Source organism: Lingula anatina, chromosome 9 (genome assembly GCF_051362555.1).
Source record: "Lingula anatina isolate TDL-2025a chromosome 9, LinAna3.0, whole genome shotgun sequence".
In the NCBI taxonomy this organism is placed as follows: Eukaryota; Metazoa; Brachiopoda; class Lingulata; order Lingulida; family Lingulidae; genus Lingula; species Lingula anatina.
The window spans coordinates 9,815,057-10,099,918 of NC_141775.1; the positions used below are offsets into that span (position 1 = coordinate 9,815,057).

A 284,862-nucleotide genomic window follows, 5' to 3' on the forward strand; every position below is an offset into this window, starting at 1 on the left:
ATTTCTCAATTTTTTCTTTTCACAAGTGAAGGAGGGCATGTTTACTTATCCTTCATTTTGCTGCAACTTATAGACATATCAAAGTATAATCCTCTTAATAATAATAATAATAATAATAATATTAATAATAATAATAATAATAATAATACCTTTAGTCGTATTTAATCGTTTCTGGCATACTGTTGAACTAGTAGGCTCCTTTGTTTGTCTTCCCGAAGAAGAAAAAAGAGGATATCTCACAGAATTCCGCCTTTGTGCCTGTCTACGTGTCTTCTTGCGTATATTTTGTTCGATTCAAACACGCAACAAACCAGTATTTATTAATAATTTGAAGACACAAATCTGCAAAATGTATACATTTTTGCTTTTTCTAGGTCAAAAGCTTAACATGAAATAGGTAAACTTTTTGCATGCCGGTAATTTAGTATACCGTAGTCGCAGTGATTATTGTAAATACACAACGACAAAATTGCCTCGGTTCGTTTTGTACAATAGCAGACACTGAGGGCAAAGCGGGCAAATTGAGGGCAAATTGCTTGGTTTTTGTCTCGCTTTCATTGCAATATTTTTTCAGAGGTAGTAGAGAACAACCCCAAAGCTAATAAAAGGGGGGGGGGGGGGGGGGTGCGTGTCCCCCTCACTCTAGGTCAGCCATACTTCCTCCCCCTTGAGAGCGTTTTAGCACACCCTCCCTGAAAATCATTGAACATCACTAAACGTCGCTCGACAAATGTTGAGTGATGTTCAGTGAAAAGCTGAAAGCGTTTTCACTGGGATTAATCGTATTATTGTCGATTACAAATATCTTGGATCACTGAGCTTTAAACAAATTGGACATTCCCGTTTTTCAGGTTTCACTAAAACCCTATATGGTTCCACATTGATGGATAAAATGTACGTTAGCATCAATGTGAAGTCACACGCCCCCCTTACTTTACACACTAAATCAATGACTTCAGTAACTTGCTCAAGATATGCACTGGCTGTACCTTGTGCAGTGCCCAGCAGGCAAATGACATTGATTCTACGTTGATTCAACGTTGATCCACCAAAATTAACGTTGATTCAACGGTGGATCAATGTCATTTGTCTGCTGGGAGTGGCTTTTTAAAAATATTACTGATTAACAAAACTGTGGGTTATTATAGAAGCAATCTTCTTCGAGCACACGTCTCGCTTATACAAGTAGCTGGTGAAGAAGATTACATCGTGGGGAAAACCATAAATGACATCGGTGTATACTTGTCTATTTATCTTATATTAGTTATTTTTCTACCAGCCATTTACCCTCCTATGAGAAAGGCAATGCAGACAAGTCAAATTGTTCAAGGTTTACAAGTATACCTGTAAGAAAAAAATGTTTCATAAAAAATGTTTCATTTTGTAGTGAAAGGAAAACTTAACAACATTAAAATAAATAACATAACGTATCTTTTCTTAAAGTGTTATTTTGCTTATACTTCAAGTGCAACAGGTCAATAACAATGATTTTTCTTTTTTTTCTTTTTTAAAACTAATATTTATCAAGTATTAATAAAGTGACAAAACAAAATAATGAATTATATGGTTATCACAATACCGTGGCTTTTTTTTTCAGGTTTACAACACAAACATAAATTTTCTAGTTGCACGATAGGCCTACTCTCTAGTTCATGCATCATTTAATAAATGAACAACTTAGATATCCCACATTATAATTTTCCGAAATCGCTCCCTGCCATACCCTTTCATCTGCCCATTTCCCTCCTTCTCTATCCTACCCCTCTCCTTCCTTTTAATCTCATCAAATTTTGAATTTTAAAATACGAATCTACAGGGTGACCCGAAAGATGGATCCACTTTTGATAAAGTAGCATTTTCTAGTGAAAGGAAAACTTAACAACATTATAAATGTAAAGGCCAGACAACCTTACACCCCTTTGCTTTATGCACATAGTACAACCCACATCCCCCACAGTCAGTAATAGGCAGTGCCACTGAATGTGAGTAGTTCATTCACACAGCAGATATCACAGAAGTAAGAAGTTAGAAAGATTCAGTGGTGTAAAAGAGGACATCAAATTGTAAGTTCAATGTTATGCTCATTGTTTATTATCAGTTGTAATACTGCATTGCCTCCATTAGGTTAACGTTTATATTTGGAGGTGGTGTATTGCATGTGGTTGAAAACTGAAGCAAATGCACCAATTTTCCTATTTTTAATGTTGTTTCCTCTTTCCCCTTCCTTTAAATGACAATAAGATTCAAAAAAATTTAAATTTCAAACACTACAAATACAAGCATTTACCATTCTGACGCTGCGCTGCTTTGGCAAAATAAACAAAACTACCAGTCAGAATGAAAGTTTTAAATTGAAATTGATTTAAATTCAGTTTAGAAACAATCAAATTCTGGCCCATAATTCAAGGAAATAAAACCTAAAAAAAATTGCCTTTTTAGTCTAATTTTGTGTTAAAGGCTATAGTAACGTGTTTTCTTCGCTACATGTCTAGATTGCTTCGGTTCAGTTCTATGGTCTGGGTGCCACTGCAACGCGTTGCTGGTTTGTGTCCCACCTGTAGCAATGTGCATCGGCACAATCGGGGGCAATTTTTTCCCCAAAAAACATGAAGCTAATTAAAAAAAAAAAGGAAATATCAACTCTTTTGCCGTCTGGTTACTTGGATGATGATCAAATGGTATTTTTTTCGTCAAGTGTAATGTATATATGCAGAGGGCGTTTGTGATAGCGTGAGATATAGATATAGAAAGTCTGATGTACCTGTTTCTGAAGCATTCCTTAAGATCTGGGGATTTTCTAACCCACGGAGAAAGAAGTGAAGCTGGAAATACGAAAAAGTACTCTCTGTTCACAGGAATCGCCTGTAGTCTCTTACAAAATTGTTGAGTCTCTTCTTTAATTTTTTATACCTTGCCAGAGACCCTGTGTTGTCATAGGGTAGCGTTAAGGGAGTTGGTGCAGTGCCCGGATGAAAATATTATTTTGAGACAACCAGGAAGGAACAGGCTATGTATGGGGATTACTGATACTGGAAATTTACTTCCATATTAATAACATTGAACACTTTGAATGTCGAACCAGCTGTTGAAAGATGCTTTATTCCGTGTTTGACCAATGTAGAATTAATTTCGATCAAAATAAGCAATTTTGAGAGTTGGTGCTATGATATTCAATATAATATTTCTTTTATATTTTAGTCAGAATGATAAGCTGCTATTGCATTTTTGTTTTCGTAGATTCGTTTTTGTATATTACGTGATGTTACAAGGAATAAGAAACATACTCGGAGGGCCGATCGAGGTCCACTTTAAAATGGTAAACGTGGTGTAATATTTATACTACTTACAAAATCTAAGTCCTGTCTGCATTATAATTTTATAGTTGTGAATATTCAACACACACAAACATGTATCTGATATTTCTGTGATCGTTTCCATCGTTTAATATGTAAGAACTACTGTACTTGTGGTGATCCCGTATCTCATGTTTTGCATGTAGTGGATTCTACACTTCACAGTATCCGCATATGATGGTGTTCATTCTTCACAGCATCCGTATATATACTGTCGTTCGTTTGCTTTACAGAATCCGTATTTGACGCATCTTGTGCTTCACAGAATTATTTTATGTTGAAGCTGGCAATTTTGAAGATCGTCCAAATTCATGATATCAAACTCAAAAACAATTTTACGGATCTTTATTTTCTCAAAGGTATTGGATAAAATATACCTTGATGATCAGATAATAAGAAAATTGCTTCAGTTTCCAGGAAAATTGTTATGGATTTTTTTTTGCTATTTAAAGTGCTAACGTAAGTTGTTTGTCTTTAATCTCTACTGAACCGCAACTTGTCCGCGAATAAAGAGGAATAAAGCAAACTTATTTCCTGTTATTGCATGGGTGTTAAACATACAGTGCATTAATAAATATGCAGGAAATCTACGCTTATATTAATCTCGAAAACAGAAGTACAGTAAAAACGGCATCTAAATGCTTCATTATTCTTATTTTTCACCTTTCACCGCAGTGAATTAATTTCCATACGCGTCATTAGGTTTACCGTAAACAATTACCCATATATGTTGAATTACGCATGGAAAACTAGGCAGCAAATCCGCATATTTGTAAACTTGATTCACAACGTGCAAGAGAAATGTCTACTAACAGGGGGCTGTATTTTCTCTTTATTCCCTTGGCTGTATTGGCTTTATTTCCGATGATAATAATCCACCGTTCAAAGACGACAATCAGGTATGTTTCAGACGAAATATCATGTACTTAATACAATTGGTTTAAAACTATACTCTCTGGCCACAGGGTGCGCTTGTAGTCCTTTTCTTGTTGAAAGGCTGTTTCTTGACTTCTCCTCTAAAACTGACCATATCATTTAATCAATCGGCGCATGTAATCTTTACAGAAAGGCGAAGTACGTCTTTAAAATATGGACAGAAGAAATGACCTCCACATCTTTGAATGTTTGTCAAGCAAACCAGGAAAATCTATTTTTTTTTTATTTTTTTGTTTATTTTTTTTATTAAACATATACAAAACACAATACAGCACATTACAAAGAGGACAAACATACGAGAACATGCAATACATCACAGAATCAGAAAGCACATTTCAGTACAAATACAAAACAATACACTACATAAGTACAGTTTTAACTTAATACAATATATACACTTTTATGGGTGCACAGTCACTGAACTATTATTTTAATATTGTAGAACGTATAATACAATATACAAAATTCTTCAGTACATTACAGAGTAGGGGAGAGCTTCCAGGAAAATTGTTATGGATTTTTTTTTGCTATTTAAAGTGCTAACGTAAGTTGTTTGTCTTTAGCCTCTACTGAACCGCAACTTGTCCGCGAATAAAGAGGAGTAAAGCAAACTTATTTCCTGTTATTGCATGGGTGTTAAACATACAGTGCATTAATAAATATGCAGGAAATCTACGCTTATATTAATCTCGAAAACAGAAGTACAGTAAAAACGGCATCTAAATGCTTCAATATTCTTATTTTTTACCTTTCACCGCAGTGAATTAATTTCCATACGCGTCATTAGGTTTACCGTAAACAATTACCCATATATGTTGAATTACGCATGGAAAACTAGGCAGCAAATCCGCATATTTGTAAACTTGATTCACAACGTGCAAGAGAAATGTCTACTAACAGGGGGCTGTATTTTCTCTTTATTCCCTTGGCTGTATTGGCTTTATTTCCGATGATAATAATCCACCGTTCAAAGACGACAATCAGGTATGTTTCAGACGAAATATCATGTACTTAATACAATTGGTTTAAAACTATACTCTCTGGCCACAGGGTGCGCTTGTAGTCCTTTTCTTGTTGAAAGGCTGTTTCTTGACTTCTCCTCTAAAACTGACCATATCATTTAATCAATCGGCGCATGTAATCTTTACAGAAAGGCGAAGTACGTCTTTAAAATATGGACAGAAGAAATGACCTCCACATCTTTGAATGTTTGTCAAGCAAACCAGGAAAATCTAGGTAAGGACGTGGGGCAAGACCGAGGTGAGGCTCCACATATACGGATGTTCTCACAGATTGTGCATGTGGCAGTGAATATTAAAATGAAAGTTGTATAACTTAGGGGAAAACATGCAGTGGTGTGTGTTAAACATTTTCTATGGAAGAGCGTATGTCAAGCAAACCAATAAAATTCGGGTAAAAATATAGATAGGATATGTTTTGTACCTGAACAAAATTGCAACAGAATTTGTTTTTCACCATGTATTGCCTTGAAGTCTTGGGAGCATCATACTAAAAGAATCTCTGCATGGAAAAAACGAAAAATCCAAAATGGCTGTCAATATCTATAGAAATATACTATAGCATTAATGATCTTGCATCACATCACCGCCGTTTATTTTTCATTCAATATTAAGAGCCAATTTCGTCAAAAGCATTCTCTCTAGTGGTTGATGGACATTTTGGCTTTATCATTTGGTATAAAATAGCTCTAAAAATAAAGGAAACCCTATCGACAACATATGTCTGTAGTGCACAACTAAGCTGAAATAGTTGCTGACCCAATATTATAGGTGAACTTCGAGTAAGAAAATACTTTGGAATGGACATGCTGGTCATTGTGGGAAAGCCCTGCCTGTTTTAAACATGAAATTAAATTGATTGGAGACCACCAGAGTTTGCAATATGTTTTAACTTCAACAGTCTGTCGAATAAGTAAAATATCCAATATCTTAAGGAAACGCATTTTGAAAACGTGTTATGGCTGTTATATCTATCTATTGGACTTATTGGCCATCTTGTGAAACCATATAGACCTATAGCTTCAAACGTTCTTTACAGCTCCAATTTTGACATCAAAATCTGCAAAATATCTGTAATTTGTAATGATCTCTACATAATGCATGAAAAGTGATATACTCCGTAGTTATATTGAGCCGATTTATACATAATTATTAACAGTAAACGAATGACAAATGTCAAGTGCAAATTTGGGATGAAATAGTGGAACGAGGCGAGTTCATATGCTAGAGTATACATGTATATTTCTCTGGTAATTGTTCCCAAGCAGGAATTCTTCGGGGCTTTTCTTCCTTTTAGCATTTTGATTAGGGGAATTCAAGGAAATACATGGTGAAACAATAGATTCTTTTGTAACTACAGGGTTATCACTTAATATGGAATATTATTTTTTGGCGAGTAAATTTTCTATTAAATATTTGATATCTCTCTAACTATTTTAAATCTAAAACTGAGGTGTCACTCCATGTGTAGCCAGGTGTGTTACCTAATTACCACACAACTCTCGAATCAATTGATGCATGCAGTTGCATGTTCTGTGGTCAGAAATGTAAGGGGTGGTCATTTCGGCAATTTATGCCCTTGTATAAAAACGCATGGGTTTGGTCAATCTTTGGAGTGTGTTTAGAGAAGCAACAAGGGATCGCTCTGAAACTTGACAGGTACCTTAGTGAAAATATGGTTCGACATCTAAGCAACGCAGCTTACTATGGGATTCTTGCTCTCAGAGAAAATGGCCAGAAACAGATAGCCATTGCCAGGTAATTCAACATTTATCAGGAACCGTTTGTAAAGTCTTCCAACGAAATGCTGCGACAGGGGCACCTACTCCAGTACCTCGACCAGGGTGTCCGCGTATCACACCAAGAAGACAGGATCGCCATCTCCTTAAAAGACGCAGTGCTGGTCTTACAAAGACAACCAGTGTCCTCAGAAAAGAGAGGCAAAATGTCATTCAAACGCCCGTTTCAAGGTCCCTCGTGAACAAGAAATTACTGCAAGCCGGTTATTTTGCACGAAGACCAGTAGGGAAACCACTGTTAACAGCTGGTCATATACAGCGACGTCTGCAGTGGGCTGGGGACCACGTGCGTTTGCAGCCAAAACACTGGAATCACGCCATTTTCAGTGATGAGGCCAGATATGAATTTTTTGGGATTGATGGTCGAATCCGTGTCTACAGACGTGTTCGAGGGACATAAAACGATGATTGTGTACTGCCTAGGGTGCAAGCAGGGGATGGTAACGTCTCTGTTTGGGGAGCATTTGATGTCGGTGCCCAGAACCAGTTGGTTTCTCTAGGAGGCAACCTCAACCAGGATTCCTACAGAGACATTCTACAGCAAACAATGCTGCGATTGGTAAGAGTAATCTTCAGGAACAAATGTGTGTACCAAGACGACTACGCAACCCCACATTGAGCCCGTAGAATCACTGTTTTTCTTCAAAACCAATGGGTTCAGCAACTGCCCTGGCCTGCAAACTCTCCAGATTTGAACCCAATTGAAAAACTTTGGGCAAAAGTAACTCACAGAATTAATAGCTATGGTCATCGTCCGGTAAATAGTGATGAACTGCGACAGGCAAATATCACTGCGTGGAATGATATCCCCATCCAAACTCTAAAAAAATGTGTCACAGGGTATGCCATGTAGGATGAGGGCGCTGCAAGCGGCTGCTGGAGGTCATACCCGCAATTACTGTCTTTTCATGATTTACTGTAGTGAGTTCTTTGATTGTGTAACATATCACTGTCCGGAGGCTATCATTTTCTTTATTATCTTAGCTTAAAGTTAATACTGACATCAAACTGTTGCTATGGTTTTCTGGAAGTGTTATTTCTGTTGAATGGCATCTTATGGCTGCTTGATATTATACCAAAATATCTCAACAGAAGACTGGGCGTTTTTTTCACTCAGTGACATACTTTTTTTGATGAATCTAGCCAAAAAAATGTAAATAGCACTCAAAAATAACAATGATAAAAATATTCCATATTAAATAGCAACCCTGTATGTCCAGAGTAAACCCTATTTTGCTTTATGGATGCAAAGTTTGAATACAGCTACAAGCATAAAATCTATACATATGGATACCTGTGTGATAATGGAAATGAAAAGGATAGGGAAACAGGCACTACTGTGTGTTAAACGTTTCAATTAAGAATCAAGCGGGTATTTATTCCTATGTTAGCATATTGAAGACGTTAATTCATACAGCACAAAGTCATTTGAGGAAAACAAAGTATTGTAAAAGAAACAGTGCGACCACTTGAAGACATTGCGATAGTCAGATCGTGGTGTTGTGAGGATCGCTAAAACATACTTATGATGACGAACCTTTGTTACTCGATGCTGCTAGAAAATAAGACACACTTTAACACACATCTGCAGCCAAATGGTCGTCAAAAAGGTTGAGTTTAGAAATACAACAAATATATTTTGTCCATTTCCTCTTTTATCCTGATGATGTTACATATCGAGTGTGTTCTTTTTCTAATTTAGAAAATGTATACAAAGTACGTTTGGAACCGTTGCCAATGTCAAACAGAACGGAGCTGTTTAAAGAGGTTGCCACTGGAGGCCGATGGGCACCTACGTCATGCAAGCCTAGGGATCACGTGGCGATCATCATCCCTTACCGTGATAGACAAAAACACTTGGAAATTCTCCTCCTAAATCTACACCCTTTTCTACAAAGCCAAAAGTGCCTCTACCAGATATTCGTCATTGAACAAGTAGACTGCTTAACGACTGTTGCTTTTTAGCAACCTTCATCTCCCTCTCTTTCTGTCTCTCTCCCTCTCTCTCTCTCCCTCTGTCTCAGTTAATAGTATCAGATCCTCGGGTGCCACAAAGATAGGTAGTATCAAGGGTTCGTACACCATCTTTATTCAGTTTCCTGCAAGACGGCAACATTCAACTTTTCTCTATCAAAACTTCTTGAACTTTACCCTGCGTCACTTCATTTCAATTCATCTCCATTTGTTTTCTGAACACATCGGGTGCTGTTTTAAATCTTAATCAGCGTATTCATATTTCTGCAGGCTCACCCAGAACCTTTTAACACCGGATATGCCAAAAATATTGGATTTGTCGAGGCCAGTGCCACGTTTAATTTCACCTGCTACATATTTCACGACGTGGATAAAATCCCTATGAACAATTCACTGCTCTATAGATGTCCGCCTGGCAGAGTTCTTCATTTTGCCTCCGCTGAGGATAGGTTTAAGTACAGGTCTGTGATAATAATCCGCTACACAGCCTCTCTCTCGCTCATGTTCTGTCTCTCTCTCTTCGATTTCAGAATCTCGATTCTCTCTGCCAATGAAAATTATCACTGAAAATGCGACAATAAGGCGATCTCGGCTGTTTAAAAGATCTTTAAAAGACTGTTTTATCTATTTTGTCAATTTCAAATCCAAGTATTTTAAGAAATAAACAAATAAGTAAAAAGATAAAAATTATAAGTAAATGAATAAATATAAAGCTTTGCATGTTGTGACTTCAGGCTCCCCTATAAAAACTACATCGGAGGAGTTATTGGATTCACTCCTGACACATTCAAAAAGATAAATGGGTTTGCTAATAACTACATAGGATGGGGTGGTGATGACGACGACATTTTTCTAAGGTAAGTGGGATGCTTATGGACGCCGGTACTGTAGGTGATTTATCCCTTCATCATTAAGGTAATTTTTAAGCAAATATAACCATTTTCGGTAAAATCATTAACAGTTGATCGCACTGGTTCTTCTGAATATTATTTTGGGATGGCATACACTCACAAGTTACCAGTAGATACAAATGCAACTAAAATTAGTCCTCATTACCGTTCAGTTAGAGCGCATAAATAACAAGCTGATCCGCAGACTAAATATGACCGACTGTTGCTGTTGGCTGTTTTGAATGCACTGTTATATCAGAGTGAAATAAGCAGGGGTGGACCCAGGATTAATTGAAGGGCGTGGGGTTGGGGGCCCGCTTAAGGACCCCATAAAAATGGTATTTTAGAGGGCAAAAAGTGCCATTTGGAATGGTTTAGAGCTATGATTCAGCTAGTCAAAATTATAATTTCAAGACGGGGCCATTGGTGTGATTTTATTCAGAATTCGAAGGGGGGTGGGGAGATCAGGACCCCCCTGACCCCCCCTCTAAATCCGCCATTGATAAGCCCCTGGTAAGGGCGTCAGATGGTTGTTTTGGATAAGGGGTAGAGTTTAAAGCCTCTCCCGCCAAAATCACAACGCAATCATAATTTGAATGTTGGTGTACGATTTTAAATTAAACCAGGGGTTGGGGGCCCGCTTAAGGACCCCATAAAAATGGTATTTTAGAGGGCAAAAAGTGCCATTTGGAATGGTTTAGAGCTATGATTCAGCTAGTCAAAATTATAATTTCAAGACGGGGCCATTGGTGTGATTTTATTCAGAATTCGAAGTGGGGTGGGGAGGTCAGGACCCCCCTGACCCCCCCTCTAAATCCGCCATTGATAAGCCCCTGGTAAGGGCGTCAGATGGTTGTTTTGGATAAGGGGTAGAGTTTAAAGCCTCTCCCGCCAAAATCACAACGCAATCATAATTTGAATGTTGGTGTACGATTTTAAATTAAACCAGATCTGTCTTGTTTTAGGAGTGTATATCAAAAGGTTCCTATTGAGCATGCCAACAATCGTTTGGGCGTGTACAGAGTTTTAAACCATCCGCGGTTGCCTGGTGACGTATACATGGAAAAGTGAGTTATTATAATACAGTGTATATTATAAAGTACATGTATCTTGTGAAAAAGAAAAAGAAGTTTTTTTGCACCCCTAGTAATATTCTAGGCTGATACAAGGGCTTGCTTAATATTACTTTTAAGTTAAAAATGGCATAATGATTTAAAAATGACAAAAAAAAAAAAAAACAAAAAAAACAAAAACAAATTTTAAATCCATCTTACTTGAACCAAAACAAGTAGCCTACATGTGCTTTTTAAATATGCTAGTACATGTTGTATCCAGTACTTATTCGACCTGCTAATCACTAACTATTTTAATAGTGTTTTTTTCAAGAGTTTTTTAAGTAAAGTGATTCGAATTCCCGGTGACTTATAATCATATTTGCCTTCTTGAAATTCTGCATAAGCCCACTCATTTTCAATCATTAAGCAAATGTTTTATTTCGTTCTTAAATGATTATTATTAAAATAATTTAAAGGTCTTCCATTCTTCTGGTTTATATCCATATAATATAATTTTTTTCTATGGAATGTGAGTCGACGGACTTGATACATTGAACTACATCCTACTAGCAACAGAGAATTTTCGCTTGGTCCCACTCTCGTTGTTTTTGCATACCCATTGCCATATATTCTGCAGAATTTCCAATGCTGCATAGCTTCCGTTGTATAATGATTGCCATTGCAAATAATTCATAGAGGTCCCATGCTCCAGTTTGCATCGAAACTGTATAGGCACTACGGGCCTTGGAATAGTGGACTTAGTACGCTGAATTACACCCTGCTAGCAACAGAGTATCGACCAACTTACACGTGGATCAAATTTAATGTCGATCAGGCCAGCATGATGAAGGTACGTAAGAACAGAACCTAAATCTTAAAAAGCATACAGCAGAACAGGATGGATCGAGTCTCTATAATGATATATTGTTTTTTAAATGGTGCAGAATTTTATATAAATTTTACCAAATAAAATTTGAAGCGGTCTTTTCTGCACAGATATAAATTATAAGAGTTTCCTGTCCTTGTATACATTACCTTGTGTCAGTTATAGCTTATTTTATCAGCAATATGCGTGCGAACGTGCATGCGCGCGTGCGCGAGAGAGTCCTAACGTCCAACCTTTTGTTTCGCAGACGTAATTGGACGTGACGTTGAGTAGAATTAATATTTTGTAAACGAACTAAACCCCGCTCTTTTTTTTATACGTCGTATGCACTTCCAGAACGTGTGGAAAGGCATAATGGACGCCAGGTTTGACAAAACGGCCAATAGTACATACTGGAAAATTAACGAGCAACGGGCTTTCCAAATGTTTCCTAAGTAAGTGAACAAATGCTAGTTAATTTAAATGTGAAATTCTGATGAGAATATTTACATGAAATAGTGCCAAAATTGACCAAATTTAGAACAATAATTTCTATGTTTATCCTTGTTAACGCAAATACTCTTGTCAGCATTAATTTAGATCGAGGAGCCATAAAGTGTTTGAGCTTGGTTTGAGCCTGCGATGCATACAGTATGCCAAAAATAACTGTTTCTTTTGCTCACCATTCATAAACCCATGAATCCGTTAGTATATTTGCAAGATTCATGACAATTGTCGTGTGTTATTTTGTGCATTCTTGATAAAGATTTCTAAATTTTGATTTTAATTTTATTTTTCAGAACTGAGTGGAAAGGCGGAAAGGGGAGGTAGAAAAAACAGAAAACAAAGAACCCCAATTCTCACGTACATTATATTACAAATGACGTCTTGATCTTCCCGTCTGAATTTTTTTTTTTCAGTTTAGAACATCACTAAAAGGTGCTGTCCTTTAAATGCTAAGGCTGGATATTTTTAGACCTTTCTCTTTTTAGCCAGTTCGAAGACTACTTCTTTCAAAGGGACCAAAAGATTTCTAGGGAGTTTTTATCCATCTGTTTTTGCTCATTCTAACAAAAGAAAAAATAGAATTTTAGCAACCACAGTGTAACCTTGAAGACTTTACCCGAATAGCATTTTATACATCTTATCCGAATAGAAATTCAATTTCCGTTATGTGTGAGAATACAGTAATTTCTAAATTCTAAAATTGATATTCATTCCCTGATAAAGGTGCTCTGATGGACATAGAAATATTCATCCCTGACCGTTATATGTGAATTTTGAATTTGTACATTAATGGCTGAATAAACCCTTTTCTAATAATGTACATGTGCTCTAGTATTCACATACTTTTAGCCATGAATTGGTTTATACTTCTTTTGGGCATTGGCTCCTAAGGTCACTGCCACGCGGCGAGCTCTTGGCCTATTCGAGTATAAAATATATGATAGATACGGTAATTTATCCCTGAATTTGAAGAAAATTGATTTATTATTATTGTTTTTATTATTATTTTAATTATTATTATTATCAATTAGATTTGACCAAAATACTTTATGTGTAACATAAAGATGTTAGCTAGAGCACCAGAAATAACTTTGCTGGGTTTTCACTGTTTTACTATTTTGTAAAAATAAAGTGCATAGGAAAGAACATTGCAGCGTTCGACTATTCGGCCTACAGAAGTGGCAACTCGACTGTGACGTACATTTTCAAATGCGTATTACAATTTTTAAAGAAAGTAGATTTTGCACAAAAAGAATATTTTGCGAGTAGTTAAAAATACGAATTTTGCATATGTATAAAAAAAACGTTTTGAATTAGCGGGTAGCTCGACATCCGTGAGTAATTACCGTAATTTAATTGTATACAAGGTGTCCAGAAGTGCACCGCCATTGCTTGTCAACAAACGCACGTTGCCCCGGTGGTGACGTACGTAAAAGAATATATTTCAAGGCGTAACTGGCACGAGGAGGGCACATTAAATATACATATACTAATTGTCCCATTTGTAGCATTGTATTCTGCCCTGATAATAAGGCTGTTGCCAACATTTATATAAAAATATGTGCATTATCAATGTTATCATAGCATTTCATTTTGCGTGGTCTGATTTAGATGGATCCCCGAGGGTTTGATCAATGTGTATTTGTGTGTTTTATACATTGTGTTTTTATGTCAGTTTAGTTTCGTTTTTGAATTAACTTTCAGTATTTTTTATGGATTAAAACTGCAAAACCAGAGGGTTTAATTTGTGGACAAAAGTGGCAAAACACTCCCTTTTCTTTCTAATTACGTTCTCAGTGTTTATTGATTTTTTTTAGTTTTTTCTTATCAAAATGTTACAAGATGTGCAGTTAATTTACATTAAATAGGAGATAGAGTAAGACGGAGAGTGAGAGAGAGAAACAGACGTAACATGGAGTTCTATGACTGGACCGTTACTTTGCTGGGTATCGACCTGCAATCACTATCAATTTTAAAACTCTGAAACACAGACGAATTTTTTTCATTTTTAGATAATTATTGTTTACTGGCTTTTCGCAATTTTGCAATTGTGTTGTGTAAATACAATACTGCATATTTTGGTATATACGGAAAGGGCATATGCTCCCGACCAAAAAAAAAAAAATAGTTCGGAAACATGGAATTGTTTTTCATTAATTAAAAAACTATGTAAAGTAGTGAGCAAAACTTAAGTGTATATAAAAGCGTAATGAATGGTGGGTGCATCAATATTTTAAAAATTATTTACCTTAGCTAATATGGTTATTTTATAATTATTCAAAATAACTATCTTTCTGAACTGTCGAAAAATGTACGTCTAACTTTTAAACACTGTACATACTCCTAGACTCATCTGAATACGCACTTTGGTCGAATGGTCAAGTATTTAAGGCGTTCACGCCAAAAATAATTCATTCAATTTACCACAATAGAAGAAAGGACTTGAAGGAAATGAAAATGCTAGTTTCAAGCTATCGGGTGCATTACAGAAAGAAAACGTCCTCATAAAATACTGCATAAAAACACTAGGAGTGGTCTAACGTTAATCTATAACGTGAGCGCACCGACACAAATCATTCTTCTGTGCGGTTTATGGTTTAATTTGACAGGCGGACCTTGTGACAGAAACTCTATGATTGACGGTTTCCATATCATTAGAATTTTCTCTTTTAAATTTTTGAAAGTTCAAATCCATAGGAGACACCCTGAGCCTCAGAATCTCTCCCATATGATTTATCGACAAGTCAGCGGTTATTCCCGAGGGATGGGCTAAGTTTTGAGGATTGTGAGAAATATAAGTCCACCACCACCCCACCCCCCACCCCCGCGGGATTCATCAGGGCCACCTTAATTAGTATACAGGGTAACACAATTATATATCTAAGGGAATAAGTACAGGGTCAATTCACGTAGGGTCAGGCTTCATGAATGACAATTGCCTTTTGAGATCTCGCGTCTAATGTTTTTACGTTCGCCGCATGAAATCGCCGTTCGAGTCCTTAATTCGGCGTTCGCGATCACCAACCCGTGGCTCAAGATCGCGAACGGCAAATAGGCCTACGTTTGTAAGGCCTGATGACACCCTGTTTTAGCCATTTAGTGTCCCAGATGTTGCGTGTAACTAATATAGTATAAACATGGTAGGTCGCATAGTGAATCGTTGATTCTCGGGGTACCTGCTACATAACATAGACCCTGTTACACGAAACTGGCGAGAGCTTGGGGGGCTGATTTCGGCTTGCTCTCACAAATATGTAACAAAATCAAAAACCTGTTACATTTTTAGTGAGGTAATTATGAATCTCAATGAAGATGAATGAATTTGGTGTTTTTTGTCAAAGCCACAATTTTGAAGGCGGGGAGCTTGCAAAAATTTGTTCTGATCGGTTGCAAACCCGGTAGTGGAAAGACTTGTCAGTTGAGATTTTTAGCCTCAATATTTGCAGTGCAGCACCACAAATTTACATATATTCAAAATAATATGCAGAAACATGCTTTACCACAATAAAGGACTACGTATAACAATTTGATGACTTTTTGATTTGCGTAAATTGGCAAAATAATTTATGATTTAGTGAGGTAATCATGAATCTCAATGAAGCAGAGAGAGAGAGAGAGAGGGAGAGAGAGAGAGAGAGAGAGAGATTGCAAATAGGGCCTAGCGTTGTCGGGTCTTGACAAAATTGTTGCAGTTCGAACATAAGTCATTGGGCTATATAATACACCCCTTCCACCACATTCTTTGTAATACCCGCACTGTGCTGACCATTTTACGGTGGAAGGGCGGGGGGAAAGAGGATTCAAATCGAGCAACTTTTCATAACAATAACGGAAGGGGGGGGGGGGGGGGTTAGGTTCTCTCTTTACAATCAGATTTTTTTCTAGAGGAGAGAAAGAAAATTGGTGAGGATTTCAATCAAGAATACTAGTATCTTGGGGACTAAAACAATGTTTGTTAAACCCGTCTGAACGCGACCTTGTAAACATAACATTACACTACCATTTTTATTTCCTATTTCATATAAATTGGGTGTAGTCAAGCGACTACGATATGAAGTCGGACGTGGAGGAGGGGGGGGGGGGGGGCTAAAACGGGTGTGATAGGAATGGCAGTCCTGCTTGGAACCCCGGACCTACATTCCTGGGACTACCATTCCTGTCACACCGGTATCAAAACCCCAGACTGAACGGGACCTTGTATACATTACACTCCCCGGTTACATTCCAGTCCGTTGCCAACTACTGACAATGCTCGCTGCCTAGGGAAATACCATCTCATACATCATTAATGCATATATAATATCTGCAATTGTGTACGTCGACACAGTCTCTTTGCTGGATTCCGATCAGAGGAGAGAGAGAATGGATCCGAGAAGAGCTGTAGCGGTGACTTTTGCGCTCTTTCTTGCGCTCTCTTTGCTAGTCGCAGGCGCTGAGAGCACAACGAAATCGAGCAAAAAGTCATCGGCTAAGAGTCCTCCTAGTCTGCCTGGTAAGTTTGATAACTTTTCTTGCGTTGAATTTTTTCACTTTTTTTTTTTTGAAAATTTCAAATTTGATCGTACGAGGGGGGTGGGGTGGGGTGGCGGAATATTTTTTGCTGCATTTTACGTTTGAAATATTAAAAAAATTGATCAGGTAGACAGTCAGATAGACAGTCAAAATAATTTAATAGGATTATTGGTCTTTCCCAGTTTCTTTGGTCATCATTGCGATGTATTTACTTTAAGTATGTTAAAAGTACAAAAACGATTTCAGACAAGTTAGTTTCTGCTCACTAACACACACACAAACAAACACACACACACACACACTTCATATATTTTCTTGTTTTATCTTTGCCACACTCAGATATTAAAAGCAAAACGTCGCCGAGGGAACAGTCTTCGGATTTAAGTCCTCCTTGTCCACAAGGTTGGTTTTGTAATTTTTTCTTTCATATCTCTGTGCTTGTTTCAAATTGTTTCAAGTATGGTCCTTTATATCATAGGCTTTTATATCAGTTGATTAGCTTTCCCCATTTTCCAACCGATTTACATTTTTGTGCTAATTGTAAAAATTGAAACTTAAATAATAAAAGATAAAAAGTCGGCCAAATTGATTGAATAAGATTTTTGGTCATTTTCTGTTCTTCTGCTCTGTTCAGCGCTATTTTTACTATGTGCATAAAAGTAGAAAACGATTTTAGGTTGATCTCTGGTCGCATACGTGAAAAATGTCTTGCTTTTCCTTCAGATGAGATAGGAGTCGACGTTGAGGGACAGACGAAATCGAGCAAAAAGTCCTCAGCTAAAAGTCGACCTAGTCTATCAGGTAGGTTCGATAGTTTCTCTTTTTCACTCAATTCGCTAGCTTCAAAAAGAATAAAAACGATTTCTGATAATTTCTGGTCACGTAAATAATTTTTTTGTTTGCTCCCATTGTTAGGCGCAGACGTTGCGAGCAAAACGAAATCGAGCAAAAAGTCCTCTGCAAAAAGCCCTCCTAGTCAACCAGGTAGGTATATTTTTTTACTACTTTCGTTGTACGTTTTTTTGCTCTTTTTACAACCTTGAAAAGTTGAAGGTGAGAAAGAAGACGGATCGCATTAATACCAGTAATATATGTCACTCCCTTTAACGCTGTATTTTACTCTTTTTTGTACTAATAAAGGTTAAATTTTATTAAAAGGCAAACATGTACAGTTCATGTAGAAAGTAGGTCATATAATTCAAATAGGAGTTTTGGTTATCCTCAGTTTTTTTTGCTCATCCTTGCCTTTACTGTGTAAAACTAGAAACTATTTTAGGTAAGTCTCTGGTCATGTACGTAAATATAAAAAAATTCTTGTTCTCCCTTCGGCTGAGCTAGCAGCAGATGTTGAGGGACAGACGAAATCGAGCAAGAAGTCTTCAGCTAAAAGTCATCCCAGCTTATCAGGTGTGTTTGATAAGTTTTTTGGTGTATTTTTCCCTTTTTTTGCTAGTTTTTAATTTTAAGTAAGCGTGTGTGTTAGTGTAAGTGTGTGTGTGTGTGGGGGGGGGGGGGGGGGAAGGGACGCACGAAAGGCCTTCATGTCAGTAAGATACCCTCTACCAGGGTGGCAGATATTATAGCCACATATTCCACCAGCCAGTTAGAAGATTGACCATATTTATCGAGACATACATATGAATATCTAGTGAAAAATCAATCAGTGGACTTGATAGAGGGTAGCAGTTAGATAGTTTCCTTCCCTTTTGGCTGAATGTTACACTCATTTTTGCAAATTAGGAATATTTTAAATCTGAAAAAGAGCAAGTAAGTGTCAGTTATTTTGATTGAATAGATTTTTTAGTTATTTTCATTTTTCTTTGCATATCCCTTCGCTGGATTTACTATGTGTTACAGAAGTATAAAAACGATTTCTGATCATCTTCTGGTCATGTAAATAAATGTTTATTTTTGCTCTCTTTGCAAGGCGCAGATGTTGCGAGCAAAACTAAATCGAGCAAAAAGTCCTCCGCAAAAAGCTCTCCTAGTCAACCAGGTAGGTTTGACATTTTCACTTCTTTCGTTGCAGGTTTTTGCTTTCTTTGCAAGCTTAAAGTGTTGAAGTTGGGGGGAAAAAAGACAAAGAGCTTTCATATCGGTTAGATATCTCACTACCTTTTACACTTCATTTTACACTTTTTTGTGCTAATAATGGTTTAATTGTATTAAAAGGCAAAAAATATACAGTTAAAGTAGAAAGTAGGCAATGTAATTCATATATGATTTTTAGTTATTCTCTGTTTAGTTATTTCTGCTCCTGCCTGGGCAGTCTTTACTATGTGCGTAAAAAGGGTAAAATCGATTTTAAATGTGGCCACTTGGATAAATACTCATTTTTATTGTGCTTTCCTTGCTAGTCGCCAACGTAAAGAGCCAAACAAAATCGAGCAAAAAATCCTCAGCTAAAAGCCATCCTAGTCTGCCAGGTACGTTTGATATTTTTTCTTTCGTTGTACTTTTTCAGTCTCTTTGAAAGCTTTAAAATTTGATCGTAAGGGGGACGGGCAGGCGGGCGAATGGTCTTTAAATCAGTTAAATATTTCCATCCGTTTTTCGCTGCATTTTAGGTTTCATTTGGTGCGTAAATGTTGAAATGGAAAAAAGTCAAAACACTCACATTGATTAAACAGGATTATTGGTCATTTTCATTTTCTGTGGTCATCTTTGCAATGGCATTACTGAGTGTGTAAAAAGTAGAAAGGGGGTTTCGGACAAGCTTCTGCTCACTGACATAAATAAAAATTAATTTATCCTGTTGTCTCTTTGCCACAATCAGATATTAAAAGCAAAACGTCGCCGAGCGAAAAGTCTTCGGATATAAGTCCTCCTTGCCCACAAGGTAGGTGTTATAATTTTTTCATTTGTATCTCTGTGCTTTTTTTCTATTTTCGGGAATTCGCACCATAGGCCTTCATACATGTATCAGTTGAATAGCTTCCCCCCTTTTCCAACCAATTTACACTTCTGTACTAATTGTAAAAATTGAAACTTAAATAATAAATAAAATGTCAGCCGAATTGCTTGAATGAGATTTTTGGCCATTTTCTGTTCTTCTGCTCTTCTCAGCGCCATTTTAACTAAGTGCATGAAGGTGGAAAACGATTTTAAATAAAGCTCTGGTCGCATAAGTGAAAAATTTCTTGTTCTTCCTTCAGATGAGCTAGGAGCCGACGTTGAGGGACAGACGAAATCGAGCAAAAAGTCCTCAGCTAAAAGTCGACCTAGTCTATCAGGTAGGTTCGATAATTTGTCTTTTTCACTCATTTCGCTAGCTACAAAATAAATAAATAAATAAATAAATAAAAAATAAAACGAATAAATAAAAAATAAAACGAATAAAATAAACAAATAAAATAATAAGAAGAAGATAAATAAATATTAAATATATAAAAACGATTTTTGATTATCTTCTGGTCACATAAATATTTTTTGTTTACTTACTTTGCTAGGCGCAGATGTTGCGAGCAAAACGAAATCGAGCAAAAAGTCCTCCGCAAAAAGCCCTCCTAGTCAACCAGGTAGGTTTGACAATTTCACTTCTTTCGTTGCATGTTTTTTGCTCTCTTTGCAAGCTTAAAGTGTTGAAGTTGGGGGAAAAAACAGACAAAGAGCTTTCATATCGGTTAGATATCTCACTACCTTTTACACTTCATTTTACACTTATTTGTGCTAATAATGGTTTAATTATATTAATAGGCAAAAATATACAGTTAAGGTAGAAAGTAGGTCATATAATTCAACTAGGATTTTTGGTTTTTCTCCGTTTTTCTGCTCCTGCCTGCGCTGTCTTTACGATGTGCGTAAAAAGCATAAATTCAATTTCAAATGTGGCCACGTAGATAAAAACTCATTTTTATTGTGCTTTCTTTGCTAGTCGCAGGCGTAAAGAGCCAAACAAAATCGAGCAAAAAGTCTTCAGTTAAAAGTCATCCTAGTCTGTCAGGTACGTTTGATAATTTTTTCTTTCGTTGTACTTTTTCACCCTCTTTAGAAAGCTTTAAAATTTGAGCGTAAGGGGCGGGCGAATGGTCTTCAAATCAGTTAAATATTTTCATCCGTTTTTCGCTGCATTTTACCTTTTTGTCTTAATTTGTCTTTCGATGTATTTTCACTCATTTCACTAGCTTCAAATTTTGAGTGAGCGTGTGTGTGTGTGTGTGTGGGGGGGGGGGGGGGGCGCACGAGAGGCCTTCATGTCAGTTAGATAGTTTCCTCCCCTTTTGGCAGAATTTTAGCTATTTTGTTCAAATTAAAAATATTAAGTTTAAAAAAACAACTACAATGTCAGTTGTTTTGATAAAATAGTATTTCTTTTAGTTATTCTTAGTTTTCCTTGCATCTCCCTGCGTCACAAGTTGACTTACCTTTGCGTACAGGAGGTATAAACACAATTTCTGATAATCTTCTGGTAACGTAAATAATTTCTTTTGTTTACTTACTTTGCTAGGCGCAGATGTTGCGAGCAAAACGAAATCGAGCAAAAAGTCCTCCGCAAAAAGCCCTCCTAGTCAACCAGGTAGGTTTGACATTTTCACTTCTTTCGTTGCATGTTTTTGCTCTCTTTGCAAGCTTCAAGTGTTGGAGATGGGAAAACAGACGAAAAGTTTTCATATCGGTTAGATATCTCAGTCCTTTTTACACTGCATTTTACGCTTTTTTTGTGCTTATAATGGTTTTTAATTAAAATTGTATTAAAAGGCAAAAATATACAGTTAAGGTAGGAAGTAGGCAATATAATTCAAATAGGATTTATGGTTATTCTCCGTTTTTCTGCTCCTGCCTGCGCAGTCTTTACGATGTGCGTAAAAAGCATAACATCGATTTCAAATGTGGCTCATAGATAAATACTCATTTCTATTGTGCTTTCCTTGCTAGTCGCCAACGTAAGGAGCCAAACGAAATCGAGCAAAAAGTCTTCAGCTAAAAGTCATCCTAGTCTGCCAGGTACGTTTGATAATTTTACTTTCGATGTATTTTTCACTCATATCGCCAGCTTCAATTTCTGAGGGGGAGGGTGTGGTGACGGGATCGCACGCCAGGTCTTCATTACTGAAGATACCTTCCTTTTATGCTGCGCTTTAATTTTTTTTTTTTTTTTGTAAAAAACTCAGGTAGACAGTCATTCGTATTGTTTAGATAGGATTTTGGTCATACTAAGATTTTTCTGCTCATCCCTGCGCTGTGTGTAAAAATATTAAAACGATTTCGATAAAGCTTGTGGTCACGTAGATAAAAATTCATCTTTTCTTGTGCTCTCTTTTCTAGTCGCAGATATAAGTAGAAAAACGAAATCAAGCAAAAAGTCCTCAGCTGGAAGTCATCCTAGTCTAAAAGGTAAGTTGGATTTTCTTTTTTTGTATCCTTCATATCGCTCATTTAGCTAGCTTAAAATATTGTGTTAAAAATACTGTGTGTGTGTGTGTGTGTGTGTGTGTGTGTGTGTGTGTGTGTATGTGGAGGGGGGGGGGTGGCACGATGTCCCTTTATATCAGTAAAAAAGCCCCCACCCCCCTCATCTTCACTGTAGTTTCTTGTGTGTTTATTAAAAACATGGAAGGGTTAACAAAAAGAGCAAGTAGAAGGGCATTTGATTAAATTGGATTGTGGTCATGCTCAATTTTTCTTCTCATCCCTGTACTGGCTTCACTATAAGTGTAAAATAGAAAACGATTTCAGATAAGCTTGTGGGTAAGTAGTTAAATCTCCATTTTTTATGGTCTCTTTGTCAGCTGCAGATATAGGAAGCAAAACGAAATCGAGCAGAAAGTCCTCAGTAAAAAGTCTGCCAGGTAGGTTTGGTAATTTTTTATTACGTACGTTGTTATTTTCGCTCTCTTCGCAAGCTTCAAGTGCTAAAGGTGGGAAATTTAACGAATGACCGTCACATCGTTTAGATTTTTGAGGATTCATGTTGATTCACCGTATAGATCTTGATAAAAATAGAAGTATATATATTGATGCACCTTGAAAGATATTCCCCGAAGAAGGCCCAGGGACCGAAAGCTCGGATTGTATTTAACAACTATAATGTAGATCTTTCAAGGTGCATCAATATATATACTTCTATCGGTTAGATTTATTCCTTTCTTCGCTACATTTTACGTTTCATTGTGTGCTCATAATTGTGAACGTTGAAAGTTAAAAAATGAAAATCTGGTAAGCAGCCGTATTGATTTTATTTTATTTTTATTATGAGTTTAAAAAACAAAAAATGATTACAGAGAAGCTTTTGTCCACGTAGATAAATATATCTTTGTTGTGCTCTCTTTGACTAGTCGCAGATAAAAAGAGTAAAACGAAATCGAGCAAAAAGTCCTCGGCGCAAGGTCCTCCTGATCTACCAGGCAAGTTTCATAGCTTTTCCATTTTTTTAAATTTTCTTTGGGAAAGGAAACCGTTCAACTGGCCTTCATATCAGTTAAATTTTTGTTGCTGTATTTTTACATACTTAAGGCTAATTCTAAATATTGAAAGTTGAAAAAAATAATGATAAGGCAGAAAGTCAGTCGCGTGGGATCGGCTTAATCACCCCTTAGCTGTTCGAGGAGGCGTGTCAGACAATTAAGCCGACCCCACTGAGTGCACTTAGCGAGAATCCCTCGCAGAGTTGAACCGACCGAGTTGGTGTGATGTGCAGGGGGGGGGGGGGGGGGGGAGGGGGGCGAACGAACTGCCCTTTTTAACGGGAAAGGGTCCACACTGGGTAAAATTCGATCTGGGTACACGACGGTTTTTCACAGTAAAAAGACCACTTTTTTCGGAAAGAAACCCCTCTCAAATTGCTGGCTATGGGCCTGTCACATGGCAGGTTCTTCAATTTCATCGTAATCTTTCCAGCCTCCACAAAGAAAGGACGATTGGACTGCGACTGTCACGGAGATTACAGGACGGAATGTTGCGTAGGTCACCCGGTTAAAGACATCACACTGGTCACTCAGCGTCCGGAGAAAGTGACCGATAGCGTGTGCGTCCCAGGGTTGATGTACGGCTTGGCAGAGGACAGGATCTATGTAAAAGGATGCAAGGGGCAGTTCCAAGTCAGTTTCCAGTGTCAGAAAGTCAAAACACGTAAGTACAAACACCCCCTCCAAGAATAAAACAGTACTTTTTCTCTCTCTCTCAGCAGCTGGTATTTTCATTTAGTTGTGCATTAAAGATAAATTTGAAATCAATTTTTGCATCAAAAGCCGACCAAATTCTACCATACAAGTATAGTTTCATATAGTATAACTTGGAGATATGGCAAAATACATCGTTTCATATTACCCCCCAAAAAATTATGGCAGATTAGTGATTTTTCCTTTTACCTCTGGTCATGACGACTTAATCTGAGTCGTATAAGAAATTACTAGAAGTGGTTTACATGCGTAATTGGAAAACCATGCTCACCGTTTTCGTATCTAATTTTTTTCGTTCTTAGGTTCCGTAAAATGTAAAAGCATCAACTGGTCATTCAACGAATGTGAAGTTGAAGGTATGATTATCGACATCTTTGCCAAGAAAGAATTAAACGCTAAGAAAGGGAAGAAGGAGCCCTGTTTCTCAGCTTGCGTGCAGGGCAGAAGTTTCGGTTACCACGGCAACAAAATCTGGGTCGCCAACAACTGCTCTGCGGTATTCCGGGTGACGTATTGTGCGGACCAAAAATCATGCTGAAAAAAAATTCCCATTCAAAAAACTTAAGTTTTTGTCCTCAAATCCGTGGAGAATTTCATAATTAGAAAAGTCGCATGTACATGTAGTAAATGTGAAATTGACAAGAAAAAGTCAAGTGAATTCCTTTATTATTCTTTAATGATTAATAACTTTTTCAAGCAGATTTCACGTCGATCGTTTAGGAAATAAACATGACCTGGTGTTAAAGCCTGAATTTGTAGTTTGCGAAATGGCCAAAAGATGTTCATGTGAAAGTAAAACAATTTCCCTTAAAACAATGTTAGTGATTTCAATGTCATTTAATGATTTCAACGTAGATTGTGTCGTTTGCAATATCCTGCGTTGAATGTCTGCAACTTTCTGTTTTTGCCTGTGAAATATTTTTTCAGCAGTTAATTAAGCAGGGATGAAACTGCCATTTGGTGAAAAAAGTTTGAAAATATGGCTTGGGGTCCTGGAAACCCTGAGCATCGATCTCAGAAATGATACTTTTGGCTCCCATAGAAAAATCTCATTAGTTTACTGGTCAACAGATTGACACCGCCTCCCTGCTGATCTTGTTAGCCTTAGAACTCGTGGCTTATAAAATAATATCCTTCTCCTCAGGTTCTGTTGGACCAACTTTGACCCCAAAAGAGAGCTTTGGAGCTTTATTCAGTTCATAACATGTCACGTCAAAACTGAAAATATTTGACTAAGATGCTGGAATTTTGATGAATGCCTCGCCAGTATCATTGGACCAACTAACTTCAAATTTGGATGATTTTTCAAACTGCCTTTTAAATCCGCAGTCCACATGATGGTCAACTGGCAATTTTAATTGGGTTTTGAACCAGTTTGCTGCCTCATTCTCCATGGGTATAAGCAAACATCCCTTTCAGTAACCTACAAGCTGGCAAGTTGTTGGCCTCCGTTGGAATCCTGTACGGACCGTGATCGCCCATATACACATAACTGTTCAATTTAATTAAGGAAAACAATTTTAAATATAATATAATTTGAGTATAATTATGTTTGAATACAGTGATATGGGATTTATTCTTTTTGTTGGATACAAACTATTTAAAATACGGTTACTTGACTTGTGCACGCTCAATATACAAATAAATCAAGTACGAGTGGAACGTATAATTATGTAATTCATAAAGTGACCCAAAAAAAAAAAGAAAAAAAAAAAAAGAAAAAAAAAACTTTTCAATATAGATCACATTGGGCATGAAAGAAAAAGGATTGAAAATTGCCATGAAATTAGTAGATAAACTTATATACCGAGACTTTGTGGCCATACCTATATTAAATGCATCACATCCTAAGCAACACACACACAAGTTTACATGGATGCACATAAAGCCTGTATCCAACAAACATGTATTACATAATATATAAAATTGCATCCACCACATTTCAATCACTTAATTTTAAATAAATACTTATTTTCAACCACTTAAAACAAGCAAAAAAAAATCTAATGAGAAGGATACGGCAACCGCAGCACCCATATTCCTCCCTGTGGCAGAACAATGGCGCCATCATGACTTGGCATAAACACAGGGCACGGCAGAGGCGCTGGCTGAATTCTGGGATTGATAGAGATGTTGGTAGGGCCTTCAGGTGTGGCGATGTATATTCTCATCAACTGTGCCATCAGACCTTTGGAACTCCTGATACAAAGGATTGCATATGAATTATTGACAAGACTCAAAAATGGTGAAATAGGTTCTACATTGCTGATGAAAAAAAATTAAGTAAATATTGTTTCTAAAGTGCTCACATTAAGTATCTTTGAGGAAGGGTTCAAAATCTTCATAGGCATAAAACATAATTATATTTTCTTTAAAAAAAATTTTGATCAAACTGCTGTTTTATTTTAATTTTCAATTTTTTTCAGAAAAATGATTTTTGAATGTAGGATCTTTTCGAAAACATGTCACAGCTGAAGTATGCACTAATCAAAGTCACAATTCTAAGACACTTTATATGAGCGAAATCAATCAATAATTAGGTGTTAAATGCTGTGTTAAAAAAAGAACCTGAAAAAAAAATTCAAAAGTTCTGAAAACAGAGTTACCCTTGTGAGCAAGACCATTTGTGCTTTGAAAAATCTCTCAGTAAGTTGTATGTTTGATATATTTGAACAAGAACTATATCACAACTGACATTAAAATGTTCACTTCCAAAACAACAATTCCTTACCTACAGTGACATGGAAAGTACAGTGGCATGTCATTACTCAGAAGCTTGTTGGCATTGTCCTAAAATTTTAGAATAAAAAAACACTTAGTAATACTCTTTTAAACTGAAAGGATTCATCATCCTGGAGTGAGTTCTCTCTACTTGTATCACAATGGATGCCAAGAACAAATGACCCAGGTGTATAATATGATATTGTGCATCACATGATATTGTGTATCACATGATATTGTGTATCACATGATATTGTGTATCATTGAATATTATGTATCACATGATACTGTGCATCACATGCTTCACTTCACCTGGGTATTTTCCACCATACAATAATAATAAAAATTCACAAAACAAAAGATATGGTTATTTTCTTCTAAAATCTACGGGAAGACAGACAGTCTAAGTTACTGATCAATCATTTATAGCTAAATTTTCCAAGGGAATTGGTAAGAAAAAATAATAAAAACAAACCCCCAAAATCCAAGTGGGGGGATAATTTTTGATAAAAATTCAACTGGCAGGAAAATCCCAGTTATAAGGACACCCTTCAAATATGATGTTATAATCCTTACCTTTGGTGGCCCACTCCCAGGCACTTTGATGATCTTCTCAGGACCACTGCAGAAAAACCTGTGACCTCTAGGACACTCGTACTCCAGTCCGAGGTAAACCTTCATGTTGATCTCTGCAGGTTCTGAAGGAGTGATAGAAAATATGCCCAATTTTTAATTATGTATCAGTTGCCAGAGACCTGTGGCATCTGGGGCACCCGTCTTCAGGTTTTTATAAATGACAAAAATAAAATCAAACACATAGGATTAATCCGCTGAGAAACTGATTTAAAGAACTGTTCAAATCAGTCAGACAGACTGTTATTTAACATCACTAAATGACCAAATAACCTGGTTTAACCGGGTCTATGACGGTTAATTTCCAAATAAATCAATCTGAAAAAGACATCAATCAGTGCTTACTCTACTGTTTTCACACGAACTCACCTGGTATGCTCTTCTGCCCTCGTTTATTCTTCCCCTTCTTCCCCCCTGGTGCCTCGTTAATGGCGGGCCACTTTTCCCTGTCCCCCTTCACCAGGATGTCCCAGGGTAGAAGGTAGTTGCTGCCATGCATGAATCCTGGCTGGTCAATACCTGGAGTGGAAATGACCAAGTGACTCTCTCTCAAACACACATACACAGACACAAATGTAGTCAATTTGTTATTGCAAAATTCTTTTCCCTTCTTTCCATGCTTTCTCTCTCTCTCTCTCTCCCCCCTCTCTCTATCTCACTCACACACGCATTCATAAAAACACACATGCAGTCATTACTTAGTAATGGCAAAATTCATCTCCCTTCTTTCCATACTTTCAGTCTCTCTGTGTCTCTCTCTCTCTCTCTCTCTCTCTGCACCGAAATTCTCTTTGTCTCTCTCTCTCTCTCTCTCTCTCTCTCTCTCTCTCTCTCTGCACCAAAATTTTCTTTGTGTGTGTGTGTGTGTGTCTCTCTCTCTCTGCACCAAAATTCTCTCTCTCTCTGCACCAAAATTCTGTGTGTGTGTGTGTGTGTGTCTCTCTCTCTCTCTCTGCACCAAAATTCCCTCTCTGTGTGTCTCTCTCTCTCTCTGCACCAAAATTCTGTGTGTGCGTGTGTGTCTTTCTCACTCCCTCTCTCTCTCTCTCTCTGCACCAAAATTCTCTTTGTGTGTGTGTGTCTCTCTCTCTGCACCAAAATTCTCTCTCTGTGTGTGTCTCTCTCTCTCTCTGCACCAAAATTCTCTCTCTGTGTGTCTCTCTCTCTCTCTCTGCACCAAAATTCTGTGTGTGTGTGTGTGTCTCTCACTCACTCTCTCCTGCCCCATAATTCTCTCTCTCTCTCACCTGTGACAGGTGAGTAGGAGCTGTAAGTTGCCAGACACACCAGTGACCAGGCCGGGTATTTGGGAAGGACCCCAGGGGGAGAGCAACTGTGCAGCATCCCAGTCAGAAAGTCTGCGTTCAACTTCTCCGTCAGGCCCTCTCTGTCTGAGGTTTTCACTGATGAAACTGAAATTAAAAAAAGAAAAAGGGCTTTACTTTTCACCAGTTTAGAGATTGAGTAAAATATGCAGGCCACTGTCTGGCCGTTCTTTCTGGAAAATATCCTCTTTTTTCTCCACTTTATAACTTTAAAGGCACAGGGAACAATCTGCATCTTTTACAAGCTATAATATTTGTACATGATGAAATGGTCACCCTCCACAAAAACTTATATTAAGATAATATACATACTGTAAATAACACTGAACAGCAATATCTATGACAAAAAGAAAAAAAATGACTGTCACAATAATAACAATAGATACATACCAGTTCCTATCTCTACTATAGCTGGATCTTCTGGCACCTGTTGTGACGTGGAGTTTCCCTCTAATAATGGCGGCTGCGGCTGAGACGGCTGCTGTGAAAGCCGCTCACCAGTCGGAAAGAGGTCATCCACCTCCAGTGATTGCTCTGAAAAAAAAAATATATATAAAAATCATGGTGGATATGGACATAAAAATGACACCTTGATGTCATATTAATACATGTAGAACAAATTTTACTATAAAACATCTTTTTCCCTCTCATAAAAAAGGGATCATAAGAAAATGAAAAATTACTCGGGGTAGACAGTGACCTTGGGATGTGACTACTGGTAGCTTTTTCTGGGGACACATTTTGCAGTTTTGTTCGTCAAATTTGGGAAGTGAATTTTTATACAGATGAACTGCAAGAAACCGTTACCAGAACTATGTGGCAGACTGAGATTTCCCAAAGCTGCTATCACTGGCTCAAGACTGGGATTGTCTTGTCTTGGCACATCTTCTGCTGAAGCCTGTGCAGTGGCGTCCTCTTGTGGTGCTGCATGGTATGCTGGGAAATGATGGTGCTGCAACTTCTCACAACACTGTCGCTCAAGGTTTTGGTAAAAAGTGTAGTTTGCCGACTGTTCAAAAAGTAAAATGCATCATGAATTTAAATAAGTAGGTGGAAAGATGCACAAATACATTCAACAAGCAATCAAGACATGAAAATCAAACACCACATACTCCAAACATTTCATAAATACATAATGCAGTCTTCCTAAACATTACATAATTTGTATAAGTGACACACAAAACATGACCAATACACAGTATTGTGCAAAGGGCCAAAATACTACAGACCTTATAGGAAAACATCCAACCCAAATATAAATATATATATGTATACATGTATGTCTGTCACCTTGGGCAAATTCTGTCGTATTTAATTTTTGCTTCCCAATATCAGTATAACTGTTCCTATCTATACTCACTGTACCTTCTGATCAAAAGGGTCGTCCCTGTCGCCTTGTTTTTGGCCGCAATTACACGCAGCCCTGGTCTTGACTTGACTAGAGTGGGACTTGACTGGCAGGTGGCTGTTTTCTGGGGTCTCCTCACTGCTGGGGAGCCTGTGAAGCTAGAACATAGAAAAAACATTGTTCTAATGAATAAAAATATGATACTGAGTTTTGATCAAAAATGCTTGCAAAATTGTTTTCCCACTGCTGGAGTGCAGCTAAAATCAATCAATCAATCAATTAATTAATGAATAACACTGAGGTTTGACCATAAAATGTTCTTCACTTTGTGTGCTCATTTCTGCAAGAGATGGTCCAGCCAAAACTAAGGAGAACCAGCTAAGGGTTATTATACATTACTTACTGAAACAAATCAGTCACTAGTTTATGTTCAGATTTGAAATAAATAAATGAAATAGAAGTTTTGGTCTCAGAGTTAAAACTTCCTTTCAATGTTAAGTATTACTTTTATCTTTTTTGGTGGAAACTTGCGAAAAAAACAAAGCATTACCTCATGGATGCATGGACTCCCAGTGAGGCTCACGTGTTCGCAGAGTTGTCGGCCGTTCTTCCAAATCTTCTCGCATTCTTCTTCCAGCTGCTGCAGGTACTTGTCGAATGCTGGACCACGAGCATGTTGCGCGAACACTCGCTTGGCTTGTGATAACTGTGGGAAGAGAGGAATTCATATAAGATTTATCGAACTGCGTACAAAGAGTGCAAAACTGTTACAATAGCAAAAAGGCAAAAATAATAATAAACTCAACCAAATGTCCTTAATCAGAAAGATAAGTCAATGATTTGACCTTTTCAATGGGGAAAAATAATCATAATGATTATCATTGAAGCCATCACATTACATAATAAACCATAACCATTTTTTTCTATAAGTTATAGTAAGAATCCATAACAATGTTAACATTTGTTAATCCCAACTGTATATCATATGATCATATGATATGAGTGGGTTTCCATATACCTATCATACTGGCAGGATCAATCTAACTCTGAGGGGGTCCTTGCCAAATTGCATTCAGTTTAAGTGGCTTACATGTCTGTCATGCCCACTGAAGCTGCTAGGGAGATATTTATTTAAACTGGATGCAATTTAGCAAGAATCCCCTTGTGGGTACATCAATCCTGCTAGTACTACAGGGTTATGGGAAAGGGCCCTATGATGTTAACTCTACCTTTGCCAAGTGCACGGCTCTAGTGTAGTGCTTGGGCAATCCCTCTTGATAGGTGGTCTCAGCAACTGGTATCACTTTACTGCAGCGCCTAAAAGACGAATTAAATGTCTGTACTGTAAGAAGAATTCATACCTCACATATCTTATAAATAATGTAATTTTACAATTAACATATCTTATACATCATACAGGGTTCATCAAAATACTATTTTACTGCCACACACACCAAAAATAGTTTTAACCCATCAGGAACATGTATTTTTAATGAGCATGACTGATTTTATTATTTATTTTTATTTAATCAACAAATCATATTAATTTTCATTTCATACTATTTAATTTATAAAAATGACAATTGATTATTATTATCATTAATTTTAATCATCAGAACAGGGCCAGACCATCCAGGAAATCTCTTACATCCAAATCAATTGCTACTTTTTAAGAAGACAGACAGGGACTAAAGCCTCCCCTCTCAAAATGTCTAGCTTCTAACTCTGGCAGAAATTTGCAGGTGTTAAAGTGAGGTTGTCTTTCTGATCTATCAACCAACCAAACAACCAATTAATCAATTAAACAACCAAACAATCAACCAAATGCCAATGAGGCGTGGCCTTACCCGTCAGAAAACCTGGTGTCTATCTCCAGGAGAGACTTGAGGGTGTTGAAATGGGGGCGGACTTTTGTGTCTTTCTGATCAATGGTGAAGAACTCGTACAGCTTTGACGCCACTCTCAGCCACATATTGATAGTGGGAAGCTGGAGGAAAATGTATATAACTTTATAAAAATATAGTCATGTAGTTTATTTTATCTCATATTGTATAAATATATTATGACATAAAAGATATTAGTAATGTAAATATTTCATTAATTTTTTTATTCATTAGGAATGGTTGTGCACATCATACAAATGGAATTTTCTCAAAATAAAACAAAAAGAATGTTTTAGTAGCAATAGGCTTATAATAATACTTATATTGTTGTGAGTAAAAATAGATTAGGTTCAGAACATTTAAAGGAAAGAATGAACAAGCACAAAAATACATGTGCACAAGCAAATATCCTCTCACTTTAAAGGATGCACAAGCATGGACATGGAGACATGCACACAAGCACGAACACAGACTAGTGCACATACATAAGCACAGATGCGTAAACACAAATATACCTACAGGTGCAGACACACACACACACACTAGCTATACCTCAAACAATGCCGGCACAGGGTTTCTGCCCACATTATCATTGAACCCCTTGGTTAGAGCCAGCTCTATATGCTGCGTCAGGAACTCCTTAAAACTGTGACTGCCACTGCTACTGCTGCGATGTGACACTGCACTGGTGCTACTGCTGTTGTTAGCTGCAGAAGAGTTGTTGTTCATGTTACAACGTCTTAACATTTGGTAACTTCTGGTCCTGGGGCTCTCTGGAGTTGTAACGAAATTCAATTTGGTATAAGGCAGTGCTCAATAATACATTAGAAATTCTGACTGTGCCTGCACAGAAGTTTATACTTCTAAGCAAAAAAGTTCATTAGCATGGTAGTAAGGTCATGTATGATAATTATCAAAACAAGCCGAATTACTTTCTTACCCTTAGCTTATGGCCAACCTGGATGTAGGCCTTCATTAGACTAATGTGAACAAATGTTGTAACTCACTGACTATAAGGCTTGACTGCTGTTTAAGGTAAATCAAATTTGCAAAATTGATTTCTGTTTCATCTAAATTTCCAGATTTTAGGCAACAGCGTAATTAATCAAAACCAATATATTTACCAGAATCCCTAGTGACAGTACAGTTGTCCTTGAGTAAATTCATATAAAAGCTAGCGGGATTCTCCATTACTCCATGGGGGGTCTGAACAAAAACAAACTCCTGATTGGCTGGCACCGCAAACAGAGAATTGTTGCTGAAATGATAGAACAAGGCAGCAAAGCTGTCAAATGTACAGACAAAAAGCAGGAAATAACTATGCACAAAATAGGCTACTGTCAATTCTGATGCAAAAGTACATTATGTTAAACTGCAAATTCAACATCAAATTTTAATTATGCTCAACAGGTAATACCAATGTAAGTAAAATGTGTAACAAGCATAAGGCTTCAGGCCCATGGCAGTTCAAGTTCACACTTTGAAAATGTATAACTTCCAGAAAAAGAAGCCAATTAGACTGCTTTTCCAACTCAGGCTGCATTTTAGTCCTGTATTTCTTTTCTGAACGTTTGGCAATCATCAGTAACATGGTTTTCCCATAATGGTCATCATGGCAGCAGCACCCAAAATTGTGTTTTCTTCTATTCTGATGCAATATTACATAGTGGTTAACAGCATAATGACCGTCAATTTTTAATAATAAAATATGCGTATCATGGATTTTCAGAAAATGTGACCAGCATGTGTCTTCAAGCCCATGGAACTTCAAAGTCACACCTTGAAAATGCCAATATGTGAAAAATTATATTTTCACAAAAAAAAAACTGTTTAACTAGCAGAAAGCATTACCAAACAGACTGCATTGCCTACTGAAGCTGTATTTTAGTCCCATGTTTCTTTCCTGTAAGTTTGAGAACAGTAAGTGACATGATTTTTCTTAAATGGTCATCATGGGAGCAGTGCCCAAAATATTTTTTTCCAAATTTTGATGCAATATTACATAACGTTTAACAGCATAATGACCATCAATTTTTAATAATAAAATATTAGTATTATGGATATTCAGAAAATGTGACTAGCAAAGGTCTTCAGGCCCATGGAACTTCAAAGTCACAACTTGAAAATGCCAAAATGTAAACAAGACAGCACTGTTCTGAAATGTTTTTTTTTCCATTTTTAACACTTTTTTAACATAAAACAAAATTAGCAGTTTACTGCCATTTTTATATGATCAACTAAGAAAATTGATGAGATGTGAAAAATATCAATAGAACAGTGTCAAATGTCCAATTTCCTCCATTCTGAGTTTCTGAACATAGTGAATGATTGAATCTTACAAACTGCAATGATATGAGTTTATTTCCATTTTTGACACCTTATTCCACAATACACGATTACAAGTTTACCATCATTTTTACAAAATCAACTAACAATGTTGTAAAGATGCAGGAAATGTCAAACAAACACTTTTACGTATCTTATTAATTAAATAATGAGACTGTTAACATGCCTAAGAATTGAATCTGAGGAAATGTGAAAAAACAGCATAACTTATAAAATAATGGTCCGATTATGCTGATTTTCGAACTTGACCTGCGTTTTAGTAAGATTGATTACTCCTGTGAGTTTCATGACAACAGGCCTATGGGTTTTCCTTGAAATGTGTTAACAGTGTTGCATATATGCTGAAAAGTGAAAAAACAGCATAACTACTAAAATAGTGGCCCGATCATGCCGATTTTCGAACTTGATCTGCGTTTTAGTAAGATTGATTACTCCTGTGAGTTTCATGACAACAGGCCTATCAGTTTTCCTTGAAATGTGTTAACAGTGTTGCATATATGCTGAAAAGTGAAAAAAACAGCATAAATTCTACAATAATGGCCCGATCATGCTGATTTTCGAACTTGACCTGTGTTTTATGAATATTCATCAGCTCTGTAAATATAAAGCCAAAAAGTAAAACTGTCTTCCACTTATGGTGTTAACGCTGAAAGTGCACGGCGACGGCGACATGATCGGCGACGGCGACGGCGACGACAGACGCAGGTGATGGCAATATGTACAGACACATCTGTGTCTGTACATAAAAAAAGGAAATATTTAGCATTGAGTAACTTAAGTACGCTCTAGGTGGCGCCTGCAGTCAATATAAAACTGACCCCAGGTGGCAGTAGCAATCAAGATGAACCCGACCCCTGCTTTGTCCTCTCCATTTTCCTGGTTAAGAAATCAGATGTTTATTGGCTGTTTTAAAGGAAGAAAGAAAGTCTGGGTCTAATTTACTAGAGATCTGCTGTACATAAGTTTTTATCCAGTTTTTAAGTGTATATCAACAATTTAAAAGCTCTGTGACAAGATTTCAAAGATTAAACGTATCCTTGAGGTGAACCTCATTTTTTAATTTATCATACAGTGAAGTATAAACACTTGTAAACATTCTGGATTATCTATGCACCTTGGTATTGCAATCTAATACTTGAGATGTCTGTGAATTTTTAGAGCACCCTGTTATGTACCTGATATTTGTGATCACTCTAGATTTCCGTAGCACCCTGTAGATTTGATCTTCAATTGCATGCTGAAGTTTCTTGATACTTGCTATCTCCTGAAACAGTTACCAAACAAACTCACAAACAATCTTTTTCACAATCAGAACACACTTAAATTCACATACATTCTCATCCTTTGGCTCAAAAATTTTTTCTTTGCTTTGTTTGTAAAAGACATTAACTGCCAAATTTTAGCCAACAAGTATCACATGGGCTACCTCTTTAACTAAAAAAAAGAAAAAAGTTAACTTTGTATTGACTACACTGTAGGTGTCAGTAGCAATCAACATGAACATCACACCAGATGGCAGCAACAATTAAGACAAACCTGTCCCCTGCTTCTGTCCTCTCCCCTCTCCTCAGCTATGGTGCATTTGTCAAATACAAACAAGACTCTAGGGGAGCACAACCTCCCTGACATCATCCAGTCCTTGGAGACAGGAAACGCCTTCAAAATGTCCGTCACAGAGGGGAGGAGCTTTTGTCTGAAATGGAGACATTTTTGGTGAGGTTAATTCAATACAGGAGAAATGTCTCTGCCTCTCTCTCTCTCTCTCTCAAACCACGCACAAAAACACACACACACACACACAAGCTAGTGTCACGTTTTTTGTATAATCATCATATTTCTCATCATCAATGATACTTTGTTAGTAGTAAGTGTACATGTAATTTCGGTACACAATCATCATACTTCTCATAATCCATGATAATTTGTTAGCAGTAAGTGTACATGTAATTAAATTCATGGGCAACGCAATGGTGTATAAATATGCTTGTGCTATTAAATTTTCTATCATAAAATTTTGCACCTTGATGATTTTGTTTTGCTGTGTTAATGTTGTTTCTCACCTGATGCTGTCTAGAGTTCTAAATAGCCTCACATAGCTGACATCAAATGACTGACCAGCATTCACCAGCTGAAAATGTCAAAATAAAGAAATAAATTTTAAACTATCTAAATGGAGATGAAAACTGGTGATTTATTGACAAAATTCTAAAATCAGAAAATTAAAATTCCAATATTTGTAGATAAATTACTTCTCCGTGATTTTGGCAAAGATGTAACTTGACATTCAAGGAAAATTGTTGAAATTTCTAAGAAAATACGATTAATGTTTTCATAATATAAGGATGCAGGATGTATGCTTTTGAAATGAACCCCGAATGAACCCAACAAACCTCATTCAATCACACAGCTAGAAAAATAATTACTAAGCTAGGAAGCATTTAGATTCACACATCGTACTAGATACGTAGGTTGGTCCAACTACACTGGGATTCTTGCTCAAGTGCAATAAGTGGAATCAGCACACGACAATAAATTACCCCCCTAACTACTCGAGGAGGCATGTCAGACAATTAAGCTGGTTCCATTGATGATTTCACTTTAGCCAGAATCCCCTGCATAGCTGGAGAGACCCAGCTTATATTTCATGTACGTGTGAATCTGAAAGTGGTCTTAGGCATACTGGTGATGTATATTAGTTGTGAACCAGTCAAGGATCAAGTAAGTTCTAAATATGATTCTCTTTAATCTTCAAACAAAATCAAATGAAAAGTGTCCAACAGAACCTACCATTATAATGTGTGAAACAGAGAATAAAAACAGTAGAGCTCTGGCATGCTGGTGGTCCTCTTGTTGCCAAAATGTGTTATAGCCCTAAAATAAACAGTCAGTTATTGACAAAAAGGATAAAATACAAAAAATACTATAAGAAATATAGATGACAATACTTTCAGCAACACAAACACAGTGAACAACCCTACATACTGTTTACTGGTGCCTAATTGTGTCACACTTATGAAATGATTGATTCTACCTCTCAGATCGTAACAAGCAAGAGAAAACATCTCTCTAGTTCACCGAATCAAAATTAATTGGCAGTTTTTTTTTTTCATTTTTAGGGACAGAGGCCAACTTTGAGAATATTTTCTAGCAGAATTTGAAACACGTTTTGAGTGAACATGTATATGTTGATCGCTAGCCTTTTCACATGTCTGCCATTTTTTTAACTGCAGATGTTTTATTTAATAACTTATTCATATTTATTTCATATTCATATGTAATATTTATAATATAATGGTGTTGCATCAAGAAGACTTAGCATATGAATATACACGTCAATACATTTACTGCTACTGCAGCTGCTACTGTTACTACTGCAACTAAATTTTGTTGCTACTGCTACTGTTACTAAACCTTGTTACCTTTGTGTTGAGTGTATCACTGGCCTTCTCACACATATCAGCCAATATGTACGTGTCATACCCAGACAGCAGGTGGAGGAAGAGGACCTGCTGGCTCTCATCAAGGTGGCCTTCTATCGTGCACTGAAACAGATGATGATATATTAATAAATAAACCTATAGGTTTAAACCTGTACCAGAAAAGGCCCTGTCTTGGTATAGCTGTCCAGCAAATGAGGATGGTAAAAATCTGAGCTAAAGCTTGGCCTGTATGCTCCACAGGGAGTTGAGAGCATTCAAATTGAACTGATCCACATAAATAAAAAAAAAATAAAATAATAAAAATAAGAATAAATAAATAAATAAATAAAATCAAATAGATAAAAATAAATAAATAAAATAAATAAATATTAAAATCAAATAAATAAATAAATAAATAAATAAATAAAATTTAACTCAGTTCCCAGGCATAGTTGACTAGGATTTCCAAGACAGTGCCATCTGGCCCTAGACACACAAAGATCACTTATTTTAATCCACAACTAAACTTAGATTTGTCTATATGAAAATTTATATGAATTAGTGACAAGGCTGAGAATAGTTTATGCACTAGTATATTCTCAGTAGTCCAGTGATAGATTTAAATAACTTTTCTTTACATGCATTGTTAACTTTGAGCTGTTTGAATTAATATTGTTTAATATGGAGGATGTCAGGAAACAATTCTAACCTGTATTAAAAAGACTATAAAGTCTGTTAGTGGACATAATGATTTGAGATATTTCATTATTTATGCACACACGCACATACATACATGCACACACACACACACACGCACACACACTCTGATTGGACTTCCAAAGTTTTAACAAGGACAACATCATGTCTGCATCAAAGGACTGCTGCTGGCCACTTTGAAAATTAACTACTAAGAATTAAATGATGATGCTATGAACACATTATCCCTTCATTTTTAATCAGAATATTCTCTACCATTCTGTCTATATGCTGATCACGAGTTAACTCATTCCATAACACAGGGCTATGCTAGCCAAAATCTTTCCAAAATGGTTCAAGCTAGCCTAGGCTTGACAGGATCATCACAGCATATCTGCCTTACTAGACAGATACACTCCACTATAGATACTTGACTAGCAAAGACCTATGCTGGAGAGAGCTGTTGAGGCAAGCAGCAACTTATTTATTTATTTTACATTATTGATTTAATATTTATTTCACTTCATTGTTTGTCTCTTCTTGCAAAGAATAAGGGTATGGTAAACAATACATTTGACAAACAATTCTTCTACAAAAAATTTACTTATTGTACAGTAATTAACATTATTCTACACTGAGATGGCAAACTGATGATTCTGTCCAGCAAGTGTTGTTTTGTCCAGCATGGCCGTTTACTTTAATGATTCTGCCTTATACGCCTATGCTAACAAACCATTTTGGATGTTTCTTGGGTCAGCATAGCAAAGTTCACTCAGCATAGGAAAACAGTCTGGAGAATATTCTAAAACTAATGGAAATAGCTCACTTCACCCGCAGCAGATGAACACAAAATGGAGGTACTCACTAAAATGTGCTACCAGTATTCGAACTTCGGAGACTTTTAGTAATGCATTAAAAAGTCTCAGAAATGATTCAGTCTGATTAACAGGCCAATACTGTAATTATTCATTAATTTCGAACAACATGAATGAACAGCTTCCCACCTCCCCCCAAAGTTTTTTTAAAAAAGTGTTATACATGAAATGCTACTGTAAAAGTTTTGGTAAGTTCATCAGCTATACATCGCAAAGTAATTTCAACATTTTTTGTGAGTAACCAAAGTGACATTTCTTGGAGAATTGAAAAAGGAGAATAAATGAGGTGTTAGAAAATATAAGTAGTAACCGTACGCGAAAAAAGATTTATAAACGAATCAGCAGATAGAGAGTCATCAGAAACGTCAGGAGAGACTGGAGAGGAAGGACATCACAAGATACCAAGCACCATATTGTCAAGATGATCAAGTTTTGCTTTATTGCTGCACTGCTCATCTTTGCTGGCTTCCCAGGTAGGGCGGGCTCGAAGTTAACAATATTAAAATTTAATGAGCTGAATGCAATAAAAATATTTTATTATAGTACTATTATTCTAAGAGAATAATACGGAGATGCAAAATTAGCAATAAGTACTTGGAGACAACTCCAAAGTTCCAAAAAATTATACCTGAGCAGCTAATTTTTTTTTGAGATTTTTTCCATGTGATACATGCCTTTTCCAATGGTACGTTTATTAATTTAATTTTCAAAGAAGAGCCACCAAAAAGGTTTATTTGGCATCTTATGTGCTGGCTGGAAAATATCGAGAAGCATTCAGTTTTTTAAGGTTTAATCATGTACAGGATGGCAAGTAAGCAGCCACAAAGTTACCTTGAGAGAGTTTGAAGTGGCCTTAAGCCCCCTTTACACTGGATGGCGTCCTTTTTGCGTCCTGTAGTATGGCCCTGTTTGAGAGTAAAAAAAAAAAAAAATCTTATGTGCTGACAACTGGCCAATCACTGAGCATTCATTCTGCAACCAAAGAATGCAGACAGGACGCGGTCCAGTGTAAAAGGAGTTTAAGTGGGAGAAAATTTTGAAGTGATCTTAGCAAGTGCAAAGCACATTCAGCTGAACCAGTTCAGGCCAGATGAAGAGTCAGCTGCTCTAATTATAAAATGAAAAAAAAAAAAAAAAAAAAACCTTCACCAAGCTGTAAACTGAAAATTTTGTTATTTTATGCATGGTTTACTTATTAAATAGTTATTTATATGTTGAGGGTTTCAAGCTTTTGTATTTTTTTTTACAATTTAGTTGAAGTAAAATCACATACTTCCTGATAATGTCATTTACAATTATGGGGAGACATATAAGGAAGGTCTGCTTTCATGAAAAATGGTTATTTTTATTAAGAAGCTGGTTAAATCTGTCTATTTTATGCAGCCACCTAAAAGTTGCAGTGCAATATTATTATATAACTATTTTTCAAAGTCGTGAAACAGATTATACACATGTCCAAGCCTGCAGGCATCATGGCGTCGTTCTCTGTTTGTCTATCCAGTGTTTCAGAACAGAAAGTTGACCTAACTTTTAACATAAAAGATAACAAGGCAGATACATTTTTGGTCTTCACCGTTGCTAGTAAAGCAGGGGCAGATACAGAGATATTGTCTGACAGTTTTCCAAATTATCTTTGTAGATCCATCCTCCATTTTTGAGCATCTTCCAACAGAAAAAAAGGTGATACTCGTCAAACTTTAAAATCCAGCAGACCTAGAAGACGACCTCAATCTACCCCTGTCAAGCGTATATTGAAATTTTAAAAAATATTTGATCCTAGTCATGACTGACAAGTGTAATTCTGTGCTGTTGCTTACCTTAAAAATATTATCTTAAAATGTTATTTCCTAAAGTGCAGGTTAAATGTAACTGACCAACACAATTACTCATTTTGAGAGAATTTTCCAGGTAATACGAATATTCTACCATGCAGTAAATCTTCTACATAGTTGCTTTTTCCACCAGTATAATTATTTGGAACTTCAGAGTACATATTTATAAGGAATTTTTTAGGGGTTATTAAGAATATCCTTTGCCTTCGAAAATACCTCACAGTCATTTTTTTCAGCGATTCAGCTTATTTAACCCAAATAAGTAAAAACAAACAAAATGAATAAAAAAATTGATATAAATATTTTTCTTCTTCTTCAAATCACATACAGAGAGTACTAGTGAGTGCAGCCAAGATTCGGACTGCAGTTGCTCTTACTGTACCTACGGAGGCAACCCTCACTGTACCCAAACATGCACTGGAACATGCTCGTGTAGTGGGTGCGTCATTTAGACACTCTGGTGAGTTTTCACCTGCATCACACCTCCATAAGTCATAAACTAAATCTTGTTCTTCTTTTTTATCCTCGTTTCCAACCATTAACTATTTAAGTCTGGATCTTAAGCTTTTAATATTTAATACCACCATGGATGTGATTTGTATAGTTCATGAGGGATTTTTAAAAACTAATCAACAAAGGGATACTGTCAAAAGAGTGCACTAAAAAAATTGGGGGATGGAGGTGGGGTGAAATGCTCTTTAATTGTACCAATTCAGTTTTTAAGACCAAAACTGATCTAAATCACAGTGAGAAAGACTATACTAGTCTAGTAATTAGACTGACTTCCACTTAAACAGTTAACCAATCATCTCCCCTCATACATTCAGTCCAAATGTATTAATTGATTTGTTTTCAATATTAATTTTTTTATTTGTATATTTCAGATATGGCCCAACAAGACTTCCAAGCTAAACAGATCATGGGATGCTGTGCAAATTTTCATAATTTTTGCAATAGCTTGGAAAGAAAATCAATAATTAAAATTAAAAGATGAAAATGTATCTGAAACTGCTTTTGTTGATTTCCTCTTGAACTCTTTTACCTCAAGACAGAATAACAACTTACAGTTATCATTCGCCAAATTTGATCAAAACGTTATTTTGTCTCACTGTCAGCAATAACTTATCATCTTATTCAGGATCCACGAAATAAAAAAAAAAATTTTTTTTTTCAAAGTGTATGAAAGTTTTTGATATCCAGTTTGGGACAAACCAGAAAAATATTTTCAAGCTGTAACTTATAATCATCAATCTTGAAATAATGTAATGAGAAAGGAAGTTAAAATTGCCACTATATATTGGAGGGTGGGTACGTGCATATAAAATTTTTTTTTCAAAAAGGTGAATTAGAAAGTACTTACCATTTCTGTATCAATATTCAGGTCTTGTTGTGCTAAACTCTGGAATATTTACAAGCAACATGTTAAAAAAATTATTTCTGAGGCACAGAGTGCTAAGTTAATACCAAAACAAAGCAAGGTCGATAACTACAGTAAAAACTTGAAAACTCAGTCATTCTTGGAAAATTGAGTTTGAAGATGATTCTCTGCTGACAGTATTTTTCACTTTGAAAAACTTGCCAAACTTGAAAATGGGCCTCTCAATAGTTTTGAAAAGTTTGTCATCTACTATAGTATGGTCATGTCAGATTCGTGCATTTTAAGTTATTAATTAATTTTTAAGTAATGAAATTTTGAAGTTTTTACCATCTTATTTGAGTTTACTGTGTTCCATTGAATATCTAACCTTATGAAAAAAATGAAATAAAAAAAAAAATGAAAAGTACTTAAGATGGCTGGCTTAATGGAAGTGAACTTCTGACATCATCCTTTCTTATTAAAACGAAGAAGGATAAAAAATCTGACTCAAAATCAAATGATTTTGAATTAATAAAAATGCTCTACTTTTTTATCAATTTACCTGAAATATCTGTTTATCAAACACTTGATTAAGTGGGGTAGCTTTCCCTGTGTGAGCATTGAGACCCGTCTTTCCCACTACAGCTACTACACAAACTTTCTGAGAGCTGGCAGAATGTCCTTGTCCTCGAGTTCTGTAATGGAAAAAGTAGTACTAAAATATAATCTAATGTTACTCAGTACAATACAATATAATACAATACAATGCAATACATCAAAATACAATGCAATTCATTACAAAACATTACAGTGCAGCGCAATGCGGAGGAAAAAAAAAAAAAAAACAATGCAAATTCATTTCAACTTTAATTCTAGCCATTGCAAATTCATTAGGGGATCAGTGACTTTTCAAAAACAACAGTATAGTACAGGTATTCTCAAGAATACCAAGCACAGGAGAACTGGCGCAGTGTGAATTGAAGTCCCATATTGGAATATAAAAACTTGGTGCCAACTGAAGTCCTATCTCCCACTAATACAAAATCACAGTGTGAACTGAAGTCCCATCTCCGAATATAAAATCTCTGAGTGAAATGAAGTCACATCTCGGAAAAGTTCTGAAACTGCTGACTGCCAAAGACCCCAACTTGCATTAAACAAAACTCTATTCTTACCATCTTCTTTTTTAATATAGCTAAGCACCCAGACCAAAGACCATATTCTTTTGAAAAAAAAAAAAAAAAAAAAAGACTGCAAATTGATGTGAAATAGCAGTTATTAATATATCCAGAACTACACCATATCATACAGTTTGGAACGGTTATATAAGGCAAGCCCATACGTTGCTAGATATGACTGGTCCAAGTCGAAAAAAGAATGAGAAAAAACTATTTGTTCATTTGTCTGTGCATACTACTGTACTTGTTATGGTTAAAGTATTTTTCCCCCACTTATGATAGATGCATAACCAGTACAGACAGTACTGTCAGTAGACAACCAGATCACCCTTCGATTGACTAAAAAAAAAAAAAAAAAAAAAAAATCCACACGACGTGCACCTCAGGTGTGATAGTAGAACATATTTAAGCACCTGGTACATGTGTGCTCAAGCATGAGTTTGAGTGCTAAGCATGCATCAGATTTAAAACGTGCAGTCTAGTCTGGACTAGCTTCAGTTAACTTTTACATTGGGTGGGAGAATTTTACAAATGATTCCGGAAAACCACAGTTGTCAACACCTCGAATGCAATCATAGTGATCTGAATCATGTGTTACTGGCTACAAATTAACTTTGATATATCGATTCAGAAAACCATACCCAATATATTGTAAATCTTGTGGGAAACAAAATTTTTCAAGTTTCCTGGGCGCAGCCATCTTGTTACTCTCAAACCCCATCAGAGATATTTTTCAATCAAGCAAAATTATGAGCCAGTAAGTCAAAGCATGCTTATAATATTCGAAGCCAATAATAGTGATGTAATATTCCATATAAACAATTCTACAATGTGTGCATAAGTAAAAACGACACATGCCAAAAATCAGATGTAAATATTAGAGCGCCATCTTTTGAGTAAAAAATATACTAAAGTTGTCAACAAACCAGCATGCGCGGACAAAGACTAAGCAGAAAGACGTGGACAAAGTGTACAAAGATTTCCAACTTATGTCCGTCAAATACTTGGGATTATCAAAGAGTCTCATTATAAGAACAAAGGATTGCATAGACACACGGTAAGTGTCCTATATTAAAATCATACGCGGTGTGGAAAACATTTTTGTTGTAGAGAAAAAGATGACGTTCTGTGTGCTATTTTTAGAAATCAGCTGTTTCAATGTTTGTATAATAGACCTGTACAACTTAACGACCTTTACCTGTCTGACACTTGCGTTACCTGAATTTTAGAATATCTGCAAGGCAGGGTGTGTATACAGTCGAAATATTTCGTGTTCATTTAAATTGTTTGTGACAACGATGTCAATTAATTAAATATCACTTCCCACCTCTGTTGCAAATCCCTGACATGTCAAATGCAGTTCCAGTCACCTAACAAACAAACAAACAACAAAGGTCGCTACTATTGATTACTGTCCTGGTTAAGGACACATTTGTCCTCTAAGTATGTAGCTGAAAGTTTTTGCTGTGTTGAATTGTGTTGATTTAATTAAGCTACTATAGACTCTGGAAACAATTTAAACCGTGTACGTGTCTCTAACTTGATTGTCAAATTCAATAATGTGCTTTGAATTGCATAACAAAACGTTTACCATGGTCACAAAGGGATGGAGATTTGGTCTTTCAGCCTGAAACTCTTCCACCCAGTCTTTTAAAGCGATCTCAAAAATTCAAAGCATCCCCAGCCCTTTTACAGTACAAGTTTTGATATGAGGAAATTCATTCTCCCTATTAAAATTTTTAATGCCCCCCCCCCAGACAAATTTGTCATTCCCCCTGACAAATACATATAAGAGTGCAATAACTTGGATTTATTCAGATGACATGTTTCATGTTTTTTGTCTGTGTCTTTTATATCTAAACCATGGACTTGCGTGTTCGACGTTACACTTTCTCTTTGTGTGTATGCTGACATATCCGCAATTATAAAGATTTAACATGGTAGTCATGACAGAAAAGGAGGTTAATGTTCTTTCTCATGCAATTGCTGCAGTATGTAAGTAATCACTAGAATTTAAAAAAGATAAATGGCTTTAATTCCTTTTTTTTTTAAATTAATTGTGACATTTTCGTACCCATAGCTGCCAGAAGGAAGAGATGATAAAGTCAAGTAGAAGGCATGGATACAGTCAAATATGGAGAATGAAACTAATAAGTACATGACAGGTGCCCCCCCCCCCCCCATTCCCATCATAAAATACCCCCCCCCAAAAAAAAAAAAAAAGCTCAAATTATCGTATGTATTCCATATATTTAAATTACTTAGTATTAGTATATATATATATATATTATTTTTTGTTGTGTGTGTGTGTTGGGGGTGGGGGAGGGGGGGGGGAGAAAAATTGGAAGGTGACCTTTGGTGCCCCATTTCTTAATTGAAATCATAGATCTGCCAGTGGGATAACTATATTTACCTGTAAGCGATATCACCTTGGTTCAACTAAAAATAACTGATGGAGTCTAAACAAAATTGAGCTAGTCTATGGACAAGATGATCTCTGGCACCTATACCTGAAAGTTATAGCTGAAATTTCACTTAAAATAGTTGTGATTTAACTCTAAATCAGTGGGAATATGCATTTGCAGATGGTTCGTTGTCCAGTTGTGATGGCTCAGCTAAGGGCTAATTCCCAATGAAAATATCCTTCAAGGGAGATCGCTCTAACTCTGCAGAAACAATGGGACTCTCATTGGCATTGAATAAAATACAGAAAAGCTGGTGATTATATGAGTACCTTGGAAACAAGAGAAGGCATATGTGTTATCTGTACCTCTCAAAAATAGACACAAAATAACAAGCATGGAGTGAATAATAATAATAATAATAATAATAATAATAATAATGATAATAATAATTAGATCATGCATACTATGTAATAAAAGAATTCTATACTTGAGTGTATCAGCAACAGAGCAGAGAAAATATTTACTATAGTAATGCCATGGAGTCAAGGCGTCAGTCATGGTTGTTGTAGGATTTTCAGTATTGGCAACACAGTTTTTACTTTTATACATCACTTAAAATACATAGACCTTATATTATATGAAATGAATAACTAAGTGGCAGCTAGAAAGGTATCAAAAAATTTGCAAGGCATTTTTTTCAGCCAGTGGCAGTTAATCACTGACATTAAAAAAATCTTTCTTTTCCACTTCTGTTATTGAAGGAGTAACAAAAATAAATGCATTAGTGCTCTTGGGCATATATATTTTTTTCTTTTAAGATACAACAGGTGCACTGAAAAAAAATAATGGGCCAATTTCCAGGAACTGATGCCAGTTTGCACTCCATAATATAAATACTCACATTCCCAATACATGGGTTGGTCCAGGTTTTTACTACGGGGTGGGCACAAGGGTAAAATATAATATTTGACTTGCCACAATTGGCAAAAATATAAATCCTAAAATCTGAGTAAGTCTCTTATATAGTCCCCCACCAAAGAGAAAAAAATATGAAAAAGGAAAGAAAAACTGGAAATTAAGGGGAATTGAGGTTTACTGTCATGGTGGTTAAAAGATAGCTGCTAAAATATATAAATATTCATTTGATTCAATAAAAGTAATAATTATAGTAGAGTCAATAAAATGTTTATTAATAATTTGAATTTAACAGGTCACAAAATTTATAAACCATGATGGAAGTGGACCCTCAGTTAACCCCTCCGTCGCCTTTGAAATCCCCAACCAGCAAGACAACTGGTGAATCCACGCTGAAGTACACTGCAAATCTCCACCACCAGGGGGCGTTCCAGATGATGCATCATCTCCAGAGGACAAAACAGATGTGCGATGTCATCCTCGATGTTGGCGATCTCAGTTTACATGTTCACAAGATTGTCTTGGCTTCCTGTAGTTCATATTTCCATGCCATGTTCACAAGTAAGTTTATAGAATAATTTGAATAAAAAAAATTGACTGAAGAGATCAATACAATGGAATTTTAATGTCGAGGGTTTCATTTGAATAAAGGGTAAATTGATGTGTAGAAAGTCGGGCAGGGGGATTGACAATATTCCATGACCCCTCTGACCTTGACTTCTGACCCACTGGTATGATATATGAGATTTGAATTGAAGAAGTTGAAATATGTAAGGCTATCACTTATTTTAACATTGCATTCCCTTTGCAGAAGATACGGTAGAAAAAAGAAGATTTTGAAATGAATTTTATTCTATTTGTTCTTTTTGCAGATGACATGGTCGAAAAAGATTCCAAAAATGTCCGCCTGCATGATGTGGACCCCACCGCCATGGAGTTGCTGATCGAATTCATGTATACCTCAGAGATCACAGTCACAGAAAGTAATGTACAGGTATACTTAGTTGTTGACTGTCTCAGCTTGCTTGCTGTCCAGTAAACATCTAGTCATCTAGCTGCAAAGGGCCCATTAATTGCCCAAGTATAGATGGGACTGTCCCAGTTGATGTGGAACAGTCCCATGAATACTTCAGAAGTGCTGGTCACAGAAAATTATGTTACATACATTGCTTTGGTGATCAAGGGATAAAATGGGATAAATTGCAAAAATTTACAGGAAAATAAAATTCAAGAGTAAAATTCAATGTTCTTCTCTGAGGAAGCAATAGGAAAAATTTTGCTAATTAAAAGTAAAAAGCAATAGTTGAAATAATCTGTTTTGCAAATGCAAAAATTTACAAGAAAATCTAAAATTTTGCTGTATAAACATCTAACGCCTCATTCTGTGACTTCTGTCTCTTTTTCATTTTCAGATTTTATTGCCAGCTGCCAGTCTGCTCCAACTTCAGAGCGTACGCGAGGCGTGCTGCAAATTCCTCATCAAACAGCTACATCCAACCAATGTCCTGGGCATTAGGAATTTTGCCGACACACATTCATGCGAAGAGTTGCTGACACTTTCGCACACTTTTACCCTGCATAACTTTGTGGAAGTGTGCGAGACGGAGGAGTTTCTTCTTCTGCCATTTACTGAGGTTTGCTTGATACAAATAGATGAATAAAAATGATAAATTATAAATTAGTCAATTAATCAAAACAGAAAAGTAAAATTCAATGTTCTGCCCAAAGGAAGCAATAATATACTTTTTTTGCTAAAGAAAATAGGCAATTGTTGAAATAATGTGATATAATGGTATAATCATTAACACAGAATTTTTTCTGCAAGATTCTCCAGTTTGTTAAAAAAAAAAAAGAAATTTGCCTAGGATCAGAAATAACATTTTGTTGTTAAGTAAAGGATTGATCAACTTGAAAAAATGGCCAAAATACGTGTGGTTTGTAAATTGGAAATTCAAAGTTTTAATGGCATGATTATAAATTAAAATAACTTGTTTCCTCTAGATTTTATTGTTTTTAAAATTTGATAACCTCAGCTTAATGCTTGAAGGGTAATCCTTTTGTACTGGTGATTATTTGCATTTTTTCCTCCAGATTTGAACTGATTATTATTTGTATATCCTTCAGATTCTCCAGTTTGTCAAAAGTGAAGACTTGTGTATTGTGTCGGAAGAGCAGGTGTTCCGTAGCGTGGTCAAGTGGGTCAAACACGACTTAGATGCAAGAGGGCCGTATATAAGTCAGGTAAATGAATTTCTTTTAATTTATTATTTAAAATAAATAAATAAATAAACAATTGGGATATTTACAGTGGCCAGAACTGAGAATAAGAATAAAGCTTTTTTCAGATTAAATTGAAATTATACAGTGTGAAAAATTTTTTTTTGTTCCATTGTGATTCTTTCAACAAGTGTTTGAAATTAGACAAATAATCACAGAGTCAGATATATCGCTGGGTATTGAAATTAAGCTTAATGACATATTATGACTATTTTGATGTTATGGGTGTTATAAAAATGATAATAATATTTCAGTGATTTTATATCTAGACTTGTAAAGCCTCAAAGTTTGCTTTTATATTATTGCAAACCTTATTCAGCACATTTTACTTTCAGCTTCTCAGTCATGTGAAGCTCCCTCTATTGTCGAGAGATTTTCTTATGAACAGCGTAGAGTCAGAAGAGTTTATACGGTCTAACAGCGAATGCAAGGATTTGTTACTGGAGGCCATGAAGTACCACTTGATGCCAAACCACAGAGATGGACTTCAAACACAGAGGACTAGGCTGAGACGGAGTAAAGACCTAAAGCCAGTTTTAGTAGCTGTGGGTGAGTCATGAAAAGGATTTTGAATCTAACAGATGTGCAATTTGCATGAATTAAATAACCTTTGTTTGGTATGCTTAAAAAAATTGAAAATGATTGCTATGATATTGAAGTACACTATTTTGTATAATGAGATACAGAAATAAAAATACTAGTAATAAGACTGAAAAAAAAAATGGATGAACAGAGTTCACATATTTATGTATCATATTCCTCTTATTCATATGTAACAAATATTGATACATTTTCTCCAAGGTGGTGGTAGCCTATTTTCCATCCACAGCGAGGTCGAGTTCTACGACACGATGACTGACACTTGGACCATAGTGGCCTCCATGTTGAGTAGGAGGGCGCGTGCGGGGGTGGTGTCCGTGAACAGAATGCTGTACGCCATAGGAGGGTACGATGGTGCCATGGACCTCTGCACTGCAGAGTGCTATAATCCTTTGGTAAACTCCTGGACTATGATAAGTTGTATGGGGACCAGGAGAAGCTGTTTAGGTAATTGTATATAAGTATATGGTCTGAATGGAATAAAATTTAGACCTTTGTTTTTAGTAAGATTAAAAGTCTTGAAAACCTGATTATACAAACAGCACAAAGTCCTATAGAAGCTATCTAAGTGAAAATGGTATATATGGTGCATCTATCAAAGAGACCATTCCCACAGATATTTAGATCCATCTATCCCCCTGGGGAGTCTCACTAGATTGCTATCAGCTTAATCAGCTTAAATGTCTGTTCTACCTACTTAAGGGGGTACTTAACTTTTGTGCTCACTCGGCTCACAGAAGCTGGCAGCAATTTAGGGTGAACCCCAGGGGGTAAGGTCGATCCAGATGAATCGATCTTAATCTGTGGGAACCCTGTCATAGCCTGTAAAATTTTCAGTCTTACAGTTAATCTTCTTTGTTGCACAGGTGTGTGTGAGTGGAATAGCCTGGTGTATGCTGTGGGTGGTTACGATGGAGCCTCTTGCCTGAGCAATGCTGAACGTTACGACCCGCTGACCGAGCAGTGGACGTCCATAGCTGCCATGACATACAAGAGAAGATATCTGAAGCTCGTAGTATTAGGTATGCAGATAGAAAGTGGTCTTGTTGAAATTTGTTTCATATATTAAAACAGTTTTAATCAATAACTAAATGTGGAAATAGCCCCTTGGCTGTACTCCTGTCTTCTCTCTTTTAATCCTTCCATAATTCTAAACTCATGTGATCCAGCACTATCAGCAGTTTTTCTGCTTTCTCAATGTGCCAATCACTTGAGTAACCCAGCAACACTAAGCAGGGAGGAGCTCTCTTGAAGTGCACATGTACACTGCATTGTGCCAATCACTTGAGTAACCTAGCAACACAGTGAGATGGGAGGAGCTCTCTTGAAGTGCACATGTACACTACATTTTGCCAATCACTTGAGTAACCTAGCAACACAGTGAGCAGGGAGGAGCTACAAACATCGGTTAATCTTGTAGGTCATTTGACCTGCAGTGGGGGAATTGCAAAAGGCTTACAAGGGGAGAGGGGGGGGGGGTTTACAAAAAAGAGTATGTTAGAAATAAAGGTTAGTTTTCACCTCTCCAGATACATGATTTCATGTTTTATGAGTAAATGACTAGCAGAAAAACATCGATTCTGTATATTTTGTAAGTATGTTAAATTATAATTTTCCATGTTTTGAGTGAGTAAATCACTTGATTTGAAAAAAAAATTTTCTTTTATAATAATTGTCCTCATGTTCCAGACAATCATATCTATGCAGTGGGTGGATATGATGGCTGTTCACATCTTCCAAGTGTGGAAAAATACAACCCACATGTGAGTGTTATTCAGGCGAGAGGTTTCTGTATTTCAAATGTCTAGAGAACAGCTTTGAAGTTGTATCTACAGGGGTATGTGAATGACCTAGCTATATGTACCTGTTGTTCTGGTTCGAGATATCTGTTTTCAGAGACAAAAAAAGTTTCTGTTATTTTACTGCATTAGATGTCACCCAAAATGACTGAAAAGTTGAAAAGTTCAAGATACACATTGTGCTAGGCTGAGTCCTAGATATTTCTATTTTCCTCCTTCAGACAAACCGTTGGGTCACCATTCCAAACATGTTGAGTCGCCGTAGCAATTGCGGAGCTGCTGTGTTGGACAGGATGATTTACGTCTGCGGAGGAAATGACGGGTCCACGGTGCTGAGTAGTGTAGAGAGGTACAGTCCACGTAGGGGAGTTTGGGAGACAGTAGCGCCAATGCATTCAAGAAGGTGGGTGTTGTTTGTAGAAATTTTGTTTGGTAGGGAAAAACTGCTGGGACATTGCGTTAGGTGAGACTCTCTGGAACATTGTGCTAGGTGAGACTTTCTTGAGTTTTTGTTTGGTGTCTGTAATTTATGTCACATCTTCGATGTTAAGTTTTCTTATTTTTTTTCTCCAGGAGTACCCACGACGCCATAGTGATGGATGGAATGTTGTACGCTGTTGGAGGAAACGACGGTAGTTCGAGCCTTAACACCATAGAACGCTACGACCCTAAGCTAAACCGCTGGACGGTTATTCTTCCGATGAATCTACGACGGAGCGGCGTAGGGGCTGCCGTGGTCGAAATAACGAGTAATCTGCGCAAAAAACTACAGGGAACTGTTGGCACGTTTTAAAAGAAAACTTCGATGTTAGAGACTTAAGTATACATGTTTTGTGTGTGTAACGTCAAATACGGCGAACTTTACCCGACCGGCCAAATAGTCCGTGTGACAAAGTCGGACCTTCATTATATCCGTATAGGTCATGATATCGTGATGTAAGTGAAACAAAATCAAGGATGAGGAATCAGAGCCCTGTTCTACAAGGAATCTCTTGTGCATGATAACGGAATATGGAAGGGGAGGGGGAGAGGAGGTTAGGAGGGGGTGCAGGGGGTGGTTGGGAGGGGGTGCAGGGGGTGGGGGAGGGGCGGATTGAAGGGGGTGCCGGGGGGAGGGGAATACGGAAAGGAGGGGGACGAGGGGGCGGATTGGAGGGGGTGCCGGGGGTGATTGAAAGGGTAAATTGGAGGGGGGGGGGGAGGAGGAGGGGCATCGGCAGATTGAAATGGGTGCTGACCCTTGGCTACATGTATGCTTACGTGGTTTACTTAGGAAAGTGATGAATGCAGTTGCGATTCCAAAGGAATGTGATGTATGTTATGATGTAACGTGCAATATATGTTAAATTATGCTACAGCAATGTTTCATGTTATTTACAAATATATGTTGTATTTTGAGTAGCAATTAACTGTCATTATATGAATGAACACAATATAACACCCTGCCTTTTAGTCTTACACAGGATTTATAGAATAGATTAAAAGGTTTGAAATAAAATATAGATTAAAAGATGGGTTTGTTTTTATTGTGTGTCTGTGCATGCCAGGTACAGCAGTGTCAGATTCAGGGGGAGGGACAGCGGGCAAGTTCTCTCATCCCAATTAGATTCGGAGTTATCCCTTCAACCTTCTAAAAATAAGGGATTGTTTCTTTGCGCTACACGCATAAAATTGTCCTCCCCTACCGTGCTATATTTACCAAGCGGATCGAAGCAAATAGAGAACGGATATTGCCCAGCCAATCGAGCGATCAATGCAGCGCCCCCCCCCCCCCCCAGCAAAAACCAGTGTTTTATAACTGTATTTAGACTTGTGGTGTATGGATTACACATTTGAGGTCGAACGAGTAGAATAATCAACGTTGCTGACGGTCGATCTCATTGCAACTCTACAATGATAGGCAATTCTAATTTTATTGCTACTCACGCAACGATTTCGTGATTGTTCTGTATTTGCTCGAAGCTTTTTAATATTATATCAAAACGTCCACGGGGATAAAAAGCGAAATACATTGTATGTGACTGGGCCTCGAGGTGTATAGTACTAGGTTTATGAGTGCATTTGAATATTTCTAGATTTCATGATTGTATTTGAATATAACTAGATTTTTTCAGTGCATTAAAAGCAATTATAAAGCAAGATGAATTAAAAAAGACTACGACTGATCCAAAATACTACGGTGGGCATGGCAGTACCGTTGTGACAATAATGGTAGTCCTCAGTGAACAGTAGTCTGTTCCCCATGCTTTCTTTAATCATCCGCCCCTTATACTAGCCTAGTGGCAGATTTACAGTGGTGGGGGTGGGGGTGGGGGGTGGGGGGTGTCCTGCCCCCCCCCCTTCGATTTCTAGTCCCCTCTTGATATTAGAATTTTGACTAGATAAATCATAGTTCTAAACCGTACCAAATGGTATCATTCGCTTTCAGCGGGCCCCCATCCCCACGGCTTCGCATCCATTGACCCCCCCCTTCAAATAATCCTGGATCCGCCCCTGTTACTACAATACTCTGACTAACTTTAACCTGTTCTAATCATATGGGAGCCCGGGCTTTCATCTCTAGGACTGCTTATCCTGTCACACCAGGATCCAATATGGTGGCTCGATGGAACCACGCTGGTTTTTACGGGTGAACCTGGATATTTCAAATTTGTTATTTTTCCGTGGTGGGCTTGAGCAGATGTGTTGACTTGTAGGAGGTAGTTGTTACGTAGGGTAGTCGACAGATTATGAGTGGAAGGTGATGGATCAATACAAGCTGGGGGTTTCTTTTGAACCAACGGGTAAAGTCATTGGTTTGTTTTATTGTGAGAAAACGTCTCCATTGTAATCGTCTCATCTAGAAACATGAAAAACTGTTCACTCTAATAACGCACCAGCCTTTAAACCTTTTCAGGGGGTATTAAAAGTAAGTGAACACACAAATTAAAAAAAATCTATTGCGGACAAAAAGTATACCCTACGTACAAAACGATTTCCAGAAAATTGAATGGATTAAATCCAAATGAATTAATACTCAGTCGGTTACATTTTAAAGAATCTAGTCCTGACTTATACGAAAGCTCTAACGGGAAAAATATATTTAATCACCTAGTAAAAATGTGCCATTTGTTAAACCTCAGTTGTGAGCCATGAATAATCAGACACATCGCTCCTAGCTGGGGATTTTTTTTTACAAAGGAACGTGTTATAAAGGTTGATATAAAACCGCCGCCAGGTAAAAATTAGCGTCCTGGTAACTTCATTGTAAGGCCTGTTTGGGGTTTTGTTGATGCAAAATACATGCAAAACGTCGGTAGGATCTCAAACGTTTCCTATTTCAATATATACAGAGGTCTGCAACACGTTTAATCATTGACACAGAGGAATGGCCCTTTTCTCAAATAGAAGAAGTTTCCCATCATGGAAGACCTTGTTTTCGGTTGGTGCCCTTGTTGCAATATTGTTGACAGCGGCGTATTGGTACCGAACCTTCCAGGAGGTGACACGCGGCAAGGTAAAGCTCTCTGCCTTTTGTTGACAAATTACAGATAGCAAGCCGCCATTGGCCCCACGTCGGCAAGCCACTCTGTTGATTTTGGCTCTTTGTCGTTTGCCCAACCATGAAAAACGAACCTACGTTTCCCATTGAAAAGGTCGAGATAGAAAATATACAAATTATTATAACTTCCTTATAGTCTAGTGAGATTTTTGAAAAAAGGCTCTGCATAAGAGGCAAGGGGCATTTTGGGGTAAAAGTTGGGAACCAGGCTTATTAGCATAATTTTGGGATGCCGATTCCGATTAACCCGGTTCCCAAGCGAAATTTTGCGTTTTTAACGGTTTAATTGCAAAAAAACAAAATGGCCGCCAGATTTCCTATTTTCTGCAATATCTCTGGAACTAGACAGGCAAATATGACAAATGAAGTGTCTTTACCTATATTTTCAGGGTCGAGGAACATTATTAAGATGTTTCTGTTAAAATTAGAGTTACGCAATTTTCCTAAATATGCAAATTAGGATCGCCATTACTGAAAAACCGTTTTACTTCTGTATCTCTGCAACTACAAGCAAACATGACAAATGAAGTGTCTACACCTATGTTCTCAGGGTCAGTGAATGTGACAAATCAGGTGTCTTGTCTGATGGGTAGCACTGACTTTGTGAATCGTGTCCGAGTAGCACCTTTTACTGTTTCTTCCCTGTATCTGTCAAACACTAGTCAATCTGCTGATAGTTAGAACCTGCCTACAGAACTGCTCTTACGTACGTGTCAGCCAAACTACCAAAGGCCACTGCATTGTCAGGCTTTCCCAGTGAAATTGCCAGTGCTTGCCAATCAATTATAAGGCAAGGTGAGCAGAGGCGGATCCAGGATTATTTGAAGGGGGGAGTCCGCGGATGCAAAGCCCCCCCCCCCCCCCCCCCCCCCCAACTGGCAACGGGTTAGGGGCCTGTTGAAGGGCCATGAACAATTTTGGTATTTAAGAGGGCGAACGGTGCCATTTGGTATGGTTTACAACTATGATTCAGCTAGTCAAAATTATAATTTCAAGTGGGGGACAAGAATTCGAAGGGGGGGGGGGTCAGGGCCCCCTTGAGCCCCCCTCTAAATCCGCCACTTGGTTAGGAGTCATTCACTTTAATTTCATCAGGGCAGAATACGTCTTCTGTTAACCTTTCTGTTACAGATTTGGTCTCAACGAAATCGTTTAGAAGCTTGAGAAACTGCTCAGACTTGCTATTAACACAGAAATGTTTTCTGTATCGTCAATCATTTAATTGGATTCAATAGAATATCAGAAGATTAAAGTTAAAATTCAAGAAATTTTGTAAATTAAAATGAAACGATACCAACGGGTAACCAGTAATAGGCTAATGGAAATATCGCTGAAATGGATGAGGTGAGATGTCATCGTGTACTTAAAGTATACACATACATAATGACATTTAATATGGAATATTTTAGTTCAAAAGCAAAGTGTTGATAATAAATTAACTTTTTTAGAAAAATTGATCACATACGACAATTGTGATCAGGTATATGTGTAGCCAGGTGTGTTGGTTATTGTTCATTAGGCTGCTTTCTCTGAAGCGCGGTTATATTACGTAATATGTGGCAGTTTCTCTGAGCAGTCCTCTTTGGCTGGTTACAGAATGCGTATAAAAGGGCAGCAGTGCTGCAGAATAAGTCTCTATATTTCGGCAATGTCCAGTCAAATAGTTTGATATTTTGCAGACTGTTAGCTGATCTTACGGTATGTGAACTTACGGCAGCAACTTGCCACACTATTGTTGCATTATGCCACAATGGACTGAAGCAAACTGCTATTGCCAGACAACTGCATGTGTCCCAGGGTGCAGTTTCTAACGTCTTACAAAAACACGCCCAGACTGGTACATTAACACAGAGACCACGGCCAGGAGGTCCTAAAGTCACCACCAGAAGGGTAGACCGCATGCTTCTGCGGTTATGTCGCAACAACCGGACAAAGACAACTCTTGCTGTAAAAAAATGAGTGGCAAATTACCATTCAAAAGCATGTTTCTAGAACTCTAGTGAATGCAAGGCTACTTTAAGTTGGCTACCTCTATTAACAGAGCAACACCAACATCTGCGTCTGGGGTGGGCTAGACACCATTTGCGGTTCCAGGCACAACACTGGGTTCATGTAGATTTTTACAGATGAGGCAGGGTTTGCGTTCCACCACCGTGATGGCTGAATCAGTCAGTAGGCTTCCAGACGAGTTACTGCACGAGGATTGTGTCACACTACAGTGACTTGTGGCCGTGGCAGTATCTGTGTATGGGCCGGTTTCAAAAACACTATTGGTGGCAATTGATGGAGACCTCAACCAGATAAAATAAAAGGACATTTTAGAGAATACTTGCTTGCAATTTGCAAGAAGGTGCTTCCAGGACAACTTCATCCTGCAAGATGACAATGCCCGACCACACCGTGCCCATGCAATAGCTGCTTTTCTGCAAAACCAAGAGGTAAACCAGTTGCCTTGGCCGACGGAATTCCCCTGACATGAATTCTATAGAAAACCTGTGGGCATAAATAGCTAGCAGAATCAAGAGCTAACCCGTCCAGCCTACAAATCAGCACAAGCCTAGGCAAGCTCTGACTAATGCGTGTAACACAATACTGGATCAAACTCTCAGAAACCTCTCTGCATGGATCCCTGGCCGAGTGAGGGCTCTGGTTGCAGCTAGAAGAGGCTGCATGCGTTCTTATCAGTTCCCATTTTCACATTTGTCTTGATGATTCTGTTGTGAAAGAGAAAATCCTTACAAACTGATATTCTTGATAATATCGAGTTCATAAGTATTTAATACCTTGTTGTTATCAGCTATAAAATTATCCGTGCGCTGTTTATAACGCTGATTTGAATACGTATTTAAATTAAATTTTTGATGATGTATTCACATGGATTGATTTATTAAAGCCATATCGAACATGATAACAAGTGTTTTTTCATCCATTACTAATATATGGGAAAAAATCAAAGAAAATATGTTTGAAAAAATCTATTTAAATGTCAAGTCCGTACATTGCATCACATGAATTACTTGATTCAGCAAATCCCTCCATTGCATAAATAAGGAAACCTTTTTTAAATCTAGGTAAAAGGGGCAGTTGTGTGATCCAATATGTTTACATCCCAATGGCAGCGCAGTGTTTAATTGCAAAATTCAATTCAGATTTGAATAATCGCTACAGTGTGACAGTGAGGCACTCATTGCTGATTTGATTATAGTGAAAATGTCTTAACCACTTTCCCTAACGCTGAAAACATAGGTGTGGGCACTTCATATGTCATGTCTGCTTGCCTAGTTAACATATGAGCAGTTCTGAAGACAGGTTCTAACTATCAGCAGATTGACTTGTGTTTGACGGATACAGGGAAGAAACAATAAAAGGTGCTACTCGGGCACGATTCACAAAGTCAGTGCTACCCATCAGACAAGACATCTGATTTATCACATTCCCTGACCCTGAGAACATAGGTGTAGACACTTCATTTGTCATATTTGCCTGTCTAGTTCCAGAGATATTGCAGAAAATAGGAAATCTGGCGGTCATTTTGTTTTTTGCAAATTAGACCGTTAAAAACACAAAATTTCGCTTGGGAACCGGGTTAATCGGATTCAGCATCCCAAAATTATGCTAATAAACCTGGTTCCCAACTTTTACCCCAAAATGCCCCTACTATTCATCTTTTGTGGAAATCCCACTAGACTATTATTTCAGATTGTTGCAGAGGTTTCGAAACAGACCACGGTTGGCAATATCACTATGGCTGAATATACTTTGAAATTAACCTGTGGCCAGGTCTGTGACTACAATATACAGAAGAGGGAAGGAGATGCTTTTCTGAAAAAGGAATTTAACTGTCACTCTCTCCTCGTGAGGATGAAGGTACCTCCTGGAAAAGTGTACGACCCTCCTCTACGAACACCACCAGCGGGCCTCATGTCCGCGTTTACTCAAAATGGCGCACTACAGCTAAAGCATTTCTACTTTAAGTATGCCAAGAAGGCCTTCCAGACGAGTTTTAGTAGTAAATTAATGGCCAACATGATCGATATGGACAAACGCAATGTGATGTTGGGTTCCTATGAGTATATGAGTGCAGGGTTCAAGCACGTTTTGAAGGCGTTTGAGAATGAACTGAAAGGGAAACGCGTTACGGTTATTGGGACTCAGGTACCATGGGTAGAAGTCATGCTCTTGAATACCGGAGTGACCAATGTGACCGCTGTTGATTATAATGAAATAAACATAGAACATCCGAGTATCTCTTTTAAATTGGTGACACAGTTGGCTGAGGAACATATCAAGAAGGAAAACGAGCAACTGGACGTTGTAGTATCTTTTTCCTCCATTGAACACGCCGGACTGGGGCGTTATGGCGACCCTCTTAACCCATACGGCGATCTCGAAGCTGCGGCACAAGTGTGGTGCATGCTGAAACCCGGCGGACTGTTTTTCCTCGGAGTTCCTGCCGAGTGCGGGAAGGAGAAAGGAACGCTGGTTTTTAATGGCCATCGCATATACGGTGAAGCTCGGCTACAGCATCTGACGGCTAACTTCATTCAGCTGCAGCGAATATTTGTTGGCGATCACGCCATTATGGTTTTGAGGAAACCACTGGCAAATTGATATTGAGAGAACAGTTTCATTAGCTCTGTATGTATCAATTTAAATTATTGTTTTTCTTTTTATCAAGAGCTTATAAAATATTGATATTTTATATTATCTTATATTATATTATATCATAAAAAATTATAAATTATAAAATACAGAAATATTGAAGGTAAAACCTACATATTTTATAAGCTCTTGATAAAAAGAAAAACAATAATTTAAATTGATATTGGTTTAGATTTCATAAATTGTTTGTCATGGTAAAGCCAATTAAAAGATCCAGCTCTAAGACCTCAAAGAGTCATCTTATATTAAAGAAAATGATAGCCTCCGGACAGTGATATGTTACACAGTCAAAGAACTCACTACAGTAAATCATGAAAAGTCAGTAATTGCGGGTATGACCTCCAGCAGCCGCTTGCAGCGCCCTCATCCTACATGGCATACCCTGTGACATGTTTTTTTAGAGTTTGGGTGGGGATATCATTCCAGGCAGTGGTATTTAACTGTCGCAGTTCATCACTATTTAACGGCCGATGACCATAGCTATTAATTCTATGAGTTACTTTTGCCCAAAGCTTTTCAATTGGGTACATCTTGAGAGTTTGCAGGCCAGGGCAGTTGCTGAACCCATTGGTTTTGAAGAAAAAAGTGATTCTGCGGCCTAGATGTGGGGTTGCGCAGTCGTCTTGGTACACAAAGTTGTTCCTTAAGATGACTCTTACCAATCGAAGCATTGTTTGCTGTAGAATGTCTCTGTAGGAATCCTGGATGAGGTTGCCTCCTAAAAAAACCAACTGGTTCTGGGCACCGACATGAAATGCTCCCCAAACAGAGACGTAACCATCCCCTGCTTGCACCCTAGGCAGTACACAATCATCGTTTTATGCCCCTCGTGCACGTCGGTGGACACGGATTCGACCATCAACCCTAAAAAATCCATATCTGGCCTCATCACTGAAAACGACGTGATTCCAGTGTTTTGGCTGCAAATGCACGTGGTCCCCAGCCCATTGCAGACGTCGCTGTATGTTACCTGCTGTTAACAGTGGTTTCCCTACTGGCCTTTGTGCAAAATAACCGGCTTGCAGTAACCTCTTGTTCACGAGGGACCTTGAAACGGGCGTTTGAATGACATTCTGCCTCTCTTTTCTGAGGACACTGGTTGTCTTTGCACGACCAGCACGGCGTCCTCTAAGGAGAAGGCGATCCTGTCTTCTTGGTGTGATACGCGGACACCTTGGTCGAGGTATTGGAGTAGGTGCCCCTGTTGCAGCATTTCTTTGGAGGACTTTACTAACGGTTCCTGATAAATGTTGAATTACCTTGCAATGGCTATCCGTTTCTGACCATTTTCTCTGAGAGCAAGAATCCCATAGTAAGCTGCGTTGCTTAGCTGTCGAACCATATCTTCACTAAGGTACCTGTCAAGTTTCAGAGCGATCCCTTTGTTGCTTCTTTAAACACACTCCAAAGATTGACCAAACCCATGCGTTTTTAAACAAGGGCAGAAATTGCCGAAAACACCACCCCTCACATTTCTGACCACAGAACATGCAACTGCATGCATCAATTGTTATGAGAGTTGTGTGGTAATTAGGTAACACACCTGGCTACACATGGAGTGACACCTTAGCTTTGGATTTAAAATAGTTAGAGAGAAATTAGATATTTTGTAGAAAATTTACTTGCCAAAAAGTAATATTCCACATTAAGTGGTAACCCTGTATATACTTTAGCTCAATAACAACTTTTTCTCAACTAAAAGCAGTAAAATAGAAACCTGGCTGTACTCATTTGATATGTAATGTTTTAAAATTCGGGCTGGTGCGTTTTATTGTTTTCCAATATAGGAAAGGGAATGATATCGTTGTGGTTATTTTTTTTCTTTTGTGCTAATATTTTGTGCATCACTTTTTAAAAGTCAATTCAACAATAAAGCTGTACGACCTCAAAGAGTCATGTTAGGCCCCATTCAGAATAGGGGACTAATTAGTCCGAGGGTCAAATATGGCGACCCACTACAAAGCTTGCCGTCTAACCCGCTGATAGACACTGAATAGATATCCCGTGGGGAAGTATTTAAGTGGGTCGGTCATATATGACTACATTTAAAACAAATGACGACACGGAATTGTAGCTTATACACTTGTGGTCAACTCTGCCAATTTTCGTGATAAAATCTTGTTCAGGGATAAAGTTTCGCCCCATACCGATTGCTACCTCACGTCAAAATAAAAAGGTGTTAAATTGGCGATGAAAGCTTTGAGTTGCCTATGCTTATACATTGCAACAAGAAATATAAACGCCTATATTTTATATTTTTGAAGCGTTTTTATTGTATTAAATCAGCACAAAGATAGATGCAATATTGAATAATAAGACGCTGGAATACCTCAAAGGGTTACAATATTCTTGAGCATAATGTATTATTTTGTATCAAAATTGACAGTAGCCTTCCTTGTGCATCATTATTTTTTTGCTTTTTGTCTGTAAATTCAAGAGCTTTGCTGCATCGTGTTATTCCAAATTTACTGTCCACGGCAGTTTGAATAGGAAGATTTAGGCCCGTTGGCCAAAAAAATCTGCAGGCAAGTTTAAAGGCGACTCGGCGGTTCAAATCGCAGCATGGCTTGCACTCGTTGACGTGGTGGCAGTTGTAAACCTGAAAGAATAAACAATCGGAATATTTTAGAGACTGCATAAAACGTTGAAACTCAGTGTCAGGAGTCTGTGGAAATTCCGCTTCCTAGGGCCAGTTTCACAACGGTAAAGATTGTCTTTATTCTGATGCAAATTTTTAAAATCAGTTGTGATTCGAGATTAATATGACGAGGTCTAAGAAAGTGGTAGTGTTTGTCTTTTTACCATGACGAATGAAATTCACAAGTCTCTCTATATAAAAGTGTCTTTAACACAAGAAACTACAGGACTCAAAAACCCGTTTCACTGAAAAAGTCTCTTGCATATATTTATCACCTTTGTAACGATTGGGAAATGTTACGATAGCTAGGAAAATGATTAGATTTTTGCTGTACATGTATAATGGTCTAACGCTGATTGTGTGCCTCCAAGTTCTTTCGTTAAACTGCGCTCTTGTTAACCTACCTGCTGTCTCTTGCTACAGTCTGGAACAATCTTTCCTTCCTTGACAGAAGTCTGGCACATGACGATGAATTGGCAATGGCGGGTCTGGACGGCACACACTGGCTTCATGCATATGTTGCATGGATCACCTTCGACAATAGCCACAGTTGGGGCTTCTCTCTTCCTGCGGCTGCCGTCTGCAATCAAAATTGAGAAAGAATTAAATTAGATTTGCATGTTTGAGTTTTGTTGCAGGCATCACTTTCAGTGATGGTCACCCCACTACGTATATTCTGAATAAAAATGCATATGATTCTAGTAAATGCGGAGATTATCTACCGAAAAAAGGCAACCCTGTCTAATTGTGTTTTCATTTCCTCTGTGCAGTGTCATCGGTATCAAAACTCCTTTTTGGATATCAAAATAACTATAAACTGTTTAGTTTTTACAAAAATAAACCAGTTATTTCACTTATTTCACTTATTTCACCAGTGATATGTCCTACCTTTTTCGTCAGCCCTTAAGCTCTCCATCATCTTCTTAGCTCTGAAGGTGGCGAAGTTCCTGCACTTGGGGATGAGATCCTCTGGCAGGAGGCTCTCTGGCTTCTGTGGGGTTCCCTCAATGTTGTAGTCGCTGGTCTGAATGCTGGTAACTGGCATATCTCCCTAAAAAGGAAAGAAACGGAAAATTCAAACACCTGATTTCTAAACGCTTAGATTTCTGGGTTGTTTTCACCACGGGAATATTTTTCTTTATGAGCATTTTATTTTTTTTCAAAACTACGTAGTGACACAACGGAGAGATGCAAGTGATATAATTTGCAGCATGTTTAAGTAGATATGACACGCCAAGCAAACATAGAACGTTATTAGAGGGTTACCATAACGTTGGGATAACGCTCTGATAACGTTCTGTGTTTGCTGGGCAGATGTTCATGTTACATATGTATCCTCCGATTGTACAAAAGCAATGCTGGTTTGGGGTACAGTGGGTCATTTTGAAATCTGAGAACCCCCTTCTCTTATCCAAGTACAGTTTAACAATCGAAATAGACAAAAACAAGCTACTGTGCAATCCCATTGCTTTATAAAAATGTTATCTTCGTCTACCACTTCACATTTGCCGAATCTTATTTGTTAACCTTTGCCCTCCCTTCATAAGCAAAATCCTGGAACTGTAATTCTTAATTTTCTGAAAGAAGGACTTTCATAAGTCTTTGCGCTTGTTCTCTAAAGTGACAAGGTTTGCTTTTCTTAGGGCATCAACACGAGATAAACCAGGAATTATGATATTTAAAAACTTCAGGAATTTTTACATATAAACTGTTAATACGAACTTAATGAAAATCAAAAGATTTCACCCTAGAAGTATTACAAATGTGCAAAAAAGTGTAACATAAAATCACAGATTGTGGCCTCTAACGTGAAACGACGACGTGACCACAAACGTGCATACCAATATACTTGTAATAAATAAATAAATAAATAAATAAATAAATAAACCTACGTCCTTCTCAGCCTCCCTTAGGGCGGTGATGGTGGTGTCTGGATCCTGGACCTCGGTCTTGTCAAGAGAAACCACAAAGCAAGCCTTCTGCTTGGGGAAGATCATCACAGTCAGGTTCTGAAAAGAGTTAAAATAGGCAAGTTTGTAAGCAAAAGAATTTCATCACTTTGTTATCCCTTGAATTGACAATGATATGTTCTTCGAATTTACCTAGGCATGGTTCTTGTTAGATTATGACAATTGGAGTCATAATTTAAGAGTCACTATTTGAAGTTTGAAGTATTGCCGTAAAACACATTTGCAGTTTAACAATAAATAAAAAATATTATTCTCTTAGAGTATATTTTAGAAACAATACAAGTAAAAATGTGAGTACTTATTCATTTATAACTTACACAGTCATCATTGTTATTACTTTGGGTTCAGTGAACTCTAAATAAATAAATTCAACTTACGTTCTTGAAATCATGGATGAATTCGGACTCGTTCACATGGTTCTGTTGAGGGACGTAGTAACTGACCAGTTTCCTGCCCTGGTCAACCTTGACCTTTTTCTGGACCAAGACGCCTTCCTCATGAGCGTGAACAATGAAATGCTGACGGAAAAAGTATTTATTTCATTGTACATGTTCTTGAAGCATTTGCAGAAATAGGAAAGGCATTGAGGGTAGAGCTTAAGTGTGCTTGCTTAAGAACAACGAGACCGATTTTCTTTGACATTGCTTATAGAACTACCTGTATGACTGGCGCCATATAACAGCTAAATCTCCCGTGATATTTTGTTTACATTCATGCCATATCTGTATGTATCTGTAATAAGGTAATTCACGCAGTTGGATTTCCATTTGCAAGCGCGTAACTACGAGCTTAGTATAGCTGACACCCGAAAGAGGGCAGGAACGTCTCGATGGTGATTAAGGCTCAGTCACAATGTCGGCCATCTGTCGGGGATTAGTTTTGGCCGGGGGTCGTCGTAGAAAATAAAGAATCCTTGAACAATCCTAGCAATAATCCTAATAAAAGTGGAGCAGTCACATTGTCTGAGATTTTTTCAAGGATTTTGACCCGGTTTTGTCGACAAATCGTGGGATTAGCCTCATGCAATCGGAGGCGATCGGAGACGATATCTGCGAGCGTCTTTTCTTGTAATTCCCCCCCCCCCTCCCTTTTCTCAAACTTTTAGCGATCCGGTCTGAGGCGCCCTTTGATACACGGCGATTTACTACGATTCCACCGTATGATTGGTCGGAGACGATCTCATAAAGCGTACGAATCGTCGCACGGCGCCTCCGATTCAGTCGGAGGGCGCCGGAGACTACTCCAGATATTGAATCTCAACCTGATTTTTCAATCCCACACAGAATCTTACGACTAGTCTCAGATTATTTGGAGGACGCCTCCGATTAATCGGAGGGCATCGTAGGTCATCGGAGATTGTGTCTGGGATGCCCAAAATGGGTGAAAAATCTTACGAGCAATCTTAAAATTTTAAGTTCAAAGTTGGGGACCGCGACGGGTGTGGCGATTTCTAAAAAATCTGCGACAACCCGCAGGCGTCCGGAGAGCGCCTCTGACGGGTGCAAAATCGTGAGATCTGTCTCAGGATTTTGTTAACATTTCCCGGGTTTTACCCATCCCCGACGCATCGCAACTGATTTGTGACTGAGCCTTTACTCACTTGCTTTCCAACGACTTGTTTCACTTTCATGGGTTTACTCTGCTTGTGCGGTGGTGTCACCGCGAACGCTGCGAAGACGCAAAGAGCAAGGACGATCAGAGACTTCATCTGAAAATAAGGGAGAGATTGTCTGTATAATACACTCTTGCTACAAATGATGGAATATTTAAAAAGATATGGATATATTCATTATTTCAAAGTTCACTGTGATAATTGTCACAAAACCTTTTATCTAGCACGTGTGACAGGAATGGAAATCCTAGAAATGGAAGTCCCTTATGTTCCATATGATTAGAATAAATTAGTATAAGTCGGAGTATTGGGATCAGAACATGCGAATGTCACCTGTACAAAGTAATGGGGGCGGCCTACGGTTTCTAGTTAACAACCAATCCTGTCACACCGGATGTAGTATGTACCAATAAACAATTTTCAAGTTACATCAGTCAAAAACAAATTCTTTAAATATGCAAGTCAGTTGCTTAGAGTTCTCCTCTCTGTATAACAGGTTTGAATTATCACTTGGACTCTTGTGACGCAGTCCATGGTGTTTGCCGTTGCAAATAAATTTTGTTTGCATGAAGCACACTTGAAGGGTGGTAATGCCTGATCCTTAAGCCCGAAGAACTCCATGTTTTATCTCAAGTTCGGAAAAGATTGAATTATGGGATTTTAGACCATGAGGTCAGTACCGTTGTCCCTGGTAGTGGTTCTGTCAAACTTTGGGTGGTCATTGCTTATGGAGGTGGTACGAATGGATGTTCCCCAGAGAAATCGTAGCTGCAGACGCATACGTCATGCAAGTTCTGGTGTCATATGTTGTCATATTCCGCAACCAATTTTGGTCGTAAGGTTCTGTTGCAACATGACAATGCTCCAGCTGATCGTGCTCGCAGAACACAGCAAATTGCTTAAAGGTACATACGAACCGAGCATCGGTGGAGTGTGGATTCCCAGTAACACATGTAAACCACTTCTACTAGATTCTTATATGACTCAAATAAATTCGACATGCCAAGGGAAAAACTGAATAGATCACTCCATCAGCCATAAAAGACCTTTAGACTGCTCCTTTCTTTAAATTTATGGTTGTAAATTTAACCTACTTCCGTGACCTACTTTCCTGCCCCATTGACATACAGCTTAAAATGCCAGCAGAAAAATCTGTTCAAACATCATTTTCGGGTAAAATTATACAATGCCTTTTGGCAATTCTCTTAGTTATACTACTTGAAACGATATGCTGGCATTTGGTTGGTTTTTGTGACAAAAAATTGACTTTGTATGCATCTTTAAAGTTCTCCGGCTTTTTCTCCTGATTTGAATCCCATAGAGCACTGCTGTGAGGAGGAGAAAGGCCCAGCTGACTACACTTGATAAGCTGAGTCAGGCTTTTGAAGAGAGGTGGGTTTAAATCAGCAAACGCTTTATCAAGAAGCTGCCAAAATTGGTTTATTCAATACTCGAAAAAGAGATGACGGCCCATGACGTCATCGTTTCGTTATATAGCTACGAGAGGTACTTACCTGTTCACTACATGTACAAGCACACAATCATCAAACATCAAAAGAAAATAATAAAATAACGATATTCCAAGAAAGAATTACGAGGCGAATTTAAAAAAAAAAAAAAAAAAAGTACATTCTTCAATGATTGGAGTACTGGTGTCTTGAAATGGCCACATTGTTAAGGTGGGTAGAAAATCGGTATAGTTGAACTATCTCGTTTTCTTCAGCACATTATAATGTCCAAATATAAACATGAGCATGTGGGAATATTTAGTGTCTAAAAGCTCTCACGACAAAAATTAGTAACGTGATTTCGTCTTAACTTCCGTTTTTTCGTCTGTCACATGGTAACGCGGTGACACTGTATTCATGTTCTCTTGTCCTCGAAAACTCAATCATCGAAATCGAATGACATTTTTAGGTTCATCTTAAATTAAGATGCTACACTGTATTCGGTGCGTTTAAAAATTAACCGTCTGTAAAAAACGGCAATAATGGATTTCTCGCAACACTAACGTTATGTAACGTACAGAGACACAATGAAGCACCGAAAATAGGTGAAGAAAATGTGTCCCAGCAATTAGTGTTTGCCACTCATAATGCACTGTACTTTGTTTGAATAAGAAATAAACTATTTGTAATCTTAGGTTTCCCATTGCTCGTTATCAGAGTAAACAGATTCCTTGTATGATTTTTTTCAGAATTCCAAAAGTGGATGCCTTGGTAGAGCACAGAGCAGATATCACCAGTGGTCCACAGATGTCAGAAAGAATGTTATAATATTGAACTTTGTGTTACACTGAACTTCATTTTGTTAAATTTTGTATTTAACTAAACTATTGTGTTAAAATAATAAAAAAGAATGATTGTAATCTGGAACATTCTTTAGATCAACTTTGTTCAGTGTGTGCCCCATGTAACAGAGTTACAGTAAACAAAATATGTGCATTATTCCTCTGTGTTTGTCAATTCCAATTTAAAAGCATGTGAGAGTGATGTTCCCCTCATGACTGAAGTGTGTGTGGATAATAGCAAAAATATTGTTAACATTTACATGATTATCAAATTTTTTTGTTCCCGCGTCACTAGCGTTACCATGTCCCACATGTTCACTATTTTTATTAATTATGAAATGTGGATTGAATTCTTCAAAACCATTTTTAAAGCTTTGAGATAACACCCCTTATGATTTAAACTAAAACTAAAAACATTCCATTAGACTTTCATTAGTTTGTGCAAAATATCTTACACAGGGTGACGCGTCTTGGATTTGGTGGGTATACAGGGTAGCTGTTCAACTTTCCTGTGTGCCCTAAAAAGGGCATCTGCTGTTTCCCTTTTCATGAAATGATAAACTGTGATGGTGTAGCTATCACAATGCAAAATTACAGCTTCCCAGAGAACGTTTGAAATTTTTGGTCAAATTCAACATTTTGTAACCACTAGCAAAGACTGACAGATGTAGGTAATTAGTGTTCTCTGACCACCGGGTTTGTTGTAGTCTAGTCGGTTACAAATTGAAAAAAAGAAAATTAGTTTGAAAGTCATGAAATTTTGGATTTTTTGTGTTCCCCTTTCTAAGAACGATAACACAATTTTGAGTTACAAGAATATATGGGATTAGTACCTTTCGTTCATGAAGATACGTCTAACAAACTAAGAACTTTAGAGCGGGTTTATAGGTTGAAAAGTCATCAGTTTAGGATAGGGTATACATTAATGACAGCGCAGTTAAATTATTAAAATGATTAGAAAATTTTATTTTTTTTTTTGTTTTTGTGGCGGTCCAACGCGAATAAATAAATTAAAGAAGACACCGTCTGCAAAACAAAACGTTTTATTATTTGAAAAGAACAGGTCAAAATCAGGAATAACGACATCATTGTTAGTAGATCGCTAACGAATTATTATCACATTCATTGGCTTATTTTGAAAGAAATGTTTGGATAACTACCGCAGAGTTTCTTTCCTAAACAATTAAGATTCATCGAAGAGAATATATTTGAAGAAAACTACGTCTGAGTCTTTTATTTTATTGGTTCCAAATTTACAGTCCACGGCAGTTTGGATAGGAAGATTTTGGCAGTGTGGCAAGGGCTTCGCTGCATTTGACGTGTCCGCCGGGAAATTTCATTGCTGGCAATGGAGGGTAGTACAGCTGGTGGTTCATGTCACAGCATGGCTTGCATTGGTTGACGTTGACAAACTTGTGAACCTGGGGTGATAAACGATCGGAATAATTTTTAGAGAATGCATAAAATGTTGAAACAAATTTTGCAATTTTTCAGTGCCAAGAGTCTGTGGAAATTCTGTCCGCTACAGCACTTGAATTTCACATCTCTATGGCCCGTTTGTTTATTTAAATGCAATTTCTAAAATCTGTTTAAGTCCTGGATAAATGTACTGAAGTCCACCAATTTATTAGCGCCATCCGGTTTCTTTCCTTACGAATGAAATTCTTCACGCAGCATTTATCTCAAAAAGTGACTAAAACCACAAGAGACCAACATGTAAAATCATGTTTCCCTAAAGTTTTTAGATATGAAAATCATGATTCTAGGACAATTCTCCCCCCACCCCGGACAATTACCCCCAAGACAACCCCCGGACGATTCCCAAGAAATATATATTAAAATACAAATATAAAGTTAATTAATATTAAATTCAAAACATTTCATCCAATTTATTAATATTTTTAGTGTGATAATACAGCTTCATCATTAAACAAATTACTTTATAAAAAATTCCTTTTTCGTTGAGTACAAGTGCAGAAAGTATTATTTAAAATCTAGTAAAAGTATAACTACCTTTCCTACAGGTATAGGTGGGGATATTTTATGAATATTTTCAGTGTGATTGGTAGTAGGTAGGTAAGTTGTAGTAAAGCAGTTAGGTGACAGATAATCAAAGGGATACCTAGATAAGCAGGAGTCTGTTTACCCCACCTCTCCCAGGAGATGCACCTTGATTCAATGCTTAGGGGGTGGGGGGTAATGAAGCAATTAAACGTAACAATTAATTCATCGAAGGGTTACCTGAGAGGGAGATTATCTGTTTACTCCACTTTACCTGGATATACAGCATTGGTCAAAAAAGTTGTCCCACCCCCATTTCCATGTACTTTTATTTACAAATGATCACCTCACAGCTGTAAATTGTTAGAAATAGTGCTTTTTATTACAGATACCGTGTCTAACATGATTAATGGTTTAAAAAATACAAAATAGTCGTGAAAATATACATATTTTATACCATTTAGTCAAATTTATAAGAGGTACCCCCTCACATCCACTGTTTCACTGTGACTTCTGTAGATGTAAAGAAATGTCTATAAAATTGAAAAGACGCCATCAAATGTCCCCAAATTCACAGACAATTAGCATTAGGGTGTGCTCGTTAAAGATCGCGTGCCTAACAGCGTGTGCGTCTACCGCGTATGATTAGTTTTTGTTGGTGATCCGAATCAATAATCAATCAATAATCAATAATAAAAAATATCGAAAATTTAGGAGTGAAACGGCATTGGATGGAGACTTTGCTGCCTTGGCGGAGGTCTGCACTCTCTGAGTGCTTTTCTAGTTTGTTTAATGGAATATTATATATTCTTCGGGGGGGGGGGGGGGGGGGGGGGTCGTCCGGGGGGAGAATTGTCCGTGAGGGATTGTTGGGGGGGGGTGTTGTCCTGATACCGAAAATCATCCCTTAATGATTAAGAGCCAAATGTTGCAATTTCCAGGATAAAGTTTAGATTTCTGCTATATAAGAGCCTGAAAGGCTGCTCGTGTGCCCTTAAATTCTTAACAAAAATAAAAAAGGTCCTCTTAACCTACCTCCATTTTCTTGCTACAGTCTGGCACGATCTCGTCAAATTTGTTGGTGGCAGTCTGGCACATGACTATGAACTGGCAGTGGCGGTTCCGGACAACACACTCTGGCTTCATGCACATGTTGCAAGAATCTTCCTGAATAATGGTCATGGCGGGGATTTCTCTCTTCTTACGGTTACCCTCTGCAAACAGAATTGACACAGTATTTAGTAAGAGACAAATGCATGTATAGGGGTGACCGGGGCTAGTTGCACCCCGGGGTAAGTTGGTCCCCCATCAATTTATGACAAAGTTACTATGGGGTAAATTTATTGATCACATCATTTTGTAAAGTGACCGTATCCAATAGTGCTAAGAAAGCGTCGGCAGTGAGTCTAAATGAAATAATTTAGCATCTTAAAGTAAGTTTATTAAAGAGACTTGATGGGGGGCCAATTTACCCCCGGGGTCCAACTAGACCCGGTCTCCCCTATGCTTTGTTGCAGGGATCACATTTATCGTTGCTCAACCTACAACTGTCAGTTACAAAAAATGGCACTTGTAATATACAAACTGAAATGTAACAGATTTTGGTTAAAGAAAAGCTAGGAGGCGAATATTCACATGGCTCGACTGGTTCCATACGTTATCCCAGCAAACACATAACGTTATTATAACATTACCATAGTGTTAAATGGGTAAATTAACGTTATGATAACGTAATAATAGCGTTTTGTGTTTGTTGGAATTGTCTCAGTGCAGTGTCAACTGTGTGATCACCCTTTTAGATATCAAAATATATAGTTTGGTTCTTACACATTTACACGTATGATAACTGATTCCACCGGTACTGTCATACCTCTTTCGTCAACGCTGAAGCTCTCCATCATCTTTTTAGCTCTGAATGTGGCGAAGTTCCTGCACTTGGGGATGAGATCCTCTGGCAGGAGGCTGTCTGGCTTCTGTGGGGTTCCCTCAATGCTGTAGTCGCTGGCCTGAATGCTGGCAACTGGCATGTCTCCCTGAAAAGAATATGGGAGGATAATCCAAACTTCTGATTTCTTAAAACTTCTTAACACTATTTTAAAATAACCTTTGAAATGATTTTCAATGAGCATTTTGTTGCTTTTCTTTCAAAAATACAGTTTAAATGGCGAAATAGACAATTTTTCAATCCCTTTGCCTTCTTTTTGGAATAAAAATCTGTCCTTGGCCACGATTACTTATTTGTAGAGACAAATGTGCTTATATTTATGCCGTTCCTCCTCCAGGCCATTCTGTAACAGTCATTTCAATACCAGCAAACTGACGATAAATAGGCAAACAAACAAACAAACAGATAAAATAAATAAATAAATAAAAATTAAACCTACGTCTTTCTCGGCCTCTTTGAGGGCGGTGACGGTGGTGTCTGGGTCCTGAACCTCGGTCTTGTCAAGAGGAGCCACATAGCAAGCCTTCTGCTCGGGGAAGATCATCACGGTCAGTTTCTGCAAGAAGCAAAAATTAAGTTTGTCAGCAAAAGAATTTCATCAGCTGTGTTATATTCTCACGGTAATAACAACCGTATCTCCCCGAGAAAGTGTCTTATTAGGCTCTGACATATTGCACTGTTAATTGGAGTTTCGTTGTTGTTGGAAGAAACTACAATCGTTACTATACATTTGTCAATATAAAATGAATAAAAAAGTGTATTCTTTGTTGTGACATGAATATAATGAAGATAATGGAAACTCTACATAAATAAATAAATAAATAAATAAAAAGAAAATTTAAACTTACGTTCTTGAAGTCGTGGATAAATTCGGACTCGTCCACCTGATTGTGTTGAGGGACGTAGTAACTGACCAGTTTCCTGCCCTGATCTACGTTGACCTTCTCTTGAACCAAGACGCCCTTTTCATGGGCGTGAACATTGAAATGCTGTCCAGAAAAATATACATGTGACTATACATTTGTAGCTGTTCCTTAAGCATTTGTAGAATAGAAAAGCTATAATTTAAGTTGACCTGCATTACAGAAACACTGAATTTTATTTGGTAGTGTTAATAAAACACTGGAGCACAGAGAACGTAGTGTCTCCTTTTTACAGTTTCACAATTTCCTTTCACAAGCGCGTTACCAAAGGCTAAGTACATCTGACAGCAGATACGCCTCAATGTCGATTACTTACCTGCCTTCCAGGGATTTGATTCACTTTCATAGGTTTGCCCGGGGCCTTCGGTGGTGGAACGGCAACCGCCGCGACGAAAAAAAGAGCAAGAACAACCACAGTCTTCATCTGGAATAAAATTAATCGAAATTTACCCAGTATATTTTCCTAAAATAGAAAATGGATAAAATTGATCTATTATATTTACTATCTTCCAAATATTCCATCATTATGGTATTTTGCTAAGGGATTGTAAACGATACCGTTATGTCTTTGAATGACTTTAAGATTCTTTTCTATATTACTTTAACACGTCATTCGTTTTCAGCCATAAATTGTCATTAATTTTCCAAATATAATTACGAATGCTTTGGGTTTACAGCTAATTTTATTATTTTGAAGCAACTGATCTTTAAATCTAATTTAATTTTGACATGCGCAAAGCTGCCAAAAACAAAAACACATTTTATAAGATTAAGTTCTTACAATAATTCTCTCTCCAAATTTAACAAATTCCTCTTGTGATGGCGTATATTGCAATGGCCACATAGTTAACATGTTTAAAAATAGAAAATTGCATAGTCTTTTTTATTAAGCACATTTATGACGTTCAAAAATACACACAAGTATACCGGACTCTTCACTACTACCTATTTTCAAATGTATACACCCATGACAAAAATGATACCTACCTCGGCACTCTGATTTAAGTCTTTTTAGTTTTACGCTTGGGTAGCAGTTGCTGAAGAAAGATCAATGGATGCCGTAGATTGAACGCCGAAAGTTTAAATATATACCTTGTACCAGGAAGACTTTTTAACCAACCAGATTCAAGTCCGGAACTACTCACCAAGGTTATCATAGGTGACATAACAAATGTTCTTGATATTGCGGTCTTATCGTCTCTTTTCTGAGAATAGCTTCTATATCTGAATGACCAAATGTTTAAGCAAACGAAACGCACCTGGTGGGTAATAAAGTAAAGATAACGTCCCTTTATTTCTGTTGCAATACCTGTATACCAGGAAGCTTTAAGTTCAGCACCATGTTGATTTTCTAAAATTATACATGCGGTTAGTCGTCAATCACTTACGGGACACATGTACTAGTACCTCACTGTATCTGGGTCGTTCGTACTCTTTGATCACAGGGGAAGCTGTAGTTTAGCTTGTAATTTTATAAATGAAAGGAAACCGGCCAGTTTGTTCCTAAAATTTTGAAAATTGTCTCAGTTGTAAACGTTTCATAATCGACAATCAATGGCAAAACGCGAGAGTGCGCCGTGAACACGCCTTTTACACATCTGGCGTGGGCACTTGCTCCTTCATTGCTTGCGACAAGCGTCTAAGATCACGTTTTTATTTTACGGCACCTTAAAATGGCACGTCTCACTTGCAAACTCAATGCAAACTCCTTGTGAGGGGAGCAAGTTACTGTGCACTTGCGGTTTCGCTGTTCGCCGAGAATTCTAGAGATTGTCGGGCATGTCCAACATCCTCCGTAACTACTTAATGTCGCAAGAAGGAATTACGTGGCACGTGCGTTTCTGCACACAGGGACCGTTGGAACTGAATATAAGTCGTATATGTGAAACAGAATATTCGTCATGTAAAAGCTTTTGACATCTGTAGAACGCATCCCGAAACAACAACCATCAAATACAATCAAGAACTGTTCAGATCGTGTCTAAAAGGAAATCGTGTTCTCTTTAATTAACAGTGCGAATAAAAATGAACTTCATTATGGTAAATCGCTAACGATGTATTATCGTATCCATAGGCTCATTTTGATAGAAATGTCTACATAACTACCGTAGTGTTGTTTTTCCTTAACAGGATTTACTAAAGAGGATATTTGAAGAAAAGTATGTCTGAGACTTTTTTGGTTCCTAATTTACAGTCCACGGCAGTTTGGATAGGAAGATGTGGCCCTGTTAGCCATCATTTTGCTGCAGGTGATGTTTCCACCGGAATATCCAATTTGTGGCACTGGCGGGATATATACCTGGTGGTTCATATCGCAACATAGCTTACACCCGTTGACGTTGTAAAACTTGTGAACCTGGTATAATAAACAGTTGGAATAATTTTTAGAGAATGCATTAAATGTTGAAACATATCTTGCAATTTATCAGTGCCATGAGTCTGTGGAAAATCTGCCCGCTGTAGCGCTTGAATTTCACACATACAATTATTAAGATCAATTTAGGTCCTAGATGAATATACTTAAGTCCCACAGTTTATTAGCGGCATCATTTAAAACAGTATCTGATTTTTTTGGTAATGAATGAACTTCACCTTGCAATATCTATCTCAAAAAGTGACTCAAACCACAAGATACTCAAAATCGTGTGTCTCTGAAAAGGGTTTTGGATATGATAGTCACTCTTTGATTATTAAGAGCCAAAGGTAGCAATTTCCACGAAAAATATAACAGTTATGCTATAGAAGTGCCCTAAATTTTGATAGTGGGCCTTTAAATTATTTTTACAATCGTCCTCTTAACCTACCTCCTGTTTTTTGGTACAATCTGGCACGGTCTCTCCCAAACTGTTGGTGGCAGTCTGGCAAATGACGGTGAACTGGCAATGGCGAGTCTGGACAACACACTCAGGCTTCATGCACATGTTGCAGGAATCATCCTCGATGACAGGTAAAGCGGGGATTTCTCTCTTCTTACGGCTGCCGTCTGCAAATTGAACTGACCATGGCCAGAAATGTGCAGCATTTACGCGATACGCGAGGGCGCAACAGTAGGGCTTCACGTGACTCAACTAACCAATCACAGCATAAGAATGGCAACGCACACAGACTGTGATAAGTGCTCAGCCCATTGTCAAGTAGTGTTACTTCATGGTAACAAGCGTCTGATATGTGCAGAGAAGTTTATTATTATAATATATATTGTTCTTATTGTTACATTATTAAATCTAACTCTGTATCCAAGTAGTAACTATACTGTACCAAGTCAGGTACTGATGATGTACAGAGGTCATATATTCCAGAATAAGCCATTACCACTGATTTAAAACTTTCATTTTTGTTTAATATGTTATTCATGAAAGAGTTCATGAAAGATTATTTTATCTTGTTAAATCGTGATCTTATTCTTTTTATATTCAAATAATTGAATACTGTGGGTAAAATTGGTCTTCCACTTCTTATTTGCTTTTTTCCTTTACTACAAGATTATTTTGGAACAGTTGCAGCATTAAAATGTTAAATAAATAGCAATCTGAAAGAAGAATTTTGCATAATTATTAAATGATGATAGGAATTTTGGATTAAGAGATTAGTTAAATACTGAGTAGTGATATGGTCAGTCAATTAATGTAGAATCTGATAATATGATTGAAAATACTGATTGAATTCTTGGCCTTGCACTGGGCAGTTTTACATTTGTGCCAAGTGCTCTTTTTGGACTCCATTGTACAGTGGTAAAAAATCTTCAATTGCCATGAAATTTTTTAATCAGACTCTGTATGTTACTGCTATCAGCTGGTGCTATCGGCAACGAATTAATTTCCCTTTGTTTCTGAGTGAATCTACCGTCTAAAATCACTATTACTGAAAATATTTGCGTTTTGCTGAGGGTAGTCTAGGCAATATACGGCAAACTTCTTAGTACGTGTGTACAACAGAATTTTTTTAAAAACCCTAGCGATATTTGGTCAGGAGTTGCTTAAAGCATAGCACAACGTTGCTGTCTATCGGCATCAGGCCGTTAGTTTGTCAATTCTCACGAATTACCCACGAATCGCGAACCCATTCATTTTTCTATGGCAATCTAGCAACTCATTAAAAATGCACGCATGCGCAGTGGGCTAGGCGTGACGCCATGCAGTGCATTTCTGGGGATGCAGAAAATAAAACCACAGCCATGTGGTGTGTGTGATACATGTGTGTGATATGATGCAGGATACACTTTAAACAATACTCACCTTACAGCTGCCGACAAAATAATGGTACATAAATACTAAATAAAAAAGTTTTTTTAAAAGGCGGGGATTTCCTACAGGAAACAAGCAGCCGGCGGGGCCGATCTAATGTGTTTTCCATACGCCATTTTCTCTGTGCAGTGTCATCGGTATTAAAACTCCTTTTGGATATCAAAATAAATATATAAATATAAACTGTTTGTTTCCCACAAAAAATTATTTTGCTGATTTCACCGGTGATATGTCCTACCTTTTTTGTCAACGCTGAAGCTCTCCATCATCTTCTTAGCTCTGAAGGTGGCGAAGTTCCTGCACTTGGGGATAAGATCCTCAGGCAGGAGGCTGTCTGGCTTCTGTGGGGTTCCCTCAATGCTGTAGTCGCTGGTCTGAATGCCAGCAACTGGCATATCTCCCTGAAAATGTAAGTTTTGGGTAATTCAAAGGGTCGTCATTTCAGTCGATCTGATTACCCTGTAGGGTATTCAGCGCGTTATGTCGCCATACGCAGTAAATGCACAGAGTGTAAAATGCAAAGACCAACTGTTTTTGTAGATTTTAATTAGAAGCGACACAGATATACTTGTTACATGTACATGTAACAACAGATATTTCTCTAAAGGCAAAGGCGAAGCAAGGGGTGGTAAATTGCCCGCTAGACAAAGAGTAGCCCATTCCCTATTCTAGCTCATTCCCAAAATACAAGCGAAAATAGACAAAACCAAGCAAGTGCTCAACCGTCGTACGTTATATGTTATAATTATTACCCTTGTCATTTTATTGCAGGTTTATGGGGTCAACCATGTTTATCTTTTTGGCCCTACTACATTCGCATATTACTGGATCCACAAGCACTTACTGTGCGGAGAACAGTAATAATTAACAATTTCTTCTTTCGCCATATGGGGACCCCTAAAATGCTCACTAAAAACCATAAAAAATCTATAAAGAATTTAAACCTACGCCCTCGGCTTCCTTGAGGACGGCGACAGTGGTGTCTGGGTCCTGGACCTCGGTCTTGTCAAGAGAATCCACATAGCAAACCTTCTGCTTGGGGAATATCATCACGGTCAGGTTCTGCAAGAATTTAGATTAGGCAATTTTGTAAAGAAAATAATTTCATCACCTGGGATATGGGGCCATTGTTACAGTAAACGTTTTTTTTTTTTTAATCTCCCCGAAGAAAGTGTATTTTTAGATACTGACAGATTGGAGTTGTACTTATTGATTCGCTGTTGTTTGAAAACAGCAATTTCGTATAGTAGCATTAACCATTATAGAATAAATAAAAGGGAGCGTTTTCAGATAGGTATTAGAAAATATGGCTTGGTCGTGAATTAAAACAATTGCCGGTCAGAAGCGAAAAATAATCAATTAGTTCATTTATTCATCCCTTAGTACGTAGTGTTGTTTTCACTTACATTTTTGACGTCGTGGATAAATTTGGACTTGTCCACAAAGTTATTATTGTTATTGCTTTACAGAAAATTAAACTTACGTTCTTGAAGTCATGGATGAATTCGGATTCGTCCACCTGGTTGTGTTGAGGGACGTAGTAACTGACCAGTTTCCTGCTCTGGTCAACGTTAACCTTCTCCTGGACCAAGACGCCTTTCTCATGAGCGTGAACATTGAAATGCTGTCGAAAATATTTTTATTATTCTTTTGCAGCTTTTACTTAACCATTTCATAAAATAATAATAAAAAACTATGATTTAAGTTGACCTGACTAAAAGAATCATATTTCATTTTCTTTAGCAGAATTAATAAAGCACGAAGAACGCAGTGTCTTATTTTAATAGCTTATTTTTCCTTTGAAATCAAGTAACCAAAGACTAATTATGTCTGATGCCCAAAAGAGAGGAGGAACGTTTCGATGGTGATTACTCACGTGCTTTCCGGGGACTTGTTTCACCTTCATGGGTTTACCCTGGGCGTGCGGTGGTGGTACCACGAACGCAGCGACGACCAAAAAAAAAAAAAAAAAAAAAAAAAAAAAAAAAAAAAAAAAAAAAAAAAAAACAAGAACAATCATAGTCTTCATCTAGAATAAAAATAGTTGTAAATAATTGATATCTTGCAAAAAGATAGAAAATGGATGGAATACCCAATACGTTCAGCAAAGCTGCCAAAAACTAAAATATTTTTTAGAAAATTAACCTCTAACAATAAACTTCAAGAAGGAATTACTGGACAAACTTCAAAAATGCGCTGGTGATCAAAGTATGTCGAAATGACATCTTTGTTATTTACTGTATAAAATTGGAAATGTTAATAGTTGCGCTGTCTTGTTTATTTAAGCACATCGGGGCCTACTGACGTTCAAATTATAAACACAATACAGTGCAGCGGACTATTTATCATTATTATGTTCGAACTTTTTTAAAAATGTCCTTACCCATGAGAAAATAATCCCTACGTCTGTACTCTGTTTTAAGTCTTCTTAGTTTTACGCTTGGGTAGCAGTCGATAAGTTAAGATCAATAGATGCCGTGGATCGAACGCCGAAGGTTTAAATATATGTATGCTTTATATCAGGAAGACTCAACCAATCAGATTCAAGTCTAGGATAACTCACCAAGGTCTTATTTTGGGACATGTTAAATGCTATTGGCATTGCGGTCTTATCATATCTTTTTTTTTCTGAAAATAGCTTCTATATCTGAATGACATGAGTGTTTTTATCAAACGAAACGTCCAGGAAAGGTGGAAGTTACTGGACGAAATGACCCCCTGGTTGAAAGTAAAGATAATGCCTCTTTATATTTGTTGCAGTACCTGTATACCAGGAAGCGTAAAGTTCATCACCATGTTGATTTTCTAAAATTATATAAAACGGTTTGTCTTCAGTGACTTAGGGGACACATGCACTAGTACCTCCCTGTATCTGTGTCGTTCGTAAAAACAGTGTTATATATAGCCTTTCACATGTAGCACACGTATAGCTTTTCAAGGTTCTCACAGAAGAAAATGTAAGACATTTTTAGCACTAGTGTTACAGATTTAGCGATGTGTTAAGCTTCACCGACATAAGACTAAGTTTATCATAAGGCTATACACATTGGCTAAGCTCTTCCCTTGCTAAGCGCGTGGAGCTGCTAAACGCGTGGAACTGCTTAACGCTGGAAGCAGCCTGCTCGGACACTTAGTGGACTTCCTTGCAACAACTTGTTACTATTCTAAATATACATTGTAGCAGGGAAGCAATGGCTAAAACCCCCATACGAGCCTAGGCCTGGGCCACGTGTTCGGTCTACTGTGGTATAAAGGTGTATTTCTATTCTGATTCCTTATTCAGGCCTACCCAACTAACAGACTCGGCACCTACGGATCCAGAAATGATCCCTACCTCTGAAATGATCTTGAAACACCTTGAAAACGGGTAGTGTGGTCTGATATACCGGTTCTTTCTGGATCCGTAGGTGCCGAGTCTGGTAGTTGGTTAGGCCTGTTATTAATGTCTTCAACTATATGTTTTTACTTTAGACCATGATAACTGGTAAGTAGAAAGCATTACATTCATAGGCAGATATATAGGATTTTGGAAAGGGTGGGTTCCAACCTCCAGAAATTAGAATAACAACTTAAAAGAGGTCCTCACTTCCAAAATTTAGATAAACTTGAGAAGCCATTCATTTTTGAAGATGTGGTCGCCAGCATCCACCTTTATCGGATGACCTTGTGGTTATGCCCCTATTTCACACAGACCACGATTCCCACGAATCGCCAGGAATTGACAAATTTCAGGATTCATGAGGATTCGTGAGATTTAGCAAATTTTCTGGCCTAATTCGATACGCTCTACGATTCAGTTACGGTACAGGTGCGATAGTGTTACGAATATTCATGGGATTCGGCTGGAATCGCAGGAATATTGTCAAGAATTCACTACGAATAATTGAAGAAAGAAGAGGCAGAACTATTGACCAGGGCACACTAAGACGAGTTTCTGAGGAAAAGTTTTATCCGTTTTATTATAGATCCTTCATAGCCGAAGAATTCAAAGTTTTTTTTGTGATAAAACCCTAAGCGATTGAATCGAAGCATTAGCCAAACCGATTTGTATTAAGAGGCGAGTATTCATGTGTGTCACAGTATTCAAGTAAATCGAAAATGTGTATTCTCCCCTATTAATCTGCCCGCCACAAATCAATTTTGGTCTTCATTTATTAATATTGGCAGTTCTTTTTTATGCGATTCGTTATACATGCTAAGGAAAATTAATACACAACATTAAGAAGGGATAATGGCTAACAATTTTTAATGAATTGGTAGTTTTTTTGTTGTTGTTTTGGTAGAAGAACAATAATACTATAACACCGCAGTGTTATACAATTTGTTTCAGCCTTTAAATCACATTTACAATCACGGAAGAGAAGCTTCCTCGCGATCGAGAATCGCGTTTTGTTTTTCAGTAACAATTTGACCGTTAATCTGTAACCAGCTCAGTTACTGACTTATTTGTAAAGCTGTGATTCTCCAATGCAAAAGGGTATTTTGATGGTTTATCTCCATATTCAATCCACCTTGCTTTTGATATCTTTTATACCATGCGTACTTTTATTTTTCTTATATTTTCCAATTTCATCTTTTCTTGTTTATCATTTCAAGAATTTCTTTTTGCCTAATTTTTAAGATCATTTTCTAGGTCATGTATGATAGTTTCTAATTGTATTTTCTCGGACTTTCTTTTCTTTTTTTTTTATCCTAGCACCAAGGGCAATCGTTTCCCCCTAATGCTTATAACAATAGCTTCCAGAAATACCCCATACCCCATCACTTATAGTTAATTGAAGAGTACATGTATGTCTGTCAATAGTCAGTATATTTCCTCTATTATAGGGCTCTGCTGCGCAATCTAATATATTTTCTTTTATCTCTTTTAGCATTCCGGCATACTCTCTTTCACATAAGTAGGAGTTATTGAATTTCTAAAGCCCCTTTCCATGATAAAATTTTCTTTTGAGCTGTTAGACCAAAGTAATTATTGAGTAGTCGCTCTTACACTCTGGAATAATCTGACAATATATTCTTGGTCAAGTTTGTAATTGTTGTAAAAACAATAAAATGATCTATCTTGTATGTTTGAAAGGAGTAGGATGCCGTCATGTATATTTTATTGCCTAACGTCCTTATGCATTTCCCTCCAAATGCCATACCAGTTATGTATGTCCATTAGGGCGTAAAGCTGATTAAAGGTTTTATGCTTATATTAAAATGTATCATTTTCTTGTTTTATACTAAATTAAGGTCCCCGCATATAATACGATCATGATTTCCAAAATTCATTATTATCTCACGTATTAAAAAAAAAAACTCAGGAGAATCATTATTAGGGCCATACAGGTTTACGGATGAAATGTTTTTGTCTTCTGTTATCATAATGATTCATATAAGGAGCAATGAAATTTCTACCAGTTGGAAAAACGTTTATTTTGTTTTGGCAAATATCCAAATCAGCACAGGTCACACTTGTACGACAAAAATTCATTTTAATTGTATTTACCTTTGAGTTCGGCTCACTCATCAAAAATTAGAAAGACGCTATCTGCAATACTAAATTAACGTTTTGTTACGTTAAAAGAACGCCAACGACATTATGATTATAGTGCAGTAGAATAGGTTGCTAAAGATGTATCGTCACATTCACTGGTTAATTTTGAAGTAATGCCAGTGCTCTTTTCTAAACAATTCTTCATTATATCGTATGTGGTAATTAGAGAAAATTTTGAGGCTTATTTCCCCAAGTTTACTGTCCTCAGCAGTTTGGATAGGCAGATTTTGGCAGTGTGGCAATGGCTTCGCTGCATTTGATGTGTCCACCGGGAAATCCTGGCATTGGTGGGTAGTACAGCTGGTGGTTCATATCGCAACATGTCGTGCATTTAAGGACGTCGGAGAATTTATGTATCTGGAGCAATAAACAATTGGAACGTTATCAAGAGAATGTATACAAATGTTTACTGCTGGTTTACCATATAAATGTGACTGGGGGGATTGAATGGGATTGACTGGAGGGGATTTCGATCCGCAAAGTTTTTGGATTGGACTCCAAAATAAATGGGTTCAGGTCAAAGCAAGTATTAGCGCCCTCGGTTAATAAGTTTCTATTTTTCTCTTACGAATAACAACCACCCGTCATTATCTCACAAATGTGCCCAAAAATCTCGGAACTTAGAACCCAAATCGTGCTGCTGTACAGTTTTAGATATGAAAAAATTAATGATGACGAGAAAATGTTGCAAAATACAGGAAAATAAACAATTGCGTATTTTTGTTTTGTAAATATGACATTTTTTATGGTGGCTGATTCGGGACGTCGTAATATCGATTCGTTTAATGGGACGCGATTTTGCGATACCACGATAGCAGGATGCGATATCAGGATAGCAGGATGCGATACCACGATAGCACGATGCGATATCACGATAGCACGATGCGAAATCACGACAGCACGATGCGATACCACGATAGCACGATGCGATACCACGCTTTCACGATGCGATATCACGATGGGATACTACGATAGCACGATGTCCCGAATCAGCCACCATTCATTTTAGCCTACCTCTTGTTTCTTTGAACAGTCTGGAATTTGACCTCCATATTTGCTGTCAACCATATCGCACATAACAATGAATTGACAGCTGCGACCCGAGACGACACACTGTACCTTTCTGCACGGTTCGCAGGAATCGCCCTCGATGATGCTCATGGCGGTGGGTTTACTAGATCTCTTCTTACGGTTTTTGTCTACAAATTGAATGGACAAAACTAAATTACAGACATAAACATGTGTATATATACTATACTTTGTTTGCAGGAAACACTGCCACCAATGCTCACCCCAGATGTCAATGAAGGCACCTATAAGTCACCTAACAAAGGTTCTTCTATTATAAGCAGAAATTAACTAAGTTCAGATATTGTGAATTCACAATTTAGTTTTAATCAGACAGAAAAAAGACAAGAGATGCATTCTTTGTCACCCGAATTCAAATGGAAAGATCAGTAGAAGCCCAGAGAGATCTATAAACGTGTTTCATAGATTATTCAAAGGTATTTGAGTAAAACACGAAGAATTTTTCAAAATATCAGCACAGTTGAACCAAGATGGCAAAGGCCTAAGGGATTCTTTAACTCCAGGAACATGAAGCAGCAATCAGATAGACGGTGAAAGCAGTGAATTCAAACCAATCTGTACACGAGTGATATAGAAATGAGCGTTGTCACCCGATCTCTTTAACATCTACACTGAAATGATTCTCCGCATCATTTATGATCATGATCTATGATCATAATTGGCAGAATATCAACAACAGATCGGCTAAAATAAGGTCCTATATAAGTCCGATGTGGGATAATGCAGCGGGGTTTGCTGATAGTAGGCCACAAAATGGGCAACGTTTTTAGAGATTAAAAGTTTCGAAAATTAAAATCCAGCCAATCTTCATAAGCACTAAATTTATTCCAAATAGGGTAAAATATTACAGGTGTATATAGGCTCAAATATGTAGATTCAACAACAGACCGCTATGTACACAAAGTACCCATGAAATAGACTAGCCAATATGAAACCAATCAGGGACCCAGATTAGACCACAGATTGCAACCTCTTCCCAGATCTGCCCAGCAAGCCCACTAGTGAATTGTACATGTACAGGCATCAATTAACATATTTGCGGCGAAATGTGTCCAGTAATAATAAATATATTTATGTGTGTGTTTGTGGGTGTGGTTGGAATATTTCCAATAAATGCAGATGTAACCTTATCACTGTAACGAAAAAAATGTGCTACACGTGCATATTGCTTTAAGAGAAGATATGCTGTGCTGAACATTATTTTGCTACTCTCTGAATACCTTTTCTCTAGAAAAATGTAACAAGTTTCTTAGTTTTGCAAAGTTCATACACGACAATTCTGAAGAGCGCATTTCATATTAAATGTCAAGTCTGTAAAATGCCAAAAGTGTTTTCCATACGTAATTGTCTTTGTGTTGTGTCAACCGTGTAAAACTCTTTTTTAGATATCAAAATAAACACGAAAACCAGGCATAGCCTACCTAACTAATTTCACCGGTTCTGTCATACCTTTTTCGTCAACGCTGAAGCTCTCCATCATCTTCTTAGCTCTGAAGGTGGCAAAGTTCCTGCACTTGGGGATAAGATCCTCTGGCAGGAGGCTCTCTGGCTTCTGCGGGGTTCCCTCAATGCTGTAATCGCTGGCCTGAATGCCTGCAACTGGCATATCTCCCTTAAAAGGAAAGTTTTTGGTAATTCACGTATAATTTTGATTTCTTAGTACTTGGTGTAATTTTGACCACACATAGCGCCTCTATAAAAACGTATGTATTGAATGTAAAGCTAGCAGAATGCGATTATCTGTCACTTTTGTACTGTAGATATAATGCAAGGCTGACACTTGCACGACTTTTATCCCCGATTTTGTCGTGGCAAGGCGTGCCATTTTGGGGCACGAAGTGGGAGGCTCCCGCACTGTTCCCGACTAGTTCACGCATAGTTCACGACGAGTTCACGGCGAGCTAACGAATAGTTTACAAATACGTGCCCACATTGACACGAACTGCCACGTCAAGTACGCGCATAGTTTGCGCATGGTTTACGCACTTCCCGCATTGGCACGACGGGTTTGAGCAATTTGGACGGTGCCGTGCCGACTTCGGTACGCAATATACGTGAACTGATCGTGAACTATGCGTGGCAGTTCGTATCAGTCGTGGCATGCCTCGTACTGCCACGTACTGGCACACATCCTCCCGCATCGTCCCGTCGTGTTCACGACGAGTCACGAACAGTTTGCGCATAGTTCACGACTCTGTCGCGAAATTATGTCGTGGCCAAACATTTCAAAATTCTCGTCCCGACATGGCACGTAGTCACGACGGGTTTACGCACACTTCTGTCTCTAAAGCAATTGTATGTTTACGAGCCAAATATGTTTATTTTTTTTGGCTTCACTCGATTCGCAAAATACCGGATCCACCATCGGAAGATTGGCTTGGGGAAGACTATTACTCACTTCTTCCTTCCCCATGTGGTCACCCCTGAAAAACGCTCGTCTACAACGAAAAAATACAAACTTAAAGACTTTAAACCTACGTCTTTCTCTGCCTCTTTAAAGGCGCTGACGGTTGTGTCTGGGTCTTGGACATCGGTCATGTCAAGAGGGGTGACGTAGCAAGCCTTCTGCTTGTAGAAGATCATCACAGTCAGTTTCTGCAAGATGTCAAAAAAGGCAAGTCTGTGAGCTGTTTTATGATCCCACATTTACAATGTGTCTGAAATCTCCCCGGAAAAAAGTTTTTTGTTAGATTCTGATTCTGATTCTGGGTGTGGTAACTGCTGAATTGCTATTGTATGGAGAAAGCATGGTCGAAGCATTTGTTATTATACAACGGATACTACTCTTAGATAAAGTGAATTGCATTGTGAATTGAAGCAGTTGCTGACCGAAAACCAACTAAAAAACTATAACTACAAAAACAATGCGGTTCTTTACTTATTTATTCAGCCTTAAGTCATAACGTAGTGTTGTTCTTAAAGTCGATGTTTGATGACTCCAAATAAATATACAAAAAGTTAATGCTTACGTTCTTGAAGTCATGGATGAATTCGGACTCGTCTACCTGGTTGTGTTGAGGGACGTAGTAACTGACCAGTTTCCTGTTCTGGTCAACATTAACCTTCTCCTGGACCAAGACGCCTTTCTCATGAGCGTGAACATTGAAATGCTGTCAAGAAAAAAAGTACATTGCAGCTGTTCCTTAACCATTTTAACAATAGAAAAGCTATTATTTAAGTTGGCCTGCCTTAGGGAAACATTGAATTGTATTTGCTGCTGTTAATAAAACACTGGAGCACAGAAAACGTCTTTTTGTCACAGTTTCACCATTTTCTTTCACAAGCGAATAACAAATAGCCTAGTATATCTGACGATAGGAACGCCTAAATATCGACTACTTACCTGTCTTCCGGGTACTTGGTTCACTTTCATGGGTTTACCCTGGGCGTTCGGTGGTGGAACGGCAACCGCAGCGACGACAAAAAGTGCAAGAACAACCACAGTCTTCATCTGAAATAAAAAGTAATCGAAAATATGATTAACCCATTATATCTTGCTAAAAATAGAAAATGGATAGAATTTTATTATATTTATTATCTTCCAAATATTCTATCATTATGATGAAATTTTTAAAATATCTGTCAAGATAATATTTGATGTTTTTTTCAGTAATTCGATCCATATACATTTAGTTGGCTAGAGTTGTGTACTTTGAGCAGCTCATCTGAGCACAATGACAGGCCATGTGTACAGACGCAGCGCATGCGCTGTAGCAAAACAAATTGCAAATTGCAACAAACTGCAAAAACTAGTTGAATCAGTGCCTCGAAAAAATGATGAAAAAATGATTGTAAACGACCCAGCAGTGCCTTCGGATGACTGTCATTCTACGTTGTTCCTTTAACATGACATTTGTTTTCACCCATAAGTTGTCATTCATTTGCCAAATATAAATTCGAATACAATGAGTGTACAGCTATTGATTTTTTTTATCATTTTGAAGCAATATATCTTACGATTTAATTTGGACACGAGCAAAACTGCCAAATATAAAAAGACATTTAATTAATTTTATAACTTCTTACAATAATTATCAAGAAAGAATTACTCGCCAAATAAAAAATATGCTTTGGCGATGAGGATGTCGGAATAGCCACATTGTTAATTATTGTATAAAAACGGAAAACTCTATAGTTGAGCTCTCTTTTTTATTAAGCACATTTATGACGTTCAAATATACCCACAAGTATACCGGACTCTTACAATTAACTATTACCTATTTTCAAATGTATACACCAATGACAAAAATGATCCCTACCTCTGCACTCTGTTTTAAGTCTTCTTAGTTTTACGCTTGCGTAGCAGTCAATAATTAAATATCAATAGATGTCGTGGAACGAACACCAGGGGTTTACATTTATACCTTGTATCGGGAAGTCTTTCAACCAATCAGATTCAAGTCCGGAAAAACTCACCAAGATCATGATAGGTGACATGATAAATGCTGTTGGCATTGCAGCCTTATCGTCTCTCTCTTCTAAGAAAAGCGTCTATATCTGAATGACATGAATGTTTAAGCAAACAAAATGCACCTGGTGGGTAATAGTTACCGGACAAACTGGCCCCTGGTTGAAAGTAAAGATATTGCCCCTTTATGTTTGTTGCAGTACCTGTATACCAGGAAGCTTAAAGTTCAAGACCATGTTGATTTTCTAAAATTATAGAAACGGTTAGTCTGAAATGACTTACGGGACACATGCACTAGTGTCCCCTGTATCTGGGTCGTTCGTACTCTCCGATCACAGGAGAAGCTGTTGTCTTGTTAGATATAAAATTTGAAAAAGTGTTAGATGATAATTATTAAATTGGAAAGCGATAGATCTGTATTTTTAACTTAATTATGCAAAGGAAATGATTTTTCTGGATATTTCAAGTTGTTTGCCTTCACACCCCGCAAATACATGTGTAAGAAAATAAAAAAATAAAATAAAATAATAAAAATGAAAATAAAAAATATATTCAAAAGCGACATTAGTACATTGTATCAGAGATATTCGTACTCTCTGACCACAGGAGTCGCTGTTTCAGCCAGTTACAAGAAAATGCTAGAATATATATTGCAAAGTAATAGTGATCTACAGACTTAAAATTTTACAGGGTTCTAAATTTTAAGCACTCCTGTAATCTATGTATATAGGGCCTACTCACTTGGGAAATAAGTGTCACCAGTAATGCAATGCGTAAAATGATATAGAAAATCACGTTTTTTATTTAATGTTTTTTATTTAATTTTTAAAAGCATTTTCCATAAAAATTTTACTGATAACATGAATAAGCTTACGATAAAAAATTTAGGATCGTACGTCCCCTGCGAATGCTGGGTGCAGTAGAGGCCGTGGAGGTCATAAAGGTAGAGGCAAGGCATTGGTCGCAATCAGTCGTATGGTCTGTTTGTGCCCAAATATATGAAAATTGAGCTGTTCAAGTTGTACAATCGACAATCACTGCCAAAACTCGAGCGTTCGCCTTGAGTACGCCTTTTATACTCCTGGCATGGGGGCTAGACCCCCCCACCCGGTGTGTTCGATTACGTGCGTAAGTTATGCGGGCATTCCCCGTTCTCAACATACAAAGGGTACTTGCTACTTCATTGCTTGGTACGAGCGTCTTATAATAATTATTTATTGAGCACGAAGAAATGGTTCACATTTACAGGCTTTCTAACTAATACTAATATAAAATAATAATTTAAGTAGTTAACTATGCTCATCCACGCAGGGATACACGCTTTTTAATTGCACGGTTTACAAATTTACATATGGCGCTCACACTCTGAGCAGAGAGTGGATTGAGTAAAATAGGCGCATGTAGTTTACTGTCTGTAGGACCCTGCAAGTTCATATCTGGTATGCAGGCGAACAGTATTTCCTGTTATGTAACGTTTTTTTCACGGAACCTTTAAAAATAGCACGCCTCACTTGTGAACTCCTTTCAAACTCCTTGCGTGAGGAGCAAGGTAACTGTACACCTGCGGCCTCGTTGTTCGCCGGGCATGCCCAACATCCTCTGTACACGCTTACGGGCTGTCTGCGAACTCAAAGAAACCATTCCCACAGATATTTAGATCGATCTATCCCCCTGGGGAGTCTCACTAGATTGCTGTCAGCTAAACTGGCTTAAATGTCTGTCCCGGCTTCTAAAAGCTGTAAGGGGTAATTAACTTTGTGTGCGCTCGGCTCCCGGAAGCTGGCAGCAATTTAGCGTGAAACCCCAGGGAGTTAGGTTGATCCCGATGGATCGATCTAAATCTGTGAAAACCCAGTCAAAATGTCGCAAGAAGGACTTTCGTGGCACGTGCGATTCTGCACTGCCGGTTGAGACCGAGACTTAATTCACATATGTGAAATAGAAAATTTGTCGTGTGGTAGCTTTTGAAATGTGCAGAAGGTATCCCAAAAATTGAAATCAAACAAATATTTTTGTCAAAGCTGTTCAAATCTTGCCCAAAAGGAAACCTTGTTCTCTTTTATTAACAGTGCAAATGAAAATGGCCTTCAGTGCAGGAACAGTATATAGACGATTATATGACGAGCTACTAGACTGGTATTTCTTTTGTTTTGTTTCCCGTTGGGTCACGTCAGTTTTTGGCTGAAATTATAAGTTTAAATGATCTTTACATAGTAAAATAAAATAAAAGTCTGCAAAACTAAACGTTTTATTGTTTGAAAAGAACAGGTCAAAATCAGGAATAATGACATTGTTGTACAATATAGTAGATCGCTAACGATGTATAATCACATTCATTAGCTTATTTTAATGTCCAGATAACTCATAGGGTTTCTTTCCTAAATAATTAAGTTTCATCGAAGACAATATTTGAAGAAAAGTACGTCTCAGTCTTTAATTATTATTATTAATTTTTTTTTTTTGTTTCCAAATTTACTGTCCACGGCAGTTTGGATAAGAAGATTTGGCCTTGTTTGCCATCATTTTGCTGCAGACGATGTTTCCGCCGGGATATCCGATTTCTGGCATTGGCGGGAAATACACCTGGTGGTTCATGTCGCAGCATGGCTTACACTGGTTGACGTTGTAGAACTTGTGAACCTGGTAAAATAAACAGTGGGAATAGTTTCTATAGAATGCATAAAATGTTATCTTGGAACTTATCAGTGCCATGAGACTGTGGATATCCTGTACTCTAAAGCGATTAAAAATCACACCTCTAGGGGCTCCGTTTGTCTTTATTTTGAAAATAATTTCTGGACAGCGCCCTCCATTTAAAACAGTTTCCATTTTTTCGTAACGAATGGAATTCACCATGCAGTATCTATCCCAAAGAGTGACTCAAACAACTAGATACTTGGAACTTCAAAATCGTGTCTCTTTGAGAAGTTTTTTTTAAAGATATGATTATCATGCTTTAATGATTAAGGGTTAAATGTCGCAATTTCCAGGGGAAAAAATATACCTTTCCTACTATGCAAATGCCCTAAAGATTGAACAGGTGCCTCTAAATTCTTTACAAAAAGAAAAAAAACGTCCTCTCAACCTACCTCCTGTTTCTTGCTACAGTCTGGCACGATCTCGCCAAATTTGTTGGTGGCAGTCTGGCACATAACGATGAACTGGCAATGGCGGGTCTGGACAACACACTCTGGCTTCATGCACATGTTGCAGGAATCATCCTCAATTATGGTCATAGCGGGGGTTTCTCTCTTCTTGCGGCTGCCGTCTACAAGCAGAATTGACAGAAAATTAAGTCACAGACAAGCGTGTAAGTATGCTTTTTTTTGCTGGAATCACATTCCTCAGTGTTCAACCTACAGCTGTCAATTACTAAAATGGCACTTATATATTAACTGAAATGTAACAGGTAATGGTTTTAGAAAAGGAAGGGGGAATATTTACACGAAATTGGCCCAGCAAACATAGAGCGTTATCATAACGTTACCACAGCGTTTAATGGTTGAATTAACGTTGTGGTAACGCTTTTTTGTTTGTTTGTTGGGATTGTCCCAGTGCAGTGTCAACTGTGTTATCACCTTTTTAGATATCAAAAATAGTTTGGTTCTTACTAAACTACATTACTGATTTCACCGGTGATATGTGTTACCTTTTTCGTCAACGCTGAAGCTCTCCATCATCTTCTTAGCTCTGAAGGTGGCGAAGTTCCTGCACTTGGGAATGAGATCCTCTGGCAGGAGGCTGTCTGGCTTCTGTGGGGTTCCCTCAATGCTGTAGTCACTGGTCTGAATGCCGGCAACTGGCATGTCTCCCTAAAGAGGACATGGGCGATAGATTCACACATCTGATTTCTTAAAACTTCTCGATACGGCTGAGTAATTTTAAATTTATCTTTGAAGTTATTTTCAATGAGCATTTGTTTTTGTTTTGAAAACTACCTGGTGATGACATAGAGTAGAAATGTGATAATCTGAAACGTTTAAAAGATTTGAAAAGATTTTGATTTTGATTTGATTTAGATTGGTTGGCACAGAAGTGCACTGTTTACGTGTAATGTATAACTAATTTTTTTCGCTGTACACATATACCTGTAGATGTAATGGGTAAATTTAATGGCGGAACGAGTCCAGGAAAGAGGGTAACACTCTCACCAACTTACTTTCTTACTACTTCTTCCCGACTTCTTTCCAAAATTACAGATTAAAAGGCGAAAATAGACAGTTTTTTAATCCCTGTGCAAATGTTTTATAAAAAAATGTGTCCTTGTCCACGAATTTTTTATCTGTATTTTTATCTGAATTTGTTTATCTCTATGCCATTCCTCCTCTACGCCATTCTAAAACAGTAAAATACCAGCAAAATGTCGAAAAATAAAAAAAAAATTAATAAAAATAGATAGATACATAGATAGATAAAAAAGAAACCTACGTCCTTCTCGGCCTCCTTGAGGGCGGCAACGGTGGTGTCTGGGTCCTGGACCTCGGTCTTGTCAAGAGGAGCCACATAGCAAGCCTTCTGCTTGGGGAAGATCATCACCATCAATTTCTAAAAGAAAAAAATAATAAATAAAAAATTAGAAATAAATAAAAATGCAAGTTTGTGAACAAAAGAAATTCATCAGCTGTGAAAGTTTTTTTGGTAGATACTGAAAAATTGGAGAGGTAATTAGAGATTCGGTGTTGTTTGGAGAATGCATTATCTTAACTTTAAAATACATTCGTCATTATACCATGACTGACCGGTATTAACCTTAAATTATTGATACATTGCTGACCAAAGACTAGGAAAAAAACGCCATAGCTACAACAACAATAATACCAATGTTACTATTTATTCGTTTGCCCAACCATAAGTTATCACTTAGAACTACATGTATTATTTTGGATTGGCGAGAACTCTTAATAAATAAATAAATAAATAAATAAATAAATAAATAAATAAATAAAAAAGAAAGTTTAAACTTACGTTCTTGAAGTCATGGATGAATTCGGACTCGTCGACCTGGTTGTGTTGAGGAACGTAGTAACTGACCAGTTTCCTGCCCTGGTCAACGTTGACCTTCTCCTGGACCAAGATTCCCTTCTCATGAGCGTGAACATTGAAATGCTAGAGAGAAAAAAAAATATCTGATTATGCACTTGCATGTGTTCCTTTATCATTTAAAGAAACAGAAAAGTCATTGAAAGTAGAGCCTTAGTTTGCCTGCGTTAATAGGTGATCGATTGCTTTGGCAAAGGCAATAAATCACTGGATAATTTTCATGTGTAGTATTCATGTCTGCCATGAGATGTCAGCTTAATCTCAAGTGATATTTTGTTTACATTAATGCCATATCTAAACTTATCTGTAAAGGGGTCATTCACGCAGTTAAATTTCCTTTGTAGGCGCGTAACCAATGGCTTAGTAAAGCGGACTCCCGAAAAAGGGCAGTAACGTCTCGATGGTTATTACTCACGTGCTTTCCAGGGACTTGTTTCACCTTCATGGGTTTACCCTGAGCGTGCGGTGGTGGTACCGCGAACGCCGCGACGACACAAAGAGCAAGGACGATCAGAGTCTTCATCTGGAAATGAGGGAAAGATTGTCTGTATAATACTTAATGGACGATAACAATATCTTTATCTTTATCTAATATCTAGTCTTAATCAATTAAAGGGATAATAACTCTTTGTTTTGGCCAAAAAATGAATTTTCCTGGAGTAAACAACAATTTTCCCATACTTACCAATGGTTAATAAATCCATTTTTACATTCAAAGTTAGTCCCTGTTTTTTTTTTTTTTTCTAAAAACTTTGTTTTTTTGTTATGATCTCTTAAGAGATTATAACAGAATATAGCCATCAATGGAGGTCACGTGGTCTAAAGACAAGCTCAGATATCAGAATAATAGCTATAACTGCCGTTTTTGTGGGAAAACAGGATATATCACATTTCTGTGAGTTGTTCACAATGTTTTTATTGTGAAATATAGATAGAGTTATTATTCCTTTAAACGGTCCATCCCATAATTGATAAACAGGTTGGTTATTTCAGACACAAGTCCACCCTCTCATGGAGGGCATCCCCAATAACTCCATGTAATCAAGCTCTAACAGACATGGGCGTCTGCAGGGGGGGGGGGGGGGGGGGGGTCAATGGGGTCACTTGACACCCCCTGGAATTTTGGCAGGCACGTTGATAGCGGGTATCCAGCCAATCATTATCTCCCCCTTCAATTACATTGACCCCCCCCCCCCGGAAAATTTTCTGCGGACGCCAGTGCTTAAAGATTACTAGCTTGAAACAAAGGACATTAAATTTTGAACTGGTAGGTGTGAAATATTATCTTGAGCTACTTATACACATTGGCTTCCTGTGTGCAAATTTTATCAAACAATGGCTTCCTCTTATTGAACTAATACTGCTTCATGTATGAAAGTTTTAAAAGTACTAATTACAGTTTTGTTTCTTTACTGTGGTTGCTGGCAGATTGATGTTTTTTTTTTTCAATATAACATGAATGATTTGGTAAATTTGAAAGAGGACAATTGCACCTCAATAATGCATTAAAATGAATTTTGAAAAATCTCTGTTTAGTAAATTTCAAGAAAGAATTACTCAGATAATTTTCACACAAAAAAAAAAAAAAAAAAAAAAAAAAAAAAATCGATAAACATTTACAGGGAACTCGATGTGAGAAGTTCCTAAGAAATATGAAAAATATCTGTATAGTCAAACTACAGAGTATCTTGTTCTTAAGCACATTACTGACACTCAAATATAGACACAGAACCGGTAAATTATCTAAATTCTTCTATTTGTTCATAAGCTCTAAACAGCCAAGATCAAAAACTTTCCTACCTCGGCACTTCGTAAAGTCTCCTTAATTTCACGCTTCTGCAGCAGTCGAAGAATAAAAGTTCAAAGTTGCCGTGGATCGAACGCCGTAGGTTTAAATACCTTTTATCAGGGAAGAACTTTTCAACCAATCAGGTTCGAGTCCGGAATTCGTCACCAAGGTCATATTGGTGACTTGATAAATGTGGTTGGCAAGACGGCCTGTCATCTTTATTTCTGAAAAGCTTCTATATCTGTAAACATGAGTGTTTTAATCAAACGAAACGTTTGGGATGGGTGATAGTTACCCGGCAAACCGACCCCCGGGTTGGGAGTTGAAATTGTGCCCAGGGTGAAAATGCTGTATTCCGGGACATCACGAGTGAGACAAATTGCCAATATAGAAATGAAATATGAAAGAAGTCAAGAAAAAAATTTCCTCATTTTTATTCGACCTCGTAAAAAAGGCATGAAAAAAAAAACTCCATTTCGTCATTTATGGGTTCCATAGGATTTGAAAGATTTTGTTGCTGCATGTATTATCAGCTGTATTAAATTGTTTTTCTGTGGTTTTCATTGTTTTTCTTTAGAAGTGTATATATGGTTTTTAGTTTGAACCCATAGAAATCCGGGTTTAATATATTTACACGGTGAAAAATATCCTCTTAATTTCAAGAGTTCACAAACTCCCACTTCATTCCTCTCTCATCCTTTCTCTCTTTCTCTCTCTCTCTCATTTGATAATCATACTCCATTTTTATTGAAGTTGACATTTTATAGAGCTTGTCTCATTGCATAAGTAGTTCAATTTAATCTTCAGAATTTGAGAATTGAAATGTCTTTGAATCAATCCATGTTATCCTTCTGGCGAGGGTGAAATTCACCATTCTCTTTTTCTTTGGAGAAATGACCCAAATAGTAGAAACTTACAACTCAAAAAAAAAAAAAAAAAAAAAAGGATTTATGAAGAGCCATTCTGTGAACAGTTTTATATATGGTATCCCTATGGTGACTAAGTGAAAAGTGTTGAAATATTCAGGGAATTTATAGCGCAATAAAAAGTAAAAAACTTATTTTGTTGCTATATGTATATCTAGGGGCCTATATAGAAAAATGTATTTAACTCATTGTGTTGTTATATATATATATATATAGGGGCCTGTCTACCTCGTTTACCTGGGCGCTTTGCGTTGTACATAAACTATTCTATCTACCCCACAAGCAAAGTAAATTTAATTTGAAGGCGCAGTTAAATTCAGTAACCCAGCGTCATGTAAGTATTCAGATATCATTTTAAAGTAAAGAAAGTTTTGTTGATAAAACATACAAATACGACTTGGACCAATATAACCCAGCTCGCAATAAGTCTTCAGATAGCCTTGCGATATCAAATGCAAGGGTTACTACCCCGGAACGTTTGTTGACAAAACGCGTCGCTCTCTCTTATCATTCTCCCTCACCGGTGGCGTATTGTAAACGAGAAAGAAAATTAAAAATTACATTTACGTAATTTACAGAATCAATCTGAATGGTTTCTACGACTTTGTATGTGGTCACGATTACAGAGAAAACATATTGTACCCTCTACCATTGCCACAGAGAGACTTTTCACAATACATGTAGTTTCACAGATATATATATATATATTTTTTGCGGGGGATGTCAGGAAGACACGGCAGGTCTTAATAAAGTGTTAGCCTTTTGCTCGAACAGTTGTCTCCAAAGGTTTCTCTCAGCCCTGTGCTTGAACTTTGCAGGTTTTCTAATGACACGAGGTAATTTGTATTAATATTTGTCTTTCGAGAGCAAACAAAATTGATGAGCAAAGGAGCCGGATTAAAAACGGGTAAACTTGGTCACAGATAATAAATATTTACAGAGAACTCGTCCGTATTGGCCTTGCACGCCCCAAGACCTTTGTTTGTGTATTTTAAGATTAAAACGCAGCCGAAAGTTACATCTGCTTGTCCCAAGATGTCACATAAGTGTCTATGCGTGAGAAAGATTTTTGAGCTTAAAATCTAGTCACCCAATATAGCAGTGTCACGACATCGACATCAAGTGCTTCAATATGGGGGGGGGGGGGGGGGGGGGGGGGGGGGACAGAGAACGGGTTGGGGATTGATTTGGATGGGAATTTGTATGAGTGCGTCTGTGAGACCGAGTGCGTTTGTTTTAGTATGTAAGTGTGTGCATGTGGGGTAAATAAATAAATAATAAAATAAATAAATAAATAACTAAATAAATAAATAAAGAGCATCTAAGCATCTAGAAACAATGAGATGAGAGAAACCCCTAGGAATTCGATTGCTTCTGTTTGACAAGCCTACAAAATTACGAAAAAGTCTTATTTTCTAGAAGTGATGTCATTAGCTATTTTGAAATATTCTTTTCATCCACTTGTAAAAGTTTCCACAAATTCATGGTAAAAGTAACACGTGCTATCGGCAGAAAAAAAAGACATGGCTAAATTCAATGAGAAATTCCTTCATAGGAAAGCAATAATATTTAACCCACCCACGGATGAAAATTTCACTGAAATACCAAGTCTCCGAGCCATCCCACTTCTCAAGAAGCATGGCTTTTTAGGAACTTGACACCAGGATGCGGAACCTTTTTTATTTGTTTCAAGTGTCTGCGGTTATTTTTTGATAGGGTCAGACAGCTGATTGAAATGACAAAAGAAGTGCTAATAGCGGCTACACGTGTATGCATATTTTGCACCCTGTAGCAGTACTGCGCCACCTGCAACTAAAAAGCATCTCCAACCAGGATCTACAGGGGTAGCCTTCTAGTCATTATAGCGCGTTGGATCCAATTATTGCAATTTAATCTTTTTCCAACTGTTTCCTTGTAGGCGCACACATGGAAAATTCACACACACACACACACACACATAGTAATACAGGTCAGACAGGGAAGAAAACTTTGATGCCAAGAGCAATGCAGCAATTAATAGCAAACATTAGGAAGAACTGCAACACAATAACAACAATAATAATAGTAGGAACAAAAGTAAAAAATAAATAAATAAATAAAATAAAATAAAATAAAAATAAAGATAAACCGCGCAGAAACAATGTCTCCTACAGCAGCCACAACGATAACAAGGGATGAACAGATAAACCGTAGGAACAACAGTAGTATCAATAAAGCAACAACGGCAATAGAAAAAAAAATTTCAACAGCTAGAACCAAATACACTGAATTAATAACTCCAATGCAATAAAAAAAATCACAAGGATCAACAACCCTCACAACAGTGTCCTTTCTTCTTGCTTAATCTCTACCAGTGCCGCCGTATTTTTATCTAAATAAACATGTCAGACTACCTGTGTACATAAAATGCTATCTAACATCATTACCAGACAGATATATGAGGCAAATATGGCCCGGGTCCTACCCTGAAATCTCGGGGATAAAAACATTCTAAATGCTTATCAAGTTTATGATGTTGCTTCTTATTTCTAAGGTCAGAAATTTAATTTCGTCGAACTAGGTCTAATTTATAACCCCGATTACTTAATTTCGGTTTATTCTGGCTTCATACACACAGAACAAATGTTCACAGCAACAAAGAAGCGGCTCAGCGAACAGTGCAAAAAAAAAAAAAAAAAAAAAAAAAAAACGCACCGGAGAGAAATTAAATAAAAGGGTGTAATGTTGAGCGTACATGAGGTGTTCAAAATACTTCTTTATTGACAATTCAGTGTAGTAGGCTGAGAAATGCGTGGGAGTTTGTGTGTGTGTGTGTGGGGGGGGGGACGGAGGGGGAGAGGGGCAGCTGTTGCAGGTCTACAATACATGCAAGCAGGTTGTCTGTACCGCTTGTGGTTTTCTCTTCAATGGCCTGGCCTGATGGCCTGGGAAAAAGTAAAAGGCAGCCCTCAAAATATGTCTTTTTTTTATCATTACAGGACTGGAGTTCAGATGGCAAATGATACGCTATATAAAGCTTTTAAAGGCTGCTTCTGTGCCGAATTGTTATTACATTTAGACTAATATCGGCACCGCGGCAAAAAGTATCAAATGAGAGGTGGCAAATACAAGATCGTGTGGGGCTTGGCTTTGCCTGTCTGGCCCTAGCTCGCCCTTCCCCAGAACTATCAAGCTGTTTTAGAGCCCATTCATAATAGCGGACTGACAGATCCGCCGACTTACTTGAATGCTTGTTGAGTAATCCCCGCAGAGAATCTATTCAGGGTCTAATCGGGAAGTAAGCGGCAAGCCTTTCAGTGAGATGCCATATTTGATCTGTTACACCCCATTTCCATAGATTTTTAGATCGATCTATCCATGTGGGGAGTCTCTAGATTACTGTCAGCTTGGCCGGCTTAAGCGTCTGTCCCGCCTACTAAAAGCTGTAAGGGGGTAATTAACTATGGTGCCCGCTTGGCTGACTGCAATTTAGCGTGAACCCCCAGGGAGTTAGGTCGATCTAAATCTTAATCTTTAGATCGATCTAAATCTCTGGAAAAGCACCCTTAGTCCACTGTTCTGAATGCACTTTCACTGCTTTCTAGAGTGCAAAGAGAAGAAGCACACTAAGGCAGAGTTAGAGGCTTGGTGTGTGAGATTGGAACTGCGAAATCATTTTTCAGGTTCCCAAATTGCAAATTTTTCAAACATTTTATTCGCTAGATAGAAAGTTTGGGAAGAAGTCGCCCCAGCAGTTGTATAGGAACACTGTATCCTGGATCCGCCTATAGAAATACAAACAGAGAAAAACCGCAGCAACTATGTTATGTTCCAAGAAAGGAAGTGGTCATTTTTTTTCCAAATCAGCAGCCAATATTATTTTAGGCAATGCACCCGAATTTTCTTATGCTCAATAGAGACATGGAAACATGGGGTGGGGGGGGGGGGGGGGAACAGCATTTTAAACTTCAGCTGTTAAATTAAAAAATAAAGAGAAGGAGAAGAAAAGAACGGAGCTTTATTTACTAAAAACAAGTTCGCAAGTATTTTCTTCATCTTGCATGGAGGTCTTGTATGGCTGCACGTAAATACACTGTAACTAAAGAGACCCGCGTTATCTGGCCGTGTTACTAGACACCTGGCTGCTATCAGTGCCATGTTTGCTGGGTCAAGCAGGGCCTGGCGACCGCCATGAAAACATGACGTAAACTTGCCGTGTGCACTTCTAAGGCCAAAATAGGATGTGAATTGTTCTTGAACTCAACAACACTCCCATAAGACCTATTGTTTCTCGGTAAGTGTATGTTTTTGTTCGATAAGGGTGAATTTTGGGAAAGGCTTTGGCTAACTGCCAGTCTTAATTTATAAATTTTTTTTCTCGCTCCTACTCATGTAGCACGTGATGTTGCTGTTGCCTGCCTCCTAAGTCTTTCAGACGTAAAAGAAGTATCATTGCATTTAATGGACCGTGTCCCTTTTCCTTGTTACAGTGTACAAGGAAGCTCAACGTTTAACACCCAACTGACTTTCTGAAATTATACCAAAAATTTCAGTCTGCTCAACGGCCTTCAGGGTACACGTATCTGGGTCATTAGTATGTGGTTGAATTATTTACCACAAACGGCGGGATCAATATTACGTCAGTGAGACACGCTGCAAAGAAAATCATTGTAGTCCATATCCTGAAAGTCACATTTACCCCCGTAAGCCATATCAAAGGCCCCCGTATAAACATAAATAGAGATGTGTGTAAAAGCTTCTCCCTTTCACTTTGGATACTACTTGTACTGCGATTGCCATAGGACCGAAAAAAGTGTGGTAGTTATTCTTTGGTAAATTAAGGATAACATATATCTGTTCATTTTTGCTCAATTTTGATGTAATTGATCACCTTTAATATTTGACTTTCAGGGTAAAAAGGAAGTTTTAAGTTCCATGAATAAGTACCGAGTACTAGTATGATACTGCGTATAGATAAGTTTGCATAATAGGGTCTAATACTTAACATGTTATGTGTTATGTCCATTTGGTCATTCAGAAATGACATGAGATAAATGACGTATAATCTTAAGAATTTTATTGTTGTTTTATTTTGCCTCTCGAGTTACAAAGTCACTTAGCTCCATTGATGCCCGTCTCAAAACAAAATGTTAACGGAAAGTAGATGCATTTGTCGACTTCAGAAGTAAAAAAAAATATTACAAAACAAGATAGCTTTTGTTTTTTGTTTGTATAAACTGTCATTGGCATTGGTTTATGACAGAACCATGTAACTTTTTTTTTTACTTCTGCAATTTACCGAGCTTGACTTTTAAAGAAGCGGAAGGGCCACTAGGAACTTACGTTTGCCTGGCACTTTCAACATTAAGTTGTCACGTTATTCTAATTTCCTTTTCAGATATAATCTATTTCCCATTACTTTTTATCTTTAGAATTCTTTGAACTATATAAGTGAAACCGGGGACTAGGGACAAATATGACGACAGCGGCAATCGTCGCTATACTGTGGTGAGTTGATACACTTATAGTAGGCTATCTCAGTGAATGTTATATTGTTTCTATGTAATTATATCTTATTTGAATACAGATACGGTGATGACGCGATCATTTCAACCCGGAAAATTGTGAATTCTACAGATAATTTATTTTTTTTGAGTAATAAATTCTTAAAATAAGAATATTCATATTGAGTGGTAGCAACACAATTGAAAAGCAGACTATATATGTATCTTTATTATCTTATATATAGCTCTATTCTTTATAGTAAAAGCACCAAAATGTTACATAGAAATGTACAGACTTGACATTTAATATGGAATATTTTTTTCCAAATCATTTTTCATCAATTTTTTTCTATTTTGCTGACTGATAAATGAAAATAAATATTAAAATCGTGTTTTAATAACTTTCAATTATCTCTTTGATATCATTTTGACATCAGTCCATTAATGGAATTCGCCAGAGAAGCAAACAAAAACACATTGCCTATTCTATGTCATACGACAACAATTAAAGGAGATATTTTGGATCTCCATATTTTCCAAATAATTTTCTGTAAAAGAGATACACGCCTCACAAAGAACCCCCATGTCAGTGTCTAGTCACAGTAACGGTCGCTGTTACGCTTGACCTCTTCTGTTTGCTACCAGCGCTCTTAAGTGGCAAGGCATTCCTTGGGTTAGGTTTTTAGAGTTCAATCTGGAATAACATTCCAGGCATCGGTCAAAATCTGTCCAATTTGGTCCAGTTTTGTTGTAGGACATGTAGGCCATTGATTCGGCGAGTAATGGCCTACCCACATATTGTCTATGTGGTTCAAATATGGCGATTTTGATTACCAAGGTAGCTGCTCATTCCCTTGGTTTTGTAAGTAATCTGCTATTAAAAGTGCTATGTGTGTACCGGGAATTCCACCGTGCAACCTAAAATTGTTCCTAAGGTGCCCCCTATCAAATGATAGTCAAGTGGTTCTCAGATTATTCCTTTATTTGATCTGGTTCAGGTTTTCGTGGATGACCATCATTGGTGTTTTGGCACCAATGTGGTATCCACTCCAATTACTGAAGCTGTTAATGACCTTAGTCACTTTAGACGCGGCACACGCTTAGTCGTTGGCCTCTTCTGGATGTCTGTAAACTCTGTTTTGACTGGTTGAGCGGTACAGGTGAAAGCTGACCTCAATAAAGAAAGTCACGAGGTTTCAGTGTTCAACTCAGAAACGATCAGGGTCCCCAATTCATTAGAGAAACATACAACGATGTTTTGCTGTTTACAGTGGGTTTCCCTGAGGTCGTCTGGTATTCTAACCAGCTAAAACCAGTTTGGTATTCGCTAAGGGCCTTGAAAAATGCGTTTTGGTGGCAATTTACCCCTCATTCTGAACGGACTGGGTGGTTTTTGTTTAGTTGCAATAGCATATCCCGACAGACAGTGGGTCCTGTACCCTGGTGGTAAGATTTCAATACGTTGGTTGTGGCCTCTGTGTAGGTACATCAGTCTGGGCATTACTCTATAAAACTGTGCGGACCGTTTCGTTTGGCGCAATTTTCTGTCTGGCAATGTCTGTCTTTTTCGCGGCATTCTGCCACAGATAAACAAATATGCAGAGCACTGCATAGCTCATTTTACACCTTGCAAAACCGACCACCTGCATGCAAAATTTCAAATTCTTCTATGCAGTAGTTGCCGACATATGGATACTTTTTTGACAGAACCATGCTTTGCCAAAGCAAAGCTTTGACCTGCCCAAAGGAGCACTACCCAATTAAATCACTGCATATTACATAATGCAGCAGCGCAACTAACCTGGTATTCAATTAATTGGAAGCGACACACCTGACTACACACTTCTCCATTCACATATCGTATATGAGATCGGAGTTTTTTAAAAAAAGAATGCATTTTTACCTACGCATACCTTCGAAACTGAAATATTCCATATTAAATGTCAAGTCTGTATTTTAACGACTACCAGATCTGAAAAAATTGATAATTTTTCCTGGTTGAAATGACCTAGCCATTTCCGTAGTAAGCTTACAGACTGTGGATATTTTCTTCTCACCCATGGCCACCTCTTTCCATGTCATTGCTGGTGGTTTCCGTCTCATACAGCCACACGTGTTTGAGATTAAATTTTGCTTCACTATACTGGGCAAATTTATATGTGGCCAAAAGAATGCTACAAATGACTGAAGGTAATCTTCACGCGTTTGAACATATCCCACAGTCATGCCTTAAATGTCCTGCAAAACTGCTATGATCACCTAATTCAGACCCTGAAGACGACAAAATGCTTCACACAATTTTAAGTGTGCCTGAAGCGTACCTGGTGTCGTTGTTATTTTCTCAGACCTCTCAACTGCCATGTCTGGTAGCTTGCAATGTCTGTATTACACACGGCACAGGACCGCGATTCTAAACAGTGTTTCAGATACATGTAGGAAATGAAAATTGCCCACTGCTTCAGGAAAGTTCATGCTTTCTTTACCTTATCCAGGCTCGTAGCCAGGGGGGGGGGGGGGGGGGGGGGGTTCGGGGGGTTCGAAAGAACCGCCCCTTTTGGTGAGAAAAGGTCCACTCTGGGTAAAATTTGATGTAGGTTCGTGAATTTTTTATGGAAAAAGGTCCACTATTTCAGAAAAAGAACCCCCCCTTTTGAAGTTGCTGGCTACGGGCCTGTTATCCTTTGTAAGTCAGTGCTGTTGTTTATTATGTATTGCTAGAACCGCGTTGAAACGATGTAAAGATTTCGTATTGTTTAAATTGAAAGGAGCCAGAAGATCTTATAATTAAAGGTTTACTTAGCCTTTGAAAATTAATGTCTAAGGGTGTATTGTTATTAATATTATTATCATCATCATTGTTGTTATAGTTGTTGGTGGTGTTATTGTTATTATTGTTATTGATTTTGTTGTTATTGTTGTTGTTGCATTGTTGTCGTTTAGGTGCCTCGTCACCGTGACCACGTCCTCTGGAACTTTAGATGAGTCTGTACAAAACATAGATGGCGACACGGAAGATGGCTATACAAATGTTTGGGCCGTGGAAATTGCAGGCGGCGAGGATGTAGCAAGGCGACTGGCACTAAAGCATGGGTTTGAGCACATAGCAAAGGTATACCACCGACTATAGTTAACATTAATTAGCTAGACATTACAGTAGGAGCAAATAAAAAGACTTTTAAAGTTAGTCATAACAGAATAAACGTAATGGCCACTCATTTCAAAGAAGTACAGGCAGGAGACTGTTCCATCAAATTCATTTTACTTGTTTTCACTTTTATTCAATTATTTTTTTAATCTATCTATTATACCACAAAAGAAAAAAAAGAACAGTTCATGGAAAATACTAAAATAAAACTAACAATAACTTATTAGAACTAAATAAGATAATGGATGACAGCATATAATATAATAATAATATTTAATCTTTAATAAAGAAGCTGAGGGATTAAAATTTTAAAATTTGTTTCTAAGCTAGAAGTATCATTTTATTCTACTGTTCCAGATATATGATGATTACTACATGTTTGAACACAAGGACGTCCCGGACTTTGATCGGTATTCCAGTGAAGAGAAGCATGGAACTCTTAGCTCCGATCCGGAGGTGTGGTTTGTACTGTATTTATTATCGTTATAAGTTACATTGCGGCGCCATTAGTAAATGTTTTAAGTTTGGTAGTGCATACAGACTGTATAACCACTAACGCGCAGAGTATAATCATAAAGAAAATGTGGCACCATCTTATATGTCAAGATCTTTTATAATGAAGTACCCAGCTAGCACTTGTATATTTCTAATTAAAAGCGGGTATTTAAAGAAAAGCACTCTGGTACAATGTAATCAGAAAAAAAAAATTACCTAAAACAGTGGATGCATTTTTAATGAAATAAAAAAAAATGTTTCACTTTAAAAAATATATCCGTTATCATTCTGGACCAGGTAAAATGGTTGAAACAGCAGAAAGTGGTGAAGCGTTCCTTGTTTGGGCAGACTCCTGGAGGAACTTTGGGTGTACATGACGATAGATGGCGCGATCAGGAGTGGTACCTTGTAAGTGCCCCCCCCCCCCCCCCCCCCCGTCTCTCTCTCGAACACAAACGCCCACACACTGTAAAAATAATTTCTTTAAATCTTATTTTATTCGAGTGGAAAATGTATAAATGTAAACTCTCACTTTTATAACGAACGCTACGTATAGTTAGATTAAATAATATTCATTATTTATCCCTTATTTTCTATTATTTATTCAGAACAACACGGTGCTCGGTATGAATATCGTGGAGGCATGGGAACGTTGCCGCACAGGTCAAGGGGTCAACGTCGCCGTGGTGGATGACGGGATTGATTATACTAATTACGATCTCGCGAGAAATTTCGTGAGTTTTCTCCAATTTTCAAACACCACATAAACAGTAATGAAACTGAACACCTTTTTTCAGAATATAAACGATGTTGCTGTAGGACACTCTTTAAACAAAATTTATGGTTAACACTGTTTGTGCAGATTTTGAAAACAGCTCACTTATATGATTGCATGACCTCTGAAGATTAAGGAAAAATAGAGAAGATGGTAAGACATATACAGAAGTGAAAAGGCTAAGCGCACTCAGATAACCCACAGAATGAAAACTTTCTTTTAAAACTTAAATTTATGCTTATCTTTTGGTTTAGGATTTGTTTAACAGTTACGACATGCAGGTGGATAGGAAAACCCCCATGCCGGGCATTGCAAGCGACAGGTGGGTTACCATGACAACAACACACTATCTCATCAGCACCCATCTATTAGTTATTGGTCGCCATTTTGCAATAGACTAGAAGGCGCCATGTGACCATGTGACCCGGTACATAACATTCTATTTGAGTTCAGTTCATTTACTCTGTGGCACTGCACTACATTTTAACGAGAGTTAAAAAAGTCTGCTTTCAGGCTTCATATTTCTTTGGTAGAAAAGGGTCGAGCCAAGTTGTGTATCTTATCTATTATCTTTTTTTGTAGCCATGGTACCTCCGCCGCTGGAATAATAGGGGCTGAAGCCAACGACTTCTGTGGAGTAGGGATTGCCTTTGACGCAAACATAGCAGGTACGGCATTATCCCCAGTTTTCATACATCTAGCGTATGTTTATATACCGGTAGGCCTACAAAAGAGACACTTATATATTTAGCATTTAGTAGTATTTAGTAGATAGACCCATAGTATTTCATAACATAACAGATTAAAACAAATTGAATTGTTAAGATAGGATTGAATGTAAGGATAAAACAGGATAAAATGGCATATCAGAGTTGAATGTGAAAATTTGAAATGGAGTGGAGTGGAATAAAAGACTATAGCAGACCACTACACAAAATATATAAACCAGTATCATTGTGAAAGGGTCTAGTTATATTTGGTTGGCACACATTTCTTTCTTTTGTTATAGGTATCCGTATCTTTGGCAATAAACGCATCACAGACGCTCTGGAAGCACGTGCGTTGACCTACAACATGGAGACCGTGGACGTGTACTCTTGTAGCTGGGGAATGGCGCGGACAGGGTTCGATCTGAAAGCCATTGGTGAGCTGTCCAAGGGTGCCATGAAAAAGGGAGCAACAGAGGTTAGTGTGGGTCCCACGTGAGATCGCACCCATCAGTCCTTCCAGTATCAGCATTAAGGGAAGGGAGGTGATTTTGGTAGCTGTGGGGTTTGGCGGTCTTAAGGGGTTCAATTGCTCTGTGACATTTCGATTCTGCCTGGTACATGAAAATCCGCATTAAGTGTGTATACACGTACCAGTATAATATATGTACCACATCTACAAGAAACTGTCGTTTACCATATTTTGTATAGTAGCATATGACGAGCTAGGCTATTACGATCTACTACATAACCTGTCTTATAGTATAACGTGTGGTTTTGCTTTTATAAAAAAAAACATTTTTTTTCTTAATTAGCTATGAAATTAAGCATGAAATAGTTTTAGATAACACTAACATTGAAAAATTCTTATGATTATTAACATGTATGAAACGGTGAATCTTTTAAATAAAAATCACTGTATATATTTGTTAGGGCCGCGGTGGAAAGGGGTCCATTTACGTGTTTGCATCCGGTAATGGCGGCACCAATGACGACAGCTGCGCGTATGACGGGTTTGCAAACAGTATCTACACCATTCCAGTCGGCGGACTCACTCATAGAGGGCGCAAGTTGCCAACAGGTGAGAAGTGCAGCGCCATGATGGCGACGGCATACAGCAAAAGCAGCATGGAACCGAACAGATGGTATGATAAGATAGTAAGTATCTTCAGTGACCTGGATTTTGATTGGATGACAGTCTCACGTGCTTTTTTCGTGTCTTGTTTTTCTGTATTTAGATCGCTATGGTAGCTCTTACACAGGTGGAGAAGCAATCATCATCATACATCATGCATTTACGAAACGCCTGAATAAGCTTCTTCTGGAGTCGCTATTCGTTGTAAGATTCAAAAGGAATTGTAAGAGGAAGTAATGTGGTTCCCAGGCGACACAAATAATAAATAAATAAATAAGTAAATAGATTACACCTTTATTTTTGGTTGTTTTTCCGCAATCGTCAATGTAAATTTTTATCTCCAGTTCACCACTGGGTACGGACAGTGGACGTGTGCAGACGACTTCGGAGAATCGTCTGCTGCAGCTCCAATGGTCGCTGCAGTAATAGCTTTGGCCTTGGAGGCAAAGTAAGTAACGTTTCCTTGAATTTTGCTCTTTTAGGATACATTGAAATGATAGACAATGATTGCAGTAGACATTTCAAGACTGTCACACCTTTTAATGTCTTGTATTGCATTGTTACTGTATGGTGAAAATAAAGATCAGTTTTTTTTACAACGATTAAGTATTTGAACGAAACAAATTATTTGCAGTGATTTACAGCAATTTGCACAAAATGAAATAAAACTCAATAATCTCGACACGCAAACAAGTACACGTATATTTAACAAGCATTCAATCTTGTTCTTCTATCAGCCCATCTTTAACATCACGTGACGTCATGCACCTGATTACAAGAAGTGCCAGATCCGACTTTGCAAGGGGCGACCCTAACTCCGGTTGGTTTGTAAATGGGGCTGGTTTCCATGGTGAGTGACGTTAATGTTTAGCCTGCAATGCGGTAGTAGTTCCAAATTTTAGGAATATAGACAGTGCTTTGTACGTTGTTGATGGATGTTATTTTTCAAATTTTCTATCCTAGTTGAGGGTATTGGGGGGGGGGGGGGTCTCCTCCTTAGCATGTAATAGTACTTTCACATATATTTTGTATGCTTCAGTAATCTACGGACTCGTCTGCATTTGGCATAAAACTCCGCCACTTTTACCATTTTTTTCTTGGTTACAAAGTTGTCACTCTTCTCATTGATAAGGCCAACAACAGGTCCGAATATGAACGAAAAAATGGTTGTTCTTGAACATTGTTGCTGTTTTGAGTGGCATATAACCTCGAAATCAAGACTGAGATATTTTTTATTAAGGTCGACAAAATGCAGCTTATTGCCAGCAATCTAATTATATAATTAACCGAGAGAGAGAGAGAGAGAGAGAGAGTGCGTGTATGTGTTTTTCAGTCACCATTCTGACACAGTTACATTTTGTTGCTCATACTTCAGTCAGTTCCACCTTTGGCTTTGGGTTGCTGGACGCTGCAAAGATGGTGGATTTTGCTGAGCGGTGGCAAAATGTCCCCGAGCAGACAAAATGCAGCAAACAGATGACGGGTATCAACGGGTATGTATCCGCTAAAATATTTCCTTTATCTAAGCATGAAGTAAATGTGGAATGGAACTGTAACGAGTCCACGGTTTTTGTTCTATATCTTTTAAAGGGCGGGGAAAAGACGAAGGGTGGCTGTCTACATGTAGATACAAAAAAAAAAAAAAAAAAAGAAATAAATAAAGGTAAATCAGCCGTATACAAATATAGAACTATGCAACTGTCATCGCACCAGTATTTGTCCGTTTTTCTTGCGAAATCTGTCATACTTGTTCTTCGGCATTTTACATGCAAATAACGTGCAAATGAAATTGGACACAAATATGACCCAAATCTATGTGTTGCATGACCATTTTCAATGACCCAATAAAAACAGGGTTCGGTTTTCAAAAGAAAAACTTAATGCACGACTTAACTGTAATAACAACCTCACGTGGCACACCCGTGATATACTTAAACACCCGACATTATCATGTATGATTATTTGACTTAAAAATAGAATAATTTGAGACATGAAAAAGATTCCAGGTGATCTGTTTTATCCAGAAGCTCAGACTGTAATGCGACTTTTGCTTTTTTTTCCTGAAATTGTAATTTTCTTAACAAAAACGAACACAATCTTTCAGAAAACTGCCAGGCACAACTACTGTCGACTTTAAGAGCTGTGATATTAAATTCGTAGAGCACGTGGAAGTGTTCGTCTTCGTGTACTTTGCCGGACGCGGGTACGTGAAGATGGAACTGGAGTCTCCGGCTGGGACGCGGTCGCTCATGATTCCCGGACGCAAAAATGACCTCTGGTCCAGGTGAGGACCCGGTTACTCTTAACCATTCTTTTCATTGTTCCCGGTATTATTTTATTAATTTGATCTTTCTGAAGTCCGAGATGGTCAAACAATTTCTGTTTTATGTGTATTTTGCAATACATATGGTGGTTAAATAAATTTTATTATTATTGTATTGGTTAAGTAAAGCACTATGGTGCAGATATGAGGGTAGATCCTCCTGTAATAATGAGATTAATTCATTATTTTGCTTCGAAATATCGTTATTGTCGTTTTTTCAAATTAAAAAATCACCAATAATTTATCAGTTCTGGATCATTTTATATAATAATGCCATTCAAGATCATATTGCCTCCGATATACTAAAAGTAAAACGGCTGCACTTTCGAAGTAAATAATTTAAAGTGCTCGCTTTCAGATTTCAATATATTTAACCAATCCAGTGCAAACCACAAAAATGTGGAAGTCAGTTTCAGGCCCTCGTTTTATCCATGTGACTCTGTGTTTAGGTACCTTGAGTTGAACGTGTCCAGCGTTCAGTTCTGGGGAGAGCAGGGCACAGGAGATTGGAAAGTCCATATTGGCAGCATCTATCCTGACCAAAATCACACAGGTGTGTGTTATGTGTCTGTTCATGTGTGTGTGTGTGTGTGTGTGTGTGCGTGTGTGTGTGTGTGTGTGAGAGAGAGAGAGAGAGAGAGAGAGAGAGAGAGAGATGTAGAGACAAAAGAGATCAAAATCACACAGGTGTGTGTTATGTGTCTGTTCATGTGTGTGTGTGTGCGTGTGTGTGTGTGTGTGTGTGTGTGAGAGAGAGAGAGAGAGAGAGAGAGAGAGATGTAGAGACAAAAGAGATCAAAATCACACAGGTGTGTGTTATGTGTCTGTTCATGTGTGTGTGTGTGTGTGTGTGTGTGTGTGTGTGAGAGAGAGAGAGAGAGAGAGAGAGAGAGAGAGAGAGAGATGTAGAGACAAAAGAGATCAAAATCACACAGGTTTTTGTTATGTGTCTGTTCATGTGTGTGTGTGTGCGTGTGTGTGTGTGTGTGTGTGAGAGAGAGAGAGAGAGAGAGAGAGAGATGTAGAGACAAAAGAGATCAAAATCACACAGGTGTGTGTTATGTGTCTGTTCATGTGTGTGTGTGTGTGTGTGTGTGTGTGAGAGAGAGAGAGAGAGAGAGAGAGAGAGAGATGTAGAGACAAAAGAGATCAAAATCACACAGGTGTGTGTTATGTGTCTGTTCATGTGTGTGTGTGTGTGTGTGTGTGTGAGAGAGAGAGAGAGAGGGAAAGAGAGGGAGAGAGAGTGAGAGGGAGAGATGTAGAGACAAAAGAAGATAAAGATTTACTTTGAGTACCTACTGTGATTTTAACAAGGCCTAATAGTACCATGGTCAAATTGAAAGTGTTTTAATGTGAGCATGTGTTCATAATGTACTTGGATACAAAACATAAACGACTCACTGCTGACTGTTTTTATTTTGCTACTTCAAGGGACGCTGTTTGACTTAACAGTAAACATCTATGGTACCAAGGACGGTTTCCCAGTGAAACTCAGCACCACAAATAACAACACGTGCAACCAAGGTGTTATCAGTGGGTTTGTCCCCACTCCATATCCGCCATCACGGGCCAGACCCACAGATGTCCATCGTCCCACCCCGGCCCCTTCGACCACAATGGCGCCAACCGTCACGAGCACAAGGCAACCTGAGTCCACCACCAAGAAAACGTTATCTTCTTGCCGTTGTTCGTTCTTGGACACAATACAGTCGTATAAGTTTAGGCTTGTTTCTGGCAGTGTTGGACTAGAAGTGAGCTGCCCTACAGACCTTACTACCACTCAATATAGCACGTGTACATTTATTTCTTCGCCACTCAAAGGATGGCCACCGGGGAATCAGGCTTGTAACTGTTCCTCCGTAGATTTAAACACGGACACGGGCACGTGGCTTGTCACCTACCCAGACGTAGAATTCCGGCTACAGGTTCTCTGTCCTGTTGGGCGGTCGAACGGAGGATGCTTTGCCAAAGAGGCACCTATTGGGTCTCTCCCGACTCCCAGTGCTGCTGCACCCACCTCGACCGCGTCCACCATAACTACCACCACGGGAATGCCCGGATGTAAGTGTGCCCTGAGCGCTGACAATCCCGACCGCTTCCAAATTTACTCTGAAGGTTTAAGCTATGATGTCACTTGTGGGAAACACTGGGGACCCTCCTCTTACCTCGTATGCCCCTCCCTGACGTCTTTTATCCCTGTTTGGAAAGCTGAAAATGAAAGCACGTGTGTGTGTCGGCGTGACATGTTCGCGGGCTCGTGGGAGTTGGTCTTTACAAACCTGGCAGAAATCGTGGATGTAGTTTGTCAACGAGGCAACTGTTTTGTCAGAATGACACACGGCCCGACCACTGCTCCACCCATCACTACCACAGTGAAAACTACCACCACCCCTTCCCCTCCAACCACAACCTCTTCCAAAACCACCTCATCCTCTGTCTGTAAATGTTTCCTCTCCAACACGGCGTCTCTGGGCTCCAACAAATTCAAAATTATGGTGAACCAGAAATCTCTGGCGGTCACCTGCCCTCGGGCCTTGAGTCCCCCCTTCACCTTGTGCACTTATGTCATTTCGACGCTGGTAGGGTTTCCGCAAAACCCCACCAATTGTGCGTGCAACGTGACCAATAAACTCCCCACAGCTACAACGTGGACAATACACTTCCCCGATTTCCCCACAAAGGACGTGTTTGCGATGACGTGTCCTCTTGGGTCGGGGGCCTCTGGTGGCTGCTTTGCAAGACCCATATTCAGGCTTACCACCACGCCCCTGCCGACCACCAAACCCACAACTGTCACCACCCCAACTGAGTCAACCCCGACCCCAATTTCAACCTCAAAGGCTCCGATCAGTTCAACGACATCCACAGTAAAGCCAGAGAGCAATTGTCAGTGCTACTCAGTTGATTCCGGAGACTGGGGCCAATTTAAAATTTCCTTCTCCGGCTTAACTTACCTAATCTCCTGCACAGAACCCGGCGTGAAAGATGTGTTAGCACGCTTCTGCACTTTCTTAAGCATCAACCCTGAATCTTTACCCCAAAACGGCTGCAAGTGTTCGTATAAAGCTGCCTATCAGGGAACTTCGAGGCTTGATATTAAATTCCAAAGCGGGGCATCTTTGGGGCTGTATTGTCCCGTAGATCGCAAACAGGGAGGGTGTGCGGTTCAGTTAGAGGGGGTTGTTCCCAGCATAGGTACCACAAAACCAGCAGGGTCAAAACTGAAAACAACCTTTGCACAACCAAAAACATCAACAACACCAACGCAGTTGCCATCATCATCATCAACAACAACAACAACAACGACGACGACAACGACGACTTCACTGCCTCCCAAAGACTGCGCTTGTCAGCTCCTAACCTATAGTGTAAACGGGGAAAAGTACGAATTTCTTTTAGCCACTTTCTCTCAGGACCTGTACTATCAAGTGCAATGTTCAAGACGAGTTTGGTATGCCTCACTCAGCTGTTCTTACCAGAAGAAGTCCCCTACCTACATACAGCAAAACGAGTTCTGTTCTTGCACGTCCACCGGGAATGGGTATACCTCAAGTTCTTGGGACGTTTCCTTTCCCTATTACTCCTTCCATATTAATATGATTTGTAACACCGTGTATGATAACGGTAGGTGTTGGCTTAAAACTACGTTCTAAGGGTAATTCAAGGTGTTTGGGAGCTTGGAGTGATTTTCTTGAACACTATTAAATACAGGGTAAAGAAGCAAAAAGCTCAGTAATCTATGACTTTTCTGACAATAATAATAATAATAATAATAATAATAATAATAATAATAATGTATTAGAAAATCGTTACCTAAAGGTTAAATTTTAACATGATTGTGGTAAAAAGATCGGTCATGCATAAACGTTTAGAACATAAAATACTGGTAAGAACTTTATTGAAAATTATAAAAATGAAAAATAAAGTGTTTGTCTTGCTGGTTTTGCGTTCTCCACGTCGCATTGAATGGATCGAATATATATATATTCTTATTATACAGACCGTAGAGAGACACTGGAATATCTTTTGTTTGTTTCGATAGCAGCATCAACTTCGCCTATTTTCAAAAACAAATTAATTGTTGTAATTTAATTTGGGGGTCATCAGCCCCTCTCAGTAACACGCACAAACGTTTAAAGAGCCTAATTCCACTTCAGACCAAATTTTTTACCCAGTCCAAAACTACCGGACTGTTTTTAAACCTCCTTGTCCCGTACGAGGTACCCCCTCACCCTATCTCACCCCCTTTTCTTCCTCTACCCCAATGAAATTAATTTCATATTTGACAGAGATAATTGCGCTCTCTGGGCATGCTTTAAATGTTAGTTTTGGTAATTGATTATTTCTTTAATGTATGTACATGTTTCTAGCTTATCTTATAATTGTTTCGACTTAAGACGTAATTATATTTGATAACAGTAAATGGGGAATAAATGAATTCTCGGCCTGCACATTAGTTGTTTTACTTCTGTTCATTTCTTAAATATTTATTTTTTTCTTAAATGTATATACATATTATAACATTAACGATTTAATTAACTTAATGCCGTGAACGTACTGTACAAATTCATTAATTGGAAAGAATGGAAATATTAATGGACTAGTTTATTTCAAAAAGAAAAAATAAAGATAGACTAACAATCTGGCTGTTCTCAAATATTTCCAGATCTTCTTGCACTACGAATGTTAATCCTGAAGTTCTTTGAAGCCGTTGCGACAGTGCAGGACGCCTTCCTAAAGTCACACTGACGTCACGATGACGTAGGTTGGAAGACAGACGACATTTGGCAGGAACTACTTCCGTGGGGAGGGATTGCGACCCATGGTTGGAAACACTCTTATCACACTTATTTCTATAAAACCCCATTCGTTTAACAAAAAAGGGTTTCTTTTGAATTCTCAGTACTGCTTACACATATTTGTGTTTGGAATAAGGCCTCCTCCTTAACTTAATTACCTTCTCTTGTTTTAGATTGATGGAACGCCCTTTTTTATCATTCCACAAGACATCGTCTCTGATTTCTATCTGTCAACCCCCAATAACTTTTACGAACACACGTATATCTTATATTTATTTTCGGATGATGAGCTTGACTATCAGACAGTAGGCCTAATATAATTTGAAATTCTGTCTTCAGAAATAAGAATCTCACTGCAATCACTGAATGAGTCGCACGATATTGTAATCTCTACGCCGTTATTTGACAGAGATTAATTATTTCTACGGATTATACATTTTTTCACGATGATATTATATGTTTCTCATTATATTTCTCTAGTAAGGATAGTTTTATCTTCTAAAGGAGATGTTAAAAATGGAATCCCCTAACCCACTACTTCTCCATTATAATCCTTGAGTTAAGTTACATTTTTGAACAGTTAGGGCCTACTTCTTAGGGGCAACTGTCAATTTGGAAGAAAAAATGAATTTGAGATAATGAAATAAAAATAAAAATGAAATAAAACTATTTTCTCGGACACTTCACACAATATTTTGAAACTATTAACTTAAATAAACTGCTTGTGCATTCGTTCGAAAACAAGTAGGCCTACGATGCCGTGGTGTAGGCCTACACGTGTATCAGTAAATAAATGTTAATTCTATCCGGTGTTTGTTATTGCTGTGAAACAAGCGATTATATTTAAAAATAATACTTTTTGTGTGAGTGTGTGTGTGTGAGAGAGAGAGATTTGCTTTTCGCCGTTTACGCTTTGGTAACAAACTACACTTGTAAACAACGCAATCAGTGCGCGCACCTCCGATTCTATTTAAACTTGCAGTTTGCCAGGTCGTCCGCTTATCAGGCTTATCTCATCCGTTGCCAAGCAATTTTCGGGATGAATGATATGCATTATACAACAAATACAGAAACCAAGATACCTACTCGTTTATCAAGCAGTCAGGCAGTGTCAATATTTAAACACGCATGAACTAAGCGCTTCATCTAGACCCGTAAACGACAGTCAATGAATAAGAAAACGACACGATTCACCGATGTATCTCGATGAAATGCGAGAAAACAGATGTGATTTGAGCCTAGGTTGCTTAATGTGGTAAACAGATTACCTCACTCTGAGCTAAAAATAAATGATTTTACAAGGCCTCGTTTTTAGCAACCTGAGCTGATGCTCATATATTATCAGGGCGGTGACACGCACTTGACCTATGACGTCATCCCTGAACAAAATACCGGACAGAGTAGTACAACAGATTTCACAACCAGGAAAATGTGACTGAATATTCGAATATCGAACGTATAGGCTTGGTTTCTTGGAACCTTTCTGACAATGGCAGTAATTTGTTAATACGTTATACTAAGACAATTAAGAAACAAGGTAAGGCTCGTTGTGTACGCCGTGTACCCCGGTACAAATGTGTCGACTGCCAGTGAATAGCCTACGATGTAACCGTGTGTGTCTGTGTGTGTGTGTGTGTGTGTGTGTGCGCGAGAGACAGAGAGAGAGAGAGAGCGTTATATGTTATGTGTTATATGTTTGTGTGTAAAATGAAAAAGAGAAAGGGATCGAGAGTGGAGTCGAAGGGAGGACAGATCGAAAGGGGGGAATTCCATTACATTCCAGTCGTTCTATGCCCCTTATACTCTTGCTTTAGAACGCGAATTACTTAATGCTTAGCTATATTATGTTTCCAGTAAGAAATATTCTCAGACATTCTTGTGTCAAGGTGACGAGTGTATGACCTAATTAGAAAAACTATCTTGGTTTGTATTGTAGAGTGACATCTGGTGTCAATGTTCAGAACTGCTCCAAACATGACGCTATCAGCTCAAGTCTTTACTTTGGTGCTTCTTCTTGTAGCAGACAGATCAAGGTAAGATATGGTGAATGCGATGGGTATCGGCATATTATAGGTAAAGCTTTTATTTTAAGAGGCCCAGTAGCCTACACTTGTGGGTTAAGGGGTTTATTGAGGGGGAAGGTGGAGTGGGGGGGGGGGGGGGGGGGGGGGGGGGGGGGGGACAACAAGTCGCCTGTCAGTGACATCGACGAGGATAATAATTTTGCCAAACGAATCGAAGCATACGTAAAACAGCAGACGAGGTCAATTTTACTTTATACCAGGGGCACAGGAATGGCAAATTACTTAATCTGTCTCTTTTTACTTTTTTTAAAAATTATTTATATGTATTTTAATTATTACGTGCTGGGGTGGGGTGGGGTGAGGCGCTTTGGACCCACCATCGTTGTATTGATAGTTCAAAGCCATTTCATTAGAATATTTTTTTTCGCCGGCTGCGATTCCTTGTGCCCTATGATATAGATGTAGGTCTTTATCTAAATGTATTAATATTTAAATGTGTTTGTTGCCTATACTACTTTGACTTCTACATGTATCCATTAGACTGATCTTAAGCATACTATAGTATGCCTTGGCTTTTAACTCGCTATAGGCCTACATGTAGTTATACACTCCATTCTAAAGAAAAATAATGAATAAAAGAAACCTTTATCCTTAATAAAGAATCACGGCCTAACAGTACAGGTAGGGGGTGGATTTATGGTTCCCGTGGGTATTTTTATATATAAAAAAGGTTTGATTAAGGGAAAGTATTCCATGACTCTTTTTACACTGCTTACCGTCTGTATGGCAATCTTTACAAGCGCGGCACAAATACCAGATTCTGGTGGGGACGGCCCACGAGCAGGCGCCCGCTACACAAATACATGGGCAGTGCAGATCGCCGGTGGTGACGTCACGTTAGCCAGAGAACTGGGGGGAAAACACGGGTTTCAGAAGGTTTCTCATGTAAGTGTGTGCATGTGTGAGCGTGCGTATGTGGGTGCGTAATACGCCAAGTCCAAGAGTCCTTCTACATTCAATCTGTATGATGTCTGGTACAACTAGTTATTTTATATAATTTTATTCTTATCGATTTTTTAAACCAACAAAGATTTTTTTAATGTCTTAAATGTTGTCTTTTTTAAAACGTCTTTTTAGATATTTGACGACATTTATACGTTTGAAAGTCTTACAAAAGAGACGACTTTTTCCTCACAACAAAAGGAACTTTTGCTCCAGAAAGATCCCCAAGTAAGTTATTAAGCGGTTTATATATTAATATAATAAGTTATGTTCCTGTCATGTTTATTTGTTGCTATTTTAAATATATGCAGACAGTGCAGTTCCCTCTCTCTCTCTCTCTCTCTCTCTCTCTCTCTCTCTCTCTCTCTCACACACACACACACACACACACACACAGATAATCTTCTCTTTTAATTAGACGTGTAGCAAATTTAAATGAAGTACATATTTGGTTTAAGTCTGATAAAAAATATCAGTTGGTTATTCAATTTACACATAGTCTACGGACATTTTTCAATCCTGAATCGATCTTCCTAATGGCCAAACACCCCAGAATGCAACACACCCGACCCTAGTGGTTTTAGTTTACAACCAAAGACACAAATTTGATCTCTCCTCACGCCGTGTTCCAATCTCTGCCCTCTCTTCATAGATTCTTTGGTGGCAGCGGCAAAAGGTGGCGGGATGTGAACTTTTTCGAGACATCACTTGGCGCAGTGCTACCATAACCGACCCAAAATGGGGAGAGCAGGCGTGGTACATGGTACGTGAACTGCCACCGGTAGTACAGATAATTACCACACAGTATAGGGCTTATATGTGAGAGAAATCGTCAGAAAGTCTTTAACAGCTATCGTGGCGTCAATTTTTATGTTGTTATTATTATCATTATTTTTTAATTAAATTTTACTGGGGGGAGGTTCTTTTGCATAATCAAATGTGTTTGGCTCCTTTCTTTTTCCTCGTGTTTTTTTTTTTTTTTTTTTTTTTTTTTTTTTTTTTTTTTTTAACAGAACGCCACTGGAAGATTGAGCATGCGCATAGTACAGGCGTGGAATCAATGCCGAGTTGGGCGTGGCGTCACGGTGGCCGCCATTGACGACGGCTTGTGGACAGAAAACAAAGACATCAAACCAAACTACGTATGTATTCGGTGAAATAGGTTTTTCATTGACTTGTGTGTGAAAGTGGTAAAAAAATAACTGTTTCTAAAGATAACCATAGGAAAAGTAATACAAAACCGATTAAAATAACGGAAAATGTCAACCCAATTTTTCATCAATGCATAACATTCACATTTCAAGGTGTAGCGTTTATGGCTAGCGCGACAAGTGAGTGATTATTCTGGTTACCTTTACAGGATGCAACGGCAAGTTATGACGTAGCTCATGATGATGCTGATCCGAATCCAAGTGCCGTGGACAGGTAACAGTTCACAAGCTTTTGAAATGGGATTTTGAACAGATTTTTGATATCTTATTATTTGTCAACCCTGAAAATTTCCAAGTATTAAAGTCAAACAGTTTTGACATTATCGCAAAATTAAACACTTGATTGACAGGTGTCAAAACTGCCAGACACTGATACCTGTCAGAAGTCACATAGGCAGGCACGGTATTTTTCGACTTAATATTTAATTTTTTCGGTGTGCCAAAACTACAAAAAGGAGAGTCATGAATTTTTGAGAATTTATTAAAAACATCATTTTCCTAAAATATCTTAGATGCAAGTTATTAAACTTTGACATAACGAAGGGTTTTGAGCCGTCCGCTATGCCGGTAAGTGGATATAAAACATCACTGTATTGTTGCAGTCACGGGACATCAGCAGCCGGGATTATTGCAGCGGCGGCCAATGATTTCTGTGGTGTAGGAGTAGCGCCCTCTGCTAAGATAGCTGGTACGTATCACTAGACCTAAGACTTCCAAACCTGACATGTCGTATTTTATGTAATCAGCACATTAAAATACCCCACAATTAACTCTATTGTTTAAATGCTTGCAACGGGAGAGGGGTCTTCTTGCTATCCATGATCCACTCATATTAAAGCCCTATACATTTTATTTGTGGCTGCACACTTTTGTCTGCTTTTAGGTATTCGCATGTTCGCAAACGGCGTAACGCTGACGGACGCGCTCCAGGCCAAGGCTCTTGTGTCCAGTCTGGACAAGGTGGACATATACTCCTGTAGCTGGGGCACCCCACGGTTGGGATTTAGTCTAAAAGAGATGGAGCCCCTAGAGAAGGCGGCCTTGCAGAAAGGCATGACGCAGGTCAGTCGTGCTTGAGTGATTTTCAGTATCCCGTGGTGAGGAGAAATGTCGTCAAATGATTGACAGTTTGTCAATTTTTCGAAACTTCTTTTAACTGTGTAAGGCTCTGTTCTCACAACTTTTAGATCGATCTATCACCGCGGGGAGTCTCACTAGATTACTGTCAGATAATCCCCCTTAAGTGTCCGTCCCCGCCTACTACAAGCTTTAAGGGGTAATTAACTTTCGTGTCCGCCCGGCTGACAGCTATTTAGCGTGAACCCCCAGGGAGTTAGGTCGATCCAATGTAGGTCGATCTAATCTATGAGAATGGGGTGTAAGACTGGGTTCCCATCCCTAGATCGATCTAACAGGATCGGTCCATTTTCACGGGGTCCCTCGCTAAATTGCTTTCAGCCCAAGCTGCTTAGATGTCTCGGACGTCCACTATAGCTGATAAACGATAGTTAATTACCCCCTATCGGCCTCAGCAATTTCTGAAACAACTTGTGTTATATGTTTTGGAACCTCTTGTATCTTCAGGGTCGTGGAGGTAAGGGCGCCATCTATGTATTTGCAGCTGGCAATGGTGGCGAAGGTGAGCGTGACAGCTGCGCGTATGACAAATTTACAAATGCTGTGAACACCATCGGCATCAGTGGCATGACGGAGGAAGGGCGCATGCTCAAGACCGGGGAGAAGTGCAGCGCCATGATGGCCACCGTGATTGGTAAAAGTACAGACGATTCCAGTCAGCGCGGAAATATAGTAAGGAGAAAAATGTTGAAAGCTGAGGAGAGAGAGAGAGAGAGAGAGAGAGAGAGCGAAGGGGGAGGGGGAGAGGAAAAAGTTGCTATTATACAGGCCCGTAGCTAGCAATTTCAAAAGGGGTGTTCCTTTCCCATAAAAACTTCATGTACCTAGGTCAAATTTTACCCAGAGTGGACCTTTTCCCAGCAAAAGGGGCGGTTCTTTCGAACCCCCCTTGCTACGGGCCTCACTATAGTTAAGATAAGGTTAATTCAAAGTAACGTTTATCGACGCTGCGTTCTGTACTGACGTGGAGGCGCAATCAGGAAGATAACCCCAATAGTTACGAATGTGTCATAAATATAAGTCTTTCATAAATGATTGCCTTTTGTTTTCAGTACTCGCCTGGAAACGGCGCTGAAGTGTGTACCACAGATTTCGCAGAGTCTTCTGCCGCGGCTCCCATTGCAGCGGGGATTATAGCTCTGGCACTAGAAGCGAAGTGAGTCAAAGGCCCCTTTCCCATCGTTCGGTACATTCTTAAATTCAGAACCATTTTTTGAGATTAGCAGCTTAATAGCCAGGACCCAGTTTCATCAACACTGGATACCGCTGGATTACGCTATCCATTGGATAAAATTGTTCTCCTCTGGACAGTTATCCTGTGTGTTAAGTAATGTTTACTAAACAATCTATACATGTACTTATTTCTGTCTCTAATATTCCTTTCTAGTGGTTAAAAAGGCTGCTTTCCCCAGGATAAATGTCTGTAGGATAACAATTTTTTCCAAAGGATGGTGTTATCCATAGGATAGCGATATCCAGTTTTTCACTGCTTATATGATGGGCCCTGGCTATTACCTGTAAATTCGAAACAGAAACGTGTACCGCTTAACATACAGGTATCGGTACCACCTTGCAAATTGTTGAAAATTTTGTATCAAATTATTTTAAACTTTACGAATTCAATATAGGTACCTCGTCAGCATTAAACAAGCTGCAGGCTTTGTCCTGGATGCGTAAAAATTGTAGTTTCACTGCTTATGTGTGATGAATGATTAAGCGAATGTGACGTCATGTTTTAAATAGCTCCAACCTCACATGGCGTGACGTACAGCACCTCATCGCCAGAACGTCCACTAGTGGTTTCGTCAGCAATCCGCCAGATCCCAGGGTAAAGTGGACTACTAATGCAGCTGGCTTCACAGGTGAAATGACGTCACAATTAAATTTCAAAAAGCATTCTTTGGATAAGGCTTAACAGAGCAAGTTTGTTTAAAGACAGAGCCTTATGAACACTCGTTACAAAGGTCTGGTTCTCTTTCAATATTATTATAAGATGCAGAATGATTTTTTCATAACTTTGTGAAAATGCACACGTAAATTTAACTTCGTGCCGGAGAACCAAACCAAAGTTGACGACTAAATACTGAAATGAAACGGTGAAAAGAATTTCACATTGGTTGGATAGTCTTTCTTACAGATTAAGAATTCCCCACACCATTGCCTACTATTAAATTTTTGCTTCACATAACGTATTTGAAGGTAACATCACATATTGAAAGCATTCTTTGCAGTGAGTTCATCGTTTGGATTTGGTCTGTTAAATGCCGAGGCCCTAGTGAAGTCAGCAGTAAACTGGTCAACAGTCCCGCCAGTCCAGACCTGTGACGTCAGAGATAACACCTCAATAAACGAGTATGTAACTGAACGCCAAGCAAGTTTACCCCTACTGCCATTTTTTGAATGAAATTATTTTCTGTACAGTAATGAATTTCCATTTTAATGCAGCGCAAGCTGCTTTGCTCCTGAAATGTTTTTACACTCAAATTATTGTGTAAGACCCCATTCCCAGAGATGAGATCGATCCAACTAGATCGACCTAACTCCCTGGGGTTTCACGCTTAATAGCTGTCAGCCGAGCGGGCACGAAAGTTAATTACCCCCTTACAGCTTGTAGTAGGCGGGACGGACATTTAAGTCGGATTATCTAACAGTAATCTAGTGAGACTCCCCACGGGGATAGATCGATCTAAAATCTATGGGAATGCGCTCTAAAACCTCACAAATACTTTGTCAACAGGAGTCTAATCACATCCATGACAATGTACCATTATCTTGTAACAAGGCAGCAAAGCTGTCAAATGTACAGACAAAAACCAGAAAATAGGATACTGTCAATTCTGATGAACTAATGTATTATGCTTACTGTAACTGCATAGCCAACATCAAATTCTTATTCTGCATAACATTGGATTAGGATGAAAGTAAAATGTGTATCAAGCATTAGACTAAGTTCCCATACCTAGATCAATCTAACAGGATCAATGCAACTCCAAGGGGTTTCTCACTTGCTTTAAGTTTGAGAGTCTTAGGATTCTGGCATGCCAGTTTCAGTAGGGGTGACAGACAACTAAGCCACTTACATTGATTGCAATTTAGCGAGAATTCCCATGGAGATAGATCGATCCACAGTTAGCGTGATAGGGTCTGGAAATAGTCCCTAAGGTGTCAGGCTGATAAGAGTTAAACTTTGGAAATGCCAGAATGAGGTACAGTGAAAATTACACACAAAAAAAAAAATTGCTTAAACTCATATATATATATATATATATATATATATATATATATATATATATATATATATATATAACTATATATTATTAATTTTTTTTTTTTTTTTTGGGCTGTATGTCAATCCTAAGAATCATTCTTGTAACTTAACAAAATACAGAAAATGTTACAAAGTAAGAGTACAGGGCTCCTGGCAGATGGGAGTGATAAGTCACAACTTGAAAATGCCAGTATAGCACTCTATAAACCTGCACTGCCTCCAAATCAGAAAACAATCACACTGGTTTTCAAACACAAGCTGCGCACTTCTGTCTTATGAAACTTTTCACTAAGTTTCAGTATCGTAAGTAACATGGTTTTCCCTTAATCGCTATCCTGGCAGCAGTGTCCAAAATAGGGTTTTCTTCAACTTTCATGCAATAAAACATAATACTTAACAGCATAATGACCATCAAATTTTATATAAAAAAATAAAAGTATCATGAATATTCAGAAAATGTGATTTGGGAAGGTCTTCAAGGCCATGGAAGTTCAGAGTCACACTTTCAAAATGCCAAAATGTAAACAAGAGATAACTGTACTGAAATGATTTTCTTTTCATTTTCAACACCTTTTTTAAAACAAAATGATCAATAAACTGTCATTTTTAAATGTTCAACTAGGAAAATTGTTGACATAGGAAAAATAGCAATAGAACAATTTTCAATGTCCAATTTGCTCCATTTGCAGATGCTGAACATAGTGAATGATTAAATCTGACAAACTGCAATGATGAGTTCCTTTCCATTTATGATACTTTATTACACAATGCACAATATTATAACAGGTTTACCGTCATTTTTATATAATCAACAAACGAAGCAGAAAATGTCAAAACAACACTTTTACATATCTTATTAGTTCCATAATGAGACTGTTAACATGCCTAAGAATTAAATCTGAAGAAATAACAATTATATACAAAAATACAGAAAATGCACAGCACTTCTGGTGGATGGGAGTATAAAATCACATCTTGAAGATGCTTGTGTTTGAAAAATAATTTTAAAAAAATTTTAAATAAAACGTAAAAAATTCCAATAAAGCTGCTATTCAAACTTTTAATCTAGCCGTATTAACTTGATATTAATAACCCCACCAAGTTTGAGAAAAATAAAGCACTGTTATTCATCTATAGCATGTTGGCATAACACATTCTTTTTGTTGTAAATTTACTTGCAATGTTAAACACCATTTATCTGCACAATTATCACCAAATCCTAATTTTGTGACACAGTTAAGAGAGCTTAACCTATGGGACTTTACAGGGAAATCTCAAGGAGTGTTTTATGTAATCTCATTTAATGGCCAATTGAAAATTAATGAGTAGGCAAGTGACTTTATAGACCTTAATTTAATTAGTGATCACCCAAGGGACAATTTTATAGACTGTCATCCATACAGTACCATCATATAGCACAAAGGTGTTGCATACATGCTGAAAAAAGTGAAAAAACAGCATTACTTCCCTAAAAATGACCCGATGATGCTGATTTTCAAACTTGACCTGCGTATTATGATATTCATTAGTTCTGCAAGTTTCAAACCAAAAGGTAAAATGGTTTTCCACTTATCATGTTATCAGTGTTGCATATATGCTGAAAAAAGTGAAAAACAGCATAACGTCCCTAAAAATGACCCAATCATACTGATTTTCAAACTTGACCTGCGTAATATGAATATTCATTAGTTCTGCAAGTTTCAAGCCAAAAGGTAAAATGATTTTTCACTTATCATGTTATCAGTGTTGCATATATGGTGAAAAAAGTGAAAAACAGCATAACTTCCCTAAAAATGACCCGATCATGCTGATTTTCAAACTTGACCTGCGTATTATGAATATTCATCAGTTTTGTAAGTTTCAAGGGAAAAGTTAAAATGGTTTTCTACTTATCGTGTTATCGGTGCTGCATATATGCTGAAACAAGACAGCACTGTTCTGAAATGGGTTTACTTCCATTTTTAAAACACTTTTTTAACATAAAACAAAATAAACAGTTTTCTACCATTTGTATATGATCAACTAAGAAAATTGATGAGATGGGAAAAATATCAATAGAACAGTGTTAAATGTCCAATTTCCTCCATTATGAGATAATGAATATAGTAGATGATTGAATCTGACAAACTGCAATGATATTTGTTTATTTCCATTTTTGACACTTTATAACATAATACACAATAACAAGTTTACCATCATTTTTACATAATCAACTAACAATGTTATTAAGATGCAGGAAATGTCAAACAAACACTTTTACGTATCTTATTAGTTCAATAATGAGACTGTTAATATGCCTAACAATTGAATCTGAGGAAATGTGAAAAAACAGCATAACTTCTAAAAGAATGGCCCAATTATGCTGATTTTGGAACTCAACCTGCGTTTTAGTTAGTTTGACTACTCTTGTGAGTATAATGACAATTGGCCTATCTGTTTTTCTTATATTGTGTTATTAGCGTTGCATATATGTTGAAAGAAGTGAAAAAACAGCATAACATCCCTAAAAATGGCCCGATCATGCTGATTTTCAAACTTGACCTGTGTATTATGAATATTCATCAGTTCTGTAAGTTTCAAGCCAAAAGGTAAAATGGTTTTCCACTTATCGTGTTATCGGTGCTGCATATATGCTGAAAAAAGTGAAAAAACAGCATAAATTCCCTATAAGTGACCCGATCATACTGATTTTCGAACTTGACCTGCGTATTATGAATATTCATCAGTTCTGTAAGTTTCAAGCCAAAAGGTAAAATGATTTTCCACTTATCGTGTTATCGGTGCTGCATATATGCTGAAAAAAGTGAAAAAACAGCATAAATTCCCTATAAGTGACCCGATCATGCTGATTTTCGAACTTGACCTGCGCATTACGAATATTCATCAGTTCTGTAAGTTTCAAGCCAAAAGAAAAAACAGTTTTCCACTTATCGTGTTATCGGTAAAAGTGCACGGCGACGGCGACGACGGCGACAGCGACGGCGACGGCGACGACAGACGCAGATGATGGCTATATGTACAGACACATCTGTGTCTGTACATAAAAAGTAACTACTATTTCTTTTATTTCTACTATTTCTTTTATTTCATCTAGTTTATACAATATTTTCAGCGATTAAATGTTTTACGTAAAAAACAAGTGCTCCAGGAAGAGGGGGGGGGGGGGGGGGGGGGGATGTGACATGAACCCCTTTTATCATGTTTTTTTTTTTTGTTTGTAGAACTCTTCCGCGCACGGTGACGCCATCAGTAAACGGATGCCAAATCCGAAATCTCGAGCACGTGAGGGTGTACCTGTTGGCCAAGTTTGAGTCACGAGGGTTACTCAAGGTCACGCTGCAATCCCCATCGGGAACTGAATCTCTCCTCATTCCAGGGAGGCCGAATGATAATTGGTCGAGATACTTGGAGGTAAATCATGACCGTCCGTCGTGATTTTTTTCTGGTTCTCCCCTTATCCAGCTCCCAAAGATCTTGGTATCGTTAATTTTAGATAATTCAGAAGCAGTCTTTAAAACGTTGGACTAAGGGTTCATCAGTCTATTAAGAAGTTAAACGAGTAGCCATATGTCAAACGCTATATACTCAGTTAAGTGGTTCTCGTTTTTCCGTCTAGAGCAAGACTGGTATTATTCACAAAGCTGAAGCTTTGTTTCAAATGAGCGTATTGATAACGGGTTATCTATAGATTTCACCGTTTATCAGCTTACCAAGGGGTATGCACGAGTTACAATTTCCTCCTTCTCTTTTTAGATTTAATTTTAAATGGATCTTGTCCTTTTGGTCGTCAACAGAAACTGAATTTACTGGTCCACTTCAATTGATTTATTAAATGGTAGGAAACTTATTTGGAAATGTACAAAATGTCGTGTTATACACGTTTGGCAATCCGTACCCTTGTCATTTTAGACGGTGATACTATATTTGTCGTTGCTAGGTTACCGTGACCAGTGTCCAGTTCTGGGGAGAACGTCCGGAGGGAAACTGGACATTAAAGTTTGAAAGCACCACCGGAGATGCCAACCACACTGGTGAGGAAATCTATCAATTTCTCCATTCAACCGGTTATTACAATATAAAATCGACTTTTAAATTTAGAAAAAGAGTTAACAGTGAGCAAATGAAAGCGGTGTTTTTAACTAGGTACCTTATAATGTACTTATTTTTTTACAGGAATTCTGTACGATTACAACATCACCTTCTACGGGACGGCGTCTGGGAACCTGCCGATGCCAACTACATCCAGCGGGACAACTACCCCCTCTAGCGGGACAACTATCCCCTCTAGCGGCGCCCCACCTTGCGGTCCTACTTCGTCAAGTGGGACTAGCCGTGGACATACTTTCAGCGTTGTGTCAATTACTGTGATACTTATTTTCTTATTGGTCTTGTCATGATTTGTGAATGAGACAATCTGGTCATAGCATGAAAAGATTTTATAGGTAATAGGTGGGAAGAAAGTTTTACTCGTATGTAACTGTTATGCAAATATTACATAAAATGTCTGCGTCACCGACGATAATCTGATGTTAGCCTTTTTCTTAAGTGGCCCAGTATAGATCACGCTTTTCAAGTCTGCCGTGAAAATATTAATATTGCTCTTGCCATCTGAGTAAAACACCCAGCCCTTGATCCAATTTCTAAATGATGCCCAATAAGGTGCTTATGATAATTGTTTTATTTATTGCAGAAAAAAAATCTTCCGAGTATAGCTTTATGAATGTCATTTAGTTTGTACACTTTTTAGGGGCAGGTCCGTTTTAGCCAGGGGGGGGGGGGGGGGGTTCGGGGGGTTCGAAAGAACCGCCCCTTTTGTCAGGAAAAGGTCCATTTTGGGTAAAATTTTACATGCATCTAGGTACACATAAGTTTCATTGTAAAAGGTCCACTTTTTCAGAAGAAGAACCCCCCCCTTTTTGAATTTGTTGGCTACGGCCCTGAGGGGTGTGCGTGTTCAGTGAAGAACTTTGGTTAAGGGAGAAGTAATCGACGTAAATTGCTAAGTTTTATAATTTCACATAGTGTTGTGGTCAAGTGTGCAGTGCCATAGCCATGCTTTCATGTACAACTTGTTGTATGTTAAATTTGGAATATTGCCCATAGCTAAAACGTCTTTATTTACAAGACGTCAATTTAATTTGTGCCATTTTTATCGTGATAACGTGTTTTTAAGTATTTGAAAAAATTAAAATGCTTCCTTTTTATTTACTTTTCTGTATGTTTTAAATTTTTCAAATTTTGGATGTGAACACGGACTTTTTGATTGAATAAACCTTTAACAGGCCGAGCAATGTTCCTATTTAGTGCATCGTCAATACCCAGATTTTGCAATGTGTAGGAATACAGAGCATCTACAACAATAACAACCAGTTAAAACAATAAATCACGTTTATTCTTGATACGGACTTAACACGTTTCCTTTCTTATTTGGTACAATTCGCAATTCTTTATCGGTAAATTTGTTATAGTAAAATATTTGCTCAAAAAAAAAAAAAAAAAAAAAAAAAACCGTTAATACTTTGTTTAGTACAAATCCTTACCTTTAACAATTATTTAGCTAGGCACGGGAGAAGTTGACCTAAAAAGGAAGATGGTTCACGCTGAAATTCAACAGTCGTCCCTACTCACTTCTAACATCTCGCTTCTTTTACATTGTCGACTTTCTAGGTCACCAATCTAGCACCCTACTGTGTTTATTTAACGCAATTCAATAGACGGCTTCTCCACAATTCACACCAAAAGTTTCTACATTCACTTGTAACGAGAACCGACAACGACTGCTTCCATCTCATCTTTTCCAATAGAAACATAAGATGTTCAAATGCTCTCACTTCGGCTCACTTTCTAATCGTCTTATTCATTTCAGCTGAATAAAACATCCAAAATTAAATCATATATCGCCACAGACGCACTTCGCTCAATAGCAAACCTTACAGCACTTATCTTCTATTCAAAGAACTCGAAAGGCGTAATGCATTTGGGGGTTCTACCACTATTAACTATAAACAAACTTACTTCTTTCAAAGACCCACCTCCTTCTCGCGCCCTCCATTTGGAAACGAGTGGGCAGTCTCACTCGAACAATCAAAATCTGCAAAGCAAACACACGTCATGGTTTTGCTTCTTCCTCTGTTTCGTTCCACCACCCAAACCATTTTCATCATCCGGTTCACCAAACAAAAGAAAAAATAACACAACGCACACATTCTTAAAGCTGGAGTTTTTATGTACAGACAACGTACTAGTTCTAAATGATACAATTACACAACACACTACTTTGATTCTTGTTCAAATATAAAAAATTGTAAATCGCACAATTACTCATATCAAACCTATTGTTCACCAAGCCTCTTTTATGGGTAAAAAAATTCTATTTCTCTCAACCGAGTTCAACTTATTCCCACAGGCACCCATGTAAATTCAACTGTTTTGCACACACAAAATGCAAACTGACCTCAAATGATTTTCAAAAATAACTGCAATGCAACCCACTCAAATATCTAACATAGTGCCATCCTCTGTCATCAAATATTTCTTGGCCTACTGCCTTCCACATGAATCAGTTACACAGCTACTGTATTACAGTAATATGTACTGTATATATATTTTATACAGAAACATTCCTGAAATTATAAATATGCTCATTTTTATGTATTAGTAAAGCGGTTTGCATATTGGAGTGGGTGTAGAATAGTTATATTTTGATTCAGCCAAAAACAGGAGGTAGAGAATGGAATTAAAGCTAATTTACAGCGTATATCTAGACAGGTGAAGATACACTTAAAACTATTAAACTTCAAAAACTTTAACAACTGTTTTCTTTCACAAAAAACTATAGAACAATCATTCCGTTTCAAGGTTCACACCCAAAATATCAACAACTTTTTTCATTGGTCAATTTTCAACCAATTATATCACCACAACTTATAATATAAAATGCCCTTATACAGGTTGATTATCAACCAATCACTTTCTCACCTCTCGTCGTCTGCAATGTTACTACGAGTCTCATCCTCAAGGCATAAAATAAACAATCAGAATACTCATAACTTACAACCAAATACTGTCATAAAACTTCGGATATACAATCTATTGTTCACACAACAATAATTATACATTTTACCAAACACGTTTTAACAAACATGTCATTTGAATCTGAATTTCCTCAATCACATTTTTCCTCATTCAACAGGTCTTATAGGCTGGGTTGAAAATAATAATAAGCATCAACTTCATCCATGAATGAAACTAGCTTCAACCACGTGAACACCCAATGCCAAGTTTGCATTTTCAGTTTCAGATCACGTGTACGATCTCGACGCCACCATCACCACCATCCTCAGTCAGCAACAGTTCAGATTCTTCGTGCCTTGTTCACACTTTCAAATCCCATCACTGTACACACCACTGGATTGGGTCACTGTTCACACCCGGTTTGAGTCATTATTCACACTATTCTTATTTGTGTCACTGTTCACACTAGAGATCTGCCACTGTTCACACTTGGTTTGAAGCAACTGTTCACACTAGTCTGACTTGTGTCACTATTCACACCGAGTTTGTAACACTGTTCACACCCGGTTTGAAGCACTGTTCACACTAGTCTGATTTGTGTCACTATTCACACCTGAGTTTGTAACACTGTTCACACCAATTTTTCACATGGAATCTGCTCACAGTTTTAATACTCGCATACACTGCAAAGTTCACACCAATTAAAACTGTCTTTATCCAGATGTTGTTGCAAATTAAAACAGATCAGCATGGGCAAGTCCATATCACCCTCCCCCAAACACGCTTCCAAACTCTTCTTCAACCCCAATTCCACACTCAGTCTGGTAAATTTGTAAAAAATATTGCCTAGAATCCAAAGATTTCTCCCTCCCCCCATGAGTGGTTTATAAGACTTATTTACATGGATGATATATACCTGTGGTGGCCATCCCCCTCTCCTAATTCCACCCCCCTGTAGCCTTAGATTGCCCCCATCCAGAACTCCCATCCCCTGCCCCCTCTGTGGCCCCTGTCCCTCCCCAGCCCATATTCCCAAAACCTTGATTACTGGTCGCAGCTGCAGTGCTCCCCATGCTGCTCCCCGTCCCCATGCCATACCCCACCTGGCTCTGACTGCTCATGGTGGCATCTCCCGTCCCCTGGCTGCCCTGCCCCCCTTGATTCATACCCAGAAGGTTCGTCCAGCCGGCCGCTTGACCAGCCAAGGCAGCCTGAGCAGCAGCCATCATGGCTGCCGGGTTGAGGCCCAGGGCGCCCAAATTGAACCCCATCCCAAGTGGGTTGTTGCCCATGTTGTTTCCCCCCATGCTGTTACTCCCGCTGGAGCCAAACCCACCTTGCTGGCTACTCCCCCGGGAGTTTTGGTTGCCCCACCCTCCTTGTTGTCCGTACCCTTGGTTTCCACCCCCCATCCCCATTGGATTCTTCTGCCCCATGCCGCTTTTATCTTGGGACTTGGGCGCGGCGTTACTGACGTGCACGCTCGCTCCCTTTATGATGTGGTCCTCTCCGCACAAACTCTGTGCCACGTCTGCATCGGCAAACGTCACAAACGCAAACGCTCGGAAAGGTTTGGGGATGAAGACGTCAATCACCTCACCAAACTTCGCAAAGTAGTTCCGCAGCTCGTCTGCTGTCATGTCCTCCGAGCAGCGCCCTACGAAGATCTTCCTGTTGACCTGTGAGTAGCCCTCCTGCAAAATCAAAGCAAGCTATCACAGCCATGGGATATTACCCTAGGATTCAAATAAGCAACTGGCCTTGCATCACCCTCGACATGTGCTTCCTATGAGAAACTCTCAAGTGTCATATGTTAGGTTATGATCAGGCCACCAAAAAAGTCAACAGAAATACCACATCCCTGTGGGTGCTACTACAGGTATACACCTGTAAACACTCCCAGGAACAATATATTAGCTCAATTTCCCATTGTTTCTATGGAAATCGGACAAAAAAAAAAGTGGTGCTCATACCATCTACTTAATGTTTGTGTATAGTGTAAGATTTTGTCATTTTTTATTGACTGAAAAACAACTAGTTGAATCTTAACATGCACTTAGTACTTATCCACATCTGCTTCCTTAAGTGGTGTGAACTGGACTCTAGATGCATTCCCCTGCCCCCTTTCTACTTCAAATCAACAAACATCTCACAAATCTCCTTTCTGCCACTTTTACAGGCTGGAGTCCTGCCAGCCCAGCCTTTGAGTTAGGGATCCTCACATCACACCACTTCCCGGCATCTATCATGTGATCCTCACATCACCACCTACCTGCCCAGCCTTTGAGTTAGGGATCCTCACATCACACCACCTCCTGTCTATCATGTGATCCTCACATCACCACCTACCTGCCCAGCCTTTGAGTTAGGGATCCTCACATCACACCACCTCCTGTCTATCATGTGATCCTCACATCACCACCTACGTGCCCAGCCTTTGAGTTAGGGATCCTCACACAACACCACCTCCCGTCTATCATGTGATCCTCACATCACCACCTACGTGCCCAGCCTTTGAGTTGGGGATCCTCACACAACACCACCTCCTGTCTATCATGTGATCTTCACAACACCACCTACCTGCCCAGCCTTTGAGTTAGGGATCCTCACACAACACCACCTCCTGTCTATCATGTGATCCTCACATCACCACCTACCTGCCCAGCCTTTGAGTTAGGGATCCTCACATCACACCACCTCCTGTCTATCATGTGATCTTCACAACACCACCTACCTGCCCAGCCTTTGAGTTAGGGATCCTCACATCACACCACCTCCTGTCTATCATGTGATCCTCACATCACCACCTACCTGCCCAGCCTTTGAGTTAGGGATCCTCACACAACACCACCTCCTGTCTATCATGTGATCTTCACAACACCACCTACCTGCCCAGCCTTTGAGTTAGGGATCCTCACACAACACCACCTCCTGTCTATCATGTGATCTTCACAACACCACCTACCTGCCCAGCCTTTGAGTTAGGGATCCTCACATCACACCATCTTCCGTCTATCATGTGTCGCTGTGATAAACACTTGTTCTGGCTTTCGTAATCCCCAAACCTGATGAAACCAAACCCCTTGGACTGCCCTGTCTTTAAGTCTTTTTTCACCTGAAACAAAGTGAAAGAACTTTCTGCACACACTGTTTGGAAGTATAGGGAACAAATTAGATAAATCAGTATTAGTTTTTTTTAGATTAAATACCATTCCTATTTTGAAAATAAATTTTAATTCCACATGATTGAAACCAGAGAGTGAGTTTATCTGGAAATGAAATAAACATATTGGTCTTAAAGTTGTAAGTCATTTGTTACACAAGATTCAGTGCATCTTTTTAAACCCACTGTTAGAAACCAGAGCGAAAATAAAAATAAATTTAAATCAGTAGCAGTCCACTGAAAATATTTACCAGTTTTATTACAAAAATAAAGCTACTATTAAAGTCATAATAACTCTTCGTTTTGGCCAAAAATTGGATTTTCCTGGAAAAAACGGCAATTTTCCCGTACTTACCAATGGCCAACGACCCCATTCCTGCATTCAAAGTTAATCCAGGGTTTTTTTCCTAAACGTACGGTTTTTTGTTAAAATCTCTTAAGAGATTTTAACTGACGGAGCTCTCTCTGACATTGCAAAGTCACTGTTGACCTACTTAAAACCGCGGGAAAAGCAGACAACAACAACACTATATAAGATTCATGAGATATATTCGTCTTTTTGTTAAAAATGCATTTATATCCACAATGTGTGCCATTCTGGGCTTTTCGTTATCCGACGCACTGTACAAAAACTCGCAACTTACGTCTGAGGGTTTCCCGCCATGTTATTTTGGTCTCGAATGAACGCGAGAATCCGCGTTACACCATTACGTCATTAGCAACGAATGCACTTGTCGACCGGAAAAAAGGGATCGAAAGCCCTATTGACAAGCACAGATTTTAGTTTTCCTACAATAACGGCCGTTTTAGTGGTAAAATACAATAGAATATATTTCCATGCGTTGTTTACAATGTATTTCATGCGGATTTTTGAATCTCAAAGGAAGAGTTATTATTGCTTTAATTGATACCAATAATAACCCATATTGTGCTGCTCCAGAATTGAACTAGACCTACTATTTTGGCCTAATGTTATAAAACCAAATTTTTAGCAAGTTTTTTTCTTTTCTTATTTTTGTGAAACCCATCTTGGTGATCTAAATAAGTAGCAATGAGTACCTGTGCCATAATGACTTCACCGAACTGTGAGAAATAAGCCTTCAAGTCATCCTCTGTGCTCTTCCAAGGCAAACCCAGCACTATCAGGTCACTGCATTTCTTGCTGTCTAGCCGCTTTGTTTTCACGTTGGGATTTTCCAGGGTTTCATCTCCTTTTCTTTTGTTCTCTAAAACAGTAACACTTCCAATTATTATTTAAGACTTTGTTTATCTTATCAAATTTTTCTATTTGTAATCAATGACTGTTACATACTTATGTGCAGATATAATTTTTTTCTTGTTAAAAAAACAAATTTTGTAAAACTAAGTATGTGAAAGAAATAGGTAACACCTGAGGAAAACCCAAAAACATAACACAGGATTGTAGGCATCTGTTTTTGAAAATATTTTACTTATAGTTGTATATGAAGCAAGCATAGAATCCCTGTAATGCACATATACCACTTTTACATGTTTCTTCAACAACTAAAATACAGTCAACATGCCAAAATATAAACCAAATTAATCACTCAGTCAACACAAAAAAAGATTCAAATTTCAATGATAATACTGTGCACACAATTGATAAACAAAGAGCAAGCCTAGTGGTACTAGATAAATGCAATGATTGTTATCTGACAAGACCAGAACATACAAATGGTTACATGTACACAATTATCAGAGACAGGTCATGAAGTATATTTTATTTGCTCTGCAGAAATAAATTTTAGCATAACAATAAAAATATTTTATCTGTACCATGTGCCATAATAGACACCGAACAGTAAATAATAGTGGAATACACTGGCAGAAAGGGTTGGAGCAACAGAAAAAATCCCCAATCACCCCCACCCCCCCTCACACACAAACAAAGGGGTGCTTGAATATTTTGAGATAAGTAAAAGTGGGGTCTAGATCCACATGTGGAAACGAAAAACGGGCCATTAATAGGGCACTAGTCTGAATTTTATAGGATTGTGACCAAAAGCAGCTGCGGCGAAGGCCAAGCGCCAGGTGCGCGATTGTAGTAAAACATCCAAGACAAGACTTACGATAAAAATCCACAGATGCGTTTGAAAATGCATCTCTACCTTTTGGAAAAACTGCAAAATAGACCATGTTGCCCCATATGCCATCCGGCGGATGCAACCTCCCTTCCACTAGCCGGATTCCGCGTAATGCCCCGGTCTCTGGATTTCTGTACTTCAATCCGCTGGCACCGGGGAACTGTGCAACTAAAGTGGAGAGATGCAAGGTCCCATCATCCTCGCTTGGTAATTCTATTGGTTCCTCACTTTCGTCCTCGGCAACTTGAAGATACTGACTCATTCTGTACCTGTGAATAAATACCCAACGGCTACAAAGTTCGGTAGAATTAAAGGCGTTTATACAGTATTTCTCTCACGCAGTTTCACCACGCTCAGCTCACAGGGATCGCAAAGCCTCATGGGACATGTCGATTCGCATTTCGTTTTACGATACGTACGTTTTTAGTAGAATACAAAAGATGAAAAAACAGAATTATATATTTAGTCAACCATGAGAACATTTGATAATCTTTTTGAGTTCCAAGTTAAATAAAATCTCGTTGACTAGAGTTGTAAACAACCGGAAGTTTATTTGTAAAAATGGCTTCCGGTCTGATGGACGGGTTCATAGCGTCCTTCGCTGAAAAGGTTGGAGCTACGGTACCAGCAATACGACTGTTTAGTTCTCTTTTGTTAGGTAATGTTGAGAATATTCATTTCTTTAAATATATATTGAATGTGGTAGTTTTGGATGTGTCTGAAGCATCGTATCGAGTTATTTATAGTACACGTGTTCCAGTTTCTTTAGTGCTCTTTTATAACGCAAGTTGTTTTCGCAATCACGTGTGCTCTTGCCCCAGTTCCGAAGTTCAACACTAAACTTGAAAAGCAGTTCACAATGTTTTGTAGATTTGAGAAAATGATTTTGTGTGGATGTTGGGGTTACTTGCTGTTTTCTTCCCAAATTGCCCCCAAAAGTTTAGAAGAACAAACGTATAGTAAAAATGAAATATTGCCCATCAATTACAGTGCTCAGTGATATATATTCATTTGCCACATTGTTCAACGCCCCCATTAACCTGCTCTTTGCCCATGTTTTTTTTTCTTTTTTTTTTATCTTATGGGGAGGATGGATGGCGTGTTATAAAACTGTATCAGTAGTATGATATTTCCTTCATAAAAAATATTTTTGTGCTTTTATGTTACATACCAGAGACCCCATTGGATTTATCATATATGGTTACAGTGACATTGAAGGAACCACCAAACAAAGTTTTATTTAACACTCAGAAATTAATTGACAGTGTGAAAGTCACCAAATTTGAATGCTAGCAGAAGCAGTGGAATGAAGAAAAACATTTTGTTTTTGTTTTATTTTCAAAATTTATTTGAAGAGAAAAATTCCTTGAAAATACCATATTTAAATGGGTGATTATCAGGGGCGGATCCAGAGATATTTTCTGACAGTCTTCCATATTATATTTGTTGGTCCATCCTCCATTTTTTTGACCGTCTTCCGACAGAAAAAATTAGATACCCGTCAATGTAAACTTGAAAATCTGACCGTCTTCCGGAAGACCCAGAAGACGGCCTAAATCCGCCCCTGGATTATGGTGTCGGGCGGAAGAAAGTGCAAATTTAAAGAAACCATCTCAATGATTATCAGTACTTGTACTTTTCATTATAATTAGGTATTTCAATTCATATATTCATGTATATATGTACCATTCACATGTGCCCTTTAAAGGTCACTAATCAGAAAGAAAAACAGCTTCTCTCTGTATAGCAACATTAGACCCCATTTCTATTGATACCACTGGTCTACCTTGATCAACCCAACTGATGAGTGCAATCAGCGTGATTTTTAAAACTAAATTACACATTTTCTCTTGTTACTGATGTACTTATAAAACTAATAGCCTTTCTATATTCTGCTTAATTCTGCTTAATTGATCAGATACTAGTAAGCTAATTGCTCTCAGGGAGGGCCCCATTAGAGTTGGATCAATCTACATAGACCTATGGTGACTACTAGAATGGATATAATCCCTATATTCCAAATCATCGCATTGTTGAAGTACGCTCTAGGAAGTATACTCTTGAAGTTCTAATAGCACGCAGAGAGTAATTAAGAGAGTAAAATTTTTATGTAGCAAAAAATTAACTCAACTGGAAATTTTACCCTCCTTTTAATTACCATTCATAGTCAACATAACAACATTACTTGCTCAATAATCTTCATGGAATTTTGATCTTGAGAGATGTTTTGGAAGTGTAATATTCTAGTTTGTTTCTAGTAATTCTCATAAGTGAGGTTGAAGCTGGAGCATTTAAAGTGATGGTAAAAGTTAAATGTCTTTTTAAAGACATTTTTTCTGTAAATGATATTGAAATGTCATTTATAGAAAAATGGTTACATATACACAGTGAATTGCAGAAGCAAAGAAGTATTGTGGAAAAAAAAAACCCCGATCGATAAGAAGATTTCCAAATTTGAGCCATCAATCTACACATTAAATGAATATTGAGTCTTATCTCAGATCTTTGACCTTTGATAAAGGCCCTTCGTAGTATGGCGGAACAGAAGCCGTAGCCATTTCAGCATGCTTTTCAGATTCTTGGGATTTTATCATGCCCTTCACTCTAAATGTCATGTTTATGCATGTAATAATTCAGTTTGCAATGTTAACACTTGTCCTATGCCCAGTACCAGTAGTAAAATACAAGCCAAGCATTAAAATTTGGCCAGTAACTGAACACTGGGCAGCCAGCAGATTCATTTTTTTTTTTTTTGCCTTTTAAGTAATGATAACAAAAGTCAGGAAGATTTAAGGGGCAAGCTGCAATTAATAGAGTGGTATTATTTAAAGTAGCTATGCATATTAATTGAAGAAAAAAATGTTCTCTACCAATCTATTTTTGAGGAATTTCATTTCTGAGAGACACTGTTTGCTTGGAGGGTGTATATCATTTATCGCCTTGCTTTTCCAGGTTACCCTTTAGCTTTTATATATAGGAACTTCATCTTTGGCAAGCCGTCCAATGTACAGCATGTTTTCTTTGCCTTATGTGGACTTTGGCTGTGTTACTTCAACTTTGGTAAGTGTCTAATTTTGTGGTTGCCAATATGCTCTATGTTAAAATCTTTGCTAATCTCTCTCTCTCTCTCTCTCTCTCTCTCTCTCTCTCTCTCTCTCTCTCTCTCTCTCTCTCTCTCATCCTTTTTTTATCTATCTATATGTTGAGAAAAATACTATCTTGTGAATAAAAAGATGTATATGGATTTTCACAAAAACTGAATATTGGAATAATTGAAGTAGTAGAAATGTTTGTAATATATTTGGCTGCCCATTTCAGGTTTCAATGTCCTTCACTCCATCGCAAACATTGTGGTCATCTATGCATTACTATTGGCCATAGGAGGGACTCAATTGTCTGTGGCCCTGGCTTTTATTTTTAACTTGGTGAGTGGTAAGCTATTTAAAGTAAAATCTTTTTTGATTATTACAAAGGTAGGCAAGAGTCACTGGTAAAGGTATTAATTGACTGATCCTTTCTAGTATATACTATATATTTCTGAACAGAAAATATGAGAAAAAATAAGAAAAAAAGGGGGCGATGGATCATAGTAACCATTTTCATACCTGAATCGATAAGTTACTGTGAAATTAAGGTTTTAATCAGTCTTTTTTTTCATGGTAATTCACCAGCAATCCCAAAAAGACAGAAACCCATATTTGGTACATCCAAAATGATATTTTGTATGGCATCATAAATATTTAAAATGCTTGAATAATATGTGATTTTCTTTAGATTCCATTCAAAAACAATACAAAACAGGTGTGCAGCAAATTTTCAGGAAAAAATGTTCCACCCCTCCCCTCTAGGTCCTATACCTATGATTATATATGTTACTTCCAGGGTTACCTGATACATGTGTTGTTTACTTAGTTACATGATTGTTGTTTACTTCCAGGGTTACCTGGTTGCTGCATATTACTTCACTGCTACAGACGGGTATGATATTCGCTGGACAACCCCGCACTGCGTGCTCTGTCTGCGCCTCACTGGGCTTGTGTTCGATGTCTACGATGGAAGGAAAGACCAAGTAAGTGCTGTATTTACCACTTGCCAGATGTTGGATATGCACATTTATTCATGAATTATTTTGCAGTTGAACACAACTTGCCTGAAAGTTGATATTTTGGCTGGCAATCCTTTGAGTCTTAAAGTGCCATGCTAATAGCCACTGGTCAATTGGACAAAATCCCTGGTAGAATATTTAGTGCACAGCACAACATACTAGTATCTTGGTCAGATGGTCAGTTTCAGACCATGTTGGCCATTCAACCTTAATAAGTTGTATTAACTCTTTTCAATTCCAGAAGTCTCTGTCCAGTGACCAGCAGTCCACAGCTCTGGACACTGTCCCCAGTCCACTGGAGGTCCTGGGATACTCTTATCACTTTGGGGGATTTATGACTGGACCACAGGTAACTGAATAATTATGGATTTGGGCATTATGTTTGTGTTGTAAGCTGCAAGTTTAGAGTGTGTGTGTGTGTGTGCGTGTGTGTGTGTGTGTGTGTGTAAGTGGTTAATATACCATTATATTAAATAATATGTTATGCGTCATGTTCATTTGTAACAGGTGCCATTTTATAGAGAAATGCATCTCTCTCTCTCTCTCTCTCTCTCTCTCTCTCAATATGTCTCTGTTCAAAAAGGACAAGTGTGACTGTTTCCTTTTGTCAATTTGAAATTTTGGTTGATAAAACTTTGTTAGCTAACCATTTATAAATTCATGTATTGCTGCATGGTAAAATATATTGTAAACAAACCACTTGAGATACCTTCATACTAAATTTTTCATCTTCATGTCAGGGTTATACATTACTAAACACTTTCCTGAGTGTTAACATGTCATTTTTTTGTTTCAGTTTCCTCTGAAGCGTTATCGTGGTTTTGTTGAAGGTGCATTTGGCAACAAGCAGACAGGGGGACCTCCAGCAAGGTAGCAATTAGTACACCCCCCGCCCCCCCCCCGCCCCCCCCCCCCCCCCCCGGCCCCCCCTTTCCCCACTGCCTATTTCTCTCATGCCAAGGAAAAAGTAACATTTTTACAGCCTGCATTTATAGAATTTCACATTCAATTTGTGTGATACACATACCTAGCTGACAAACCTTTATTGATATCAGTTTGGTATGGGCTGTTTTAGGATCATAGAGCTCTACAAAATAAAACAAACCGTGGTTCCCTTGCCCTCACATTGGTACAATTAGAAACAGACTTGGGTTTCAGCATGTAATGGCCGTCAAATTGCACCAGTTGACCTCAAGACTCTAGCAGACAAAAAAGGACCTTGCACTCCAGTATTTGCAACATTGTAAAAACATTGCTCACATTCAGAATGGATGATCCATGGACTAACTGATCTGCCAGCTGAATATAACTGACCCCACTTAAGAGCAAGCCAACTAATCCCCTTATGGTCTCCCCTTCTCCACATGTGCCATTAAATGGATTAATTCTTGGTTTTGAGGTTTAATTGCTAGGCTAGTGTGAAGGCTGGGAGACAATCAGGGGATAAGGTGGCATTATTTTTAAGTGGGTCGGCCATATTTAGTCTGCGGATCAGTTTGGCTGTGAACTAACATGTTCTAAAAGCACTCCCGAATTGAAGCTTATTTTTTGTGCTTTGTTTGTTATTGTAGCATCATACCTGGTATGAGGAGGCTGAGTCTGGGGGTGGTCTATATTGCTGTCTACCAGGTGGGGCATCAGTTCTTCCCTGGACTCTATATGGTGGGAGACGAATTTGCTGTGAGTATGGACTTGGGTCAGTGGTCAGGTTAAGGATTTCTGGAAAGGGAGCCCAATTTTTTTTCTTTTTTCATCGTCATAATGGACTTGGGCTGGTGGTCAGATTTAGAATTTCTGCAACAAGAGCCCTATTTTTTGTCTTTTTGTATTGTCATACGGTCATAATAAAAAGTGAACCAGTCACTTAGTTTAAATTTAAGAAGACTGGGAGGCAAGTTTAAATTTAAAAAGACTGGGAGCCGTGGGAGGGCATGGACTTCTTCTCAACTTTGCTATTGTTTTGAAGGTTTTGTAGTTTGTAAATTATTGTTGTGAAAATTTTTTCTTCATTATCATTATTTTGCAGTCTCTGCACCTCTGGCAAAAGTTGCTGTACATTGGAATATGGGGGAAGTTTGCTTTGTACAAATATATCGCAGTCTGGATGATTGTGGTGAGTTGTGTATTCATGGAGTAAAAAATTCAAAACTTATTCCTAAAGCCAGAATGTTTACTGTATCATTACACTGAACAGCTGTTAGTGCAGCCCTAGAATATTTAATAGGTTTTAGCATTTTCAAGGTCTAGACTGGGAGACATAAGTAGCTTTATGCTAAGATATGGAGCTCTACTTAGTTTGATCCAACTCCGAAAGAACTCTCCCTGAATGCAATTAGATTAACACCCCTACTGATTGTGAGTAGAATACAGAAAGGCTGGTGATTATACAAGTATGTTAGAAACAAGGGATTGCATTCAGCAAGAGTTCACAGGGAGTTGGATCGATCTACATAGAACTATAGTCTCACTGGGAGTGAGCCCATAGAAAATATGACTTTGGGACACTTACAAAGGTATGTAGTATACCTTAAATTTATTTGATTATTTTCAGGAAGGTGCATGTATTTTGACTGGACTTACTTATAATGGAACAGATCAAAATGGAAATGATCTCTGGGATGGCTGTATCAATGTTAAGCTTGTAAAATTTGAAACAGCCACAACGTTTCAGGAGAAAATAGATTCCTTTAATTTAAACACAAATCTTTGGATGTTAAAGTAAGTATGAGGAAAGTAGAAAAAGGACAGGTGGTTTGATCTTGTCTTTCTAATGTAATTTAATGTTGTAAATTGCTAAATTCTTCTCTATAAGTATTTAGAATTTAAATACAAGTTTTTAAGAAGTATGTGAATCCTAAATGTAGATGTCCCTGTCTTCTGAGAGCTGAACACTAATATGATTTTGACAAATCCTGCTGGAAACTGCCAGACACTTATAAATGAGGTCTCCTAGATGTTCCATTGAAATGCTGTATACACCTTTTAAAATACACTTCTGGATGTCCACAGTGTTAAAAATTTGAGTCTGTGCGGTGAAAAAACTGTGGATGTACAACTTTGATCTATTGTCTTGACCTTTACAATTTTCATTAAAAAACTTAAATGCATGGTTGTTTTTATATATTTACCCCTGTTCCAGATATGTATATAAAAGACTGCGTTTCTTGGGTCACAAAGAGATCTCACAAGCAGTGACATTATTCACCCTGGCGGTGTGGCATGGCATCCACTCAGGCTACTACATGAACTTCGCTCTAGAATTCCCCATCGTGAACATGGAGAAAGATGTGAGTAGAGGCGGCTAAAGAGAGTCCAAGTGTGTGGCACTGTGTATTATTCTTGGCACCATCAGTTGTAAGTGGCTTGTTGAGGACAGAAGTAAAGAAATTTTTTTCTGAATCCTTTTTTTTTTATTTGTGGAAAGAGGTTGGTCTGAAATTTTGCAATATGATGGATGCCAGGGCTTGACACAGACTTTTTGGTAACTTTCTCTTTAAGGCAAGCAGGTCTGTAAAATCTGTTTGACCCACTCCAAAATCAATTTTGGGATGTTCTTATAGTGGGGGGGATCTTTCCAAAATCCAATTTATGTCAGGCAAGTGACCTATTAGCAAGAAACTCGTGTTTGCGAGCAAGTACGAATAAAATTCTAGTTGCACCATGACAGAAGTCACATGCACCAAGCAAGTAACACCAGTATGTCAAGGCCCTTTTTTGTCTGACAATGGTACAAGCAGCAGAGAAATATTACCAATTTGAAAGATGTTCATTGTGTTTCAGATACAAAGAGAAGTGGACAGAAACCCCACATTAAAGAGGCTATGCAATCATCCCCTGGTGTATCCTGTGCATTGGGTGTTCAGGAAAATATTTGTGGAAGTGTTCTTGGGGTATCCTCTCATTGGATTTGTACTGCTCACTTACGAGAGGTGGTACAAGGTGGGTGTTTGCTTGATATCTTTATGAGCTCAGTCTGTTCCTTAAACTTGTTCTCTTTTGTGTTTATTGGCTCTCCTAGTACAGTTGCCCTGGAGAAATAATCTTGTGTGTGTGTGTGTGTGTGTGTGGGGGGGGGGGGGGGGGGGGGGGAGATGTGGGGCAAAGCAAAAAAATTGCCGGTAAGTAAACAAAACGTGCAAAATTTTGTTTGCTCAAAGTTGGAGAAGTTTTGAATTACTGAATAGATCTGCATGGTTACACAGTCTTTTTGTTTCTTTCATGATTTTCACCCTAAAGTCAGTTTTATGCCTAACTTCTTTAGTCAACTTGTCACATTGTTAAAGTGCCATGCACTCATTTTATTAACAGTTTTTCAATTTAACAAGAAATACGTCAATTGTGGGCATTTTGCAGGTTTCTTATAAACAAGAAAAATTATTTTTGATGAGAGACATACAAACAAATACATGAAGAAGAATTGTTAAGAATATTAAAAAAAATTACAAACTATTTCTGGCCTCCTGACTCCACTTTTTAAGGCATATATCAAGGGATGGCTAGTTTTAATATTGCAGATTGTATTACAGTAACTAAGCTAATAACTGTTACATCAGAATTTCTTTGTTCACTACAGATCTACAGTGAAGTGTACTGGTGCGGCCATATTTTATTTTTCTCCTGGCCCCTGGTCTATATGCTGCTGAAAGCAACTGTGCTCAAGAGACCCAAAGCCAAGGTGGAGAAGGACGCTCAGATGCAACAGAAACTAGTTGATGCCAAGTGAGTGGGAGGATGGCATTCTTATGAAAATAAATTAGTGTAATGCAATTATACTGTCTGTAACGCAGTGCAAAGTGACACAGTGCTATTTTATCGGAATATTTACATTGACTCAGATTGAAATGTGTGAAATTCTCAAAAAAAAAAAAAAAAAAAAAAAAAGTGCAATAATAATAATAATGATAATGATAAGGTCATTGGGGACTAACATTTTTGTCATATGCATTGACCCATTAGTTGGCCATTTTTCCTTTTTAATTACAGTTGGTGCTTAAACTAATTGTTTTTTTTTTTATTTTATTTAGAGTTGAAAAAACAGATTAAAAAGAAAAAGGAGAAAAAAGAAAATAATTCTACGTGATCCATTTCAAAGCAAAGCCATGATGTTTGGAACATTCCCGATCCACAGAACTGCCATATTTATATAAACAAGATGATGGAGGGTAATCTTAGAGAACTTCATACTCCAGAATCAGTTAAACATGACATCAGGAAGGTGATACACATACCGACTGTTTTAATAAGGGCTGCTTTAATCAGTTGCATTTCAATTATGATTATTATTTATTAAAAGTTTGGTTGTAAAGGTGCCTATGGGTAAGTTTCATGTTGTAGACTAGATAGGAGAATTATAATGGATAGTTGTTAGTTATATTGAGGCTTTAAGTTGTAGTGCTAAACACTTGTTTGTAAAGTTACCACAAGACATTAAGTTTCACATTGAAATATACTGGCTTGCTGTAAGCAACTGGCATTTGTGTCTGCAGATGTTAAAATTCAGATGTTAATATTTAAATGGGCAGTTATGATTTCACAAGATTTAATTTGAGTCTTTTAGTTTCTCACAAAAATATTTCTGCCTTGAATGACTGGAGTCTGGTTTTGGATATTATCAATGACACATTGATTTTGGAGATAGATAAAGCAATTCCGTTTGAATTTTGAGAGCAGTTATCAAACAGATGATACTAGGTAAAATTGATTTAGAAAGTCTTCAGCTATTTATTGTTAGAAAAGTACTATCTTGGAATTTATAAGTAGTTTTTGGTGTTTTATCCTGTGTAGTTATTGATAATGAAAATAGACATAAGACCCTTTTTACTTTTAGCTGAATAATGCAATTTTCAGTTAACAAATTTTACCACACAGTGTATGTGCCATGTGATCATTTCATTAAGTTTTCAAATTTAATCAGTTAACAAGAAAGATTATCTAAACTTCGGGCATTATGCATGTTTCTTGTAAGCAAAGGAAATTATTTTTCTAATGAAAGACATAGATATATCTAAAGAATCCTAGTTTTTTTTATAAGGTTAAATGTCTTGAGTATAACAAAATGTCAGTATATCCTGAAGAAAGTATAGTATTTTTCAAGGATATTTAAATATGCTATAGATATAAAAATACAGATTATATAGATATAAAAATACAAATAGGAATCATTTTCTAAAAAAAAAAAAAGAACAGAACACATGCTATATCTTTTTTATTTAAGAGCAGTATACCACAAGTTGAAAAAATAAAATGTAGTAGCATTTTTGTCATGATACATAGATTTTTTGAATTTGTTGCATTTTATCCACCAAGCATTTAATCATAATAGCAGCCTAACAAAACCAAACTTCAAATAAGGTATTGCTGTTTAAGCTCATTTAAATGGAGAGCTGAAACTTTCTCAAATATATTCCAGCCGTTTTTAGAATTAATCTGAATTGTCATCATAGTCCCATTTTAATACTATATAATTATTTGCTTCTGTTAGATGACTTTTGTGAAGATTTTCATTCTGCTACATTAATCAAATTGTCATGACCTTAAGTCATTTTTTTCGCCATAATAGTGGATCAGCCTTATAGTAGTTTTTGTAAAAAGTGTTACTTTTATAAAAGAAACTACCGAAACAATAGGGAATAACTGAAAGTCTAATAGATGCATAGAGTCTGTCACCGAAGTGTTTGGCCCTCCTCGTTAGAATGGCGCTGTTAAAGAAAAAAAAAAACGTGCCTTCAGTGACCACGACCGCTTAGACCACGCCCAAGTCATCCATGTGCTCGCTCCGAACCTTGGTGAATAAATGTTGTCTCTCTCGATGATTATCTGGAGCGAAAAAGACTCTCATACTATCAGACCAGCCTTAACGGAACTATTGGGACAGGTGGACAGTTTTTATAGCGTATAACGTTCAATATGGTTGTGATACTTAGAAAAATCTTTTTTAGTACGGTATTTGTGCAGCGGAGCCTTGAGATGATTATATGGTGCAGATAGGAGATTGTCTTCCTGATTGAGTGTCATAATATGGTTTAATGTAAAGAAGGTTATGTATGTTTAGGTTTAATTTTGCTTGGCAAATACTAACAGGTTTGTGCTCGAGACGACATAAAGCACAAGGTAGCTTTGTTTTCGTTATTTCATTATTTATATGATTATTGTTCGTCCATCAAATTCAGTGGTATTGTGCCGCAACATTGGGTCTGCACTCTCTGTTAAGTTGACATTATTTTATGAAAAATTCAATTGTCGAGTTGTTCTTAAAAAATGAAAATAATAAGTAAGGAAGTTGGTATGAAGTTATTTTTTTAAAATGGGAATGTTTACGTTGCAAGGTGAACCATAAGTTCATGCAGTTTGCAGACTTGAGTATGTTGCGCCTGGGTGAATGTTCAGACACCCGAACCAGTTTAGGTCTCAAAACCGTTTTCTTTTGTTAACAGCCCTAAGAGAGCATTCAGAACAGCGTACCGACTAGTTCGCGGATCAAATATGGCCGCCTCACTTGAATGCTTGTTGTGCAATCTCCGCGGGAAATATATTCTGTGTTTAATCGGGAATTAAACAACAAGCTTTTTAGTGGGTCGCCATGTTTGATCCGCGGATCTGTTAGTCCTCTGTTCTGAATGTGCTAAGTCAAGCGGAGAAGCATCTGTAAAGAGTTAATGCTGGTGTTGGTGGCCGGTTGTTTTGATTGTCTGATGGCATCATCCAGACCTAGACCGGTTTGGGTTTTACTACGTGTTTGAGGACTCCTGACTCAGTTGCTGTTGTTGTTATTGTGTTCAGCTTCTATTTTATTGTACAGAGAGAAGTGAAGCCAGTGAAACCATATTGAAAAATGTTTTGGTTTCTTATATAAAAGAATGTTAAATAAAAACATTGTGGAAATTATGCTGTTGTTTATTTTTGGCAATTCTGTTTTTGTTATTTTTTTTCTGAAGACAGGGGAAAGGCAGGTTTTGTGCTACAAAGAGAGGAGGAAAGCAGGTTGAAAAAGACGAAGCACTGTTTTAACAATGCTACTTTATCTCTTTCAACAATTAATAAACAATTAAAATTGTTAATTTTTTTTATACGGAGTCATCCAGGGCGAAAATTATTAGTTCATAAACTATAATCATTATCATATATCATATAATATTCGTTCCACGTATGTAAAGAAGATCTCTGTTAACTATTAGAGGAGCGGAGTATCAATCGAGAAGTTTCCCAAACTGGAGAGCATTTCTTTGGAAAAATAAGGTAAGAGCTAAATTTATGATCTGTAATTATCAGTAATAGTATCCGTCTTTTATACAATGTAAGAATGTTTTTGTATAAGGAAACCATGGGCATTGGTGAGGTTTTGGATATGTTTTTGTGTACATATACATGTACGACATTACCCAGCTTTGCACGAGTTTAGTCCGAGGCAAAATACTCGGAGGTCTGACGAAGGAAGTAGATTTTTGTAAACTACTTGGCCAATGAGCCTGAGGGCAACTTTAAGCCGTTTTTTTATCAGTTTTAGGTTATTACACAATTTGTTTTCGGCCCAGTAAAATTTTATTCGGACTGCCAGATTTCCGATGTCTATCGGTGCTACGAGTGGTTTACCGTCTATAATCTTTAGACACGGATCTGGGATTATTTGAAGGGGGGGGGGGCTTTTTTTAAACAATCACAGGTCCCCTTGGCATGGGGTGTGTGGCCCGCTGAAGCCCCCCCCCCCCCCCCAAAAAAAAAAAAAAAAAAAAAAATTGGCGTTTTGGAACGCGAACGGTGTCATCTGGAAGGGTTTCGAAGGGGGGTCAGTACCCCCCTGACACCCCCCTAAATCCGCCACTGGTCTTGACAACTAAGTCGACTCTACGTAGACGGCTATCGGATAGTAGCACTTATTTACTTCAACTCTCCCAAAACAACATTAGACTTTTGTTAAACCTGGCCCAGGCCCCGGACAGCTCGTCGTGACTTATAAGCGCCCTTCTGCTAAGCGACACTATATGGAGATAAAGGGGAATATGACACGCCAGGGTGAGGTCGCTGATCAACAAAAAGGCATCATATCAGCCATATAATTGTGAACAGGGATCACGTAGTTGACATAGTGCGAAAGCGTGAAAAAGGGTGCATATATTGTAACAATAGGGCACCACGAAGTTCCGTCTTATCTCCCCTTCTCTAACCTCGATTTGTTTCATTATTTCATCTTTTTACCTTATGTTACAAAGTTGTTGGAACGAAATAACAAGGGACAGATTCCATTTTATAGTCCCTTTGATTTAGACGGGTGTATGTATTTTTGTCATCATCGTAAAAGAACTTCCGTGCAAAGAAACTTCTGTGAAACAGAGTATGCCCTCCGTAGATTCGAGCAGGTTATTGCTAGTGTGACGTGCCAAAAATGGGACTCGTCATCATGGGGGAATGCTCTGATACGTGGGGCCGAGGTTTTGCTACCTTAAGGGCCTAAGCTTCCCTTTATATTTCATATTTTTGTCTTTGTAGAGGCACACTCTACTTCGTCATTTTGTCATTGTGAATTGCATTTTTCACCTATTTTTGAGGACAAAGTCGTGCGCCCTGTGCACCTTGTTATTGTCATTTTCAATTGTACTCTTCTCTACAAAATCCAGTTTTATTTACGTAATACTTTCTGCGTCTGCTCTGATACAGGATCAGTCTAAAATCGAGTCTAATTTCAGAATGTCGCTTCACCATTTTGCTGTTCTGTCGTTAATGGCACTAATACGGGTACCTGCAGCACAAGCCTCGGTCATTGTTGACAGCCGGTGGACTGATGACCAAGGGGCAGCTTTGCAAGCTCGACTTTCAGTACCAGTGGTCAACACTTGCAATGGATGGACAATCACTCTCACATTTAATGATGATATTTCGCATATAGAGGTACGTATCTTGTTGAATGTTTTGATATTAAAATTGCCGCGTTTTGACAAAGGCTTGTCCAGGTATATTTATGTACATCATTCGTGAAACTGATGTCAATTTTTTAAAATACTAGGACAATAAAATTTCTGTTTAAGGCAGATGTCACCAAATCAGACTTTTAAAAATAGCTATAGAAAGGGGGGGGGGGGCATCGTGGTTATAGGTAATTCTTATTTTTTGTTTCAGAATTCTTGGAACGCCAATTTTGTTCCTAGTTCAACATCCAGCAGGGTTTATAAACTGTCAAATTTAAGCTGGAATGGCAATCTAAGTCCTGGTAGTACCCTCTCTGGTATAGGATTCGTAGTGAGGTACAGCCCGCAGTCCCAAGTAGAGCCAATCACTGCAGTGTTTGATCCTCCGTGTGGGAGTGGCACCGTGGAGACAACCACGCCCACTCCGACGACCACGCCCACTCCAACGACCACGCCTACTCCGACGACCACGCCCGCTGGAACTACGCCTACTGAGCCCAGCACAACTGCTCCCCCGACCCCACCACCTCCAACAACACCATCAACTGTTTGTACCACCCAAAGCCCAAGCACAACCCCAGCTAGTGAAAGCACAACCGCACCTCCCACACCTCCCGCCCCAACCACGCCCTCAACTGTTTGTACCACCCAAAGCCCAAGCACAACTCCAGCTACTGAAAGCACCACCGCCCCTCCCACACCTCCCGCCCCAACCACGCCCTCAACAGTGTGTACCACCCAAAGCCCGAGCACAACACCAGCTAGTGAAAGTACCACCGCCCCTCCCACACCTCCCGCCCCAACCACGCCCTCAACTGTATGTACCACCCAAAGCCCAAGCACAACACCAGCTAGTGAAAGTACCACCGCCCCTCCCACACCTCCCGCCCCAACCACGCCCTCAACAGTGTGTACAACAGTGACGCCTTCGACCACGCCCACTCCGGTCTCATCTACAGCATCGTCTGAGACAACACCGCAAAGTAGGTTGATTGATAGGTAGATTAGATTATCAGATGTACACATGTACACATTTCGATATTCTCTGTTGGAATTTATGGAGGCGGGCAGCGGTATAAATTCTTGATTCACTCTATGTCAAATACAATAACGTATTGCAAATGTCGTGTTATAATGTTGGTAACGGATGCTTCAGGTAACAAAACAGAGGCGATCCCATATTCAGACCAGGGGACTAACTAGTCCGAGGGTCAAATATGGCCGATCCACTTGAATACTTCCCCACGGGGAATCTATTCAGTGTCTATTAGCGGATTAGTCAGCAAGCTTTATAGTCGGTCGCCATATTTGGCCCGCGGACTAGTTAGTCCGCTATTCTAAATGCAGCCATAGATACCAAAGTCATGAAAGTATTTGACGCTCTGAATTTTTTAATATTAAGGCACTTCAAAATACAACTTGGATGAAGTTTTGGAGAAGTCCATCTTGTTTTACGAGGCACAGCGTTCAGGAGTTCTCCCAGCGGAAAACAGAATACCGTGGAGAAGATCGTCACATCTTAATGATCTGGGAAATAATGGCGAGGATTTGACAGGAGGCTGGTATGACGGTAAGGTTTCAGAAGACACAAAGCCCATATTGGCGTTTTTTAAGCAAATTGTAAGACAGTGCTTCGAATCAAGGCTTTGGCACCAAGAATAGTCTCTCTTGTAAATGCATGTAGCACCACCTAACGTCAGTCACCTAAACTTTTGTATTTCTTAGGCCACAGATAATGATTTCTACAACACAACTCTGCCTGAGGTAACTGCCTTAGTTTTTCTTGTTTAAAGAGAACTGTTAATTATATTTTACACCTACCAGCTCATAAATCACATCGATGAGTTTCTGAATTTCTCTCTTTTCCAAATATCATGGATTTACCCTTTTTCTATATTTTCCCTAGCTGGCGACACCGTCAAATTCGGTTTCCCAATGGCCTGGAGCACAACAGTTCTTACCTGGGGTCTTCTAGATTACCCGGACGCCTACCACGCCACTGGTCAGTATGAGTACATGCTGGACTGCATCCGTTGGCCATTGGAGTACTTCTTGAAGGCACACACTGCTGATAATGAGCTTTACGTACAGGTATGTTCCTATGGGAGTTCATGTATTGGCCAGTTTCTATGATCATAGGTATCGCCGCATTCACAGAAGCGGACTAACAGATCCTAGGATCAATTATGGCCGACACACTTGAACTATTGGTGCATGATGCCCGCGGGGAATCTATTCAGTGTCTATTAGGGAATTACATGGTTAGTTTTTAACTGGGTCGCCATATTTGATCCACGGATCTGTTAGTCCGCTGTTGTAACTGTGGTCATAAAGGAATTTGTTATCAACAAATTGGTTATCAATAAGTGATACTATAGATTTCAAAGTTACGTACTAGTCATCGCAGAATGCCATTAATACAATCCCATTCCATTATTCCATAAATACAAAATGTTCCGAGTAATTCTTGGAAATAACTAAAAAAAAAGCTCAGAGGACGCGTACGGCTGTAATAGTCCTTAGTGGTTCTGAATAATGGAACAACTGAACACTATACCTCAGGTTGGACATGGTGAGACGGACCACGATCTTTGGACAAGGCCCAGTGACGGGACTGAGAATCGACCAGCTTACAAGATTGATTCATCTAATCCTGGTACGGACGCCGCGGCGGAGACTGCCTCTGCGTTGGCCGCCGGGTATCTGGCCTTCAAGGACGAAGGTGAGAACCATTCCAATCATTTATAACTTAAAGCGATGTTTTAGCCGCAACAAATGCTTACGGCCTACGCTCTTATTGATGCGTTTAGCTCTTATGTGCAGTAATCAAACTTTGTTCTTCAAAGTATTGCTCTTCTATACTTTCTGCGACAAAATTCCATTTACTGTTGTAACTTTTAGTTGAAAAAAATATTTTCACATTCATTGTACAAATGTATTCAACACTTCATTGGATTAAATGTTTGAATGTTGAATTTATTTCAATCGATCCTTTCGAAAATGATAAACAGCCATACCAATAGGCCTACATCTATATCTCCCATCTGACATATACTGATATTCGTCTCACACAGATATCACCTTTGCCAACCGCCTCTTAACCAGTGCTCGCAAGCTGTACACCTTTGCCGCTACCTCTAATAGAGTCAAATACAGTGACAGCGTGTCGGATGCTAACAACTACTATCCGTAAGTATTTCCGTCATTGTCATCTTGCAAGTTGCGACATGTTTTTTCTCTGTATATTTACTTTAGTGCTGCTAATAAAGTTAACATTGGCACGTATGGATCAAATCTCTCTCTCTTACCCTCTCTCTCTCTCTCTCTCTCTCTCTCTCTCTCTCATTGCCCAACGAATCAAAATATTATTTCCAACTACCAGAGCCGCAGATTTTTATTCTGTGCGCTTTTCTCTGATGCCAGTGCAGAAAAGTCTCATTATTTAACTCGATACACATCCGTGGATATCTAGTTAAAATTCAGTTTGTTGCCCTGGTAGTGGATACGATATTATAGTCTACTGAACCACTCATATCTTCTACCATTAGGTCGTATGATTTCAAGGACGAACTGGTGTGGGCAGCTGCGTGGCTGTACAGGGCCACGGGAGAGGCCGAGTTTCTCACCTCTGCTACCGCCTGGTACGATGAATTTGGAATCCAATATTCCAATTGGGGATTTTCGTGGGACGACAAGGGGCCTGGTACCAAAGTAAGTTACCGTGAGCATCTGTTCCGATGTTCGTTAGCTTCTTAACGTTTATAACTTTGTATGCCAACTGTTCACTGACTCTAACCTTCAGCGGTATGTTGGTTTAGGTTTACCGCGCCAATTGCACGACGGCCTTTTCTTTCTTCCGCTTTAGATTAATTTAATATAAATACAAATACAATTTTTCAAATGAGCTAATTCTCTTTGTAGGTCCTGATGTATCAGTTGACCAGCGAGGATAAATATCGTCAACATGTTGAAGGCTACCTCACTTACTGGATGCCCGGTGGACAGATTCCCTACACACCGAAGGGTCTGGCGTTCAGGGACCAGTGGGGTTCCCTTAGATATGCAGGTAAGGTTTTCTGATGGTGATGATGTTTTGATGTATTGGAAAAGGTTATTGTAGACCTACCGAATTAATCATGGCTAACAGTTTACATTTTTGTTTAAATAAAATGTTATAGTGTATTATATACATATATAAAAATAATAAAAAAATAAATAAATGATGATAATAATAATAATAATAATAATAATAATAATAATATTTGAAGTATTTTTATGTATTTATCTGAAGTTTTATGAAATTGTACGTATTGTTTCCTGTGACATTATCCTTATAAGCTATTCCCTTCGCTATTTATAATTCTACAATTGTAACACTGTTGCAGCCAATTCTGCATTCCTGGCTCTGCGCGCGGCAGATTTGGGCATCAGTAGCGCCACCTATCGTTCGTGGGCTGAGGGCCAAATCAACTACATGCTTGGGGACACTGGGAGGAGTTTTGTGGTTGGTTTTGGCGTCAATCCTCCTGTTAAACCTCATCACCGAGCGTCGTGAGTATTTCTTCTGATTACTTCAAATTTATTATTCCAAATGAAAAAGACAAACTCCAATGACTTAGGGGTTGATTGACAGGTTAAAGGAAATATTGCATGAATAAGGCCTATTGTGTAACACTTACAAATGAATTGTTCTATTTATAATGTCGTAAAGACTCTAATGTTTATTGGATATTCTACTTACAAATGACTTTCTATGTTGAAAATATCTAATGACACCTCTATTTTTTAAATTTCAAGGTCTTGCCCAACTGATTTTAACGTAGTGTGTAGCTGGGATGCGTTCAACAGTCCAGATCCCAACCCCAACGTGTTAAACGGTGCTCTGGTCGGAGGTCCAGACGGCAATGACCAGTACGTGGACGACAGGACCAATTACCGGACAAACGAAGTGACCACGGATTATAATGCCGGCTTCCAGTCCGCTGTGGCAGGTACAGTGTTATTACTGTGGATTTGTTTTTGGTTGTTATTGGCAAAAAAAGGAGCGTTGGTGTCTTTTTTTTATTAATAGTGTCTATGTGAATGTGTTTTCTGGGGTGTAGATAGTTTTGCTCGTTTACTGAACTGCAGTTTGGCGGCGGTGGGCAGTAAGGCCCTCACTATGAACACATGCTTTATTGCAGTTTGCAATTAGTTATTTTTACTCTGTTTTTTTACAGAATCATATTTCAAACCATACAACATCCAATTACACACTCATTATCATATAGACATAGCATTTGAACACTGTGGTAAAATCTAATATCCTTACTTTTTTATAATTCTTACATGGACGGCATGCTGGTACCTCCTGCTATGATGTGATGACTATATGTGGTTTATATGTATTTTACTAGCTTTAAAGAGCCACCAACTAAGTCTACGTGCAACGCAACCAACTGAATCTCCTCTCACTGAGGCTACCCCCACGGCGGTTCCCTCGACTGTGGCTCCCTCTACCGACGCTCCTTCCACTGTGACCTCCACCACTGCAGTTCCCTCCACCGAGACTCCGACTACTGTTGCACCTACGGAACCAGGTAATTCAATGGCCATTCGGATCTCCCGCTATTTATTTTATATTTATTGCGATCGTGCTTGTTTCTTCCATGATTTACATGTCCTTAATGTAACTTTCATTGACAAAGTCAGAGTTTACTAGCATTGGATCTCTGCAAGTCTCTCACAAAACATTGGAGAGAAAACTTTTTTTCTGGGTTATCTGTCATGTATTCCACAACCAGTTTTTCAAAGTGGATTTAAACAGGAGAATATAAGAAATAAGCCATAAAACTAAAGATAAAATTAACACTTTTTAACGAATTAATTTTTCCATTTTTGTTTCGTACACAAAGGTGTTTTATGGCGTCACGCGCCGTACGCCGCAGACGACAATTATCTCGCCGGCTGGCAACCAGCCCAGCAGATCAAAGACGACGATCAAAACGCTGCGGTCGTCCTTGACCCTGCTGGCGGAAATGAGTACGTCCTGCGCGTGCTGTACCCCCAGGGGTCATACAGACCTGGGGCTTCCCCTGTTCTGGGCGGTATACAGTTCTTCTCTCAACCGTTCACTCCTGGCACTGCGCTGATGTTGACATACCAGGTGAGATGATCTAGATTCCCCATCCCATGTAAAAGTTAGATAGACTAATGACTAGATTGATTAATTGATGACTAGATGATTTGAGTGTATGGATTAACACCGAGTGTTAAATAAACGAGGAAATAGATAAATTAACCAAAAAGATAAATTGTAAACAAAACGAATAGATAAATAGTTCAAAGGAACAATACACGACTATAATTTCACTCTTGTTTCCATATCATAGGTTTATTTTCCTCAAGACTTCGACTTCAGTAAAGGAGGAAAACTCCCCGGCTTTTACGGCGGACGACAAACATGCTCTGGAAGCAAGGACGCGGCTACTCTTGGCTGCTTCTCGACACGTGTCACGTGGCGCGGGAACGGCGACGGGCAAATCAGCGCCTACCTCCCCAGCCCCCAGTCCCAGGACTTCTGCACGAAAGAGAGAGTCTTTTGCAATTTCCAATGGGCTCACTCCCTGGGCCGCGGAAGTTTTAAGTTTCAGAAAGGACGCTGGAACACATTTAGTCAGTACCTGCAGCTGAACAACCCTGGAGTCCATGATGGTCGAGCTGAGGTGGGTGAAGATGGCTGTTGTATTATTATTTTTTTTTTTTGTAATTATTCCCGCGTAAAACCATTTTTCTTCGACTGTTTGTCTGTGTTAAATTATATTTTTTTTTCTTTTTTGTGTTGCGCTGTGTCGTGTTAAGCCGCTCTGTTAGAGGGCGCGCAGTGTTGATGTGATGTACGTAAAACAGCGCTTTGCTGCGCTCTAATAGGCTTACTGACTTACTGTAATTAATTTTTGTATGCTGTAATTTGTTATGCCACATGGCATTGCGTCTCCAATATCTTAATGACAATATATTTTTCTTTACAGATATATTTTGATGGGCAGAAAGTATACGAGATTGACAAGTTGAACTTTAGGACAACGGAATCGGTGAAAATAGACGGGATTTATTTCTCTACTTTCTTCGGCGGCGGAGAGTCGGCGGCTACTCCAGTCACTACTTATACATATTTCAAAGGGTTTGAAGTGACGGAAAAAATATGAATATTTCAAAAAAAAAAAAAAAAAAAAAACGTATGCCATATAAATTATTTAAAACCAAGCATTACGTCAAGCTGAGGCAGTGAAATAAAGTGTGCAAAGAAAAACATTTTATCTTTTGAGGTTTTATTTTGATCTGAAATAACGAAAAATGGTTTAAAAAACAATGCTAGAAAATGAAACTTCATACGGAATGAACAAAGACACATGGACTGCTATTTTTTTATATATATTTATGAAAACATCCCGTTTATTGCTTACATTAACTGGTGAATAATTGGGTTACATGTTTTGTGATAATTGTTTGACAATTTTATTTTAACTTTAACCCTGTTAAATTCATACTCTGTCCACTTTAAAAGTAACGCATCTGTTGATTTAAAGTGAACATTTAAGCAGCCTACTGCTGATTTGTCTCGTGTCAAATTACACGTAATTTTCTCATATCGAATTCAATTTCCCCTTTTTGTGAACAAGCCACTTTTTAATGGGCTTTTACAACTGTCCATTTGTTTGGCAGCACTTTCAATAAATTAACAAGGAAAATTATGAGACTGGGAGAAAAAAAAGTCGAAGTGCTTGTTCACATGTACGTATACATGTATATCTAATGTCGATATAATTTCCGGCCCTTTTTGCGAACTCTGTTTTTCTTCTTTCTCTTCTTCGTTGTAGAGGTCTGTGCTTCCTGCTTGATATCGCTGTTAATTCTGCAAAAATAATAAATAAATAAATAAATAAAATGACAATAATGATAATAAAAACAACCGATTGACTCTGTCATACCTGGTGGGAAACTTGCAGTAATCTGGCTCATTCAGGAGTTTATTTGAGACGAGTGGGGAAGGTGGAATTAATTATTCGCCCAATTAACAAAACAATTATAAAAAGTATGGTATCTTGTCCATATAATGCCTAAATATTAGCTTAAATCTGAGAATATACTACTTTGATGGGGTGATTAAAAAGCATAGAGTGAGATGCCAGCGTCAAGATCACTTACTATCGGTACGATCGCAATTATAATAATGCAGCGAAGACTTCATTACTGGTTTTAACAAGTACTTATATGTCACATTTAATCATGCTTAATTGGTATTATTACCTTATAAAGCTCGATATTTTGCAAAATATTTTTTTCCTGTTTCTTTTATGTGAGCTACATATTTAAGTATGAATATAAATATTTAAGTATAAATAAATATTCAATAAAAATTAGCACTTTTAGAGCAAAAACGCCATGTTTATATAGATTTATTTAGCTATCCACTCGCTTATGCACATACTAGTACTGGGTACATGTACAGTGTAGCCTTTATAACGTATCGATCCCTCATGACATTACCGGGGTACATGTATATGATATACACTCACACTGGACAATAGGAGTGTCACCCCCTGAATCAGAGTAATCAAAGTTATGATGCCTGGTCTACTTATAATGTGACTAATGAGTATAAAACCGCTGTACTATGGAATTGTATCGTTGGTCTTTTTGTGAAATATGAGGTTAATAAAATGATACCAGGAGCATATCGTTCCATAGTCATTTATCTCCCCCAAAGTATTGGTTCAGTAGGGGTGACACTTCTATTGTCCAGTGTGTACAATATTATCAAACGCCTCTTACTTCGGAAACAACTCGTTGGCCCGTGTGTAATTTACTGCCCAGTATGTATTGTTAACCATCTTGTCATATTTGGCGTCCATTATTCCTTTCCATACATTCTGAAATTACCCAGAATCCATTATAATGGGGCATGTAAAGGTCGTAAATCGAATTTTATTATCTACATCTTCTGGATCCAATGGCGAATCCACCATTCTTTAAGAAGAATCTGGAATCAGGAGTCTTCAAGATAAATAAAAAAAATATAACAACCTGTTCGATGGCGACCATCATATTACACTTTGAAATAAAAATCAAGATATCTTTTATTTTGAGTCTCGATCGTAACCAGTGCGCTCTTTTCGCCATAGTCCTATTATTACGTACCTTCATCATGCTTTTCTGATCAAAATTAAACTTAATCCACGTGTATGTTGGTCGATACTCTGTTGCTAGTCGGGTGTAGTTCAATGTATTCAGTCCATCAATCAACGGCCCGTAGTGCTTATACAACTTCGATGCAAACTGGTTCATATCGCCTCTATGAGTTATTTGAAAGGATAATCAATATACAACGAAAGGTATGCAGCACTGAGCATTTTGCAGACTAAAATAGTGTGTCACTGCATGGTGTTGCTAAAGCATTACGAAGGGGGGGGGGGGGGGGGGGCTCAAGTATTTCACAAAAAAGTAATGTCAACGGGATTAATCAATCACTTTTCACCTCTTAAAAGGTTTTAAATTATTTTTCTAAATGGAGCCATTCAATCTGTCGCAAAAAGTAGTGTCTAACCACAAATAAAAACACAGAATTGAAAAAAAAATCGTCATTTAAATTATATAAATAACCCTCCTCTTCCCTGTCCTTTCACAGTATTATAAATAATAACTTACTTCTCCTTGTTGTCGTAGCCAGGTGGACGCGTGTGGTTTAAAACCTTGTACATTCCTAATTGTGTGTGGGCATGCTCAATGGGAACTTTTTGAGAGACACTCCTAGAATAACAAGATCGCTTTTTTTAAAGATGATTTGCAACGGGCTAAAATGTCACCGACTTCAGCTGCGTCTCTATTGATGTGACCTGTCTGGGATCTGCAAAACAACACGGTGACTGAAAGCAAAAAAAAAAAAAAAAAAAAAAAAAAAATCATAACATAGATGCGTTTAGTTTCTCACGATTGCCGTTTAGAATGACGTTTTCTTACGCATCATTTAAAGGTATGGCAACAACTGTTTGAAGTTCTGAGCAGACGAAACCATTGCTGAGGGCAATGAAGTAACTTTTTCAGTTGCAGCATTTTGCAATCAGCTATACATCTATTCACACTATGCGATCATATTAAGCAGTCAAGATATCGGTCTATTGGCTCGTGAAAAGAAGGGACTTGGTCCTTGGACCTTCAAACTTTCCGCCATTGACCGCAGTGACAGTTAAAGGTCAACGTCGTAAGCAAGTTAACAGAAACACACATATGACATCGGTGATGCTTTTTCGAGGAGAACGAAAGGTATATGTATCATTCCTGAACTGGATGGTTGACTTCCATTAAGGGCGACCGTACGGCCAATTTTTCCGCGTAAATCGCCGGTCTAAGGATGCGTCGAAAGGCTCGCTAAATCGGTGCATAAGTATTCAAGATGTGCATAAGGCACCTGTGTTGCCCCATGGAGACTGATCCAATATACCTGGCTTGTTTATATCAGCAACCCGCCTTGAGGTTGAGGAGCATCACTTTGATCAATCATAAAGCGATTCTGGCATAAAATCAATAAAGATGCCCATTTAAGTTAGATATTCAACTGACCTTTGAAAAAAATCGTCGTCCTCCCCGCCCCATCTTATGTAATTATTAGGAAACCCGTTTAGCTTCTTGAATGTATCAGGGGCGGTCCCAATAACTCCTCCAATGTAGTTTGGGTACATCAGGCTAAAACACAGCATTTAAGCGATACAAATGATTATGCATGTGCTCATGTATGGCTATCATTTACACGTTCTATAGCTAGGCCTGCCCTCAGCTCTGTGACCAAATAAAAGATTTCGATCACAAAGAGAGAATATAAAAACAAATAGATTACTAGACGGCAAAGCTCACAAATGCACATATTGACGTTATTACTAATAAGTATTACAACAACACCGTGCTTCTTTTCAATGTCATCATGGCATCATCATGTCATCAGTAAAAGCAATAATTGCATAAAAATAGCGATCGGTATGACAATATCGAAGTCGAAATGTACTTCATGATTTATATGGAGAAGATTGGTCAGATTATAATGAGAGAGAGAGAGAGAGAGAGAGAGAGAGAGAGAGAGAGAGAAAAGGAGAAAGTTAACTTGTGTAATTAATAATTGACACAGACTCGTACTGATTCCTGTCCTCAGCGGAGGCCAAATGAAGAACTCTGTCAGGCGGACATCTGTAGAGCAGTGAATTGTTCATGGGGATTTTATCCACGTCGTGAAATATGTAGCAGGTGAAATTAAACGTGGCACTGGCCTCAACGAATCCTACATTTCTGGTATACCCTAGGTTATAGGGCTCTGGAAGCGCCTGTAGAAATATAAAAGTGCCGAGGATGAATAAAAAATTATTTTCTATGTAAAAATTATACTACTGCTGCTACTACTACTACTACACTTTATGAGGCAACCGAAGTTCTTTACTGACAGAGAGCGAGAGAGAAAGAAAGAGAGAGAAGTAGGAAATAATGGACATTAAACAATCGACCTGTTCAACGACAAATATCTGGTAGTGACACTTCTGGCTTTGTAGAAAAGGGTGCAGATTTTGGAGGAGAATATCTAGATGTTCTTGTCTGTCACGGTAAGGAATGATGATGGCCACGTGGTCCCTAGGCTTGCATGACTTAGGTGCCCATAGGCCTCCGGTGGCGACCTCTTTAAACAGCTCCGTTCTATTTGGCGTTGGCAAAAGTGTCAGTTGAACATCAAATGCACTTTCTAAAATTGAAAAAGTTCTTGTATGTCTTTAGTCAGTATGTATTAAACGGAATATGCAAAAAGTCACTAGAAATTGATATTTTACTCAATCCGTTTTGACGACACGTTGATTAACCCTACCCTCTACCAGGACCGCAGTTATTATTGTGGACATTTTCTGCTGAGGCGACATCAGACCAAAATGACTGTCTATTTATCTAGAGACATATCTGCCAAAAAATCAATCTGTCGCCCTGGTAGAGGGTATATTAACCCTATCCGTATGTTGTTTGAGACGCCTCCAATTACCCTGAGTGTCAGGACCACTGGGAAGCTAGATTGTTAACTAATGAAACGTTTTGACGCGAGAGCTTCACAGTGGTATTGCTGATATGGGTTACTTATATATGAAATCAAGATCGAGCTGGCAATACCGGAATCTAGAACCCAAAGTACCTCCAATATGCTTCTGCATTAGTATCTGCCAATTGAATATCCACTGAGAGGTTTATCACACAGTGCACGCTGTACTTGCTTTCCTTTATAAGTACAAAGAACCAAGTACATATACCGCGTAGTTACAAAGAAAAATATCCCAAGAGCGCCTCTGTATATAGGGCCCTAACCTGTTCGTGTTTCTTGTCCTTACCTAAATTTTCCTGGGTTACTTGGCACATGTCCAAAGATTTGGCAACCGTTTCTTCACTCCCCTTTGCAAAGACATTGTTCACATATCTGTAATGAATTTAGACGTTTTTTCATCAGTTAAGAGGGGTTAGTTTTAGAGTCTTAATTTAAAGCTTGAAAAATCGTTGGTCGTTGCCAGAACATTTTTTGAAGAAAAAACACTTGTCTTGTATTTGAACGTCATCAAAAGTAAAATGAAGATTGAAAACATTATCGAATTGATTACCACCCTAATTAACGGCATTTATAGTCCGTTCAAAAATATTTCAAAATCTTTTATTTTGAATCACGCACACATGTACCTGACATACCTTAATATCGCCCGGTGGACTGCTACAATCCAAAATAAATTCACAACAGTGAAGGCAACGAAGAACAAAACTATTTTCATATTTGTACAGGGTAGATATTCTGTGAGCACTTCGTCATTCCATTTCACGAATAAGCATAGTCACTGCATGATAGTCTCAGTGCTTATTAACTCCCAAGTGGATACATCTATAGAGGCTATTGTAAATATCACTCACTGATATTGATTCCGTAGCTAGTGTGCGTAAACATGGAAGACAGAGAGAAGTGAAGGTCGGCTATCTACAAACATTGTACGGGGAACATAATTGCGGGAGCATAATTGCAGGGTTTTGTATGCGGCACTAGTGAATAACTAGATGAAGGATGTTATTATGATAAGTATCTATTTTTGTATTAGCGCATTTCATTATACATGCAGATATCTTAATGTACTGTCCAGCTAGGCGTGTATGTACATGGCTGCACTTAATGTTGCCAGTTAAAACAGGTTGGTTGCTAGGAGAGTACAAGTAGGCGTGGTTTAAGTAACAACACAAAATACCACAGCCACTTTTACAATCTGCATTCGCTGCTGTCCTAACTTATCAAATAACACAATAATAAGAAAATTGAAAAGAACACAAACAACATCTAAAGTGCATATGAGCGAAGTGCATACAGCGAATTGTCTTATAGAATAATTCAACATAACAATTCTATCTATAGTTTGCATACGCGTATCTCGACTGGTTTCAGATGATGACACCCCCACCCCCAATAACATGTTTTGCCAATATCTTATCACTTCATTTCTTCCTGTCTTGAAATAGATTTTTATCATTCACTTTTATAGTAACACCTCCGCACTGGTCGGTATGCCTGGGATAGCTGCGTCTGATAAGTGAAAATCCTTACCTGTTGATATTGCAAAACAATTAGTATGCAAATCGCCTGAAGTCACTGTGGTTCACATATCGCTTCCCATTAGATTAAGTGTATGTAAAGTGCCCATTTATACTGTAACGGCGAGTGCCACTTTGTAACGGCGCGGTGTATGATAAAGAGAGAGAGGAAATAGTTTTCCTAATACAATATTTTATTTCTTCCAAAACTATTGTTACAGTCATAGGTACAGTAGCAGGGGCGGATCCAGAGATATTTTCTGACAGTCTTCCAAATCATCTTTTTTCATTAATCCTCCATTTTTGACCGTCTTCCAACAGAAAAATAAGATACCAATCAAAAATAAATTAAATTGTAATTTGTAAAATTGAAAATCTGACTGTCTACCAGAAGACCCAGAAGACGGCCTCAATCCGCCCATAAGTAGGGGCACCAACAGGTAATTTAGGTAGAGCAAAGCACCTCATTAAAACAGTGCTCACAGTTGTTCCAGTGACGGAGTGTCTGTATTTCAGACTTAAGGTCTTCGGTCCTTGTTTTCCTACATGTGCTTAGGATGAGGTGATATGTTTGCAATATTATAGATCACATCCAACAACCTCCTATTTAAGGAGATTACAATTCTTGGTATGAGATCTATATTTCTCATTAAAAACATTTTTAAACAACTCATAAAAATATAATATATTCTGTTTTACCACAAAAACGGCAGTTATAGCTATTATTCTGATATCTGAGCTTGTCATCAGACCACGTGACCTCCATAGATGGCTATACTCTGTAATAACATAAAACCAAACTTAAAAAAAAAAAAAAAAACGGGGACTAACTTCGAATGTAGAAATGGATTAGTTAACCACTGGTAAGTATGGGAAAATTGTTGTTTACTCCGGGAAAATTCATTTTTTTTCGCCAAAACGAACAGTTATTATCCCTTTAAATGTACAATCCATTCACTCACTACCAGCTGTGCTTTCTCTACAACGCAGAGGTCAAGACTGGAATAATGATCATTATGGAAATACCAGGGTGGTAATGTTTTCATTTCCGTCTGTCTGTCTGTCTGTCCGTCCGTCTGCCTGACTATCTGTCTTTTTGTTTGTTTGATATTTTGTTTGTTTGTCAGCTCCCTAACCGAAAAAGGTATGGATGCATGGATATAAATGGTTTTTTTTAGGGTAGCCCAGAAATTGTTAGATTTTGGAGGTGCTCAGATATTAGGATCGTCATCTGGATCCAAGATTTTTTAAAAAGTTCCTTTGCCATGGTGAAACAGGGCCGATGACCTTGACCTTGTTCTGTGGATGCCTCCACCCTACCACACTTTACCACTTCAGGGTCCTTGGTGTAGGACTGCGTTCTCAGGGGCCCTTTCTAATTGTGAATAGTATCACTTCATTCTAGTATCATTTAAACGTCTTCTGGCCGTTTATAGTAAACAATACTATTTGCCTTACTGAACAGGCGTTGAAAATGGGATTTTTTTTTCGCGGGAAGACCAAAACGTCAATTATAAGTCTAATGTCGTTGTGAGTTTGCGCTCTTAGTGCGAACTTTTCTTTGCTGTTGTATTTTCCTCAGAAAGGTAAGTGCAGGGTCGCGTGTTTTCCTCTTGATTTCTTTTTTAACCCTGTAAATAAAAGTCAAACTGTAGAATACCTCATACCTGACATGCAGCTTGGAAAATACTTTTTATAAGACGGATGGGAGATTAAGAGTTAGTCCTTTACATCAAATCACTGTCAGCACATATAAAAAAGGTGTCTTGTACTTTTTAAAGTCCACTTACTTAGGAAACATTTCATGAGCACGTTCGTAGTTTATTGCCCAGTAGGTATTATTGACCTCTTTGTCATACTTGGTGTCCATTATTCCCTTCCATACGGTCTGAAATTAAATAGAAAACGTCTTTAGAGGGCAGGTTATAGGTCATAGAGGCTATGGCAGATTTTTGGGAGGGTGAGTTATGAAGCTTGGCAATAAAATACATACAATAGACGATGTCAATTTTACTGTGATGAATAAAGCAAAGGTATGGAAATTTGTTTCTGTCTCGTTTTAAGTTTTTTGTTTCATAAAAGTCGCGTGGGCTACACGAGGGAAGTTCCGAAGGTAAAAGGGTGTCCACGTGGTATAATCTCCTAAATTTCAATTACATGTATTGTACACGTGGGAACTCTGCCCCTGTCTCTCCTCCCATCTTGCGTTGCAAGTACATCAATAAAAGAAACATGAGGTAAAACAAGTCATTCCGGGGCTGCATATACAGGGCATTTGCGTAAATAAGGTAGCGGACACTTATGAACGTAAAACTGAATATAAAGAACCCTGAAGCTCATTTGGATTGCAGTTTAAAGGGACCATATATCCAACTTACAATTACCAAAAATTTTTAAAATAAAAAACATAAATTCCATAATTATTTTTGCAGTAATATCTGCGTCCCATATATGGGACAATATGGAGTATAAAAACAAAAAATATGGCGTTTTTTTCAGATTGAATTTTTAAATAGATAGAATGTAGATAAGGACAGTTTTATATCAATTAAGGGTCAGATAGACAATTACATATTTTATTATTTCTGTGTTTTTAAAAATCATCTGTATATTTCAATATGTTTATTTTATGTTCTCCTTTAATGTATTAACCCGCAACTCAATACCCAATTACCCCCTCTTAAAGGGTTTGCTTCATGCCGTCAGAATGGCCTGAACGGAACATATTCTTCAGAAAACATGCCCAACTAACGATATCTTTATCCAAATACACAAATTAAAAGCTCATTTTGTAAATTTTTGGCTTTAAAAAACGTCCTATTTGCTCGGCCTGGGAGTTAATGAGCTACGTGGTCACGTGGTCCAATGACGACAATCGAGCCACTGGAGAACAGAGCGTGCTTAGCTGTCAAACTGAGCTGCATTGTCTACCTGTAAGATGACTTCTCTGGCTTCTGATAAAAGTTTATACTCATTCAAATATCTTACCCGAGGGGTCTAAATCATCGTGAAGCTGTGTAAAACCATTTCCCGTCTAGTCATTTCTTTAACAATCATTTCATTATAGTTATCCCAAGTTGTATAAAACACTGCATTTGAATGAGTTAAGGAAAATGTTGATTATTGCATATGAGGTCCATGTTATTTGTGAAATTCAATTTATTTTATTAAACCGCTGACACTCCGTCTTGCATACTTTTATTAAACTGAGGTAAACAATGCCCGTTACCTTTACAAGTCCTATCTTAATCATCCATCTAACTGGAACTTCCTTTACCTCTTAATTAGAGGGTTAAATGGCATTCAATTTGTCTTGCTTGTATCGAACGCACTCTCTATCTAAGCTTTACTCCAGTTATCTCAGGTAAAAATCTACCTGTGCGTTAGTTACAAAGCGCAGCTCCCGTAGACCTGGGGGTACTAGATAAAATCTGAACACCAGGTTTATCGAGGAGCTAGAGAAAGAAAGGAAGAATTTTTCCTGCACAACTTCATAGGAATTTTAACACGGACTTGATCCAGCTTAGACCTCCAAACTAACAGGGTGACATGGGCAATTTTCACAAACAAATCATAAAACTATATTTCAGTTAACCGCCTTTAAAATAAATATACCGTTCTGGGTAAATTAAAATAGTTATTAAATCGCAAGAATATTTTTGACTTAAATGATGATTTTATTATTAATGGAAATTAAGCTACTATATGAGGTACATTTGCTGTGATTACGCTGTCCTTCATGTTTTGCGTAAGTCTACATTTTGCTGTATGTGCTTGTAATCTTTTTAAATATGTGCGTACAATTTTTGCAGGTCTGGTTACCCCCCTGTTATGTGATGAGAGTATTAATTTGGCAATTAGTTCCTTAGCTTATTTGAATAGAATTGCAGTGTAAAATTTTCAACAAGATGTTGGCGAAATAGCCCATTACTCTTTGTAGGTATTTCCCCCGTCAAAGTTCATTCCGTACTCAATTTTACCCAAGCAAATTTTTTTCTTGAGTAGATCTTTATAGCACGGTGTTATAAGCTTACAAATTTGCAAAAAAAAAAAAAAAAAAAAAAAAAAATTGCGTACTGACGCAGAATTTGCGTTTCAAGTTATAAAATGATCAATCTTTTAAATTATTTAATATTTCAGATGAAATAATCTTCAGAAACAAATCCTCAAAGCATAAACGAATTAGGATAACGAACCATTTTATTATAGCAGTTCCCATTTTTTCTTTAATATAACGCTCTTTTTCCTGTTTTTCCTCAACACGTTTTCTTCCACGGAAGCTTCAAGATACCCTGAGAGCAATTTCTTTTATTTATGTTCGCGACCGTGTTTGAACTTAATTGTTTAAGTATTGATATTTAACGTCATTTACAAATACCAATAAAATAACCCATGAAATAAAGGAGATATATTGAAAAATATCAAAGCCCACCAAGACGAGTTTCATACCTGTTATTACCTGGCTTGGGAATTGCAGCGGTGCATAATTAACAGGTTTGTTGTAAACGAGCTTTTGGTCAACTACAATGCATTTAAAATGCATCAGCAATTAGTAAGTTTGCCAACTGATGACAGTTAATCTGAAAGACTACCAGCTCTTGATATGATCTAAACCACCTGAGGTGACCATGATCTAGAGCATCGCAACTATTGTCACCGAAGTTAGTAAGTCACGGAAGACCGTCACAGACAAAGAAAGATTGTCAACGAGAGCTGCAATTTTGGTGAATCCCACGGCAACACACCGAGGCATAACGAAAATTCCTCAACTCCGTTCAACACAACTTTCATTAACTCCTCCGTCTGTATGCACCATGGAGTTCAGTTGAGTCTCATAGACCATTATCGTGATTGTCGTCACAGTACCACGTGACCCAGATCTGTTGCTTCATTTTTGCATATTGAGGTGAGGTTTACTAAAACGCTTTTTTTCTACTAATAGATTGTTTTTATAATTTTTAAATGGCGGGGATCGATTAAAACATACCTCTAGTGTATAGATTGAGTGCTGTATCTTCAAAATTCGAGAAATGGATTTTTACATGAACATTGTCCTTTAAGCATCTTGTCCGATGCTGACCATCATATAAGGTTTTGAAAATAATCACAAATCATTTTTATTGAGATTTGATCGTAAACAGTTCACTCTTTACGCTAAAGTTCTGCCATAACATACCTTCATCATGCTGTTTTGGTCAACATTAAATTTTATCCACGTGTAAGTTGGTCGATACTCTGTTGCTAGTCGGGTGTAGTTCAATGTATTCAGTCCATCAATCATCGTCCCGTATTGCTTATACAGCTTCGATGCAAACTGGCTCATTTTGAAACTATGGATGGTTTGAAAGGATAATCATTATACAACGAAAGCTATGCAACATTGACATTTTGCAGACTATACTAATATGTCACTGCATGCTGTTACTTTAACATTACGAGGGGGGGCCAAATAAATTTTCACAAAAGATAATGTCAACGGGATTAATCAATCGTTTTTGATAGACACGTTAAAGGTTATTTTTCCTAATTTAATCTGTCACAAATAGTAGTGTTTTGCAACATATAAAAGCACAGAAATAAAAAAAAATTGTCACTTAAGTCGCCTCTACCTCACCCTATTCACACTATTATAAATAATAACTTACTTCTCCTTGTTGTCGTAGCCAGGTGGATGCGTGTGGTTTAAAACCCTGTACATTCCCATATGTGTGTGCGCATGCTCAATGGGAACTTTTTGAGCGACAATCCTAGAAAAACAAATTCGCCTTTTCAAGATGATTTTCAATCGGCTGAATTGACATCCACTTGGGGCACGCTTTTATCGATATTATACGTATACCTTTCTGTGGTCTGCGAAACGACGCAGTGACCGAAAACAAAAAAATCCCTACCTTAGATTAGTCTTGTTTTTGAGAGACTCTTCTAGAAAAACAAGATCGCTTTTTCAAGATGATTTTCAACCGGCTGAATAGACATTCACTTGGGTGCTCTCTTATCGATATTACTTTACTGTGGTCTACAAAAACTCAGTGGCCGAAAACACTGCTGTCTATGGGGATAGGAAACGTTTCACCAAATTATTTTGTTCATGCAATTTTGCAGGTACTTTTTAGCATGGCCGTCAATGGGAAATTATTTGATGATTTCTGCCCTGAAGGTTAATCTAATATATCCGGCTTATTTATATCAGAAACCCCAGCTTGAGAATGAGGAGCACCAGTTTTTTACCCATTTTTGGTGGGTTATGCCAGGAATCTAGCACAGATGTAAATATATCCTTCACGTCATTTATTCAACTTACCTGTGAAAAAGATCGTCGTCGTCTCCTCCCCATCGTATGAAATTATTAGCGAACCCGTTTATTTTCTTGAATGTGTCAGGAGTGAATCCAATAGCTCCTCCTATGTAGTTTGGGTACAACAGGCTAAAACAGAATTCAGACGTCGATACATACATTTGCATACATGTAGTTATATGTATGGTTATCATCAGTTACAATCAGAACTAAAAATATAAGTGCAGTAGATGATTTAAAGAAGAACGGAGAACTTATCTTTTTAATATGGTTATGATTGAACATTTCAAACGTTACAGAACATTATATTTAGTCATTTTTCTTTATTTTTTATACTGTTACTTGTTAACGTAAAATAATTTTTTTAACTTCGTAAAGTCTTCCGAATGTTTTAATGGATTTTAGACCATCAATGAATTTTTAAAAAAGATAGGGTAACAAAAATATGTTAGATTGTGTAAAGAATTCTAGAAACTGACCTGTAATTATACCTGTCCTCAGCGGAGGCAAAATGAAAAACTCTGTCAGGAGGACATCTATAGAGCAGTGAATTGTTCATAGGGATTTTATCCACGTCTTGAAATATGTAGCAGGTGAAATCAAACATGGCACTAGCCTCGACGAATCCAATATTTTTGGCATACCCCGTGTTAAAAGGTTCTGGGTGAGCCTGAAGAAATATGAATGCAATGAAGAAGAATGAAAAAACACATGTGTTGTAAACAAATAATAATAATAATAACAATAATAAGTGCCCAAAATGTTGCCTTTAATTTATTTTACTATAATTACCATTTTTTTGGAAGATGATGTGATGACGCGAACCCTTGGTGTACTTGTACTCAATATACATAGACTCTGAGGCAACCGAACGTCTTTTATGAGAGAGAGAGAGGGAGAGAGAGAGAGAGAGAGAGAGGATGAAGATAGCTACGAAGGAACTGGTATTTACTGACCTGCTCAATGACAAATATCTGGTAGTGGCACTTCTGACTTTGTAGAAAAGGATGTAGATTTTGGAGGAGAACATCCAGATGTTCTTGTCTGTCACGGTAAGGGATGATGATGGCCACGTGGTCCCTAGGCTTGCATGATGTAGGTGCCCATCGGCCTCCGGTGGCGACCTCTTTAAACAACTCCATTCTATTTGGCATTGGCAAAAGTCCCAGATTAACTTGATATGCATTTTCTAAAATCGAAAAAGAAGACAATTTCATAACTTATGTCATAATCATATGACATTTTGTTCATAATCCCCGAAGAAGGCCCAGGGGCGAAAGCTCGGATTGTATTTTACAGCTATAATGTAGATCTTTCAAGGTGCATCAATATATATACTTCTTTAACTTATGTCAGTAATGTATTTAACGGAATATGCACAAAAGTCACTGCAATTGCCATTTTACTCAACCCGTTTTGATGACATGTTGATGACCCTACCCTCTATTACGGTGGCCGATAATATAGGCACATTTTCCACATTTCACAGAGAACCAAATGACCGTCTATTTATCTAAAGACGTCTGTGAATATCTTGTGAAAAAACAATCTATGGCCCTGGTAGAGGGAGGGTAGATTAACCCTAGCTGTGATGTGTGGGAAGTCTCTTATAATAATACTGCATGAGTTTCTTCTCGGTTGGTTCTGCATTGGAAGGTTTATCTCTCTTAGTGCACGTTTTCCCCAGTTCTCTTTTTAAAGAACAAAGCACCACTTACGTGTAGTTACAAAAAGATATATCCTAAGAGCGCTTCTGTATTTATTGAGACTCCGATTGATTCCTCTTTTTGTCCTTACCTAAATTTTCCTCGGTTACTATGCAGATGTCCAGAGATTTGGCGGCCATTCTGTAATTAAATTGGACGTCGTTTGATTAGTTACAAAGGGTCAGTATTAATCCTTTTTTAAGCTTGAAAAGTTGTTGGTCGTGACTAGTAATTGTTTTGTAGAAAAAATGAAGTGAACGCTGACTTGAATCCTCCCTTGTTATCCACTCTTTGCTCTCCGTCCAAAGCCAAACTGAACGAGTAGTAGCAGTATACACCAGGCCCGTAGCCAGCAATTTCAAAAGGGGGGTTCTTTTTCTGAAAAAGTGGACCTTTTCCCATAAAAAACTTCATGTACCTAGATCAAATTTTACTCAGAGTGGACCTTTTCCCAGCAAAAGGGGCGGTTCTTTCGAACCCCCCGGACCCCCCCCCCCCCCCGGCTACGGGCCTGTACACGTATTTTGATGCAGGACAAATGTCTTGTATGTGACCAGAAGTAAAATTAGCAATTAACACATCATTGGATAATTTCAACATTCAAAATAACGATATTTGGTCCGTAGTGAAATATTGCAAAGTTCAAAATTAGAATAATGCAAAAGTGTACCTGACATACATGTACCTGAATATCTTCCGGTTGACTGCAACAATCCAAACTAAATTCACTATAGAGAAGGCAAAGAAGAACGAGAGTAATTTCATCTTTGTCTTATATTCTGTTTACACTTCGTTATTCCTGTTTCCTAGCACGAGTAAATGCAAGGTTATCACAGTGTCTTTTCAGTGCATGCAGGTATATGTAAATGCATGGTGTTGATTCAGTGGCCAGTGTGCTGTAGACGGAGGGATGTGAAAGTCGGTTATCTACAGACATTGTATGGGAAGCATAATTTTGGGAGCATAATAGCAGGGTTTTATATGCAGCACTAGTAAATAATCAGATCAACGCAATTATTACGATTGATATCTAGTCTAGCATATCTTGTAAAGCGCATTCCATTATTCATGAGTACTTTTCAATGTGCTGTCCAGTTTTACATGTACCGTGTACTTATCTGGTCTTAAAAGTACACATATAAGCGAATTTATGATAATTACGTATAATTTCTTAGATGGGGTGGCACTGTCCGATACTGAGACACTTTAAAATTTCTCTTAAACCCCAATCAGATAGACACATCGTACTAGTCGGTTCGGCCCAATTCTACTGAGGATTCTCGCTAAGTGCAGTCAGTGGAATAAGCTTAATTGTCTGACACGCATCCTCGAGCAGCTAGGGGGCAATGAACCCAGCTGCAATTAGCCCCAACTGCTCGAGGAGGAGTGTCATTCAGTTAAAGAGATAATGGCTCTTCGTATGAGATCTATATTTCAAGGTAAAAAAAAAAAAAAAAAAAAAAAAAACATTAGAAACAACTCATAGAAATATAATATATTCTGTTGTACCACAAAAACAGCAGTTTAAGCTATTTTTCTAATATCTGAACTTGTCATCGGACCACGTGACCTCAATAAATGGCTATGCTCTGTAATAATCTCTTAAAAGAGATTATTACAAAAAAGCAAACATTTAAGAAAAAAAAAAAGAAACTAACTTTCAATGAAGAAATGGGTTCATTAACCATTGGTTAGTATGGGAAAATTGTTGTTTTATCCAGGAAAATTCATTTTTTTTTCCAAAACGAACAGTTATTATCCCTTACAGCGGACTGCTCTAATCGAGTGCCACCACGGAGTAGGATCGCATTTGGTACGTTGTCTATCTGAATGCTCCCTAAACAGAAGGTTAAAGGATCAAAGGATAATCGCTTTGAATTGTCCATGTTGTATCCGAGATGGCATTGACGTGCTTGATGTTTAGATATCTGAATTTTGATTTTTGTGTCACGCCGCAAAAGATTGGTGTTTTAATTTTTTAACTGTCTTACCATTTAGGATAACTGTGCTACTGAAAGCGTCATGATACTGTAGATAATAATAATAATAAAATAATAATAATAATAATAATAATAATAATAATAATAATCATTATTTATAGTCTAAAATTCATATAAATTTTAGTAGACCTTACATGGGTAAAATGAACAGAATAAGATAAATAAAGACAATAAATAAATGGGCAGTTAAGATATTAAGATATTAAAATGCAATGTAAATGAATATATGGACAGTAAAGAATTTCAGATATTAAAATAGATAGTATAATGTTAAGATGACAACTAGTAAAATTTATTTTGGATGGTTCACAGCATATATAGGAACATAAAAAATAAATAAATAAAAAAGAGAACATATTTTTAAAGCCATGATACAGCTAATCTTTAATAAAAAAGTATTGGTATAATTCTAGTGTACTTCAGCACAATGCCGACGACACATCTGACTTGTCTCTTACTATCTTAACATTCATGTATACAGTATATCACAAGTGATATGTTTGTAATATTACAAATCACGTTCAACGATCTTTCCATTTTAGTGCACGATCCCAACTACCACATTCGTACGATCCCAACTACCGCATTCACTCTCCACCAGCTGTGCCGTCAAAGATCGCGACTAAAATAATGACCATTATGGAAATACTAGTTACCGACGATAAGGAGGTAATATTTTCACTTCCGTTTCTCTCCCTGTAAGCTTTTTTTTTGTTTGTTTGTTTGTCACCCGCCCATCTCAAAAGGTTATTGGTGGATATTATTGACATTTTCAGGAAAGGCAACAAATTGATTAACTTGGAAGTGATTAGCTTTTGGTGGTGATCAGTGATCGGTAATCTAGATATCTGTCTGGGTCCAAGTAGCTTTTAACCATTGCGAGATAGGGCCAATGACCTTCTTTGTGCTATGAATGCCTCTTCATCTTCCACATTTTTATCAGTGCAGAGTCCTTAGCGTCAGTCTGCGCTCTCTGTATGTTTTTGTAGTTGTGAAAAGAATCACCTCATTCTAATCTTATTTTAACGTCTTTTGATTGTTAATAAAATCAGTACTACACTCCTTACAGAGCATGCGTTAAAAATTGGATGTTTTTAGACGGGAAGATCAAAAACCCTTAATATACATCTTATGTCGTCGTGAGTTTGCACTCTTTGGGCGAACTTTCCTGTGCTGTTTTATTTTCTTCAGTGAGATACGTGCAGAGGCGCTTGCTTTCTTCTCCATTTCTTCTTTAATTCTGTTAAAATAAAATTCAAGCCGAGCAATGGATTACGTCATACCTGGCATGCAACCTGAAAAATTCCGGCGCACTTAGGAGGAAATCTTAGAGTTCGTTATTTGTAATGGCTTATATAAAAATATGTAAAATCTTATATGATCGATTATAATGCTTACTCATAAGCTTAAAAGTAGATAAATACCTCATTGGAGGTGACATAAAGATAATAAAAACTATGTTAGCCATCTAGACCATGTTACTGCATCATATTCTGTCTAATGTTGGTATGATCAAAATGCTGCCAGGACTTATAATTACTGGTTTCAAAACATTAAATGTGATTGCATATTTTGTAATTCTCTAGACGGTCAGCACATATCAGACGGCGTCTTGCGCTTTTTAAAGTCGACATACTTAGGAAATATTTTGTAAGCCCGTTCGTAGTTAATTGCCCAATAGGTATCATCGATTGCTTTGTCATACTTGGTGTCCATAATGCCCCTCCATACGGTCTGAAATTAAATAGAAAACATCTTTAGAGGACAGGCTATAGGCCATAGAGACTATGACAGATCCATTTTTTGGAGGGGGTAGTCATGAAGCGAGGAAATAAAATGCACACAATAGAGGAGGAGAATTTTAATGTGATACAGACATGTACGTAGCAACTTGATCCTTATCTGTGGAGTTTTTTTCGACAATAGTTCTGCCATTACGTACCTTCATCATGCTTTTCTGATCTACATTGAATTTGATCCACGTGTGTGTTTGTCTATACTCTGTTGCTAGTCGGGTGTAGTTCAGCGTGATCAGTCCACTATCCCACGGTCCGTAGTGTTTATACAGTTGCGATGCAAACACCACCATTGGATAACTATGGAATATTTGGAAGGATAATAATTTTACAACGAAGGGTATGCAGCATTGGACATTTTTTCTGAATCTATGGCCCTGGAGTTGCTAAAACATTGAGTGTATAGACCCGACTAAAAATTCACAAAACTATTGGGCTTATGTCACAGGAAATCAAATAATTCATTGGTTTTTGTCATTTAAGTCATATGTATATTTTAAAAGATAATTAGCGACCCAAAAATTGAGCATGTAGCGCCCCTCCCCCCCCCCCCCCCACCCCCACCCCACACACAAAATAGTGATAACTCACCTTTCCTTGTTTTCGTAGCCGGGCGATCTTGTATGATTTAATACTCTGTACACGCCTAAATGTTCGTTGGCATGCTGAATGGGGACGTTTTGAGAGACACTCCTAAAAAATATTGAAAAATAGTTAATAAGATATGAACTCTACTTACCTCTGTAAGGCCTGCAACACATCATAGTGACCGACATCAAAAACCACAATGCATTCTTTTTAAACATGATTAAATATCTAAATATAAATTCTTTGAAATATATGGAGAAATTTTGTCTTGTTTCCGACAGTTGTTGTTCAGAACTTTTTTTTTCTTGTGCACTTATGAGTATCTGAACAACGTTGTCACGCTCTGAGCAGACGATAAACATGCAATGAAGTAAATATTGAAGTAACTTGAAGAAATAAGCGGTGCAAAACAGGTAACGACGTTTCGACCTTACCACAAAGCCGTCTTCAGGTGAACTGATTTGGTTCTGGTATTTATTAAACCTACCTCTGGAAAAGGTCATCGTCTTCACCACCCCATCTAATCATATGATTAGGAAATCCGTTTATCTTCTTGAATGTGTCGGGAGTTACCCCAATAACCCCTCCGGTGTAGTTGACATGGGGTAGCCTGGAAACACAGCATCCATTCCATGCATATACTTGTATAATAATACATGTATTAAGTTTACTTTATAGAGTGCATTATCGAAATATAGGCCTACTAAATTATTTATTATGCGCTGTTCAAATGTTAATGTCATTACATGTGCGTGTAACCAGGATTATTTGAAGGGGGGTCTGCTCCTCATTATTTGATCAAATCAAAGATTAAACCACAAAAAGAAAACAAATCAAAACAAAGATACATAGACAGTAAAACTGGCGAAAGCACAGATTGACATATTACTAATAAGGTTAATTACAACACCGTGCTATTTTCAATGTCATTATGGCAAATTTCAGTACTAATAATTAATGAATAAACATGTAAATAACGAAGTCGACCTGTACTTTATGGCCATGAATGAGTTTAGTCAGAATATAGAGACGACGGCATTAAAACCTCAATTGAATACATCGTGTCCGCTAAAAAAGAATAGATCTGAATTTTTGCCATTTTGTTATTACACAAGATTTTACAACTATTTTATAAATGATAAAGTGTCATAATTGTCGTCATCATAGGTGCTGACACCTAAACAAATGGAAATACCGACATGGACAATTAAGGTAAAAATAATTCACAGAAATGTGAAACATTTTGGGGTAAAGATCAATGGGTCCCTTTTTCGAACTGAAAATATATCTTATAACCATGCCAAAGGTCAGGATATTTTAAGAAACCGGGCCCAGAGGGGGGAGGGGCAGGGGGTTCTGAACCCCCATTTGATATTTCGAAAACAATCACACTAATATTTCCCTCTTGAATTTAGAATTTCGACTAGCTGATTTATAGTTCTAAACCGTAACAAATGGCACCTTTCGCCCTCTAAAACACCAAAAAATTTTGGGGCCCTTCAGCGGGGAGGGGGGGGCGGCTTTGTATCCGAGGACCCTCCTTCAAATAATCCTAGATCCGCCCTTAATCTGGACAGCGGCATACATCGAATGATGGGTATACGTCCAGGAATTGAGGGTCTTTTAAGATTTAATTATTACAACCTATACAGTCGGTGCCGTCAAACTGTTACAGTCAAAATGATTACAATTATAAATGATTCAAAATCAGATATTCAGACATAAAAGTGGGTGGGGGAACAAACAAACAAACAAACAAACAAAAAAACGGGGTAAATGATTTTTCATACAGACCTGTAATGATACCTGTCCTCTGCAGAGGCAAAATGAAAAACTCTGTCAGGCGGACATCTATACAGTAGTGAATTGTTCATAGGGATTTTATCCACGTCTTGAAATATGTAGCAGGTGAAATTAAACGCGGCACTGGCCTCTACAAATCCTACATTTTTGGCATACCCCGTGTTAAAAGGTTCTGGATGCGCCTGCAAATATACAAAGCCAAGGATGAATTAAAAACATCTGCTATAAAAAAATAATTATAGTAACATTTTAAATAATAATAATTGATGTTTTGTATTCAACAACTTTATTTTTATAAATGATCAATCGTGATAAAACTATAAATAATAATAATAATAATAATAATAATAATAATAATAATTATTATTATTATTATTATTATTGTCATTATTATTGATTTAGAATATTTGAGTGATGCTGTTCCGTAGAACACGAGCCAGAGAATAATGATGATGACGCGCTGCCGTGTGCCACCATGTTTCTTTACTGAGAGAGAGAGAGAGAGAGAGAGAGAGAGAGCTACGAAGCAATGGACACTAAACAATGGACCTGTTCAACGACAAATATCTGGTATTGGCACTTCTGACTTTGTAGAAAAGGATGGAGATTTTGGAGCAGAATATCCAGGTGTTCTTGTCTGTCACGGTAAGGAATGATGATGGCCACGTGGTCCCTAGGTTTGCATGACGTAGGTGCCCATCGGCCTCCGGTGGCGACCTCTTTAAACAACTCCGTTCTATTTGGCATTGGCAAAAGATTCAGATTAACTTTAAATGTATTTCCTAAAATTGAAAAAGAAGGCACTTGCATATCTTAAGTCAAAGGTGTATTTAATGGAACAAGTACAATTGCATTCGCTATTTTGCTCAATCCGTTTTGATGACACGTTGATTAACCTTATGTGTTGTTTGGAGCATCTCCAATATGCTTCTGCGTGAGTATCTGCTACTACCAGGACTGCAGATGAAATGTACTTGCACTTTTCTTTGGAAAATTTGGTCATGAATTAACCAAAGGCATCTTTGAATATCTATGTGAAAAATCAATCTGTGTCCCTGGTAATGGGTAAGTATCTGTCTAGTTGGTTTGACATTGAAAGGTTAATCTCATAGTGCTTATTTTTCATTTTTCAAGTACAATGAACCACGTATATATAGGTACCATATTGTAACGGCATTGCTGTTTTTAGGGACCCCGATTTATTCACGTTCCTTACCTAAATTTTCCTGGTTTTCATGGCATAAACCCAAAGAGTTAGCGACCAGATCTTCGTTCATCTTTCTGTAATTAATTTGGACCTCGTTTGATTAGTAAAGAGGGGTCAGTTAAAGAGTCTTGCTGTTGAGCCTGAAAAAATCTTTTTTAATCAAAAAAGAAAGAAAAGGCAGTGGTTTGCATTCTCCCTCTTATCCCACAGTTAAAAGAAGTCGACATGAATGGCGATAGAGCAAGGCCAGGGAGTTGCAAAACACTACGCGACAAAGTTATTTTAGTAAAGTCCCCTTTACACTGGACGGCGTCCTTTCTTCCTCCTATAGTACGGCCCTATTTGAGAGTTTAAAAATACTTTACGTGCCGAGAACTGGCCGATCACTGAGCATTCATTCTGCAACCAAAGTGATGCTTGTGCCTATTTTCTACGACCACAGCGCTGCCTGTTTCATGATCGTATAAAAGACGCAGAAGGGACACTGTTCAGTGTGAAGAGGGGGGGGGGGGGGGGGGGGGGGTTAACACACCTGAGTATGCCCGCTAGCTCCGCAAGGTGTTGCCTGTGGAGGAAGAGCATTTCAGAGGCTGGGTACATACTGTTAACACTTCCAAATATTTTCCCATAACTGAATTTTTACAATTCATTCACAAATTTAATTGTTATTACTGTAATGTTAAATAAGCAGATGGGCTGACCCAAGGAGTTGCAATTAAAACCTTACTCTGTTCAAAGTCGAATTGAATGCGACTTAGTAGTATACCTTGACTCCGGATACCCGTCTTGTATGTCACCAAAAGTATGATCAATACTAAAACAACACTGAATTGATCAACGTTTTAAATAATGGCATTTAGTCCGCTCAAAAATATTCGAATGTCTTAAATTTAGAATCACGCACTCGTTTACACGACATACCTGCTAGTAGTCCAGTGAAAGGCTACAATCCAAAACAAATTCACAACAGAGAAGGTAACGAAGAAGAAAGGTAATTTCACATTCCGTCTTTTCTTTTTTCTTCCAGTTTACCAACATGTAGATTTGCTGCATACAGGTAGCTACCTCAATACATGTTCACTCCGAGTGGGAATAGGCAATGGCGTGGAAGAAGAAAGATAAGCGAAAGTCGGCTATCTATACACACATGGTTTGGGAAGTATAATTGGTGGAGCTTAATAACAGGGTTATGTATACAGAACTGGCACCTTATGTTATTATGATGATATCTTTTTCCTGTGATTAACATTATTATTATTAAGCATACATATATTTTAATGTACCGAACAGTTTAACTACATGTGTTATTATTGCCGGTTATTGTAGGGTGGGCGCGAGGAGATTACAAAAAAATTATGTACCATATATATATAGTCACTTTTATTATCCGTATTTCTTGTTATAATTACAGTCTGTACACTTTTTCTTTATCGACCGTTGCTAGATGTAACCCCCCTCCCGCCCCCAATTACGTGTTTTGTAAGATTCTTTTCATTAAATATGTTTGCTTGTGTCCCGATACCACAGGTCATGAACGCCTGAAATGTAAGAAGAGCTGGGCTCCGTATCTCGAAAGGTTCGCTATGTTGCGCACGTGCGCAAGTGTCTCGATTCCATAACCGATTCTATTTCGAGATACGGTGCCATGGAAACGAGACACTTGCGCACGTGCGCAACATAGCGAACCTTTCGAGATACGGAGCCCTGAAAGATTTTCTGATACCGCAGGTCCTCTGAACTGGCATTTTTTTTTTTTTTTTTTTTTTTGGGGGGGGGGGAGGGGGATACAATGCATCAAATAAATCCTATATAAACATAGACTATCGGAAATAAACTATTGAGTTTGGATCAGCACAGTATTGGGAAGATCTGCAGATTTTCTGTAGTGCTGGTTCTCTGGACCTTCAGCATCTCAGAAGTTTTCTCCATGTCTTCCTGTCTTGAAATACATGTAGCTTTATATCAAACACTATATAGGTATGCTTAAACGTAAATGCATGCCTTAAATCTGATAAGTGAAAACCCTCACCTGTAAATATTGCACAACAATTAGTATTTAAACCATCAGTCTTGATGCCATTTAGATAAAGCATACATGCATTGCAGTGTGTACATTGTAGATAATAAGTTATTTTTTTAATTAGGAACTGAAGATGTGAGGTTGTTTGTTATGCTTTTCTGTTCACGAAAAGTGGACGACATAGTCGGATGTCGAGTTATGCCGGAACGCTGTGAGTTACACATATTATAATCATCCGAAAATTAATACAACGGTGTTGTATATAGATGCATATAGATATATATTATTTTAGAAAAATAAATTGGCGGAGGGGGTAACAATATATATATATCCTTCAATGCATTTAATATAAAACTATTTATTAACGAAAAATCTACTAATATACGTCCAATGTGTGTCAGTATTATGTTATCAATACACTTTGACCTGTCTCTTAACATCTTAATATCAATACATATTTAACGAGTGATGTATGCAATATATATTACTGATCGCATTCAACTTTTTCCTCTGCCTTTTACAGCACGATCGCACCTATCGCATTCGCTCACCACCAGCTGTACGCGCTCTTCTTCACTAGAGCCACCTATAGGCTAGTGCTAGTACTAAGATAATGGTCCCTATATGGAAATCATGGTTGTGAATAGTATCACTTCATTTTAGTCTAATTTGAATGTTTTCTGGTGGTTAGTTGTACTTTAAGACTACGTCACAACTAGCGGAATGACGTGCATGTGAAAATTTTGTGTGCCTGAGTATACGCGTTCGTCCTGAGTACGTAATTCGTACGAACCCCTTGCCTAAGTCTGCGTATGGGTATTTTTTTCTTATACGTTAGTGCTTTTTGCTAGATGTGTCGGTGCCATTACGCTTTACTTGCCTTACAAAGCACGCGTTAAGAATTGGAAACTAAAATAATAAAAATGCTTTTTTTCAAATGAGACTGAAACTATTAAAATCAATGTGGCATTTTAAATATTCGTAGAGGTTGAGTCCATAATTTGGGAGCATACAAAGTAAAAAAAACATGTCAATTTATGTTAACAAATCTTTACTAAGGAGATAAGAAAGTACCGTCCGTTCCAGGATTATTAGTAGAGGAAGAAATTTTACTTTTATATGAATGGCATAGGAAAGGAAATTGCATGTTTTTGTCGTGTTTCCCTTAAAAATGTCTCATTCTCTTTTAAGTATCATCAGTTAATATGATGACTTAATTTTATTACAAAACGTCATGTATTTAAAAGGACAACGAATACTATAACAATTTCTGTTTGATATAATAAAATATCCCCCCAAGTTATACCATATTTATTGATTTGATAAAATGCGGTTTTAGAAATAGAACGGAAGTAGTTGTTTTTGTTAATGTTAACGCGTTGTTTCTTTTGATTTCCTTAACCATTTCGCAGGGTGAAAAAGAAACCACTCATGGTTAAAACCTACGCACCTACGCATAACGCCCCCACAACGTAAGGGTACTCCACTTCTTTCAGCAAAGCATGCAGAATCACATTGCGGTGAACGGGGCGGTTTCTTAAGACCTCTTTACACTGGGCGGCGTCTTTTCTGCTTTATAAGACCTCTAGTAGCTGTTACCCTCAGTTTTCATTTCTTTGGTGAAAAATACCCTAGCAAAGCCCCGTTTGAGAGTAAAAATATGATATTTTTTCGTGTTGACCACTGCGCATTCATTCTGCAACCAAAGTGATGCATGTGCGTCCTTTCTGGAACCACAGCGATGCCTGTGCGTCTTCTGAGCGTCCCTCAGTGATCTTGCAGGGACTAACCTCCACCGCGTTACTAGCGTCCTCGGCGATTCTTGAACTTCAGTGTGCAATCGTAGCGATCACCGTAACTTGTTTGAGCGTCCAACGGGGACCTTGCCAGTTTTATGGTCGCTCAAAGGACACAAAAGGACGCCATCCAGTGTGAAGGGGGGAGGGGAGGTTAGTGCAGGCGCTTTGTCCTAAAAACTGACATCTTCCAACGCTCACTTAAACGGACAAAGTCTGTATTTGCTTTTTTTTTATTTTGAAAATATAAAAAGAAAAAATAAGGAGTGATTGTATCTGCATATAATTATTTGAAAAGAAAAGTTCAAATCAACCACGCGTGAATATACATGTATTACATAAAATTCATTTAATCCGTTAATCTAAAGATATAAAAGTACGTCAATTTGACACAGACAAGTATTAAATGGCTATGTGCACGTCCCGGGTATGTAATCACCACAAGGACCACAACAAATGATATGACGTGTCCGTGACTCATGCGGCACGGTGGTCGTATTTTAATCGTTACACTGTGCTTGCAACACCGCAGCCGACATAGATATATGTTAATTTATGCGGGAAGGCACGAGGGGTCGTGACGGTAAAAAGAGATAACGAGTGTGACGTCACGGCCAGGATTCCATGTGGGGATTTCGCGTTTTCCTGGTGGATTGTGGTTAAGGCAGTGCTGCGGCTTGCTGGGTTGCGCTTAACAGAAGTGGAAGACTCCTCGAGGAGGTAGGTTGGGAGAGAATTACTCCTATGAAAAATAATGATATCTTTATATGGTTTAGACAGAAATATTAGATTGCAGTTGCGGAATCAGACAGTATTGTTTCATATTTTTGGATTTGTCTGTGTCCCGATTCAGTTGTTGTGATATCGGTATTAAAATAGGTCTTGAAATTATCAAAAAGATTTTGGAATCACAACACATGTAAATTATATTAGAGAGAAAATGTATCCTTAATCTTTAGCGCATCTTTTCACACTAATTTAGCACAGTTAAAATGTTGGTGCCTGTTTAACAAAACGTTTTAAGTCATAACGTTTCATAACGTTTCATAAATAATATAAGAATAGTAAACCTTTTGAGCAACTAGTGATAGGCTTGACAAAAGTTTTTATCCAATCACTGGTGACAGCAGCCAATTTAGGCATGTCGTATACATTTATTCCGCGACAGTCATTCTAAGTATTCTTTGAAAAGGCAGTTCTTAGAGCATTAGATTGCAAAGTCAACTTTACTTAGCCAGGTATCTGATTTTACACATGGCTGGCTAAGATCAGCCCAAGTATTTAAGAAATAGCCCCCCGTATGTGAGAGGTAGTGGAGATATGTAAGGATTAACTTATCTCATTTGGTTAACAGTTTTGTTGTCTCGGTCCGTGTCCACCCCGTTTTTGAATACATCTTTATATGTCTTATGATACCGCCTTAAAATAGCACCAACGGTTACACATAAGTGATCAAGCGAAAACGCAACACGGTGGCCTCTCAACAGTTATTTATCAAATATCCATATGAATTTCAGATTCAAAGGCAGATGGCGTCCACAGTATTAGCTGTTGTGGTTCTTGGTCTGTGCCTGGTACAACCTGGAGAACCTTTTTTCGGTAACGGATGTAAGTACTGTACAAATATTTAAAAGAACAGACAATATTGTACCTTTATCAGGCTGTGGAGGAGGCTTTTTGGAGAGGGGGCGTTGCCCGCAGCTTTTTTAAATTCAAAACAACAACTGAAAAAACTGGACTGAATAAAGCTTTTAGCAAGACTATTAAAAAAAAAGATTGATAGACCTATATATTTATTTTTTATTGTTGGTATACTTAAACATTTTAAAGTTTTAATTAAAATATCTTAAAAACACATTATTAAAGCAAAAATTCGACTCAAGATAGCAAATAAAAAAAGATAAATAAAAAGACTTTCAATTTAAAATTGCTTAATTGAATCCGTTAAAGAATAGATCGAATGAAATTATGGATTTCTACAAAGGTTGTCCTATTTCTTGTCCAACAGTTTTCTGGCCGTCTGCCTGGCAAGTGCAGACCCGTCGTGGGCCGCTGTGTATGGAGTGTGACTCCACATGGCACTCCAGGTGCACAGAGACAGCCATTCCGGACCACGACCAAGATATCAGCACGACGAGAGCAACCAAATACTGCTACGTCATGAAGGAAATGAATCGTAAGTAGATCTAATTTATATTTTTGCTGTTAGTTCTTTAATCAAGGGGAGTATACGTAAACGTTTTGTTTCATGTTTTTGAAAAACTTTCTGTTCTGGGAATAAAATATCATCGTACTTAAAAAATCAACTTTAAATGAATAACGGCAGACATTAGGCCAATGTTGATATATTTATTTAATCAGTGGCAATTTCTCAACATAGGAATAATTGTTACCCTGTCAACAACCAAATATCCACTTTCATTAAACGCTTAACTTAATGATTGAAATGGTAAAATTATTATCTCTGTAATGTAAGACATTCTTAACTAAAAGAGATACTTATCTAAATGAGAAATCTGTTGACTTTTGGAATGATACTTTAATTATTTTTTAATTACTTTCTGTGGATTGCTCATTGTCGGTTCTTTCATGCCCTGGCGCGTGCCTAGATAGCGTCTAATAATCTGATGCCGTCATCGTCGTTTAATGATAAATCTAACGCAAAGGCGACTGAGTCCACTGTTTAAGTCTTAATGAACTTAAGTCACGAAATAATTTTGACGCTGAATTGAAGACAACCAAGATTTAGGAGGGAATTAAACTGTACTGGCGTTCATTAACATAAGTGCTAGTACGCAAGTGTATTAGATGCATATTAAAGTAACATATTAAAGTAATCGTCCTTAATAAATAAGTGAACATAATGACAGCACTTAATCTCGACAGGTCACTATAATTTAGGGGAATCTCTGAACTGTTATTTGCGCTGACATGAATTTTGCACGTCGTCATTGCAACAGCCATTTTGTCCTTATCAAGGCCATCTTACATGTTCACGCTGTCTTGGTATTAATTCCATTAAAAGTTTGACAGCCGCCATTTATTTTGCTACATTACTTTCAGCTACAATGCAGTATTTTCACTCATATCTGGGGTGAATTCAAAACCGTTTCAGTGGTTTAATTTCCAAGCCGGGTGAATAACATTATCATTTTGCCCCCCCCCCCCTTTTATACGAACGTAGACTGATATCAGTAACGTGATATTCAAATTATTGTTTTTCTTTTTTATCAAGAGCTTGTAAAATATGTGGGTATTACCTCCAATATTTCTGTGACTGTCAGTCACCATCATCAGGGAGTAAATGACTAGGGTCATTTCACCTGGAATGAAAATGAGGATGTAACAGTTACAACACAAGGCCAGTGATTAGGGGCAATTGACCAGGATTTTACAAGCTCTTGATAAAAAGAAAAACAATAATTTGAATTGATACATACAGAGCTAATGAAACTGTTCTCTCAGTAACGTGATAAACTTAAAATCCACAATTTAACTTTTTTCTTCCGCCAACAGCGATAGAAGGAGGGTATCTCAATGATTACCACTTTGTCGTCCATTTTAAACCTAACACCGCATTTACAACCATTTTTGCATAATTTCAGTCTTCAACGGAACATCTGTGGTAACCAGAGGGCGAGCAGACGACCTCAGCATCCGGGTTCCTAGCCGAGGAGGGTGTGCCGTCAAAGACAACAAAGATGGACGCCTTTTGGCACTCTGCGTCTGCAATACTGATAACTGCAATGGGAAATCCGTAGGCGACCTTGGCGGCCAATTTCGAATGAAGGAAGACACAGCAAAATTGGTGGAAGATGTTATAAAACCTCCTAGTAAGCCATATTTTATTGATAAAAGGAAGAAAGATAACCTTAGTGCTTTTATACCTTGGTCTCAGCATTCTTAAGAGTTGTATTCGATATTTAAGCTTCTCGTGCAGCGAATAAATTGACAAGAGTATCCATTCGCTGTATTAAACATTTGGGTAATAAAATTTAGGCCCTGATATAATAGAATATAGAACGTATATTTGAAAAATGGGTTTATCATTTTCCTTTTAAATGTAGAATTGAAAGCTTGGTCTTTTATTAAACAGAGCAACGTGAGATGGCGGAAATCAGCAAAGAAGATTTGATATCTTTGGAAATAGCCTTGCAGCAACAAAAGGAAGACGAGGAAGAAGAAAATGGCAACCAACTTGAAAGACCACTGTTGCCACCTAAGAAAAATGAAAAACCCAAACCAGGAAAAGGCAAGGGTAAAGGCAAAGGCAAGGGTAAAGGGCAGGACAGGGGAAAAGGGCAGGGCAAGGGCAAAGGTCAGGGTCGAGGTCGAGGTCAAGGTCAAGCTAAAGTTGATTTCTCATCTTCGTTTCTCAACGGGAATGTCATAGGTCCAGTTCTAAATGGTGCTTTGCCGTTCTTTGGCCTTGGCGCTCTTCCCAATAAACCAAGGCGCGGGAAAAGGCAGACGAGCGGAAACGATCCCTATGACGTCACTCAGATTTGCTCCTACTGTGGCGACCTCAAGTGTCCGACGGACTTTGCTCTTCCTCCCTACACCAGTTCTATCATGAACGACCCGGCAAAAGCTTGCAAGCGCAGACACAATGGCAACTACCAGCTGTGTGACTCCTGCGTCAACTACGTCACGTGCGAGATGGAAAACTTCCGGTTCCGAAGTTGCACTCCGGGATTGGTTTGGAATGATTTCACGAAAACGTGCGTCTACCCTTGGGAAGAGTCCCCCATGGCGTCCTGCTACTTAACTTACTCGGACAGGAGGACAATCTGTGATCATTATTACAACCAGGAGGTGTCCAGTTTTTGTGCGTTTTATCAGAATTATTTCACGGGGATATGTGATGCGTCTCTGTATCCATACTCGGGAAGATGCGCTGGAAATTAGATTTCGACTGAGAGATATGAACTCCTTTTTGCCAACAAATATTTTGGAAATACAACTTTTACAGAACTTTTAAAGACTACACTGATTAAGTATTATCTTACGATTTGGCACAAATAAAACGTTGAATTGATTTTGGTTGTGAAATTCAGGTAAAAATCCACACGCTTTTTCTGTCTCGAATTGCTTGGTATTGTGTCTTCATTGTGTGGAGTACTCGGTATGCCAAATTAATTCAACGGACACATCCGCAAACACCTCAAAGTCAGCTTGATCATACAGTCCGTCAAAGTAAAATGTACCCTTTTGATCTGCTATAATATATAGTGCGTCATCGTGTCGATCATGATTTCTATATTGAAGCCGTTTTTATAAAAGTCACTAGTTCAAGATTGTCATAGTTCTGAGAACCAAGAAACGTGTACATAATTTTATATTTAATATTTATTGAATGATTAAAGGTTTTAACAAAGTCTGTGTTCTTTTTCATGGAATTCTTAAGATTTCTAATAATGTTAAATACTGCACATGAACATGAATGCCCAAAAACCAGTGTCTACTTGTAGTGCAATATACTGCTTTGTAAGTAGCGTACCGTATTTGAACAACTTGGAAAAGCTTCGCTCTTCTGTAGCATTGAAGTTTTAATAGTCTTACTTGAACTGACTCTCCATTCGCTTGTTGCATTTGACTTTGAATTAAGCCACAAAAAATTAAAAAGTCCATCGTATGTTTGTTACATACAATAAGATCATGCTTACAGGTATTCTAAGAAAAAAAAAAACATTTCCCCTATTAACGTATTATTTTCAAACTTGTCTCTACAATTGTTTTTGATACTTTGTATCCTTTTAAGCAATTACGCAATTTAATTATGAACGAATACTCGTGATTCCTCTATATAACTATGTCCTCCTGACATTTTACAGATAAAGATTGGAATCTTTGTTCTTTTCTTTTCTATACTTTCCCTCTTCATTCTGAGATAATCATTTTTAAGGTCGGAATGGAGAAAACAGCCTTTTCAGGATGTTTAGCCAAGGATTTATGATTTTGAAACATTTTTAAACGCGTAGAGAACCATTCACCTCTATTCTATATATAGGTCACTTCGACCAGGCCAAAGTCGTTGACATCAATCTTCTGTCAGGCATTTGGCTTTCATAAACAAATGCGATGAAAATATTTCATATGTTAATATGTTCGTGGAGGGTAAGCGCTCAAATAATACATATATATGAAAATTGCGCTGTGAATTCCTATTATTACCCGTTATCTTAATATGGCACGTACAGGCGACAACGCAGGCCACTTTTCCCACTAAATCGTCCCCTGAGTAATAACAAGATGATATCTATAAGGAAACCGCGCAGTAGCTGTACTGTATCCATCAGTGTGATATTTTGATATCCAAAAGAAGAGATCACAGCTTGTCACACTTTAGGACCTAGATGTGTAGTATGACGGCCACCAGTACAAATAAATCTGGATTACAACAAAAGAAGAGAATTAGACAATAAATAAATAAATAAAAAAGAACCAATTCATCCCATATTATATCAATCATAATGTTCTCATTTGATTGGTAAACAACTTATTATCTTTTGTCTTGTAGCACTTTTGACATGCTTTCATTTATTTATTTATTTATGATAATACGGTTGATCAGACAAAAATGTCGCAATTTACTTTTTCTATAAAGATATTTTGAAATGAAAGATAATATGAAAAAGAATATCAAGATAGTGCAAAATGCCCTGTCCTTTTTTCTTTCTTTGCTGGCACAAGACCTTACCTGCGGTTTTATTGTCATAATATAAATATAATCACATCACTTACAAAGGGCACAAGCTTATCACTAAACATAATTTCCTTAAACGAGAAACCCACATCACAGATAAGAGATGCCAACGCTTTGCCGTGCGTTTTATCAAAACCCAATCGTTTTATATAAATTAGGTTCACAGGACAAAGCTACAGCGTACACCCACCCTGAATTTCGAACTACGGAAAACTTTTTATTCAGCCCTTGCAAGAGGTTTAACGTGCATGAGTTATGAAGTAATTTTTGTCTCTTAAACCCAGGGTGATAAGGACTAGATTGGCGTGAAACAGTGTTTAAAGCTCTCAAAGCGAAATCATATCCCGGTACTTTTATTATTTCATAGGAAAACCATAAGAATATCTATTTTAGGCCGGTATCAATAATTAATCGCCGTTATTGTGCATAATCAGTATTTATTCTTGACAATATAATTACAATATAAAAAGTGGAAAGGGTGTCATCATTTTTCTTTACACCCTGAGTTTTAAGTATACTGGGAAATTGCCCCTGATCAGCAGGCGTGAAAAGCAGCGATTTGCATAATGACAATAATGGCTACTAACAAAACAGTTAGATAGAAAAGCCGGATAAGAGGCATTCTTTACCAAATGCCCTTCTATCTGTCCAAGAAGTAACAAAATCGAGTGATGGAGATTTTAGAAAACGGGTACCCCCATCCAAGTTAAGAAACATTCTTTTTCATACAAGTAAAGAAAAGTAAGCGATTTAAGATTTAAAAAAAATCAAATTCCAGATATAAATTAACTTTTATTTACAAGACAATAAATACAACAGCTTTCAACCCCGATAAGTTAAAAATAAATCAGTGTATTTGTAAACTATTATGAATGAAAAACCACTTCATTTGTTCAAAGTTGAGTCTATTCTTTTTGTCCGCTGATGGTAAGCAAATAACTGTAAACAGAAACAAAACGTTACAAAATTTGATTTCCTTTATGTAATGAATGCTGAAAGATATTAACATTTGGAGAAAGCTATTTTATAAAAATCATAAATCCAGGGGATAACATTTTGTCGGTAGCATCCATATAATACCCAACCAATGATCTACGTAGTTGGTTTCTACTAACAAGTAAGAACTACCGATATACAGGACGTCCTTGTTAACTGCTATTCCAGATAGCAAATGCGTGGCCATTCACATAAAAAGTGAAATTATGAATTTATATGGATTTTAACCATTCCAAAAAACAACACCCCAAAACCATTCAAAAGTACCGCTATTCCAGATGGCGAACCCGGGCCTAGATATGTACGAATTACACTTTTGTGAAGTTTTAGGATAAATGTTAGAATCACAAATACCCTTAAAGAAAGAATTATACTTGTTGCAGAAGTTCCTATCTTTATCTTCGTTGTAGTAATACTCGCACATGTTTCGCTGGTCTTCGTAGGTTAAATAGCACGTGGTGGCCAACCAGGGTTGAACGCAGGTTTTGCTGACGTCATCAAAAACGGTCCCTGAAGCGCAGCTACGTCGCGTGAACACGTTGTTCAAGCACTCAGCGTAGTTCGTGCAGGAGTTACAGAGCTGATAATTCCCGGCGTGTTTCCTTACACAGGCAAAGGAAGGATCATCGGGGATGGCGACGGTATAGGGGGGAAGCTCGTAGTCGGTCGGGCAATTCAAATCCCCGCAGTACTGACATACCAGGTTTTCGTCGAACAAAAAAGGTGGAACGTTGCCATCTGTTTGACGCTTTGGGCGCTTTCCTCTCTTTGCTTCAATTTTCATTCTCAGTTTCATTATGTCCGAAGTGTTTTTCTTTGGTTCTGAATAAAAACAAAATGAAGACGAGGTTAACTTTGCTAACATTTTCTGTACGTGCAAAGCCGCATTGTGGGTAAATATGGACCACATAATTAGTTTAACAAAATATACATGTAGGCCTAATAAGCATATAGATATCGTGTTGTTGACAATTATAAAAAGTAAAAATGAGGAAACAAAAGCGACACATCATCACAATGCACAGACCATGACATTTAAAATTCTCAAAGCCAAATCATTTACTTCCAGTAACAAGGGTTGCTAAAATTTTTGAAACAAAACAATTTCTTCTTTTTTACAAAATAAACTACATTGTAGACTTACTTATTTTCCCAAGTTTGGTCTTCACCAGGTTTGCCGTCCTTTGCGACATTTTCATGTCGCCACCAAACTCTACAATGCCGACCTTGTTGCACATGTCAGTGCTACAGACGCAGATGGTCGTGAGGACGGCGTTTTCCTCCACGTGGTGGCAGCCGACATCTTTGGAAACCCTGTCATAAAGGTTCGATATCCCGCCTCGCACGATTATGGACGCGTTTGTATTCACTGAAACGGAATGACAGTCCACTTACAATGAAGAATTGAAGAAATGACTATTGGTATTCGTTTGAATATTTCAGTTCCGAGATGAGTGCCAATATTTAGGCAGCTGACAAGTATAAGATTACATCTACTGAGTTGGATTATTAATAAAATTAATAATAAACTTAGCAAAGGAAATTTATCAAATAGAAATTATCATACTGTAAGGAGTTATTTTCATCAATGCTGTGTACAATGATTTTGGTATTTAAAATTACTTTTTTGTTTTAAATGAAATCGCCGATCTTTAGTTTGCGTCATCATAGTGTGATTCATCAACAGCACAAAATGAAGTACCCACGCTTTTATCCTTGCTATTGTATTGTTTGAAACCAGTGCAATGTGGGAAAAGACTAATTATTCCCCACGCCAGTGGGGAAGAAATGCAAACCAGATTTCCATAAAGGCATAACTAGTCTGAAGAGTAAAATAATTACCAATAGGTGACCAAAATATTTTGAACAACTTAAAATGTTTATTTGAAGAACTTACGATTGATCTCTTTCTTGATGTAGCATTTCCCGGTTTTGTCCCCCTTCACTATGACGTCATTCTCGTGATCTGGGCATGCGTACTCGGCACATCTCGGGTGTGTCTCAGAGGAGCACTCCAAACAATCCACTGTGTTCACCACCGGAGCTGATGTTAAAAATAGATATTTGATTAATATTTTTTCTCTAACATTTAATATACTGGCACGGTGTTCTAGTCAATTAAAAGAAAAGTTTCTGAAGCACATCTGTTAAAATGTTTTGAATTGATTATTGCAAGCTAAATATTATGTTTGACATCGGAGCGGTAAACAAACAATATACTCCCATTAATTGATTTCAAATTATTTAAATAAGTTGGAATTGTGTTGTAAAGTAAATAAATAAATGCTAATGCTAAAACGATTTTTTAAAATTCTAAATCATTTCAGCTGAGCTTATATCAGAACATGGAAACCGTATTTGTGGTATTATGACGTCACTGCACCTCTTCATTACCCCACCCCTCCCACCTGACCCGCATGCTCCTAGTTCATTAACGTGATATGTTATTAAAACCAGGGGTGGATCCAGAAATATTTTCTGACAATCTTCCAACTTATCTCTGTTGATCCATCCTCTACTTTTGCCAGTCTTCCGACAGAAATAAATTAGCCTCTAGTCAATGTAAATTTGAAATTCTGACCATCTTCCCGAAGACCCAGACAGCAGCCTAAACCCGCCCTTGCCACTTACCTTGCACCGTGGGTATGCTGATGGGTCTGTACGGCACTGGACTTTGGATACCAAACAGACTACCCCAGTTTAAGAAAGCGCCGTGGCCGGAGAAGGAGTTTGACCAGTGTCTGATCTGTGACACTGCCGTTTGGGAACACAAGGACGCGATCACCAACGTGAAGCAGACGATAGTGTCACGTGATCTCAACATTGTTATGGCGCCCATTGTCTGAAAAAATATGAGGACTATAGAGGGATCTGAACTAAGAAAAATGCATTTGTTTACAACACTGCTAGCTACATGTATATGTACACGTTTATGTAGGACTATTAAAAAGTTTTTGATTAATATCGTCTCATTGTTTTCAATTTTGCTATTGCACTGTTTGTGACCGACTTCACGCGTTCCAGGTGTCAAAATGTTGAGAATAATGTTGAGGTTAACAAAGGACTAAATACCGTGGTATATCTTAAATCTCACTGGCCAGCTTCCTTATTCAAATGTACAATTAAAATGTGGATCAATATGTTCTTATGTTTGTTAACAAAAAAATAATAAATAAATAAAATAAAATAAACTTGCGCGTAATGTTGTGTTTACATTTTTTATAGATAAGCCTAATGTGAATAAACTGTAGGAAGACCGTCACCAAAGGACAGCTTTGTTTTATATGTGAATATTTCAGAAAATTGACAACCGTAGCTTTCAGATTGACCCGAGATAAGTGCAGTCTGTGAAGAAAGACAAACTTTGTTGAAATCTCCTCGATCTCCATTGAAGGGGGCCGTCACTACGATTTTTCTGTTATAACTTAAAGTTCTCTAACATAAATTCGCCAAGCTTAAATGGCAAATATGACTTTCTGATTACTGAAGGATATGGTACCTCGAAATATTAGTCTAGAAAAGTGAAAAGGCAGACGAAAAAAAAAAACGACTTCAGTACCGCACACCTTCCTCGTAAGGACTTTCGCGCTCTGGCAGTTTGACTGATATCTCAGTCCTTACATGTACACAAGTCAGTACAAGAAGATACAAAGTGAATAGAATCAAAGCACAAAAACGAACAACAAAAACTTACGTTTAGTCCAAACGATCCCTGAGTTGTTAACTAACAGAAAGTCGACATAACACGGGATATACCTTCTTCACTCTGACCTCCAGGACAAGGAATCGACACAAACGAGTCTCCTCAATTTCCGTGTGACGTCACACCCATTACCGCAACACATTTGCTGGCTGAATTTTATCTCCTTCATTAACATGTGTTCACTAAGGCGGCGTGAGGACTCGATCTGATAGCGCAGTTCAGACGGCTGAGGGTTATTTTTGATACCCTCTGTAATTAACAGGTATAGATAAAGAAAGACAAACATGCAGGAATGCTGCGATTAAGAAACGCCGGGTTAGAGCTAAGGGAGTCAGGGATAAGGGTGAATTATTAAGGGCATAAACGAGGGATTAACCAGACATGCTCAACTTTTTTTTACAAATATTTGTGCCAACCTATCGAAACCCCTAATGAATGATAAAAAACAAAACAAAACACTTTCTTGAAACCATTTTTGCATCCGTGTTGAGAGGGGGGGGGGGGGGGGTAGTACGAAAGATATAGTTTACAGACTTTCCTTCTATACAAGAGACGCTAAGTCTTCAGCAGGTTTTCTCTGAGGCGCGTGAAAAGCTCTGTTTCAAGAACATTTATGTCCCAAATATATTATTCGGAAGTGAACATAATATTTCACTCTGATGGAAACCAATCGTATACTAAAACTACTGTGACCAAAAGTGACAGGCGACTATCGAAACTGTCATAAGGTGGATTTCACTTCTATGACCGATGACTGATAATTTCATGGTTTGTTAATGTTTTAATTATTCAAACATGGAGGAAAGAGATTTTTAAAATCTTTATGACGTTATTAAAAGATAGTTAAGTTAAAAAAAATAATTAAAATCATCCTTTCAATAATTAATTATGGGTTAAATGAGTGACGTGTATCACATTTAATGAGGTATTGAAATTGTGACCACTCCCATTTTTAAGGTACAGTATATTATTGTGAACTTAAGATGTGGCTGAAACCTTAATCCAGGTTTAGCTTACTTAGAACTTACTTAGAATAAATACACGATATGTGAATAGATACATGATGGGATAAATTATAAATATTTCCTCGCGCTTTAACAAGATTAATCAACTTGTTCAATGCATGTCTTTAATATTTCTCTATTTCCTGTCTTTTATCAAGTGATACACGCTAGATATAACTTAGCGGTTCAACATCACTTTGTTTATTTAATGCTGAATTTGCGGAACATAAATAAAATCTTATCATTTCATCTATTTAAAACAATGATATTGGTGGTGTAATAACGTAATACTGTTTTAAGCTACACTGTCTATAGGATTATCTCCAAAATTGCCCATTACTTAAAACCCTCGATGTTTTTCATTCTCTTTCATATTCAGAGATAAGAAGGTCCGTTTCATTTTTGTTGTGGTCAAGCGACAAAGTGTACCTACATGTATATTCATAAGCACGAAAGGTCGGTGTTACGATCTCATTCGTGACCTTGTGGTCAGAATTTCCGATGCTGACCGAAATTTCCTCATTCGGAAGTCTTTCGTTACTTTCACTGCTCTTGTTAATGTGAAGTGGGCGTTCCCAAGCCCACGCGTTTTTACTTTTGTGCATGGGGTTTGTGGAAGAGGAAAATGATCACAGTACATGCATGGAATTAATATAATCCCACAGCATAATGTTGGCTTAAGGGGTGGTGGTGGGCAAAATATGAATGAATATTTTTACAGATAGAAAATTATTATACCCTTCCACCCGACTTCTTTCCTTTCCTTTGATAACGAGAAAAGATAATGGGAAATGAAACAGGAATTTACTGTCTATTGACATTGTTTTATTTCACTATTTTCCTATGGTGATTCCTAAATGTTATTCGAGTTGTGAACACACCCTATTAATAATATATTTGTACGGGTGACGTAGTATAGCAGCTCACAATCCAAGCCGTGATCGTATAGTGGTTAGTACTTCTCGTTGTGGCCGAGACAACCCAGGTTCAAATCCTGGTCACGGCAGAGCTGTGAATCTCTGTTACGGCAAGTGAGTCTTTAGATTTTTATTCTCTTCTGAAATCAATTATTTTACTCACAATTTAAGCGATTTTGAATGTCTGAAAACGATGAGTATGGTGACTACCTGGCACGCTACAAGTATAACGTCATGTATGTTATTGTGAAGGAAAATGTCCCAATTTGAGAGTCTTAAGATGGAGAGAAATCGATGATCCACGATTTTTGTTGTCACTGTCGATTACCGGAGCAGGATCAGGAAATTACTTTTAATTCCTTTAATAAATTGATAGCGAGAGAATAAAAAACCGAAAATGAAAAAAGAATTAACTCTGTGTGGGTATTTTCTATTTCACCATTTTCCTATTTTTATTTCTAAATGTTTTTCAAGTGATAAACACACCGTATTCATAATATATTAAGTTTGTACAGGTAACGCGATATATCAACTCACAATCCAAGCCGTGATCGTATAGTGGTTAGTACTTCTCGTTGTGGCCGAGACAACCCAGGTTCGAATCCTGGTCACGGCAGAGCTATGAATCTCTGTGAGCATTTATTTTTATCCCTTCGGAAATCAATCATTTTACTCACAATTTAAGCGGTTTTGAATGTCTGAAATAAAAAGAGTTTGCTTATTATCCGACACGCTACGAGTATGATGTCATGCAGGTTATTAATTGTGAAGGAAAATATGTGAATTTGAGAGCATGAGCTTTAAGATGGAGAGAAAGCTTTTTGTTGCCCCTGTCGATTACCGGAGCAGGATCCGGAAATTTCGTTTGATTGCGGTTGAGTTGAGTTGATTTGGGGCTGGACAGGACAGCTATCGAAGCACACTCAAATTAAAAGTCATGACAGGTGAAAATATGTTCTGTCGTTTGCTGTTGTGATGACCCATGTTGTTTCAATAGTTGCCATGACATTTCCTAATGAACTGCGTCACCAACACGACAAAGCACTTGTTGACGATAAAATATGCATAAGGGCGTAAAAGCATCTATTTGACATTGTATTGGACAAGGTCTGCAAGTTAATATAATTATGTTTGAAAACATACAAAACGTTTAAGTTTGCTTTTTGCATGCTTGCAATTTAGATAAACACTGACTTTTGTGTCAGCACCATCATTCAACAGATGCGTACACGTACCTGGACAAGTGCCAAAAGTGTCTAAACTTTGTGATTTTTCAAGAACAAAATTTCTCAAATGTAATGTGTAAAAGATAATAAAATATGTGAAATGTACGCATTCTGATATTTCTTCTGCGTAACTACGGGATTTTTTCAGACATAATGTCCCATAATGGGGATTCAAAGCAAGAATGCCAGTTGCGCGTGTACATGAAATTAACCAAGTTAGCCGATTTCTTGGCCCACTTTATTGCATTCAAGTGAATGCGCTTTAATGTATCATTTCGCAACAATACCTACATGTTCTAGAAGCTTAGTATGACCTTTAATGATATGAATAAATCACACGTCAATAGACACACATTCAAACATACATGTGCACACACGCACATACACACACACACAGACACACACACACACACACACACACACACAGACACACTCACACACACACACACACAGAGAGAGAGAGAGAGAGAGAGAGAGAGAGAGAGAGAGAGACAGAGAGAGAGAATAACGGTTAACTACCATGATGAATACATTCACTGATTTTAAAGACTCCCTTTACCACTCCTCTTACTATGGGACCTCACTTCATTTAATGACGATTTCACAATTGTGTGGATGGGCGATTTTAAAACGAAACGACTGTCAGCTAGCGGATGACACATAGACAGAACACTTACAAAAATAATCCATAAATCGATATAATTATAAAGATGGACAACACTTATGGTGATAAATAAGGTCACAACTGGACTCTCGTCAATAGAAGGCTTGACATTCAACATTTTAATAATTAATGCCATTTTTCCTTGCCACACGTCATCCGGAGTTTCATAGGTTTGTATGTGACGTATTCTCTACCAGCGGCACGCCTGCAGTCACGGCTCCCGGGCAACGTTCTGTAAAATCTCTGACATTCGACAATCGGGGTGTGGTGTTTACGACTACAGAACGCAGTATAAATATACCGCAAAGGTCCACAACCGCAAACACAGAAGCGGCACCGCGATGACGCATGTTCTTGCAGTTTCTGCATTAACCACTGTAGTTCTTGCGTTTGCGCTTGCCACGCCTAGATACACAGTACAAGACACGGGGACTCTCTTTCACAAACCCGCCAGATGTGGCGAGGGATATCGGATGAATGACAACTATCGAGTGTCCACGGCTTTGGTCACGTTTAAAACGGAGTGTCACGTTCTTTGTCACCGAAAAGGCAGAGACTGTCGCTCTTTGGATGTAGAAACGCAGCCCGATGGTACTATAGCATGCTACTTTAACGTACTAGAGGCTGGAATGTTTACCGCTAGTCTAGAAACCGCAGGCAATATAGCTCACTTTGAAAAGGTTAATCTTTTTATTATTTTTTTGCATGAAATATATTTTTTCATATTGGTGCATTAAATAATCAGTTTGAATCCTAAAGAAAATTTGAATACCAAAGAACTGCGGCACAATTGGTGCATTGTTCTAAATGTACTTTATCAACTTGAAAATCAATATAAATAAGTAAGGGAAAGTGTTTAAAATGATTAAGTGATGTTTTCCCTTCATTTTGACAAATATCAGAATGTTTCACTTCAGGTGTCTAGAAGTGGTGACCAATGGACTTGTACAAACCCAGGTAATTTTGCCATCTTCTGTCTGTCATTTAATTAACTGATCAGAAGACCTTAGTAGCCTTAGACAATAAGAAAGGAATTCACGACACAGATCTTTGACGGAGTTGCAGTTTTAAAGCAATTTTTTGGCCGAACGAGGCATTAATTTGGTTTAGGACTTGTCAATTTTATTTTAGTCGTATTAGAAACAAGTAGAAGTTGTTTACATGCATATGTGTTAAGGGGAATCCACTCTCGCTTAATATGTAACTTTAAGTCCGTTAGAATTTGGTTGTGATACAATGATTAGTTGATTGATTGAAACACTTACGAATTATCTAAGTAACGTGTAGCTAGATGATTAATTGATTAATCAACTTGCTTAAAACCATTTAAGCAGTGCATAAAGGAAGATATAAACAAATTAATAAATAATAAGACAAACCAATCAATCAATCTATCAATTGGTTACCCAATCAATAAAGTAATGTGGAAATCAATTAATGAATGGGTTGATAAATTAATACTTTTTTGATTAATTATGAAGAATAGTATCTACATGCACACGTTAAAAAAAGCCGTGCACCTATAGCTCAGAGAATGACAAACACTTTGAAATGACGAACTCGTTTCTTTCCTCAGTTTTCCAGTACGAGTACACCCTAGTCGGGAATAGCACGGCAGGGAGAGTTGAAGTATACTACCCTAGCTCCTCTTCCGGTACCAGTGCCGGAGACTGGGGGACTGTCTGCGATGACAACTGGGACGACACTGACGCCATGGTATTCTGCAGATCGCTCGGACTTAACTATAGAGGGGCGGTGGCTTTGCGTGGGAGCCAAGTGAAGGACGCGTTCGGGAAAGGGACCGGTCCCATCTGGTTCGACGAGGTGGACTGTGATGGCTCGGAAACCGAAATCGGGCAGTGTAATCACGATGGTCTTGGATATAGCGATTGTACTCACGAAGAGGATGCTGGGGTTGTTTGCCAATAGTCGCGAAATAGCAGTCAACAGCTCAAATTCTTTTTACCCTTTTGTGACGTCAGAGGTTTATTCGTGTACACGTCAGTGGCGGATTTAGGGGGGGGGGGGGGTGGGGCAGGGGGTTCTGACCCATCCCTCTTTGATTTCTAAAAAAAAATCACACCATTGGTCCCCTCTTGAAATGAGAATTTTGACCAGCAAAATCATAGTTCCAAATGGCACAGTACGCCCTCTAAAACCCCAATTTTATTTCGGGGCCCTTCACTGGGTCCCGAACCCCACGCCAGGGGGGGGGGGGGTGTGTGAGGGTCGGCTTTGCATCCGTGGACCCTCCCCATTTTTAAATAATCCTGGATCCGCCCCTGCACGTGATGTGATTTTGCCAACGGATGTTACCCTCTGTGTCAAACTTACAAAATTAACGCTGTGATATGTACATGTATAGGGAATATTCAAAACTGGAGGATAAACGAGAAGAAATCATGGACGGATCTAACCAGTATGGCTATTTTGCAACGTCTACTCAGAGCCAAGATAAATTAGTAGGAATCCAATAAAATTGAATGTTATGGCTGTTGTTCATTACAAATGTCATTCAAAAAGTTTTTATATATATATTATAAGTGGATCTACATGTTTCTGAAATTTACATAGCAATTTTTGTCTAGAAGTTCAATCCCATTTTGGGGCTTAAAGAGGATCGATACTTTAGGATATTTTCCTTGTGCGCGTACATAATGAGGATAATAACACTGTCGTGTTATGAGATGATGCTGTCACATTAATAATATATGGGTGTGAATTTCAAATTAGAGCTGATGACGAACTGGCAACAACAGCCTTTTGAAGTGAAACCAATTCTATCGACATCAAATGATCTCCATCAGCTAAAATGCTATCAACAGTGTTTTATTGCCTATATAACCACAGCAATAAATACTCCAATTAGTTTTCATGATTTTTCCCTTCAAGTCTTACTTAGTCTATAAGTTAGTTTTTTTTCTCACCTCTGCCCGGGAAATTATGTTTTTTTAAAATCCATTCACAATTAAAATTGTTTGTCTGTTCATTTGTCACCGTAATGGATGGATATTAATGGCATTTTCGGGGTATGTCTAAAATAGGCTAACGAAAAAGTAATAAGAAATTTGATGACGATCCATTAATAAAATAATGGTTAAGTTATTTTGTTAATTAGTTGTCGATGAGGAGGTCAGCGCTAACAGGACGCTTCTCTAATTTTATAGCAATGATGATAAGATAAGTATTTCACATAAAGGAAAAAAAAAACAGTTTTCGAATGTAGGCCTTTGTAACGTATCGATTTTTCTTAAGTCAGTTAGTGAAACCCGTCACATAATTAAGTTTAGGTTATTAAACGAAATGAAAACCCAGCCGAGGTCGCAATAAGATTTCACCACACAGCGTCAGTGTCACAACTGTAGCATTCCTATTGCTTATATTCTTTGGACTGCTAAAATGTGTTTAAGCCTGATCACAATTGATACAACAACCCTATCAGCTATACCATGTAATGGGGCTACGGAGAGATTTCGAAGGTGGGTTCCAGTCAAGCATTGCTTCGGACTTCCTGAATTAATTTGCAAACTACGGGAATAAAAGCTGGTGAAAGCTCCTCAGGCCTTTTCGGTGAACGTGTCTGCAATTTTTCCCTTTTTTCTTTTTTTCTATGCATTGGTGTAACTGTATGATTTGATTATAGCAATATTATTATAGTTGTCAAAATTGGCCGCCGTTTTTTTATCGGGCTGTAAAAAACGGATAAAAAAATAATAATAAGATAAAATGGCCCACACATTTCCTTCAAACCGACTATCCGACAATGAAGAACGGCCTATCACTTGTAAAACGATGGCAATAACTACAATTAATAGGGCCGTGTATGTCGAATTTGAAAGCTCGATTAAGATATTTTCAGCTCTTTAGGGCACTCGATAATTTTTTGGGCTTGATTGTTTTTATTCTGTCTGTCTGTCTAACTACATGTATCTATCTATCTATCTATCTATCCATGGACAAAATTACGAATTTCGTTATTATGTCCAAGATCTATCTATCTTGCATTGTTCATATCTTGGACATGTTCATATATACGAGGTTTGTGATCAGCACGCAATCTCTCGAATTTAACGAAATAAGATACATTTATAAGACCATCTGTAGTGGAGACGAACTAGAAATATTTACTTTCACTGTGTTAAAGACCGAAAAGGAGTAAGTATTCATGACCATTGTGTAAGTATTTGCTATGTAAATATCTTATTCCTTCCACGGCTACTTCACAACTGAGTAGCAAAGTTAGCAAAGGAACATATTTGCTCAGTGCTGAATTGAATCAAGCGTCTTAGACGACCTCGCGTCTATTTGTTGGTCACTATAGTTCGGTCTCCAAATATTTTTGAAAGGATTCATAACACTTACGGTGATCAGCCAACGTTTTGTGTTGGATACAATTCAAAAGCCTGCTACATTTGCATTTCTGTCGTAACTGGTTTGAGACTTTGAGAAGGGGATTTCACTTGGAGGCCTCTTCAGTGACAGAAGTTCATTTTCTTTTATTCAAATGAGTTAAGGGTGCTTGGAAAGAGTGGATAAATCGCCGGTATTTTCGTTTGTAACTCAGTGCACAAATAAAAGGTGTGACGAACTTCACCTTTTTTCTCAAAAGATTGTGATATAAGGTGGGGGTTTTAACGAAATTCAATTCGACATGGTGATTTACTATGAAATATGGAGACATTGCATTAGCACGCATACATGTACATAGATCCGCGCTTGCGTTGAAATTCTGCAAGATATCCCACACCGTCTTATATTCCCTGCTTCAAAAATTATTGTTGTTTGATTATTAGTTATCATATCATCATCGAAGTCAAATTTTATACTTCCCTTCTACTTCATAAAGTTTGTATTGTTGTCTTGGTTTTTGTATTAATAAATAATAATATTGTTAAAAATTGGCAGCTGATTGGATTTAGATGTATGTCCGCTCCAGTGAGCTTCAAGTGGATCCAAGAGAAAACATTTGCTTGGGCCGTATATTACCGGGGCATTGTTCTGACGTCAGAGGGACTTTGGACGCCCAACAGACCTTGGACAAAAAGAACTCAAAACCCTGTGAAAGGTAGAATTAACGGACATTTACGCAGTTTTGTTTAGCATGGGACTGCATCGATTCATGGGCGCTAACCTAATATTCCCATACAAAAAGGGCTGCTTCATTCACACGGCCAGGATTTGACGAGGTAGTATCGATTCAAGCACGCACACACACACACACACACACACACACACACACATGTCACATACATGCAGATGTTGATGCATAACATAAACACTTAATCACAAAATCTCATGAAAGGCGGGGTGTATAAATTTGTCGGGAGCAATGGAATCAGTTTTGGGCTAGGAGCAGTCTGTTAATAAAGATCGACACCATCCGCCTTTATCTATGCTGCATGTTATTAACAAAATGAAGAAACTTTTAAAAACTAGATATATCGATGGTATATAAAACTGCATAAAATATGTGTAATTCCAAATTTTTTTCCTACAGATAAATTATACTGTATTAGTAGGACACGAAGAAAACAGAGCACAAACCAAACGCCTGATTCGGTTCAAACGCGGTCTTTAAATTTTTCGGACGTGAACACAGCAATCCTTGCAATAATTGAGGCACAGGTAACGCTTTGTTACGTCTCTCGCCCTTTCGCCTCTATTACGTTTGTTTACTAACATGCCCAGGGTTTTCAGTGGCAACCGTGTGTAAACAAGTCTTTTTTGAAATGTTTTGCTTTCTCTTGTGTTACTCTTATTATTGTTTAACGTGGGTTTTACGCAGTGAAAGGGACTGTGTATAAGAAGTAGTACATTCGGGAACTTATCCCCTCCAATCTCGGAGCCAAAGGAAGACGAAGTTGTCGTAGTACATGTAAGACCGAGCTTCGGGACAAAATCAAAGGAGAGGCGGGCTTATAGATTAGAATATTAAACCACTTGATTTTGAAATAAGTAGATCAAACTGTTGAACGAAACCCTTGCGAGCCAATTAGGATAATTTACGACTTGATTTGGAGATAAGTAGAAAAGTCCGAGCGCCGATTAGGTGGTAACCACGGCACTTGGATTTGTAGTGAAAAGGGACTTAAGCGACTTTACGATTGGTCTTGGACATAATAACGTAAGAAGTCAAATTTGGTCTCTTAGCATACGAACAGTCAGGTCTGTTCACGGTCTGCAAAGAAACTGACAGAAAAGGGTTGAAATCACGAAGCAGGTACTGGTTTTGGGGAAAGTGACTCAGCAAACAGGGGACATTGGACCAATAACAGCGGATCGCTCGCAGGAAAAATGTGGAGGACTTATATGACAGGTAGGTTATGGTGTTTGCTGCAGTGTGTACTTTTTAAAGTCAAAATGTGTTTTAATTTTAAACCTTCCAGATTTACGCCCAAATGACATAAACAGACGCCTGGTTTTCTAAACCTGTTCCTTGTCCAGTGATTGCCCATTGGTTTTAATTAAGACATTCGTTAACCAACACTTGTGTTGGTACTGTTAATTAATACAGTGTAATGTGCAATTGCGGGGAGCGGTTTATGGAAACATCCCACTGGAGAACACTGCCATGAATACAGAGTTAAAATAACGGTGTCTGCCTTCTTAAACTAAGACTGTACACTGTAAAAACAGTGCTTAGCATTTAAATACATACAACATACGTTAAGCACCTATACGCATTTAGAAATATGTGTAAAAGCTAAGCACGTATAGCTTTTTAAGCGTTTCACAGAAGAAAATGCTAGACACGTTTGTAGTGTTACACGTTTAGCTATGTGCTTAGCTTCACCGGTATATGGATCTATAATACGTCTATCACAAGCTAAGCACATTGGCTAAGCACTTCCCCTGCTAAGCGCGTGAGGCTGCTAAACATATGGAGCTGCTATAGGTGTGGAATTCCTAAACGCGTGGAGCTGCTGAACAATACCCTCTATCAAGGCCGCAGTTCTTGGGGACATTTTTGCTGAAGCGACATCAGACCAATCTATTTATCTAGAGACACATCTGTGAAAAATCAATCTGTCGCCCTGGTAGAGGGTAGCTGAACAACAAGTTTAGCTTTTCAAGCTTCTTTCAGAAGAAATAAAAATGTTAAACATTCTTAGAAGTGTCGCACTTTTAGCTATGTGATTAGTTTCAACGGTCCCATAAGTTTATTACAAGGCTCAACAATTTGGCTTAACACTTCCCCTTGTAAACATGTGGAGCTGTTGAAGGCGTGGAGCAGTCTGCTCGAACGCTTGGTGTCCTTCCTTGCGGTATCGCGTGCTTATTTAAAACAGGCCTACGAAAGATGCATACAAAGTCATTTTTGCTCAAAAACCAACCAAATACCAGTATATAGTTTCAAAAAGTATAATTGAGGAAATTGCCAGAAGGCATTGATTAATATTACCCGAAAAATGACATTTGAATGGATTTTTCTGTTAGCTTACTATCCTGTATATACATGGGACAGAAAAGTAGGTCACCTAAGTAGGTTAAATTTCTGACCAAAAATTTAAAGAGCAGTCTAAAGCTCTTGGCTTATTTGAGTCGTATAAGAATCTAGTAGAGGTGGTTTATATGTGTTACTGGCAACCCACGCTCCACCGATGCACGATTCATATGTACCTTTAAGTAATAATCCAAATAACAACGTTTTCACGACGTTATCAGATGGTTACATGCTAGTAATGGTATAGAAGAACATTATAGTAACGTTATGGGTGTTTTAAATCCAATCAAAATGATGTACAGTAACGTTATAATTTGTAAAAAGATTCGAAGACCGTTTCTACAAAATTTTATGATACATGTAACGTCATTTTGTGGAGTTTTATCAGCCTGTTTATAACATTCTGGAAAAACATTATATAATGTTTTGAAAACATTTTTATATGAATAACCAAAACACGTCTTATGCTGTTTGAACTACAGTTAGTGGTTAATTCCAAAATGGGCTTGGAGTTAATCGTCGACTAGAGCGGTGCAAATATTCGGACTATCGGTACCGAAATAACCAGCATGTGATGAAAGCTTAAGTAAAGTATTATAATGAATACCCCACCATCATCTTGATGTTCTATTGTTCATTACTTCCGGAAAAAAAATAATAGATATTAATACCGTAACGCATTTTATCAAAATATGGAGAAAGGTGTTTTAAAGTAAAAATGATAGTTGTTACGTGCCTTTAGTGAACTAGTGAATTTTCCTAACCTGCTTTTCAGAAATACATTCCAAAAAACTTCCTCGCAAGGTCAGCTAACACAAGGATGAATAAGTACAGCTGTAGAGATGATAGTGGGAAGTCAACGATGTTGACAGTTCACGGTACACTGTTATAGAAAGAGATAACTGTAGTAGTTAAAGGTGACCGTGAGTTCGTCTGTGTGTGTGTGTGTGTGTGTGTGTGTGCGTTCACGCGCGCGCGTGTTTGCGACTAAAACAGTTGAAACCCTTAGCACCTAAAAGTTAAACAAATACACCCTACGTTTATAAGCCGTCAAACGCGTCATACTGCTAAACACAAGCGTGTAACATGTTAAGAAGCTAAACATGTTAGGAGCTAAACGTGTGGAAAAAGTGAGACAAAACAGGCGCTTAGAAATGTGTTTAGGAGCTAAACACTGTTTTTACAGTGTAGAGTGATGAAAGTTGAAGTATAGTAGTTCAAATGCTACAGACAAGTAGCCAGCAATTCTAAAGGCGCTGTTTAATTTGTGAAGTTACCCTTGCAGCAGAAAACAACATTGGCTTGTACTGTATAGTAGCCCTAGTGACGAAGAATATACATGTATTTAGTTGTATTTCATTAATCAGCTTTACTGTTTTTTCATGAGGTTGTTGAACATTTTCAAAAGAAAATCATTATCTTTTCATGGGACACCCACCCAGTTTAGTATTATCTTATTTTTGTTCTTTTTATATATATGCAATAATTCGCTTATTTTAGCGCTGGTATTTGCGTTGCTGGGGTCAGACGTAAGCAGGCTTCCTGAAGGTAAGACCCCTCTCTCTCTCTCTCTCTCTCTCTCTCTCTCTCTCTCTCTCTCTCTCTCTATATATATATATATATATATATATATATATATATACAGACTTGACATTTAATATGGAATATTTTTTTCCAAATCATTTTTCATCAGGTTTTTCCTATTTTGATGACTGATAAATGAAAATAAGGATTATATTCGTGTTTTAATAACTTTTAATTATCTCTTTGATGTCAGTGTGACATCAGTTTATTAATGGAATTCGCCAGAGAAGCAAACAAAAACACATTGCCTATTCTATGTCATACGACAACCATTAAAAGAGATATTTTGGATCTCCATATTTTCCAAATTATTATTTGTAAAAGAGTTACACTCTCCATAAAGGACCCTCATGTCAGTCTCTAGTCACAGTAACGGTCGCTGTTACGCCTGACCTCTTCTGGCTGCTACCAGCGCTCTCAAGTGGCAAGGCGTTCTTTGGGATAGGTTTTTAGAGTTCAATCTGGAATTACATTCCAGGCATCGGTCAAAATCTGTCCAATTTGGTCCAGTTTTGTTGTAGGACATGTAGAATATTGATGCGGCAAGTAATGACCTACCCACACATTGTCTATGTGGTTCAAATATGGCGATTTTGATGACCAAGGTAGCTGCTCATTCACTTGGTTTTGTAAGTAATCTGCTATTAAAAGTGCTCTGTGTGAACCGGCTATCTCACCGTGCAACCTAAAATTGTTCCTAAGGTGCCCCCTATCAAATAATAGTCAAGTGGTTCCCAGATTATTCCTTGATTTGATCTGGTGCAGGTTTTCGTCGATGACTACCATTGGTGTTTTGGCACCAATGTGGTATCAACTCTAAATAATGACGCTGTTAATGACCTTAGTCACTTTAGACGCGGCACACGCTTCGGCGTTGGCCTCTTCTGGATGTCTGTAAACTCTGTTTTGACAAGTTGAACGGTACAGGTGAAATTTGACCTCAATAAAGAAAGCCACGAAGTTTCAGTGTTCAACCCAGAAACAGTCAAGGTCCCCAATTCATTAGAGAAACATACAACGATGTTTTGCTGTTTACAGTGGGTTCCTCGGAGGTAGTCTGGTAATCTAACCTGCTAAAATCAGGTTGGTGTTCGCTAAGGGCCTTGAAAATTGCGTTTTGGTGGCATTTTGACCCTCATTCAGAACGGACTGGGTGGTTTTTGTTTAGTTGCAACAGCATATCCCGAAAGACAGTGGGTCCTGTACCCTGGTGGTAGGATTTCAATACATTGGGTGTGGCCTCTGTGTAGGTACATCAGTCTTGGCATTACTCTGTAAAACTGTGTGGACCGTTTCGTTTGGCGCTTTTATGTCTGGCAATGTCTGTCTTTTTCAAGACTTTCTGACACAGATTAAACAAATTGTAAAGCAACGCACAGCTCATTTTACACACTGCAAAACCGACCACTTGCATGCAAAATTTCAGATTCTTCTATGCAGTAGTTGCCGACAAATGGATAATTTTATGACAGAACCATGCTTTCCCAAAGCCAAGCTTTGATCTGCCCAAAGGAGCACTACCCAATTAAATCACTGCATATTACATAATTCAGCAGCGCAACAAACCTGGAATTCAGTTAATTGGAAGCGATACACCTGACTACACACTTCTCCATTCACATATCTTATATGAGATTTGAGTTTTTTGAAAAAAGAACGCATTTTTACCTAGGCATACCTTCGAAACTGAAATATTCCATATTAAATGTCAAGTCTGTATATATGATTCCATGGATATACACCCTTTCCCTCTCATCAAGAGCTATTTTCCGCATTTTCCGCCCCTAAATTCCCCTTTTCCCTCATACCGATTTGGCATTATATGGTACAAGATGTGTTTTTTTATATACGGACTTGGTTTTTGATCTGTGTGACCATAGAACTGATACCAACAGACATTATATTACAAAAACATCTGATAATATTAACCCAAAGCAATCAAGTGGCAAAAACATTCGTTAATTGTATTCGCCAACTAGTGATAAGAAAACAGAAGAGGAAATGAAAAATTCACATCGGTATTATTCTGTCTGCTGAATCTGAAATACTGTAGCTTTTATTTGAGCCTCTGTCCAGACACAAATATTGATTACAATCCTTTACAGTATCTGTGATCACAATGGCGCTTTATCAAAAGCTTTCCTCGTCGTCGCAGAGAGATGATTCGGGTGCATTTCAAAAGGTCTTTTTGAGATCGAAGCTTGTCAAGTGTTTTAACAAAACAAGTCGGTGCTGAATAATACAAATCAGGTGTTTCAAACATATTCACCACACATTGCTTTTACTCCTGCTGCAGTGTGTACTTAGTAAATGTAATATTTAGATATTATCACAAAAGCAATGGAAGGCGTCTTTTTACCAGACAAGTATACAGCGCAGGCACGTGATTTACATCGATGGGATCGACAGACAGGAAAACGAAAATGGAGAGAAAAAATGCCTATAATTCGGAAAACATCATCAGTGGTTGACACTGTGTTACTTATACTGTTGTACCATGCCATGAAACTTTGCGCCGTCCAAATATAATGGATTACAGGTAGGAAATAATAATAATAATAATAATAATAATAATAATAATAATAATAATAATAATAATAATAAAAACAATAGGCCTAATGACAAAATAGTAAGGCGCCCTCAATGACCAATACGAAAATGTATTTCGTTTTCTAAAATCTGTAAAATGATTCGAGCACCTGAAATTGAATATTTCCTAGTTTCTCTTGTTTTTTATTTCACATATTTCCCAAATTAAAAAGAAAAAGATGAAAAAGGAGAAGAAGGAGAAAAAGAAGAACATTTACTGTATTTTTTCCAAGCGACGCATCGTTTATTATTAAAAACCTAATCTTCTAATGTGAGAGTACCGATTAGAAATGTGTATTCACTGCTGTTTATTTAGCTTCTCAGTAATTATAGATCTAATAGGAATCAATCGTCCTCGGATGTTTCGTCAATTGGGGCATCAACTTCTGGCTACATAATCCGTTAAGTAATTAGCAGCTCATTTTCTAAACTTGGGAAAACGACAAATGTCCCAAGCTGTGTAGATATATTTAATTGGAACCCTCGCAATAAAAGAGTTATAGGGCCCCATTCTTATAGATATCATCGGTCTACGCAGTTCGACCCAACTCCACAAGGACTCTTGCTGAATGTAATAAGTTTAACAAATAAGCACGCCTCCTCCTGTAGAATTCAGAAAAGCTGGTGACTAACGAGTATTGAGTACATTGGAAATAAACAATAGGATCCGGAGGCGTGTCATTCAGTTAAGGTGATAGTAGTCAGCAAGAGTCCCCGAAGAGTTGGATCGATCTACGTAGATGGATGTGGCTGTGGAAATGGGGTTTAAGCCTGCGAATCAAACGAGTCATTGGTGGTGCTCACTTTGCTTTGAGAGCCGATAGATTTAATTGCGTCACATGACGTCACACACGTGATCAGCGAAATAATGATGCTCGTGATTCAATAGCTGTAGCAAAATGGACTCGAGTTCCGTTGACGCAATTAATTCGATCGTCGGTGTGAGTGCGCCTGTCTGAGGAATGTAACCGCCAATTAAGTTATCTGTAATCTATCCTTTTAATTATTAATGGAGTGACTATCATGTTCTATTCAATGTTCTGTTTAATCCGGAAAAAGGCGACGGTCATCCGCTGGTAAAAGCATGTCAAACATATCCTGAACTAGTCAATAGTTTGAGTAGGATTTGGAGAAGAGTTGGATACTAATTGGCGTCTGACTTCATCGTGCAAGTTTCAAGCCAAGTTACACAGCACTTAAAGATGCGTATAAAGTCATTTTTGTAACATAAAGCCAGAATATTTTTTCAAATAGTATAAATTAGAGAATTACTAAAACACTGTTTAATAGCACCTGAAAAAAGGATACTTGAACGGATTTTTCTGCTAGCTTTCTATGTTGTATTTAAATGGGGCATACATTGTAAAAGTAGATCAGATAATAATTGACAAGTAGGTTAAATATCTGACCAAAAATAAAGGAGTAATTTATTCAGTTTATTCCTTGGCATGACGACTTAATTTGAGTCGTATAAGAAACTAGTAGAAGTGGTTTATATTTGTTACTGGGAATCCACGCTCCACCGACGCTCGGTTCATATGTACCTTTAATTGATGAGATAATATTTTCTAGGTTAACAAATGTACAGTTGATATACTGCAATTGAGGGGGAGGGGGGGCATGGTGTGCTTAGAAAGAAGTCACGACCCTAATCTTGTCCAATTAATTTCAACAATAAATGCACTTTCTGCTCCCGTGTTAAGCTGTATGCGTATTTCAGTTATATCTATTATTTATTTCTGTCACACGTACTGGGTATTCATTAATTGGCCAAAGGTAGTGACCTGTTAAAGCTGTATTGGCTGTGGGCACGATATGTGTTTAACCTTTAATCAAGACCCTGCCTCCTAAAGAAACTTGAGTCGAAACTTGTTTTTTTTTTCAAATTTGGGATAAAAAAATCCATTCCGGCCCCTTAAGACAAAGCTAAAGTTTTAAAGCTAGAGTAAAGAACCACAACGATGTCGGTTTTAGGATATTAGCTAAAGCTATTCCTTCTCTAAGGCATTGATATCCATTGTTTTAAATGCTATTGTTCCCGTTTTAATCGAATGGTCATTTTCTGTATTTATTTTGCAGTTACTAGTACGTGTTTCGGATATATTTGTACCTACAGAACTTCTGAAACAAAAAGAAACCTTAAAGGACTTCTTACGCAACTGTTGATATCATGCTGTGTAACGTATTGATCAGAAGATCAATCGCTTTTCAAGATCAATAATCAGGTATCAATTGTGTATACATAGGCAAAAGGCGGTATACTTCAGTTTTGTTGCTCTCAAAGACACTTTCTCGCTGTTTTAAGTTCAATACCTCTTAGAGCTCGGGGTCGTAAAATAAAAATGATCTTAACATATCCTTCATCATCATCATCATCATCATAATAATAATAATAATAATAATAATAATAATAATAATAATAATAATAACTGCAGTAGGCACCTTGGATGATTCTTAGTTCTTTGGCCGCCAATCTGATATTATTTCACGTTGACAGGATTGTTGATATTTTGGTGTGGGCACTGAAGCAATGACACACCTGCTACGTTTCATTACACGCACGTGCTCGCAAAAGTGAAAATTCGTATTTCAATAAGTAAAAAAAAAAAAAAAAAAATTCTTACGTTGAATGACAAAATGTGGGAGGCATGTTAGAAGCGCTTTAATTTAAAACATTTTAATAATTTAGAAAATGTGGCCCAATCCTTGTGACACCTCTTGTGTAATTCATAACAACCCTGTCTGGCGCCTTTTATCAAAGACACAGAGCACACGTATCTTAACCCCAGAACGTTGAATAAAGAAATGAAAATTGAAATATACATACAACTATCAATGCATGAATAGAACACACAACGCTAGATCAATTGAAGATAGATTTTTTACATATTTTCCACCAACGGAATCAGATGTGAGCGTCATTCAAGCGATACATCTAAATCAATCGATTCGCCTTCGATCTTTCACGCAATACGGCATACTACCCTTTGTAATGCTACGCGGTACTCGGTCAATTCGAAATTGATTTAACTGCCATTGCCAAAACAGACACGGTTAAAGCAAATGCACGTTGCCTAAACGGGATTTTAACAAAACCAGTCTTAGTTTATGTTTTAACTCCTGTTTTAGCTTCAAATGAACAAAGCTGTTAATTCGGATCGGGATACTACTAACTGGACCTTTCCAAAGAGTCAAAAATGGCGCCCAGATCATCAAGCGCTCTGGGAATTTTAACATCATCAGTAGTTCTGTTTTTAGTTCTATTAAATTTGGAACATTTTTCAGTCCATGGCGTAGCCGTAAAGGGAGCAGACGACGACCTGATCTCATATTTATTCACCAACTACACTAAATTGTCACGTCCGGTCGCCGACCCCAGTGAGACGGTAGAAGTAGACATTCAGTTTTATATCGAGAGATTGAATTCTCTGGTAAGTTAAGGATTATTAGAAAACTTACTGATTCAGCAAATGTGGATATGTAAATATGAGTTCATTTTACTTTTTTATAATCAAAACAATTATAAATTAAGTGCTAACTTGTAACTTGTAAGACTTAACAGTTCCATTCCATGTTGAGATTTCCGATCCAGATTTTGATACTGAAATATTGATCCACTTATTGTTCAGCTGAATCAATGGAGAAGTAATTTGGTTGTTTATTTTGTTTTATTGCCACTTGATCCATCCGTGAATTATCTTAGTACCTGGAATCATCTTATTATGTTCATGTGCTATAGCGAATTTACTTCTAATGCCTACTGCTTATTTTCTGACCACAGGGGTCGCTAGTATAGTCACTCACAAAATTGTTGGATCGACATGTATACTATACTATAGACCCTAGTGAAATCAGAGGTTACATGTACCTATTCCTTTGCTTTAGACGAACAAAGAGGAGAATGGGGACTCACCAACAAGCTTATCGATCCTCTTTCCTTTTTTTATATTAAAAAAAACTACTTTAAATAGTCCCGAAATTCTGAAAAGAGGAGAAAAGGCAAGCAGTGACCCCAAACTAATTCCCAATGCATTCAGTTCAGAAAGAAAACGGTTTCACTTGTTATTAAAAAAGGAACACCCCCTTCCCGATAACATGTTAATGTTAAAACTGCATCAATCTACGAATACGTAAGTCCTAAGATTCTCGAATTATATTTATTAACTGACACATCAAGGGTCCAGTTTTATTAACAATGGATAGACACTTTCCACTGGATGGGAATAATTATCCTCTAACATTTATTTAGAAGGTAAAGAAACGTTTATCAAGCGTCAAATACTTATTTTCGTATCTGATATTGTTATTCAGTTGTTGAAATGACTGGTATTCTCAAGATTTTCAGAGGAAAGGGGGAGTGCATATATAGTAAGTATAGTGGGGTACTGGTACATGTATGGAATAAATACTCTTATGTGGGAATGAAAACTGGTCGGTTGTGTCCCTTTTTATCCATTAACCTGATGTTAGAGTGGATATAAGGGGAAGGTATGGGTGGGGGGGAGGGGGGGGGGGGTAACGGCCCACTGTTCTTTCAGGATTTGCCACTGACATTTATTACAGTTTTTATCTTGTATTTTTATTTTTCACGTTTATGACACGTGCTTTCATAATTTTAGGACACATTGAACCAGATTCTGTACCTAAACGGTCACTTAGAGACGGTAAGCAATAACATTACATTATTGTTGCTAAATATGGGGCAATTCATGGTGAAAAGGGTAACCTTTTGTTTTTAAATAAAGTGGGCTTTGAAAGGGATTGGCGCCATTCATTTCGTTACAGTGCTAGTTAAAAATGTAGAGAAGTGTTTTTTTTTATTTTTTCATCAAAGATATACGATAGAAAAACTTTACTGAACTTAAGTCTCATAAGCCCTAAAGTATACCACTTTACATGTTGTGGCGTATGAATCCATGAATAGACCGACTTACGAACACAATGTCGGAAAAATACTCGAGGTCCCTCGGTACATGTAGCTATGTGTCAACTGTTTTTCAGAGCTGGACCGACCACAGGTTAATATGGACCCCAGCCTCTTACGGCGATATAAAACAACTTGCACTAAGAGCTGACCAAGTATGGCTGCCAGATATCGCAGTTGAGAATAAGTGCGTATTGTCACAACCACGAACAGTGCTTGTCACCTCTAACGCAATTATTGTTTTCATTTTCCATCAGACGATTGCAAGTATAAGCTTCAAGACCATAGATATATCATCCTTATCTTTATAGGAATTTTACTCTTTGAATGAGATTCAAAATTGCACAAAAATACATTGTAAACAACATAGAAATATAAAATTCCTATTACCACTAAGGCATATGCGCGGTTATCGGACCACGTAGACCTTCATAATATGGCCACCCTCCGTAATAGTCTCCTAAGAGATTATTTTAAAACCATTCTTAATAAATCAACTAACTTTGAATGTCGGAACAGATTTATTAACCATTGGAAACTTTGGGGAAAAGTCATTTACCCCAGGAAAAGCCGTTTTTTAAAAGTCATTTTTCGTGCTAAAGTTAAGAGTTGTCATCCCTTTAGCTATCTTCCATAGAAACAGCGTGCAACCGCATATAGTAACATACTTCATTCAATACTTCAGTGCCGGAACGCCGTTTACAAGCGACTACTACCAGAGTTATTATCCAGTGGAGGTGTATTCCACGGGGAAAGTGATATGGCATCCTGCAGGAGAATTCGCGAGCAGGTAAATGTTATTATTGATGAGCCGCTGTGAGAAAAAATACTACAAGGCGTATAATTGAAACATCCGCTTAATATCTGATGATAAATGTATTGTATATATTTTTACAGTTCACTGCATGCCACAGACTAATGAATTAATAATAATAATAATGATAATAATGATAATAGTGATAATAACAGTAATAATGAGTATTATACTTAACAGTTTGTTTTGAATTTATTTGTTTCTACGTATATACTATCACTTTTGAGACTATATCATAACATAGGGGTGCAAATTACTGTGACTTGATTTAAGCGGTATGTAAAATTAAAAAAAAAAAACAATTATATTACCGTAACTTGAATGCAAAACCTTTGAAATTCTACAAAAAAAAAAAAAAAAAAAAAAAAAAAAAAAAAAAAAAAAAAAAAAAAAAAAAAAGTTTGTCCTTCATTCTAGCTGTTTAATAGATCTGACCTACTACCCGTTCGACACCCAGTCCTGTGAGATGATCTGGGAGTGCTGGTCCAGTCTGGCTGAGGAGGTGAATCTGGCCGCCAACAAAACTACGATGGACCTCACAAAATATCATGTGAATGGTGAATGGGATATTACATCTACCTCAGTCAAAAGGTACGTGTTTTTAACGATTTCTTTCATTCTTTTTTCTTTCTTAATTTTCATTTTTCTTTTTTCTTTCCGGCGAATGAATATACTGTACGCACTGCGTCACCAACTTAAAAGCTGGTGACAAAAATGCCCTCTTTCTTTCTCTCTATCATAAAGTGGTCTTGTGAATGTGTGTTATTTTTGAATTATTGAAACCGTATTGACTGAATGTGGCTGAATCCCCTGTACCTTTCAGCATGTGACCTTGCCTATTCTAACTTTTCAGAGAGAACACTCAACACGCCGACACCAACGGCAGCTATTCCACCGTCCACTTTACCGCCATCTTGAAGAGAAAGCCTCTGTACTTCATCAATAACATCATCACGCCGTGTGTCCTGCTGTCTGTGCTAATGGCCTTTGTATTCCTCATTCCTCCGGACGAGGGAGAAAAGGTATGTTCTGGGCCCAGGGCTTTTCCCAGGATTGGGGGTGCAGGCCGTCCAGAATTACCACCTGTAATTTCCTATAAAATTTCAGGGAGTCCAAGTATGCCTAAAGCCATCGTATTTCTTAAAAGTCCATAAGCCGTCCAGCCGTCTTTGAAAATAAAGGCCGTCCGATGCTGATGGCGGTCGTGCAATTGACGGCTGGGCGGTTCGCTGGGAAAAACCTTGATCTTGTTGGTGGGTTCGGTGGGTGGGTGGGTGGATTTGAACCCAACGGAAAGCTGTCCCCCCCTTTTCACAATATTAATTGGCTTAATTTGTTCCGCTGCACAGCACGCTGCCACTGAAGGGAGGGGGAAATGCCTCAAAACAGTATATGTCCTAATCTAAGCATCGAAAAACAGACTGGAAAAAAGTAACTGTCTTCTCTGACCTTATCTTTATTTACATTATATATGTATATTTATCTTTCCTATTTCGCAAATGTTTATTCATGATTCATGTAAATATTGACAAGAAATTCAATCAGACTCAATATACACCACTTGAATTGATAACATTTTAATATTGTTTTTGCACTTCTCAGATCGGCTTGGGGCTGACTGTGCTCCTGTCATTCAGTGTGTTTCAACTCATCGTATCAGATAGCTTGCCCAAGTCGTCCGACCAGTCCCCCATCATCAGTAAGTCGCCTTATCACGAACAACATAGATTCCAATGCAAAACCTCACTTGTGCTCGAACCTATTAAGTTTATTTGAGCACTGTTTGTTATATTGATATTTCTATCATGAATGCAAATGTATCTTAATGAAAGTTTTGTTGTTAAACTGAAACTTTGTTGAATGATAATAACGATAACAGAAATCTGTTCTAAAATTGTAACCATGCAGGCACATGTGTCACAAATGTCCCGGTGTTGTCCGGTTTTTCTTCTCAGTTTTGCCATTTTCCATACACACGTGTCACAGTTGTCCTAATCTTGTCCGGGTTGTCCTTATTGTTATCTGCCCTTTTTTTCAGGCACATATGTGACATATGTCCCAATCCTGCCAGGGTTGACCTTATTAATTAATTTGACATAATTCAGGAGCACACATATACGGCACATGTGTCCCAGTCTTGTCCTGTTGTTCTAATCAGTTTTGCCATTTTCCAGGCATTTATGTCACCGTTGTCCTAATCTTGTCCGGGCTGTCCTTAACCGGGACAATGTTGGTGTTTGTGATTCACTTCCACGGCGGATCGAAAAAGGCGCCAAATTGGCTGAGAAAAGTAAGGCACAAGATACATTGTCTTAGGTGTGATATAGACTAATAGAGCATGCATTGAATACACGTATAACTATGAAATGTATATGTACATGTGAAGGCATATTTTGCACGTTACGACTCTATTGCAAAATAATGATATATATTTTCTTGCGTGTGTTTCTGCATGTTATCAATAATAACATGTACCAAGATACGCTGGTACATGTAATTGCCCTAAATACCCTAAATACCATCCATTCATTAGTTAAAAGTCTATAAATTATTATTACATGTGAAAGGTGACATTTAAGTTTTAGAGCGAGTTAATATTAACCAACATTAAGACTTTCCATATGTATGGACTTGTATTAGAAGTGTGTGTCTCATTCTTTGTAAATGCAAAGTATTAATTTCAACTTAATTTACTTCAGTTCTTCTTTAACGGCATCGCCTACATCGTGTGCGCGCGCAAGCAAGTTAAAACCCTCAGTGAAAACCAGGTGGAGCCACTTGATGGCGAGAAAACCGTCTCTGTCATGTCCGTGTCCTCGACGGCAATGAAGGCAGCCATAAACCCCGGAGAAAAGAAAAGTCAGGAGGTAATACTATTGGAGCAGATTCTACTTCATCTCAAAAAACTCACAGACAAAGAAGCGGGCAAAACTGAGGACGATGATACAGCTGACGAGTGGGTTCTCATCGCCAAAATTCTCGATCGTTTCTTGTTTATGTTGTTTATTATTTCTTTGGTGGTTAGCACTACTGCTATACTTGGGATAATGCCGAACCATGGAGTTGTGCCTACTGCATAGATCATGATCAATAAAAGTCGTTTACGCTAGGTGAAATTTCAATGGAAGTCGTCTACGCTAGATGAAATTTCAATGGAAGTCGTCTACGCTAGGTGAAATTTCAATGGAAGTCGTCTACGCTAGATGAAATTTCAATGGAAGTCGTCTACGCTAGGTGAAATTTCAATGGAAGTCGTCTACGCTAGATGAAATTTCAATGGAAGTCGTCTACGCTAGATGAAATTTCAACGGAAGCCGTCTACGCTGGATGACATTTGACTTGATGGTTGCATGAATCTATTCCAGCGTCTGACATTATATCAAAAAGTTACGGACTGCGGCTTCCGGGATATTCAATCATAAAGACGAAAAATAATCCGCCAATAATGCCGACAAACATTTAGAGAAGTAACAGACAACAATATTCAGCTGCAAAATCAAACAATCCGTCCAACCTACTGTAATTTCCAAAGGACGGGTGATTACTTACTTGTTCGATGGAAAATTTAATTAATTTAATCATTTGATTACAATGTGTATTTAAACGGTGAGGCAGGTTAGCGTCTGAAGCTGGCACATGCTTTGTAGTATCTCAGGGAAATAATATGAAGTTTTTCATTTTTGTTTTTGAGACAACATTGAACCAAATTTAAACTGTACGTGTTGATTGATGTTTATGAATATCCATTTAACTTATACATAATTGGAGCATTTATCAAGATTGAGAGTTATATAAGAAACAAATCTGGAATCAAATGTGAAGCTTGTGCACAAAAGTACGTCCACGGTTCTTGTCAAGATGTATTTTGGCGAGCGTTATTCAGAACTGAGAGAAACATATATAGACTAACCCTGACATGATTTCCATTTGCATGAATGACCAATCGCAACTTTGGTTAAATTTTATGTAAATGTGTATCCACAAACAATGCTAGGAGTTTTTTCTACTGATAAACTTATGTGTGGTCATTTAAAAATCGCACTGCAGATGAAACTTGCACTTACCGGTATATTTTATTTTCTTCTTCTTATTTTTTTTTACTTTTATATCTTCGTGGATTTTGTGCGATAATAAATTTACATAGAATTTGCATATCATCTGTTTTTATGATTTACTAATAAAAAAGAAAAAGATGTAGAAAATATCACAGTTATTGGATGAAGAACAATAATAAAAAATAAAAGAGAGAGAGAGGTGCACTCCTGGTCCTCACAAGAAATAGATTACATTGTCTAGATAATTCTGTATCGTGGCAAATAAATTAGATTAATATTCATCCTTTTTATAGTCTTATGTCACATTTATACGTGTAGCTTTTTTTTCCTCTTTAGAGATGTCATTTTTTCATATTTTCCCCTTTTAAGCAAAGTTTTTTTTAACTGGAAATTTAAAGTTCCCCTGGTATCTTATTTCAAAATGGAGTCCTTCCCTAGATGATACTGTGAATGAAAATATAAGCCGTGTGGCGTACATATATGTCTACTATTAATTACGGAATGAATATTTCGCTATATGTGCTCGAAGTCTGTCTTCTCGCGTTAAATTTAGGGGTCGTTCGTTTGTCATGTCTTAGGTTATAATGAAGTATAATGAAATATCGGATAATTTAAGAATTTAGGTATTCATGTCGGCCTGCAGCTACTTGTATATATATCGTTCTTTCATTTCATCCTTAAGTTTTTTTCTTCGGAACCGCTGTTTCTTGGTACGCCATTGTTTTACGTTTCTTAGCTTTCTTTCCAAAACATCTGCGGAACCATTCTGTATGTCGAACGTTCCTATGCAAATAGCGTAGATGTCTTTGCAAAGTTAACAAGTCCAGGAACACGATCGTGCCGCAAACTGCCACAAGGATGATAATGGCGAAAGAGCCGATGTATTCTGCTCCCTCGGCTTCAAGGGCAGGAGTCGACCCGACGCTGGCCTTTGGCAAAGTGCTTCCAGTGGCTGTATAAGGAATAAAAATGTCTGGTTCGGTCTCTTTGACTCTCTTTTTACCATGTGCTTTGTCTGTTTGTATGTGTGTTAGTTCCTTTTATCCAATTAAAACAACTGCATTGTTCTCGTAAACGCCTAAATGCCAAGGTTGTTTTGAATAAAATGCACTTATAAGTTAAGATCTGTGTTATCTACAAATTACACTGTCCGGAATATTTGGTCTAATATCATATACATAAAGAAAAAAACAATCTAAATAGCATTAAACATAAGATTTACCTCCACATGCTTTGATATTCGGAACCCATTGACCCGAGTCGGAGCATCTACCGATCCTTTTCGTTCCACCTTCCGGGAAAACTGTTCCATTCTTGCAATAATATGTAACCAACGTGTTATATACGGTTGGTTCTGTATAGATTACCGTGTTCACGTTTGTGATGTTTTGAAGCTCGTTTTCTTGGCAGATTACAACTGAAAGTACAGTATAAAATTTTGTTTAATAAGAAGAAGAAGAAGAAAAAGAATGATAATGTTTTACTGTGAGAGTAGCAAATCGATGGAAAAACCTACCAAAACAAGTGGTGAATTATATGTTTAATCAGTACATACGTTCAAAAATGAATGAATGAATAATTAAATAAATAGAAGAAAATAAAATAAAAAGTAAGAACAGATAAAATTTGGGGTGGGCATGAGGTTCTCTATAATTACAAAGTTCGAGACTTAGAGTGCATGAACCTTAACTCACAAAGGCTTGAATCCGATTTCGCTGGAAATAATAATAATAATAATAATAATAATAATAGCAATAACATCACGGCCACCTCTCCAAGAACAGAATAAACAATACAACGAGACAAATCCAAACAACATTTTCAAATAGCTCTCCACTACTGTTTTGGTTTGACTTTTTGGTGCCCTCCCCCTTTTAGCAAGACCCTATACTCTGGAGATCCATCAGCAGATGAAAAGAAACTGATAAAAAGTCCCGTTGACACCGTACACGGTAGCAAAAACTCGTATTCAGTTCTATTTTTTAATCCATCGTCATTTCATTAGACTACCAGTACTTCTTTATTTCCAGAATAACTCAAAAGTTAAAAACCTAGAACTCAAACATGGGATAATGGATCGACAATTTGAAACCGGCTCTGGATACGGCCTACCTTTTTGATTGAAGGGAAAGTGATAAAAATTTCCGGAAAATCACAATTTTGCTTTATTTATTCATGAATGTTTATTCAAAGTCATAATGTTCCTGATTCCTCTGCCTTTAGTTGACACTAATTGGTTCCCTAAGGACATATGCAGGAATGATTCTGGCGTTAATGGGATTTTGCTCGATATGATTCATTAAGAAGACATTACAATGTCATCAAAACACCGCCAGTGGGAAACCACGCACATGCCTTATAAATGAGTGATATCCTTACACACGTAACAATAACACTACAGAAACACAACATATGCCGAGGTTATGACAGTTAATTGCTCTATACAGTATATTTAACAAGAAATACTAAACCAATTAGGATCGTCCAGCTTAATTATATCTAATTCCATCATTAAAGTGAACATCGTATCAGGACACAGGCATGTGTATTGATTTTTCTTTACTCAAGTTTTGATACCTGTACTTTCGGACAGTTAAATCAAGTCGAAGATACACACACTGGACAATAGAAGTGTCACCCCTACTGAACCAATACTTTGGGGGAGATAATTGACTGTGGAATGATATGCTCCTGGTATCAATTTATTAACATCAAATTTCACAAAAAGACCAACGATACAATTCCATGGTGAAGTGGTTTCATACTCATTAGTCACATCATAAGTAGACCAGGCATTATAACTTTGATTACTCTGATTCAGGGGGTGACACTTCCATTGTCCAGTGTGTGCAGAAGTAGAGGGCTATAAAGGAAGTCTATCTGGCGGCATGGCAACTGTTTCAAAAGTGTTCAAAAACCCACCATACATCACTGAACAACATCCACACTGGTACACTATGCTGTACAAAGTCCGATGGATTTATGCTAGACTTTTCACTCCCTGATTACTATGACATTAATCGAAACGCTTTAGACAGCATTTCCATAGATTAAGATAGATCCATGTAGATCGACCTAACTCCCTGGGGGTTCACGGTAAATTGCTGTAAGACGAGCGCGCGCGGTAGTTAATTACCTCCTTACAGCTTTTAGTAGTCGGGACAGACATTTAAGTCGGCTAAGCTGACAGTAATCTAGTGAGACTCCCCATAGGGATAGATCGATCTAAAATCTGTGGAATGGGGTCTTAGATCACAAATGTTAGTTATCGTCGAAGTATGCTACAATTGTAGCTCAAACAGTAATCCTTCTTGACTACCATCTACTGATAGACCTGTGTGACGTGATAAAGCGTCAACCCCCCCCCCCCCCCCCCGAAAAAGAGTCCGGTTCCCATTAATTTGGACAGGTAAGCATCGGCCTAAATTTTGAACCCACTTATGACAAGCTAACCATAACCTGTGTGATTAAATTTGCCTTTAGAACGATACATTGTTTAAAGGAAAATAATGCCCGTTTAACATTTATTAAGTTACTGAGCTCTTAATTTCTAATTTCATTATTATCCTTTTTTCCCTATTACTATACAGTACCAAAGTGACTCAAAATATCTTGGTGACTACAATTATACTGCTTATATAAGATATTCGGTAGGATGAAGGGCCTGGTGTGACTTAAAGATGTATCCGAGTAAATAGTTCTTGATGTTACCAAAATGCAAAAGTGTACAACCTTAGTGACAGAGGGCGTGACAGATGTGTTCAAGTGTTTTGTTGGAGTTGAACTGATAGGGAATGCGATAGGTAGATTGCGCAAAATAATGATAATAATAACAATAACAATAAATAACAAAAGACAGAAGCATTTCAGGGACATCGTTCTGAACTCCTCACATATAGCTTATTGAGCATCGTGCGAAAACAACAATGTGCCCATTTCACTTTACATCATTTTGCGCCGCCATTATTGATCGATGTGACGTTTAGAACTTGATTCAAGTACATCTAAATCCATTCCCGAGACAATGTCACGTAATTTTGTTTTTAGGTTGAATTCCGGATGTTATAAAATATAAATGGTATTAGGGAATGGAACGAGCTTGTCTTTATGAAATCGTAAAATGGTAAAGTGTCGAGCAGAATTAGTGATAATGGAGTATTCCTGCTAGGTTGACGGTGGATAAAGATTATTTTATACAACCATCGAGTGCATCCTTCTTGGTGTTTTGACTGTAATTTTATAATGGTAACCATTAATTTCAACTTGGAGCAGATGGATTGCGCATTTTGATATAGCCTGGCAGCGACATCTGTAGCTGTGACAGAGACGGGAGTAGTAGTCTGTTAGAAAGAACCAACCACTGTCTGTTATAAAGGAATGATGGAGATTTTTGGAATTGTTTTCATTCTTTGTTTATGTTTTTACATACAATGAACGTATACAACTAGAAAGGGGAATTTCAGCATCATTACCTTTGCCAAAAAAAAAAAAAAAAAAAAAAAAAAAAAAAAAAAAAAAAAACGCTTAGAAATTTACGGTCTTTAAACAATTTTTACTTCAAATTTTCTCAACAACAAAACATACTTTGTATGTAAAGATATTGAGGGGTAAAACCTCTCGTAATAAATACTTAAGATTGTGATGTTAGGTAAAAGAAATGAATAAAGAAATATATAAATCACACAAACGTGCAACCTTAAATGACAAAAATTGAAAAAAGAAAAATGAATAAAGAAATGTTTACGTCATAAGAACGTCCAAAATTAAATGACAAAATTGATTTATATATAAGTCAAAGTGGCTATCTTTCGTATAATAGGACAATCAGCATAACAATGATAATCAGCTAAACAGTTTTTTTTTACCTGAACATGGAGGAAGCGCCATCTTTGACCACGTGCCATTTTCTGTGCAAGTGATCGTCTGTGCCTTTTCCATTGACGGAAAACGGTACCCTGTGCCGCAAACATAAGTCACTGTAGAATTCACACCGGTGTCATTTCCGATTCGTTCTGCATTAATGACAAACGGGATGTCGTTACACACGGAAACGCTTGTAGTAGCATGAACTGGGGCAGTAGTTACGGCAACTGTTGACCGTGCATCCGTGATTGACGGAACGGATCCTGTTGTCTGAGTCACTGTCACAATAGAAGTGGCCTCAGTTGCTGTATTGTCACTCAAGACCTCGCTAGAAGTCATTATAGAATCGATAGATATCTTTTGACTTTCTTCACCTAAGAGGGTTATCTCAGCTATCTCCATATATGAAGAAATAACAGGGAAATAGGTTACGGCAATGGAATACTTTTCATTTTTCGAACTTGAGGGTGCTATGGTACTTTTTTCAGTATCGGAATTTGGCTGCACGGCGGGCGACAATGTTGACTTCAGGGTATTTACTTGACTACTGCTGGTACTTTGCGACATGGCACCGGTCGCCAGTGTTGAAGTCAGGATGTTAACTTGACTACTGCTGCTACTTGGCGACATAAAACCAGTCGCCAATGTTGAAGTCAGGATGTTAACATGACTACTGCTGCTACTTGGCGACATGGCAGAGGTCGCCAAAGTTGAAGGCAGTATATCTACTTGACTACTGCTGCTACTTGGCGACATGGCAGCGGTCGCCAAAGTTGAAGGCAATATATCTACTTGACTACTGCTGCTACTTGGCGACATGGCAGCGGTCGCCAAAGTTGAAGGCAATATATCTACTTGATTACTGCTGCTACTTGGTGACATGGCAGCGGTCGCCAAAGTTGAAGGCAATATATCTACTTGATTACTGCTGCTACTTGGTGACATGGCAGCGGTCGCAAATGTTGAAGTCAAGATATCTACTTGACTGCTGCTGCTGACGCTACTTGTCACGACGCATTCAATTGTTATAAAGAATTCCGTTTCACTGGTCGAAGTAATAGGTCTATTGTTTTCGGAAATTGTTGCTGATGTCATGGAAACTGTTTCATGACTGCTTGGGGTTAAAGTGGACGACGAAGAGGAAGCTGAAGACAGCACATTGGTAGATTGGGCCACTGGACTACTAGAGCGGGATGAATGGCGTTCTAAATGGTTCTTGAATGCTGAAATGATAAAAAGGAATGGGGCCATAGACCCCATTTCCATAGATTTTAGATCGATCTATCCCTGTGGGGAGTCTCACTAGATTACTGTCAGCTTAGCCGGCTAAAAGCGTCTGTCCCGCCTACTAAAAGCTGTAAAGGGGTAATTAACTATGGTGCGCGCACGGCTCTCTGCAATTTAGCGTGAACCCCCCAGGAAGTTAGGTCGATCTAAATCTTAATCTCTGGATCGATCTAAATCGAATGCACCCATAATTATGTCATTTTTAAATAGTCTAATCCTGCTGTCAACATTAGTTTCATAAACTGTAGCCGTGACACGTACTGACAAGACCAAAAACAAGATGAAGCATTCTCGATTTATTTAACAAAACAATGTCAACTCCAATTTACTCTACGATCGAAGCATTTCCTAAATTCAGTAGGGTACAAATAATTGAACGGTTTTCTGCTTTTTTTACTTTGCAATTTGAACAAAATCTTCGTGGTTATTTATACTTAAACTTACCTTCAGTGAAAATCAGAGTAGTGGTGCTTGTTTCGAAAACTGTATCATTAATATAAGAGTCGTACTGTGGGTCAGCGGTAAAAACCACGTGGCCATTCGACACAGCGTCAGCTAAGGTTGACGTCACATATACTTTGTGGCATGTCCCGGAATTTGTTTTGTAGGTGACCGCCACACAAGGCGAACCCGAGCTGGATTCGCACAGATTTATGCAGTTTTCTGGGGACTTTTGCCCCCCGGAAAGTGTGATGCTCTCTCCTAGTACTCCATTGCTATCTGTCATCTTTACATCAGTCCGCTGGAACCACGCGCAAAAGCAAGGCCCTAAAACACATAGCAGTTGAATTTTTTTAAACAAGAACAACAGAGAGTATAGATTTTAGCAATGTAAATGCAAAACATGTCAATATTTTTCCAAAGAGGATTTATCAATCAAAACCATATTTTACATTAAGATACTATATAGTGTTACTCAGTAGACAAAAAAGGGCGTGTTTAGTGCGAAAGATATACATGTATACGCGTTTAAAAAGCCCCAATGCTATAATTTATGTTTAGTTATGAGGTCATTGATTATATCCTACGTGTACCAAGCTACTTCTATTTTTCAAATCAAAACTTTAACCCCCCCCCCCCCCCCACACACACACACACACAAATAAAGATATGCTTTATGCTGAAATTTCCTTTTGAATTGTTAGGAACATTACGTTCTACGAAAAAGTGTGCCTTGGCACTATTAGGATTGTTAAAACACACAGAGAGAGAGAGAGAGAGAGAGAGAGAGAGAGAGAGAGAGAGAGGGATGGACAAACAGCCATACATGTATAAACTGATGAAAATAAATACTCAGAGAAAAAAGCAATACCTGCTATATAAACAACAGCGATCGCTAGCCTTAAAAATGTACCTGAAAATAAATCCCAAAATGAACATTTAAAGTATACATGTATATTTGGACGATGAACATTTATGTTTTGTTCCGAATATAAAAATTACATAACGTGCCAATTACCATGTCAAGGCCCACTTTATCCCTTGCAGTGCTTCAATTGTTGTACCTTATTAAGAGGGTTCGATGCGTTATGAAGCCCACATCATGTAAAAATTCTTATCTTAATAACAATGAATGACAAATAAACATTTTCAGAGCGAAAGCTCCGTTTTTGTTGTTATATACAAGACCTTATGAGCTTCAGCAATTAGAGTGACCAAAGGATAATTTTCAATTTCACTGCTTTATAATAATAATAACAATAATGATGTTTATTTGCAACAAAATTAGTTTGATTATTACAAATTTTTGGATCCACTAAATGGAATTATATTAATTGGCACTTTCAGGATATTTAAAATGCATTAAGCTTTATTTTAAAACACAAAAACTTTAGTTTTCGAAAGATTGCAGTGCCCATGATACGATCAAATGTCTTCGAAAATTTGAAAGTTTTCAGTTTCGGTACGGTATATTTTAAGCTCAAAGCATATGGCAAGTAAATGGTAAATTGTGTTGGATGTCGACTGGTTCAAGACGTAACTATGGAGATTCATATTAAATCACAATATAGTTCTTTAAGAAATAAATAAGTTATCAAATTGATTCATCTATGAAGATCTACTTAAAAATTTTACATTCTTGGACAGGACCTGACGTAACAATGTTACTAAGTGAGACATTATATAATGACAATTGGCAAGGTTGGCGAGTAAGTGTCGAATACAATTTTTTCCCATGGTTTGGTTTTACTTTTTTGCTAAGGATATATGTGTCACTAAAACGATGTTTGCAGTAGGTGTTAAAACAGCTTTATAACTGTTCAGGTGAAGTGGATCTGTTTTGAATCGATATAACAGCAAAACGCAGCCGTTACGGCATCAGCTTGAACTAGCCAATTTACTCTGGTGTATATGTGATATGCCAACACTATCTCATAATTTGACCATACATATTTTACCATTATTTAAGCGGACAAAGAAACGGATCTTAAGGTATGGAAATTAAAATAATTATGAATAATCTAAGTTGTTTGATTATTTCATCCACATCAAAAACCTCAATTTTCTGAAATATGATATAATAATGCGAGATCAAGGGCATAGGTTAAGGGTGCCTGTAGTGGTGACCATAAATATATCCCATACAAAACTGAATGCAAAACTCAGTGCAAGAAATGTCTTAAAATGATAACCCATCGTTTAGAATAAACGGAAAACGCCATTAAAGGCTCGTTGTGCCGTATCAGATCACTAACCTCCAGATCCAAAGTTCATTGTCCTGTTAATTTCCTGAAAGCTATTCCAGATCCTGGAAATTAAAAAAAAAATCACCTGTGATCTTTTCGTGAATTGGCTTTCTGCGGAAAACCGTGTTCAAAAATTCAATTGGACACCTCGTGTGCTCTGCTGTCTAAATATTTACATACCATAGCCATTTTGGTTTTATACTCGTACAAATTTGATACGCTTCGAACAAGATCAGCCTCATTTGCACCACGTATTGACCCTCACAAAAAATTAATAAAATTAAATACAATAAATGAATAAAAAATAAAAATAAAATAAAAAAAAAAATATTACATTACGACTTGGATTCAGCGACTTTATAAGAGGTCAACATTTTATTCGTTAATCACTCGACAAAAGTTACTCATAAGTTGTATAAATCTATGAGAAGTTACCTTGGGAAAAGTCCGGTGTGGGTGCCCATAACTCATTCTGTTCAGCGAAGCTGTATGGTCCAGCGCAGTATCATCAGGTAAACTGGTGTACTGTCCAAGAAAAACATTACAAGATTCAACTGAACGTGCATTCGCTTTTATCCCTCTCAAATAACTGGCTTCCATCAAAATTTGTGCAGATATCGTGTCCAAAAACAAACAAACCAGAGAACACAACCTCCCTCTTTAATTGGCAGAGATAAAAAGAAGCGGATTCGCTAGATGATTGTGAACTCACATAACGAAAATACCAGGGCATTAATTTGAACCAGTAGAATACATGTGAGATTAATTTATTATGAAATCCCAATAGCACCTTTTCACTCCCTCCGGGTACTACTTAGGTAATTGATTTTTGGTTCGGGATGGTCCTGCAATTGCGTTGTGCAGCTGACAGATCTGCGGCGTTTCCCCTACACACAATTAACTTCATTAAATATTAACCTCGAATTCAGCTGGGATGTATGGTAAAGCTATTAAACCTATCACCTAATCCGAACTTCAAAGGAGCCATTCAGTTTTCATTTTAATTTTTCATCACATCTCGGTATATTATATTTCGCAAATATCTTTTCAAGTATCAAGCCACAAGGTTGCTATCCCAACGTTTAATGTTGGACTCAAAGACTAAAAGTTAATCATAAAAATGTTCTAATTACGCACACGATAAGTACAATGCCAAAATATTTTTTGATAGGAACAAGATAGGATGCAGAGTATCTTGTTTGTAGGAAGTAGAAAATGAAGGAATATTTGTTCTTTTTATTCATCGACAGTATTCCACTTAACGAGTACAGGCTCTGTCAGCTGTATTTATCCACCGTCTATGAGAAAGGAAATATCGACACTAGAGTTGGAGTGGAGAGGTAATGTGACGTATGACTCAGTTTTTCATTCGTTAAGGGCACGCTTGGTGAGGTTCAAGGTCATCGGTGAGGGGGCAAAGTCAGCACAATCTCAGAAATCCTGAATATCCTTGGTGTTTTCAGAATAGAATAGTAAAAATACCCAATTTACAAAATTTAAAAAATACACAAATAGCTTTGTCATTTAGAATAATAACCATTGTTTTTTCAATAATAAACGTGTTTTTTCATTGGCAACGTAGAAGGGCATATGTACCCGTAAGAAAATATTTTATATTTTTTAGGTGAGACTCTTTTGACTGACATTTTAAATAGTGTCACCCCAAAAGTACTTGATAACCTTACAGACCTGTACTTTGCGTTCTCCTTAAATACACATTTTGTAAAGATAATCAAAAAAAAAAAGAAAAAAAAAAACGTGATGTCGGAGTATCAATTTGATACATAAAGTCAGCTGCGTTAATGGGCATTCTTTACCCCTGTTGGGATGACAAATACTTCATCCTGCGGGAACACTGTCGAATGCTTAGCGTGTTTTTTCGGTGCAACCTTTTGGCGAGGTACAACAATTGAACACAAAGGATGAATCCTTCCCTGTCCAATGTGACTGCCAAAATATGACAGACGCTCGCAAAACTTGGTTGTTACTTTCCAGAAATGATGGATGCACACACGCACACAAACCATGATATAACTGATTTCAATACCAATATATACCAAAACCTACTTCCTTGCTCCACTGTTGCAGCCGTCAATGTATTCCGTATGCTTAGTTATCGGTATCAATTCACCTTCAATTATTATAATTACTAAGGCACAAAGACAAATTAACAAGGTACACAAAATTGTAGTTCTTTTCTGGTCTCACGAGGCAAGAATTAAAAATATCTTCTCGGACAGGGCAGAACCACGGTATACTTGATCATGTACACCAGTTACCAGACATCGAAAGCTTAGACAACTAGTTTATAGAGAACAAATCTGTAAGCGCGACGTACAAAGATCTAAATGACCTCATGAACAATTTTGATGGACAAGTCATATAAGCAAGAACACTTACCTTTTTAACACAGAAGGGAAAAACACCATAGTGGACTGTTTCTATGACTCCCCGATCCACTTAATTCGGGCAGTGCTTCTGATGATAAATAATGCAAAGGCGTTCGCTTCACCTGATACGTACCTGTATTGTATTGTATTGTATTGTATCATATTTTATGGAACCACATTGTATCATGAGACCACTGATGGACTCAAGTGGGCCTATCTTTGTATATGTCTCAGGTAAATCTGCTCGGTTGCTTAGTTTATGTGAGAGCGTGTTTTGTTGCAATCGATTATAATTTTCAGGAAAAAAATCGATTGAGACTGAATAATAGGGATATCAAAATGCATTTTTAAATATGCAGACTTCATGTACTGCATTTATGACTATTACATGTATTATTATTATTATTATTATTATTATTATTATTATTATATCGGCCTATCGTCAATAGCCACCATGCCCAAGAGCATGAAAAATGCTGTCAAATATAAACAATAAATAAATATGAAAAGCATCACATCATTTTCAAATTACATCAGAAAAAAACATGAAAACATGCCATTCGTTGGTCTTTTGGCTAATGGTGGACATAACGCAATACTAAAACGTTGAATAAAATGTGTTAAAGCTTTTCTTTCTTCGCACGCTCTTCAATAAAAACTAAAAATCCCACGATGTAACTAAATTTCATCTCACACGTAGAACAAAGTAGGTTTGAAATCACTCCCCTTCCCAAATTTGATTGTTTTTTTTTTGTATTTCAACAAATTCGAATAGTCCTTTGCTCTTCTGTCCCGATAGTTGTTGTTTTAATACGCCGCTTATTTAGCTGCACGTTTGTCCTAGACCAGGGCCACTCACGATAACACAACTCCGCCACAGGGAAATATATTTAAGCGTCAATATGGCACAGGGAATTACAAATCACTGCTCTTCTATACAGCTTTGTACTTTTTTGGGTACATGTAGCTTGATGAGTCAACTTTCTTCGAACTGGTAATTCCGCTCGTCCTCCCAGGGTGTAATCAGGGTGTCATCTGCATTGTGAAAAGGCATCATCAGTACACCATTTTTAAAACGAAACAGAAACGTAGAATCGTCATTCAGAACAACTCAAATACGTGAGTGGGCCATCAATCATTGTACAATATTACGCCTGGTTAGGTTATTGAATTTATAATGGTAATCGATACAAACCATCACGCATTAGTAGTACAAATGTACCTGGGTCTTTGAACATATATGTGTAAAACGATGTAAGCATTAATATAAATGCACATTATCGACAGACATGTACATATACATATAATGTTCCACGTGCATTTACACGGAAATGCAATCAGTGGCAAAATACATAATCAGCTTGTGTCATATAAATAAGTCAGTTGTCCTAACGGTGTGTGTTATCAGGGAGTGATACGAGTTGGGGGAATATTCGATAATTACTCATGGCCTCTTCAATTAATGTGAATGCACATTTTAGGAGCGGTTTTTACACCGAAGGCAAGCAAAGTTATTATGCACACACTGGACACCCCCTGAATCAGAGTAATCAAAGTTTTAATGCCTGGTTTAATTTTAATGTGACTAATGAGTATAAAACCGCTTCGCCATGGAATTGTATTGTTGGTATTTTTGTGAAATTTAATGTTAATAAAATGATACCAGGAGCACATCATTCCACAGTCATTTATCTCCCCCAAAGTATTGGTTCAGTAGGAGTGACACTTCTATTGTCCAGTGTGTGTAGTCATATTTGAAATCTCTTACTTATATCCTAATGAAATGTGAAAATATCAATGTGGCGGTCATGTGCTCTGTCTAAGGGCGTATTCCCAGAGCTTTTAGATCGATCTATCCCCGCGGGAAGTCTCACTAGATTACTGTCAGATAATCCGGCTTAAATGTCCGTCCCGCCCACTACAAGCTGTAAGGGGGTAATTAACTTTCGTGCCCGCTCGGCTGACAGCTATTTAGCGTGAACCCCCAGGGAGTTTGGTCGATCTAAAGTAGATCGATCTAATCTCTCGGAATGGGGTCTAAATAAAGAAACACATGCACGGCCAGACAAGTTGTATTAAGTGCTACCGATTATTTCTACAAAAATATCATATAAATTCTCCAAAAAGTTTTGTCCGCCGGATTTGTATTATGTACACATTCATAATATTGGCCTCCTAAAAACATCAGCTAAAACTCATGTTAATTGTTTCTGGCACGATAAGCCGAGTCAACAAACGCAAATCGATTTCACGTATCGAATTAGGGCGACCCACAAGTTCAACAGATTTGAACCCTGCACTTAAGGAAGACAGCTTTATTTCACTGATCCAAGTGCAGTGATTCAGATAAAGTTGCGCCTGGTGCACTACCATATGTGTCAAATGGATGCAAAGTGTACCCGTATGCAGCAATCTTTTTCGTCCATTGCTTTTGTGTCTCAACTAACACAATGAGAGTGGCACATCGACACCACGTTACTTCTCGTATTTGAGCAATGATAAAATTGACTTATCAACGAACTTCACCCACCCCATTGAGTCGGATAGTTCTGAGGGGGGTTATATTGCTTATTAACCCTCATTAAATCAAACAAAACAAGTGACAGTGTTCAATGAAGGTTCCCGTGTAAGTATATTGTAGTTGAAATTTAACTGTCACAGCGAAGATTGACTAAACATGTGTTTTTTAAAGAACAATTACAACGATAATAATAACTCTGCCCAAGTGCCAACAGATACCACTGATAAACTCTTAAAATATACCGTTCGTGATTATTACGTTTCAGACAATATAAGGGTGTGTTTCCAGAGATTTAGATCGATCCAGGGATTAAGCTTTAGATCGACCTAACTCCCTGGGTGTTCAAGCTAAATTGCAGTCAGCCGAGCGCGCACCATAGTTAATTACCCCCTAGCAGCTTTCAGTAGGCAGGACAGATGCTTAAGCCGGCTAAGCTGACAGTAATCTAGTGAGACTCCCCACAGGGATAGATCGATCTAAAATCTATGGAAATTGGGACTAAGATACAGCGATTTGTTGCGCTTTGTTTTTTTGTCAATTGTATGCCTTACCAGAGTTGGTGGGGGGGGGGGGGGGGGGGGGTCAAGCAAACAAGGTAGGTGCCCTTATTTACATTTACATTATGATTTTGCTATAAATCATATTGGGTTATCATAAGCGGTCTGTTTGTTATTATTTAATGAGCAATCTTGAAAAAACATCTATGCTCCTTTTAACCTGAGCTTACTTTAGTGGATTATGATCGTAATTTGGTAGAGAGGGCGGTAGACCGGACCGTCCCCATTAAATTCCTTGTATCATAAGTATCTATTTTATCTTATCTATTCCCAGTATCGTCAAATCTTAACGGGGCGGTTATGGCATGAAGTACAAAGCACTGTGACAGTTCTTGATAATGCAAAACAAACATATCACCATGCAGCATCGACCGCAATATGTTGGCTATCAAAACACAGGTCATCGTCTTGATTTACAAAGCTAAAACTGATAAACAAGAAAATGTGCCTATTTATCTCTAAAATTGCTATCAAATGAAATTTTTCATGCTGTACCAGTTGAAAAATAAGTGTGCACTTTGACTGGAACTGTCTTTTTACTAAAGAAGAATTGGAGTGTTTTAAAGCAACATAACTTTCCTCTAAGCTCTGTTCTGTTTCCAAAATATTTCTAAAATAGTGTAATGGTACACTCAATCGCTAACTATACAGCATAACAACTGCATCCTTCGAAATATTTTTATTATCACATGGTATCTTTTTTCAAAATAAGAATAAGAAACGATTGCCTGAAGTAAATAAACACATAGACACCTTTGGACACCTTGGGATGTTCTCCTGCTCACGTAGACCGGTGCTGTAACAGGTCATAGTACATGTTTATATATCCAGGAAAGTCGCTGCCCAGGTTTTTATTGGTACGAAGAATACAATGTGCTGATTGGCTTTGAGTCATTTGGATTCACAGTCAGTGATAAGTGGTCCCTGGGAAGTGTTAGTTTCAGACTCTGACGGTCGAGGAGTAGTAGGTAAGTTTGAAATACGGCGAATATGAAATGTGTCACTTTTGACTGGTGTTTCTGAAAGCAGTGTATATGACACAAATTGGTTTTCTAATAAAATTAACATGTTGCTACACGGTATATGTGCAGTAATATAATTCGCACGATTCGAAATCTAACCCTTTACTTTTCATATGACAAAAGCCAGACGTGCGAAATGTTTCTGTAAAAATGTGATGCACTTGATTTTCTCGTTCATTGCCCACATTTCAAAATATCGCGTGTAATGTGCGCGCTGTTTTTGAAATATTCTGCAATAATAATAAGTTTTGGTTTTCTTTTTCTAAAGTGTTCTAAGACTCGGGATGGCGTCTTCGAACACTACAGGTAGTGAGGAAGAAGTAGGGAAAGTAGACTGCGATCAGGACGAGGTTCTAGAGTTGGGTAGAGAGTTGGAAAACGAGTGTCACGAGCTTGTTGAAAGCGCCAAAGAAGCCTCCAAATATCTGCATTCTCTTGCCGACGAAATTGACGAGCATTACAAAAGATGTAACAGAGGTAACATCTCTTAATTATAATTGTGACTATTATTAATATTATTATTATTATTACAATTATTATTATTTGCAGTTTGTAAGGTTCCTTATAGGTTCCTCGTAATGATCTTACATTTTGACATTTTATTGCGGACATCATATCAAGCCTTTTACCACTATCCTCTGACAGGGTCTCAGATAATTTTTCACTATAGACATTCACAAAAAGTCTCTTGCTGTGCTGTGAACCTGTTATGGTATCTCAGAAGTACTACAAAATCCACATAAAATAGTTTAGTAAACTTATATACTAAAAGTCTGGATTTGCATGGTAAATTTTTTTGTAAAAAGTTGTGAGCAGATAGTAGCTGTCACTCATGATAATACAGTTAATTGCCTCGACCCTAATCGCCTGATTAGCTATGCTCAAACACAACTGTTAACTTGGTCGGTCAATGAAAATAAAACATAACACAAAAATTGAATTAAAAAACCACACCACACTACCACAAATGTTGATACTACAACTCTTACGTGATCTCAGCTTACTATAGTTCATGCAAATAACGGAGTCTAGCGATATCATTAGCTTCTATCTGGCCAAAAGTTCCAAGGTCATGCTGGAGAAGAGTAGACATAATATTTCTGCGGGAAAGGGTACCTTTTCCCTTCACTCACATCAAACTTTGTACCTCGTAAATGTTTTCCTAACGCAGGCCCGTAGCCAGGGGGGTTCGGGGGTTCGAAAGAACCGCCCCATTTTGCTGGGTAAATGTCCACTCTATGTAAAATTTGATATAGGTACAAGGAGTTTTTTTTATGGGAAAAGGTCCACTTTTTTCAGAAAAAGAACCCCCCCCCCTTTTGAAATTGCTGGGTAAGGGCCTGTAACGTTTAAATTCCGACCTCTGATTGCAGGCACAGGGCAGCTTGCATATAACATGTTATCAAAGATTAACCAAACTCAGACGGGAGGCGTCAACGACAAAGGGCAGAAATACTACATGTATATTTTATTCCATTTAATTATGAAATAATTGAGGCCTGTAATGTTTGAAGATTTTTTACCACATTTTCAGGAAAAATTGTCGGTTCGACAGTTTCCCTGCTGGGGTTCCCACTTATTGCTGTAGGCTTTGGTTTGTCATTCGTGACATTTGGAGCCTCGCTTGGTCTCTCCATCGCCGGTGCAATACTGAGTGGCGCAGGAGGTATCACAGCCGCCGGTTCGGGTTTAGCTGAGCATTTCATCACCAAAGCCAGGTGCAGAGCGGCACAGGAAGCAGTTAATGCTGTCCACGAGAAGGCTGAAGCATATAATAAGAGCTTAGAAAAGCTTAAAAAGATGGTTCCATCTTCTGGTTTCTTCTCCGCCGTTAGACATACAGGTTCGTTAGCGTCGAATACAGCGAGCGGTGTCGGGACCTCAGTCATAAATAGCGCCAGGCTTTTTGCGGGCGTTGCAGACGACGCCGCCGCAACTGTTTTTAGAGGGCTGAGTACAGGGCTACGAGTAGTACACATAGGTGGGTTTGTGGTGAGCGCACTACTGGTACCCTATGATATTTACACCTTAGCGTCGTCCTCCGTCAAGGAGCATCGCAAGACCGGGTCTCCACAGGCCAATAAGATCAGAGAACTAGCCAGAAAAATTGCACAGGTGTTCTCGCTTCTAGATCCTGAAGACATAGGATGGTTGAACTTGTTCAGCTAGACTTAAACGAGACTTAAACCCGAACTCTAACATAGCTTTGTCTGTACAAATTTACAATAATTGGAAAGAGACTTGTCAACATTGATAGATCATTAGGCTGATTTATCAATAGTCCGAACTTCAAATACGTACTGAAATTGTTCGAAAAAAAGCAACGTCAACGATTATCCAATACGTTGTATTAATTTTCATCCAAGATATAACACACTCAAATGTGGGAGATTATTTTTCGTTGAACTTTGGTCTCGAGCTCTGATCAATGTAAACCATTAGACTATCCAAAGCAGGGAATTAGGAATAATTGTTCACATTATGATTAAGTTTTCAAATTTTCCATTCCTTCAATTTTTGAAAATGTAGTGATCTTAAGACTGTTTTAAAATTATGGAGAAGTGACCAAATGAACCAAATTTTAAAAGATTAATCTAATCAATTTTAAAGTCTACATAAAATGTACACTGTGTCTAATTCAAAACTAAACGGTAAGGTTGCTTTTAATCCCTTGTTAAAAATAAATAACTTATCTTTTAAATTTCCAATAATTAAATATGTACCCAAATTAAATATTGGTATCATTGCCTTTGGTCTATTTTCCATTATTTTAAAATAGTTGAAACAGATCAAGCGGGCGTACTGATAACTATAACCATAGTTTTAAAAATGTATATTCGTTTTACCAACACGTGCTCCTTGAGAGAGCATAGATGAGGAAAACATTTATGCAATAAAAAAACAGGAACCGTTATTCCAAACTTCCTCACTGATCACATCACGAATCATCATCTAAATAAAAAAAGCCATACAATTCAATAAAAAAACAGTTTGCACATAAAGTTGTGTCATTTTCTAGATCTCTAAAAAAGAAAAAAAAAAAAAACATGGCAGGACTCTATCTTTATACTCTGTACAAAGAAATCACTTTCGTTTTACTCAAGACGTCCAATCTATCGCAACACATAACAACGGCCAAGAAATCACAAGGATATTCTTGCTAATTATAACATTTTGTCTTTTTTTACTTTATCTGATACTTTATCCACCACATCTGTCCCTGGTTCCAAAAAATATGCAGTACTTACAGCCTAGCCTGCCAGTAGACCACAATAGACAACACCATAGAAATGCCAGAAAAAAATGAAAAACAAAAACACTATTTTTTCACAGCACTACATTCGTCTATAACAAGCAATAATTGGCCTGTTCTGCCTAACAGAAAAAACACCCTTTTTTCATTATGAAACTAAAAATTAAAAAACTTTGATACATTACAAACTACCCCACCCAATATGGCTGAGAATAGTCTCTCGGTGAATGAGCTGTGTTACGTTGAAAATTTGCTTGCTGTATGGGCCACTTATCAACCATTGCGGCTGCTGAGACAGGGACCATTTCATGAGTCGAAAAAAAATTATGCAAATAATTGTGCCATAATCTGTTTGTATTGTTGTGAAATTGCACAATGATACCTCTGTAAACACTGGGATAAACACATGTGGATGTTTGCCGTTTTTGCACTTTTGAAAAGGGTAACGTAAGGGATATAGAAAATTCTTTAAAATGTTTTAAATATTACTAAACTCAAGTGGAAAACAAATTATCATTACAGGTGTCTGTGATTGTTTGTAAGCATACAGGAAATCAGTTTTCTGTTTTTACCTTCAGAACAATACTAATTGCTCAGTCAGATATTCTTTATTATATTATTATATATTAACCTAGATACCATTCCAACAGATATTTGGATCGATCTTTCTCCCTGGAGAGTCTCACTAAATTGCTGTCAACTTGACAGGGTTAAGTGTCTGTCACGCCTAGTAAAGCTTCCAGAGAGTAATAATCTTTATCCCTAGTTGAGTCGGTAGGTGTGACAGACATTTAAGCCGGTTAGTTGACAGCAATTTGTTGAGACTCCCTAGGGAGTTAGATCGATCCAGATGATTTGATCTAGGCATGGGCACCCAGTCTTAGTTATCAGCCAAGTTGGGTTAATTTATCACCGAGTTGGGTTAATTTATCACCTGGCCTACTTTTGCTCACGTACACGCTGCTGCAGCACGTCATAGAACATGTTTGTTTATCCAGTAAGATCGATATCACCGCACAGTCTTATAGGTATTAAGTAGACAAGACACTGATTGGCTTCGAGTTACGTTGATTGACAGTCAGTGATCAGTGGTCCCCGGGTAGTGTCAGTTTCAAACTCTGACGATTGAGTAATAGGCAGGTAAGTTTGGAATGCTAAAAATATGAACAATTGATGGGTATTTTCAAGGTTTAAATACTTATAATGTTTTAATTCGTATATCGAGATCCACCAAACCCCACTTGAGCCGATTATTCTTTCTTAGTGTACAAGAATGACACATTCAACTGTTTTAAAAGCACTTTCATTTTCGGTATTGATCACGTCTAAATATGTAAGGGGAAATTCATGGATGTATAACAGCACTAAAACCAATGAAAAGCCGTAAATCATAGAGTTTGCTGTAGATCTTTGTTCTGTGAGTTTGCATGAGGTCTACGACCAATGAAGACTTGACTTATAAGAAACATGTAACGCTCTTCAAAATGTCTCCGTCTGTTTTTCACACGCAGAATGCCTGTTGTTCTATTCAGGAAAAATGATAGTGTTTATTTGTGCTTTCAGATAAACACATCACACCAGCTGGATCGATCAAACTCTGCAGGGATGAACACTTCAGTGGAGTCAATGAAACCAGCTTTAGTGTCAGACACACCTCTTCACAAGCAGTGAATGGGTAATTAACTTTCGTGCGCGATTTCTCTCGAGGACGCGTATCGGACAAATAAACTGATTACGCTGGATGCATTTTAGCAAGAATTGTGTCGATCCAGATAGTACGATGGAATAATCTGAACGCCGTCCATATGAGTCACCTGGTTTAAACTGATTTGTTTTGCATGTTGCTCTATATGCAAGAATGCAATTCGCATGATTCTTGTGACAATTTCTTTCCACTTTTCATTAGAATTTCTCGTTCATTGTACACATTTTAAAATATCACGTAAGGGGAATGGTGTTCGTGGATAATAAGTTTTGTTGTTTTTACTTTTAGGTGCTCTTAGTGTCGGTATGGCATCTCCAAACACTACAGATAGTGAAGAATCAGTAGGAGAGATAGACATTGCTCAGGATGAATCTCTAGAGTTAAGTGAAAATTTCGAAAACGAGTGTCGCCAGCATGTTCGAAGCGCCGTAACCTGGCCAAACAGAACAGATATAGAGGGAAAAGTAGGAGAAATAGACTTTGACCAGGATGAGGTTTTGCAGTTGAGTAGAGAGTTGGAAATCGAGCTTCGTGAGCTTGTTGAAAGCGCCGAAGAAGCCTCCAAAAATCTGCATCGTCTTGCCGACGAAATTGACGAGCATTTCAAAAAATGTAACAAAGGTAAAATATCTTAGTTATTATTATTATTGTTATTATTATTATTCGTGGTTTCTTAGCTCCCTTATATTGTTCCCATAGTAATATAATGATCCTACGTTTTGGCAATTTATTGCGGCCATCATATCAAGTCTTTCTCTTATCCTCGTTTAAGGTCACAGGTATTTTTTTCATTAGATATTCTATTGCTGTGCTGTGACCCTGTTCTGTTATCTCATAAATACTAACTTGGTAATTTTTGAAGGACAAAAGCCACATAAAATAGTTTACTAAACTTACATATTAAAAACCTGGATTTGCTCGGGAACATATACAAAAAGTTGTGAGCAGTTTAAAGCTGTCTCTCATGATAATGCAAGTACTGGCTCCCACCATTATTGCCTGATTAGCTGTACCTGATCATGGCGGTCACTCTAATGGCCAATGAAAATTAAAAAAAAAATCGACTTAATATACCACATTATTTCATAAAAGTAAAATGCTCAAAACAGACCCAGTGATTAAAACGCCTTTGTGTGTTAGGCTGATTTAAAACTTTCTATTTTAAAAATTCTAATGACATTACCAATATTATTTCGTAAAAGTGTAGACCTCAAAACAGGCCCAGTGATTAAAAGGTCTTTGTGTTTGCCACCTAGCAAATATAATTGCGCTTGGCTGAAGGTCTGGTTTGTCTCTTTGTTACAGTAGATATTGAATTATTAAATAATTATCATGCATTTAGTTGTAAAACCATTTCGATATATCATTGTAACAAATCAATTTCATAAATGGTGAGCCAGTGTGAGTATCTTTAAGCCATTTAAGGCAAAATTTAAGAATATATTAAACAAGGAATGGTTTTTGTGCCTCCGTTTCTTAAATAAATCTAGCGGCACTGCCCCATGCAAAAGTCATGCTGTAGAAAAGTTGGTATATTTAATCTGAGATAGTGGGTACGTTTCCGTTGACCAATCTCAAATTTGTACCTCGTAAATGTTTTCCTAAAATTTAGATTCCGAAATCTGTTTGCGGTCACAGGGCAGCTTGCATACTACATGTTATCAAATATAGTCAAACTTAGAGGGGAGGCGTTAACAAAACAGAATGAATGTAATTATTTGGCAACCTTTTCAAAGATAAAGTAAATACAAGCAGAGCCAACAGAGGTCATTTTCAAACTGATAGTCATACTTGAACAACATGCTAGGGACCAGTGTATTTTGAGAGATTAGCAATTTAATTTACTTTTTAAAATAAAACAAATTAACCTTAAAGGGAGCCGTTCACGAATGGATCAAGAGATGAAAATGTAGCCAACAAAGGCCATCTTCACACCGAGTTACTTATGACAACAACATACCGGTACATTTTGAGAGTTTAGCAACTTAATTGTTAACATGTAACAAAATCACCTTTACGTGGGTGGGAAGGGGGTGAAAGGCGTCCGGTCTTTTAGGAGATAAGTTGACTCGCGTGAACCAAAATAGCAACACTTATGGCCCAAAACCTTTGCACAAATTGTGTACCAAAACTTTGAAATACATCTGACAACATTTGGCTTTTGTAGGTGTTTAGATGAGTAGTAAATCAGGATAATTAATGTACAGAAATAAAATATTTCACACCATAAAAGTTGAGACCTGTAATGTTTCAAGATTTTTTTAATCAAATTTTCAGGAAAAATTGCTGGGTCTGCAGCTTCCCTGGCGGGGTTCCCACTTATTGCTGTAGGTTTTGGTTTATCATTTGTGACATTTGGAGCGTCGCTTGGTCTCTCTCTATTGCCGGTGCTGTACTGAGTGGCGCAGGGGGCATCACGGCCGCCGGTTCGGGTTTAGCTGAACATTTTATCACCAGAGCCAGGTGCAGAGCGGCACAGGAGGCAGTTAATGATGTCAAAGCGAGGGCCGAAGCATATAATGAGAGTCTAGAAAGACTTAAAGGGATGTTCCTATCTTCAAATGCTGCAGCTGCAGCTGCAGATTCAAGTTCGTTGCTGTCAAAAGTAGCGGGCAGTGTCGGGATATCAGTCATAAGTGGCATCAGGGTCACTTTGGGCGTTGCAGACGACGCTGCCGCAACTGTTTTTAGAGGGCTGGGAACAGGGCTTCGAGTTCTGCACATAGGAGGATTTGTAATGAGCGCATTGGTGGTGCCCTATGATATTTACACCTTAGCGACGTCCTCCGTCAAGGAGCACCGCAAGACCGGTTCTAAACAAGCCAATAATATCAGAGAACTAGCCCGAGAAATACATGGCTTGGCTCAGAGAGGGAAAGAAATTCTAAACCCTGAAGACACAGGATGGCTGAACTTGATCAGCTAGGATACGACACTTAACCCGAACACAGTCATGGTCTTGTCTTTGATATGATTTACAAGAAATGCCAACATTGACAAAAGTACATAAAATTGATTTCTCAAAACTCGTTGAAAAAATAAGCGACCTTGACGACAGTGACTTAATACTGTTTTAAAATTATGGAGGACTGACTAACTGAACCACAATTTAAGGGATTGATCTAAAAATTGTATTGTAAAATGCCCAATAATTGAATAGTTACCATTGGACAGCAGCGAATCATTTTATCTATAAATTGTTGACTTCGTATGACCAGTATAATGGAAATTATTGCTTCTTCTCGCGGGTTGCAATTTTTTTAAATAAAATTGTATATTAGTATTATTGCCTTTGGTCTCTTTTGTCAAACTGGTGAAGCGGACGCGCTGAAAACAATAACTATGGCTTAAAAAATATAATTTGTTTTACCAACACGCGCTCCTTGGGAAAACATAGAAACATTAATGCAATTAGAAGGAAAAAATAGCAACCATGATCTTAACGTTCTCACTGATCACATCACGAATTTATCTCAGCTAGATAAAAGGTCGTAAAAGTCGATAAAAAGACAACGTGCATGTTAGGTTTGAGCCCCTACTATAATGTGTTTGTTGTGATTGTGGTCGGCTTGTGTCGTGGATGTTCGTTTGTGTCCGAGGATGCCACGTGTTTGAAGACAGCGTCCCATTAACCATTTGCACTTGCACCTGAAGGTCAGGCGGACGTTGCAGGCTGGAATAGTTGAAATAATAGTTCTAGTACTTTTGCAGGTAAGTGTAATTATATCAAAGCAACTACCAATCCACGGTTTAAACTTCACATTTCTAAATTTATATATTTACTTATTAATGGTGTTTTTGGCATTGCTTATTATATTAAACTCTTATGTTTTTTTCTCTTTGTCTCCCATGTCTTTCGTCTTACTTTGTTTAAATTTTCTTTATATTGTTGTTTAAAATTGATTTGTATATAAAATTTTTGCAGATATTTGTATGAGAATAACCCAATATCAAACCCAAGCTATCGTTCTTTTACATGCACATAAAAATGTACCAGTTTTAAAATCACAAGTATCAAAAACATGACAAGACTCTACCTATAAATAAATCGACCATTTTCCTTTAAACCCATAATATGTTTCATCTATCTCGATGCATAACAGCAGTGCTTTTGGTCTTAAAATTTGGTCCTTTTTAAACTTTATCTGTTACTTTATCCAACACATCTGACTGCCCCTGGTCCTGGATAAATATGCAGTAGTTACAAGGTTTCTTTCTAATATACCTCAATTTTGACCCCAGCAACACATAAGAAATATGTTACTTTTGTAGTATACCCCCCACCCTGTAACTTTCACTTTTCAAATAGTTTTTTTACAGTTTTGTACATTTTCCTGTTCATCTATGTCAAAATTGTTTAAATAAAATGTTTTTTTTTTAATTACCTGTGGTCTTTTTCGAGTTTTAACCACGTTTAATCCAGCCCATCGCATATGGCCAATGGTAAAGGTTGATTGAATACTGTTCAAGCGAGCTGAACCTCCGCAACAAGTATTTAGCAAAATTGGCCAAATTGGTCTGACATCACTGACGAATTTGGCGGGTGATGACCAGCGCACGTGGATAAGTTTACTCCCTACATTATTTAGAAGACAGCAGTCTGACAGTCCCCCAAAGCGCTTTGTGAGAATTAAAATACATTAGACCCAGCCAAGAGTTGTACTATAGTAATTATAAGTACTATAGTACTTATAAGCAGCCTCCACTCCACCTACAACCCTCGACTGCAATCTAGATGCGCCCGTAACGCTGAGACATGGGAGGGGGAACAGCCAGAGACCAGTCCACTTCCCAGCCCAACCCCCTAGATGACAAATACAAGTTGGGTTCAGCAGAAAAGGTAGTCAATAAAGTAGTGTCAGAACGTATACAGCCGAGTGAGCTGGCTCTGTGCTTTAATTGGGACAAGAAGGGCTAGTGGGCAGCGGCGTGGTCTGTGGGACTGAAATGTGGCACGTGCGTGTCAGCAGAGGACAGGCAAGCAGAAACTATACAATGAAATCCAAAGCGAGGAGAGGGACTTGATATTACGGTGAATGCAGTCTTGGAAGTAGGTCTGTCACAGAATGTGATCTCAAACACGGCGATGAGCCAGATTTTAACAGCAAGCAACGTAACCCATGCAGAAAAAAGCAAACAAGGTCAGTGCAGCAATAACAGAGTTGAACAGAGCTGACATGCTCAAATTTAATGCCGTGAAAACTTACACCGCATTCAGGAACTCATGATGTGCAGGACAGCCCATAGCAGTGGAAGGCGACGGGAGATAGAATAACAGCTTGTTCAACAATGGCTGCAAGGCTCCATACCAGGCGGCCACACTGACTGTGTTACACTGTAGCAGAGAATGTGACAACCCAGAAGAACTTTATTCATGTTTACACTAGTAACAAGCTCTGCCATACTGCTCACCTGCTCAGAAGTAGAGGGAAAGATATCTCTTGTCCAGATCACAGTGGTCTTCACAGCAAATCGGCAAGAGGGAGGCAGCATCGGAGGCGATCAACGTGCTATGTGGCATATTCTCCATGAAGTATCTGGAGATGTCGAAGTTGGCGCCTTGATTATGACTAGTGGGGACAGCCGGCCGCTTCTACTCTGCACGTGACAATAATATTGAAATTCTACGGAACTAAGGAAAACAAAATACACAAGATACGAAATGCAGAAACGATTTGATCACTGTATATCAATGCGGTGTTATTTTGAATTAAACATTGTTTTAAAGCAAAGAAAGGGAACATAGAGTTGATAAAAGATGCACTGAAGTATGTGATTGACAGCATAATAATGCCTGTATTTTAAAGCGATACATACGTCTATAGCAGCAATAAATAGGCTACTGGGGTATTTGGTTTATTCTGCCCTTCATTGATTTCCTCGTGCTTTCATTTATTTATTTATTTAATTTTGGAGGAGTAAGAGGGTAATATTATTAAATAACCCTCATTACATGAAACAAAACATGTGACAGTGTTAATGAGGGTCCCGTGTAACTGGGATTCAACATTTGAAAATCTCACAGCGAGGATTGACAGAAATTCATAACTTTTGGAAGAACAATTCAAACAAAATCACCTTGCTCTGCTCAGGAGTCAGCGGATTCCACTCATAGACATTCGCTTATTCCAGTCAAAAAATACATTCATCTGTAGAGAGGGCGGCAGAATGGACCATCCAGCTTGACTTTTATCATATGTATTATCTATTTCATCTTGCTGATTCATCTATTATATCAGTTTCGCCCCTCGTTTATATAAAACAAGACATGAAACCATGAAAACCGTGCCAACTTATCACCACTCTTACTAGATATGTGAGAGGCATTTTTGTGAAAGAGGGAAGGTTGCTAATGGCCAATCACTAGGGCAACTTGGGCAGGCTGCCTTGACAAGAATGATCGACTGGTATCTTTAATTGGCAGGGAAACAGACACGGAAACCCACGCACAAACACCCATGCACACGGTTTTGTTATCGCCCCTGTCATATCTTTACCGCGTGGGGAGTTGAGATATTAAGTACATAGAATTGAGCCATTTAATAATAATTAAAGTATAGCAAGTCATATCACCATACAGTATCCACTTCACTATGTTGGCTATCAAACCACATGACATTATCTAGACATACAATTGATAAACAAGAAAATGCACTTATTACAAATTTGCTACAAAATGTATATACCTTAAGTGCAATAAATGGAATGATATCTTCTATCTGCGTATGTTCCCCTGCCGATATTTGATAGTAAAACACATATTTGTTTTTATCTGTATTAGATCATATTATTTATTAAGTATTATTAAGTATTTTACTATTAGGTTATCAATATATCGTTGTTGACATATATATTAAATGACACAGTAACTATATATATATATATATTGCAAATGACTGAGTGTCTCTTTGTGAGTGAGTGAGTGAGAGAGTGAGTGTGATTTTTATTTAGTTATTTATAAATTTTATATTTTTTGCTGAAATCTGTACTTATTTGAGATTTGCAATAAAAAAAAAAAAAATAAGTTTGCACTTTGATTGGACCAGTCTTTTAAGTAAAGAATATATAACGTGAATTTTTTTAAAGCTTATAACTTTCCTCCGATATGGCTAAAAAATAATGTGTTGGTATACCCGGTCGTTTAATAAACAGTATAAAAACTTCTTTGGAAGGTTAGTGTTAATTTTATGGAATTATTTTTCAAAGTTAAGATACTATTGACACCCCAGAACACCTTGGGGTGTTCTCTTTTTGCTCATGTATAGGGCTCGTTTGTTTTTCCAGGAAAGTCACCGCCCAGGTTTGGGCGTAAAAAGAATACAATGTGCTGATTGGCTTTCAGCCATGTTGATTGACAGTCAGTGATAAGTGGTCCCTGGGAAATGTCAGTTTCGGACTCTGACGGTCGAGAAGTAGGCATGCAAGTTTGAAATACAGCAATACGAACTGTATCACTTTTGGCTTGCATTTTTGAAAGTACAAATACTAATAATGTTTTGATTCGATTTCAAGATCCACCTAACCCCACGTGATACGATCATTCTGTTTCTGGTCAAAAGAATGATGCATTCTACTGTTACTTTCGTTTTCGGTATCTGTCACGCCTATATGTTGGGAGGAAAATTCATTGCTGTTTGAGAGACCTGCAACGTTCCCCAAAAGAAGCCCATCTGTTTTTCCCGCACAACATAGCTGATGTTCTATACAGATTAGATCTATGATAATGACCGTTATCGTTCAGATAAACCTATCGCATCAGCTGGAGTCTGAACGTGATGTATATGTTTCGCCTGATTAAAACAGATTGATTTCCTTATAATTGAAACTTTGCTTTATGTGTAATTATGCCACTTACGTGAATCATACGACAAGGCCACTTTTTTTGCATATTACAAAAGGCAGAAGTGCGAAAAGGAGTGTTGCAAAAATGTGATGTATTTAATATTCTCGTTCATTGCTCATTGCTTGGTATGTTGCCGGCGGTATGACAATTGGCCTCGAGCTCTGAGGAATGTAAACCATTCATATTACCAGTTTAAGAAATATATATTGCTTTATCTTGCGGGTTTTTTCGACAAATTAAAATTCTGTCATTTTTAACTTTTCCTGTTTCTTTATCCACCACAACTATCAGTGGTCCTGGAAAAATATGCATTTATTACACCCTAGCATACTAGTAGCCCCAATATTCACCCTAGCAACACAGATACACACTAGAAATGTTAGAAAAAAACAGCCCGGGAGCCACTGAGCTGCCGCTAGGGGGACTTTAGAGAAACCGGAAGTTTACGTAATTTAAATTGACCAAAATTTCGAGTATTCAGAGGGTATCAAAAAGGGTGAAATATCTCAGCTATTAAGGTACCAAATGCATCATTATTTATATTCACATTTTTAAAAATAAATTTCAAATAAGCTGAGATGCACCTTGAGTTGATCCAAAGTCGCTTTTGTGTAAAAAAGTGAGTTTGAAATTAAAAATTTGTGAAAGCAATTACGCAAGTCCAACTTTAACGCCGATGTTTGTACTTATAGAGGTCTCTCCGGATTTTAGAATTTACGAAAAAATGTGAAGAATTTATTCAGCTTTTTGCTATAGTAAGCATGTCAAGGGGCATTTGTTCAGCTGAAAGTGTCTCGATTCAAACCACACTCGAGTGCCGTCAAAAAATTGATCTCGCAATATCCGTACATCAGCCTCGTTTCGAGTTCTAATATTCTTTAGTTACCCAGTCTCGTTTTGGCCTTTTCCTTTAGTGCACACACAAACACGTATGTATTGAAAATGTGCAGATTTGATTATCGAATATATTATAGTCTGGTGCTGGGAAGAAGAGGCAAAAAAAAAAAAAAAAAAAAAAAAAAATGAAAAAGAAAAAAAAAAACAGAATATGTTGGAATGGCCCGACTATCACTCAGATTTTACTGGTTGTTCTTTTTTCAATGCTATTAGTTTTTTTTTGTATTAGAGAATACTACATTACCAACTTGCATGCACCATATCAATTTTTTCATCAATACATAAAATTTAACAACAAATGAAGAACCAGTATTATATTTCATTAATTATTTTTGCTTTTATTATTCTAACATTCAAGCTACTTGTATATCATCTGCAATACAACCACAGAAAATATCAGTTTTTATTGTTTTTAAATTTACTACATGCATTGTAATGATTATAATTTTCACTACTCATAATGAATCAGTGCAAATTTACATTGCAATTCATAATTGTTAAGCCAATGAACAGACAGATTCCTTTTGAAAGGGCAATTCTTAAATTTTAACATATGATATAATTTGATTAATTTTCACAAGGTTAGCTTTTTTTTTGCTACCAAGTCATATTCCAATCCATCTTTGCATTTGATTTTACTCAATTGTTTTATTTCTAAGTTAAGTTTTGTCCAATTGCCAATGACAAACTACATGTACATTACACCATGAATGCATATTCTTGATTTTACTGATTATCTACTAGTATACAGATAATATTAGCAACAGCTACAGTCAGTGTTTTCCTCTTAGGAAAATTAGTTGCTGGACCGAAAGTCGAGCCATCTTGAAAAGTAGCTGGACTGAATGTCTGCTGGGTGGGAAAACTTCTCAGCCCGTTCTGAAAGTTGTCAGCCCCGGGCAGACGGTCCAGCCTTAATTTCTAACACTGGCTACAGTCAAGAAAAATATGTAATCCCTTTAAAGTATGTCATAAGTTGAGGTGGTGCTCTATGTCACACAGCATCAGAAATGATGGGTATGTCTGGGACGGCTTCTATCTGTCATGACTCATGAGGATTGCAGATCAAGGTATGGCAAAAGGATTCATCCTGGCCCCAGACATGTTGTTCAAGCCTAATGAAATATACTGTACATATAGAAATGTGAATAAACCCATTTATCCCATTTACTAGTATTTAAAAGGTACATAAAAAAGTTGTTTTCTAGTGGTTTTCTTATCACACACACTCACATAAACTAAAATAGATGTTTAAATATATTTATTATATATATCATATATAATAATATATTAAAATATATAAATAACCTTTGTAATAGCAAAACAGGTAGCAATTATAGTTGAATAGTATTACTGAGGGTAATCTAGACTCAAATTCAATCAGTATTGAAACATTTATTGATTGTTCTTTCATAGTTCACAAACTTAAAAATCATATGTTTGTGCAAGTATATGCGTACTTGTGTATGGCAGAGAAAGAATGAGATGGCGACGCGCGTGTGCGCTCGCGCGTCAGTCAGCGTGTGACAGCAAGTATCTGCACACTGCCAACTCAAAATCACCTTTTTCTGCTTTTTTAAGCCCATGTCTAACAAAAACGGCATAAATATCTTACAATGACATTCATTCATTAATGACGAAACCAACGAAGCTGCTAGCTACCATTGACCCAATGATCTTTACGCTCAATATACACCTTGTTGGAAATGCTCAAAATCTATAAGACAGACGTTTCTCCGGATTCCAAAATTTTCATATGTGCAAAAATGATAATTTAGCTATCTAAAAATGTGAACAGAAAAAGAAAATACTTGTTCAGTTGCATTTGTCTCTATTCAAAAAAGCGTGTTTACGTCGGAGTTTTGTCTGACGCCATTTTGGTGCTGGCATCTAAAATCAGTGAAAACTCTGTAAAATACATGTGTCAACATTCTTTTGGTGTATACAATATAACTTAAGCATATAATATATCGTTCTGCCAAGTCTTTTTAAATACACCTCTACAGTCATTCTATAATCACCTTTTAATCTTACCCTATTCTATACCTCTGATTCCCGCCATATTTTCTCAAGGCGAAGCGGGCCTATTTGAAAACGAGGCTACTATCTAAGAATTGGGAAAATAACGGTCATATGGGCCAGTGGCTCCCCGGCTGAAAAAAAAACACTATTTTTTCACAGCACTACATTTGTCTATAACAAGCAATGATAGGTCTGTTTGGTGGATTCTGCCCTTCAGAGAAACCACCCCTTTTTCATTATGACACTAAAATTTAATTTTAGGGTGCTTTCCCAGAGATTTAGATCGATCTAGAGATTAAGATTTAGATCGACCTAACTCCTTGGGGGTTCACGCTAAATTGCAGTCAGCCGAGCGGGCACCATAGTTAAATACCCCCTTACAGCTTTTAGTAGGCGGGACAGACGCTTAAGCCGGCCAAACTGACAGTAATCTATTGAGACTCCCCACAGGGAGAGATCGATCTAAAAATCTATGGAAATGGGGTGTTAGATTCAATGCCAACTGCCTCCCAATATGGCTGAGAACAGTCTTTCTTTGACCGAGCCGTGTCAAGATGAAAATGTGCTTCCTACATTGGTCACTTAGCCACCATTGAGATAGACACAATTTCAGTGGAAATACTTAAATGCAAATAATTGTGCCTTAATCTGTTTGATTTGTTGTGAGATTTGCACAATGATGCAGGGTACCTGTGTAAACCTGGAATAAAAACATCAACTTCCGGTAGTTGTGATTAGTTTAAGTGCACTTTTGTGAGGAGTGATATAAGGGGAGTAGAAAATTACTGATACAAATTCTTTAAAATGTGTTAGAAATTACTCAAACCCAAGTGGAAGGCAAAATGTCATAACAGTTGTCTGCGTTTGCTTGTAAGCATGAAGTATATCAATCTCATGTTTTTACCTTCAGAACAATATACGCACTGAACAATGCAGCCAGATATCCTTTTATCTTATATATATATATAACTTTGTTATCATCCCAGTTGGGTTATCACCTTAGGAAAGTTTACTTTGGCTCACGTACACCGCTGCTGAAACATGTCATAGAACATGTTTGTCTTTCCAGGAAGAGCGTCACCCAGGCTTGTAGGTATAAAGAGGACAGGACGCTGTCAGTGATAGGTAGTTGCTGGGAATTAAGTGTCAGTTTCAAACTCTGACGGCTCTAACGACTTGAGCACAGGCGCTGTCATAAATACTTATATACTTCAGGAGTTAGTAAATGTGCTGTGTGTAAAGTATTGCCAAACAAGAGCTTTGGAAAAGAGGTTGATGACTTGGGGTAGCCCATCTTATAAATATTTCACTAGTTTACATGTACATTAGAGAGTAAATTCTGATAGAAGCTTACTCAGAGATTTTGCATAGGAATAAAGGTCGTGGTATTTGTTTAACGTTCCTAATTGTTTGTACACAGCACCTTAACAGTACAGCAGGCTATTACATGACCTGTGTTACATATACAAAGAAACACAGAACCTAAAACTCATGTTAATTGTTTTGGCAAGATACGCCGAATCACCAAATGTAAATATTGAACACATTGAAATAGAGTGACCCGCAAGTTCGCCCACATTTTATACTGAAAATACTGTGCAGGACTCACTTCCCCTAGAGCCAAAGGCATGCCAATACTTTTCCTGTATACAGCAATCACCTTTACTCACGGCATCGTGGGGCCTTTTCACTTTAACTCACGGTTTACCTCATCTAACGCAATGGCAAGCACTAGGGTAGGGCTTTTTTGCGGAAAATTCCCCATTCTATTAAAAGAATTAATAAAAAAATCCCTGTAACGAGTCGGTTTCAGACATTGAGCGTCGAGAGCGTAGACAGGTAAGATTGAGCTGCTTCTAATATAAATTACATCTAACTATTCGATTATTCCAAAAGGTTTACACAGTTATAATGTTTTGGATTGGATATCAAGACCCAGCATATTCCATAAGAGTTGACGATTGTACCTTTCCATGCTAAAAATATTTCATTTTACTTTGCCGTGAAGAAAGATGGGTTTGCCTATATGTTAGGCTAAAATTCATTGTAAACCAGATTCAAAATATGCCTAAATTTGAAAACGTTTAGGAATTCATTTACACGTATATCACGACTAAGATTAGTTCAAGAACGTTCAAATTATGTCTAGATTTCGTATGCAGATATACGGCACACTATAGCAGAAGAATGTAAAAGAACGGTTTAGTATTTGAGAAGACGATGTTGGCTTTTTGTAGACGACCTACTGGTAGTACCCCTAAGAGCATATGCATGTCCATTCGGCGGTGATTGGTTGAGACGTATTTAAAGGCTTTTTATCACTCTCCGCTGGCTATGATATTGTAAACGTGTATAAGCTGGCGAAAACGCTACCGTCGATGTACTAGTATCTGCGAAAACAGCTTTTAAACAAACAATTGAACAGAAATGGATTATTTGCATTGTTATTTATAACTTGCAAAAAGGCAATACGTGACATAATGGCCGTGCACCTCCCTGAAAAAAGGAGCCGACGCTTGACACTTGTAATGTCATAAATCTCTCTTATTGCTCAGACGGATTTCAAGTAAGTTCGATCAATAATTTTGTCAACACACCAGTAACAAACAATGAAAGGGCTCAAATGAAGTAGGACATATCTCAGTTCTTTTCATCCTATCATCCATTTAAAGATTGTGAGCTAAATGGTAAGTGTAATGGTAGGCATGATTAAAAAAACTCTGCGCAAAACTGGTCGGCGTTGTGTATTGATGCAGGTGAATTGATCAGAAAAAAATAACATGTAGGATGACATATGGGTTTATCAACATTAAATAAAAGCACTAAATTATGTTTTGCAAAGGGAATATAGTAATTGTTCAAACAATGGCGAGTACACATGTTTATTAATAGCAATGCCGTGAAAATTTATTTAGTAATGGGATGTGACAGCCAGACAACCAAGTTGAGAGCTAGTGTTTTGGTAGGCTGAAGACGTAATGAAATACCCAAAACAATTAGTAAGTAATATTAAATTTACAGTGCCGCAAAGAGTTTATTATATGGAAAGAAAAAGATTCTCAAAAGAGTTGTGCGCAGGTGGGAATATCTGCTGTTCGTTTTATTGCGCAGTATACACTGTGCCTGTGTTGACAACAGGGCAGACATGAAAAGATATCTTAAAAAGTCAAGAGAATTTTTGGGAAAAAGTACCGGTGAGTCTACAACAGTGGGGATATGAGATTTTAACCCCAACTGAAAGATACTTTTGCCTTAAATATAGTTTACAATAGTTTGAAAGAGAAATGACAACGTTGATAAGACTCTTCCTATTTACAAAGCAATCACTTTTGTTTACCACCACCTACTAATTATAATTAAAGACGTGCCTCAAATAAATCGCAGTGCGTACCAACGGTATTTCATTCGTGATTTATTAAATCTATTTTGAGTAACAATAAATCTCCCTGTCATTTATCACTTTACATGTGTGCACCCATCCCTTTCGTCCACTGCGTTTGTTTCTCACCTAACACAATGAGTGGCAAATCCACACCAGTGCTACCGTGGTGGGGGAGAGAAGCATTGATTAAATCCGCCTGCTCTGACGTCGCATAGTTGTGGACATGGTTACGTTGATTTTCATATGCTTTTATTAGTTTATCTTTTCATTTATTCATTTTTATTTTGTGGACGGCAGGCAATATTAAAATTAACCCTCATTGTGAATCCTTTAAACATGTAAGCACAGCTTATATAGTTAAATGAAACTGTTACAGTGGGGATTAATATAAATTGACGTTTGTTAAAGAACAATTCAAACAAAAACACCATATTCAGCTCAAATGTAAACGGATGTCACGCCGAAAACATGTTATCCTAGATGGGTGTTGTGTGTGTGTGTGTGTGTGTGGTGGGAGGTAGGGTAGTGTCATACGTAGGTCTAGAACCCAAGCACGTAAGAGGGTGATTTATGAATACTTACCTTATGGCCTTGCACGCTAAACACTGCACAGACGAGCTGAAGTTGCAAACTGTCAATTTTTGTCTTACATATGGTTCATTAAAGGGTTTTCATACACATTTATAATTGTTTTACAGTGTATTCCTCGCCTGATTGAAACAGATTGGTTTTCCTGTATAACTGATAAGTTGCAAATCGCAGGAATCATAAGACAAATCCTTTCCATTTTGCACTTGGCAAAAGCCAAACGTGCGAAAAGGGGTGTTGAAAAAATGTGATGCATTTGATTTTCTTGTTCATTGCCCACATATTAAAACACCACATAAGAGGAAGGGTGTTCGTGTTGTTTACGGAATATTCTTTAACAATGAGTTTTTGTTTTCTTTTATATTAAGTGTTCAAAGACTCGGTATGGCGTCTTCAACTACTGCAGCTTTTGAGAAGTTGAGTGAATCGTTGAGAAAAGAGCTTAGCGAGCTTAATAAAAGCGCCGAAGACGCCGCCAGTATTCTGCATCGTCTTGCCAACGAAATTGACGAGGTTTGCAAAAAAAGTAACGAAGGTAACATCTTTGAATTATTATTATTATTATTATTCTTATTATTATTATTTGTAAGTTTGTAAGCTCCCTTACATTGTACTTATAACCTCGTAATGATTTTGCATATGCATTTTCGCAATTAATCGCGACCAACATACCAAGCCTTAATGTTGTTAAAATACTCGCATTCTTTATGTTCTAAATGAAAACAATTTAATTCATCTTTTTCTAACTAATCATCATTAAACAAATGCTGATCTTCAATAAAGTTTTGTTCGTACTCATCTTTTATATAACTGAAAACAGGTTTCTCTCTACATGGTACAGTAACAGTAGGATCTTCACTCTTTTTCTCTCTCCCGAATCCTTTCTTGATTTTAGCGTTTTTCATCTAGAAGCAATCCCTGGACCAGTGTCCAATTTTTGGGCAATACCAACAAATATCTGCTGGGCCTGGCTGTCTGCTATATATTGGATCGCTTCTTGGACGAAAAGAACCCCAAGGAGAATTATCATACCTTTGACTGGGTCTTGCTGACGAAGCATCATGTCTACTTCCATTTTTCTGGCTCAGTTTCTATCTTTTAGCCCTAAGTGCACGGTTTTCTTTTCTTCTTTTCGTCTTATCTTCTTTTCGTCATCAGTATCGCTGGCTACTTCGTCCGATAAATATTCTTGCACACACACCCAACCGGCATCAGACTTATCAGCAATACGAATCGGTTTGTTACGTTTTCTCAAAGATTATTTTGCTTGGATAACTGCACTTTTCTCCGGTTGTTAGAATCTACAAACCGTTAATTTATAACAAGAATATTAGAATTATCGCTGTTAAACTCATACTGCACCTTGTTTCCCTTAAATTTGAACGAGAGTTCGTTTTCTTTCTATATCTTTTTTCTCAAAGTGGACGAACTTTGCTACAATTCTTCAAAAATCTCTCTCTTCTGTTTTTCAAATTTTGAAGACAAATGTTTCTCAAGAGAAGCATTGAAAAGCTCAACAGCCTTATTCAACGTAGGACAATGCGATCCTCGCTCTTATTTTGAGATACTGATGCCTCGTCACACTCTGAATCAGTCAGTATACACTGTACACGTTTAGGCCTACTAGTTTGACTCTTGGCTCAATGAATAGTAACTCATAGCGTCAGCTTATATAAAGAGACCTCATTGAAATAAATGAGTAGCAATCACTCCTGAGTTTATCATTGGCCAAAACCTGTAAGACTTTTCATATACCAACAAAACTGAATCAATCATAAACCATATATAAATACATCTATTTGGCACAAGTACAACGGTCATGCTAGAGAAAAGTGGGCATAATTAATCTGCGGTAGAGGGTAACTTTCCCTTGTCTCAATGCAAACTTTGTACCCCGTAAATGTTTTCTTAAAATTTAATTTGAGAATTCTGTTTGCGGGCACAGGGCAGCTTGCATAAAACATGTTATCAAATATAGTCAAACTCAGATGAGAGGCGTTAACGACATTGATTGAATGGAATCAAACGGACAGCCTTTTCAGAGATAAAGTTCAAACGAACGTAGCCAACAAAGTCCATCTTTACGTCAGGTTTTATAAATGAGCAACATACTATGGGCTGTATATTTTGAGAGATTAGCAACGTAAGCAAGTTAGGCAGATTTTTTAATTACTTGTTTCTCAAACAATTTTTATTTTTGTCAGAGGTCGGAGGGGGGAACAATAAAAATATTTTCACATTAATGACTTTTTGGTCACTCATTTTCAAAACTACATTAGACTGGTAAATACTGGTTTTAACGCAGTATAGCAATTTTTGGATAAAAACAGCAATCCCTTTTCATTTTTTTTTTGTCTAAATGAATGTCAATACTACGAATCATTCTTGTAAATTACAAAACAATAAAAATCACAGTTTGCCTTTCTATGCATTCATGATGGCAGTGCACAAAACAGTTTTTTTGTCAATCTTGATGCAATATTATGTAAGATTTAATGATTAAGTGGAAAATCATCACCAAATTTAAATTATCTACTTCATGTAACATGGCCATCCAGAAACAATATGGCTTCATGTCCCTGTGAGTTCCAAGTTCCACACAGAAAACACCAATACATGTTTGTGAAAAATGAAAATTTCACAAAAAGCATTACTTCCATAAAAAGAATTCAATCAGGCTATATTTTAGACCTTTGAGTTTGTAAGTTTGAAAATCATCTTGCTAAATGACCGTCCTTTAATGGTCACTATGGCAGCTGCACTAAGCTAGCCAGTCTCTCTCTGCATATGGTCTTCTATACAATAGCTCCTCTGCCAGTGTCTCTGCTATGTGTTTTCCAAGATTTTTGGCCTGTCCAGCCCGAAAACCAACATTGAAGTCTTCCACTACTTGCGAGATTGAATTATACATTGTCTGCCTTTCATTACTGGGGGATTCACTGAAAAAAATATTTCAGATAAGTTAACTGAGTTGGACGTGCCTTCTGTTAGCTGCATAGGAATTGTACAATTCAAAAGACAGCAAAAAGTTGCTTAGCCAGATTGTTGAAGATACAAAAATTCAGCAAGGGTAATATGGCCTGTTATGGAACTGTGGTCTTAATTTTTATTAAATCTACATGGCAGCAACAACTTAACTTATTTAATAAAAAAGGTTCATTATCAAAATAAATAATAATAAAACAGAACTACCAAGTCACAGGTCCATAGCCAAGGAGTTTTGAACGATTATAATGAACCACCCTTTTTAGCAGGAAAAGGTCTGCTCTGGGTCAAAATTGATCTAGGTCCATGAAGGTTTTATGGTAAATGGTCCACTTTTTTTTTCAGAAAAAGAACCCTCTTTTGAAATCGCTGGCTACGGGCGTGGTTAACCTTTTATTCGCATTAAAAACTTGGTGGAAAACTGAACTATGAGTTAATGTTGACAGGCTCATTGTCCAAAGCAAATGATAGTTAACAGCTATTACCTGGCTTAAATTAATAAAAATTATTATCTGAATGTTATCTGAATGTACTTAATGTTAATATCTACCATCGTAGTGACCGGCATTTTTACATCCAGTTCAGAACCTATTTTTGCTCCTGGCGTTGCTGGCTCCCTGTTGAAACCTTCCACACGTGACAAGTGTTGCAGTAGATATTTTCATTTGTGACAGTAAACAGTCAATAATATTGCCTAAAACGTCTGTAAAACTGGCCGGAAAGACCTTTTTGCATAATATCTTTGGTCCTTCCTTCACTTTAACACTGAGCCACACGACAGTGGTCAAATTCCTGCTTAGTAAACTTTTCCCGCCATGTTGCATTAATTTGACTCATGCAGTGTAAAATATCAGCAAAGCACTTATTGGCTTAAAAACCGGAAGCTGGAGGAAATGAACCAATCGTTTACTTTGGAATAAATAACCTTCGTTTTGAACTTGTAGGCAGTTATGTGACGCGGGAGTCCCGTGAAACTTGTGAGGTTTCGTGTCTCCGATCGAACAGTACGATCAGTCGGACGTCGGGGAAAAATAAAAATATTTTTGGTTTCAATTTTTTTTCTATTTTGGCCATTTTGAGGTCGGCAGAGCTTGAGAAACAAGTTATTTAAAAAAAATGCCTTACTAGTTAACATGTAACCGAAACGGGGTCATTTAACACTTATGGCCCAAAGCCTTAACACAAATTGTGTACCAAAACTTTCAAATAAATCTGACATTATTTCGCTTTTGTAGATTTTTCAATGTGGAATAAAAAGGGATAATTTAAAGACAGAAATATAATATTTTACTGTATCTATTTTAGAAAAAGCTGAGCCCTGTACTGTTTCAAGTTTTTTAATTCAAATTTCAGGAAAAATCATCGGTTCTGCAGCTTCCCTGGGGGGGTTGCCATTTCTGGCTGCAGGCTTTGCTATTCCTGTTGCGGCAATTGGATTGCTTGTCGTCGGAGGAGCACTCTGTGGCGGAGGAGGCATAAAATGCGGTTATCATACTTTAAATGAGCATCGCATCACCAGATCCAAGTGCAGCGAAGCGCAGAGTGCAGTTGATGCCGTTCGTGAGAGGGCCAAAGCATATAAAGAGAGCATAGAGAGGTTTAGTGAGCTCGCACGATCTTCTGGTTTCTCCCCTGTGTTGAAGAACGAGGAGCCAGCCCGCAGTCGGCTCGCAGTGGGCGTACTAGTTCAAAGCGGCGTTGCCGCACTTGTTACCACTCTTGGGCGTCAAATTCTGTTCACAGGATTTATGGGAACCTTGGCGATGGTACCCTTTGATATTTACACCATATCACAGTGCGTCATCAAGCAAAACAGCAACAACTGGTCTCCACAGGCCAATAAGATCAGAGACCTAGCCAGAGAAATGCATGAGCTTGCTCAGGAGGGAAAGGCTTCACTAGAACAGTAGACTCATGAAGACCAGGCATAGGATGCTTGAACTTGTTCAGTGAGGATATGAGACTCTAACACGAGCTGTAACATACCTTTGCTTTAAAAATAATTTACAATAGTTTGGATAAGGAACCAACGTGGATAAAAGGACACATAGCTGATTTTTCATTTTACCGAACTGCAATTCTTTGAAAAAACGAGCGACTTTGACAATTATTCCATAACCCTTGCTAATTTTTCCAAAATATTGTGCGCTTAATTGTTAAATGTTCTTATCCGGTGTGGTATTCAGTCTCGCGTTTTGATCAGTATAAGCTATTAGTATACCGAAAATCATTATCCATGATACACATTATGATAAAGTTTTAAATATGTCCAGTTCAGGCTTTGGCTTGTCTTTTGTGACATTTGGGGCGTCGCTTGGTCTCTCCATCGCCGGTGCAGCACTGAGTGGCGTAGGAGGTATCACAGCCGCCGGTTCGGGACTAGCTGAGCATTTCATCACCAAAGACAAGTGCAGAGCGGCACAGGAGGCAGTTGATACCGTCATTGAGAAGGCCGAAATATATAAAGAAAGATTTGAAAAACTTAAAGAGATGGTCCAATCTCCTGGTGTCGTTGCTGTCGTTAGACATACGGGCTCATTAACGTCTAAAGCAGGGAGCGGCGTCGGGATTCCAGTCGTTAATGGCATCAGGCTCGCAGCGGGCGTTGCAGACGACGCTGCTGCAACTGTGTTTAAAGGTTTGGGGACAGGGCTTCGAGTGGTGCACATAGGAGGGTTTGTATTGAGCGCATTGCTGGTACCCTATGATGTTTATACCTTAGCGACGTCCTCCGCCAAGGAGCATCGCAAGACCGGGTCTCCACAGGCCAATAAGATCAGAGAACTCGCCAGAGAAATGAATCGTTTTGCCCAAGAAGGGAACGCGTTTCTAGATCAGCTGATTCATGAAGATCAGGTAAAGGATGCTTGAACCTGTTCGTTGAGGATATGAGACTAACATACCTTGGCCTTAAATATAATTTACAATAGTCTGAAAGAGAAATGCCAGCGTTGATAGGGCACATAGCTGATTTCTCAATGTCCCGAACTGCAATTTACACGACAGGGCTTTGTCCGTGTGCATCATCACAAGAGAGCTTTTTGATCTTTGTTATCCAAGACAATATATGGTGTAAATAATTTGAAGGCAGTGTTGTCGCAGTGAATCATATAATCGCACATTGCTCTCTCTCTCTCTCTCTCACTCACTCTCACTCTCCACATACACCTGCATGACTTGTGATCTATGAAAGAAATCAATTTCATGAATAATGTATGATTATAAGAGTGTAATGTTAGTAATTGGCAGGCACGAGTGACTGAAGAGCGGGTAGTGTTTTGTAGAGTAACCGAGTTGATTGACATGGCCTTGTCGTACATGTACTTGAGCGGAGAATATAGGCCAAATGTAAACGAGGAAGAACGATGTACATGTAAGTGGCTGTAAGAAGAGGAAGAACATGTAGATAAGGTAGTTAGGAAGCGACAGTAAATGATATGAAGGAACAATAAAGTTGTTTAGTTTTTATCTTTCGTAATCGGTAAGATAAAGTCAATACCTTGCTCACAAGAAGTAAATCATTTTGTAAAATGTTATAAAATTTTGTAGATTTTAATGTTATAAACACTATTTTCATTAGGCTTGAAAGACACCAATGGGACCTGGACGAATCCTTTTCGCGTGCCTTGATCAGAAATCCTCACATGGCAGAATCATCCCATCATTCTCAAATACTGTGTGATAGAAAGCACCACTACGGCCTCTGGCATACTTTTAAGGGATAGTAAATCTTTTGTGGTGTTTTTAATCAATATGCACATTTTTCCATATGTGCGGCTTATAGACAAATGAACAATTATTAGAAATATCATACAATTAGGTTAATTCATATGCAAATATGGATCGGTAATCAGAGAAAAAACAGCTGACCTTAGGAATAAATTGAATTATCTTCTTTGATACAATCAAGGAGTTATAACTCCTTGATACAATTGAAGATTGTGTCTGTCCACTGGCTAAATTTATGAATATGTACTGGGTACTGATCAAGTAGTGGGAACTGCTCATCTGGTTGTGAAAAATACCATTACAAAGCTTGAAATAATGCTGAGGTTCACAGAATTAAATGTTCTACGAATTCTTCTGATGGTTATTCCACTAGCCCAAATGTTAATAGGAAATGATTTAAACGTAGCAGTATGTGTAATTTCTTATGCTGATTATTCGTTGGTCTCATCTAATAAAAAGCCTGCGATGAGTAAGCTTGTTGCGAAAATGAGATGAATAGAAAACACGTATTTCCAATCTTTCCCTATACATCTCTTTGAACAAACGATCACAAATGTTGTTTTTCTGTATAAAGGGAAGTTGAGCTTCACCAATTGTTCACATGTACCGGTACCTTATTGCATCAGCCAAGAATTCGATCGGTGGTGTTATGTACACCTAAACAACAATAGTTTCGTCAAACAACAGCTAAAAGCCATAAAAATTAGCTGAGTCACCCAATGCTGATCCATTAGACACATCAAACAAATGTGACGCACGAGTTCGCCTTCCCAATTTATAACAGATTTACATTTCGTGGGCCTGCTGCAAGGAAAACCCGACTTACAAAATTGGAAGTGTACCATTTTCACAACCCCTATAGTCAAAAGCGTGGCAGAACCTTACCTGTATCAAAATATCGATTTTGTTCACGTGTGTGTGTGGGGGTAACTATAAATAAAACTCTGGATGTGCTTTGTTAAACACAATGAGTAACATCGGGTTTTTTTCCGTGGGAATTCCCCATTTGATATTGAGGAATATAAAAATCCCTGCAACTTGTCAATTTCAAACGTCGACCATCCAGAAGCACCCAGGTGAGTTTGGGAGGCAGTAAATATTCTCATAAATTATATAATTAATGATGATTATACTTGAAATTTAAACATCAATAATGTTTTCTTTAGGTAATCAAGATCCACTAAAACCCAAAGGTGTTAGACGGTTTTAAGTTCAAAATGATACATATATATGCTTTATGAAAACAATTTATTTTTCATCCGCACCATCTATAAGTTCGGCTAATTTCTTTTTTGCAAACTAAGGAAACAAATTTAGCATAATTAAAAAAAATTGTTTCTAATTTGAAAGTCATTGGTACAAGAATTATTTTACATTGTTTATAACTGGATTGCATTTGCAGTTACATATCTCAAGGGTAAGCAGAATAATGCCTTGCTTTGCAAAATTGATGCCAGTGTGCTGTAAAAGACAAAGGCAAGTGTTTTAACATTTCTTATAAATATGGATATTAGTTTATATACGCTTAAAACGAGGATACTAGTTTGGTTTGGTTATCAAGCAGTAGCTGATTGCAAATAAAAATGATGCATTTTGTTGCCCCATTTTGATTTTTTGTCACTCTTAGTATATATGTTATGATGGGGTTAATTGTTGTGCCACGGGATGGTAATATTCCCAAAATAAGTCATTCAGAAATTAAAACATGGAATAGCGGATGTAAAGTAACACCGTGTATTACTTATAGCTAAATGTGAACTTCTAGATCTATTTCAATGTTTTGTTCACGTTAGACAGTTTACATACATCTGAAAACGGTAACATCCTTTACGATTAAAATCATTTAAGATTCTTGATAAATATTTTTCTATTTGTCATGCTAGTACGCATACGCTCTTGCATATGACAAAAGCGCGCTGTGCACCAAATCGCTACATATGATTTCCTACTTGTTCATTAACCGTATTTGAGAACACCTTGTAAGAGGAAATTTTAAAATGTGCATTTTGTATTTGGAATATTATTTGAATTCTTATTACATATAATAATATTAATATTTCTTATTTTCTTAAGAGTGCTGAGAAACTCCAGGGTACATCCAGTTACAGAGGATGCTGCCATAGCAATAGAGGTGGAGTTGGAGTGAGTATCTTTCTGGAGATGAATGCTGGAAAAACAATTTCATGAATATATTGACAAACTTCTTTGATCAAATACTAGTACTCAAAATGTATTCTGCAAATGAAGCGTATGTAAATTATCTTCAATTTATTTTGTAACGGTGTTGCTTTCTTTTCAGAAGGGAAAGAGAACGTCAAAAACGTCGGCAGTTGAGGAAAGAGGTTGTTAACAAGCTTCGTGAATTTGTTCAAAGTGCTGAAGAAGCATCACGGAAGCTGCACTCCCTAGCCGACGAAATTGACGAGGTTTTTAGAAAGTGTAACAGAGGTAGCCTTTGAATTTATATATAGCTATTGCGGTTTGGAACCCAAAGAAATATGTCTGATAAAAGTGTACAACATATCAAAAATGGCTCCAAGATGAACGTGGGGTTGAGATGAACTCACATTAAGTTATATTTATTGGGTAAAATAGACTGCCAATAATGTTTATCTTTTGGCATGGACAGGAATATGGTTAAAATTCTGGCACCTTTTTTCTGTCTTACCACAAAGTTTGTACCTGTAAACGCTTTCATCTCACATGTCATCTCACATCTAGAAGCAGCTGAATACTATAATGTCTTCAATTTTTTTTTTCAAAATTTAAGGAAAAATTGCCGGGACAGCCGCTTCTCTGCTGGGGTTTCCACTTATTGCTGTAGGCTTTGGTTTGTCTTTTGTGACATTTGGAGCGTCGCTAGGTCTCTCCATTGCCGGCGGAGCAATCAGTGCCGCTGGAGGAGTCACAGCCGCCAGTTCAGGTGTTTACGAGCATATCCACACCAACAAAAAATGCAAAGGAGCACAGGAGGCAGTTGATGATTTCCATAAGAAGGTCCAAGCATGTAAAAAGAGCTTAGAAAGGATTAAAGAAATAAATGAGATGGTCCCATCGACCAGTGATGTCGCCTCTGACGGTATTCTTGCAGTGAAGTGCGGGTTCAGTGCAGGCAGCGTCTTCTCTCCAGTTTTAAATGGCATTAAACTTGCAGGGTGCGTTGGAGACGACGTCGCGGCAACTGTTGCTAAAGGTCTAGCGACAGGGTCCCGAATTTTTCACATAGGAGGATTTGTGGTGAGCGCGGTGCTGGTGCCCTATGATATTTACACCTTAGCAGAGTTGTCTCTCAACGAGCATCGCAAAACCGGATCTGAACAGGCCAATAAGATAAGAGAATTAGCCAGGAAAATACATGACTATGCCCAACAGGCGATTGACGATATCCGTAATGTCCAGGCAGTAGATGATTGAACTTGATCAGAGAGGTTACGAGACTTTAACCCGAACTCTAATACACATTTGCTTTTTTAAGTTGGAATCAGAAATGCTTACATTGATAGAATGACATAAAGCTGTACGTAACCTATTAGTTTGACAAGACCAGGTAATTGAGAGTATTGTTCCCGTTGAACATAAAAAGGTTGAACATAAAAAGTTCTGAATATATCTACTCCGCCCACTTTAGAAAATGTTCTAAGGCTTTTTGAGGTATAAAAGATTGACAAATTGAATCGTATTTAAATGGAACAATAAAGCTAAGTTTTTAAAATCGCAAAGAAATATGTGATAAAAACTTATATCTTTCGTGTAATTTTTATTTTTAAGTTTCATTTTAGATTTTTAATAGCTGCATACTTGTTTTGGTGCAGCAGTGGATTCCAGTATTTGGTTTGATTTAATTGCAGATGAGGAATTTTAGTGTATGAGATTATCCGCAGGTTGCAGGTTTACTAAAACGCTATTTTTGTTTGATTATCGAAAGAAGTTTGAAAATGTTGTAGAATTTGTTATGATGGCAATATCATTCAAGATGTTCTTATACTTTTCTAAGTCATGTTATTTGAGGGAACGCATATGAACTTCAAAATTCTAGTGCATATATATTGTGACTGTGAATGTGTGTGTGACATTACTGTCTGTTACTGTCTGACTTTTGATATTTTTAATTAATACATTTCGTTCTTGATATTATTCTTATTATTAGGTCGTGTAACTGTCGAAAACTGTACGAAGCTACTTGACTTGTGCTACCTATTTTTACACTATTGAATTTTCACTGTTATATTTTTAGATATTTTATTATGTAGAATAAAGAATTTTATTTGAAACACGCAGTGAAGACTTATAACACATCAAATATAATTATATGGAGTTTTCCGGTTCTTCTCAATAACGTGGAATGATTAAAGTTGACACCCTGAAAAAATTAAATCGGCATTGATTTTTTACCCAAGAAAAGAAAGCTAATCGTAAGGGGAGGGAAGGAACCAATTAAAGATTTTCACCTTTTGCGGAAACGAAAATTGGATTTGGCAGGAACCCATCGTTGCTGTCTATGCTAAGGGAAAGGACCGTGACTGGAATGTATCGACAAAATATGTTTGAGGACTGTACTTTTTCAGGACGGGGGGGGGGGGGGGGGGGGGGGGCTCTAACGCCGAAATTCGAGAAAAAAAGCCTACAAGGTAGAAGACTAAATACGTTTTACTGTGCGTCAACAGATAACACAAAATGTTATTTTATATGACGTTACTATATCTTATTCCCTGATAACATAACGGATTCAAGACAATGAGAGCGATCTTTTACAGTTGAAGCAGGTGCGGAGATTTGTGTTGACCCTGGATGGGTTGACAATAAACTTCGTTTTTGAACTATCATGTTGTATACCTGTATCATGAAATCAGTTCGCCCTCAGTATTTGGGGCTATGAAGTTTTTTGAAACCGGTCCAGGCAACTTTATCTCCTATTGGTGTGTATATATTTATGAAAGGAGTACTTTATTTACGTGCTTATGTGGTATTTGTATTTTCATATATTATGTGCATACAGGGTATTTTTCTTGTTCATTTATTTCTATAGTCAGAATAAAAAAGCTTCTTCCCCCATTTTTAGTGCTGAGTCAGCTACATTTTATATCACACCATGACCTAAAAGCTTTATATAAGTATCTTGTTCTAGAAGAGATTATACTGATCGACCGCAGTGAGTAAGAAAAAGTTGTGCCAATCTATAAAACAAAATGACAGGACTCTACCTGCAAATATCAAATGACTTTCGATCAAGACTTTTTGGGTTTTGTGAATTATACCACAGGGTGGGACTGGCAGTGACTATAACATAGGTGATATCCAAGGGCAATTAATCATAATAAAAATGAAATAAAATTATACTATATAAATAAATATTATATATATATATATATATATATAACAAAACAGTTTTGGCAAGCCATGCTGAATCACCAAATGCTAATATCGCAAATATTGAAATAAAGTGACCTGCAAGTTCGCCCACATCATCTAAAAATGGCCTAAAACTTCATACTGAAAATAAGGTGCAGGTCCCCCTGCCCCATGTGTCAAAGGGAAAATACTCTTCCTGTTTAGAGCAATCACTGTCTCTAACGACATTGTGGGGTCCACTCACTGTAACTCGCGGTTTGTCTCATCCAACGCAATGACAAGAACTGGTTTTTTTTGCTGGAAATTCCCCATGCTATTAAAAGAAATAATATAAATTCCTGAAACAAGACGGTTTGAGACATTGATCGTCAAGAGCTTAGACAGGTAAGATTGAGCTACTTCTAATATAAATTGCATCTAATTATTTCGATTATTCCAAAAGGTTTACACGGTAATAATGGTTTGGGTTGGTTTTCAAGACCCAGCATATTCCTGTAAGAGTTGGACGATTGTGCTATTTCATGTTAGAAAATATTACATTTTACTGTGCCGTAAAAAACATTTTTGGTTTGCCCTGCCTTTATGCTAGATTAAATATCATTGAAAACTAGGGACAAAAAATTTGCCTTTACTTGAAAAATTGTAGAATATTTTTGTATCACGTACAACTGAGATTGTTGCAAGAATGTTCTAATTATGACTGGATTACCTATGCAGTAATACGGCAGGGTTCAGTATTTGAGAAGATAGTGTCGGCCTTTTGAAGACAGCCTACTGGTACTCCAAAAAGGAGAGGAATGTACGTAGGGCGCCGATTGGTTGAGACGCATTTAACAATATTTATCACTCTCCACTGGCCGTCAATTCGAAAACGGAAAAATGTGCAATACGAGAATTTAAGAGACTTGGCTTAGAATCGTGAGATGCCTACGTACAATGTACAATTGGTTGTCTTAAAGTGTGCATGTTTGTTTTAGGAAGTTAAACATGTATAAGTTTGCGAAAACGCGGCCGTTCATGTACAAGTGCCCTTAAATTAGTTATATAAGCAAGCAATTAAACAGAAACAGGTTATTTCCAATTGTTATTTATAGCTCCAAAAAGCCAAAGCGCGACAATAGGGACGTGCACATCCGTGAAAAGACGCGCTGACGCTTGACGGTAGGTCGTACTGGTTTTGTCAATGAACTACTAGTAGGGAGCCCAGGTCTTTATTTATAGCGATGACGTGACATTTATTTAGTATCGCAAGGAAAGGCTGCTCAAAAGACGTGTGCGCAGCTGGGTATTTCCAATGTTCATTAATGGCGACTATGTAAAGGGAAATTTTATTGCACAGTTTACCTGAGTTGAAAACCAGACAGACATGCAAATATATCTTGCAAATGTCAGCTATATTAAGGAAATAGCATCGTGAACAGTACTTGTGAGTTCCTGTAAACAAGCACTCAGTAGTCTAAAAGCGAAGTTAGTGTAAACATGCAGTTACTAGATATAAAAATAACTCAGAAATAACTGGTTATAAAGCAATGGCGGGACAATGATTTCGCTCCAACTGGCTCCAACCGTCATCCAACATGTAGTTTGCATGACGACCAGACAATAAATAATTTTTCACAAAACAAAATAATTCATTTCATTATTTGTTAAGAAAAGGAAGGCTGTCTCAGAGTTTTTTTAAGAAAAAGACAACCAGAAATGTTATTGGGTTTGTTTGAAAGTGTTGATCGTGTCACAAAAGGGCGTAACACGTGCAAAAAAAAAAAAAAAAAAAAAAAAAACTCAAATTGTGCGCTTGGCATATCTAATGTTCATTCATTACGACGAAATGGAAAGTAAATCGGGCAGTGCAAATATTACCTGAGTTAACCACAGACAAGAAAAAAGGAATTTTTTGTAGGATTATCGTATTTTAAGAAGAAACGTCTTATAGCGTGTTGCATAGTGCCGATTTCCTATTGTTTTTTTTTAACGTGCATTTATCTTAAAGGCACCGGCACTTGAATCTATAAACGTCGTAAATCTGTATTTCATAAAGATATCGCTCAGAGGATTTTAAGTAACTTGGTTAAATAATTGGTTTTGTCAATATACTACTAATAGGGGAGTATCTCTGTGAAAAATGCTCAAGTGAAGTCGTTCATACATAGGTTCATTCCTAGTATTCACTAAAAGAACGTGCTCGAGCTACAATGTAGGCACTAAATTGTTTTGTTGTTTTCTTCTTTTTTCCCTTCTGATTTTATAAATATGTTTATTGTTTTGTGTTTTATTCTTCAGAGAGGCGTCTTATGTATATCGAATATATAAACCATAGATATTTTCAGAGTGTTAGGTTAAACTATTTAATGTAGTTGAGAGCGATGAAAAAAGGAACATTGAGCATTCAAAATTTTATGACAACGGTACAGATGCAATCATACATAAGGGTTAAGTACATGTACTGTACGTGTGTAAATTAATATCAAACAAGAATCATTAAAAGATGTTTATTGGCTTATGGCAGCTCACCTAATCAGAGCTATTTTACTAGTATATGTACACATAATTAAAGTAAAACGTGATAGAAGCTTACTTATAAATTTTGCATAGGAATAACCAGGGAAGATCCAGATATTCGAAGAGCTGGGGATGGGGTTGTCCGCGGATGCGAAGCCGCTCCCTACATTCGTGGAGTTCGGGGTCCGATGAAGGGCCCCGAAAAAATGGTATTTTAGAGGGCGAACGGTGCCAATTGGCAATATTTAGAACTATGATCCAGCTAGTGAAAATTCTACTTTCAAGAGGGGGGGGGGGAGGCAGAATACGAAGGGGGTTTAGGACCCCCTGACCGCCTCTAAATCCGCCACTGAATACAGGTCGCAGTATTTCCTTAACGTTCCTAATTGTTTGTACACAGCACCTTATCAGTGCTAGAGGCAATTCCATAAGCTGTTTCACATACATAATGAAAAACAGCGCCTATAACTATTTTTCATTGTTTTGGCAAGATAAGCTGAATCACTAACTGCTGATATTGCACACATTAAAATAAAATGACCCGCAAGTTTAGTTCTCCCACATCACCCAAAAAATGACCTAAAACTTCATACTGAAAATAAGGTGCCCCAAGTGTCAAAGGGACAGTACTCTTCCTGTCCACAGCAATCACTTCAGCTCACGCCATTGTGCGGTCTACTCACTGTAACTCAGAGTTTGTCTCATCTAACGCAATGACAAGAACTGGGGCTTTTTGGTGAAATTCCCCATGCTATTAAAAGAAATAATATAAATTTCTGAAACAAGACGGTTTCAGACATTGATGCTCAAGAGCACAGACAGCTAAGATTGAGCTACGTCTAATATAAATTGCATCTTGCATCTAATTATTTCGATTATTCCAAAAGGTTTACACAGTAATAATGGTTTGGGTTGGTTTTCAAGGCCAAGCATATTCCTGTAAGAGTTGGACGATTGTGCTGTTTCATGTTAGAAAATCTTACATTTTACTGTGCCGTAAAAAACAGTTTTGGTTTGCCATGCCTTTATGCTAGATTGAATATCATTGAAAACTAGGGACAAAAAATTTGCCTTTATTTGAAAAATTGTAGAATTTTTTTGTATCACGTACAACTGAGATTGTTGCAAGAATGTTCTAATTATGACTGGATTATCTATGCAGTAATACGGCAGGGTTCAGTATTTGAGAAGATAGTGTCGGCCTTTTGAAGACAGCCTACTGTTACTCCAAAAAGTAGATGAATGTCCGTTGGGCGCGAATTGGTTGAGACGCATTTAAACAGTATTTATCACTCTCCGCTGGCCGTCAATACGAAAACGGAAAAATGCGGAATACGAGAAGTTAAGAGACTTGGCTTAGAATCGTGAGATGCCTACGTACAATGTACAATTGGTTGTCTTAAAGTGTGCATGTTTGTCTTAGGAAGTTAAACATGTATAAGTTTGCGAAAACGCGGCCGTTCATGTACAAGTGCCCGTAAAATAGCTATATAAGCAAACAATTGAACAGAAACAGGTTGTTTCCAATTGTTATTTATAGCTCAAAAAAGTCAAAGCGCGACAATAGGGACGTGCACATCCGTGAAAAGATGCGCTGACGCTTAACGGTAGGTCGTACTGGGGCAGATCTTTATCATATGGAGATATCGCTCAGACGGATTTCAAGTTTGTTAAAAATAAATTTTGTCAATAAACTACTAATAGGGACGGCATGTGTTTATTTATAGCGATGGCGTGACATTTATTTAGTATCGCATTGTTCACGTGAAGTGAAAGACAGACAGCAAAGTGGAAGGAAATTTGATGTTTTGGTAGGCTGAAGAAACACAAAACATGAACGAAATTAACGCATGTCACAATCGCATGTCAAGGAAAAGATGCTCAAAAGACGTGTGCGCAGCTGGGTATTTCCACTGTTCATTTATATAGTGACAATATAAAAGGGAAATTTTATTGCGCAGTTTGCCAGAGTTCACAACCAGACAGACGTGAAAATATCTCTTGCAAATGTTAGCGTTATTTAGGAAATAGCATCGTGAACAGTTCTGGTGAGTTCCCTAAAATCACAGCAGGGTGGTCATAAAGCGAAGTAAGTGTCAACAGTTACTAAATATAATAATAACTCAAAAATAACTAGTTATAAAGCAATGGCGGGACTATGATTTCGCTCCAACTGACTGGGTAGTTTACATGACGACCAGACAAGAAATGATTAATCACATAACAAAATAATTCATGTCATTATTTGTTAGGAAGAGAAAGGTTGTCACAGAGTTTTTTCAAGAAAAAGACAGCCAAAAATGTTATTGGGTGTGTTCAAAAGTGTTAATCGTGTCACAAAAGAGCATGACACGTGCAAAGAAACCCCTCAAATTGTGCGTTGGGTATTTCCAATGTTCATTCATTGCCACGAAATGGAAAGTAAATCGGGCTGACTGATTTGACCTGAGTTGACCACAGACACGACATGAAAAGTAATATTTTGTAGGATTATCGTATTTTAAGAATAAACGCTATGGGTATAGCGTGTTATATACATGTATAGTGACGATTTCCAATTGGTTGTCTTTAAGCGTGCATTTTTCTTAAAGGCACCGACGCTTGAATCTATAAACGTAGCAAATCTGTATTTCATAAAGATATCGCTCAGATGGATTTTAAGTAAGTTGGTTAAATGATTGGTTTTGTCAATATACTACTAATAGGGAAGTAGCTCTGATACAGTGAAAAGTTGTCATTCATTCCTAGTAACGTTGAAAGAACGTGAGCTACAGTGCAGGTACTAAATTATGTTTCGCTAAGGGAACATAATGATTTTTCAAACGATAGCGAGGGCAAGTGTTTATTTATAGCGATGACGTGAAAATTTATATAGTATCGCATCGTTTACTTAAGGTGGAAGTCAGGCAACAAAGTGGAAACTGGTGTTTTGGTAGGCTGAAAAAAATAATAAACAAAACATAAAATAAATGAGTTGAAAGAAAATAATGTAACAAAACAGAGAGCGTATCGCATGAAAAGAAAAAGATTCTCAAAACAGGTGTGCGCAGCTGGGTATTTCCACCGTTTATTTATAGATACAATATAAAAGGGAATTTTACGCTGCAGTTTACCTGAGTTGACAGCCGTGAGAAATTCTCTTGCTTATGTCAACGATATTTTAGAGATAGCACTGGTGAGTTTGTGAAAAACTAGCTTGTATGTCATAAAGTGAAGTAAGTGTAAACAGTCACTTGATATGAAAATAATATTGAAAAAGCTTGTTATTTATATCAATAATAGGACAAAAATGTCGATCAAACTAGCTTCGTAGTTTGCATAACAATGTCACAATAGAGTGTATCGCATGAAAAGAAATACAGGTTCTCAAAAGAGTTGTGAGCATCTGGGTATTATGTTAATTTTCTTTGATGTTTTTGTGTTCTCGATTGTCAAAAATTCTTATCCAGCATGGCGTCCGGTCTAGAGCTCTAGCGCTGACCAATGTTAACTATAAGATGTCCAAAGCAGGGCATCATTATGTTTAATTGTTACCTAAGACTGTTTTAAAATGATGGTAGACTGACCTTGGACAACTCTTATTATGCCCAAGGACTGACAAAATGAACCAAACTTTAAAGGTTTTAATATTGTCAAGATTAAAAACTGAACGGTTAGGATGCACACTTATCCCTTTATTCCTGCAATTTAACAATCGGAGAGAAACAAAGAATGAAACATGTTTATTATTATTATTATTATTATTATTTGTTTGTTGGGGCCATATTGATAATTAACAGTCATTTCCTGAAATAAAATGCGTGACAGTATTTCATGGGGGTTCTTTGCGCATGTACATGTAGGCACAGCTTAGTTAAATGAAATTGCTACAGCAAGGAATGACATAAAACAACATTTTTCTTAAAGAACTATTCAAACAAAAACATCATACCCTGGTGAAGTGTCAACGGATGCCAATTATAAATTCTTAAAATATACTGTAGAACAGTTTCATTAGCAATGTTATTGTCACTCATAATATAAAATATACTGTTCATAAACGTTTGGTCATGTCGTACAGTCAATTGGTCATGAAATTACAGCTATCTGCTGCAATTTAAGCCTACATTTTGTCAATTTACAGGCCTTATCAAAGTCGGGGAGGGTAGGGGGGTCAGGCATAGGTGCGCTTAAGTGCATTTGCATAATAATAACATAACATAATATAATAGTATGATTATAATATAATTATCCAAATCTGGCCTTTTTCCAGTTGCGCTGACAGAGTGAAATACAACCTACTAAATAGTCATCAAGCCGTCTCTTTGAAAACGTCAGTGCTGTAACCTTGCCCCACTGTAACGACAGTGCTGTTACACTGCTCCTAATAGGGTAAAATGTGACCATGTAACCTTGGTAGTTAAGTTCTGAGCTAAGTAAAACCGGAGCCTGTTCTAACTTTGGCATGGCGATTAGACTTTAGGGAGAATCCCTCGCAGAGCTGGGTGGATCCAGCTTGTGCGCTGGTATAATTTGGATGCGGTCTATATGCATAGCCTGATTGGAACAGATGGGTTTTCATATACAATTGACATATGTGAAATAATGTTATTTGCATGATTCATAGGGCTATAGAACCCTCCATTTTGCATATGTCAAAAAACAGACGTGCAAAGAGTGGTGTTGCAAAAATGCGATGCATTTGATTTTCTTTTTCATTGCAAACATTATAGAATACCTTGTAAAGGGAAGTGCGTGCGTGTAGTTTTTGGAATATTTTGTAACGATAATAAGTTAGGTTTTCTTTTATTTCTATGTTTTCTAAGACTCGGCATGGCGTCTACAAACACTACAGGTGGTCGGGTTGAGTTCGTGAAGCAGGTAACAGCGTTGGCAACCCAAAACGAAATATTGCATGAGGTATTAAAAGACAAAGACATCCAAGAACACGTTGTGCAGTTTATCGAGGCATGTGGAATAGAAGGGATAGAACAGACATTGATCGTCCAGAGCACAGACAGGTAAGATTGAGCTACTTCTAATATAAATTACATCTTATTATTCAGGTAATAGAACTTTCTTGCCTATTGAAGAAGAAAACCGCCCAGACTGGAAGGTATAAAAAAGACAGGACGTTGATGATTTTGAGTTATTTTGATTGTGATACATACAAAAATGGTCCCCTCGTGAAATTGGAATTTTGACTAACCGAATCATAGTCTTAAACCGTACCAAAGAGCAGCGTTCGCCCTATTAAGTAGAATTTTTGGGGGCCCTTCAGTGGGCACCGAACCCCACTTTAAGGGCGGGGGTGGGGGGGGGGTGGCAGTCGGCTGCGCATTAGCGGCCTGTTATTCTTAGAAAGTGGACCCGCCCTTCAAATAAACCTGGATCCACCCCTGAGGTGGTCCTTGTATTGTCATGTTAAATGACTGATATAGTCCAATGTTTTAACGCACTTTCGTTTTCGGTATGGTCAAGTTGATTCGGCAGGTGAGTTGTTACACACTCCTGTTCTACGGTTCATAAGACAAGTCGTCTTTGCATATGACAGAAGCCAGACGTGCAAAGGGAGTATATTCTGGAATATTCTGTAACAATAATACGTTTTAGTAACAATAAATTTTTTTGGTTTTCTGTCATTTTTAAGTGTTCCAAATACCGGTATGGCGTCTCCAAACACTACAGGTATTGAGGAGGAGATTTTGGAGTTGACAAGTACGTTGGAAAACGAGCTTCTTCCCGCGCTTGTTGCAAGCGCCGAAAATGTCTCCAGTATTTTGTATGGTATTGCAGACGATATTGACAAGACTTACAAACGATGTAACAAAGGTAAGATCTTTTAATAAAAAAAAAAATGATAATAATAATAATAAATGTTGAAGGCTTGTCGCGCCGTCTACAGGAGAAAATTGCAGTACGCGGTAGATGCACACGCTGCTAGACACGTGATCTTTAACGAGCACACCCTAATGCTAATTGCGTGTGAATTTAGTGACATTTGATTACGTCTTTTCAATTTTATAGACATTTCTTTACATTTGTGATTTTTTTTTTTTTGTGATTTTTAAACCATTAATCATGTTACACACGGTATCCGCAATAAAAAGCACTATTTCTAACAGTTCACAGCAATGAGGTGATCATTTGTAAATAAAAGTACATGGAAATGGGGATGGGACAACCTTTTTGACCAATGTTGTTTGCGAATGGGGGGGGGGGGGGGCAACAAAACATCTCTTTTAGCCTACGTCCATATCTCTCCATGAAATAGCCGAATGACCTTGAAAATGATGGTCAAGGTCAAATTTGATATTTGATTTGACGGTTTTTCTGCTATCTAAGCTTCTTTCTCTTTCCTTTTGGAGGAATATTAGAAACTAAATAGAGCAAAAATTTGAAAATTTTGAAAATTGCTGTACACGTTACACAGTCGACGTTCATTGTATAGACATCGTGAGCACGCCTTTTATATACCAGGCGTGGGGGTGACGCACGTGCGACGCATTCCCATTGTGTTCTCGACTTTGTTCGTTAGTTTTGAGAGCGTGCGCCTTACTCAACACGCAAAGGGCACTTTCTCCTTCATTGCTTGCGACTTGCGTTTTGCACAACGCACGCCTCACTTTCTAACTCCGTGCGAGGGGAGCAAGTTACGCTTGCAGCTTGGCTGTTCGCAGGCTATTCGTAGAATCTTTTGGACATGTCCAACTCCTCGATACGTGCTTACGGGCTGTCTGCGAACTCGAATTTCGTAAGAAGGACTTCGTTGGACGTGAGATTCTGCGCAAAATTTGGACGCAAACATCCCATAAGGATCCGTACGGCCGGTTGTGACCGAGGCTCTACTTAGACGCGTACGATCTTACATTTTGGCAATTTATCAAGGACATCATATGAAGCCTTTGACTTCTTTCTTTTATCCTCTTCTGGGTTACAGATGGCTTTTTCACAGATACGTCTCTTACTGTGCTGTGACCCTGTTCTTTTATCTTAGGGATACTTACTTGGTTATTGTCTGAAGGATAAAATCCACATAAAATATTTTACTAAACTAACATACTAAAAACCTGGATTTGCGTCGAAAATATTTTAACAATTTTCCACATATTTAAGCTGTCACTCATGATAATGCACTTCATGTAACGTGAAAGGGGTCACTAGGTGTTCACGTAACCTAGAGGGTCATTAAACACTGGCCCAAGACCCTTACACAAATTGTGTACCAAAACATACAAATACATCTGACATTATTTAGCTTTTGTAGATTTTTAAACGCCGGGATAATTTTAGTGCAGTATTAGCATTTTTTTCATTCAGTAGCAAAATAATATATAAACCTTTTGACTTATGAATCACACACACACACACACACACACACACACACACACACACACACACTTACTCCCTCTCAGTATAAAAAAGTTGTACAATTACAGCATACATCTGAGGGTAGAAACAGAGATTGACAATTTTTGTCGATAAGCTTTCAATTTTCATTATAAGAGGTATATCCTTAGATGATTGCATGTCAATTAAGATATATTAAGTTTTCAATTGTCAATTAAGATATATTAAGCGATCAACATTTTCCCATTTTCTTTTGACATCTTTTTGTTTTTCGTCGTTATACATACCGACTTGGCAATTTAGATGGGTTATATTTTTCAAATAATTTTTCATCATTTTTTCCCTATTTTGCAGACTTATAAATGAAAATAAGGATTAAAATCGTGTTTTCATTATTTTAACTGTCTTTCATGTCATTGTGACTCCATTTCATAAAGCGGCATACAAACCGAGAGGGGGTGCTATCATAGTTGTTGAGATGATATCATAGTAGTGTCTAAAATTGTTTATCTTAACTTCGTTTTTAACTCCTTTTTTGTCTGTTCTTTGCGTTCAGTTCTAAGCTCTGCTGTCTTCGAAAACGGGTTGCGCGCGCACCTTTTACTATTAATACTATCAGGGCTTCCTAACCAGTGTGAACATTGCATCATGCGACGTTTTCTCAATGCAAGGTTTCCGAACGTTAAATGCCTTATTTACCTCTGTTGACATGCCATTGCCCTATCTATTATAATCCTATTTGTACTCATGCAAGTTTTGTCTCGTACTTCCTTCTGCTTGTTATCCCTCTTATGAGCTAATGTTTTTTTTTTTTCTTCGCATGGTGAGAAATCCAACATGGCGCCCCTAGCGACGAGATGCTAAGGCTGATAGTCGAATGTTGTAGTGCCGATCAAAACACAGTTCAATTGTTTTTTTTATGTGATATGTCCTACACTGTACATGCGATGCCCATGTTTGTATATGGACATAACAAGGCACGCTCATTATATATACTCATAGAATTTAAAAAATGCATCACTTGATATTTCAGTGAATATTTTTATAGGATGTATTTTTACAGCAAAATATCTAGGAAAATATACATGTATGCTGTATCCCTAGGGATTCTTTATTGATACACCTTCACAAATAAGGTACAATCAACGACAGTACATCTAAATATAGCAGAGTACAAACAAGTAAATGAATAAATATACATGATTTTGATGCGATATAGATGAATACGTGTTTAAAAAAGGGCCGAAGTACAATGTACAATCATAGAGGTAAAACAGACAACTCCAGCTACAGTTACGTAAATTTGCAGGACGTGGAAACGCATTTAGACCCAATTAGATAAATGTATAATAATACTAATAAATGAGTTTATAAAGTGATATATATATATATATATATATATATATATATATATATATATAATGTGTAATGATAATCTACAGGCGACTTGTTAACTTAGAGCAGTCACGTGGTACACCTAGTCACTCGACCTGCACCAAAGGAAAGTAGGTTTAGCAGGTTTCCCACAGTTTTCTCGCCCGTTCATTCACATGCTAGCATAACCCTCTACCAGGGCGACTGATAGATTTTTTACAGATATTCACAGATATTTTTCTAAATAGATAGATAGATGGTCATTTTGGTTCTAAGTCATCCTGTTGAGAAACCTCAAGGCTGATTACATGGCTGGTAATTGTTTGCATAACTGCTCAGGCACTGCCACTTAACAGGCCCAGTCTGCGTGACAGCAATCAAGACAGTTAACTGCTCTGTTCTTAACCACTTGCTCTTCTGTGACAGATAAAACTAGCCCCCTATGAATAGATTGTTACTTCAGAGTGAGGCTAACTGAGAAATCCCCTGAAGTCGTTTTAGAGGTATATAAATACTGGTGCAGTAGCAGCCTGAGAGCACTGTTATGGTATCGGGCGAAAAAAAGCAGATCGGATAGTGAGAAAATTTTGGGCTTTTGTAAGGGTGACAGAACATCAATTTTAACAGTGTGTGCTGCACTCAGTGTGAAGGACGTGCATATTGGCATTCCTACAGGGAAAAGCCTATCCAGCTGCTTCCATTTCTAGAGGAGTCCATGCCAAATGTCCCCTCTAACGTGACCACTTTCAAAGAACTTGTGCACGGCCCACTCTTTGGTCCCACTACAATTGAACACTTGAGTCTAAATCAAATATATATTTATTTCAGAAGATTAGATGTTACCCGAATCACATTGCCTTAAAGGGATAATAACTCTTCGTATGAGGTTTATATTTCACAATAAAACATTGTGAATAACTCACACAAAAAACCCAAACTTTTTTAAAGAAAAAAACAGGGACTAACTTTGAATGTAAAAATGGATCCATTAAGCATTGGTAAGCATGGGAGAATTGTTGTTTACTCCGGGAAAATTAATTTTTGGCCAAAACGAAGAGTTATTATCCCTTTAACCTACGGGTGCAGTGTACATGTACTAATGTCACAGTTTTCTCCCTGGCCGAAGCAAATAATTTTATAAAAAGTGCTAAAAGAAAGGGAGAGTCAATAAACCACTGATAATGATATTATGAAATCAAGCTGATGTTGTACCGCGAACGAACGTAGAAGGCTCCACTTCGTAGTTCTAGTACTACTACCTGTACCAGGGGCAATCCGCAGTATTCGTTTTGCATTACGGACGGAATTTTGACACTTTAAAAATAAATTCTACAAAAACTATAAAACACATATTGTTCAAATTTGAACTTGAAATAACATCTGTTAGTTTTTGAGAAATATTGGTTATTGATCACCATTACGGACGGAAAAAAATGGACAAGCATTTTTATTAATCAACTTCAACTTCAAAACTCTGCTCTGTTTGTGGCTTTTTAAAGATAAAACTGCATTGACATAACAATTTCATTATTCTAGTTACTAGAAATGTAAAAGTTTATTAATTTTTTTTTTTTTTTTTGTTATAAAATTTTTAAGTTTAAAAAATCATGTCAGATTACGGACGGAAAATTACGGACGGAAAATTTGTCCACAGTGTAAAACTTACACAGAAGCCATTAAAAAAGTACAATTAATCATTTATTCATGGTAAAAGTTAACTATTTACTAAATACATACATAATAGGAAGTTATTTTTGATGTCAACTTAAATATTTTTGTGAGCTTTTTCAAATTACAAAAATCAACTACAGTCTACACTTTCAGGAATAAGAAATATTCCTTGCGTTCTGATATTGTTATTGTTTAAAATTCTGTGTCCAATTCTCATTCAGAATAGCTACATTTTAAATCTTTTTTTTTTTTTTTCACGCTAAAGTTTAAAGTTTGTTTTTATTCTGACACATTTAGATCAATTGAGAATTTGTATCTCTGACGTTGGTCCATCACAGGGAATGGTACAAGTTTGATAATTTGGTCACTGGAAATCCATGCTCTGTCTTCTTGAGAAGGAAAGGCAAACAGGTTTTTGGACTTGTCCTTCGCTCGGAGAAAAGTTACTTCTATATCAGCACCATATATGAATATAATTTGACCTAAATAAATGTTCTGAGATTTTTTGGGGATGCATAACTAACTAATATAAATTATATAGGATATAGGATAATTTCAGGTAAGTGGCACGGTGCCAGAACAAAGGCCTGGCCTCTAGTCAACTTTTATTAATTGTGGTCAGTAATTATCTTAACTGCTCATCTCCCAGGTATATGCAACGTGTATATGACAGGTAAGTGATCAAAAGCACATTTTATCTTCACATTTCAATCAAAGTAACTGAAAAATATCCAGGAGAAGCCCTGATCATAAGTGATCCTTAGGGTACAATTCAAATGCCACTAATTGACAGGTGAGACAGATGTTGACATGTCTTGCCAGGTAAGAAAAAGCAGTTTTTGACTTTAAATCCTGCATTTTTGAATAATCTTTTTTTTTTAAATAATTTTTCAAGGGAAACAGTTCTTCTTTAGTTTTAAAATTCATAAATCAATTACTTGAGTATGCCACATGAAACCACTCAGTTGAAATGTTATAGCCAGGTAGCTAATCTACACCAATCTACAGCATATCCTAACTGCGTGAGACGTTTTTCAAAGAGTCAGTGATAAGTACGTCATATTAAAGACTAAATAGAGTCTATATTATTGCATAAGAAAGGCAATACCTCCAGGAATATATTGTTAGAACGTCTTATCTCTCTATTTTCTGTGTTTTTTTTTTCGAAGGAAGCACCTGACGTGATAGCCGCCATTTTGTAAAGCTGCAGTACGGAATTGTGGGATACGGCTTATTTCGGGAAACCCCTTCCAACCACGCGTTTGGTTTCTGCAGTAAGCAGAGCCTTAGACAAGTTGCGTAACGGGCAGTAAGCACATCGTCGCGAGCCAAGCTGCTGCAAGCTCCTGCTGTGCGCGGGTAAGGATAATTGCTCCCACATGGGATTTCTCAACAGGGAGACTTAGAACCAAAACGACCATCTATCTATCTAGATACATATCTGTGAATATCTGTAAAAAATCTATCAGTCGCCCTGGTCAAGAAGTTATAAAGAGAAGGAGTAGAAACGGGATATCAATTATCTCTCTCGTCCAATCAGATCGCACCATTCTTTTCAAAGTGGCGTCCTTTGAAATTCGATCCTCGTAACTGGTCTAATCCTCCACGCGCCTCCGCGTGGCTCAAGACGGAGAAGATGAACCAGTGCGTTTACTTCTTGATTTATTCATGTTTAATGCGAATATTTGGAAGTTACACTTAGAAAAACGCCAAGCCGAGCGATAGAAAGGTAAGTGAGAGTTGATAATATGCTTTGCGCATTGTTTTATGTACAGACGGTGGCAGTCAGTCAAATTTGCCTGTACAGAAACCAGCGTTAGCTCTAAGATCTGAGGCCGTTTCAGCCGGACCTCCATGTTTAGGACTTTTTTCTTCTTAAGTGCGTGATGTATGCATATAATTTATGTTTTTCTGGTTTGTTAAGCACGTGCATCATTACAATACATCATTTTGGTGTTAGATGAATCAATCCTTTAGATGAAAAAAATCGTTTTAAATAGACAACTTTTCATAGGACTTTTTTAAAATGGCGGGTCCAAAATTTGATGACAGGAAACTCTCTCGGAATTTTTTTCAATTTTTTTTATTGCAATATAATGTTTGCGGAGTTTCGTTAAGGATATAGAGTTATATTTGGTAATGATCAAGTACCTTAATACATAATCTACAGTTACCAGTTTCCCTATAACAGAGGTTGTGATTTATTATTTATTAAGGTTTTAGGGAATGTTTGTGTGTAAAGTTTTTTACGTATAACTATTAAAAACTCCATTTTTTCTAGGCTTGTCCAACGTGACTGTGACCAGGAATAACCATTTTGCTATTCCTTGATCTGCAATTAATATAACAGAAGTGCCTTTCATCTCAAATGCTGAATGGCAATGAGCACCATCACAACTTTTGACGAACTTTTAAGGGATAAAAACATTCTTGATCTGTGCTGGCTGTTGCTAATGATAGCATTAATTGGTAATCAGTGTACTGAAATTTGTCATATTATTTTAGGTTTGAACCACCAAAAGAAAGGTGTATGGGCATTTTTACAATCCTGGGCACTTTTCAGATTTTCCCAATTCAGATTTTTCCTTTGATACTGGACCGCAGGTAAATTTGTAAAATTTAATCTTTGGCTAAAATTGAAGAGTGGTCCAAGTTTTAAAAGGTTAATGAGTGAACTGTCTTAAGTATAAAATAAAGTAATCACCACATCAAAATAAAACCTAACCATTTTTGCCACATGTATTTTTGAATTGCTGTTAATCGCTGTTGGATGTAACAATATTGACATATCTTCATTGCTGGTACTTTGTTTTAGATGTTATACAAGTTGCGCAAAAGTTAAAATAAAGCAATATCAATCGATAAAAATATTTCTTTCATTTTTTCTAATGAATTTAAACTGTCAGTTTACTATTGGTTGGCCTCATGTAACAGACAAAGATATAAACAAAAATATGAATTAATGACATTTTATTTAGAATCATACTAAGTGCAATAACTTATTTTTATTTCCCCAATTTTCCTGTGCAAGCTTTTCTCTACCTGGTATATAAGCAAAAATGTGCAAAAAAGAAAGAAACGAGGCTGACATACGGAAATTGCAAGTACTACTGCTTTGTGCACACGGCTGTGAATTGAATGTGTCATTCCTAGATGAAGGTAAATTTCCTTTACGTTTATTCTAAATTGGAGCCTCTGCAGTTTCGTGTCATCTGTTTTTTGAAAGGGAGTTATAAATATTAGTTGCCAATTATCATTGCTTAATATATGCGTTTAGGTTTAATTCTTCGTTGAGTTCCTCTAGAGAGAGGAAATTTCAAACATCATTTATAATATCATTAATGTAGATAAAACATTTTTGCACCATTTTTATGGAAAACATTTTTTTCGTTTATTTTGATTTTGAGTTTTTCCATAATGGTTCTGATAGGATTTCTTCTGGGGTTACAATGTTTGTTCTGAATTTTACTCAAGGAATCAATAACTTTTTGTCAAAATGGGTTTTTAGTTGCTTGTAGTGTTTTAATCCAGATTTTGTGACATATTCTATTACCCCCAATTCCTGACAGTTCTCTGGGAAAAGCGTTTTCGACTTACTTTATTTTCTTCATCAAGAAGTCTTTTTAGTCATGAAAGTTTCAGTGCCTTCGTAAAAAGTTTTATCTGTGGACAAGGGGTCTCTCTGTCGTACGCCCATTTTCACCATAAAGAACTCCGAAAGATGGTAATTTTTGTATCATGGTGCGACCAAAATTAAAGAAAGATTTTCAAATATGCCTTTTTGTAATCGAGGAGAAGCTCTTTCTGTTAAGACGTACACCAGTCTGATGCATTCTCCCATAAATCGGCCTTTTACAAATCGAAACTGTGTATCGCTTATTTGTTTTTGTTTTTTTTTTTTTTTTTTCAAAAAAAAAATGTTCATGCGGTTTGCAATACAGGCTGAGAAAATTTTATAATCAACATTTCGCAGTGAAATACATCTCCATTTATTCAAATGGTCTTTATCTTTTCCCGCCTTAGCTAGACAGGTTATGAGGCCTTGCCTCTGACTTACATACATGTATATTGACATAAATTGTCCAATGAATGAAACGTGGAATGAGCGTACAATGAATTGTTTCAAGTCTAGTCGGACTAGAATAATTTATAGAATTCTACTGTGTATCCGTCGATACCAGGTGATCGGCCATTCTCCGTTTTCGTCAAAGCTTTATGGCATTCCAATATAATAATAATTTCTTTCTCCATATAGTCGCATTCTTCATCCGTTAATTTATTAATATGGGGAATGAGGGTTTTTTATAATATTTTTATTCTTTAATAATATCGTCTAATTTCGCCAATTTTGTCTTATCAGCTTTGACTAATTTTGCAATAGTTTTTTTTCTGTATAATTTCTCTTTCCTAGATTGCTGAGGTATCTACTTCTTTTCTCTTATTCAACTTTCCATCTGGATTTTGTTCTAATAATTATTTCTTCATCTTCTTTTCTCTAGTTCTTTCAGCAATATTTCTAATCTACCAATTTCGTCTCTTAGGAAGTCAGAATCCGGGTGTTTTTTCTTTACTTTTTCTTTTTTATTACATTTTTTGTATCGTAAATATTTTTTTTTGTTTCTCCCCTGATCATTGTTTTCAGCGTTTACCATAGGAGCTGATAATCTATACTATAGTCAACTTTTCCTGTATCGCCCATTTCATTAACTTACAATTGTGCACTGGTCTACAACGTCCCGTATACATTTTGTCTAAAATGGATTGCCACCCTCTACTATTTGACATGTATGAGCAGAATCCGACCTCTGCTCCCCACTCTTGCCTCCTAAATGTTTCATTATTCTTAATGATGTGGATATCTATTAGGGATGTTATGTCATAATTTGCTCTACTTCTGACAAAAAAGTCCTTCTTTTAATCGGGTATATTGCATCATTTTTTCCGTGCGATCAGCCATCCAGGTGACTTTAAGAGTTTCTGCCGCATACTTATATCCGGCAGGAATTATATAACATTGTATAAATAGAAGATTTATGTATACACATGTGTTTCATATATACTGTGATGTAGTTGTGCTGATACATGTAACTACTGACCTGAATCTGACTGATTCGTTTACGTACGCACTCCGACTTTCACTCGCATTTTCATTTTCATACATAAGCAGTTTTGCATCTTCTTCAGACATCTCAATTCATTGACGTGGTCATTTCTCAAAAATAACTACCCTTTAGTGAATTACAGTACGTACGTTTTCTTTGAGGGATTAGGGTTTTTATAATATTTTTTATTCCTAATAATATCGTCTAATTTCGTTTATTGTGTCTTATCAGCTTTGACTAATTTTGCAATAGTTTTTGCATTTTCATTTTCATACATAGGCAGTTTTGCATTCTCTGCAGACA

General features: G+C 37.7%; 24 protein-coding genes, 1 long non-coding RNA gene and 2 other non-coding genes across 48 annotated transcripts; 16 read left to right on the plus strand and 11 right to left on the minus strand.

The window, feature by feature from the left end:
- Positions 1–5,223: 5,223 nt before the first annotated feature.
- LOC106164999 (beta-1,4-galactosyltransferase 4-like) lies at positions 5,224–13,544 on the plus strand. The gene is made up of 9 exons (XM_086996017.1): positions 5,224–5,273; positions 5,440–5,525; positions 8,810–9,042; positions 9,352–9,542; positions 9,816–9,938; positions 10,937–11,038; positions 11,723–11,876; positions 12,249–12,346; positions 12,692–13,544. The coding sequence occupies exons 1-9, from the start codon at positions 5,239–5,241 to the stop codon at positions 12,720–12,722; spliced, it is 1,053 nt and encodes a 350-aa protein (XP_086852143.1). The 5' UTR covers positions 5,224–5,238; the 3' UTR covers positions 12,723–13,544.
- Positions 13,545–16,625: 3,081 nt separating this feature from the next.
- LOC106159673 (uncharacterized) lies at positions 16,626–24,845 on the plus strand. 12 transcript variants are annotated; one of them, XM_086995423.1, is made up of 18 exons: positions 16,627–16,890; positions 17,250–17,312; positions 17,634–17,711; positions 17,826–17,894; positions 18,252–18,317; positions 18,838–18,906; positions 19,268–19,336; positions 19,687–19,749; positions 20,066–20,143; positions 20,360–20,428; positions 20,785–20,853; positions 21,358–21,426; positions 21,786–21,854; positions 22,176–22,244; positions 22,640–22,699; positions 23,186–23,254; positions 23,748–23,978; positions 24,331–24,845. In XM_086995423.1, exons 1-18 carry the CDS (start codon positions 16,761–16,763, stop codon positions 24,564–24,566), a joined length of 1,626 nt encoding a protein of 541 aa, XP_086851549.1. In that variant the 5' UTR covers positions 16,627–16,760; the 3' UTR covers positions 24,567–24,845. The 12 variants fall into 12 exon arrangements, with proteins under 12 accessions (XP_086851559.1, XP_086851560.1, XP_086851549.1 ...); XM_086995422.1 differs by having other exon boundaries at positions 16,628–16,890; positions 18,249–18,317; XM_086995424.1 differs by lacking the exon at positions 18,252–18,317.
- LOC106165001 (nonsense-mediated mRNA decay factor SMG8) lies at positions 24,678–44,443 on the minus strand. Its single transcript, XM_086995419.1, has 22 exons — positions 44,283–44,443; positions 43,026–43,158; positions 42,467–42,505; positions 37,704–37,826; positions 37,072–37,155; positions 36,345–36,412; positions 35,821–35,977; positions 35,460–35,548; positions 33,063–33,196; positions 32,491–32,711; positions 31,903–32,042; positions 31,285–31,372; positions 30,606–30,761; positions 30,073–30,213; positions 29,515–29,716; positions 29,098–29,241; positions 28,630–28,794; positions 27,752–27,901; positions 27,326–27,447; positions 26,760–26,818; positions 26,048–26,227; positions 24,678–25,520 (listed from the first exon to the last, which is right to left on the minus strand). The coding sequence occupies exons 1-22, from the start codon at positions 44,360–44,362 to the stop codon at positions 25,412–25,414; spliced, it is 2,784 nt and encodes a 927-aa protein (XP_086851545.1). The 5' UTR covers positions 44,363–44,443; the 3' UTR covers positions 24,678–25,411.
- On the plus strand, positions 39,607–42,107 carry LOC106159676 (uncharacterized). The gene is made up of 3 exons (XR_001238047.2): positions 39,607–39,747; positions 41,437–41,566; positions 41,991–42,107. It is a non-coding gene; the product is annotated as an uncharacterized LOC106159676 (long non-coding RNA).
- A 96-nt stretch (positions 44,444–44,539) lies between the features above and the next one.
- LOC106159652 (kelch-like protein 17) lies at positions 44,540–52,666 on the plus strand. Of its 3 annotated transcripts, XM_086995420.1 has the most exons (12): positions 44,540–44,698; positions 45,722–45,795; positions 47,257–47,522; positions 47,834–47,955; positions 48,374–48,595; positions 49,086–49,202; positions 49,574–49,787; positions 50,040–50,285; positions 50,705–50,860; positions 51,528–51,601; positions 51,859–52,040; positions 52,211–52,666. In XM_086995420.1, exons 3-12 carry the CDS (start codon positions 47,276–47,278, stop codon positions 52,428–52,430), a joined length of 1,800 nt encoding a protein of 599 aa, XP_086851546.1. In that variant the 5' UTR covers positions 44,540–44,698; positions 45,722–45,795; positions 47,257–47,275; the 3' UTR covers positions 52,431–52,666. The 3 variants fall into 3 exon arrangements, with proteins under 3 accessions (XP_086851546.1, XP_013391434.1, XP_086851547.1); XM_013535980.2 differs by lacking the exon at positions 45,722–45,795; XM_086995421.1 differs by lacking the exons at positions 44,540–44,698; positions 45,722–45,795 and adding an exon at positions 46,884–46,998.
- Positions 52,667–58,922: 6,256 nt separating this feature from the next.
- On the plus strand, positions 58,923–59,789 carry LOC106159650 (uncharacterized). Its single transcript, XM_013535976.2, has one exon. It carries the CDS (start codon positions 58,923–58,925, stop codon positions 59,787–59,789), a length of 867 nt encoding a protein of 288 aa, XP_013391430.2.
- A 2,333-nt stretch (positions 59,790–62,122) lies between these two features.
- On the minus strand, positions 62,123–66,178 carry LOC112041227 (uncharacterized). Its single transcript, XM_086995443.1, has 6 exons — positions 66,049–66,178; positions 64,826–64,966; positions 64,371–64,487; positions 63,367–63,529; positions 62,883–63,058; positions 62,123–62,439 (listed from the first exon to the last, which is right to left on the minus strand). Exons 1-6 carry the CDS (start codon positions 66,154–66,156, stop codon positions 62,179–62,181), a joined length of 966 nt encoding a protein of 321 aa, XP_086851569.1. The 5' UTR covers positions 66,157–66,178; the 3' UTR covers positions 62,123–62,178.
- Positions 66,179–69,377: 3,199 nt separating this feature from the next.
- Positions 69,378–95,521, minus strand: LOC106159651 (uncharacterized). Its single transcript, XM_086995442.1, has 12 exons — positions 95,340–95,521; positions 93,955–94,062; positions 93,465–93,605; positions 92,928–93,044; positions 77,702–77,864; positions 76,024–76,202; positions 73,536–73,643; positions 73,145–73,285; positions 72,736–72,852; positions 72,222–72,384; positions 71,387–71,565; positions 69,378–69,771 (listed from the first exon to the last, which is right to left on the minus strand). The coding sequence occupies exons 2-12, from the start codon at positions 94,060–94,062 to the stop codon at positions 69,604–69,606; spliced, it is 1,584 nt and encodes a 527-aa protein (XP_086851568.1). The 5' UTR covers positions 95,340–95,521; the 3' UTR covers positions 69,378–69,603.
- On the minus strand, positions 78,391–79,481 carry LOC147759880 (uncharacterized). The gene is made up of 3 exons (XM_086995524.1): positions 79,340–79,481; positions 78,947–79,087; positions 78,391–78,525 (listed from the first exon to the last, which is right to left on the minus strand). The coding sequence occupies exons 1-3, from the start codon at positions 79,367–79,369 to the stop codon at positions 78,391–78,393; spliced, it is 306 nt and encodes a 101-aa protein (XP_086851650.1). The 5' UTR covers positions 79,370–79,481.
- On the minus strand, positions 82,857–88,452 carry LOC147759881 (uncharacterized). The gene is made up of 7 exons (XM_086995444.1): positions 88,351–88,452; positions 87,435–87,542; positions 87,061–87,201; positions 86,570–86,686; positions 85,541–85,703; positions 84,017–84,201; positions 82,857–83,359 (listed from the first exon to the last, which is right to left on the minus strand). The coding sequence occupies exons 2-7, from the start codon at positions 87,540–87,542 to the stop codon at positions 83,207–83,209; spliced, it is 867 nt and encodes a 288-aa protein (XP_086851570.1). The 5' UTR covers positions 88,351–88,452; the 3' UTR covers positions 82,857–83,206.
- A 4,843-nt stretch (positions 95,522–100,364) lies between the features above and the next one.
- LOC106169035 (neuroendocrine convertase 2) lies at positions 100,365–115,933 on the plus strand. 4 transcript variants are annotated; one of them, XM_086994799.1, is made up of 17 exons: positions 100,926–101,051; positions 101,666–101,741; positions 104,678–104,846; positions 105,240–105,338; positions 105,675–105,785; positions 105,986–106,111; positions 106,407–106,474; positions 106,735–106,820; positions 107,162–107,337; positions 107,793–108,017; positions 108,339–108,442; positions 108,732–108,844; positions 109,370–109,487; positions 110,099–110,278; positions 110,767–110,870; positions 111,752–112,381; positions 114,987–115,933. In XM_086994799.1, exons 2-17 carry the CDS (start codon positions 101,710–101,712, stop codon positions 115,067–115,069), a joined length of 2,424 nt encoding a protein of 807 aa, XP_086850925.1. In that variant the 5' UTR covers positions 100,926–101,051; positions 101,666–101,709; the 3' UTR covers positions 115,070–115,933. The 4 variants fall into 4 exon arrangements, with proteins under 4 accessions (XP_086850923.1, XP_086850922.1, XP_086850925.1 ...); XM_086994797.1 differs by lacking the exons at positions 100,926–101,051; positions 114,987–115,933 and adding an exon at positions 100,365–100,527 and having other exon boundaries at positions 111,752–114,771; XM_086994796.1 differs by lacking the exon at positions 114,987–115,933 and having other exon boundaries at positions 100,925–101,051; positions 111,752–114,771.
- A 534-nt stretch (positions 115,934–116,467) lies between these two features.
- LOC106159649 (furin) lies at positions 116,468–129,166 on the plus strand. Its single transcript, XM_013535974.3, has 16 exons — positions 116,468–116,656; positions 117,056–117,152; positions 117,944–118,088; positions 118,281–118,373; positions 118,798–118,908; positions 119,159–119,287; positions 119,506–119,570; positions 119,959–120,044; positions 120,240–120,418; positions 120,941–121,165; positions 121,546–121,649; positions 122,237–122,355; positions 122,725–122,845; positions 126,983–127,172; positions 127,699–127,792; positions 127,935–129,166. The coding sequence occupies exons 2-16, from the start codon at positions 117,073–117,075 to the stop codon at positions 128,156–128,158; spliced, it is 1,965 nt and encodes a 654-aa protein (XP_013391428.2). The 5' UTR covers positions 116,468–116,656; positions 117,056–117,072; the 3' UTR covers positions 128,159–129,166.
- Positions 129,167–129,966: 800 nt separating this feature from the next.
- Positions 129,967–136,434, minus strand: LOC106159635 (TAR DNA-binding protein 43). Of its 2 annotated transcripts, none has more exons than XM_086994801.1 (4): positions 136,068–136,434; positions 134,998–135,164; positions 133,741–133,890; positions 129,967–132,469 (listed from the first exon to the last, which is right to left on the minus strand). In XM_086994801.1, exons 1-4 carry the CDS (start codon positions 136,303–136,305, stop codon positions 131,714–131,716), a joined length of 1,311 nt encoding a protein of 436 aa, XP_086850927.1. In that variant the 5' UTR covers positions 136,306–136,434; the 3' UTR covers positions 129,967–131,713. The 2 variants fall into 2 exon arrangements, with proteins under 2 accessions (XP_086850927.1, XP_086850926.1); XM_086994800.1 differs by having other exon boundaries at positions 136,029–136,434.
- Positions 136,435–136,556: 122 nt separating this feature from the next.
- On the plus strand, positions 136,557–147,431 carry LOC106159648 (lysophospholipid acyltransferase 5). The gene is made up of 13 exons (XM_013535973.2): positions 136,557–136,701; positions 138,996–139,103; positions 139,362–139,468; positions 139,981–140,112; positions 140,390–140,497; positions 140,945–141,018; positions 141,720–141,828; positions 142,175–142,261; positions 142,700–142,866; positions 143,288–143,435; positions 143,929–144,087; positions 144,722–144,867; positions 145,173–147,431. Exons 1-13 carry the CDS (start codon positions 136,605–136,607, stop codon positions 145,189–145,191), a joined length of 1,461 nt encoding a protein of 486 aa, XP_013391427.2. The 5' UTR covers positions 136,557–136,604; the 3' UTR covers positions 145,192–147,431.
- Positions 147,432–148,209: 778 nt separating this feature from the next.
- Positions 148,210–157,439, plus strand: LOC106159682 (uncharacterized). The gene is made up of 15 exons (XM_013536058.2): positions 148,210–148,383; positions 149,829–150,030; positions 150,259–151,030; positions 151,450–151,617; positions 151,954–152,138; positions 152,610–152,769; positions 153,122–153,236; positions 153,596–153,758; positions 153,969–154,113; positions 154,433–154,598; positions 154,845–155,038; positions 155,444–155,626; positions 155,942–156,192; positions 156,419–156,751; positions 157,058–157,439. The coding sequence occupies exons 2-15, from the start codon at positions 149,830–149,832 to the stop codon at positions 157,232–157,234; spliced, it is 3,213 nt and encodes a 1,070-aa protein (XP_013391512.2). The 5' UTR covers positions 148,210–148,383; position 149,829; the 3' UTR covers positions 157,235–157,439.
- Positions 157,440–157,444: 5 nt separating this feature from the next.
- On the minus strand, positions 157,445–163,063 carry LOC106174897 (beta-1,4-galactosyltransferase 4). Its single transcript, XM_013556666.2, has 9 exons — positions 162,786–163,063; positions 162,437–162,522; positions 161,576–161,808; positions 161,208–161,398; positions 160,647–160,769; positions 159,735–159,836; positions 159,228–159,381; positions 158,862–158,959; positions 157,445–157,941 (listed from the first exon to the last, which is right to left on the minus strand). Exons 1-9 carry the CDS (start codon positions 162,863–162,865, stop codon positions 157,839–157,841), a joined length of 1,170 nt encoding a protein of 389 aa, XP_013412120.2. The 5' UTR covers positions 162,866–163,063; the 3' UTR covers positions 157,445–157,838.
- A 777-nt stretch (positions 163,064–163,840) lies between these two features.
- LOC106174904 (beta-1,4-galactosyltransferase 4) lies at positions 163,841–172,596 on the minus strand. 3 transcript variants are annotated; one of them, XM_086995160.1, is made up of 9 exons: positions 172,348–172,596; positions 171,760–171,809; positions 170,919–171,151; positions 170,442–170,632; positions 169,969–170,091; positions 169,313–169,414; positions 168,844–168,997; positions 165,458–165,555; positions 163,841–165,298 (listed from the first exon to the last, which is right to left on the minus strand). In XM_086995160.1, exons 1-9 carry the CDS (start codon positions 172,431–172,433, stop codon positions 165,187–165,189), a joined length of 1,149 nt encoding a protein of 382 aa, XP_086851286.1. In that variant the 5' UTR covers positions 172,434–172,596; the 3' UTR covers positions 163,841–165,186. The 3 variants fall into 3 exon arrangements, with proteins under 3 accessions (XP_086851286.1, XP_086851285.1, XP_086851287.1); XM_086995159.1 differs by having other exon boundaries at positions 172,339–172,596; XM_086995161.1 differs by having other exon boundaries at positions 172,354–172,592.
- Positions 172,597–173,938: 1,342 nt separating this feature from the next.
- LOC106159620 (beta-1,4-galactosyltransferase 4) lies at positions 173,939–180,169 on the minus strand. Of its 3 annotated transcripts, none has more exons than XM_086995162.1 (9): positions 179,984–180,169; positions 179,072–179,136; positions 178,405–178,637; positions 177,847–178,037; positions 176,540–176,662; positions 176,056–176,157; positions 175,611–175,764; positions 175,305–175,402; positions 173,939–174,908 (listed from the first exon to the last, which is right to left on the minus strand). In XM_086995162.1, exons 2-9 carry the CDS (start codon positions 179,130–179,132, stop codon positions 174,776–174,778), a joined length of 1,095 nt encoding a protein of 364 aa, XP_086851288.1. In that variant the 5' UTR covers positions 179,133–179,136; positions 179,984–180,169; the 3' UTR covers positions 173,939–174,775. The 3 variants fall into 3 exon arrangements, with proteins under 3 accessions (XP_086851288.1, XP_086851289.1, XP_086851290.1); XM_086995163.1 differs by having other exon boundaries at positions 179,072–179,202; positions 179,984–180,162; XM_086995164.1 differs by having other exon boundaries at positions 179,072–179,153; positions 179,984–180,158.
- A 3,256-nt stretch (positions 180,170–183,425) lies between these two features.
- On the plus strand, positions 183,426–188,256 carry LOC106159616 (uncharacterized). Its single transcript, XM_013535931.2, has 5 exons — positions 183,426–183,598; positions 184,396–184,486; positions 184,887–185,054; positions 186,484–186,711; positions 186,975–188,256. The coding sequence occupies exons 2-5, from the start codon at positions 184,408–184,410 to the stop codon at positions 187,784–187,786; spliced, it is 1,287 nt and encodes a 428-aa protein (XP_013391385.2). The 5' UTR covers positions 183,426–183,598; positions 184,396–184,407; the 3' UTR covers positions 187,787–188,256.
- Positions 188,257–190,356: 2,100 nt separating this feature from the next.
- LOC106174920 (uncharacterized) lies at positions 190,357–194,454 on the minus strand. Its single transcript, XM_013556696.2, has 5 exons — positions 194,275–194,454; positions 193,212–193,422; positions 192,478–192,624; positions 191,725–191,949; positions 190,357–191,402 (listed from the first exon to the last, which is right to left on the minus strand). The coding sequence occupies exons 2-5, from the start codon at positions 193,417–193,419 to the stop codon at positions 190,804–190,806; spliced, it is 1,179 nt and encodes a 392-aa protein (XP_013412150.2). The 5' UTR covers positions 193,420–193,422; positions 194,275–194,454; the 3' UTR covers positions 190,357–190,803.
- Positions 194,455–196,221: 1,767 nt separating this feature from the next.
- Trnah-gug (transfer RNA histidin (anticodon GUG)) lies at positions 196,222–196,293 on the plus strand. Its single transcript has one exon. It is a non-coding gene; the product is annotated as a tRNA-His (tRNA).
- A 455-nt stretch (positions 196,294–196,748) lies between these two features.
- On the plus strand, positions 196,749–196,820 carry Trnah-gug (transfer RNA histidin (anticodon GUG)). The gene has a single exon. It is a non-coding gene; the product is annotated as a tRNA-His (tRNA).
- A 1,124-nt stretch (positions 196,821–197,944) lies between these two features.
- On the plus strand, positions 197,945–200,098 carry LOC147759882 (uncharacterized). Its single transcript, XM_086996169.1, has 3 exons — positions 197,945–198,774; positions 199,012–199,051; positions 199,671–200,098. The coding sequence occupies exons 1-3, from the start codon at positions 198,436–198,438 to the stop codon at positions 200,021–200,023; spliced, it is 732 nt and encodes a 243-aa protein (XP_086852295.1). The 5' UTR covers positions 197,945–198,435; the 3' UTR covers positions 200,024–200,098.
- Positions 200,099–203,746: 3,648 nt separating this feature from the next.
- On the plus strand, positions 203,747–219,391 carry LOC106174948 (neuronal acetylcholine receptor subunit beta-3). Its single transcript, XM_086995695.1, has 11 exons — positions 203,747–204,410; positions 207,039–207,086; positions 212,997–213,142; positions 214,331–214,375; positions 214,713–214,822; positions 215,321–215,425; positions 215,867–216,040; positions 216,303–216,471; positions 217,052–217,148; positions 217,624–217,739; positions 218,149–219,391. The coding sequence occupies exons 1-11, from the start codon at positions 204,389–204,391 to the stop codon at positions 218,527–218,529; spliced, it is 1,413 nt and encodes a 470-aa protein (XP_086851821.1). The 5' UTR covers positions 203,747–204,388; the 3' UTR covers positions 218,530–219,391.
- A 309-nt stretch (positions 219,392–219,700) lies between these two features.
- On the minus strand, positions 219,701–230,516 carry LOC106174938 (uncharacterized). Its single transcript, XM_086995697.1, has 7 exons — positions 228,777–230,516; positions 228,351–228,403; positions 226,967–227,008; positions 226,099–226,422; positions 224,370–225,590; positions 220,727–220,921; positions 219,701–220,456 (listed from the first exon to the last, which is right to left on the minus strand). Exons 1-7 carry the CDS (start codon positions 228,803–228,805, stop codon positions 220,182–220,184), a joined length of 2,139 nt encoding a protein of 712 aa, XP_086851823.1. The 5' UTR covers positions 228,806–230,516; the 3' UTR covers positions 219,701–220,181.
- Positions 230,517–252,354: 21,838 nt separating this feature from the next.
- On the plus strand, positions 252,355–259,778 carry LOC106174974 (uncharacterized). Its single transcript, XM_013556767.2, has 3 exons — positions 252,355–252,390; positions 254,890–255,056; positions 258,860–259,778. The coding sequence occupies exons 2-3, from the start codon at positions 254,906–254,908 to the stop codon at positions 259,414–259,416; spliced, it is 708 nt and encodes a 235-aa protein (XP_013412221.1). The 5' UTR covers positions 252,355–252,390; positions 254,890–254,905; the 3' UTR covers positions 259,417–259,778.
- On the plus strand, positions 259,772–264,649 carry LOC147759883 (uncharacterized). The gene is made up of 5 exons (XM_086995594.1): positions 259,772–260,362; positions 262,638–262,711; positions 263,309–263,377; positions 263,535–263,686; positions 264,006–264,649. Exons 1-5 carry the CDS (start codon positions 259,772–259,774, stop codon positions 264,647–264,649), a joined length of 1,530 nt encoding a protein of 509 aa, XP_086851720.1.
- Positions 264,650–284,862: the final 20,213 nt, after the last annotated feature.

Bases quoted from the DNA above. Each gene is read 5' to 3' on its own strand.
- LOC106164999 (XM_086996017.1), top strand. From the start codon at position 5,239: ATGATAATAATCCACCGTTCAAAGACGACAATCAG. The intron at 9,939-10,936 runs GTAAGTGGGATG...GTCTTGTTTTAG, and splicing joins GACGACGACATTTTTCTAAG to GAGTGTATATCAAAAGGTTC. The intron at 11,877-12,248 runs GTACGTAAGAAC...ATGCACTTCCAG, and splicing joins ATCAGGCCAGCATGATGAAG to AACGTGTGGAAAGGCATAAT.
- LOC106159673 (XM_086995422.1), top strand. From the start codon at position 16,761: ATGGATCCGAGAAGAGCTGTAGCGGTGACTTTTGCGCTCTTTCTTGCG. The intron at 17,313-17,633 runs GTTGGTTTTGTA...CTTTTCCTTCAG, and splicing joins AAGTCCTCCTTGTCCACAAG to ATGAGATAGGAGTCGACGTT. The intron at 21,855-22,175 runs GTACGTTTGATA...TCTCTTTTCTAG, and splicing joins AAGTCATCCTAGTCTGCCAG to TCGCAGATATAAGTAGAAAA.
- LOC106165001 (XM_086995419.1), bottom strand. From the start codon at position 44,362: ATGGGGTTTGAGAGTAACAAGATGGCTGCGCCCAGGAAACTTGAAAAA. The intron at 42,506-43,025 runs GTAAATTGATAA...TAAATATTCCAG, and splicing joins TTGATAAACAGATATTTCAG to AGTTTAGCACAACAAGACCT. The intron at 37,827-42,466 runs GTAAGTACTTTC...CATCTGTTTCAG, and splicing joins TGAATATTGATACAGAAATG to TGCACGATAGAAGGCCACCT.
- LOC106159652 (XM_086995420.1), top strand. From the start codon at position 47,276: ATGATGGAAGTGGACCCTCAGTTAACCCCTCCGTCGCCTTTGAAATCC. The intron at 47,523-47,833 runs GTAAGTTTATAG...TTCTTTTTGCAG, and splicing joins TTTCCATGCCATGTTCACAA to ATGACATGGTCGAAAAAGAT. The intron at 48,596-49,085 runs GTTTGCTTGATA...TATATCCTTCAG, and splicing joins TTCTTCTGCCATTTACTGAG to ATTCTCCAGTTTGTCAAAAG.
- LOC106159650 (XM_013535976.2), top strand. From the start codon at position 58,923: ATGGCTGAATATACTTTGAAATTAACCTGTGGCCAGGTCTGTGACTAC.
- LOC112041227 (XM_086995443.1), bottom strand. From the start codon at position 66,156: ATGAAGTCTCTGATCGTCCTTGCTCTTTGCGTCTTCGCAGCGTTCGCG. The intron at 64,967-66,048 runs GTGAGTAAAGGC...TTTTTCCGTCAG, and splicing joins AACAAGTCGTTGGAAAGCAA to CATTTCATTGTTCACGCTCA. The intron at 63,530-64,370 runs GTAGGTTTATTT...TTTCCTTTTTAG, and splicing joins TAAGGGAGGCTGAGAAGGAC to GGAGATATGCCAGTTACCAG.
- LOC147759880 (XM_086995524.1), bottom strand. From the start codon at position 79,369: ATGAAGGTGAAACAAGTCCCCGGAAAGCAC. The intron at 79,088-79,339 runs GTGAGTAATCAC...TATTTTCGACAG, and splicing joins AACAAGTCCCCGGAAAGCAC to CATTTCAATGTTCACGCTCA. The intron at 78,526-78,946 runs GTAAGTTTAATT...AAATTCTTGCAG, and splicing joins TCATCCATGACTTCAAGAAC to AACCTGACCGTGATGATATT.
- LOC147759881 (XM_086995444.1), bottom strand. From the start codon at position 87,542: ATGAAGACTGTGGTTGTTCTTGCACTTTTTGTCGTCGCTGCGGTTGCC. The intron at 86,687-87,060 runs GTAAGCATTAAC...GACATCTTGCAG, and splicing joins TCATCCATGACTTCAAGAAC to AAACTGACTGTGATGATCTT. The intron at 83,360-84,016 runs GTAGGCTAAAAT...TTATTGCTCCAG, and splicing joins ACTGTTCAAAGAAACAAGAG to ATACATAAATTCTCCGACGT.
- LOC106159651 (XM_086995442.1), bottom strand. From the start codon at position 94,062: ATGAAGACTCTGATCGTCCTTGCTCTTTGTGTCGTCGCGGCGTTCGCG. The intron at 76,203-77,701 runs GTAGGACATATC...TTCAATTTGCAG, and splicing joins CTTCAGCGTTGACAAAAAAG to ACGGCAGCCGTAAGAAGAGA. The intron at 72,385-72,735 runs GTAGGTTTAATT...TATTCTTTTCAG, and splicing joins TCAAAGAGGCCGAGAAAGAC to GGAGACATGCCAGTTGCCAG.
- LOC106169035 (XM_086994797.1), top strand. From the start codon at position 101,710: ATGACGACAGCGGCAATCGTCGCTATACTGTG. The intron at 106,475-106,734 runs GTGGGTTACCAT...CTTTTTTTGTAG, and splicing joins CCGGGCATTGCAAGCGACAG to CCATGGTACCTCCGCCGCTG. The intron at 108,845-109,369 runs GTGAGTGACGTT...CTCATACTTCAG, and splicing joins AAATGGGGCTGGTTTCCATG to TCAGTTCCACCTTTGGCTTT.
- LOC106159649 (XM_013535974.3), top strand. From the start codon at position 117,073: ATGTTCAGAACTGCTCCAAACATGACGCTATCAGCTCAAGTCTTTACT. The intron at 121,166-121,545 runs GTAAGGAGAAAA...TTTTGTTTTCAG, and splicing joins CCAGTCAGCGCGGAAATATA to TACTCGCCTGGAAACGGCGC. The intron at 122,846-126,982 runs GTATGTAACTGA...TTTTGTTTGTAG, and splicing joins GATAACACCTCAATAAACGA to AACTCTTCCGCGCACGGTGA.
- LOC106159635 (XM_086994800.1), bottom strand. From the start codon at position 136,305: ATGAGTCAGTATCTTCAAGTTGCCGAGGACGAAAGTGAGGAACCAATA. The intron at 133,891-134,997 runs GTACTCATTGCT...ACTTTGTTTCAG, and splicing joins GTGAAGTCATTATGGCACAG to GTGAAAAAAGACTTAAAGAC. The intron at 132,470-133,740 runs GTAGGTGGTGTT...TTGATTTTGCAG, and splicing joins CTAACTCAAAGGCTGGGCAG to GAGGGCTACTCACAGGTCAA.
- LOC106159648 (XM_013535973.2), top strand. From the start codon at position 136,605: ATGGCTTCCGGTCTGATGGACGGGTTCATAGCGTCCTTCGCTGAAAAG. The intron at 140,498-140,944 runs GTAACTGAATAA...TTTTTGTTTCAG, and splicing joins GATTTATGACTGGACCACAG to TTTCCTCTGAAGCGTTATCG. The intron at 141,019-141,719 runs GTAGCAATTAGT...TTGTTATTGTAG, and splicing joins ACAGGGGGACCTCCAGCAAG to CATCATACCTGGTATGAGGA.
- LOC106159682 (XM_013536058.2), top strand. From the start codon at position 149,830: ATGTCGCTTCACCATTTTGCTGTTCTGTCGTTAATGGCACTAATACGG. The intron at 151,031-151,449 runs GTAGGTTGATTG...TTTAATATTAAG, and splicing joins GTCTGAGACAACACCGCAAA to GCACTTCAAAATACAACTTG. The intron at 152,770-153,121 runs GTGAGAACCATT...CGTCTCACACAG, and splicing joins TCTGGCCTTCAAGGACGAAG to ATATCACCTTTGCCAACCGC.
- LOC106174897 (XM_013556666.2), bottom strand. From the start codon at position 162,865: ATGAAAATAGTTTTGTTCTTCGTTGCCTTCACTGTTGTGAATTTATTT. The intron at 161,399-161,575 runs GTCGATTGTTTA...ATATTTCTACAG, and splicing joins AGATATTTGTCGTTGAACAG to GCGCTTCCAGAGCCCTATAA. The intron at 159,382-159,734 runs GTAAGTTATTAT...AATAACTCATAG, and splicing joins GGCTACGACAACAAGGAGAA to AGGCGATATGAACCAGTTTG.
- LOC106174904 (XM_086995159.1), bottom strand. From the start codon at position 172,433: ATGAAATTACTCTCGTTCTTCTTTGCCTTCTCTATAGTGAATTTAGTT. The intron at 170,633-170,918 runs GTCAGTAAATAC...ATATTTCTTCAG, and splicing joins AGATATTTGTCATTGAGCAG to GCTCACCCAGAACCTTTTAA. The intron at 170,092-170,441 runs GTCAGTTTCTAG...ATTCTGTTTTAG, and splicing joins GAGGACAGGTATAATTACAG to CCTGTTGTACCCAAACTACA.
- LOC106159620 (XM_086995162.1), bottom strand. From the start codon at position 179,132: ATGAACGAAGATCTGGTCGCTAACTCTTTGGGTTTATGCCATGAAAAC. The intron at 175,403-175,610 runs GTACGTAATGGC...ATTTAATTTCAG, and splicing joins ATCAGAAAAGCATGATGAAG to ACCGTATGGAGGGGCATTAT. The intron at 174,909-175,304 runs GTATGTCGACTT...TTATTTTAACAG, and splicing joins GCTTACAAAATATTTCCTAA to AATTAAAGAAGAAATGGAGA.
- LOC106159616 (XM_013535931.2), top strand. From the start codon at position 184,408: ATGGCGTCCACAGTATTAGCTGTTGTGGTTCTTGGTCTGTGCCTGGTA. The intron at 184,487-184,886 runs GTAAGTACTGTA...CTTGTCCAACAG, and splicing joins ACCTTTTTTCGGTAACGGAT to TTTTCTGGCCGTCTGCCTGG. The intron at 185,055-186,483 runs GTAAGTAGATCT...GCATAATTTCAG, and splicing joins CGTCATGAAGGAAATGAATC to TCTTCAACGGAACATCTGTG.
- LOC106174920 (XM_013556696.2), bottom strand. From the start codon at position 193,419: ATGGGCGCCATAACAATGTTGAGATCACGTGACACTATCGTCTGCTTC. The intron at 191,950-192,477 runs GTAAGTTCTTCA...ATTCCGTTTCAG, and splicing joins CATCAAGAAAGAGATCAATC to TGAATACAAACGCGTCCATA. The intron at 191,403-191,724 runs GTAAGTCTACAA...GTTTTTATTCAG, and splicing joins GACCAAACTTGGGAAAATAA to AACCAAAGAAAAACACTTCG.
- LOC147759882 (XM_086996169.1), top strand. From the start codon at position 198,436: ATGACGCATGTTCTTGCAGTTTCTGCATTAACCACTGTAGTTCTTGCG. The intron at 198,775-199,011 runs GTTAATCTTTTT...GTTTCACTTCAG, and splicing joins ATATAGCTCACTTTGAAAAG to GTGTCTAGAAGTGGTGACCA. The intron at 199,052-199,670 runs GTAATTTTGCCA...TTCTTTCCTCAG, and splicing joins ATGGACTTGTACAAACCCAG to TTTTCCAGTACGAGTACACC.
- LOC106174948 (XM_086995695.1), top strand. From the start codon at position 204,389: ATGTGGAGGACTTATATGACAG. The intron at 216,472-217,051 runs GTATGTTCTGGG...TGCACTTCTCAG, and splicing joins CTCCGGACGAGGGAGAAAAG to ATCGGCTTGGGGCTGACTGT. The intron at 217,149-217,623 runs GTAAGTCGCCTT...GCCATTTTCCAG, and splicing joins CGACCAGTCCCCCATCATCA to GCATTTATGTCACCGTTGTC.
- LOC106174938 (XM_086995697.1), bottom strand. From the start codon at position 228,805: ATGGGCACCCACACCGGACTTTTCCCAAG. The intron at 228,404-228,776 runs GTAACTTCTCAT...TTTAATTTCCAG, and splicing joins CACACCGGACTTTTCCCAAG to GATCTGGAATAGCTTTCAGG. The intron at 225,591-226,098 runs GTAAGTTTAAGT...TTATCATTTCAG, and splicing joins TACTCTGATTTTCACTGAAG to CATTCAAGAACCATTTAGAA.
- LOC106174974 (XM_013556767.2), top strand. From the start codon at position 254,906: ATGGCGTCTTCAACTACTGCAGCTTTTGAGAAGTTGAGTGAATCGTTG. The intron at 255,057-258,859 runs GTAACATCTTTG...TTCAAATTTCAG, and splicing joins TTGCAAAAAAAGTAACGAAG to GAAAAATCATCGGTTCTGCA.
- LOC147759883 (XM_086995594.1), top strand. From the start codon at position 259,772: ATGTCCAGTTCAGGCTTTGGCTTGTCTTTTGTGACATTTGGGGCGTCG. The intron at 262,712-263,308 runs GCAAGTGTTTTA...TATTTTCTTAAG, and splicing joins GTGTGCTGTAAAAGACAAAG to AGTGCTGAGAAACTCCAGGG. The intron at 263,378-263,534 runs GTGAGTATCTTT...CTTTCTTTTCAG, and splicing joins GCAATAGAGGTGGAGTTGGA to AAGGGAAAGAGAACGTCAAA.